This window comes from Mangifera indica, chromosome 1, assembly GCF_011075055.1.
Source record: "Mangifera indica cultivar Alphonso chromosome 1, CATAS_Mindica_2.1, whole genome shotgun sequence".
Classification (NCBI taxonomy): domain Eukaryota; kingdom Viridiplantae; phylum Streptophyta; class Magnoliopsida; order Sapindales; family Anacardiaceae; genus Mangifera; species Mangifera indica.
Window position 1 is genome coordinate 55,437 of NC_058137.1, and position 235,989 is coordinate 291,425.

Sequence of the window (235,989 nt, forward strand, 5' to 3'; positions counted from 1 at the left end):
AACAGACAACCCCTTCTGATCATAATAAATAATACAAGTTTCATTTATTTCTTTTGATTTACGTACGTATAAGTTAAAGGATCATCTTTCTTTGTCATGGATTGTGACACTTTAGAGCCACAACTTTCATATATGTTCACCAACAAAACAGATCATCTTTTCAGATCTGTTGAAAATCAAGAATTCAAAAGTCCAAACTAACAACAGAATTTCGTCAAGAAATGTATGATGCAAAATAAAGCAATTCATTCATTTTTTGGAATATACAGCTTTTTCCCATATGATTAGTGATAAAAGTCAATATATGTGTTTAGATATCTCGCAAACCATGGCCATTATTCAACTAGATAGGTTTGATAATGTTGCTTATACATGAATGGGTTTAGTCTTTAGAGGAGGAGGAGGAGGAGGACGGTGAGAGAAAACGACTTGTACTGCCCTATTAATTTCTACTATTGTGTGCCATGCCATGTGTTTACACCTAACATATAAAAATTTTGATTATATATAATAACACGTTGACGTTGTTATAAACAACTTAAATGATATTGTTCGTTTTGGGTTTCAGGCCCACACGACTTTAAAACGCGTCATTCAAGTTAAGGGCTTCTAGCCCTTGCCTATAGACACGTTTAGTGGACTGTACGGGAGCGATGTGAGACTTCAAGTCACAACACACCCCCCCATCGCGAATCATGCTAATAATGTATTATAAACAGCCTGAACGATATTGTCCGCTTTGAGCTTCAGGCCCGCACGACTTTAAAACGCGTAATTCAAGTTAAGAGTTTTTGGCCCTTGCCTATATACACGCTCAGTGGATTGTACGGAAGCGATGTGAGACTTCAGATCACAACAGACGTAAAAGAATATAATTAATTTATGAGTCATGAATTTTAGGGTGTGGTGATGCAATGGCCACCTCGTCATCCTTCCTATTTCAATATGTAAACAGTGAACATGTGGAGTCAATTAGAAGAATCCATAAATTAAATTAAATTAAATTAATGCAGGTAAAAATTAAGAAAAAATAACACCAAATTCATTGAGTAAATATATAAACACTCTAACCAAATACTCCAATCCTATTATATTCCTAATTTCGCTACAATAAAGAGCTGAATGAATATATTTTGGAATTTAGGTTAAAATCAGTATGACTTATTCATCTAGTTCTAGAAGGTGATGGACCACGAGGATTTTTGTTTGCATAGTAAAAGTAATATGGTATATAGAAATCAATTTTCATGCAATCCTTATAAGTAACATTCTCGAGATTCACATAAGTTTTATATTAAATTGTAAATTATATTGAGAATTATGCACCCTGACCTGATAAAACGTTTTCCACACAAAGACTTTTATGTCATAACATAATTTTGAGTCCATTGACCGTAATTAATTATAATCCTAGCCTAGGAACAAACAAAAGAAACCGAATAATAATAATAATGCATTAATAGTCTGATATTGAATGTTTTATTATTATTATTATATTTAATGGACCTAGACTAGAATCCCACGAACCAAGAATTAGTAAATTCAACGAGTGGGTAGAATAAAAGTCATCTCAGACTCAGTGAAAACAATTGGCTTCACCTCGGCTTAGCCTTATGTCTCTCTATCTCTTCTCATCAACCCGTTCCCGTTCCATGAGACGGTCAACGTAAGAAACAAATTTTACAATTTTCAAAAGTTGGTCAAGGACTCAGGGATCTCACCCTCGGTTTTATCCCACGTGGAATGATAATGTGGTTCCACATGTATTATTCAAAACCAGCCGCACTTTAGGAATTCCCATACTACCTCGTGTCCTGATTCCATTGCCACTGTGCGGTCAAATGTCAAAAGATCCATTACGACTCGAATAGGTCGTAGGTGTGAACCCTGGGGATGTGGGTTTTCAGACATCTCGTCATGCATGACACGTGGATAAGGCTGGTAATTGGTAAAGCGTCCACACAATAAAGTGCTTTAATAAAATGAAATGATTGATGATCAAGATAAGCGCGTAATAAACGGCCCACAAGCCTCCAAAAAGAAGCAAACTTATGTGCCATTGGATTTCAAAAACCATGCAAAGCAGAGTCCTATCGAGATGGCAACGGACGGGGCAAGGTAGTGTCCAATTCCCCCTTCCCTTTCTGTCCTCCATGAAAACATTGCTCTTTCCCAGTTCGCACAGAAATAATGATCTCCTATCAGAGTGGAACCAAGATTTTTGTTGAAGAAAGACATCTATATAACGTGGTTGCAAATTGAATTAACTTAAAGTTTAACTTTATATTTGACTCAAGTGAACTCAACTCAAACCGGAATTTCATCTCAATTCAACTTTGGTTTATTTTTCTTTCCAACAATATTTTTAATTTATAACAACAATATTGTTTACTTTATATTATATTGTTTATCTTTTTTATGATAATGTTTACCTTATTAATAGTATTATTTACCTTATCAAATTTTTAATGACAATATGTATTAACTTGAATGAGCTCAAGTTTAAACTTGAGTTATGACTTCGAACTAAATTTGAGTCAGTCCTTATTCAAATTCAGTTTAACTCGAATCTATATTTACTTTTATGGTTTTGTCATTATTTATCTATCAATATATATGTTACTTTGGAACAACACTAAATCAAATAACGAGTTCTCCTATACCACATATAATAATTTTCTAATAAGTTGAATTGAGGTAATGGAATTATTTTTGCTATGCAGATAATGTTGTGCAGCGGAAATATAGAGCACAATTTCTATGCAATTGAATATAATAAATAATTAAGATAGAAAATAAAATTGTAGAAAATAAAAGAAAGAAAATACAAGAATTTACGAGATTCGGTAAATATACCTACGTCTTCGACGCCATTAACTATTTTCACTATTTTCAAAGAATAATTATAAAAGAAAAATAAACTATTAGAGATCCCTAATAATAAGATTCTCTCAATACAATTGTGTTTAACTAAAATTGTTTTTAGGGATGATTTTGAATTAAAATAAGACCTCTATTTAGAGCTTTTGATAAAATACAAAGAGAATAAATTAATAGATGTGGGATATAAAGAGTCAATTTTCCAACAATCTCCACCTTGGCGATTTAGCGCGTCCCACCAAATTTCTCTTATATTTTCCTTCTACAACGACGACTTCAAATACACCTTGTGGCGCAATTTAAGCTTGTAGGATGTTGATCAAGTTCAAACAATGATTGAACTTGACCGTTGTTACCACCTTGGGCATCATATCTGGAGGGTTCTCAACAGTCTCAATTTTCAGGAGTTGTATATTCTCTTCTTTAACTATCTCCCTTACAAAATGATGTCTAACATCAATATGTTTAGTCCGTGCATAAAATACTATATTTTTTGCCAAATGAATTGCACTTTGACTATCAGAATACATATTGACATGCTTCTGAATAATTCCTAAATATTCCAACAATCTTTGTAACCAAACAGCTTCCTTTACAACCTCTGTAACTGTCATATACTCTACTTCTATAGTAAACAAAGCAACTGTAGACTGCAAGGTAGACTTCCAACTGATCGGTGTTTTTGCAAGAGTAAATATCGTAGAATCCATTTCACAGCCTGCCAATGTCCCTTACCAGGATCATGCATATACCTGCTTACCACTCTAACTACATGTGAAATGTCAGGCCTTGTACACACTATTGCATGCATCAAGCTACTAACTGCATTAGAATATAGAACTCGTGACATATATCTTCGCTCTTCATCTGTACATGAAGATAACGATGCACTGATCTTGAAATGAGGAGCAAGTATAGTATTTACAGGTTTTGACTTTTCAGAAATGCCAAAATGGTATAGAACCTTCTTCAAATATTCTTTCTGAGTCAAACTAACCTTGTTTCTTCTTATATCTGTACTAATCTCCATACCTAGAATATTTTTTGCTTCTCTCAAATCTTTCATTTCAAATTCTTGATTGAGCTATGTCTTCAATTTCTCAATTTCTTCTTGATTCTTTGAAGTTATCAGCATATCATCAACATATAATAATAGATAAATGAAAAACTCATCTTGTAGCCTATGAAAATATACACAATTATCATACTTGCTTTCTGTGTACCTATGTTCTATCATGAATAGATCAAATCATTTGTACCACTGTCTTAGTGACTGTTTCAGTCCATAAAGCGATCTCTTCAGTTTGTAAACCCAATTCTCTTTATCAACATCCTTAAATCCTTCAGGTTGAGTCATGTAGATTTCCTTTTGCAAATTACCATGTAGAAATGCAGTTTTCACATCAAGTTGAACTAGTTCAAAATTCAATTGTGCTACCAAGGCCAACAAAATTCTAATAGAAGAATGTTTAACAATTGGAGAAAATATCTCCTTGAAATCAATCCCTTCCTTTTGAGCATAACCTTTTACTACCAACCTTGCCTTGTAGCGAACATCATCTTTGTTAGGAAATCCATCTTTTCTTGCATACACCCACTTGCACCGAATTGTCTTCTTGTTCTTTGGTAATTGAACTAATTGCCAAGTTTTATTTTTCTGAAGAGATTGTAATTCCTCATCCATGGCTTTCTTTCACTTTTCAGCTTCTGAACTTTTGATTACTTTTTTATAGGTGAAAGAATATCATCATCTATAATTAGAAGTGCATAGGCCACCATATCAACAAATCGAGCAGGTTTACGCATTTCTCATTTTGGCCTATATGATGCAATTGATTCTTGTTGCTACTGAGGTTCTTAGGTTGAAACCTCTCCATCTTCACTTTCTTTTTCTACCACTGGAGTATCACTATCATTTTCAATAACTCTGACTGAGTTTATTGTTGTGATTGTCTCAAACTCCATCTGTTGCAGAATACACTCCACCTACTATTGAGTATCATTAATCCTTTTTGTTACCTTCTTTAACATGGCAGATTCATCAAAGGTAACATCCCTACTGTGAATGATTTTCTTCAACTTTAGACACCAAAGACGATATCCTTTCACTCCAGAACTAATCCCCATAAAGATTGTTTTCTTAGCTCTTGGATCTAATTTAGATTCCTTTGTATGATAATAAGTAGTAAAACCAAACACACATAAGGAATCATAGTCATTAGTATGTTTTCTAGACCATACCTCAAGGGGTGTTTTCCCTTCAATTGTAATGGATGGTAAACGATTAATGAGATGGTATGCATATGTAACAGCCTCAGCCCAAAATGTTTTGCCCAACTCAGCATTTGACAACATACATCTAACCTTCTCTAACAAGGTTCGATTCATGCATTCTACCACCTTATTCTATTGTGGTGTTCCTTTAATTGAGAAATGACGTATAATGCCTTCAGCTTGGCAAACCTCAAAAAACGGATCACTAGTATACTCACCACCATTATCAGTCCTTAGTCGTTTAATTTTTCTGCTAGTCTGAGTTTCAACCATCTTTTTCCATTTCAAGAAAACACCTAATACATCATTTTTTTTCTTTAAAGTGTACACCCATGTCCTTCTAGAAAAGTCATCAACAAAAGTAACAAAACAGTGTCTACCTCCCAAGAAAGCTATCTTAATAGGTCTCCACATATCAGAGTGAACATAATTCAAAATACCTTCAATATTATGAATTACAGTACTAAATTTTACTTTTGTCTGTTTTTCTAAGACACAGTGCTCACAAAATCCAACTTGCAAGTCTTTGCTCCTTTCAATAAGCCTTCTTTCACCAAACTAAATAAAGTTTTTCCCCTGCATGTCCCAAACGCATATGCCAAAGTCTAATTGTTTCATCATCTAGATCCTTTTCAGATACTACAACCACTGATTCAAAAACTCTACCACCATTATAATAATACAAGTTATTTCTTATTGTACCTTTCATCACTACAAGAGCATCACAAATAACTTTTAAGACTTCATTTTGTATTGATACCTTGAAGCCTTTGAATTCCAAAACTCCCAAAGATATGAGATTTTTCTTCAACTGTGGTACATGTTGAACGTCTGTCAGAACTCTAGTTGATCCATCATTATTTTTTAAATGGATTGAACATATCCCTTCAGTTTTGCAAAGACTATCATTACCCATGAAAACAACTCCACCATTTAGTTTTTCATAATTGAAGAACCATTCCTTGTGTGGACATATATGATAAGTGCAACCCGAATCTAGAAGCTATTCATCATATTGAGACGTCATTGTTAGAATTACTAGAGCAAAGTCTGACTCATCTTCTTCAATTTCAGCTACACATGCATCTGAAGCAACTTTGGTCTTACCTTTATCTTTTCTTTGTAACTTCAAACAATCTTTCTTCCAATGTCCCTTCTCTCGACAGAGAGCACATTCATCTTTACTAAGTCTTTTCTTTGACTGAGATCTACCCTTTCTTTCTTGTTTATGACTATGACTTTGACTTCGTCTTCTTGCAATAAAGGCTTCAATAGTTGTCTCTCTATTCTTTTGTTGATCTTTCTTTCAAATTTCATTATTATTCAAAACAGCACATACCTCATCGTAAGTCACTTTCTCTTTTCCATAAAGTAATGTAATGCTTAAATGATTCAATTCTTCAAGAAGAGATCATAGTAGAAGCATTGCTTTATCTTCATCTTTGAAGGCTTCATCCAGGTTTAGTAAATCAGCTATCAACTGGTTAAAAGTATCAATATGATCACTTATACTTGTACAAGTTTCAATTGAAGACGAAACAGTCTTTTCTTCGAATAAAGTCTATTCTCATTGCTCTTCTTCATATACTTGTTTTCTAATGTCTTCCACTTCTTACTCGCAGATGTCTCTTTTATGAATGGATATTTCTGCTCTCTACAAAGACACATACGAATTGTACCACAAGCTTGGTGGTTGATCCTCACCTATTCTTTGTCATCCATCTTCTTTGGTTTTTCCTCCTCTAGAGCTATATCAAGATTTTCTTGACATAGGGCGTCCATCACTTCACGTTGCCACAAGCCAAAATTGTTTCGGCCATCAAATTTTTCCACATCAATTTTTGCGGTTGTCACAACTGTCTTTGTTGATGTTGATGTCATTTTCTGTTGACTAATAGTTTTTCAAATAACCAAGTTTCACAAATTCATATTCAATAGCTAAAACAAAATTACTATAGCCTAGGATAGTAGTAAGTGCCAAAAAATGATAATATATGCACCAGAAAAATACCCAGAAATGATTGGTAGGGACAAAGCCTCATTAAAAACCAACCTCCTTAGACATCATTTTTCTAGACATGCACATAACCATATAAATAGCTACTTACTGTCCTAAACCTAGGCTCCGATACCACTTGTTATGCAATGGAAATATAAAACACAATTTCTATGCTATTGAATATAATAAATAATTAAGATAGAAAATAAAATTACAAAAAATAAAATAAAGAGAACACAAGAATTTACGAGGTTCAGTAAATGTATCTATGTCTTTGGCGCTGCTAACTACTTTTACTATCTTCAACGAATAGTTATAAAGAAAAAATAAATTATTAGAGATCTCTAATAATAGGATTCTCTTAATACAATTGTGTTTAACTACAATTGTTTTTAGGGATGATTTTGAATTAAAACCAAGGCCTCTATTTAGAGCATTTGATAAAATACAAAGAGAATAAATTAATAGATGTGGGACCTAAAGAGCCAATTTTCCAACAGATAATTCATTATGCTTCAATATTCATCATGCCAACAAGGAGTGTAAAGATGGATACGAATATAGTTAATATCATCATTCAAGGCGGCTTGAGTATTGTCAATTTTAATTATCTTGACGATGCAATGTCAGAATATCAAATAAATGTTTTTTCAATTGGTAGGTTGGCTTTGATTTAACCAGCAAATAGATAAGCCAATTTCATTTGGTTTTTTGAATTTCATTATACTACTTTTTTTTTTTTTTCTAATTCAAGGTTAGACCTAGGAATATCCTAAATAGGGCTAGTTTCACCCTTGTCTCCCCCTATTTCTTCTGATAGGGTAGGGCAAAGATAATAACGATTTGGCCAAAGAACTTATTCTCACATAAAATATGTTGTTTTCGTTCTTTCTCTTTAAAAATTTCAAACACTCACATATATATGATAAAAGTTAACGAAACTTTAACCCTTTAAAATTTTATCTCTTTTTATCCCCTAAATCCTAAAAAATAATAATCTCCCCCATTAGGCCAAGTTTTGAAAAGTAGCAATTTTCTCTTAGGGATTTTTTCATTATCCAATGGCATCTCCTTTCTCTTCCTCCAACGGTCGCTCCTTCACCATCTCTTCCTTCGACCAACAATCCTAAATCTAATGGGGAGGCAATGTTTCATCAGGATTTGCCTTTTCGACAATGCTAGTAGTGTTTTTCAATATCAATCGACGTAGTTTAAGCTTCCAAATGAGATAAGTTTGGCCGCTACAGTGAGAGAAAGTATTGAAAGATATTTGTGGCCTACGATAGTGTCAGATTTGACGTCGAAGATCTGGAAACTAAACTCTAAAGGGAAAATGTCATTTTTTCAAACTTGACTTAAGGAAAAACTTTTAGTTTTTAAGGTTTGAGGGAGGAGGAAATGAGATTAAATTTTAGTTTATTTTTAATATTACAGATAAAATGACGATTTTACTTTTAAAACTGTTAACTTTAACCACCTAAAAGTGAGTGTTTGAGATTTTCAAAGATAAAGGGGGAGGAGGAAATTTAGGAAAATAACATATTTTATGTGAGAATAAATCCGTTGGCCTATCTCATTTCTCATTCATATTCTCAGTCAATAAAAACATTTTTTTTTCTGTCTTGCGGAGCAAAATTGGTCTCTTACCCTATTTCGTGCCATAAGTTGATGAAACTAATTGATATATCGAGATTGTAGAAAATGAGATGATTAGCGTCTAACACAAAAATGAATTAAGGTTAAACCTTATACATGTATGATCTATTTATGATTATTAAAAAATAAAAAAATTAACACCATTTGGGAAATTCCTATCCCATCCAGTATGAAACAAGGCAAAGATTCGGATTGTAGGGAACAAAATTGTCATATCTAGTGGCCTCCACGACTCATGTATAGTCTTAAAACCTTTGTCCTGTTATTGTCACATGGTTCAAAAAAAGAGTAATATTATATGTATAATTTTTATATATTATTTTATATATAAATAATATATAAAAATTATTATATAATTAGATAATTAAAAATAAAATAATATTTAATAATATATTATTATTTATATATAAAATTACACACACAATTATATAGGTAAGGGACAAACTAAGAAAGTGACAAAATAAAATAAAACAAAAAAGGCAAAAAGTTAAAATAGCTTGTAGTGCAAAGTTAATAAGCCTGGTTGCATAGAATAAAGCCCTCACCACCTGTAGACTTTCTCGTAAGCCTGACGACACGTAAACGCAATGAGAACAAATGGGGATACAATTAAATAATTGAAAAAATAAAAATAAAATAAAGAAAGAGAGAAAGGCAGAAAGAAATTGAGTTTCCGCGTAGACAGATGAGACTGAGGAGGTGACTATGTCGAAGAAGAAAAGAGAGAGAAGTTTTCGTTGTCAAAAATCTGAACAAAAAATAAAAGCGCTCGCTTTGGCCTTTGAGTTTGACACCTAAACCAAAGCAAACCATTTCACACCTGCTATTCACACCACCTTCGTATAAATCTTTCTCCCTCTCTCTCTTTCTATCTTTTTCTGTCTTTTGATCGATCTTTTCTTGGTGCAAAAAATAAACTGGTTTCGGTTGCGTGTATTGGTGGCTTCTTAATTATGGAGGGACACCATCATCCTCATCATCAACATCAACAACATCCTCATCCTCATCCTCATATCAGTGTTAACGTGGATACCAGTGATAGGTTTCCTCAATGGAGTGTTCAAGAAACGAAGGAGTTCTTGATGATCAGAGCAGAGTTAGATCAAACGTTTATGGAGACAAAGAGAAACAAGCTTTTATGGGAAGTTATCGCCACAAAGATGAAAGAAAAGGGTTATAACAGGAGTGCTGAACAGTGCAAGTGCAAGTGGAAAAACCTCTATACTCGATACAAGGTAGGTAATAACAACATTAATATGAGCTTACTGTTTGATTAATATTTTAGTTTCTAATAATATTTTTTATTTAAATGAGTTTGTTTATTGAAAACCCTATTTTTTATCCGTTTATGTGTAGGGATGTGAAACGGCGGAACCTGAATCTTTGAGGCAGCAATTCCCATTTTACAATGAGCTGCAGGCGATTTTATCAGCTAGAATGCAAAGAATGTTATGGGCTGAAGCCGAAGGCGCAGCCAGCGGGGCGAAAAAGAAAGGGGCACAGCTATCTTCAGATGATGCTGAAGATAATGAAGATAGTGAAGGAGAGAAAGGTAACCCTAAGAAGAAACTAAAAAAGACAAGCAAAGGCACTGGAAATACCAGTGGTAGTGGAAACAACACTAATTTGAAAGAGATATTGGAGGATTTCATGAAGCAACAGATGCAAATGGAAATGCGATGGCGAGAAGCATTCGAAGCAAGAGAGAATGAGAGGAGGTTAAGGGAGATGGAGTGGCGACAAACAATGGAAGCATTGGAAAACGAGAGGATAATGATGGATCAGAGGTGGAGAGAAAGAGAAGAACAAAGAAGGTTGAGAGAAGAGGCTAGGGCTGAGAAGAGAGATGCTCTTATCACAGCACTTCTAAACAAGCTTAGAAGAGAAGACATGTAGCCTTTTACTTGTTTTGAGAGGTTTGTCCTGGAACTCTCATTCATAACATTTGTTTTTGTTCCGTGGATTCTCTTCAATATCAACTCGCTATCCCCTTTTCGGTTTCCTTTAGCTAGTGAAAAAAGCTTTAATCTGTTCATTTTATATACCTTGTGATTTTATTATTCATGTTATCATTGGAAGAGTAGCAAAAAGCAACCTTGTTAAAAAGGTTTAAGATTTACATATCATAGTGGGAATAAAGAAGGCAATCTGCATATACAACTATAGAGAATCAACAAACTTTAGTGTTTTAGATAATGCTCATAAAAGTAGGTCATATATATATATTCGAAGAATCCAGGGGTGAAAGCACAGTTGCCAAGTTAATGCTCCATTCTTGCAAGCTTGTTGCTAATAATTGTCAACCTCTTCAACTTGTTTTCACTTTCACTTACACCGGCACAATCATTTTCTCACAAATGTACGTCTCAGCTATATATTATATGTGTGTCCATTATTTATGACGCTAGCTAGTTGTCACAAGGCTAGTCAAGATTGAAGAGGCCTCGTATAAGTCTATAAAAGATGCTGAAAATCCATTTAATTAGGTCATCAAAATGCATAACTTACTAGTAGCTGTCAAGTTTTATCAGCCGATAGGTGGTGGGCATAGGCATGGGCATGTATATTACCTCAGGGGAAATACAATACAGTCAGTTTAGCACATATAAGGTATTGTTATGAGCTCCAAATTTTAATGGAGGTAGTTTATACTAACATTAGCAGCCTTTTCATTCTAATAATACTAGTCCGTGTCTTGTGTTCTATCTATCTTGTCAAAGTCGGTCGATTATTTAAAAATGCTATTACAATAGATAAGGTATATCTTTGACCTCAGATATTCTAATCTTTTAAGCTCTTCAAACCCCTCCTATATATAAGGTATAATAACCTTGCCCCACAAGTTTATACTAAAATTTAATGATATTTTTCACTAAATAATTTAATTATTTAAAAATAATTAAATTTTACAAATTCTTATCAGTATATATATACATGAAGCTGAGAGTTTACTTGAGTAAGAGGTGAGATTTAAAAAAACACAAGCCCTTTTTTGTCCTTTTAAATTCATAATCAACTCTCTGGAAGACAATGGTTGATTATTATGCATCTCTAGTTACCTTTTTAAATGTGTTAATACGCAAAAATAAATAAATTCCATGAACTTGCTATCAACTCCTATCAAAAGACTTAGGAGTAAACTACATGAAAACATCTACTGTTTGATAAGAGAGGATCTTATTCTATAAGATGATCATGAGGTATGTTCATTAAAATCTGAACTTAAAATGCAGTTTGTTATGCCAAGTGAATCAGCCATTATTAATTAGCTCACTTTGTAAAGATGTCAATATTTGTTTTTATGAGCCAACCACACTTGAGAAAGATTATATATATAAATGCAAGTGAACTAGGTAAAATATTTATAACCACAGAAGATAAAGGAGAAACCGTAAAAGTGTCCAAATCACAGGCGGAATCTTTGCCAAGAATTTAACTGAGAAGTTGATTCTCATGCATGGTTGCATCTTTGTAAAGTCTTTCTACTTCTTTAACTTATCTTCTTTCGATTGATCAAAGCTGAATTTTGTTTTTTTATGTTGTTCATTATTGGTTCTATAATAATTTTAAGATCTCCTTGACTTCATATCCTTAATTTGAAGATTTTACAGTGGCTATATATAATTATATATGCTGTTAGATTATAATTTAACTTAAGTATATAGTTTTTCACTGATCTCCATGTTTGGACGAGCTATTTTCTTTAAGGGGTTTCGTAAAAATTTTGGAGAAATGTCAAGTGATAAATGTTCGATAAATTAAATTTCTCAATCTAGCTAGTCACATATGGTATTCAATATTGTAGGTAAATTAATATATAGTATTGGTATCACATATATTTTTGTTCATTTTTTATTTTGGTTGTATTATTTATAAGTTGTGCTTTTGGCATCCCAACAGGTGAACAATAACCCTTTTGTGTTTGTTTAGTCTTTGCCTTTGGCACAGGTAAGTAACCTTTCATTAGATTTCATGTAAAGTAAGTTATACAACTTTTGGTCTTTGCTTTTCCTCGAGTCCAATTTCTTTAACAATATCATGACTTGTCCTTGGGAAAAAGCTTATGTCTCCCAATGTAAAGGAAAGATCCGACCCATTATTCCATTTTCAGTATGATAATAATAATAATAATCTGTTTTCTATTAAACACTTGCTTGATATTGGGTTCCAATAATTCCTGCAGCTCACTTTTTTTGACAATCTGTTGTGTTTCAAGCTTAAATAGATATGAATCTGTGGTAGTTTTGCACCGGAGGCAACCGTGCTCACATGCAAACGCGTAACGTGCACAAATTATAATCTTTTGTCAGTCTGAAAGGAAATTTCAGTCTACGAGACAGCTGTGTTTTTGGCTGAGTTACACCGACCGAGATTTTCTTTTGTGCTGGAGATCATTATTTTGTTACATAACTTGCCAATTTTATATCATTTTGCCTGAAGCAAACCCAGGGGAATTGTTTATTGTTTGATGATGGACTTTCAATCTCTCTCAATGGTGCCATCATCCGAAATTAATTGATTTCTGGACAAGATAAGATATCATCATTTAATAGCTGAATAATCTCACATAACCTTTTTTAAAGAATTGAGATTTCAAATATAGAATGATTTATTTGAGGTTGTGGAACAGCCGAATTTTTTATGTCATATATTATTATAATAAAGCCAGTTTGAAGATAATATTATCAAGATGTTTTTTATTCGAATGACAAAATCCTAATTTTCTGCCCATGGTATGGAAGGGCTCAATAATGATTGATGACTGAATGCCCTTGATCTTGAGAATAACTAAGCAAGGGGTAATTTTAGCCAAAAATAAATTCAATCTGAATTTGTTTAAATTAGATCTAACACTTTGACTCAATCAAATCAATTATGTGCTAGAATTCCAAAATTTTTGCCTTTGGAAAGGCTCAATAATGATAATTAATGCCTTTATTCTATAGGATAACTAAACAAAAAGTAATTTTAGTCTTAAGTAAATTCAATCTGAATTAGCTTAAATCAAATCTATAATTTGATTCAAACAAATCGATTATAAATTACAATTTTAATTTAATAATTTAATTTGATATTAATTTATTTGTCTTTCTCATAACATTATTTATCTCATTAATAGTACTATTTATTTTTTCAACAAAACTATTCATCGCTTTGGTTTAAATCAAATCCAACCCACCAAAGTTTTAGTTTAAACTGTTGGGGGCAAGGTTATTTACCTAATATAGTAGTGTTTAGTTTACATAAGCATATGTGATTGGAATATTTGAGGTCAAAGATACAACAAGTATATCAATAGGAGAAAATATACATGTATTGTATGTGATAGCTTCATTAAATATTCAAACGACTTGGACAAGATAGAATACAATACACGGACTCGTATTATTAAAATAAAAAAGCTGCGATTGTTAAACATACAAGTGAAAAACTAAAAGCCTGATGTTGAATTCCCGGCCCTTCCCCTCTGCTGCTCTGGCCAAAGTCTTTCTGCGGGAAGTACTTATTCTATGACGATCATAAGCTTCTCTTTTTTTAATAAATTCAGCTTTTTGTAGAAAGAGCGGATCTGTTACCATAAGTCATCCGAGAGAACACGTGACACTGATCATTTTTCAGATTCCATTTGCACAAATACAGCTACTTAGCTGAGCAAAGCCCGCAAAACTCCTTCACAGTTCACACCAGATCTTGACATCAGGATCAGAGTATGTACATTGCTTTATGGACAATTTTGCAGAGTTTTTGGAGCATTACAGAGCAAAAATTGCTGTATTAAATCCCACAAGTTCATCTACAACTTGTTGTAATAGAGAATCAAGGATGTGCTGCCCAATTTGCATGCAAATTTCTTCAAATTCTTCAGATTTGAGCATCCAATTCGACTGCATTATAGATTCTTCTGTAATATGGCAAAGCCCGGCCACCATTTCCTTGTAATATTCGGTGATCTGATAATTTATCGACTCATAGTCCTTTTTCTTGACAACTCTTAGCTTGAGATCATCAATTAGCTTGGAATTTGCAGAGAGGCAGTCAGAGTACATGGTCTTTGATGAAGATCTCCTCTTAAAATTCAAATCCACACACCTAGGATCTTCTAATTCACACATTTTAAGCAACATTTTAGTATTGGTATTGATCTATATTAAAGACAGAAAACAATCAGCTAATGGTAATATTATCTAATAAACAACTAACCTGATAATGAATAGTCATCATAGATTGCAAATTCATTGACATCAAGAACAGAGATAGGACTTGAATTTTCTGAACTACATTCAGCTGCCTCAACTGACTGCCGATTTTTACTCTTACTGACTTTTGATTTAGCCAATACTTCACTTTGATTCATCCGCTTCACTGAGTTTTTCTTCTTTACAGATGCACCGGATTCTCCATATGTCTTACTGTTGCAATTACGTTTGACAGAAACTCTCCTGGGTTCATCTATGAACTTGGAAATTTTCTTGCTGTTGCTTTGTTTCTCCTTCTTCTTCATAGCCATTCTCTCTTTTTTGTTCTCACATGTCTCTTCTTTCTTCTGTTTCAGCTCTCCAAAATCTTCATCAGTTTTTCTCACTTTTGACTCCCTCTTCTTCTTTTCATGTACTTCATCCAAGTAAAGAGCATGTAACTCAGGATTTTGTTTATGCAACAATGTTGGTACTTCACGAAAGGACACAGATGTTCTCACTCTGCGATGCTGATGAGCTTGAGCTAAATCCAACTGCAACAAATAATCCATAAAATTGACTGACTTACTTCGAGTAACTGAATCCAGGGCATTTTCTTTCCGATCCCAGCTAGCTTCTGGCAAGGAGTCTAGACCCATTAGTCTTGCCACTATTCCTGGAGCCCCTTGAGTTAGAATTTGGGCCTCAGGTTTTGACGCTTTCTTTGGCTGCTTATTGAACTCAGCTTCCTCTGGCTCCGCAACCTGATCAGATGGGTATGTCTGTTGACTACCCTGGCAAAAAAGGCGGCGTAAAATGCAAGAGAAACACCCAGAATCATTTTTTGTTGTGGTAGACATTGTTCACTCGCAGTGGATGGACAAATGAAAACTATAGTAAACTTATATGCTAGAAAAGGCTTCACAATTTAAGCAAGTAACAGAGAAGGAAAGAATAGGCGGGCTTTGGATTTGAAGTGTAGTATGAGTATGGTGAGCAAGGAGTGAGTCGGTGGATAAGTGAGCTTGGTCTTAGAGTTCACATTTAGTAAATGAGAAAGGGTGGGTACATAGGACAAGCTAGGCTGTCAGTTGTACATCTTTTCTTTGAAAATTCTTCTGACAAATAGTTGATAAATTTCCCCCTTGAAACTGACGATTTTTTTGTTTATAGTCAAAAGAAAAAAAAGAGTTGTACCGTAGCCTGATATTGCGGACTTTTTTGACAATTCCGAAAGCTGGGACCGTTGTCGTCTTACATCCACCGACGCTATCGACTCCGACTCCTAATCTCAGCACGTGGATAGTTCTTGCGGGCAAAAGATTTGGGGTGAGTCTGGCCGGAGTTCAAATCCAATTTTATAATATTCTAAGCTTAACTTGGTTTAAAGTGGTGTAAACTATCATTGAAGATTATTGATAGGTAAATAATATTATAAAAAAATAATATTATTGAATAAATAATTAAGCTGAATTATTGAGCTTGAGATCTGATTTATTTCTAACAAAAATGTTTTGGGTTATATTGGGCCAAGATTTGGGCTCTAGGTTGGACTGAATTCAAACAGCGATAAAGCAATTATTATTGCCCATGCTCACTCAAAAGAAACAGGAATTTATATCATATTAGCAAATTTAAAATCTCTTTCTATAATAACCCACCATGCAAATTATGTTATATTAAGAATCTCTTTCTATAATAACCCACCATGCAAATTATGTTATATTACCAAATTTATAAGTCTCTTTCTATAATAACCCACCATGCAACTCCCACCATGATAATAATATATTACTTTAAAAAATACTTCATATTCAGAAAATTTTTCACCAATTCTAGTGGTTTTTTAATTATGGATTAATCAACTAATAATTAGTCCCGGATTGAGCCAAGCCGGCTCGAATCCATGTTTAAACTGCTCACCAATTGGTTGAACCTAACCTACTGACCCTTTATGGATTTTAACCAAATTGAAATTGATCCTTGTTCAAATCAATTCAATTTTAAGAGATAATAATCCATAGTTAAAATTATAAATGACTCTTTCTTTACCCAAAAAAAAAAAAAAACGATTGGGTTAATCTGAATCTATGTCCTATTAAACAGTTTTTTATTTGTTATAAATTGAACCTACTAAAAATAATTAACTCAATGGATAGTGTTGTCTATTCACCTTAATAAATTTGATATCCAATTCGTATTTTTAGACCATTTTGTTGAATAACACATAATTGACATATGAGCCAATCTAAGATTTTTACAATAGATATATGAGGGGTCATGATATGTTCATGAATCATTTATGGGCCGTTTGGTTCCAATTTTTGAAGATTTTTTTAATAATTTATTTTTTATTTTCTTGTTTGATTTGTCAGTAATAAAATATTACAGTAATAGAATAATCTTCTATTACCTATACTGACGTGACTGATAATATAGATGATAATCTAATTATCACCTTTACCTTAAGTATTTAAAGATTACCAAGATAATTTTGATTTTATTATAATTATATTATTATTTATTAATTTTTTGAGACAAAAATAAATTTATTTTTAATTAATATGACAAATAATATAAAAAAATATTTAAAAATAATTATATTCAAGAGCATTTAAGTAAAATAATTTATTAGTAATCTTTTATTACCTTTAATTAAACATATAAATTATTTATACATATCAAATTTTATCAAATATAATAATCATTATCTTTTAAATAATTTATCCTCAAAGTAATTTTTGATAATAAAATATTACTCAAACCAAACAAACCCTTAAAGCTTTGACATTTAACTTTCATCATATTGACGTTTTAAATGCCAAAGGATTTAGAGGGCCTCATTGATCGTCACTTAAAAAACAAGGAGGACACCGTGAGAAGCCATGGCGCAGAAAAATGACATCATCAGCCTGTAATGGTTGTGTTTATTGATGGTGATAGATCATTAGGGAACCATCTAGCTCAATTATTTTGGCTATTTTTCTGCGCCGGTTGGCCCTACTTCCTCAGGTAATGCGACGAGGAAACAGGGTGACTTAGATACATCAGCTTCCAAAATACTAGAATGTGTGAAGTATATCTTTCAATTGCAACTGCAGGCAGCCTATGGGTGGAAAAGGCTCTCAATCCTGTTTCTATCCGCGTTCCCATAGAGAATATCAACATCCGTCCTCAACTTATTCCCGTTTCAGAAATAAAAATAATTTTTCATTTCTCTCCACAAAGAAAAATTCCTTTTTCATTCACTCCCTATTTTCACAAAGTAAAATTTTCTTTTTACACCTATAAAAAAAAAAAAAAATTCTTATACCCTCTAAATATAATATAAATATATTAAATAACAAAATTAAGTAAAATAAAAACCGACCCACTATTTCTAATATCACAAATATAATATATTAACTATTTTAATATATATAATAAAAACTTAAATAAATTTAAAAAACATAAATAATCTAAAACTATAAAAATATGTTAATATTTTAAGTAAACAAATTAATATAATGGGATGAGAATTGAGCCGAAGAGGGGAAGGGGTGGAGCTGAGAGGGAACATATATATCCCCGTCTCCAACTCGTTAGGGATTGTAAGGATTTTTTTCATTCTTGTCTCCCTCCCCTTTTTTCTTTCTATTGAAAAATCTTCTTCTCGTTAAAATCGAAAAAGATTGAGACCTCTAAAATCGGATCAAAATTACCACCTTTAGGGCAGCCCAATAGAAGGGGGAAAATTGTCACCTTTTCATAATATGCACTCTCACTTCAAAATCCCAAAAGAAAAAAACCCTTCACATATATGATATTTCTTCTGCCTTAACGAGGAAGGCCGTAGATGAAAGCTTTAACCAGATTTGGAAGCGTTCAGCTGCAGGTCAATCTGGTAGTACACAACATCACCATCATCACTAACATAATGGTCTTTTTTCCAAACTTCTGATCAAACTTCCAATTAGGTGGAAAGGCAAAGGCCCTGATTTGCTAGGCTTGCAATAATATTTTCCAAGTACTGGTTTAGCAGCCTTAGTCTACAAGGTTTTCAGATTTAAAACAATTAGGAAACATGCAAAACAAAGTGCTTCTCAGAAGTTGCTAATGAGTTGTTTGCTCAATTCAATGGATATAATTACTGCTTCCACTAAATGGTAGTGTGGTATCTGTGGGAAGAGATGATGAATGACATGGGTTCCAATATCATGGTGTATGTTATTGATCCATTCATAATCTCTATCAATCGTTTTAACCCCTCCCCTTAGATAGCTCCACTCCTGCACAGCGTAAGCCAGGATGAAAAATGCGTTAGGTTAAGCGACTTGGAGTAACAAGTTTTCCAAATGTTGAATTTCAACAGCACAAAATCAAGCAAGCTTACAAAAGGTGCATTTGGCTAAGAAACTCTTTACCTTTCCACGATACCAGGGGAGCTTTTCTTCATGACCATGGTGATGCAAATATGCCACAAAATCCAACCACATAAAAAAACCCTGAAAGTCATGCAAAATTTGCATTCTTTAATTGGGTACGAAAACATGGTACGGTACATCTACTTTTCTTCAAGTTAGAAACAAATGAAACATACCAGTATGGGATGCCGTATAGTTTAAGCAATTGCATAGGGCCCATTACAGAGGATAAACCCACTAGCAAAGCAGCCATGGCCGTCCAACATGAGGTAGAAGTGATCACATCTTCCCTGTCACTTGGGACAAACAAATCGCTGTCTGGGTGAAAATGAGAACCAGTCTTCCCAGGACTTCCACCCCACTGTAATTTGTAATAAAAAGTTATCATCAGCAATAATTTCTTAAATTGATTTTTAGCCTTAAGTTTGTGCCAATCATTTATTGATCAAATAAGATACCACACACTTACAAGATAAACTGGGTATGCAAGCACGGGAAATGGCGCAGTGAAACGCAAAGTTTTTGTAGCTTTGTCCAAACTCTTGTATATTTTCTCGGACAACTGCAGCAAATAAACAGGAAAATATTTACTATCAGACTTAAAGAATAAACAGAATTACAGATAGTAATATGCCAGAATATAAACAGAGGATATAACTAACCGGGTGCCAAGATTCATCATTCTCAACATGGCGATGATTTTAATGATGAGTTCTGTGGCTGCTTCTCCTGCGAATTTAATCACAACATATATCAGAGATATTTTCAAAGCATCTATTTGGAATATTATAAACTTCAAACAAGCATAACAAGATGAAACTAAGATTATAAACACAGAAGGTTATTCTCACATTTTTAGCACAAAGGATTTTTTGTTTAAATCAATCAAGAGCATACCATCCATGATAAGGAACCAGAATTGAAGAATGTAGCAAAGGCCCACCATACTATTCAAATTGTGATCATTTGAAAAGCTTCCGTGACCACTGCATATTCAAACCCAAACTTTAACTTCGGAATATAGCCAAGAGATCCATAAAGATAAATTTAAAAACCATCATTACCAGTCATGACCAAGTGCAAAAAGAGCCCAAAACATGGTTCCTTGAGCAGCCCAGTACAAAGGCCAAACAACCCCAGTTGTCAAGATAAGCAGCGGCCGCAGCCAAGCCAAAAAACGATCATAACATCTCTAACGACGTAGCTCATAGACCTCCATGGATATTTCACCCAACAATGCTTTGGAATGGCTGCTCTAATATCAGCTAGGTTGAAAGGAGGGGGCGCCTCTGGATTAAATTCAGCTGCCACTTCGTTTTTTTCAATCTCATTAACATCGTTAACTGTATCTTCTCTCTGATCTTCGTCCAATGATGCTACTCTCGAAGGAGCACTTACTTTTAGCCCCCAGTTTCTGTCCCTTGAAAAATCACGGGAAAATTTTATCGAATGAAACTTGAGATCTGTTAGACTGTTGTTTGTGTGTAAAAATCTGGCCTTTGTCGCGTTCACTCCAATTCTTGGTCTAGGAAAAACTTGAGGGAGAGGCCTTAAACCACATTCTAAGATAACAAGACTCGCCATTGGAGACGATCCAGATGGAGATGAGAAGGTGGTTGAAGGTTCTCAATCCGTCTTCAACAAATGAGGGACAGAATAGAATACAAGTAATGGAGGAGGGAGAGGGAAAGCAAAATTATTTAAAGTACCAAAATCAAGGAGAGAGAAGAGAAGAAAGATTTCAAAACAACGGTCAGAGTTTATCACTGTTGTCTCGAAACCGACCACCCAAAATTCACCCCGTCAATGGGATGAGTATTTTTACTGTTATATACACAACTGGCCGACTGACTTGGGTATTAAGGGCTTGCGCACGCGAGGGTTCTGATTCCCTACTTGGACCAAAGTGCTTGACCTATTCCTTAAATTTAATGGCCAAAAGATTTGTTCCCACCCAAGCCTCAAACCCCAGTCCTCAAATTTTTTAAAACTTAAATATTTATCTATAAACAATTTTTTATTAAAAATTTTATTTAAAGTTAGGGTTAAAACAATTATTTATTACAAAATTTAAAGTTTTATTATATTTTCTTCCCAAGTTTAAAAATCTTACAATTCTCTCCAACCCAAAATTTGAAAACTAACAAATACTCTATAAGGTTTGTTCCTCTTCTCTTCGATATTGATTCGTCATCTCTGATCATTGACCATCATTTTTCCTATTTTATCTCTTCTTTCAATCACTCTTTATCGTCTCTGACTGTCGACCGTCCTCCTACCCCCCTTATCTCTCCCTTCAATCACTCTCTCTTCCCTCTCAAGTTATCTTCGACCAAGATAAATGTCTTCGTCTTGGCTAAAGACAATTCAAGAGGAAAGAGAGAGTGACCAAAGGGAGAGATAAGACGAAAAGAAGGATGACCAATGATTGATAGCAAATCAATGTCAAAGAAAAGAGGAACAAACCTTAAAGGGGTATTTGTTAGTTTTCAAACTTTTGGTTGAAGGGAGGGAAATTGTAAGATTTCTAAACCTGAATAAGACATATGATAAAACTTTAAATTTTTTAGTAAATAACAGTTTTATCTCTAACTTTAATTGAAATTTTTAATAGAAATTTGTTTATGAATAAATGTTTGAGTTTTTAAAAGTTAGAGGATGCAAAATTAGGATTTCATTATACCTTGGATGGGAATAAGTCTTTTGACCAAATTTAATTTGTGGGCAAGTTGGCCAGTGGTGTTCCCTCATTGGGGTTAAATCTAACCACGTTAATTTGGTTTAGTTTAGTGTTTTGTTTAAATAAATTAAACTCAAATTGAGATATTTTTAACTCATGTTTGAATTGTGATGTATTCATCTTCTTGATGATTTTTTTATCTTTTCTAATAACAAATTTTTTTTGATCTTCCTTTCAACGATTCCTCTTATTTGTTATTTTTTGATATTTTTTATCTCATTATTAACTCAAACCAAAATTTTTAGTGTTGAACCTAACTCAAGCCTATTCATGTTCCCACAATGGGGGTGTTTAATTTAGAAAATATTTTATTATTAAAATTAGAAGATTATCTTGAAGATAGATTATCTTGAGGATTACTATGTATAAATTATTATTATGTTTGATAAAATTTAATAAACTAAATAAGTATAAATAATTATTATGTTTAGTTAGGAGTAATAAAAAAATATTAGCCTATTATTTTACTTAAATATCTTTGAGTATTATTATTCTAAAATATTTTTTATGTTATTTGTTATATTAATTAAAAATGAGATTATTTTTTCCTAAAAAAAATTAATAAATAAGGATATAGTTATAATAAAATAAAAATTATTTTAATAATATTTTAATACGTAAAGTGAATATAGTAATTAGATTACCTTTTATATTACTTGTCATATCATTATTGGTAATAGAATATTAGTAGAATCTTTTATTAATTATAAATCAAATAAAGTAATATAAATAATAAAAGATAAATTATCAGAGTAATTTTTAATACATCTTAACCAAACGTATCCTAGGTGTGAATTCACCCTCCACTTTGTCTTCTAAATTAGGGCATGAGCCGCACGTGATTTTACTATTTTAGAAATTTTCTAAATTGTAATCCCTTTGATAAGATTCATTGGTAATAAGGTAATTGTCTTGCCTTTCGGAAATAATTATGCAACAATCACATTATTCGGCGCATGTTCAACAGAACAAAAATCACAAATGAAATTCATTTTTTCCCCTTCTAGATTTAGTGATTTACCATGTCAACCTTATTAATTGCTCACTAGTCACTACAACACCACCCTCGTTTTACGTGAACCAAAACTTCTTCATGCATTGAACCGCTCTTTCTTCACTTCACTGTTTCTTCTGTTACGAACAATATTCTGTTTGACAATGGATGTCACTCAGTTTGTTCTGTTAAGGATTCCATTCTTTCTGTTTTGTTCAGACTCCATTACCCAGTTCTATATAATATAATAATTATAGACCTATATATAAATCTTCCTATATCATGCATTTTTGTCCATAATCTTTTTTGTGCAAGTAATATGTGCGTATAATAAATGGATAGATGTTGAGGAATCTGATGGAATGCGGAAAACCATCAGCATTGGATCTGGGATAGGCGTTGGCAGCATTGTTAAAATGGTACTATTTGCTACCACTTGGTTTTTCGGATATTTATTTCATTCATATCTTGAGAATTCTGGAGCTTTTTAAGAATTCTGTAACGGTGATCTGGTAATTAGATTCTCCTCTTGGAATTGGAAGGAATTGCTCAATTTGGGTCTAATTAGCAAGGCCAGGTTTCTCATAATTTTGTTCATATATACTGCATAATTCCTCAAAGCTGATGGAGTACAGATTCCCAAAAGAATATGGGTGGAGGGAACTTGTCCGCAGAAAGCTCGCTAATTTACAAGTTGTTGGTGAACTTGGAACAAGAATCTGGTCCTAGTGCCTCTCCCCATGTATTAGGAGGTATCAGTTTCTTGCGCTGTTCCATCTGAGAACTGAGGAGGCACATTTTGTGGCGGATAATAGACTGAAGGATTCAATTGTGGTTTGTCTTTTCTTCCCCCAATTTTTATGGGATGGATGGTTCCTTTCAATGGAGTGCATAAACTATTATATATTGTTTTGAAAATGGGTTATCCTCACCTCATTACGATTGCACATATGCAACCATAGAAGGGCAACTGTGATGACCCAAGCCATTTAAAATAAAGATCATTAACTTTTTGAGGGGAAAAAAAATAGTTATTAACAACATACGCAATGGAATAGAAAGCTTACAATTGAAGGCCATTACTGAATCAAGCAAGATTGCCTCCCACTTACATAAGCCACGGTGAAAATTCAATCTCACAAAAATTAAATCATCAAGTTCACATTCTTAGTTGGATGTCTATTGCCGACATGAGCCTGCGAATCTTGTTTTCAGGGCAACTCAGTGTTTCCCATGACTCAAACTCCAGGATTAGAATAAATAATGAACAATCAAATTATGTGCAAGTTGAGCAAGATTATATTCATATTTGCCACCATTTTCGATTTTCCATTGCCTCAACAAGCTCATTTGCTAAGGATGCAAAATCTTCCGCCCCGCTTTGCAACTCTGCAGTTCGCCTGCTAATTTTCTGACAGAAGTAACAGAGAGATAGCCTGTTTAGAAAGGCAATCAGAACATACTACTGACACATGCCGATTTACAAGGACACAATTAGGTGAAAGTTCTCAAAATTAGTTACCAACTTAACCATGATATAGCTGTTGAAGTTGTGGAATTGTGCTCTAATATTCATTTGAAACTGCTGTTTCTTGTAAAACCAAACCTGTAATCTGAAACTACCTCGTTTGTCCTATATTTAGTGATAATTTTTTCATATATCCTCACTCTAGGCTTTGTATCATCAGGTTCACCTAACAATCTTTCTCTAGTTGTTCCCTTATCTGCAGTACCACAAGAATTTTTTTAATATGTGAAGTCCAAGTATGCATGAAGACAGGGAAAAAGAATGTCAAGTTTACCTTTCTTCATATGAGCTACTTCATGAGAGGAAGTGGCTACCACAGAATGTGTTTCATCTATTTCAATGTCATCTGTATCATTATAAACATTGGCGAGAGGTTGGACAGAACCTATATTTAGCTCTGCTACTTTCTCATCTTCTGTTACAGTAGGAGATGAATCTGGGAATGGGGGCTTCAAAAATATTCCCCCTAAATGAGTAAAACTGGACTTAGGAGCCACAGCATGGCTATCTTTCCTCACCTTAAAGCCTTTGACAATACCACCAAGAATCCCTGATGCATTGCCCTGCAGTGACAAAGATAAGATACGTAATCATAACTTTAAACAAAATAATAATTAAAGAAAATGGATCTGAATCCTTGAACCTGTTTTTTCTTCTGATTTGAACAGACAGTAATGGCTGCATCTGCAGCAGCTTCAAGAACTTTATCATGAAGACAAGACAAAGACTCCAGAAACCTAGAACAATGATAGTCTTTAGAATTTTGTTCCTAAACCAGATAAACTATTATGCTAAATTTTATACTCCATCACACTTCACAGCATGCTAAACAGACAGTGAGTGTACCTGACATCATTTTCAGCATCTAATTGATGGATAAAAGCCACTTCAGATCCATTTACCTATTTAACCTCAATAACAGACATATCACTTAGTAAGTCATAACTTATAAAAAACACGTAGATTCAAAGGGTTCTAGAATCAATATTTAATTTCAGAGGTGTAAGATGATCAAAGTATTGTTGAATATAGTTTACTAAGTCAGAACATCAATCCATAGTGTTTAAAAACTGGGTTTTTAAAAATTTTTGAAAATTCCAAGGAAACAATACCAGAGTTATCTGCCCATTATTTGCATTAATTTTCTTATCCATGTTTGCCTTGAAACTCCACCCCAGAATTGACATTAAAGAAGTCTCTTTCACCAATTTTAAATCAAACAAAGATCTAAATAGCAATAGAAAGTAACAATAAGAATCAATTGATGGTAAATATAGCTAATTGTATATGATATCATGTTCATGAGGGAGAAAACAAACTTTCTATTGCTAATTTTGAAATTTCAAAATTAGCAATTTTCCATCTACCTGATTTCATCTACTTTAGTCAATAAGAGAAATACTAAATTTTAATCAAAACTTTGAATTTTTTTGGTGCAAAGTGAGCACAAAAGGATGAGCTACCACATCTACCTGATTTCAACCACTCCAGACTGAAACAGTGACACCAGTCCACACAATTTTCCATCTTTGCTAAAGGTTGTGGTCCAACAGCAAGGTTTTGCATGCTTCACTTTATGAATGCTTTTTTTGTTTCCCTATAGAATCATATCATGCCAGAATGCAAACATAAGTGTAATATTATTGGAATTTTGAATTAAATAAAGGTAACAGGAACACCTGAATCATGGATTTTTTGGATTACAAGCGCAGTGAATCTTCACAACAAAGCAACACTAGGGCATCTGATAGTCTTTCTCCTGAACATTCAAATTCTAGAGAGGAGAGATGTTCAGTCTCTGGTGAATTAGTTTCAACTGAAGTAGCATCAGGCATTCGATCCGTTTTAGGGGTTGTTATTCTTGACAGACTGCACAGGCTGCTTTTCAGTGGTAAAGCCAGATACTGTGGTTTCCTCTGACATCAACAAAGTTTTAGAATTTTGTAATTAGATGCAATGAAATAAATAACATTTTAATGACTTCCTAGATGAAAATAGCACATACTTATAATTTACAAAGAAATTGCAGTTGCTTCTTTCTTCAAGTTCAATGGACGGGATCCTATCATGTTCCCAGTAGCAACGTCAATAATGCAAAGCTTCGCATCCTTGAGTAAGATGAAGATTACTTCATCTTCAAGATTGACTGTAATTTTTGTTTCTAAATGATTTGGGCTTTTCACAAAGCTGTGTTTATTACCATATTCTGACCAAATCATTGAAACAACAGGTGAGCTATAGCCAGAAGTGCTATCAGTGACGAACATTACAGATAAGAAATTTATATCAATCACAGCAACCTGAAATCCAAGTAACAGTTCAAAAATCAATCTGAACAAAAAACAGATATTGGCTACTCAATTACTTATAACAGCAAGCACATGCAAAATTAACAAGTGCTAAGAAAATTCTCACACGACCACATTCAAATCCCACAGCAAGTTTAGCTCCACTATTTGCAAACTGCTGGGCTCGAACAGGAGAATTGACAAGAGAAAAAACAGCTTTACAGTGAGTTCCTTTCCCTTCGGGCAACATGTGGACTGTGACAGAAGTTGAACAATGTTACTCCAAGAGAAAAAGACATCCCAAAAAGAAGTATATCAATATAAATTTAATAATGACAGAGATGAAATGATATTTTTCTGCAATAAATTGACCACAGAACAACTTTCAGACCTTATAAACAAAAAGAACAAGTAGAATACATTCACAATCAGTTGAATAGAGTTTGACAAAATCAGATAGAATAGTTGTCAAGAAGAAAGCCTTTCAAGTCTAGTATTAATTAAAACAATAATCTACACATCCCAAAATTTATCCCAAACTCTCATCTCAAGTGACTTGTAATCCTATATGGTGTTCAGATGCAAACAAAGTAGTGATATTGAATGAATATCTTCAAACTACATATTTGTTTCTAAACATCATACATCTTACCACGATATATTCAAAGATTAACTTATGCAAGAATCAAATTTTAAATTTTACTCTCAAATGATTATGGAAAATGCAGTAAACATAATAACCCAATCAAGTGTGACTGCACAGATACATCTATAACTTACCTTCATGTTTAGTTTCTGAGACGAAGTGAATATTCGTGTCGCCTGTGCTGCTATTGAGGTTATAAATACGAACCTGCAGAAGTGAAGATGACAGAAAGGTAAATATAGCAACAGATTACACTGTTTCAAAAAAATAATCCACCAACAATATTTCTGACCAGACTACATTCGTTGCCAACAACCAAAGTCGAATTTAGGAAAGAGAAATTCAAAGTTGATACTGGTGCACTAGAGCAAGCCACTTCTATACCTTGCACCTGCAAATAATAAGTTACTTGGTATGAAGAATGCGTTTTACCTCTGAGGACAAAATAATGGATGGAACTCTGACCTCTCCCTTTAGAACAAATATAGGTTTCAGGACAGTGTCTGTGGCATCCCATATCCGAACAATTCCATCCTGATAACCAGCCACATATACCTTATTGACAATGTGATCTCTAGTGACAAACAACTGACTGGGTAAACCCCCAATAAAAGGCCACTTAATTTCGCCAGCCAGGATAGGTGAGGAGCTAAGTTTCATGAGAGAGGCTACAGAAGCATATACGAAAAAGATGTGGATTCAGTAAAACAAATTTAACAGACAACTATATCAGATAAAATAGTTAATCATGAATGACTGAAATCAATACCTCTGACAGACCTTTTGATGAGTTTCCACCCATGCTAAATGCACTAAAATTTGCTGCAGTCATTACTGGATCAACTGTAGGTATCACCCCAGGATATTCAACCGCAAAGACAGATGGTTTTGTTTCTTGTTGAGACAGAGAGGCAGACAGACCAGCACCATCATAAAGATGCAGTTGCCCAGGACTTGTTAATACATAAAGATCAGCTTTGTGATGACCCCCTTTCGCCCCAAAAGCTGGTAACAAAATCATGTCTACGAAAGTGCCCCTGAGTGTAAGGTCTATGCGGCCAACACATCTTAAAGCATCCATCCTAGATGACCATTCAAGACTCAAAACCTGTAATAGCCAGATCAAGTAATAAGAGCAACTAAATATACCACGTTTACATTTTGCCATACTAGATAGACTGACAGATAACACCAATATCATTACTAAAAGTTTTAGAAACTAAATATACCAAGTTTACATTTTAAACAATTAACAAGGGAAAAAAGACAATTATACATGAAATGTTTGGGTGAAAAAGGGATGAATAATCTAAATACTTAGTATTTGAGTAACATTGCATTAATCTTTAAAAAATGATTCATCTTCCTAAGAATTGTATTTTATTTTTTTCAGTAATATATCAATGAAATGATTCATCTTCCTAATAATTGTATTTCATTTTTTTCAATAATATATCAATGAATGATAAATTTACAACTATCTACATGATACTAAACCTTTTGAAAATATATAATTATGTCTTCAAAATCGTTTATATTTTGCATAACCTTTATCCACTAGACACCATAAAACATACGCACTGTAAGAACTTCTTCAGATCCTATTTCAGCACCACCATAGACAAAAAGTCGCCCATTACTGTTATTACAAGATTCATTGTCAACGGACCAATGAAAGACAATAATAGGGAGTCTCTTTTTAACAAATGTTAATTCTAGCTTAACAACGTCGTTGCTTGATCCTATTTGTTGACCTTTAGTAGGGCCAAAATTTGATGTATTCCAAAACAAGATGTCTCCATCTATGTACCCGATTGCAAGAATGAACCCATTTGATGATGCCCAACAAAGAAAATTTATTTCTTTTTCTTGTTGATGATGCTCAAGTATACTGTCAGAAAGATTAGAATCCAATTCACTCGGATAATCAACGACTCCATTCTTCAATTGGAGAACCTTATCACCTCCAACAAAAGAAATTTTAGGTTCAGAAACATCCCAATAAATCATCAACCCATTCTCATATGCAATTAGTACTCTGCAAAAATTATATAACAGAATCAGAAAGAGAGAAAAAAAAAACAGTTCTTTTTTTTTTAAAAAAAAAGCTTTTCTAATATAGTATTGTTTGATACGCCATATAACCTCAGTGCTATATCATGTTCGCAAGGGATTAACCATATTATACATTTATAGCGCCAAAGAGCTACTGTAATACAGAGCATAACATAAATGTATACTATATTTCGAAACGAAATAAAATAAATGTATACTATATTTCGAATTGTTCATCACTATTCTTGTACCGAATAAGTTATTTAATGCTATAAGTTGTATCTTGAGTTTGAGAGAGAAAGCATTTATTCTCCACCTCATTTTACAAAATACTTCAATTAGTACAGGCAAGAAATATATATATGCCAATTCTTTATTTTTTTCATATATTTATTTATTCAAGTTAATTTCTTCAGTTTTTAACTTGGAGAGCAAGCAAGGAGCTGTAGAGAATTGAGGTCAAATTACTTGCAAAAGCAAAACAAGGATGGATTATTGACAAATGGAAACCTTAAATAAAGCTGTTTAGTTGATTACAAACAAAAACAATCATAGAGGAAAGTTAGTAGGATGAAAGATTGATCTTAATTAATAATTTGTTTTATTTGGAAAACAATGGCAGCAGATTGCTGTTGACTGCATACTCTATTGCAAAATGGATCAGCAGGTATAAGAGATTATAACTGTCACACTTTACAGCATGGATTGGAGAGCATAGATATAGAAGCATCACATTACATCCAATGATAAATATCCCTTTTTGGTGCCATTCTTGTTTGTGGATTTCTCACCTCCATCTCCTTTTTTTCCAAACGGATATTGGTAACTTTCTAATCAAATTAAAACATAAAATCGATCAACGGTCAGGATATTCTCTAATTTTAATGCTAATCTTGACCGTTTAATCCATTTTAAAGTTTTTTCAATCTGAAAATAACGTACGGATGTGATATGCCTAAACTTGCGTGCCCGAGCCAAATAGTTTCTTTTATATCCACTGCGAGTTCACTTTCGGAAACCTCAGTCGCACTATGACGCTTCAATCCTTCAAACCTCAAGGTTTTGCTTCTTCTCCTTTCTTTCGTAACTGTTTAGATCTGACGATCAATTCCTATTAGCTTCGTTTACATTATCCATTTGATTCAGTCTGTTATTTTTTTCCTTTTACTAAGTTCATTTGGATCATAACTGAAAGTCTGAAACGAATTGGATTGATTCGATTGTTGCTAGATGTAGTTTTATAAGCTGAAACTGAAATAATCCAATTCTAATTTGGATATAGAGTTATAATCCATGAAATTAATAAGTCAATATTTGGAGTTAATGATTAGGTTTAATTGAAAGCGATCAAGAAATGTGAGGTCAGAGTGAAACCCCTCAACTTGTTACAGCAACTGTTTTTTTTTAAATCTTTTGCTTTTATGGTGTTGTTTAAGTGGAATTGTGACTGTATTTACTCGTTAGCTGTTGATTCAATCAATTGTTTAATCTTCAATTTCTCACAGATGATGCCAAGAAAAGTTCAAGGAGTTCTTATTTTAATTTACCACCATTGGATGTTTCCATTGCATTCCCTCAAGCAACTCCAGCTGCCAAGTTCCCACCTTCTGGTAAGAGTGATGAGCAAATTACACTTCGCTGTAGCCATACTAGAGACTCGTACTTGCTCTGTGGTTTGTATGGATTATAAGTTTAGGTTTTTGAGTTGCTATGGTGACATTATTATATTAATTTTTTCTTATCTTTATTGTGAGTAAATTTAGATGACACCATAATATTTATTTGCTCTTCAATACCAGGAGCATTCATTTTTCACTTGTTAGATAGGTTTTTTCTTGCACAGGAAGCACTAAATTATTTTGCTAACTTTATTTGTTTCCTAGGCGCTATCAAGACCTCTATACTTACCATTTATTTTCATGTCTTTGGTGTTTGAACGTTACAGTATCGGACTATTTTCAGTTTAATGACCTCTTGACTTCTGAAGAGGTGGCTATTAGACAGAAAGTAAGAGAGTGTATGGAAAAAGAAATAGCTCCAATAATGGCAGAGGTATCTTTTTCCTACTTTTCTTTGAAAGATAATGATGACTGTTTTTTATGTAGCTTATGCTTTGATTATTATATAATACATTGATGGGCATATGAATAAAAGGACTGATTTATATTTTCTTTAATGTCAGTACTGGGAGAAGGCAGAGTTTCCATTTCATGTTGTTCCAAAGCTTGGTGCTCTTCATATTGCTGGCGGCACAATCAAGGTGATTTATATATGTCTGTTAGTTTTGTTTAATTGTTCCATTTCGGAGGGGAAAGAGGCAGTGATTATATTGGGCTGATTCTGACGCAGGGTTATGGATGTCCCGGTATGTCCATTACTGGATCTGCATTTTCTGTGGCAGAAATAGCTAGAGTTGATGCTAGTTGCTCCACCTTCATTTTGGTCCATTCCTCTCTAGGCATGCTTACTATTGGTGAGAGCTTTATATAACTTCAGTCCTCAAATAATTTGTTACTAGCTGGCGCATGTTTCTTATTTTTCTTTTTCTTTCTTGGTCAAATACTCGATGTTGTTATAAAATTTTGGCCTTGAATAACTCCTCTGAACTCTCATTATTTCAAGGATAGCACTATGTGGGTCAGAAGCACAGAAACAGAAATATTTACCTTCTTTGGCACAGTTAAAAACTATAGCGTGTTGGGTAGGTAGCTGTTTTTGTAATGCATGTTATCTAAAAACTGAAGTTTTTGCTAAAGTGAGCTATCCTAATATGTTCCTGAACATTTTAAGGCTTTGACTGAACCTGATTATGGAAGTGATGCAAGTGCTTTGAAAACAACTGCAACAAAGGTGCAAGCTTTCAACCTCTCACATCCTTCTCTTGGTTTCAATAATGTCTTCATAAAATCAACTTTGAAATTCTAAGTTTTATGTGTGTTATGTTCTTGCTATCTCTTTTCTTGATCAGGTAGAAGGAGGGTGGGTACTTGAGGGCCAAAAGCGTTGGATAGGAAATAGTACCTTTGCAGATGTGTTGATTATTTTTGCAAGGAATTCTACAACTAACCAAATAAATGGGTATGTTAGAATTATATGATATCTAGGCTCATTGTAATGATTAAAATGGTGGAAGTTTATTTAAAATGCATTTAAGCTGTTTCAGTTATCATAACATGCACACTCAAACAAATGCTTCACCTTGCTTGTGTCCTTTTTGTATTCCACTTGGTAACCAAGTACACATACAAAAGATAATGGAAGTCTGCAATGTTTACAATATGTTGTATTGAATAGCTCTCACTTAGGGTTGGATTCGAGCCGAGCCGAGCTTGAGCTTGGCTCGATTTGCACAAAATTGAGCTTGAGCTCAGGCTCATCGAGCTCACTTCAAATAAGTTCAAGCTTGGCTCGTTTCAAAAGAGTCAAGCTCAAGTTCGGCTCAAGCTCGAGTTTTTAACTAACTCGTTATTAAAACGACGTTATTTTAATACATATTGGTCAAAACAATGTCGTTTTGTATCAAATTTTTTAGCTCACGAGCTTGACGAGCTAAACGTTTTAAAGCTTGAGCTTGAACTTGAAAACTTTGAAGTTTCAGGCTCGAACTCGTTTGAGTTTAGCTTGTTTTGGGCTCGTTTGAGCCGAGCTCGAGCTCGAATCCAGCTTTACTCTTTATAGTGTACAAGGATAGGGTAATTGACTTTTATGGGTACGAAGTACAACCACCTTGAAGAAGACACAGTATGCTATTGAAGATGAGACACCAAAAACAACAGCATATAAATGACTCTTGGCCTGTATCACCCACCCATTATTATTAGGAAAGGTACAGGGCACTTAAGCTACTAGTAAAGAAGATAATATGGTAACTTATTTACACATAGATCAATGGCCAACAATAAATCAGGCCACTGTTTGAAACTGACAAATTTCATATAACTATCAATTAAGAAGTACTTCCTGTTCCTGGTGAATCAAAGTTCCCCTCATGATTCTGGAACTACTTTCACTAGAAACCACCAAATAATTAGAATTTTATCGACGAACCAATCTACGTAGAATATTTTGAGTAAGCAAATTAGGCAAAGACCCAAAATTCTCTTCCTTTCTATTCAGAGCTTTTATATGACTACCAATTGAGAAATACTTCATTAAGCATGTTGAAGTTTTTTAATATGAGGAACTGGAACTGGAAGATGTGGTGAAGGATGTGTGATTTCAGGAATTTTTATATTGGGTTTAGCATTTGTGGTAGAATTTTAATCCCCTACATCTATATTGCTATCATGATGCTCCTCTTACTCTCATTTTTAACCTGATTAGTCCTTATATTTGATCATAGATATTGGCATGATTTTACATGTTTAGTGCTTGTGCTTTAATGTTTCAGTTATATTGTGAAGAAGAATGCTCCTGGATTAACAGCTACAAAAATAGAAAACAAAATTGGTCTGCGGATGGTTCAAAATGGAGATATTCTATTGAAGAAAGTCTTCGTACCTGATGAGGACAGATTACCTGGAGTCAATTCTTTTCAGGATACGAGCAAGGTAATGTTCAAGAGAATTTTCTTGAACAATAGTCTCTTACTGTATATTTTCTTTTTTTATTTGATCAATCATCATCTAGACAAGAATTAGATCTTAATTGTGGTTTTAAAAGAAAAATATCTCCTTTGGCTGTTAAGAAGTTGAATATGCAGAAACTAGAATCCTGCATGTGAAACTGGCAGCTTAGGGACACCTTTGTACAGAACATACTATTGTTATCCACTTGAAAGTCTAGGAAACCTTCAAAAATCAATCAGTTGAAATTCACTAATTTATTACAGCCAGCACCTACGTGCTCCTATCAAATCTAATGGCCAATGATAGAAATTAAAAACTCTGAGTTCTTGTTAAATTATAACAATTTCACTCTGTCAATAACTTCCTGGAGGCAATATAGAAAACGATTAAGAGCTTGTCTATAAATCCTGGATAACATTTTTCTCCCTGAATTGCAATTTGTTGGTCATTGACCATGGGTAGTAATGCCAATTTTGACAAGCAGTGTTGAGTAATTAGTCTGGTGCACGGTGTACTTGGTAAGTTATAAATTACTTAGCTTGGTAATTTTAGTTTATTGGCGATCTCATGTGGATTTTGGAGTCATTAAATCTGACTTTCATATTACTGACTGAAAGCAACATATATAATATGTAGCTGAAGATAATTTATTGTCCAATTTTCCATTTTTACCACTTGACATAAAGATTTGTTATTTCACTGGATCACCACTCTGCAAGTTTTATGTCCATAAAACTTAGTAGTTAATTTCAGCAATGCTGGTTGAAACTTTGCTTACAGTTTGACTCTCTTCAAAATATTATGTCTGTCTTAAATTCACATTTCTGACTATCCTGCCACTTATATAAATGCTGCTGTATCAATAAAGGTTCTGGCTGTTTCACGCGTGATGGTTGCTTGGCAACCTATCGGTATATCAATGGGTGTGTATGATATGTGTTACAGGTATGACACTATACCTTTTACTTCTCCTGTATGCTAATTTATTTCAAGGTTATGGTATGACCCTTTTGAAATTTATGGGACTAAAGGTATCTGAAAGAGAGGAAACAGTTTGGTGCGCCATTGGCTGCTTACCAAATCAACCAACAGAAACTTGTTCATATGCTGGGTAATGTACAAGCCATGTTTCTCATTGGTTTACGCCTTTGTAAATTGTATGAAAGCGGTAAGATGACCCCAGGTCATGCCAGCTTGGGAAAGGTACGATGAGTTGAAAGCCCTGTAATAAATTTGATTTTCTCCAATGTTTTCTAGCCCTGACAAAATATATTATTTTCAGTCATGGATCACTGCAAGGGCTAGGGAAACAGTTGCTCTTGGACGTGAGTTACTTGGTGGCAATGGAATTTTGGCTGATTTTCTAGTTGCAAAGGTTTCATTCTTGTATCTTTACAGCAATGGAATTTTAGCTGATTTTCTATTTTTTTTTTCCACAAAAAAGAGTATACCTATTGAATCACAATTGATAAATTAGTTGTTCACTTGGTTTTTAATAACAGTTTATTTATTTAACTGTTGTAATTGAATGACATTGCAGGCATTCTGTGATTTGGAGCCCATTTACACATATGAAGGCACTTACGACATCAACAGCTTGGTAACAGGTAGGGAAATTACTGGTTTTGCAAGTTTCAAGGCGCCTACACAGCGAAGCCGTAGCCGCCTTTGAGTTGATGGTAATTCTCTTTCACCGTATCTAATCTGTTGCCTGATAAGCAGTATCTGTGTTCATGACTGAGAAACCTGTGCAATCCAATAAGGGTAAAATCAAATAATTTATACATTCTTGTCCTGTCTCGTGTATCTATGACTATGACTAATAAACCTTTGTATTTTAATTGAGGCTACCGCCTCATCATGCTTGTCGGAGTGCATAAGATTGGTGATGAGAGTGCTATTGTGTTTTTAACATACCTGCAATTAGTTCGAAGTCAGCTCAAAATATATGGTACCGCTTATAGAGAACACGTTTTAATTAAATTGTAATATATCAAATCCAAGTCGGCTAATATTTAGTTATGGATCACTGCAAGGGCTAGGGAAACGGTAGCTGTTACATTCATCATACCTAATTGAATTAGATCTTGCCCTCAAGTATTTTAGGTACCTATTAAAACATTAACGGCCCTGAGGCTAATAACGACCCATAGGCTCTAGAAGTAATAGTATAATCGAAATTGTCGGTCCAGGGTATGAATATGATGTCTTCTCTTGAGAAAAATATCACAGTTGCTCGGCTAAAACGGGCTGATGTATCTTCAATTTGTCAAATTTTTGCCATCAAAATGTTTCTCTAGAAGAAGTGTGAAAATCGAATCTAACATAGGTGGGATTGTGAAGGGAAGTCAATGCTTTGTTTTTCGCGGTCAACAATTAATAAAATCTTTTGTACTGAAAACAGAACTTCATTTAGGGGTGGGCGCTGAGCTGACTCTAAACGCCCCTCAGTTCAATTTTAGCTTAAATAAAAGATAGGAGAGTTCAAGTTTGGTTTAAGTTTATTAAACCAAGCTCTAAAATAGCTCGAGTTTGATTCGATTTTTAAGTTTAAAGTTTGAAATTTAATTTGAATTAGTGGTTTAAATGCGAATTTATAATTTAGATTTATAATTTAAATTCTTGAATCATTGATAAAACAATATTGTTTTATCAAATAATTGACAAAATAACAATTGTTTGATTTAATTCAAATTGAATCACAAATCGGGGTCAAACAGAATCAAACTACTTTCTTACTCGCAAGTTTGACTCAATCTTAAAAATGAGTAAACCCTTGTGACTCAAACTTGACATGTATTTGAGTTTAACAAATTTGAATCAAATCGAATTTAATTGAGTTAGCTTTTAAGATTGAACCGATTTGGTTTATATTTAGCTCAACATTGATCAGATTGCGCATGAATTTAGAGTATTGATGGATTCAAATTGATTTAATTCAAGCACAAATCTACGCTTGATTTGTTTAAACTCAAGTTTGGTTAAGAGTTCATCTCACTAATGATTTTTTTTTCGACGACTATTTTTCTTTTTCTCTGATGACTCTTCTCTTTCTCTCATGTAACTATTTACCTGCTCTAATGAACTTGAGTTTTAAACTAACTATTCTAGATTCAAACTAAGTTCGAGTAAACTTGAAATTGAAATTGATCATTCTATATTTAAACCAAGCTCGAACTAGCGTATACTTGGACTTGTTTGGAACCCACACTTGTAAGAATATTCAATTTGTTATATTTTAGCAAGTTCATGAGAAATTCGTGAATGAAGTTAGGGTTAGAGTCAAATTAAGTTGATTTAGTCACGAAAATTAGCTCAACTCAGTTTGACTTAAATAGTCAAGAGAGTCAATTAACTGAATTAAATTTGAGTTAAAAGTTTAACTTAATCCAGCTTACAAGCTAAGGAATAGTATAATTCAATTCAAACTTAATTTATGTCTCAATTCAAATTATATCAAACAATTATTAAAATAACATTATTTTATTTATTATTGAGTAAAATAATATTGTTTTATCAATAAACCACAAACTTAAACCATAAAATTGAGTCACAAATATGAATTCGAATTAAATTAAATCAAATTATTTTTTATTCGAATAAAACTCGAGTCATCTTTAATTTTAACTTGTTAAACTCAAATTAAAATCAAATTAAATCAATTTTTTTATTTAAACTGAATTTGATTTAAAAAATGTTCAAATTTGGTTTAATTCAGACCTACTCCTAGTTCAATGAGCCAAGGAGAGGTTGAACAAATAAGGCTCACAAACTGGCCAAAATTGCGTAAAGAGCTCACCCGCTTAGTGTTCAAAATTCCTTTTCAATATTTTTAGGGCAAAGGACTTTCTCCTACACAAGTTTACTGCAAATATACTCTCATCTATGAAATTTTAAAAACTCAAATATTTATTTTTAAATTTTTGTTTAAATTTTTTATTAGAGTTAAAAGTAAAAAGTCTTATTTACCAATAACATTAAAAAATATATAATTTTGTCTCATTTCTTCTTCTCCCTCAAGTTTTAAAAATTAATATTTTACTCAACTTTAATTTTGAAAAATGACTTTCCCACCCCCCCCAAAACCCTAGGGTTTTTTTTCCTTTCTAACCACCATCTCCATTATTTTCTACCTTCGATGATCTTCCTTATTGGCAAACCAAAAAGAGATGATAAAGAGAAACGTCTCATCTCTTCATCGAGAAAGAGACAATGACACATCTCGTCTCTTCATCTCCATCAACTTTGTCCACCCAAGAAGGAGATGACCAAAGAGAAGAAAGTGATGGAGACGATGGTCATTGTCATCACCGTCGTTAGAGAGAAGAAAACTCTAGAAACGTAGAGAGAAAAAAATCATTTTTCAAATTGAGATTAAGATAAAATGTCAGTTTTCAATACTTCAAAACGAAATTGAGATAAATTATATTTTTTTTAATATTACTCATAAAATGATAGATAGTTTTACCTTTAAATACAAAATTCTAATAAAAATTGGATGATAAATAAGTATTTAGGTTTTTGAAATTTTGTAATTGAGAGTTTGTATTTACATTAAACCTGGGGCCAAAATAAGTCTTTTGTCCTTTTTGTTATTTGCATGCCCCTTCTAAAGCTAACCTCACCTAATTGTTAGACGGCAATTCAATCTGTGTTTCTGGTCTGTCACCTTCTGTCTGCAACCCCCAACTCCCAATCCTAAGCTGAAGCCGAGTTGCCGCTGCCAAAAACCGCACATTCTGCACCGGATTTAATATCTCCACCACCTTCGTAGCCGTCTTCGTCCTCAAGAAATCAGCACTCACCACTAATGAATCCACGGACGACCGGAGACTTTGCATCACATTTTGCCTCGCCGAAATCTCGCCGTCAACAAACTTCCCCAACGCCATGCTAACTCCGTTATCTGGAGAGCCGTCACGCTCTCCTAAATTTTGGCCAACTCATCGTTGAGAAATTTTCCTCTATCCGAGTTTCCCCCTTCAAACTATTCATCCTCTGGTTTTGCTCCCGAGTTAAATCAGTCATGAGGTCGTTTACGAGACAGAAGGCGAGAGCTGGCTTGAAACCTGCGATCCAAAAGAAGGTTTTTTCGAAGGTCGGACAAAATGACAAAGAAGATGTTTAGAAGGGAACCAGAATACCACTTCAATCCAAATGATTGAAATTACTTTATTCAACTATCATTCAGCTTTTAATTGGTCTTTTATACAAAGATTTTAAGGAAAATACAAAAGTGATCCACTTTTAAGAATATAGGTTTTATGTTCTTACTAGCTCCATGATTACGAAACCATGAGACAAATATAAGTAATACAAAATTCTTTGAAATGGAAGGAAGAAAACAAATTATGAAGTACTCACAAGTTTGATCTATCTTTTCTTGAAGCCGTACTTCTTACGTTCATGGAAGAGGTCTGTTCTGGCACTTCCCAAATTGACAATTTTGGGAGACCCATCTCTGTCTTTCTCCAGCTGAGTGCACTCTTTACAGTAATACGCATCTGAAATCCCTTGACCTCCACACACAACACACCGACCCTGGAATGATCCATAGTTGCATTTATCACATACCCGCACAAGAGTGCAAGGCCTTACTAAAGAATCACAAATCACACACTTACCCTCATGCTTCTCGCACAGCCGTCCGATGGCTATTCCGTGTTGCTTCCTGCACATTATCAGATCTGGATTATGCTTTGCCATCCTCAGACTCAATCTCTGTAAGTCTTGTCATCTACCTCTCATCTTATTCTCTTATAAATAATCCATGACTCTGCTGTCAGTAAAGTTATAGCCACTTAAAATAATAGAGGCTTTCTCCCCAAGTAATAATAAGTAGTCTTGTTCAACAAGAAAAGTTGGATGGTCAATGTAAGTGGGCTACTCATCTACCGCTTTAAGGCATAGCAGCCGCTTAAAATAATAATATAGGCTTTTCTCCCTTTGTGTAACGTGTGATATTCCGAATCCTGCAAATAGAGGTGGCAAAATAAACACAGCAGGGTAATTAATTAAAATAAATAAAATTTTAAGCGTTTATATGTTTTTAGACCATCCTATAAAAGTTTTACCAAAATAAGTAAACTGTATTTTTTTTACCCTTTTTACCCTTATATTGAAAAATCAAGTAAAAATATTTTTTCTGAGAATGTGCGTCGGTTTATGGTGGTTACGATGGTGGCTAGGGATTTTACACTGAAACCCTAAATATGTCGAATTATGTGTATGGATATTTTTGAATGTTTCGAACGCTTAAAATGATGTAGTTTCAATGTTAAGAATGTCTGGAAGTATAGCCGTTGAGAGATAAAAGCGCATAAATTTACAGTGCTGCGTAAACTGCGCAAATCGCGCAAACACTGTTTACACGGCGCAAACCTGTTCACATCGCGCAAACACTGATTACATTGCGCAAAAGTAGATATCATAGTCTGTGAACAGTATTTTTTGCGCGATTTTGCAAGCAGTTTGTGAGATGTGAGTAGTATTTGCACAGCACTGTTCAAAGTTTGTGTGACACTGTTCACAGTTTCCTTGACACTGTTCACTTTTTGCGCTTTTGTCTCTCAACAGCTACACTTCTAGGCATCCATTAACATCGAAACTACATCATTTTAAGCGTTCGAAACATTCAAAAACATTCATATACATTCGACATATTTAGGGTTTCACTGTAAAATCCCTAGCTACCATCGTTACCGCCATAAACCGACGCATATTCTCAGAAAAAATATTTTTACTTGGTTTTTCAACATAAGGGTAAAAAGGGTAAAAAAATACGGTTTACTTATTTTGGTAAAACTTTTCTAGGGTAGTCTAAAAACGTATAAACGCTTAAAATTTTGCTTATTTTAATTAATTACCTAAACAGCATCACTAAATAGATAATAAGTTAATATTAAATTGAGTTATCAAAATAGAATTTAAATTTGAAATAGACTTATTTAAGTCAAATAATATTTTCAAATTAAATGGTAGATTTAAACTAAACTATCTTAGATCGAATCTATCCTAATTGAAGGCTTTAATACAATCTAACGAAGCCTGCACAATCAAGGTCTAAAACAGAACTGGCGAGACTTCAGCACTCAGTCCAACCCAGACCAAAGTATACAGATATTGTTGTCCATTTCTCCACGCTTTCGAAGAAAACAAGCCACTAAAATTCACTTCTCTATGCGAAAATAATTTAATAAAAGAAATAGAAATCAATAGCGCCACTGTATTTGAGCTTTTCTAAAGAAAGAGATGTACGTTGATGGACTGATGTAGACGTTACTGTCAATCTTCCAAATAGCAAAGCTGATGCCACTGGCAGATGCTGCAACATGCAGTGATGAATGAGGCAATTTAAGACACTTCTGTTCTTCTATTCATTTGTCTTTAGAGGCTGTTTCTTAGACGACAACTGAAACATTTCGAGTGCCACAATTGTGGTACAATAAGTTCATTCTTACAATCTGAATAATACTGTAAGGCATTGATACATACAGAGAATGATTCGAGTCCATTAAGCTGGAATGGTGAAGGATTATTTCTGTTGGCAGTATAGTGGCCACTTATAAGATCCAATGCATCCTGAAGGCTAAAAGGGATAATAGGAAAAACAAAGGAAATAAGAATTTCATTTAACAAATGTTTCAGCTTCAGAATGAAATGAAAGCCGTGGCTCCCTTTCATTTTATGAGCGGTATGTTATGATAACAATAATAATAATTATAAAAAGATGAAGAGATGGCTTACCTGCTGAACTCCATCATGGAAATTATTCCTTCTCTAATTAGTCCAGATACAGTCTGTTTTCCATATTTGCAGTATCAGACATACAAATTGGATCACAAATTGGGACACATATAGACAGACAGATGGTTCTTAAGGCATATGACCATTTTACACTTACCTAACCAGGTCTCTTTTCAGGGCATCAGTCCCAGCTGTTAGCTCATACAGGTTTTTAAGAGAATAAGTGAGGCAAAATAGTGAAATTTTCATTTCTAAGACATGAATAAATAGAGTTACAAATGTAAATAGCTCTTACAACAATTTATGTAGAATTAACTTCTAAAACCATAATTCCTACCGCCACTAAACCCATTACACTACAACCATTATTGCATAAATTAACTACGCAAACCATAACTCTTACAACTATTATAACATATCAATTACTTAACCATAAAGTAAACTTAAACTTCACCGTGAGTTACATTTTTATTAAAATTAAATAACAGCGAAGTATCATAACTTTAACACCAACATATTCAAGGCTTTATCTCATCAGCATGCTCAGCACACACTGATGCAAGTAAGATGCCTAGAAATCACCATGAATTCAACTACTGACTAAGGAAGGAAGACTGAAACGATAATATAAAAAATATTACATAGAAGCTCTGAATTTATCATAATCTTCATTAAACATAGAAATGCACTCAGTGGGAGTTAGCTCCCCAGTGCTTTGCAACTGTAAACTTAAAGGATTCTGAGCAAGGTAACTCTGTATATAAATTTGAAAATAGAAAAAAAGGAAAAGCCGGATAGCATAAATTTACAGCACGTTTTCCTTTAAAATCTGGCATTCACCATTTGGCATCAGTAAATCACAATAATGATTTTGCACATACCTGGGTAACATTTGTTCGATCAAGGCAACTAATACAGTTAGATCTAATGACACGTTTCTGCTCCTGTATTATGGTCCCTTCTGCATCTACGACTATCTGCTCAGCCGGAATGGTAATGGTTAGAAATGAGTATCAAGGATAATCGCATACCTGGGCGATGGCATCATTTTTCAATCAAAGTTCATATACAAAATTTTATTTGCTTTAGTTACCCTTGTTTTCAAATTCCTCCAAGATTTGATAATAAAGAATGTGTAGATTATCGAAGTTTGAGTTGCCAGTGCCACAAATGTGATGGAAGTCGAATGAAACATATCTGCAATAGATGCATACAAGTGGTGAAATGAATAGACCAGAGTTGTATGAAGCAACAAAGGTCCTTGAACATTCAGAAACAGGTAGAATTGCAGTCCACAAAAATGCTATCCTAGATAATGAAGAGCAAGTAGCTACAAGTAGAAATGAATTTCAGTTCATACTCAAAAAAGCCATAATGTAATATACAATGAGCTTCCGATAGACTATGTTATCAGAAAACACATCTCAACAAAGTTATATAATTGTATCAGTCTCACACGAACTTGACTATTCTCTGACTGAAGCTTAATTTCCAGAAATTTCGTTTTCTTTCCCCTCTTTTTCTAGGAAACTAAACCGAAAGTTGGTCAAACCATATTTCAAAAAAAAAAAACAAAACAAAACTGTAACCGTTAAGCAGGTGTATATTCTCATCACTGCGGTCCATTGAGAAGCCTTGATCAGCAGATTCGAGAGATTTTATCTCGTTCTTGTGCTTAAATTCGAGCAATTCCATATGCTCATAGAACTTGCACTTAGGAAATTTGATTGTTCATTCATCGGTGAAAGGTGTTAACAACTCATGAGGAAAACAAAGTTAATTTTTAATTTTAATAACGACTTAACATTTATAATTTTTTTTTCTATTAAAATTCTCCAATTTTCTTATTAAAAGGATCAAACTTTCAATTTTTTTTTTAAAAATAAATTACCTTTTTAATATTTTCTATTTACACTACAAAACAAATAAAATTAAGATTACTTAATTTATTTTGTTTTAAAAATAAAATAGTTAGTTTTTTCAAAAAATATTTGAAAGTGTACTGGTTTTAATAATTATAATTGTTGTTTAAATTACGGTATAGGAATAGAGAATATGCTAAGTTTTGTTGCCAAACAATCCAAATATTATAACATTCAATATTTTATACAAATAATATGTGCCACCAAAACAAATTAAATTTTTGATCAAATGAATTCAAAATTTATATTTAATAAATTAATTAAAATGTTTAAAATTTTTTTTTTTTTATATTGATTTAAACAGTAATCCACCATTAAATCTCAACCATCCGATGCCCGGGTCAGAAAACAATACACAAAACTTCTATTGCTGACCTAAACAGTCAGCTGTGAACTCTATTCCCACATAAGTAGTCCTTATATCTTACACAACATCCACCACTGGCCTAAACAATCAACTCTCTTCCTGCTGCCTCTTTCAAAAACATAAATTCAAAAATCTACTACTTTTTGAACAATCCTCCAATCTCACCCTTCTCATGCATGGAGGAGAGGATATCACACCCTCCAACCAATTCTCCATTCAGGAAAATTTGTGGAAATGTTGGCCAATTACTATACTTCTTTAGTGTCTCCCTCAAACCATAGTTATACTCTTCGTCAAGGACATCCACACTTTCATAATCCACTCCTTCACTTTCAAGAATGCCAACTACTCTCTGCGAGAATCCACACATTGGTGCACTTCTTGATCCCTTTATAAAGGCCACCACCTTGTTCTCCTTTACTAACTTATCGATGAGCTCCTCAAGTGGAACTGTCAGCTGGACATGATGACCAGGCGTAAGACGAAGATCAGGTTTTTTCTTCTTGGGAGGCTGCCGAACCCAAATGGTGTTCCCTGATTCATTGCCTGGTGGGACTTTCCCGGTGGCTTGTATGTATTCTTCCATCCATGACTTCCAAGTTTGGGTTAAAACTGTTCTATCAGGTTCATCTACCACCCCAACCTACAAAAAAAGTTTAAATGATAACACTAAATGTAGCCAAGTGCTCTCGCCGAAATCTCATAATGTATACACAAACTTCAAAATTCACAATTCATAATTTACATTAAATATAAACATCACCTTATCTTTGCCCTCTAATTTTATTAATCTAATTACACAACATGTATTACCTTGGTCATATACTAACCACTACCATTTTATGTCAAACACATTCCAAGGCAAGAACCCACTCACAAGCAGAATTCCAAAACATAAAACTCATTCAAACGAAAAAATCTTTTCACCCAACTCACTGAACTCTCACATAAATAATCCTCATTGATTCTCTTTTAATTTTCAGGTAAATAAGTCCTAGGTAAATTTCATTTACAGCCAACCCTATGCTTTCTAATCAATTTTACCATGCTTGAGAGGTTTATATTAGAAAATTTACTGATGTGGTTAATATTAATAATAATTTTGAATTAACTAGTAAACAAGACACCACAAACAACTCCATAAGTTATGATCCGGTTCAATGTAGACTTTTTGGATTATTAAACCTTTAATGGGAGGGTTCAAGGTCCAATAATCTTCAATGTCAGGTCCCTCGGAAACCCTAACAACTTTACCAATTGAAAGCCAAGGTTTCAGGAGAGGAAGGTCATTCACCCTAACACAGAGGTCTCCAAAGTGGAAAACCAATCCCTGCATTCAGGCGATTTTCACCTAACACATAGACTTTAAACAGATGGCTCAATCAAACTTTTATATTATCATTGAAGTAGTTAATTATTCAATATTCTATTAGCCATAGGTGAATTCAATTGAATTGTAGATTAATGTTAAAGTTTATAAATTATTTCTATAACTATTTAATGATATCCCTTCAATACGCAAATTTCTAAATTGTGATTCATACCCCTGAAAATTCTAAGTCAAAATTATATATATATATATATATGCACACTGTATCATCTATGAAGCATCTATACGCAGCTGTTTGATAAAATATACGTACCTTCACGGAGCCGCATAACTCCGGTACGGATTTCAAATGAGCCAGTAAGCTAGCAGCAATGTTCCGTGAAATACCAATGAATTGAAGCTCATCGTTTTTATCATAAACGGCGTAAACGCCCGACTCTGATGGCAATTTCTCATTGAACTCTTCAGAAGTTAACGGCACGGCGAGTAACCCCGTCTCCGAGAGGGTTTTGACAGCTGCAACGACGATTAGAGAGCGAGGTTTAATTGTATTTCTGTAGGATTTAGAAGAAATCGCAGATAGGTGGACAGTGGATCTAAAGCGTGAATAACATGAAAGATTGGGGGCATATTGGGGGTAATAAGAAGAGAATAAACGAAGTGAAGAGAAGGTTTGAAGGAGAGAGAGATTGGTTGTGCTTGTGGCCATTGAGCTTGAGACGGAGAAAGGGGGGTTGGGTAAGCTATGGCAGTCTTTCACAGATATTTGTTGTTATTGCTTGCTGCTGCTCCATACTTGGAAGAGAAATTACAAATCAGCGTGTCAACTGGATCGGGCTTTTGTTATAAATGGGCCCAACAGACTAATCTCGGAGTCCAACGGTAGAGTTTAAGCTCAGCTCAATATCAGATGATTGATTTAAGATTGGACTCATATTTTTTAATATAATGAACGATAAATTAAAAAGGGCAAAGAATCGTCAGTGAAACGAGTCTTGATGTGGTGATATTAACAAGCTCGAGATCGATGATTTAATTATTTATACAGTTTAAATTTAACTTATTCAATTTAATCACGATTCAATCCTACTCGAGGTCATATCATATGGCATACACCCATACATTTTTTTAACAAAACTAAAAAGATTCTATTCCGCCACACGCATAGTTTACGAAGCGAAGAACAGAAAAAATTAATTATTTGATGCTCTTCAAGAAGTTTGAAAATAAAAATAAAAAAAAAACTTGGCTTGTATCAGATTGCACCTAAGTTAGTGCAATTCTAGTATAATCTAACTAAATCATTTGTGACTACTCAAAATCAAATATTAAAATTATTAAGATAATACGGTATTGTGTTAGAAACATTTTTATTAATAATTGAAAGAGTAAAAACATGTAATTTCTCCAAACTTTGGGTCAAAAATAGTAATTTTCTCACTTGTGAATCACTATCGCAATTAAAGGCTATGTTAGTGTCACATTCATTTTGACAAGCTCAAGAGCATTAACAATCAATGAATATGATTCATATTATTATTATTTTTTTTTAAAAAGAAAAAAAGAAAAAAAGAAGTTCAATGACAGGTTAAAAAAATGAGATTCCATATATGTGAATCATAATGTAACGTATAGAATTTTAGGTTAAATTTATGTTCTAAAGCGATCCAATTTTCAAGCTGCTTTGTATATTTAATGTAAGTCCATCTCAATTTTCAAACTTTAAATCTATCATGTCAATATTAAATACCACAATCTCTTTTTGAACGTATAAGCTTAATTAATTTAATGTAGTATTAATTGTAACAATTGAATTGATTCATCTCATTTTTTGTTTGGACAAGAAACTCCATTTAACCAAGTTTGATTATCAAATTTATTTATTTAAACTTTGAGGAGACTACTCTAACAATATTTTACTTGAATTTAGTGAGTTGGCAAACCCACCAAACCAATCATCCTGAAACTTGAGGTGAGCTCAAAGTTTGGCCAGGCCAGGGTAATGTAAATAATAATAATACATTAGAGATTTGACTACTCAAAACTCCCTGGATGAGGCCGATGGAAATTGACTTCTTTCTTTATCGAGGAGGTCATACTCAAATAGAAGGTGAATATATTGGAGGGCCGTTTGTACAATTGTCAATTGTAGACGATGATGATTCAACCAGTTTGTACAAAATTTCTTTCTTCTAATAAAAATTCTAAAGGATATTTAACAATAGAAGGAACTTAAGTTGTACGCCTTTCAACTTACCTGCTAACCTCCATCAATTCTTATATTATTAACAAATACAGTCGAATAGAATAGATGTAAAACCAAATCATAAATGCCTTTGGCTTTACTCCTACTCAACCTCATCAGCGCACATCACTTCAATTTCATATCCTTCTGTTAACCTCAACCTCAACCTCAACCTCAACCATGAGCATTCCAACTTCTCCTGGAGCCACAATGAAACAATCTAGAGGAAAACTACTTCCCTCCATCATCACTGTTGCCCTCTGCAGTATTGCTTTTGTACTTCTCTTTTACACTGAAAGAATCACTTTACTTTCTTCCACATCCATTTTCAATCGTACATCGTGTTCCAGAAGGAATGTTGCTTTGAAATCTAGTGAGTTTGATGATCTACTCCTACATGTTAATATGTTACATTAATCTCTTTATACGTTTGTAATCTCTCCTTGTATTATCCCACAGGGCATAAAGCTGCAGAAGACGACAACATTTACAACACCGAACTAGATGATAGATTCGACTTCGACCCAGAAGAGTGCAATGTGGTCAATGGGAAGTGGGTGTTTAACAGTTCAATCAAGCCTTTGTATTCCGATACAACTTGTCCATATCTGGATAGGCAAGTGTCTTGTGTCAAAAACGGGAGGCCGGATTCTGACTACCGTCACTGGGAATGGCAGCCAGAGGACTGCACCTTGCCGAGGTTAAAAATGAATCTCCTCATGTTTTCATATAATATTTCTGTGTTCACTAAATTTTATTGTATGTGATTTCTTGAGCAGATTCAATCCAGAAGTTGCCCTTAAGAAGCTTCGGAACAAGAGGTTACTTTTTGTAGGTGATTCATTACAAAGAGGTCAATGGCAATCGTTTGTTTGTATGGTTGAATCCATTATTCCTCAAGACAACAAGTCAATGAAACGGGGTCGCTCTCATAGTGTCTTCAAAGCTAAGGTATGCGTTTGGCTGTAAACTCTTTTTGTCCTTGCTGATGAGTCATGTCAAATCCATTAATCAATCGTAAAGCAACACTGTTACTTAACAGGGTCTTCTAAGCCGGACTCAACAACAACCTGGTGGAGGGGTCGATTGAAATTTTACATAAGTATTTATCAAATACATAATATGAGTTGTTTCAACGTATAAATAAAAACCCCTAGATTAATGAGGGTTGTGTTGGGTTAACCAAAATTCCACATAGTTGTGGTTCTTTTCTTTCCACCATTATGCAAATATTAATATTATTTTTTTTTTAAAAATGAATTCTTTAAGAGGATTCTAGCCGTTGGATTACAGTTTACTCCGGTTTAATAACTAATCCCAAATTTGGGCAAACCAATTAGTCCAATCTAAATCGCTTTTTTTATACCATACAGGAATATAATGCTACTATTGAATTCTATTGGGCCCCATTTCTAATTGAGTCCAACACCGATCTCCACATTATAGGAGACCCAAAAAAGAGGATATTGAAAGTGGATTCAGTTGCCAAGCACGCCCAACATTGGCTTGGAGTTGACATCCTTGTTTTTAATACTTACGTTTGGTGGATGAGCGGCCTTAGGCTCAAGACACTGTAACTTGTCTTTCAACCTCACTAAAAAATTCTCTTAACTTGCATCTCTGTCGATTATAATATTAATTTATACATACATATGTTTCTATTTGAGCACAGATGGGGTTCATTTTCAAATGGGCAAGAAGGTTTTGAAGAATTGGACACTCCAGTTGCTTACAAAATTGGCCTCAAGACATGGGCGAATTGGGTGGATTCAAATATAAATCCCAACAAGACTCGTGTCTTTTTCACAACTATGTCTCCTACACACACAAAGTCTTTCTTTTTCTCTCCCAAAATCAATAATGTTTCTTAATTGTACACTATATAATCATGTTTTAACTTGTCTCTGCAGAAGCATAGACTGGGGCAAAAAGAATGGAACAAAATGCTACAATGAAACCATGCCAGTGATGAAGAAGAAGCACTGGGGAAGCGGTTCTGATAAAAGAATGATGAGTGTGGTGGCTGACATAGCAGAGAAAATGAAAGTGCCTGTTACATTCATCAATATAACACAAATTTCTGAATACAGAATCGATGGTCACGCATCAGTTTACACAGAAACAGGCGGCAAGCTTTTAACTGAGGAGCAAAAAGCTGACCCTCTTCACTATGCAGATTGCATACATTGGTGTTTGCCAGGAGTTCCAGATACTTGGAATCAAATATTGTTAGCTTCTTTATAGCTTTAAAAACGAAACAATACATACACTTCTAATTCCTTTGTGTTTGCCAATCTCGGTAAAGCAACTTCTTTTTTATTTTCTTTTTGGGGTCAAATTTAAAATTCATATTTGTAACACCCTTAGAGGTTTGGGATACTTAAGACAAAGCTTATTGTTTTTTAAGAGTGTTCTAATATTGCAATAAAATTCAAGGGATCAGAGATATTAACTCTTACAATATATATAAATAATTTACCCTTAGGTCTCTCCGATCAAGGTGGAGTCAATCCAAACTTATTCGAATCAAATCTATGATAGATTTGATTTTAAATTATAGCTTTAACTTTATTAGAAATTTATTCATTTGTTATTCAATGATTTATTTATCCATTGCGGCGATACTATTTATCTCTTACGTAATATTATTTATTTTACTATACTTCAGTCTAAACCAATTCAAACTTTATCTGCCCATGATCGAATCAACCACTTTTCTCAGTCCAGCATGTGCCCACTGGGAAAACCCAAGAATATCTGGGATTAAAACCCCTGCACACCTGTAGAGGTTTAATGAAAAAGAAAGAAACTAGAAGAGGGCCGCATGGCATCAGCTATTGCTAGAAAATTGAATCATCTTCCAAACCTCTGTAAACGTATCCTTCTCTTTTCTCATTTTGGTACACTTGGACAACAATGCCGCCGCTCTAGAATTACATCACCATCAATCATCCTCGGGCTTTACCTTCCCACTCTACCTTTAATCCCACCGGTTCTCCCATTTGGTCTTGGAATTCAAAGATATTTGTTGACTACCAATAGTAACACAGCCACAACTGTTGAACCCGAGAAACCTGTCTCGAAAAGTGATTTAAAATCGGATTCTGAAGGACCTGAAAAATCGGGGGTTTCGAATCAAGGCAAAAGCGATGGTGGTAAACCTGTTCGTGGCGGGGTGATGATTTTTATTTTTATTTTTATTTTTTTTTCTAAAAATATAATTATGCTTGCAAATATTGCATCTGGGAATGTAGTTTTTTATATGAATCAATTGGGTAATGATCTTTTTCTTTTTCTTTTATTTTTGTCAGCCTGTTTCATGGTTGAGTTTTCTCTTGCTGGTTCTTACTGGAGCTGGTATTTTATGGTACTATGACCGGGAGAAGAAACGACATATTGAAGGTAGGTCTCTATGTTGTTTTTTTTAATTATATGCCCATTTTGCACAAACGTATGATTATTAGATTATGATTATATATTATGATGTGCCTATTTAAGATAGCCTTTTTAAACTATCATCTACAGTTAGATTATTCACAAAAATTATCTTAAACATTTCATAATTAATTATTTAATCCAATAATCTAGATTAAATAAGTTATAGTGACACTATATGTATTTGCATATGTAATTACACACTGTTTGTTAATCATATGCTAAGTATGTGCAGTGTGATGTGGCTGATTTTATCACGCTTTGAACTCTTTGTTTTCAACTGAATGCTTTTAGTAGAAAAGGAAAAAGAAGTTAATGTAGCACTTGTGAGTTTTGATAGTTAATTGTGCCACTGGTACAGTCAATCATTGCTTATAGTGCATACACGACATTTATTGATTGGTTTTTCGTTTAGACTGCTCATTCGGCCTTGATCTTGCAAGCATTATGCTCAGTCATCTCTGATTTTATATTTGTTGATGCAAGAAATAAGTAATGCTTCACAAGCTGTTAAAAAAGGGCCATCTGCTGGCAAAGCAGCCATTGGGGGGCCATTTAATCTTGTAAACCATGATGGAAACTAGGTTACTGATAAAGACTTTCTGGGGAGTTGGACATTGATATATTTTGGCTTCACTCATTGTCCTGATATCTGCCCAGATGAGTTACAAAAGCTAGCTGCTGCAACCGATAAAATAAGTGAGTTTCTTCTCTTTTGTGCATTTGGCAGTTAAAATCAGACCTTTTGGCTCTACATTCTGATTCAGAATCTGACGTTTATGTATAGTGTAGTGTTTTCTGTATATTGTTCATTAAACTTCGGAAACCCTGGTGCTTGTTTAGTTGTTAAAGTTTGTACCCTTAACTGATTACGAGAGATCCGGGTTGATAGTCTTACATCACTACATCTACCAGTATACAAATGGAGGTCAAGTTAGAGGCATGATTGAAAATTTAAATTTGGATGAATAACAATACGAGAATTCCCTTAACAAAATTATTGATGTAAATTCTAGATCTATGTCCAGGCTGCAGGATATATGTTACATGGAAAACTAATCTGAGAAGAGTATGTAATAATTATTGCTTTTATGTTGTAGAGGAAAAAGCGGCGATCGATGTTGTGCCTGTCTTCATCTCTGTTGATCCTGAGAGAGATACTGTGGAGCAAGTACGCGAATATGTCAAAGGTGCGTCTTAATTCATTTCTGAAAGTAAATTTTTTGGTTTTTTTATAGGTTTCAACTATGATTTGATCAACTCAAGTTGATTTCCATGCTTTTTCACTATAACAGAGTTCCATCCGAAATTGGTTGGGTTAACTGGGAGTCTTGATGAGATAAAAAATGTTGCACGGGCATATCTAGTTTATTACTTGAAGACAGCTGAGAAAGATTCAGATTATCTTGTCAATCACTCCACAGTCATGTATGTATCAGTTTTCTTGGACTGTTTCTCTTCAAAATTTTCTGCTTATGTTAATGGTTTATCTAATTTCATTTCTTAAATATTTATTGTTAGATGACCTTTTCATGATTTTTAGGCAAGTGTAGTAGTTATCAAGTTTCCAGCTTCCATGTTCGTAAGAAGCTATGAATAGTAAATGATATTTAGCTTGAATTCAAATAGTTCTTGCCTCTTGAGTAATAGTATTTGTTTGTTGTATACTGGTTTTGTAATCAAATGATGAATTTAAGCCAAGCCAACTTGGACTTAAATTAACATTTGGCTCAAATGAACCAAACTCAAGCTAAAGCAATTTCAACCCCATTTAACTCAAGCTTGGCTTGAGATTGACGCAAATGTCAGAATCGTTTTGTTGGCACTTTTCTCTTTTTTGGAGATGATGATTCATCTTTTTGATGACTGTTCACATTCTTTGGTGTTACTATCTTGAGTTGATTGTTTTGGATCCGAATTGTGCTTAAACTAACTGACTCTTATTCGGGCTCGGTTTGGCTCAAATCCTCCCCTAGTTATATCCTTTCAGCAATGGTTTCTTGATATATTAAAGAATGAAAAAAACAAAGCAAGAAAATTGACATTTCTTTGTTTGAGAGTATGTGAGAGAGATGGTCTCACAACTTACATATATGATGCCCCATGTCAAACTGTCACAATTATGTAATCTTGTGCAGGTACTTAATGAGTCCTAAGATGGAGTTTGTAAAATTTTTTGGGAAGAATAATGATGTTGATTCACTGGCTGATGGCGTAGTCAAAGAAATAAAGCAACACGAAATAAAATTGTTGTTTTATCTATTGCTCTTGCCCATGTACTCCATGTTGTAAGCTGAGTTTTTTGGAGCATGCTCCCAATTTTCCAGCGGATATTTGTTTGTCATACTCCATAGTCCTGAGCCAGACAATGATACTATTTATGATATACAAATTTTCTTACTTGAATTGGAAATTTGTAAGTTCAGTTTGCCATGAATTTTTATTTCCATTTCCCTTTCGCATGGCTGGCGTCTCCACAATACAATGAGAAAATGGGCTTGAACATTTAATCATATGATACAGACCGTTAATATCCCTATTTATACCTATTATAAGTGCATATAGAAATTGCAGAGAATGGGATTATTTATCTCACTAGAACCAGAGACAGTGAGTAGGCATAAACAAAGGCATCATTTGGTATTGCACTGAATATGTATAATTCATGATATAATTATCACCAGCTGTAGCTGGCACAAAATTGATGAGGCAAGAGAGATTTTTTTCCCCTTACCAATTTGTTAGCATTACGAGGTACACAAAGCTGTCAATGATATGATATTATTCCCCCTAATGTAAGCTAAGTATATCTTATACTAATTAAATTAGTTATTTGTCAAATAGTATCCTACTACCTGTTTCTATGTCTGTATAATATATGACTTCCTCACTCCTCCGTTCTTGCTTATAATTCAGCGTGTTTCTCCCAAGCTCTTTCTACGCTTTCCTTCCATAGCCCATACTTTGTCCATTTTCAGTTCACAAAGGATAAAAATAGGCTCAAGTGTTAATCTATAAGAAGCTGTATCCACCTCTACAATCATACTGACTGTTTCAAGAATGGATCAACTGCCTTTGCATTGCACATCACCTGTCCACTTCTTCAGGGATTATTGCCTTCCCCAAATAAACTTGTTGCATTTCCTCTCTCCAAATCTGCAGCAGTCATATTGACATAGATTATTACTAATTTTCATAAAACTCTTACACAATTGAACAGAGGAAAATAAATTTTATGTTCCAAACACAAGGATGGCTAGCATATGAGAAAAAATTCCATACCATGTCACGAAATTTCACCCGGATATGGGGAACATTTGTTTTGCGAATATCATTTCCATCTGGTCCTCTTTTGTAGTATTTCAGCCCTGTCCAATGTGACTAAAACCAAAAAACTAATAGATCAGATACAATTAGGCAGACATAAACATCCAAATAACTAGATAAAATTACTAAAACTACAGAAAGTCTTTAGAGCTTCTGTCACAATTCGCATGTTAAATGTTAATATCAGTGGAGCTCGTGATATGCCAAAAAAAAAACAGTATTGCTATTTTGAAAATTAAAAAAACAGATGCACTTTTATTCAGCATGTTAGCATTTACATTCAAATTTGTAGAGAATTGAGGAGTATAAGTTTAATCCTTTTCAAATATCATCAACATTGCCTATCATGCCAAGTGGATAAGTGTACGTACCTTCAAAGCATGAGAAAAACCTGATTGGATGACTGAATTGCGGGCAATCTCACATAAGTCACATGAACTCAACTTCCACACCTGTAAGGAAAGAGCTTAATCATCATGGATTTACAATCTAGAAGTTGTAAATGGTGAGAGGAGAGAGAGACTAGAAGCAGAGAGCTCACAGAAGCAGCTATGCTATATTCTTCCACCAAGGGTTCTTTAGTTAGATGAATTTGAAGGGGATCATCTGTTGATAGTGATACATTGAGACCCCGCAGGAAAAATATAGGTAAAGGATTCCGGTGATAGTCCAAAAACAAGGAGTTGTTACTCAGAGGAGACATAGCGAGACCAATCTGACAAGCATGGTAACATAGTTAAAATTGCAAGTAACAATTTGGTAGCATATACCTGATGCCCAGTCTCCTTTCATACTTACCTGTGCCAAATAATAGAGATACTGGAGTACAGGAGATTTTCTTAAATTTATTCCATGTGCAATATTATGAGCTGTGAGAAATGTTGCAGCAAGGTGGTCAATGTCACCAGCCTGAAAATATCAGACATGAGACAACCTACAATAGGATATTATGATAAAGTAAAAGAAACTTCCATGATTACCTCTCCTGAATGTGGGCGGAATTTGATAATTGTCATGCCCTTGGACTCTCGAAGCTGAAAAAGAATTATCTCACAGATTAGCACTAGAAGGACCAAATAAAGGCACTGGCAACTAGTAATAACAGTAGCAATTTCGATGACAGGACTAAAACTCAGGATTTAAATTAACAGATAGGAATAATAGATTATATTAAGAAAGAAGATATGAACCCGTGTTCAGAGAATGACCCTATATATTATTTATTTGACAATTAAGATTTGTTGGGTACAGAGGATTACAAAGGTCAATCACAACCTTTTTTTTTCCAAGGGTGGAAATAGAACCTTGCTTTGTGCCAAAAGATAATGATACAAACCTTGTTTAACGTGTAGAGGTTAGCATAGCAGTAATACACATAGTATGAATATGCTGGATTGAATACATTGGTCCATTGAGCTGGTGTGGGCATATGTTTTGTGGGGCGTCTTTCAGGCTTGCTCTCATCATCAACTAAATCGAACCCGACGACCTAAAAATCCAAATAAATGATAGATGCATATCATACAATTAAAGTCTAAGACTTAAAAAGTTCAAAAGATGACAAAATAAAAAATTAAAAAAAATTAGGTTATATTATAACATAATTTTTTTTTTTATAGGAACTTAGATATGTACATTATTGTGAATAAAATTGATAGTGGATTGGTTATATCACAGGATGGAATAATCTAATCCCAAATTTACAGTAAAAGACACAATCTCATCATTATAAAACTAGAAATTTTACACAGAATGATAGCAAACCTGTTTCAAGAAAACATGCAACTGAGGATGAGAATCCGGATCCACAGTAACTTCAAACAGTGGAATAAATACATTGTCAAGAATATTCTGGAAGGATGTCACAATACCCATTTCTTTGTATACATTGTACAGCCGTGGAAGCTGGAAAACAAAAATAAATAAATAAACAAACAAATCCCATACAATCTGTAAATGCATATCAAAGGGCCTCCAAGAACCATGAAATTTTTGGCATTGCAAGTATCAAGAGAAACATGAATAAAAAACATCAGCAAGTATACAGAAATATATATATATATATATATAAAAGAAAATTTTCAGTAGGGATCAAAACAAAAGAAGAAATAGATATCAATGCCTTATTCTAAGCAGAATTTCTGACCACATTTTTTTTATTTTTGGGATAATAGCACAATAATGACTAATGTTAAATGAAATGCATCTTATGCAGACATATACCTTCTTGATATAAATAAAAAATGACGACAAGAGCAAGAACTAATTAGCACAATTTCAGACACATGCATAAAGAGGAGAGCAATAAATTTAATCTACAATATTTTATAACATACAGAATGGGAATTTCGAGAAGCTTTCAACAGTACCTGAATTAACCATACAACATTCTCACTGTACAATTCATTGTTCACTATCCAACTTGCCAGTTGGTCCCATTCACTTTGTTTCCTTCCATATATTGATATTCGATACTCAGCCATCTGAAGTAACCAAATTAAGCATCAAGAATGGTAAACAAGCACACATACATGCACATAAACATACATAGTAAAGAGAGATACAGAACATCTAAACCATATCAAAAGTAATGCACATGCAAATGCATAATGTATATTACAAATATATATAAAGAGAAGCCCAATCTTCTTTCCACAGTTTAATGTCAATGTAACATTATAAACATTTACAAATGTCTTAATGGAACAGCTTTACCCATACAGATAGATTAATCAATACAACTTACTAAAGGATAACGTAAAACTATGAGTCAAACTTTTAAGTATGAAATTACCATATGAAATCAAACAATTTTAGTATCAAAAAGAAATTTAGCCAAACTATTCCATCTACTTCAGCCTTTGTCTATTAAATGCACAAATAAACTCATCTCCAAAATCAATTCAATAACCCTCTTAAACTACCATAGCATCAAGGATAATGGAAAACCTGGAAAAGCTATGCATAGTAGTATAAAAAAGGCAAAGGAAGTACCTGATATTTACTTGCTTCAAGGTCAGAAAACACTTGCTTCGTAAGCTCACCAAGAAAACGACCTGTTCAATCACAAACAAAAATATGACCACATAAATCAATGATTGTGAGGGAAGACAAGGAGCTTCTAGGTCAACCAAAGGAGTCAAACCATGGCCCAAATCACCTATCTTTTAAAGGCAAATCAACATGACACAATAGCAGGACTCCTAAGAAAATATTGAACTCCCTCAAAACTCCAAAATAGAACACAATTAGATACCCATTTGGTTCACATTTTCTAATAGTGACAGATTACTACCACGTACATAGAAGAAGTCCCAAGTATTGGTTTTATAAATAAGTGCAAAGGCAAGAAGTATTCATCTCAGTAAAGATTTGAAATAGTGAAACAAATTCCATATATAGCATTAATTAACCAGGTTTAAGATCTGAATTTAAGCATGAATTAAAAAAGTTAGAAAATTATATGATTTTCTAATATATGGCTTAACCTAAAAAATAAAAATAGCAAACCTTGGATAAGATTGTCTTGTTTAAGGAAAATTTCCCTCAGCCGACTTTGACCGCAGGGATTATACTTAAGATTGAACTTATCAAAGCGATGAAATGTGCTCTTTTCTGCATGAACATCCAAAAGATCCACATTCAGATCATACCTGTTCAACCAATATTAACAAAGATTACAAGCTTTAATAACTCAAAATATAATAGAAATATATAATAATCCAGGGGTTGAAGGGAGTAAAGATGAAGACAACAAGACGGAAAATTCATTACCCAGTTAAATCCAAGCTCTCAAATACTTCTTTCAGGGTCAAGTATGTCCCATCACGGAATATCACAACCTGATTTGAAGTGGACAATAATTAAAGTGTCATTGAATAAACAACACAAATTTAAGACAAGATACCAAAATTTATAATTGACATGAATTCTTAACAGGAAATAATTAGGTCATCAGCTACTTCACAATGTTTTAATGTCAAATAGGGTTATTAGTTATGAATGAGTAACAGAAAAGAGATCTTGACAACATATCATCAGACATATACCAATGGTTACCTCATCAGGCTCTTTCCTCAATTTGGACTTTATAAACCTTAAAAGATGTTTCTGGTTCATGCACGCCGAGTGATGGACATGTGTATCCACTTTCCTAACATTATAAAAGTCACGATGGGGTGCACTTTTCTGAGCAAGAAACTCCCTATCCGCATTAAGCATCAAATGAAGATTGAACTTCTGCACAGCACCAAAGAAAACACATGGTAAGGATTTAATTGCTATTTAACATAATTTTTAAAAGAATGCATTTCAGTAACTTATAATTATCAAGGAATAGTATTCACTTGTTCCAGAAGAACCAGCCGATGATGACATAGAGTTCTCATATTTCCTAATGCAATAACTCGAAGTATGTGATGCAGATCAGTAAAAAAGGTTGTTGCATCAGCAACAGGGAAAAGCTCTTCCTTTGCTGGTTAAAGATCCAAAAAAAAAGGGTAAACATCATAAACAATTGGCAAAGGAATAGATATCCATGAAAAATTAAAGAAGCACAACTTGAAGTCTCTTACAATCTTTATTTGGATAAACATGAATAACTCCATCTTGCATCTCAAAGTAGTGCTGCAGAAATATATAAGGCATGTCATCAACAGAAAAAGAACATAAAGTGACAGCACTAGTTAGATTGTGGAGGCACAGAATGTGGGAATGATCACAAACATGAACTCACATCAGATTTCCCCTCAGAAGTAAAAGAAAATGGTTCTCGATTAGGCTTTGGCGTACTGGGGTCCAATATTACTTCTTTCTCCCATGGAGCAACTGCTTCCCTGAATAAATATTTCCTTCGCATTTCAAGGCATTCCTGAAGGACCACATAGGCCTCTACTTCATCCAGTGATGGCACCTCTGGAAAAAGTAAAGAGAATAAAAAATAACAGCTTGAGTATAGCACATCTCAACCCACAATTATATGTTAAATTCTTCAAAGTCAGAAACTAACTGTTGCAAATTTGACAAACATTACCTTTAAGGAAAAAAAAGACACAACTACATTGGAAACAGGAACAGATTTGGCATTCTAAAAGTATCAGTTCAGCAGTTCATTATAATTTAATAATCAACAACAAATCAAACAGATAAAACAGCAACTCTGAATTGAAGTAACCACATTTGCCAGTTTTATCAATTAAGTCCCAAAGGATGCTGTCAAGAAAAGCTTGCAACCCTTATCCCTCTCAGAGTGTAAAAATGATCACAATGTGCACAAAAAATACCAAGATTATAATAGGAAATACCAGTAGGAGTAATCTCAAGTTGCGCAAATGTTTCTTGCTCTGGCTCTTTCCTCAAAATATCAGCTGCGATAGGATCAGGCTGGATCCCATGCAGGTCACCAGATACACTATGGGATCGAATCATGCTTGAAGGAGCTATAGACATTTGCTCTCCATTGGGATTATGGTCTGCTAAATTTGGGCCCTGAACATAAGAATTACATAAATCCATCAAGATTCTGGACATAAAATAGAAATGCAGGTAACAAATCTATTGAAAATGGATTTATTAGGGAGTTATCAAGGAAATCTGTATTCCTCAGCCACGAGGCCACAGCATAATTTGCAGTATCCAATGCTATGTTAATTGTTTGTACGGGTATGTATATGAGAAAAAGAAACAGAATTTAAAATAATGTAACTTGTTAGGAAATTTTAAAAAAAAAAAAAAAAGTGTTTCATGATTGCTTAAGTAACATACAGCATTTCCATTTGTGTGCAAGTAACTAGTGTCCAGTTTAGAATTGTCAGTAATATTATCTTCCTCGTCAGATCCTTCCCCACTCTCAAAGGCACTAGCACTAGCAACAGGAGACTTGGGAGAAGTCGGTCTGATAAGACTGCCAACCCTGTTTGATGAACCTCCATGTCCGGCAGATTTTCCTGAAATATAACAACACTATACTTAAACAGACAATACTAAGTAATTGCAGTTATAATTGCAACTTTAAAGCTAACATTACTATTAGATGAAATCATTGCTATGTTATTAGTCCTTCTCATAGTTATAACTTATAAGAAGGGGAGAAGTGTGTTTCCATCCTTAGGGCTTCTTCAAAAGGGAAAAGGAAAACTCCTAAAAGCAAAAGGCGGTACAATAAAAGTGCTGGTAAACCATAAAAAATTTCAGGGGCTTAAGAAAAGTAAAATTTAATATGCATATTTTTCAATTTGTTGATCAAAATCAACTGTCCTAAAAATTAGTTCATAAATTATCTGAAAACAAAAAAGAGCACAAAAAACCGTGGAATAGAGTAAAAGAATAACAAGCCACCATAGTCATTCAGTCTCATTTAGCTCTTAGGTTTCAGATTAACTTGCTTTATTTCAAGTCCGAGTTCAACTTTTATATTCTTACTTCATGAAGGACAAAAATTTTATACTAGCAAAGGTTGCAATGCTCAATAAAAAGTTATACAGCTACACATCATTTAGTTTTATAATGACAAGCCTAGAACTTATTCACTACAGTGTTGTCTCATTATTCATCGACAGACACATAAATTTCTCTGTATATAATCTAACTAACGGAGTCTATCACTCTGGCAACAAGTCCTTAAAGCTGTACCTTCAGAGAGTGTGTTCAGCTTAGGAAGCCCGGGAGGAATCCCTTGAACAGGAAGCGGACCGTTACGCCTATCATCGCCATCAGTGGCTGGACCAGGAACAGCCATAACGTCTGGTAACAAAGCAGAGCCGCGGCGATAATAGCCGTTTCCCTTCCGCCTCCCCTGAGCACGACGCGAAGCATGACGTTTAGCATGATGCGGCGAGTCAGCGTCGGAGATATTGTTCTCATCTCGTTCTCTGTCGACTGATTTCGCAAACTCAAGTAACTGAGTTAGGGTTTTCTTGTGCATATAATAGGCGGATACGGCCACAAAGGAGGCGCCGACGAGAGCAGCCATGGCTAAATGAAGTGCGTAAGCGTCCATGAGGGAGGTAGGGAGGGAGGTACAAAAACCCTACTACTGCAAGTAGTAGTACTGAATAATAGTTAAAAGAAAAGAGAGTGAGAGGAGAGGTGTTTTATTTGGGACAAGGGAAGGATTGTTGGAGTATTTATAACAAAAATTTGTATGAGGAGGAGGATATATTCTGTGTGTGTGTGTGTCACCCACTCTCGTCTCGTCTCGTCTCGTCCCTCGCTCTCTTCTGTGTTTCAAAAAATTATATTACTATCTACTACAACTAGTACCGGCTTTTTGTTTTTTGTGGCGGAAATTGTGCTGTGTTTCATCGCCGCTTTTCCAGGTTAATATTTGTTAATAATTCACTTGATGATGGCGATTAGCATAAATGCAGTGAATTAAATTTTACCACCTAAGGGGGTTTCACCGAAATCAAACATAGTTAGTATAGAGGTAAAATAATAATTCCTACATTAAAAAATTTTGACAAAAATAAAAATAAATAACTTTTTTTTATAGATGTCATTTTAATATTTAAAACATAATGTTTAAAGTCTACAATCCAGATTCAGAAACCCTTAATTCTAACAACAATAAAGTCATGCATGCAAACAGTAGATATTAAAGAAAGAAAGAAAGAAAGATAAATCATACTGTACAGAAAGCTTAATATGGTTTATGTCTGTCCCAATTCCTATTATAAGCCTGATTATGAGTCTGTCTGTCTGTCTGAGTCCCTTTCCTTGTCCATCCACAGGAAACATATTATAAGCTTAATATGTTTATGCATGTCCCAATTCCTATTTTTCACTCTTTCTTTAGCGTCAGATTCCCGCGGATAAACTCCATACATACATACATACACACATCATCACCACTTAGCTTCATTTCTAATCTCCGTTTTTTCTTACAAAACAAATTCAATGCATAATAATATTGTTTTTGGCAGGCAAATTAATTGATTATTGATTCAAATAATAATTAGAGTACCATACTTGAACAACAAATTCAATCTTTCTTGATTTGGGTTCTGCATTATTGATTTGTGTTGCCATGCCAATGAAATGAGAAACATTAATTAATTATTCGGCCTCCTCTCCTCTCTACTGCTGAAACAAAATCTTGATTATTCATTCATAGCTTAAGAATCGAAGAGGCGTGGTGGAATGGAATGGAATGGAATGAGCTTACTTAGAATATGCGCATTTAACCGATTTCTCAAGTGGGTGATAGTGGGCAACAGAGGATGTGGGATTTGTGAGTGAGTGGCATATCTTCATCTTGATGCGTTGCGTTTGGGTGAGAGAGAATGTCTTCGTTCATTCATTCCTCAATATTTGGATATTCGGATTTGCAATAAATAAACAGAAAATTGTACCATTTTTCATAGGAAATGTGTTATTAATTTCCTTTCAAAATTTTGAAAAAACAAACACCTAATTGATCCAAACTTAGAAAAAAATCAATAAAAGTGATTTGAGTTCAATTTGAATATATAATATTTAGTTCAATTTCATTCAAACTTATATATAATATCATTAAAAAAATTTTTACAAGATGAACAATATTATTATTAATAAAATAAACAATATTACTGAAAGAACAAATAAATCAAACTATAATGAACTATAACTCTATGTCTGTGTTTAACTTATTTGAGTCAAATATGAATTCAAGTTTGATTCGATTTAAATCCGCCGATGTATTTATGCACAAAATCTTTTAATTGTAATTTATATACTGATACTAAAAATAATAATGAATTCAGTCATATTTAAATATGTAGGAGGTAAAGGAATAAAAGGTGGTGTCACTTGTCAAATAGTAATAACAAATAAAATTCCTTGGGTGCTTATATTGGACTAGAAAGATATCAAGAATCACATTCCTATTTCACCCCCTTGCGTGAGATATGGAGAATATGTGTAGTGTAGGTGTAGCAACTTGTTAGCTTTAAATGATTTGATGAGAAAATTATGCTTTCTTTTGAGTCTAATTCATCCACCTCCCTCAAAAATAAGAATAATAGGTTCAGTCGGGAACATCATTTTCAAACGACAGTAGCTAGCTGCTATTGTCTTGTCAAGTTACCAATTTAGTGCCTTGTTATTCATCACCCATTATAAGGGGGGCGAACCTTTATTATTATCTTCCTGCCTAATTTGAAGAGGCATATTTGACGATTGGCCAGCCGCTGGATAGGGTGTAGGTGTAGAGGGCTAGATGTGCTCGAAGGAAAAGGACTGGGCCTTATTGGGCCAGTTTAATGCTCAAAAACTCCAAATCGCAGACAGTTGGAATTGTGGATCGTTGGTTAGAGAGCAAAATTTATGTAGGACTAACTAACTAATAAATATTCTTTGGTTTTGCAACGCTTTTTCCCTTATTCATTATTTAAATTATATATATTTTTTAATTCAAAACTTAATTTCATTTATAAAAAAAAAAAAATAGATATTTATCATAAATTTTTTTGAAAAAAATTAAAATGAATTAACTTTTTTACATATTTTACCTCAAAATTTTAAATATGCTAGTTTGAGGATTTTATAAGCAATTCAGTTAATACAATTTAAATTTAAAAACTCTAATAGTGCCACAACTTTTGCACCATTGTTACCATCACAACTATTTCAACAAAGGAAAAAACTACAATTGTAAGCAAAGGAAGACAACAACAATAATGATTGATCGGGATAGCAAAACCTATTAATTGGGATGGTAAAAGATAGGTTAGGGGAACTTGTGTATGACAAAAATGTGAGAGATTATTATAGGTTGGCTTGTGTGATTGAGAGAGAGTCTAAAATGACTTCTTAAGGTATTTATGGGAATAAACCAATTGACCAACCAAGCCATTTCAAGTGTTAACCAATAAACTATAGGTCATTTCTTACTTAAAGTGATATTTTAATTTTTTTTAAACTTCGAATAATATGGTAAATTTGGAAATTGAATTATTTAAGAATGAATAGTGTGGTAATTAATAATATCCTTTGGTTTTGGAAACTCTGTAACTTTTGGGTAAAGAAATATGGCAATCAATCAACCTTTTATGTAAAGTTGTTTGGTTTCATAATTAAAGTAGTTGTTTTATTATTTGCCTTCCAAGTGCGGTTTCTTTTATATAATATTAAACGCTAAGTAATCGTATGAATTAACTATCATAAATACTGCCAATATTACCATCATCATTTTAAAGTCGCTGCGAGCTGACAGACACTATATAGTCCAAAGACCGCAACGTTTGGAATCTTACGTCTTCCTAATATGGGCCCGTAAATCAAATACAACCAATAAGATCCCACCACGTAATCCAACATAATATTTTAAAATAACAGTCAGTCACACCGTAAAGCTCCCTCCTCCCCTTCTCTCCCACTCTCCAACAGGCTTCAAACGATTGTATCGTTTCGCTGGTTCAGAAGATAAACTTAATTATCTTCCTCAATCTCCCTCTCAATCTGAACTTCAATGTTGTCCGTACTGAATTCAGTTCTGTCGACAAGGCTATCCAACATCAACAGCTCCAGCTTCCGAGTTCCAACTCGGCCTATTTTGTCTCCTTGTTCTGTTTCTTTCACCAGTGAGTTCACTCGTTAATGCAATTCGAGCTTCGTTTTAAAGCTACCAAAATTACTAGTTTGATTCTATGTTGTGACGGTGTGAAATTTTTAATATTTTTCAGCGCGGAGACTGACTGTGAGGGCACAGGAGCCTAGTGCGGAAGAAGGTTTCATGAGCATTATTTGGTTAATTATGTTATTAAAGATGTTGAAGAAAAATTTAATTATGGTTTTTTTGTGCTTTATTGCAGTTAAATCACAGGCACCAGATAAAGCGCCGGCTGCTAATGGGTCCAGCTTCAATCAGCTTCTTGGCATCAAAGGAGCTGCACAAGAATCTGTGAGTCTTCAGTGCCGGGTTCTACTTTATAGTAGAGAGCCTGGGAAAAAAATCATTCTTCAATTGATCTTAAGAGGGTTTAATTTGTGTGCTACATCTGAAACGTAGCATGCTTGAGTTTATAGTAGGTGAAGAAAATGAAACGTCTCGCTAATTTTTTGTAAGGCTTGCTGTGATTTCTAGAAAACGGTGTCTTCAGTATTAAAAGAATGAAGAATTGAATATTGATATTGATTTTTGTTTGTCACTTGTTCTGACAAATGCTAACAGTCATTGCAAGTTTTGAGAAATTACATGTATAATCAGTATAATGCTCGTACTGTTTGGAAAAATTCAAAAGGGATTAAACTGGATATGAATTTTGTTCTGCAGAATAAATGGAAGATTCGTCTTCAACTGACAAAGCCTGTTACTTGGCCTCCATTAATTTGGGGAATAGTTTGTGGAGCTGCTGCTTCTGGTACTTTGCTTTGCTTAATATTTTTTCCTGAAATTTAAAGACCCTTTCTGAGCTAATATTGTTTCAATTTAAACATTCTCTACGGAAATTATGTACCCTTAAAGAGTGTTAAGAGCCTGAAGATAATTACCTTACGGTAAATTGAGTGTAAATTAAAAGTTATTTGTGGTTTTCTCTCTTATTGTCTATAAGTTGTGCTTTCTGGTGGCAGTGATTATTATATTCTTCTAAGTTTGATTATCTTCACTATTGTTTAATTTGTCTCTAAACCCCACCCAGTTCCCTCAAAATCTGTAGGATGAAATATTGAGACACTTCTATCGTTTGGCAGTGTTCTAGCTAGTGGTTTTCATTAATTTTTGTTATTTCATCAGTGATGTATCTTCACACAAAAATAAACTAAATTTGATTCTCCTCTCTTCTAAGTCCCGTTTACATGATTTGATTCACATTGTAGGAAACTTCCATTGGAATTTGGAGGATGTTGCTAAATCGATTGTTTGCATGATCATGTCTGGCCCTTGTCTCACTGGCTATACACAAGTACTTTTCTGATGGATTTAGAGTTGTGTCTTGCTTGATTAAATGAGAGCTTTAAATGCAAAAATGTAAATTTTCCTGCTATTTCACAATGTAGACAATTAATGATTGGTATGATCGAGAGATTGATGCAATTAATGAACCTTATCGTCCAATTCCGTCTGGTGCAATATCTGAGAATGAGGTATGTAATCAAATTACATTGCTTTCATATAAAATATTTTGTCATTGAAACTCACTCCTCTTTTTTTTCCTCATTTTCCAAAAAAAATTCACTCAGGTGATTACCCAGATCTGGGTGCTTCTTCTGGCAGGCCTTGGCTTAGGTGGTTTGTTAGACGTGTGGGTAGGTAATTCACATTGTTGTTGTACATTCAGTATGTATCCCATACTAAACAAAAGTTAGAATTGTTCTATGAATCTTTCTCCTTAACAGGCAGGACATAATTTCCCAATAGTGTTTTACCTAGCTCTCGGTGGGTCCTTGCTGTCATACATATACTCTGCCCCACCTCTGAAGGTAGTTTTTACATTTATCTTCTTCTTCCTCTTATTAAGTTAAGCCACTTTACTTCCTCTCATGTTATAGAAGTAAAACTGGTAAAGGCTGACTGTGTTCCAAATAATTGTTGCAGCTGAAACAAAATGGTTGGATTGGAAATTTTGCTTTGGGAGCAAGCTACATAAGTTTGCCATGGTGTGATTTTCCCTCACAATCTTTCCTTGTTAAATTTTTTTGGCAAAATTGAATTCCATACCAGGGTTTTCAACAACTTGATGTCTAAATTATTTTTTAAATATTTTTTAACTTGACCATTGAAGGAAGCGTATTTGTCAAATAGTCACCATTGTCAACCATGGCACACAAGATTAAGAGAGTAATGTAATTCTTTTGACCGAGACAAAAGTTATAAGACAATTAATCTCAGCTTCTTTTACCTAATAAAGTATTAATACTTTCATGATAGTTCATAGAGTGCACCCAAGTGATCCGGTAAAATGAATTGTCATCATGATTGCTTCATTGTGTAAGATGCTTGTAGGAAGCACTGTTGATTGCATGTTGATTTATTTTCAGGATACTCTTAAATATTTACTGGTATGCCATGTATGGACACTTCCACCCGTAGAAGTACTATGTTCTACTAATCTTGTGGAAGAGGTTCTAAAATGGAGTTTACTTTGTTGCATAATAGCTATCGCACTATAAAATACAACTTTGCTCTGTTGCATAATAAGAGTATTGTTCTATCATTTTTTCAATAGGTGGGCTGGTCAAGCATTGTTCGGGACGCTTACACCTGATATAATCATTCTCACTCTGTTGTACAGTATAGCTGGGGTATGTTTTTTCTCATCTTGGTGTATCCATCTATAAAATTTTCTGACTGAAGCTGATTTGTTTTACCATATAATGGTTCAGTTAGGTATTGCAATCGTAAATGACTTTAAGAGCATCGAAGGAGATAGAGCGATGGGACTTCAGGTCTTTGCATGTCATATAAACATTTTGCTAATCTTACAATGAATTAATACATGTATCCTTAGAAGTATTTAATATAATCTTCTTTGTATTGCTGGACAGTCACTTCCAGTAGCTTTTGGTGCTGAAACTGCTAAATGGATGTGTGTCGGTGCAATCGACATAACTCAGATATCTGTGGCTGGTACATTACTCTTAATCACTTCAATATCGTGTTTGAAGAAAAAAATAATTTTTCTTTCTCAATTTAATAGTGAGTGTATTGACTCAATGTTCCATTTGTAGTAATGGCTAATTATACAAAAAACTTTATTAAGGTTTTATATTTTTTTTTAATGTTTAGATGTTCAAAGAACTAAGCCAGAAGAAATTAAAGCTCATACGAAGAAAGACTGATTTAAGTAAAAGTTAAACAGGATCCTGTGTTGATTGGTTTGAAAAATAATATTGGATTGTGTTTTAATTCCTTCATAAAGATGGCTCATTGCTGTAGATACTCACAATTGCAGGTTATCTACTAGGGGCTGGTAAACCATATTATGCCCTAGCATTGCTAGCTTTGATAATTCCGCAAGTCGTCTTTCAGGTAAAGCTTTTCTGCAATAAACTTTTTATGCATTTGTTGTTACGGCTGGTGAGTTAATTAGGTTCAACTGGCCTATTGGTAAGATTGCCTTGTATAAGAAATTATGGGCCCCATAAGAACAAACTCACTCCTCTTTAGCTCTGGATTATCATTCAAAATGTTTTTCTGGTTTGAATATTTATAATCCTGTAAAAGTTACACGTAAATGAAGCCGCTGGGAATATTTAATCATACAGTATGTATTTCTTTTTACCTTTGTGAACATTCTACTCATATTAATGCTTCTGATGCTGCAGTTTCAGTACTTCCTCAAAGATCCTGTAAAATATGACGTTAAATATCAGGTACTTTCTCTGTTATTTCTCTGGGTAACAATTTAATTTCCAAAATTAATTTTGTGGAATATAACCTGTTGTATATGTGTCATCACTGTTTTGAAAGCCAGACTGAACCAAATCTGTCCTAAAACCAGATATAACGCACGGATTAGGGTGAATAGCAGTCTTACCGTCGGAACTATCACAGTTCCCGGTTTGACCAACTCTATAGAAATATCTAAATTTTTTTTTAATTGCTAGGAATCTGGGACTTGAAACCCAACACATTACTACTGTGAAAACATTGTATATTATCCTTCAATTTCTAGATGCTAAAGTTTATTGTTGCATAATTTCTGTTTCAGGCTAGTGCCCAGCCATTTCTGGTACTTGGTTTGCTTGTCACCGCTTTAGCAGTAAGTCATCACTGATGTTCTCAAGCAGTCTCATGCCATTGGCAGCAAGGGGAATAAGAGATGGGAGAAATAGAAGAAAGGGAAAACGCGAAAACATTCCGATTGTAGTAAAAGTGATTGAACAGCGTTTTAAGCTTATAGTGTATCTATAAAACTCTGCTAAATTTCATTATTCCACCAGCCTTCTCCCACGTTGCCCCGCAAATGAAGCATCTTTTAAGAACTTACGAGGCACAAAAAGTTCCATTTTTCTATTTTTGAGCCTGGATTTGGATTTATTTGCCAAATGTATTTTGAATTACGGAGAGGAATTTGTTTGGCATTAAATATGTTTCTTGGCCTATATATTAATGGGTTAACTGCAATTAAAATTAGAAAATACTCAGAAGTCACTTCCATGTTATTGTAACAAATTAAGAGAACATAAGCTGATGATGGTGCATGGACACAGAACATGCAGAGCTTGTGGAAGTATGAATCGTCGTGTCGGCTTGACCTGCTTCTCCAGGCTTTTCACGTCCCATCTCTTTGTTGCTTGCAGTCCCAAGCTGCTCCTTTGTCTGCTGTCCTTCATATTGATGCCCTCTTGACTCCGGCTGTTCTGCTAGCCCAAGATGCTCACCCTTTGTTTGCTCTCCACGGTGCACTACATAGCCACAAAAAATATAGTAACCGCTATTTTCAAACATGAGGCGAATATATATAAGCAGATGAAGAAAGAGAGAGGCTCTCGGCAAGACGCTGAAGGTTGTTGTCGCCTGTACCACCACTCTTTCCTTGCCTTGCAGTGGCCTCATGCTCTGTTCTTTGCTGTTCTGAAGCCATTAATCTTAAAATGAAAGAAGTGAAGGGCTTATTTTATATCATGTTGGGGAGGGGTTATTTTTTAGAAGATGAGAGATCATTACGAAAAAAGGAGAGAAAGGGCCACGTAACTGTAGCTATATATATCAGGCATGGCAACTGAATCAATTGACACGAGTCCATTTAATAAGCTCAGTCGGTTGCGACTCTTTGCATCTTCCACCTCCCCTGTCCTGGGGGGTCATTATTATCTTTCTCTTACTTTTTACGAAGTAAAAGTTGATAGTAGAGTGAACTGGGAAATTCAATTCACGAAACAATGTGCAGCCACTCCAGCGTTGTGCAGTTCCATAATATTCTCTGCATCAGCAAGATGTCGTAGTTACTCATATAATTTCTTTTATACTTGTCTGTAATCTTATGTTCTGGATAATGTATGAAGGCGATATATGTGTACAATACGTTGTGCATTTTCAGGGAGACAACAAAATCATTCATTTTTCTTGAGTTTGTTTCTCATCCCTGACCTTGCATTTTATTGTTTCCCGTTGCATATTGTGGGTGGAAACACTGTTTCACTTAAAAGTTTTCGCTTTTAGATAGATGGAACAGAGCCAGATCGTTCTAAGCAAAGAAAGACTGTCTCGAGGCGAGGCTATCACTGAAGCGGCAAGTGATAAAAGTTGTGAAAGTTAATACATAATTAGAGGATGAAGATATCTCATTTAGAGCTGGCAATATATATATATATAAGTTGGCATCCATTAACTGCTAAAAATTTGTAGTGCTATGACTTTTGTTCCTTATTTTGTGGGCATCCCATTTTAGAGAATAATATTTGTATACCGAGTAGAATATATGGAATATATTTGATTCTTGCATTGTGCATGTATCTCTTTCCTGATCGATTATATCATGATAAAAGTTTGTGTGTTGTGGTTGTGGTTGAAAAACAATTAAACATTTGTTTTGTATCGTCTTCTCACCAAATTTAGAGGAAGTGCCATTTGGACGACGTTTCATTGTCTAAACTGTTTGAATTTGTTTAATCCAAATGAATCCAGACTAAGATGATGACCAGAGATGAGTTAAAAAGTTTTGTAAAGGTCGTCAGTGGTTAGAGATGTAGTCAGAGGAGAGAAAAAGTTTTGAAAGAGAAACTACAATTTTTTAAAATTAAAAATTTTTAACTAAGAGTGAAATATTAGTTTTTAAAATTTTAAGATGAAAAAATAATAAATTATTATTTTTAAAATAATGATTTTATTTTAATTTTAATAAAAAATTTTAACAAAAATTGTTTTATTAATAAACTTTTATATTTTTGAAAATTAACAATCAATTTAGATTAAACCATACTTGGGTGGGAATAAATCATTTGGCCATTTGGCCTTAATGTTTGATTAAGTACACCAAATATTAGTTTATTGCGCTTTCACACCAAAAAGGCGACAAAAAATTTCCACTCTAACATAAACCAGGCGCAATAATTCTGCGCCGGCCACCCACACTATTCATCTCTGTGGCTCTCAGATTCAGGCTTTCTGCCGTATTTTATACGTTTTCCAAAAGTTGGCACCTCACGTGGGCTGCTTCTCAAACAACTTCTTCAAATATTAAACAACAACGACTTCAAAGTTCAAACGAAAAATCGTTCAGAATACCGAGGAGGAGGAGAAGAAGAGAAGCCAAAACAATTCCTTCTCTTCTTCTTTCTCAAATCCCATTTCCATCGATTCAATTTCCATCTAAACCATGAAAACACAAGAGCAAGAACAGCAGAGCCCCACCTCGAATCCCAAGAAATCGATCCCGCCGTACATGAAGGCAGTGTCGGGTTCGCTGGGAGGGATCGTGGAGGCATGTTGTTTGCAACCCATCGACGTCATCAAGACGAGGTTACAGCTTGATAGGACCGGTACTTACAAGGGAATAATCCACTGCGGCGCCACCGTATCGCGTACGGAAGGTGTGCGGGCTCTCTGGAAGGGTTTGACTCCCTTCGCTACACACTTGACATTGAAGTACACGCTTCGAATGGGGTCAAATGCGGTACTTCAATCAGCTTTTAAGGACTCACAAACTGGGAAAATCAGTAATCACGGTCGAATTCTTTCTGGGTTTGGTGCTGGTGTTCTTGAAGCACTCGCTATTGTAACTCCTTTCGAGGTTCGTTTCACAGTTTTTAAATTTTGTGAACAAAAAAGTGAAATTTGTTGGAAAAAATTTTAATTTTGGTCTATTTTAATTTTTGTTCTTCTGATTTGGGTTTTTACATGAAAACAAGTATCATTTTGTTACCGAGTTCATGATGAAACGTGGATTCTTAGGAAATATTTTGTGTTAAGTTCTAATGTTTAAATTTGCTGGAGAATGTATTTTGTTGGATGTATTAGTTTAGTAGTTGACTTGTTTATTGACATTGCTTTTGGTTGTGACGATGCTTATGAAAAATGAAGGGAAAACAATGCAATTCTTTTGTTTGGAACGAAATTGCTTTGCCCTGGTGGGGGATCATTGAAAGTGATTAAAATATGTGTGTCTGTATTTGAATGGTATTGTCTCTAGTCAAAGTAAAGATTGCTGATTGAATCTTCAGAATGCTTTTTAATTAATTTTACAGAGATGTTAGGCCATAGGTTGAAGTCGTGTGTGTGAAATGGAGATAGAGAGAGAATTTTTTTGCATTGGAATGTTGGAGTTATACTAGGCATTTCATTTTTTATAGACATAACATAGTAAATATCAGAGAATTCTTCCCTAGCTCTTCATTGAGTTTTGAATTATGATCATGTTGATTATATAATTTTTTCTATATTTATAGAGTTGGTGGCAATATCAAATATTATCTGCAGCATATCTTACCTTTTGATGAAGACTTGAGTGAATATTGGTTGATTTTGGTGAATCTATAGTGCAATCTTCAGGAAATATTTAGTCTATCTATTGCCCAATCTTAATTATCTGTGCTGCCTTGTATTTTCAAGACCACTTGATAAATACTGTTCTAAACTGCATAGTTTAATTAGCTTCTTCCTTTGATTATGTGATGTCATATTCATAGTAGATACTTGGTTCCTGATATGAGGATAATAATAGATAGTGTTCTATAGTCAATCAACAAGTGCACTAGGTTAGAAAATGGAATCTCAAGCTTGTATAATAATAAATGACAACCTCTGTGTGTACATTTAAGAAAAGTAGATTGATAAATTCTTCATGTGTGAGATATCAATATATGTCAATTTGCCTGAATGTGGAAGATTTTAGAGGAAAAATAAAACAAGGATTTCGTAGTCCACATGTGGATGTCTAGCTCAAATTCCCAACAAATTGTATGTGTTCTATCCTAAAAGCTCATGCTTACTGAAAGTGACTGAATAAGATTGAAAACAAGTCTACTTGTGATGAGATAGAAGGCATTACAACGTTGATATCTGACTAATGAAGATTTAATTTAATTTTTTTTTTTTTGGGTTAGTTAATTAGCCTTTGTCACAATTATGTCACTTTTGGATTTCTTATAAGCTGTGGCCACTTTTGGATTGGTGCAGGTGGTGAAAATTAGACTGCAGCAGCAGAAGGGGTTGAGTCCTGAGCTTCTAAAGTATAAAGGTCCAGTGCACTGTGCTCGTATGATCATTCGTGAAGAAGGGCTCCTTGGACTTTGGGCAGGGGCTGCCCCAACTGTTATGCGCAATGGAACAAACCAGGCTGCCATGTTCACTGCTAAAAATGCTTTTGACGTACTTTTGTGGAAGAAACATGAAGGTGACGGGAAAGTCCTTCAACCATGGCAATCTATGATATCAGGATTCCTTGCAGGAACAGTTGGTCCAGTTTGCACTGGCCCTTTTGATGTTGTCAAAACAAGGTTAATGGCACAGAGTCGAGCTGGGGGTGAGTTGAAATACAAAGGTATGATCCATGCTATCAGAACAATACATGCTGAGGAGGGGCTTCGTGCCTTGTGGAAAGGACTGCTGCCTCGGCTCATGAGGATCCCCCCTGGCCAGGCCATTATGTGGGCTGTGGCTGACCAAGTGACTGGTTTTTATGAGAGGAGATATATTCGCAATGCTCTCTTGTAGGTATTGTTTACATTGTTTTGCTTGTTTTGGTTCATTGTGCCAATGCAAGCAAAAATCAATTGATTTCCTAGGTTTTTTAATTGAACACTCATCTCAATAACCATCTCGATATTCTGTATGGTGGAGGAGGGAAATATGGTGGTTTCAATTTCAAGATTCCCTCAACCTTAATGCCAATTTTAGACAATAAGGCAAGAGAACGTTTATGTAAACTTGTTTTTCAGAGGATTAAATTTAAACCCTGGAAGTCATTTTGATGGAGATTTCTTTGTTACAAGTTGCCTTTGGTTTTGTATTAGGATAGGATGTAGGAATCATACTCTGCTTTACGGGCACAGTACTTTCAGCAGTTTCCTGTAAACCCTGAAAATGGTTATTATTGGTTCAGGCATATGATCTTTCATAAAGGTAAAAATGTCATTATCTTCATAGAATTGGTTCCCTTCCCACCTGATTTTAGAATTCTCAGCCATGCAAAATTTGAGTGAATTTGAAAGGCATAGCATAGATAAGAATATTAAAATTTCAGGACCTCATCAAGTAGACGAATAGATTTCAAGGGGGTCAAGTTTTCCCCTTGACAACAGTAACCAAGTTTTAGAGGTTCTCCATTCAAGAAAATTATAGTATCTTTCAATAATTATCCACTTAATCTGTATCATTAATCACCATATTCAAAGTGTCTAAAATCATATGCTTCTATTAGTCTTGACTCTGAAAGATAGCAGATTACAAAATTAATCTCAATAAAAACATAGAATTAAACCAAGACAATAATATAATGCCCTTAACTGGTAACAAGAAGATAAAAAGCTTACAAAATTAATCTCAATCTCCATCAAGATGAAGCACCTTCTACGACCATATATCAACAAATTTTGTATTTTCTAATATCTATATCTAAACGGTTCTCCCTCCCAATAAGTATTAGCTATAAATTCCTGTACCGGTAACAACACTGGACTGATGGTAAGACTCCAGACATAAGAATTTCTCTCTTTTACCATATAATAATAATCCTTCAAGAGAAGGATGCCTTTGAATAAGATAAGAATTAAATTTAACTGAGATAACTGGAAAAATCTCACTCATATTTGTTGCTTTCTCTTTCTAAGAAGCAGGAGGCAACTGAAAAAACTAAGCCACGGTTTTCCTGTTTCTAAAGTTCTCCTTAAGCAGTGCAAACTTTTTCTTACACTGATTTAGAGTCTTTCCAGGAACAGCAGCTGCAACTCGCTCCCAGCGTTGACTGGTTTCCTTGGGGAAGGTTTTCAGAGCCTGAACCAATGCCCTTTCTTGTACAGCAGACCACACATCTTGGTCAGAAATCAAAGAAACCCCATTTGCAGCAGACACATCCATAGGACTATTTGAACTTGAAGACTCTTCTGGGATATCCACCTTTGCAGCTGTATTTTCAGCCCCCTGAGGAGCCGATACCCCTTCCACATTTTCCCTAGTTGTAAGGGGAGAAGTAATGGACTGTGCAGGTTTCCTCTTCTCAAGAAAAGAATTGAAAGCTTTGGAATCATCAGGCTTCTGGAGGAGGACTGTTTTGGTTGCCTTTAGAATTTCTTCCACAGTTCTTCCTGTGCCAATGTACTCTGAAATAACCTCCCACCTTCTAGATGTTCCTTTGGGATATTTCAGCATTCCTTTTCTTAAAAGCTCAATCTCTTCCTTTCCCCAAGGCTTCTCCTTCTTCTCAAAGCTTTTTAAAGGGATACTTCCATTAGCCTCCACAGAACCATTCTGCTGCAAATTATTCTTCTCATCTTGTTTCTTTTCCTCACATTCATCAGCAATTCCAAGTGCACTCCTAATAACTTTTGCTTGTTCCAGCCCTTCCTTGCTTTCCATCTTATCACACAAACTTTTCAGCTTCTCAATATCAAGTGACATACACAGACTTTCCACATCCTCCTCAGAGAGATCAAGCAAATGCTGGGATACAACAGATGCTGAAAGTGTTCTAAGACGAGTCCGCTCTTTGCGCAAGAGCTTCTTCTCTTTTTCTTTCAGTTTCTTCTGTTGTAATGCAGCTTCAGCAGCTCGTTTTTCCTCCTCCTCTTTTTGGCGTTTCTCCTCTTCAGCAGCCCTAGCAGCTTCTTCTGCCTGCAACTTCTTTGCCAGAAATTTAGCTTCCTTTTTCCTTTGCTTCTCAGCTTTCTCCTCCTCCTTTCTCTTTAGAATTCTAGGGTCTCGTTTGTACGCATTGTCAACAAGAGCGCGCACTCGTACATATTCTTCCTTTCTAGCTCTTTCTGAAAGTTTAGCATTCTGCCTCTCCATCCATCTCTTATGATCACGAGACTCTGCCTGTTCAAGATCAAACTCGTCTGCATGTGGGAACTCTCTCCAACTTTTAAAGCTATACCAAAAATTGTAAAAATTATCGACCTCCTTTAATGGAGTACTCTCATCACCTAAAGATGGTACTGGTTGATTAACTGACCACCTTCCGTTCCTCATAAAAGCTGGACCAAAGACCTTGAAAAAATCTTGTGGGGAACAGTCGGATGGGATTTCATCATCAAACTCATCTGTGGAGTCATATATCCTTCTCTTCACAGGGTCAATCAAAACCTCATATGCTTCTTGGACTGCCTTAAAGTGGCTTTCTATTTCATCCTTCTTTGCCTGTTTTGCAGCTTCAGATTCCTCAGCAAGAAGAAGTGCAGCCTGCTTGTCAGGATGGTATTTCAAAGCAGTCTCACGGTAAGCTTTTCTTATCTGATCCTCTGTGGCAAGGTATCTCAAATGACTCAATCCCAGCAATGCATAATGATCCTGCTGATTGCTAGCTGTACCTGATTTCTTTTTACCTTTGCTACTATAAGACTCATATTGTGGCAAAGATGTCTGTTCTTTATCATTGGAGACTTTATGATCATCAGCATTAGTATCTTCCTCACATCCAAGGAGTTTAAGTGCAGCAGCATGAAAAGAATGGCCAGCAGGTTCATATTTTGAAGCCTTTACAGGAAGACAATTTGAACAAACAAAAATTGGCTGTCCATCTACAATCTCTTTTGAGTAGGAAATCAGAGGATAACTCGTGTGGATTACCATAATGCTTCAAAATCCTTAAAGAAAGAAAGGTCTATGCTGGTAACAATATCCTAAATGGCTTTATGCTGATTCAAAACCCTTCTTCACATATGGATGTCAAATCTGCACTTATAACCAAACTTTAACCAGTAAGTCCATGTCAAATTAATATCAGAAGAAAAATATAGGCGTTCACGGCTAGAATATCACAATAATAATACAGGATAATAAAGGCAACCACCACTACAATTAACTGACCAATTCAAGAGCCTAATAAAAGGATCATAGAACAACAAGAAATGAAAACAAATACAAGGAGTTTGCAGAAATTCTGTCCAAATCATTCATATATGCTAGTGTTTCACACGGCAATGGCATATTTAAAATAACTTTTACAACTGTTCAACAAAAAATCAAGGAGTTGCAAAAAGAGACAACCATACTTTCAACAAAAAGATAATAGCATAAACTCATAAGTAAATTTCAAGGAAAAGCAAAACATTCCAAATAATATACCAGATAAAATAGAAATCATTTTTCTTTCTAAAAGAATCTTTCCATTCCAACAATGACAGTTTGCTCCAACTATATTTACATCACCCTCTTGACCTGTGCCTCTTAGAAGCCGAAAATCACAAGCTTCTTTTAGTTCAGAAACCAGAACGTCAAAGGCACAAAATACAAAAGTTCGAAAGAACAATTTGTACGGTTGCCACTCATATGTAAAGTTTAACACATCATCATCCTAACAGAACCCCTATTTAAACGCAATCAGATGTTCAACCCTCAATAAAATCAGCTAATATTCAACGATCATCCATTTAGTGTAACAACAAAACACTGAATTTGATAGCGATAAGATAAAGCTGAAAAAAAAAATCATAAACTTGATTGACGATTACACCTAGCTAAAATCATTCAAATGAAATAACGCAAAACAAGAAAGTTGGGATAGAAAATAAACTTACAAATAAACAAATTTGAAGCTAAGAGGGTTGACAGGTTTTCTTCGCCCGGCCGGAAAACAACTGAAAAAAAAAAATAAAGAATTAAGAACGAGATCATATACAAGTTTTACTTCAACGAATGAACGAACACTAAAATTAATCAGACAAAAACAAGAAATATGAATGAAAAAGGAAAGATTGAATAATAAAAAAAAATATAAAAAAAGGAGAGGAAACCTTTTTCAGTCGGTGGCGGCGGCGAAGACAGAGAGTGAGTGAAAGAGGCAGAAACTCGGAGAAATTCAAGAGTAACACAAGCTGAGAAGGTCGGTTTGGTTAGGGCTCAGGTTGGCTCTATATCTATATATATATATTCTTGTTTTTCTTTTATAGTACCTGAAGAGAAATAAGGGCACATATATAAGTTTAAACGCTGCCGTATCAGTTAGATAGCTTCGAGCCGATTCTGGTTGGGAGGAGAAAGAACCAAATTTGTTAGTGTAAAATGTTTTATGATTTAAGATAATTATTAGGGTTTAGAGATGACGTTTGTTTTATGGATGTTGTTATGGATATTGTTACAATTGATTCTATTTAAAAGCATATAAGGGTTAAATTAATTTGGATTGACTAGTTAATATTAAATTCGAAAATGAGTTAAATTTTTATTAAAATTTGATTTATTTAAATTTAAATTTAAATAAAACTCAATTATATATAAATAATCCTATTTAAAAAAAAAATTAACAAATCAATTGAATTTTATTAATATTTGATCCATCTCTCACCATAAAAATAAATGCCTTGCCAAAGAAGCCTTTATGCTTTAATCCATAGAAATTTCTACACTATGTTCGCTTTTATAGGTTTTTTTTTTTTTTTTACCCCAAACAAAACCCTAGTTTGAGCATACAGAAAATACTATATAAGCAGACGCTGCTGCCTTCCAACCGTAACCCTAATTCCTTCTGTTCAGCCGCTCTTCTGTTTTTGGTAACTTGTCACTAAACCCTAGCTGCACAGCCGTCTATTTATACCGCTAGGTCCTCTTTTCTCTGCTTTCTTTATCTAATTCTTCACCAATTTCTCTTACTCGACTTGATAATCCGTCTGTCTGTTTTTAGGTTTGTTAGATTTCCTAAGCTTTATCAAAACCATGTCGGACGACGAGAGGGAGGAGAAGGAGTTGGATCTTACCTCTCCTGAAGTCGTCACCAAATATAAGAACGCTGCTGAGATTGTCAATAGTTAATATACTCACTCTCACATTGAAAAATTTTCGTTTTTGATTTAACTTAGTCGGTTGATATTCATTGTTTGAATCCTCTTCGTTTTTGGTTTCAGAGGCGTTGCAATTGGTAGTTCCAGCATGTAAACCTGGAACTAAGATTGTTGACATTTGTGAGAAGGGAGATTCATTTATCAGAGAGTAAGTTAATGTGGAATGTTAATTGGATGTCTTTGGTTGTTTTAAATTGTTTTGACTCAGTGGATTAATGTTTTTGCTTTTGTTTTGTGCAAAAGGCAAACTGGGAACATGTACAAGAATGTTAAGAGGAAGATTGAGAGGGGTGTTGCCTTCCCAACTTGCGTTTCTGTAAACAACACAGTGTGCCATTTTTCGCCGCTTGCCAGTGACGAGTCAGTGTTGCAAGAAGGCGATATAGTGAAGATGTGAGTTATTTTTTCTTAGTATCAGTATCTATTTAATCGTTTGACTAATATTTGAACAGTCAAATGACTCTGTTTTTGGGAACACAGTGACATGGGATGCCACATAGATGGGTTTATTGCTATAGTTGCACACACTCATGTTATCCAGGAAGGGCCTGTGACAGGCAGGGCAGCTGATGTCATTGCCGCAGCTAATACTGCTGCTGAAGTTGCCTTAAGGCTTGTAAGGCCAGGAAAGAAGGTAATTTGTTTGTTTGAGTTAAAGTAGTTACCTTCTTTCTTATGTGGTTGTTTGAAATATTTTCAGGCTGTTACTTTTTTTTTTTTTTCAAATTTATGACCGTTAGCTGTTTTATTTTTGTAGTTTGCGAAGTTTAAATGGGTCCAATGGTTTTGGGAATGCACGAGCTCTGTCTATGTTTTTATGTGTTGCATTCTTTTGTTGTCAGTTATGAGACATCCGATCACTTTCCTCTTGATCACTCCTTAGACCTAGTCCTTCTCCGTTTCTTTTCTAGATTTAATTTTCTTTTCTTGAAAATTTTGAATTTAGTGTGTTGGTGTCTTCATGGTAAAATTTTCAAGCGATAAAGCATTGAATCCTGTGAATGAGGAATCTGTGGGATAAGCTGTGGACTAAAATTCAAATGAAGCTTTTGTCATAGTTACTCTGATAGTGGCATACTGTCTCTTTCAACCTAGTAAATTAAATTCTGTTTATAATTTTTATAGTCCAGTTTTATTTAAATTATCTGTTTCTTCTCAGCAGAAGATGTATGCTATTGATTGGTTACCTTTTGACTGCTCAAATTTGTGGAATTGCAGTTCAATAGTTATTTTTACCCCTCATTGTGGGGATATTTAACTTTTGTTCTACTATCATGTTTTTGGCATGTTCTCTACCTGATGAGGACTTCCAAGGTGATAAATCCCTAATGAAACATTTTTTTCAGTCATATTTACACTAATAGTATATTAACTGTAATCAGTTTTGCTTTTACAAACTCTGTCCTCCCTTGTTTCAATTCTACTAAAAATTTTCTTTCTTTTGTTTTTTCCTGTCTTATTCTGTGTTCTGTTTATTAATGGATTAAGCCTAGAAATCTTTATGGCACACCCAAAATAGTATTTATCTTGTTTGTTGCTTTAACAGATCTTCATGTTTTCTGGGTGCTTGTTTCCAGTTTAACTTTCTATAAAGTGTGCATTTAGAAGAGTGATTATGTATGTTTCAGTCATCTGTCTCCCTAAATGAGGAAAACTATTTGAAGCTATAGGGTAACACCCTTATGAAGCTTCTGTCATAGTTACTCTGATAGGGTACCATGTCACACTAGGCTATCACGTTTATTTACTTGTCTCTCTGGTGTAGTAGACATTCTAAGTAGTGGTTGTAAGGTCTTCGGGAAATTATGTTAGTAGCATGGACATTTGTTGATGGAGATAATGGCAACTTTGCCGAGGCCCCAATCTCTTATTGGTTTCCTCCTTTCCCTGTTGCCTATATTGGAATTGGCTGGATTTGGTTTTGTGAGCGCCGATGTATTTGTTTGTCGTGCAAATTGATTCATATCAAGCCAAAATTATATTGTAAAGTGTGCATTAAGAAGAGTGATTCTGTATGTCTCAGCCATATGTGTCCCTAAATGAGGAATACTATTTGAAGCCATGGGCTAATACCCTTATGAGGCTCTTGTCATAGTTACTCTGATAGGGTGTCATGTCACACTAGGCTATTACATTTATTGACTTGGCTCTATGGTGTAGTATGACATTCTAGTTAGTGGTTTTAAGGTATAAAGGCAAATATGATAGTAGCATGGACGTTCATTGATGGAGATAAAGACAACTTAGCCGAGGGCCATATTCTCTTATTGGTTTCCTCCTTTCCCTGTTGAATATTGGACTTGGCTGAATTTGGTTTTGTGAGCACCAATGTATTTGTTTGTCGTGCAAATTGATTTATATCAAGCCAAAATTATTCTGGGTTTTTACATATATGTTATGCCAGATTTTCATGGTTGTTTCATAGTAAGTTTAGCTGTATTATTTTTTCATTTTTTAAGGTCTTTTTTTCCATAATTTATTCTTTTTATGGCAGAACAAGGATGTAACAGAAGCAATTCAGAAGGTTGCTGCTGCATATGATTGCAAGATTGTTGAAGGTGTTCTTAGCCACCAGCTCAAGCAGTTTGTGATTGATGGAAATAAAGTTGTACTCAGTGTCTCCAATCCTGAGACAAGGGTTGATGATGCAGAATTTGAGGAGAATGAAGTTTATGCAATAGACATTGTTACAAGCACAGGGGATGGCAAGGTAATTGAAAATCCTAAAATTAAAATTTCAAGTTATTCTTCTGAGTTGTATTATTATTATTATTATTTTTTGTGCCCTGAAGTCTCTGCTCATTATGTTTTGCAGCCTAGGTTGTTGGATGAGAAGCAGACAACTATTTATAAGAGAGCTGTAGACAAGAACTATCACTTGAAGATGAAAGCTTCTAGATTTATTTTTAGTGAAATAAACCAGAAATTTCCTATCATGCCATTCTCTGCAAGGTTTGTTGTGCTTTAACATATTGCCTGAAACATAGTTTTTCTTAAATGGTTTTTTCGCAGTCTGTTTTCTGGCCCCTCATGATTTGTGGCTTCTTCGCAACAGGGCATTGGAAGAAAAAAGGGCTCGATTGGGATTGGTAGAATGTGTGAATCATGACCTCCTGCAGCCTTATCCTGTTCTTCATGAGAAGCCTGGTAAGATTTTGCTGACTGTTGTGGTATTACTATTATCTTTGGAAGAACCATTTGATTGAATTTCAATAAAATTATGCGTATCTATTTTAAGTACTCAAATGAGTATACGCATGATGTATGCCATCATATGATTGGATTTGAATTAAGGATAAAGTAATACATAATTACAAGATGACACATAAATGTGTATTCATTTGTATACTCAAAGTGGGTTTTCATATTATTGTTCATTGAATTTATGGCTTGTGTTTGCCATTAAATATAAATTAAAATGGACAATGGTTTTGCAGGTGATCATGTTGCTCATATCAAATTCACGGTTTTGCTAATGCCAAATGGTTCAGATCGGATCACATCACACCCTTTGCAGGAATTGCAGCCCACCAAGACAATAGATGATCCTGAAATAAAGGCCTGGTTAGCCTTAGGCACTAAGACTAAAAAGAAAGGTGGTGGGAAGAAGAAGAAAGGTATATTCCCATTAGCAATTTAAGAATTATATTCCAAGATATTTCTGTGATTGAAATATAATTTTAGAATGTTATTAATTCTCACTCATGTGAATTGTGAATGGGATGATTTTGTGCAGGTAAGAAGGGTGACAGAGGCGAGGAGTCAGCAGAAGCTGGGCCTATGGATGCAACAAACGATGCACTGGGGCAAGAATGAGTCATTTAATTTTAATTCTCTGCCTCTTTTTCCAATTTTGGCACTCTGTTCACTTGTATCTGGTTGTCTTGAGTTTATTAATGTAATGTTAGACAATGATTCTAAATAGGTTTCTAACCATTATATGCCACCTTTATGATACCTGCAAATCCCATTTGGTGGTTGCAGCAAGGGACGCCACATGACACAAAATTTGTTGGTTAATAACATTTTAAATTGAAGTCTCTAAAATTCTAGTTCATCCATTCTTTCTTATAAAGTGTTCAACTCCAAATGATAAAGAAAACGGGCTTTTTACTTCACTGCTAATCGTTTAACGTAAAAAGTAATGGCATACGGCCGAGAGCACTGCCTGTTTTGGGTTATTGTTGTCCGTGTTATTATGCTTGGCTTTTTAAGAACATGGGAGTTGTTTGGCTACTTAATTTTTGTGAATCTTTTAATGATTTTACAAGAATATTATTATTACGTATGGTAAAATGTTCTTCTCATCTGATACCCCAATGAAATCAAAACTTCAATATAAAGAAACAGGGATTCAAAAACCAATTTCCAAAATGCTAATTCAAAGGAACACTCCGTATACATTTCTTTCTTCACAATTCAAATAAACTCAATGCCCCATCATCCTCCATGCCTTCAATAATCAGACATGAAAGGAGCCAGCGGCAGCAACCAACCTATTTACAAATTAAATTTAATATGAATGATAAAATCAATACACGCACCTACAAATCACAAAGTACAAAGAATGTATAAACCAATGCAAGTCAAATAAACCTTCAACACCACCTGTACAATAAAAAAAAAACATAAAATATGAATATTTGTTTGAAAATAAGACAATGTGTAAAACCAATTTAACCAATCTATCTTGCATCTCTGTGTAAGAGAAATTTTTACCTTTTCAAATATATGAAACTAAAAGGAAATTTGAATTGTTCTCTCAACATTTTACTAGAAACTCAAAAGCTTGATGGCATTAATCATCACCATGGCTATGGCATCTTCAATGCGTGCTTCAATTGAATGAATGTAGAACCGTCCATTCTACTCATGGCTAAATCAAACGCTTTTCCATGAAGGGCTGCACATGTTTGAAGATTGTCCCTCACTGACATTTCTAAGGACAACTGGTTAACAGGGTCCGAAAACTTGATCTACATAAGGAAACCCAAAAAAAAAACCATATATTCATGAGTAACTGTTGAATGTTGTCTACTTATTCTATTACCAGCTTTTAGCCTTGTCAGGCATATTCAAAAAATGTTCACCTGTCTCCTTCTTAACTCTTTACTTGGAATTGTGCCTTCATGATACCTGCTTGAGCTCATACTGTCACCACTGGCACTCAGCATAAAAATCATGCATAAAGATAAGTCTAATCTAAGTAATACATGTCAAATTAGAATCACAGGGAAGCTCACCTGGACTCTTCCTCGGTTAAGTCATCATTTCCACTTAAAATTACACTTGTACATACACTGCAAGAATAAGTCAGAGTAATCAGTCCAAGCATAAAAAGTGATCCTATATTTAAATTGCAACAAATGCATCCAAGTCTGGGGGAAGTCATACCTAAGAATCTGTTCAAGTTTGTCCAGAACCTGAGGTAGTCTCATCGTCAAAATTATAGAAAGAGCTAAGCCAAATATCTTTTTCTGCACAGAAGATACATTGTCTACCTGTGTATATAGACAGCATATTATGGAAATTACAATGGAACCAAGAACATCAGTTTTCTAAAGCAGTATATTCAGTATAAAACCCATAGCTTTCCGGGTAAAGGAAACTCATTGAGTCTGACAAAGAATGATCTCTGAATAACGAGATCCACAGGTAAAGATATGAAATACAACAGAATGCAGCTCTCCAAGTGCCATAACATATGCACACAAGTGAAAAAAAAATCAAAACATTATAAAGAATGGGAACTTCTACAATCTCCCAAGGCACCGTAAGTAAAAATGATGCTCTACTGACCTTATCAAGCCATATGTCAATTAGACAAAGTAGTATATTTTCTTCAATTGGAATACCCGCCTGCTGTAGTAGTAGTGAAACTGATGGTTCAGATGTTAACTGAGCAAGGTAATTGGTATTCATCACCAAAATCCTTGCTAGAATAGCAGCTGAAGAGGCTTTAACAGCTGTCTTAGAAGGATCACGGTCATCTCCTCCACTCAGACATATAACAATCAATTTCTAAAAACATTCAACCAGACAAACCAGGATGTTAAAAAGCTTCCAGAATGCATAGTTGTATCCAATCACTTAAAAAATCATAACAGATTCACACAGGCAAAGAACAACACTTACTTGCAAAGTACTGGTGATGAAAAGGGGCACTTCCATGGGAAAACACTGCCAAAATTGGAAGAATCAGTCAATTTTGATTGACTGATCATTGAAGATCATAAATACATATAAAGACTAAGGGGAATTGAATGACTTTATACTGTTTCCTTAGAAATTGAAGCATAAACTACACAAATGGAATTAAACATGGATCAGGAATAAAAACATAAACTAAATTTTTTAGAAGGTTGCCTTACGGTATAAAGACATTCAAAATTTGAAAATTTTAGATATTGAAGCACACAGCAATCAGATGTAGAAGGCGCAACATCATAATTGAAATCTGAATCAGTTTTTAAAATTTAACATCCATAATGGAACCGAGAGTATATATACTTAATATTAGACAAACACTGTCTGGTTCCACACAATTCAAACCTCTAAAATTAAATATTTTTCATCCCTGAAAATCCACTCTTTCAAGTTTAAAGCACCTGTATTAGAACATCAATGACAGGAAGAGTTGTGAGCAGCCCTCTATCATTAACATTTCCAACAACCAGATCAAGAAGTTTAGCAACACTGGAAGCATGCATGCTTAAAAAATCAGATCCTCCCAGAATGATGTAACCCTCAATGATGTTCACAGCAACCTGCAATTATATTTCAAAGTAAAGAATAACATGCAAAACCTGAAGACAGATGCAGATTAACAATATCAACCGTGTACAGCCACACTTATATGCTGACTAAGCATCTTCAACAACCCAAAAGAATAAAGAAGTCGAAGATATATTCAAAAGAAGAATCTACAATTTTGAACCAAACCAGCTATAAAACAGGAAAGTTGGAGAATTATAGTTCAAAGGTTTCACGTAATTATATTCTCTCTCTATTGAACACCACTAGGGAAGGAAGATAATTTTCCTGTCCAGGGCTTGGGACACAGAATATATAATCAAAATATTCATCTATTCAAATCCTGAGCTCCCAAAAGTATTCAAGACAATTACAAATAAAGAAACCCTTGATACTTCATTTTGCCATTTTCGAAATGTTCTGGCTAGATATATTGGCCAATTTATTTTCCTGCAGGACTTAATACTACTAAGGGGTTTCTCTCTTGGCTTCTTAACTTTTAAAAAGTATTTACAGCTTTCAATCCAATATATAAAGATATAATACTCATAGGAGATACAATTCAATCACAAATCTTCAAAACATTATGCTCCCATTAGCAACAACAGACTCATGGTAGAAAATGTCATATAGTAACTTGTTAATTAAGTCTGACCTGCAAGTGATCAAAACTTCTTTCCATAATTTCAAGTAGACATGGAAAGTATGCCAATAGTTGAGGTACCATCGCAGGAGCATGAGAAAGTGTGGCTTCCCACAACTGCACAATTATGAAGAAAGCATTTACATTATATGTTCAGGGATAAAGGAAGTTAGCTAAATAAGATCAGTAAAACAATTAAACTAACCAGCATGCTGTCCTCAAGAAGGTTTAGCTCATCTGGACTATTTATATCGATTCCCCTTTGCAAAATTGGAAGTAGCATATTGTAGCATTTGGGTGATTGATATCCAAGAGCAACCACAAAATTTCGAAGAGCAATAAGAAGCTGAATCTGTAGAAGGCTTTCACCAGAAGATTCCTCCCAAACCTTGCCAAATTAAATAAAATAAATAAAAAGAGAAAAAGAAGATTCAGGGAAGCAATACTCTTAATCAGTCTAGTCTTGATCATTCTGACGTATCACTACACTACCAACAGAAGATAGCTATGGTTAGGTCAGACTGACAATTTATAATTATTGAAGGTATCCTATAATTAGAAATTAGGAGAGTATGATTGGGATGTTTAATTTCCCAGATTATTCATGTTTCATGAACTATCAATGTATCTGACCTGCTATAGCAAGGACTGTATCTTTTTTTTTTTCCCAATTTATTTTGGAGGGGAAACAAAATATTGACCAACTGTGCTATAGTTTTAGAAGTTCTGATATATAATATTAAGGAATACATGCTTGACTCCAAGTTTGGCAAGTAATGTCTACAGGATTCTATAAATCAAAGAAATCAATAATAGTGTGCACATTAAGACATTACCTTGTGGAAGAAATGCACCAACTTGTCTGCATATGGAATGACTTCATTGACATGCCCAATGAGAATGGATATCAAATTTAAAACCTGAACCTGAAATCAGTCAAAGAACAGACAAAAAATTAGATTCGAATTCTAGCTCATTCTAATTTTTCTTTTAACAGAAGGCAGTAACCTATTTTATTAAATAATGCACACATCTCAGGGCTTGCAAACTTTGGAATAAGATAAATTTTCAAGAAACCTACATATTATGGGGAATTTTGATCTTCCATGGCTCTAAAACATAAACTCAAAATAAAATTTCATGCACCTTTGAGTCAAACTCCTGAACTTCCTCGACCAACTTAAAGCATGAATCCCAACAAATAGGAAGCAGATCACTAAAATCTGGTTCCGAGAAATTGGCATCTTCAATATGTAGGCACAAAGATCGACAGGCTGCCAACTAAAATAACAAAAGCACAATTTCTTTAGTTGAGAAAAATATCATGAAAATTGATGAGGCAGAACTTTCTCAAACAACTGCTGAAAGAAAGAGCGAAATAGATGATGTGCAAAAGAAAGTGAAGTTATGGATCATACCCTGACAGATAGGTCTCTATTCAATAGCAATTTTATCAAAGCACAATATACTGCTCTTTTTGTGTCATCTTTAATCTGCCAAATATCAAAAATTAGAGAGAAAACTTTGATAGTGACTAGAATACATCAACAGACTTGAAAATCAGAAATTAAAGAAGCACCATGATGGCCCATTGGATTTCAAACATATTCTCCTTTGACAAACATGTTACAGAGTACAACAATTTTTAACTCGTACCAAGCCCTCAATTCATGAAAAGAGCTCTCAAAAGAACTGACAAAGAACTCTAGCATACTTCTTAAGAACATTTAAAATTGTTGACTCACCAAAGATCTACCTTCCAGTTAGGTAGTAGTCCCCTGTTTCTTCAATTGTGAGAAATTTGTAAAAGTATTCTTTAGGATAGCATGCACAATTGATAAATATTCACACCCCCATTGACTTCAAAAATGTATAATAAAACAAAACTAGTCATTGACTATGCAGAGGGCCATATAGCCATCAGCAACAACCAGTGATGAATTCTATAGAGAGAAAGAGTTTAACATTTTACATATGTCAAACTATTACGCAGCTAACAAATTTGTGTTACCTCAGAAACCCATTGTCCCAATATTAGTGCAACTTTCCGATGGATGATATGCATATTTGAATGATCATTTGAGAGTTCAAGGGATAAAGCACCATTGAACCTGTAATGGATAGTTTCAGAGATAACAGTCAGCTCACTACTCCAGCACTCAACAGGAAGGGATAAGAATGCTCGACAAACTACAACCAAACAGCAGAAAAACAGAAACTTCAATGATAGAATGATCCAACACATTAACTAGATCAAAAGGCGGTAGCCAAATATCACTCCTACTTCCGTGAGATATGCTCTGGCTTTAAATCAATAGTTAATCATAGGGAAGTGATGTCTACCCTAAAGAAGAAAAAGAAATAGGCATTTGGGCATGAAAGTAAGCACTCTTTTTTCCTTGCTCCAGAATCTTTTTTCGTTTGTTTTTACATCTTCTCAATGTACAATGTTTGGAATTTGTGTTACTATGTTGGCAGATATCACCACATTTAACCAAATTATAGGATAAAAGTTACGAGTTACATATACATCTTGCAAACAATCCCATTCTTAGTTGCAACAAAAATACCATAGATTAAGCAAAGGAAATGCACACACCAATCTTTGAAGCTCAGATAATTTGAAAGCTCATAATAAACATATGCTGCAGCACCATAAGCAGCATCCTTGAGAAGCAAGCCTGGAGTAATTTCAGTAACTGAAGCTGGGCAACTATTCATTGCCTCTCGAAGGATAGACAAAACAACAGGAGCAAGCAGCTGAAAAAGACATTGAAAAATATTAATTAATTTATTTAAAATCAACAGAAATTGTTGTCATAAGACAGCATAAAAATTTGAATGTCACTGCCACCTACCTGGCTATGGTTTTCAAACAATACAATGTATAGTGCTTCAGCACAAGGCCTTAACTTTTCTGTCCATTGAACCATATCCTGCTCATGGTGAAAAGATTCAGGATTCTGGTACCACTCCTCCAAGTCAGCTGCAGTTAGAACAAAATACCTGTTGAAACATCAATATACTGGTTAAAGAGAAACAAATTTACTATACACGACACAGTTTTCTATAAGATTAATCTCTGGTTTCAAACATTACTCATTTTTTCTAAACACAATCAGAATATTAATATGGGGTTTCAAACATTAACCACTGTTTCTAAAAACAAACTCAATAGATAAATATAAAAAACACAACCATTATACTTTACTGAATCTTATATCTGAAGAGTTGAAATATGATAACTACACATAATTTTAATGCAAATAATTGGCATCATCTTGTCAAACTAACACATAGCAAAGTTAACCAAATTTGGTATAATGAACACAATGAGTAAGAAACAATCATAGACCAGATAATTATACCTTCTTATCAAAACATTACACAGAAGAACTATTCGTTCATTAGGCAGAAGCGAAGTCAGGACACCACCAACAACATTGGAAATATTTTTCTTCATCTGCTCTAGTGTAAGTCCATTTTCATCCATCACCCGACCAGTAAGACTTGGTTTGTATTCTTTACATTCCAATAAAGATTTGACCATTACCATACACTGAATCAGGAATTGTTCAAATGACAGTATATCTGGCTCAGGGTCTGTTATTTTATTTAAACAAAAATCCATCACTGGTGGAAGAACACACTTATCACCAAATGTATAAGGATGTCTCCCCTGAATTGCAATCAAAACTTTCATCAATTTGGTACAGGCCCTCTTGAAGAAGTCCCAAAATTTATCACGTCCCTTCTGGAAAGATGAATCTGCAAAAGAAAGTAACTCATATTAGCAAGTTTTACCACTAAATTTTCAAGAATTGAGAACTTACGTATTTAAACTGGCTTCAGAGTCTTTACACTAAAATTAGATATATAAACATTAGATGGTCAATGGAGTAATGAAGGCACATAACTACAATGGGAATTCCAGTTTAATTTTTGTAACTCTTTTAAAATCCAAAACATGACATAATTATGAAAGTGACATTCAAAACTTTTAACTTCTAGAACAAACTTTTGAGAATACATCTCATTAAAAAAATGAAAAAGAAAAAGAAAAAAAAATCTGTATATCATGTATGTATAGTAATGCCAGAGAACGAGAGAAACATCTCACAGTAAGGTAGAAATGACTGGATGGCATTCAAGAGCACAGGAGAGACCTCCTTGACTGGTCGTATTTCCTGACAGGTAATGTTAAACACTCTTCATGACAAGTTAACTAAAGCAGAACAAAAAAAATAAAGGATGTCCAGCTCTAAAACTCAGAATTCTAATTTCAAAGAAAACAAAACAAAGATATAAAACCACCTGTATGCATTTTGCATCACTTTGAAACCCTGAAATTATCAATTGCCGTATTATCTTTACGCACAACAACCATCTCTCACATGTTAAATAAAGTTCATCATTATGTTGCTCCAAAGCATTTGAATTATAGCTAGGGGAAATTGTTGATAAACCACGTAATATTGTCTGCACATCACTTTGCCAAAGGTGCCAGCTGTAATCAAAGAGATGAGAAGAAATCTGCCAAAGAACATTCACTAGGATTAGAAGAAAATATGAAGACCTAGTCAATGAATCTTACGTTTGCAGAAAAAGAAGGACTAGATGGTACAACAACCATTACCTCTGCAAAATTTCTCTGATCTGCAGTAAGACGCTTACTTGACAATTCCTTCAAGGTCCGGAATAGGATCATAAAAATCCTGTGGGATGTAAGAACATCTGCCACTTGAAGCTGTTGTGCTAAAACAGAAAAGAGCTCTGGCCTATACAATATAGATCAATACTTAAAGTTAGCCTAATGAAGAAGCCCTCAGGAAATGAACAGCAATATAAACAGTCCCTGTGTATGACAACCAGAATCAATTACCGCTGCGCAAAAGAAATTTTAGAGTGTATACTCAGGTTCAGTGCACAAGGGGAAATAAACAGAATGTGTAACTATACATAACAAGAATAAAATAAAATAGAAATATAGTCACCATGAGTAAAGCATTGCCTACACCTGCTTAAGGCATGCCTTTGACAAATACGAATGCAAGCACAATTTGAAGAGTCTATTAATTGCTAATATATATGTATATATCCTAAATTTATATAATTAAAAATTATGGCACCTGCGTCTTTTCACCCTTCATAAACTTCAAGGAAAGGCTATCAGCAATAGAGTTTGGCTCCAGCAATTGTATTATAACAATTAATAAAAGATAATAGCTATAATGTTGTAAAGCTTGTAAATATTGTTCAATATGTTCTAAAGTCTTTTATATATATATATATATATATATTATTTATTTCTTTTTTTCTTTCTTTAGTCACAATTTTTTCCTTATTATGGCATACTATGACATAACAATAATTCTCCAAAAAAACAAAGAGAAGTTAGTAAATCATGTTAAAATTGTGACTAATGCAGTATAAACAAGGAAATACTGAGTGAAATGTTTACCATTCTCTAGGGTAATCAAAGCGAGCAATTTTGGAAATAAGAACGGCCAGCATTTGAGCTATCTGTGAAGAAACAAAAGGAAAAATACCAAAATCAGCAAAGCTAACTGCTATACTCAATGATTTGATCAAATGATAAGATCGCAGAGACCAACTATACTTAGATAAAAAAGCTTGTGATAAAGCCAACAAATGATTATACGATTAAAGAATAATAGAATTTATACAACACCTGATAATTCTCTTCTCTCAAGTGCAACAACAATTTCTTCCTCAAATGCACTTTCTCCTCACTGCTTATTCCCCTGAATACAAATGCTCAAGTTACATTTCTACCAAAATAAATAATTAAAACAAGCTAACCACCTTCGCAATGAAGTCCAGTGCTTTCAAAAAGAAGTTTCTAGGAAGTATTATATATAATAATTTCTTACGAAGAATCGCGCCTATTCCTCCAATAGCGATTGATACTGTTTTTGAAGTAGACAGAGGCCATCAATCGAACATCAACCTGAGAAGCTAAATCTTTTGCAGTAATCACTTCCTGCACGAACAAATTAATCGCATTGTAGATAAATTCAGAATCCGAAGAAAAAATAAAACCCTAGAAATGGAAAATCGAAGGTATTACCATTAGACAAGAGCAGAAACCAGGTCTACTCTCGGACTGAGAGAGCGCCGCCTCCGCTGGTTTTCGAACGCTCTCATCGCCACTCATTGAATTAGAAAGAAGCGTGTACATCATCGGTAAATCAGAAGCCGACAGTGCCATAGCTAAAGCAACAATCTTTCTCACTGAGTGAATTGTTACGAGAACTGAGCTGACCGAGTTGGTGAGTTGGATCGGAAAGTAGTGAGACCTAAAGAAACTGAAACTTTACTACCAAAAGAGATTATATAAATCTTATTTGAAATGTTTGTTTGTGCGAGAGCTTTGTGATTAATATGATATTACTTAATAATTTTTTTTTCAGGTGAAAAGAGAAAACGAAATGGAAGAAGATGATCATCTCGTCGTCTGGGTTTTGCTTGTCCACTATTTATATATGGTGGTGGTGTTCGCATACGAGCTTAAGTGCTCGAGGATTCTATCGTACGCGGTGGGATGTATCTTCTTTAAGGTAAGCAAGCCATCGAAATTCGGGAATGTAAACCGAACTTATAAGGTTAAAGGACTATTTATCCCTTAAGTTTAATACCCATTCATAAATTAATTAATTTTTATTAAATTTTTTATTATAATTAAAAATAAAATTATTATTTTAATAATATTATTAAAAAATATATTATTTTATTTTATTTTTAAAAAATAATAATTTTAACTATGTTTAAATATTTTTAATTTTAAAAAATATTTATTTTCTTCTATTTTTGGTTTTTGCGCTCATCAATAGTGACTTTATTTTTTCTCTGTTTGACTAGCCATTTCTTACTGTCGAAATAGATGGTCAGTGCACAAGATGCGATAAGAAAGATATTCAAAAGATTCGATAATGCATCGTGTTGTTATCAGAAGATAGCTCAATTATTAGAGAGAAGCAAAAGTCGACAAAGTAATCTAAAGTTGAAGAGGAGGGGTTGAATTGAATTTTTTAAAAGTTTGAGGGGCAATTAAAATAAAAAAAGAGGAAAACCTTGAGTTTGAGAAGAAAAATGTAACGTTTTAAAATTAAAAACTCTATACAAAAATAAAGTTATTAATTTTTAAAATATACAAAAAAAATTAATAACTTATATATTTTTACTAATATTATAAAAATAGCGATTTAACCTTTTATTTTAACTAAAATTAAACAATAAATTTTTATTTTAAAATTAAATTTTCTCAATATATATTTATTTTTCCATTAAAATTTAGATAAAAGATAATTTTACTTATAACTAGTGTCTAGTAGGTAGGTAGGGTCTTTGAACCTTGGCCACTAAGCTTAAGGCTTAAGCTTTAATTTATGATTGCAAATTTCTTTTATATTTTTCAATTTTATGATATATCAGTTATAGGATTTAAATAAATATTAGCGTAAATATAATAAAAATATTTGTTTATTTCAAAGATATGTGTATGTGTGCGTGCACAAAATATATATATATATATATATATATTATTAAACTTCTTTCAACTGAATTATTTTTTAATTTATTTCTTTTTAATTTCTGCAAAGTTGTGTGAGTGTAACAATTGGTTACGTTTACATTTAAGAAAGTACCAAGTGTATTTAGTAGCTTATTAAGGCCCATTTCAAATGTTGCCCTGAGTTTATTGTGCTAAACTTATGACATGTTTACTTCTTGAATTATATTGAGATTATGCTTTGCTTCGATCCAATTCAAATTAATTTGAATATAAATTATTGTTTGGTTCTATTCAAACCTTCTTATCTCGTCAATATTACTTTTACATCATGTCTCACTTTACTTGCAATTTTTCTTCTTCCTCATCAATAGTTCTTTTTTTTTTTTGAAATTTAATTATTTTTTTCTTGTTTAGTAATTTTTTTGAGTTTGAACAAATTTTCTTCTCCTTCACAATTATTATTATTATTATTATTATTTTTTTTAATGATTTGAAAGAAATAAATTTGGTCTTGAGTTAACTGTTATAGGTCAAATCAAATTTAAATTAATTTTTATTTGAGCTCCTAATATAATATAATGTATTATGATTTGATAATTCAATTTTTATAATGAATGTGATAAATAATAATAATAATAATTTAAATGCTATATTTTTAAATTAATATAATTTTTACTTTAAATATAGTTATTTTAACTTAAAAATAAGTGGTCATTGAACCACTAGTAAATCAGAACCAATCAAATAATGGTATACTAATGTTTAATGTTTACAAAATCCTATTTGTTAAATTATAAAATAATAAACATTGAAACAAAAATCTTTAAAAGATAAAAATATAAAATTGAAATTTTAAATAGGTTAAATTTTTTTATAAGATTATTTAAAAAATTAAGGAATTATTTTATTGATTATGAATGAGATTCCAATTATTTACCCAGTGCCACTGAATAAACATGGGAATTAGGATTCCCAATTCTATTCCGTTAATCTAAATTTACGGGCTTACAGCCCAAAGATGTTAAAACTGGAAGAGCGTGCCAAAAACGGGCGCGTGAGCGATGCGCTTTTGCCTACAGAAATGTAATTATACAACCATCTGTAGTTTTAAAATCCTATTGCTCGATGTGCGTGGGACACAATCAAACGCCGCGTCACCTTACGTCCATATAAGTACCGCGGAGCATCTGGATTTTCTCAAATCTGGGAATCTATTTATCCTTGCATCCTTCAATTTCTGCTTCCTTGTTAAAACTTGCCGATGCAAAGCAGAACAGCGCACAGCACTTCCTTTTGAAGCACTGAAAAAATCTCTGTAACTATTCGGCTTCGAATATGAATATCCGTTCAGCATTGCCCTTTTTTTGTATTTGCCGCTATATTGATCTTAAACCTGGAAGCCAAAACCATCGACCCTTGCTGGTTTATCATTAGCTTTTTTCGGCTCTGTATTGTGCGTAGCTGTAGAATTTATGGTTTTATTGATTAGATATTGTTCAATGTTGCAGTAATTTGCTGGCAATGGTTGAATTATGTTAGCATAGCTATATATAATTTTATAGAGTGTTTCTTTCTTTTTTCTTTTTTCAATTTTGGAAGCCAAAAATTCTAATGGGATAGGTTGGCGATTCTTAGCACATTACATTGTTAAATTGCAAGCGAATTGACAAATAATAATAGCTGTCTACTCCTCTTTTAATGGATTAAAAAAATTGCTACGTTAGAAAATAACTGTCAGATATATGTATACGATGATGATTTTATTTTTCTAGGAGTTGATTGGACATGTAGAATGCATTGTTTAAGAATCAAGTCTACATTCAGTGGAAAGTTTACTTTTGAATCGGATTTCCTTGGCAGGTTTTGTGGTTAAGAAAAATGCAAGCCAACGTGAAATTCAGAAAGCTTTCCACAAGTATGTTCCTTTATTAATTATTATCCCATTCATTGATATAAGGCTGATGACATAGTTTCCTTTTGCTGCAAATTTTATTATGGCGGGGAAATCAGGTTAATTGATAGTTATGGCGTGATTGCAATCTAGATCAGATGTAGCCATGGTAAAGGCGTATGATGACATTATTTTTTTCTTGGCTTGGACTTAGCCTGGATGAAGATTATAAGGCTTGGCCCTGGTTTTGGATAGTGGCTTTCTTTTGCTCTTCTAATAATAGCTGTAATTCGTTGTTGATTAACTTTTTTGTAATCTATATGATTTTGAACTGCCAGTTCATTAAAGGCCATCTAGGTCATTGAGAATTAATGGTCTGCCCAATTGTGATGATCTTGCAAGATACATGATTATTTATACTCACAAATAGATGGTGAATGCTCACAGACTTAAAACGTTGTTCAAGGACTCCTCTTGCTCATTTTTCCTTTTTTAATATACATCTTTTGCGCTTTCTCTTCAATATAACCCCAGCAAGAGCAAAAATAAAGGTGCTCAAGAGAAATTTGCCGAGATTAATAATGGTATGGCACACTCTTTTTTGTTTTATATGGATGCAGTTTTCTTAATTTCTTGAGCTGAAATGTCTTTTGTAACCAAAATAATCAATTATCTAATGAAGAGAAATCCGTGGTTTCTTTAAATATTTTCTTATTGTTCTCTCCTTTTTGCAATTCTTTGTTACGATAAATTTTTGTTTTGTTCCCGGTTGTTTTTATCAGCATATGATATTTTATCTAATGAAGAGAAGAGAAAAAATTATGACTTTTATGGGGATGATAAGGGCAATCCTGGATTTAATGCTGGCCATCCTAGGGATCGTGGTTGATACACTTACTTCAGAAGTGTTGGACCAGGGAAAAGTGGGTTTACTTCTGGGCCTGGTGAAAGGCAGAATATGGGTGGGCAGGGAGTTCCCAAACATTCTCATTTCCCTTTGGTGGTCCCGGTGGAGGGAATTCATTTGGTTTTGGCCTGGATGATATACTCTACGACTTTTTGAGGGGTAATGTCAAGGGTGGGCGTCAATTCAGTGGTTTTAGTGGTTCTACTGGTTCTCAATCTCAATCTTGGAATCCCCCTAAGAGCCTCAGAGCCATAAATTCACAGGTCTTCAAGAAAGAGATAGCTGACCGAGGGATGACTTGGCTTTTATTATCTTACACATCCTCTTTGAAGGGGGACCAGTATTATGAATCCATTATTGGGGAAGTTGCCAGTTCACTAGAAGGAGCTTTAAAGGTACTTGATTGCTTTCTTTTTTCCTCAAATGTTTGTTCTGTTCAATTGTCTGTTAAGATCTTTGCAAAAGATGATTATTCTTTTTTCTTTTAAAGGTTGGAAGCATAAACTGCGAAACAGAATTATCTTTCTGTAAAGAATTTGGCATACCTAGTAGGGCTCCCAGGATATTTGTTTATTCATATAAAACAGGTGATAAGGGTTCTTTGGTGGAGTACAATGGTGATTTGGCTGCAAAAAATTTAAAATCTTTTTGTCAAGATCACTTGCCCAGATATTCAGAGCGGATTGACCTGAATCATTTTGATGTTTCCCCAAATACTGCAGAAAATTTGCCTAGGGTGCTACTTCTTTCAACAAAAAGAGATACACCTGTAATTTGGCAAGCTTTCAGTGGCTTGTATTGTGAACGATTAATTTTCTATGATGTGTAGGTATGTTACTGAGTTCTCTGACTTTATTCTATTTCTTTAGGGTGGTCATATGTGAGAGGGGGCTGGGGTGGGGATGGATGGTGGAAAGATACACTGTTTATGTGCTTGTTGACACTCAAATTCTCTCGCTCTCTCTCTCTTCTTGGGTGCATCATTGGTTTGACGCTTGACTTGACAGTGCTAGATTCCCATTTCTTGCTTAAAACAGTTCATTGTTTTTCTCCTTTTTCAATGTTTGTGTAGGTTCATGATGTTTCTGGTACGGCAGTGAAGAAGTTACGAGTTGATGCCCTTCCAGCTATTGTTGGTTCGTTATCCAATGGAGAGAAGCACATCCTAAAAACCGGGATTTCTGCGAAAATTTTGAAATCTGCAATTCATGATATTAGTATATTGCTTGATGGTTTTGAGAAAAAGAACAAAAAGGCAGCTTCCTATTGGGCTAACACTGGACAAACTGATTCAGTGGAGAAGAAGATACCTCTGCTGACAGTATCAAATTTTGATGCTGTTTATGGGGAGGCAACTCCTGTTTGTATTATAGGTGCTTTCAGATCATCCAAAGGAAGCGAGAAACTGAACTCCATTTTGTTAGATGTAAGTAATATTTTATTGTCTTTGAAAAATTTGGTTTACTGGTTGCAAATAAGAAAGGATTTACAACATATTTTAATTCGCAAAAAGAATTAGGAAGATGCCAAAGTTATTAGGCTTCAGTTAGAGAACTAGTCTCACATCCATGTACTTCATTACTGTTTGAAACTCTTGTCATCTCTCTATTCAAGAATAGTTATCAACAGGAACCAGAAAGCTAATTAATAACCATTTTTCCTGAAGCTTTTTCTTCTCTTTTTGGTGGGGGTGGCAAATATTTGCTACAATGCATTCTGAACACCTGACTAATAAGATGTCGAAAAGTTTTTTGCCTGTTTTTCACAACTATTCAATTAAGCATTAGTATACAGCGGTCAACATTAAGGTCATCTAGTTCTAGCACATGGCTATATGTAGTCACAAGTTGTCCTTTTTTCTATTTTGCATAGATGTTCATAGAAAGTGTCATCCTTGCCTATCTTTGTCTGCCTGACTTAGAAGTTTGCAATTTCATTTATGATTTTACTCTCACATTTGCTGCCTGCGTTTTGCTTTCAGGTCTCACAGAAATCATTACCAGGTGACAGCATTCGGCCTTGGGCTCAAGAAACTCTGTATCTTATGCTTTCTTAGATACTACAAAGCAGTCATCATTCTTGAGTGCGTTTGATAGATCAGGATTCAAGTCAATTGATAAGTTGTTGGTGGCCTAAAATCCTAAAAGGGGAAAGTTTGCAGCATTTACTGGTGACATGACCACTGAAGAAGTCGAGAGATTTATCGGTTCTGTTCTTAATGGAGATGTACAATTTGCCAAGACACGGCAGAAGCCTGTGATCAAGTAAAAGAAGCAATGAAAAAGAACATTAGTTTCAGAATGTTATAATGTACATGGAATTGTAGTCTCACAAAAATTTTGATAATCATCTAACAACAACAATGAGACAAGGTAGGGGGCAATGTAGGGTTGGATTTGAATAGAGCCAGTTTGACTTGATGTTTGGCTCTCTTTGAGCTGAATTTTAGTTGGAGTTTTAGATTGGCAGCTCAGTTCGAATCCCCTTTAGTGATACTGTTCATCATATTAATAATATTATTCATATTCCTGAAAATTTTCAATAATATCTTCAATCGATTTGAATAAATTTGAGTTTGAAATGATCATATAGGATTAAAGCCCAACATGAGCTAGTCAATGTTTGGACTCGACTCAACTGAAATCTAGCTGAATCGGAAAGTTTACAGATTTAAAGAGGAGTAGAAGAGCATGTATAGCAGGGGACAGGAGGGATGAAGAAAATTTTGACCATTGAAATGAGGTTTATGTGGTCTCAACATGTAAGAATTTTGTTAAGCTGATGGCGTTACTCTAAAATAAAAATTAAAGGCTCTTCCACTAAGTTTTTCCAGTCTTACATATTATGCAACATTCTTACATTTGTTTCATCTGATAATAATGCCATGTACTCATACAAACTGTGCTCAAAATCTGGTTCAGAAGCGTCTCCTTGGTACAAACGCCTAAAGTTGATGGTATTCAATAAATTAAATCCTGTCCTGTCGTGATTGTATTATTTTTTTCGAAGAAAAGCTAAGTTTAAAACCTCCTCAGGATAATAACACTATATACATCTCCATGCATTTCTTCTCACACAGCCTCTGATATTTACAGTTTCTTTTCTCACTAAATATTTCATCATATTTCATTGCAAAATCATGGACACCCGATCACGGTTTGACTCCTATAGACCCGAATGTCACCCTTTGCTGTCGACTCTAGGCAGCCACCTCGCCCACCGGCTTGTCCAAGTTGGTGTAGCCGACTTTTTCTCGATACCCGGTGACTTTAACTTGACTCCTCTCCATCATTAGATAGCTGAGCCTCGGCTTAAAGTGATCATATGCTGTAATGAGCTAACTTCCGTTATGCCGCTGATGGATACGCGAGGCCGTGTGGTGTTGGTGCGTGTGTTGTGACTTTCACGGTTGGTGCTCTTAGCCTGGCGGATGCGATTGCTGGAGGTTATAGTGAAAATTTGCCAGTAATTTGTATAGCCGTAGGTCCAAATACAAATGATTATGGAACCAACAGGATACTTCATCACTCTATTCGATTGCCTGACTTTACCCAAGTATTCAGGTGCTTTCAGAGTTTTACTTGCTTTTAGGTATAATCCTAACTCACTGCTCCTGCCTGACTGCAACATTTTTAATTATCGTAACGGCAATGGAGTTTTGGTGTTGGATTTTTTGGTAGGCTGTTGTGAATAACTTGGAAGATGCGCATGAATTGATAGATACTGCAATATCAACTGCTTTGAGAGAAAGCAAGCCAGTTTATATCAGCATCAGTTGTAACTTGCCTGCTATTGCTCATACTACTTTTAGTATGTTAAAACTCACGAGAGTTTGTCTTGAAATTTGAAGCTGATGTTTACAAAAAGGGAAGCACATGTTTTATTTGAAAAAGTCTTAGGTAGACTTAGTATTTGATATTTATTTAGATCAGATTCTTGCTCCTTAATTTTCTGATTTTCAGTTAGTAAAATAGTGCCAATAAAATCTGATAGCAGTTGAGATTTATTAGGATTTTAGTTTGGTTGTAAGCCTATAAATAGACATTCTCATTTTTGAAATATATTGTAGTGAGCCTTCCTTCAACATTTTAACTCTCAAGTTCCTTTGTTACTTTCTTCAAAATACTATATTTTCAGGTTATTATAGAAAACTTGAATTTGCCAACATTTCAACAGTGGTATCAGAGCTTGGTTCCTTCGGGCTGTGAAGGTTATTTGAGTGTAAACACTATGAGGTTGAGAGAGAGATTTCCACATTTATTTATGACTTTTTCTAGTTCTTCTACTCCTGCAACTCCTATGTTTACAGGAGATCATTTTCATATATGGGTTATAAAAATGAGAGTTTATTTGAGATCTCAAGGTCTATGACATGTAGTGGAAACTGATGAAGATCCACCTGCCTTGACAAAAAATCCAACTCTTGCTCAGATACAGGCATATGAAGAAGAAAAGTTGAAGAAGGACAAAGCCTTGACATGTATCCATTCAGGTTTGGCTGATGACATTTTTACCAGCATTATGCACTTGGACTCTCATAAAGCTGTATGGGATAAGCTAATGGAGACATTTGAAGGAGATGAAAGAGTGAAGGCAAGCAAGGTACTTACTCTTAAGAGAGAGTTTGAGCTACAAAAAATGAAAGATGATGAGCTGGTGAAGGACTACTTAGCAAGGCTTATGAAGCTGGTCAACCAGATCAGATTGCATGGTGAGACTCTACCTGATCAGAAGGTGGTAGAAAAGATTATGGTTTCAGTGCCTCAAAAGTTTAAAGCCAAGATCTCCGCAATTGAAGAATCTTGTGACTTGCAAAGACTCATAATTTCAGAATTAATCAGCAAGCTTCATGCACAGGAGCAAAGAGTTTCAATGAGAAGTGATGTAATTACTGAAGGTGCTTTTCAAGCATATCACAAAGGAAAGAAGTCCTACAAGAACAACAAAGGGAAATTTGCGGGATCTTCACTTGCAGTAGAAAAAAAAAAGAATTTTCCTCCTTGCTATCATTGCAAAAGAACTAATCATGCTGAGAAGGATTGTCGACACAAAGATAAACCTCCTTGTAATTTTTGTAATAAAGTCGGCCACACTGAGAAGTATTGCAGGGCCAAGAAAAGCCAATCTCAGCAGCATCTTTAGCAACATGCAAATGTGACTGAAGAAGATAAAAATGATGTTGAGCATTTGTTTATAGTCTCACAAGCACTTAGTTCTCATGAACTAAATACTTGGCTCATTGACAGTGGTTGCACTAGTCACATGACAAAATATCTGTCGGTTTTCACCTCCATTGATAGATCAATTCAACCAAAGGTCAAGCTTGGAAACGGTGAAGTTGTGTAGGCCAAAGGAAAAGGGACAATTGCTGTCAACACCAAGAGAGGTACAAAAATTATCACTAATGTTCTTTATATTCCAGAACTAGATCAAAATCTTCTTAGTGTTGCTCAAATGCTAAGAAATGGATATGCAAACGCTTTTAAAGAAAAATTCTGTTTCATCACTGATGTTCATGGAGCAGAAATAGCCAAAATCAAAATGAATGGAAATAGCTCTTATTTGAAGCTTGACTTAGTTGAAGGTCATGTCTTTAGTGCTAAGATTGATGAAAGTATTGTTTGGCACAAAAGTTATGGTCATTTCAACTTGAAGTCATTGAAGTTTATGCAGGAAGCTGGTATGGTTGAAGACATGTCTGAAATCACAATCAATGCTCAAACTTGTGAAAGTTGTGAGCTACCGAAGCAGCCTAGATAACCATTCCCTCATGATACGACCAAGAGAGCTACTCAGAAGTTAGAATTAGTCCATTCAGATATTTGTGGACCAAGGAGCACAATCTTATTGGGTAGCAATGTGTATTTTGCACTATTTATTGATGATTTTAGTAGAATGACTTGGGTTTATTTTCTAAAAACCAAGTCACAAGTGCTTTCCAAATTCAAAAGCTTCATGAAAATGGTTGAAAACTAAAGTGGCTAGAAGATTAAGGTGCTCAGAACTGACAACGGAGGTGAGTATAGCTCATCAGAGTTCAACATTTTTTGTGAAGGAGCTGGACTTGTACATCAGTTGATAGTTCATACTCACCGCAACAGAATGGAGTCTCCGAGAGGAAGAATAGAATAGTGATGGAGATGGCAAGGTGCATGCTATTTGAAAAGAAATTACCAAAGCTTTTATGGGCTGAAGCAGTTAATACTTCAGTATATTTGCTTAACAGACTTCCAACTAGGTCTATTCTAAGCAAAACACCAATAGAAGTATGGTCTTGTCTAAAACCTTCTGTTAAGCACTTGAAAGTGTTTGGTTTGTTGTGTTACTTTCATGTGCCATCTGTGAAGAGAGGGAAGCTTGATGAAAGAGCTGAGAAAGGTGTATTTGTTAGGTATGCAGCAGAATCAAAAGGTTACAAGATTTATAGCTTAAGTGGAATGAAAATTGTGATAAGTAGAGATATGCACTTTGATGAAAATTCCTATTGGGATTGGGACTTGAAGAAAGTCAACAAGTGTGATCAAGCCACTTCATCTATTCCTGAACAAGCAACAGAAAGCACAAGTATTGAAGATCAACTCGTTGAAGCAACTTCAAACACACCCGTGCTAAAGGTGAAGTCATTATTTGATGTGTATGAGAGGCGCAATCTTGTACATGCTGAGCCTACATGTTACACAGAAGCTGCAAGATTTCCAGAATGGATTGAGGCCATGAAGGCTGAAATTGATGTTATTGAAAAAAGTGAAACCTGGAAGCTGACAGAACTACCTAAAGCTAAAAAGGTAATTGGTGTGAAATGAGTTTTCAGAACCAAATTCAATTTAGATGGCTCAATCTTTAAGCACAAGGCCAGATTGGTTGCAAAGGGCTTTGCCCAAGTTGCTGGAGTGGACTACAATAATACATTTGCACTAGTAGCTAGACATGACACTATAAGGCTACTACTTGCTCTTGTTGTAACCTTTTGATTCTGCCTTGAAATTTGAAGCTGATGTTTACAAAAAGGGAAGCACATGTTTTATTTGAAAAAGTCTTAGGTAGACTTAGTATTTGATATTTATTCAGATTAGATTCTTGCTCAATTTTCTGATTTTCAGTTAGTAAAGTAGTGCTAATAAAATCTGATAGTAGTTGAGATTTATTAGGATTTTAGTTTGGTTGTAAGCCCATAAATAGGCATTCTCATTTCTGAAATATATTGTAGTGAGCCTTCCTTCAACATTTTAACTCTCAATTTCCTTTGTTACTTTCTTCAAAATACTATATTTTCAGGTTATTATAGAAAACCTGAATTTGCCAACATTTCAACATAGTAATGAGCCAGTTCCATTTTCACTTTTCCCCTAGGTAAAATTTTCCTGCTATTATTTATATAACTTATTTCTACATCAAAACATATGATGAGAGTTCCTTATTGAGTAATGAAATGGAATTGGAGGCTGCAGTTGAGGCAGCAGCAGAGTTCTTGAACAGGGCAGTTAAACCAGTATTGGTTGGTGGACCTAAACCGCGAGTGCCCAAGGCATGTGATGCCTTTATAGAGCTTTCTGATGCTAGCGGATACCCTCTTGCGGTGATGCCATCAGCCAAAGGGCTAGTGCCAGAAGATCACCCGCGTTTTATTGGAACTTATTGGGGAGCACTGAGCACTGCCTTCTGTGCTGAAATTGTGGAATCTGTCGATTCTTACTTGTTCGCTGGATCAATATTTACTAACGTTAGCTCTGTTGGCTACTCACCTCTGCTGAAGAAAGAGAAGGTGATTATTGGCCAGCCTGGTCGCGTGTTAATACCAATGGACCTTCATATAGATGTGTTTTGATGAAAGACTTTCTGAAAGCACTCTCAAAGCGGCTCAAGCGCAATACTAAAGCTTATGACAAGTACCACAGGATTTATGTTCCTATGGGGTAACCTCATAAGACTGAACCCAAAGCTTCAATGAGGGCGAATATGCAGTTCCAACAAATACAAAAGATGCTTTCTGGTGAAACTGCTATGATTGCTGATACAGGGGACTCTTGGTTTAACTGCCAGAGCCTGAAATTGCCAAAGGGATGCGGGCACGAGTTCCAGTTGCAATACGCATCAATTGGATGGTCGGTAGGTGCAACTCTTGGCTTTGCGCAGGCTGTGCCCAAGAAGCGTGTCATTGCTTGCATTGATGATGGTAGCTTTCAGGCATTATCTCCTGTTTTGCAACCGTGGAAAATCCTGTCAGTAAATTATTCGGAAAACGAAAACAGTGTCTTTTAAATCTAATATTACCTTTCTCGGCCATTGGTTTTTCTCAGACGACTGCACAAGATGTATCGACAATGCTGCAATGTGGTCAGAGGAATATCATCTTCCTGATTAACAATGGTGGCTACACCACTAAAGCTCCGATCCATGATGGACCTTACAATGTGATAAAGAACTGGAACTACACTGGGTCAGTTGAGGCAATCCACAATAGGGCAAGTGCTGGACAGCCAAGGACCGCTGTGAGGAGGAGCTGATTGAAGCAATTACGGAGGCAACAGGAGCTAAGAAGGATTGCTTGTGCTTCATTGAGGTGACTGTTGACAAGGATGATACCAGTAAGGAGCTCTTGGAACTGGGATCAAGGCTCTCTCTTGTCAATAGCCGCCCGCCAAGGCTTCACTGGTCTTGTGCTTGAAGCCTTAAACTGAAAATTAAATAATTAATTACATGCATGACAATGCCCATGATGAGAATTCATAATTAATTGATAATATTTTATGTACAAATGATTTTGTTCTAATGTTATATTTAATTCAGAGGTTTTTAATTAGAGATTACATATTCAATTAGATCATCTAATGTAGATGTTGTTATAAGTAATAAAGTCTTTAAATCAATGTATATCTGGTTATAGTTAAATTGTTTAGCGTTACATTTATTCTAGATTGATTTGAATCTAATATAATATTTGAACAAATTTTGAACTTTAATTCATCAATCTTGAATAGTTTTTTTTTTTTTTTTTTTTTTAAATTCAAACCTATGTGAAGCTGGACCTTCTTCAGGATAAGTTCAAATCAAATTTTAACACTACTTTTGACTGGATATTTGGAAGCATTTTGTGCATGCACAACTCTGTTCGTTCAACTTGCTTTTCTCACATTACGGGCTGCTGGCAGACGAAAAAGACTTTTATCACAAACAGTGGACTCTTTTTATTTGCCTAATATGAAATTCCTGGTTTTCATTTGCTCTTAATTACTAATCCAACACCAAAAACAATGGACTTACTTTTGTTTTATGCCTAATATGAAATTCCTGTTTTACTTTAACCTGGAATGAAGCATTATTGATGTAGAAAAGGCTCTTGATTCTCGGACATTCTGTGACCAATAAAACCATGTAACCACAATAAATAGCCCCTGGTTTCACCATCACAGGAGATCTCTGTTGGACTATCATTACCATATAAATGTTCCTTCTTTCGTGATCTTTACATACAAACATTCAAAACCCACAGTTTCATTCATCAAGCAAGAAGCTTTGATACTCTTTTTACTCCTGTTTACGATCTTTGCAATTCAGTTATGGACACAATGATTGGATCACTTAACACTTGCAAGCCTTCGTGTAACGACTTAGCTCGTCCCGCAAATGGGGCTGTTTCAACCCTTCAAAGCTCTGATTCATTCACTCCAATCGTCAATCTGTCCGCATTAACTCTCGGTAGTCACCTTGCTCGCCGGCTCATTGAAGTTGGTGTCACCGACTTGTTCTCTGTTCCCGGTGACTTTAACTTGACTCTTCTTGATTATTTGATAGCTGAGCCCGGGCTTAACGTGATCGGCTGCTGTAACGAACTGAATGCTGGATATGCTGCTGATGGCTACGCGCGGTCTCGTGGTGTCAGTGCCTGCGTGGTTACTTTCCACGTCGGTGGTCTTAGCGCGATCAATGCCATTGCTGGAGCTTACAGTGAAAATTTGCCGGTTATTTGCATAGTTGGAGGGCCAAACTCAAATGATTATGGAACCAACAGGATCCTTCATCACACTATTGGATTGCCTGATTTTAGCCAAGAACTAAGATGTTTCCAGACTGTAACTTGCTATCAGGTATAACCTAAATTATAATGAAGTTGTTTTCTTAGCTGATTAATAATTTAGAAAAAAAAATTGTCTCCTTAAGTGAATTTAACAGGTGGAGCATTGTTCATGAATTTTGGAACTTCTTGTTGCTGTGTGAATTAGATTGATAAATTATGATGGTTTTTGTGCTTTTCTGTTTTTGCAGGCTGTGGTGAATCACTTGGAAGATGCACATGAATTAATAGACACCGCGATATCGACTGCTTTGAAAGAAAGCAAGCCTGTTTATATCAGCATCTCTTGTAACTTGGCTGGTCTTTCTCATCCTACTTTCAGACGTGAGCAAGTTCCATTTGCTCTTTCTCCTAAGTAATCTCACAAGACTTATGTAATGGCTTATTTTAAGTGATGATGAGTTGATGTGAGTTCTTCTTTGTGAATTAACATATATTTATATTGTGGGTGAGCAGATTGAGTAACAAGATGGGGTTGGAGGCTGCAGTTGATGCAGCAGCAGAGTTCTTGAACAAGGCAGTGAAACCAGTGTTGGTTGGTGGACCTAAGCTGAGAGTTGCCAATGCATGTGATGCTTTTGTTGAGCTTGCCGATGCTTGTGGTTATGCCTTTGCGGTGATGCCTGCAGCGAAAGGGCTAGTGCCAGAGAATCATCCCCATTTTATTGGAACTTACTGGGGTTCAGTTAGCACTGCCTTTTGTGCTGAAATTGTGGAATCTGCAGATGCTTATTTGTTTGCTGGACCTATATTTAATGACTTTGTCTCTGTTGGATACTCTCTGCTTCTGAAGAAAGAGAAGGCCATTATAGTCCAGCCTGATCGTGTTGTTATTGCGAATGGGCCTGCATATGGGTGTGTTTTGATGAAGGATTTCCTGAAAGCTCTTTCAAAGCGTATCCGGTGCAACACTAATTCTTATGACAACTACCACAGGATTTATGTTCCTCAAGGGATTCTTCTGAAGTCTGAACCTCAAGAGCCATTGAGAGCGAATGTTCTATTCCAACATATACAGAAGATGCTGTCTGGTGAAAGTGCTGTGATTGCTGAAACAGGGGACTCTTGGTTTAACTGCCAGAAACTTAAACTGCCTAATGGATGCGGGTGAGCAAAAGATTAAGTATTGATGGATTTTGTGTGTCCCAGGCAAGTGGGGTTTATAAATGAATATGGTTTTGCAGGTATGAGTTCCAAATGCAATATGGATCAATTGGTTGGTCAGTTGGTGCAACTCTTGGGTATACACAGGGTGTGCCGGAGAAACGTGTAATTGCCTGCATTGGTGATGGCAGCTTCCAGGTATGTGGAGGTTATTATTTGGAATATGGTATTTGTCTTGTCTTATGCTTGGAAAACCCTGTTAGTAATTAATTTAGGACATTACATGTAGATTGTGTTCACATCAAAGCCTGTCTTTTAATTCATGGTTGTTGCCTTGGTCATTAATTTCAGGTCACTGGACAAGAAGTATCAACAATGCTGCGATGCGGGCAGAAGACCATCATCTTCCTGATTAACAATGGTGGCTATACCATTGAAGCTGAGATCCATGACGGACCTTATAATGTAATCAAGAACTGGGATTACACTGGGCTGATTGATGCAATACACAACGGCGAGGGCAAGTGCTGGACAAAAAAGGTTGTTTGTTGGCCAATATTACTTGCTGGATGGCCTTTCTTCCAATGCATAATTAATTTGAGGTAATTGTTGCAGGTGCGCTGTGAGGAGGAGCTGATCGAGGCAATAGAGGAGGCAACTGGACCACACAAGGATTGCCTGTGCTTCATTGAGACAATTGTTCACAAGGATGATACCAGCAAAGAGTTGTTGGAATGGGGTTCCAGGGTCGCAGCCGCCAATGGCCGTCCACCAAATCCTCAGTAGAATTAGTTGACGGCTACCTCAAGTGGAGTTTTGGGATTTGAACTCTTTGCTTTATTTGCCATTATATTTCTTTTTAATCAAGTCAATGTAGTCAGTCCTTTTCTTCATTTCTCTGGTCTTATTCTGCAAAATCAATAAATCTATGGACTGATAGCAACAAATGGGACATTAATGAAAGATGCTGGTTATTTTCTTTAACCTACTTTTCCAAACTTCAAGATCATGGCCCTAAAAAATCCTGAAATATGGAAATATTTGATGCTAGAAGGTAAGTGGGTTTTACCACTAATTGAACTACTTTCCAATTAGCAGTGGAGCTTTTAGTTCAATGGTGACATCGCTGCATTGCCCTGATGGAAACAGATATTTACTTTACTTTGCCTTGCCTTGCCTTGCCTTGCCTTGATAAACTTTAAATTTGGATTCGATTCGGATCAAGCCTACACAAAATCCAGCTTGTGATCACTTTGAATACAATGCAAAAAACTCAGTCTAAGATCAATGAACTGGGGATCAAAGAACCCAACTAAAAACAAATACTGTTTACTCGATTGAAGTCTATTCAATTTCGAATATTCAGTTTAGCTTGAACTTGATTTGTTCAATTTGGGCTGCGATTTAAGCTTGAACAGCACAGAAGAAATCCAGCCCCCGTCTTCTTAAAACTCTAGTTATAACTGATAAGGCAGAGTTGCATTCCATAACATTTTATGTCCGATGCAAAAAGCAGGAGCTTCACAGCACTTCTGAAGCTTCCTATGACACGACAAAGAAAAAATATTAAATGGAGACGAAAGGACAACAAAACGATGAGTCTGTGTCTAGAATTTTTTTTTTTTACAAAAAAAGGAGGACAAATATCCCGAGAAAGTTATCCATGAGTTACAGTTTGGAACAGAAGAAAATCGACGTCAGACTGTAGAATGAAACAAAAGTCATTTGGAAAGAAAGTAGCGCGCTTGTCTTTATTTATTTTTCAAAAGGCCAAACGACTATTTCCCACCCAAGGTTTAGCGTTTTCTCAAATATCCCCTTTTTAACTATGGAAACACCAAACACCTACTCATGACCGGTTAGATTTAACCAAACCCTAACGGTGGTAGAGGTAAAATCGTCATTTTTGTTATAATATTAAAAATAAACTAAAATAGAATCTAATTTTGCCCCCCTAAACTTTAAAAACTAAAATTTTCCCCCAGCCTAAGTTTTAAAAAATCGCAGTTTCACCCTAGGGTTTGGTTTTGAAATCTCCGACGACCGTTCCAGCTCTGTTGCCGACGGTCTCTCCCTCCTGAAGCAGCCTCTCCTTCCGGCGAATGCTTTCCTCCCATTTGGAGGCTCGATCGACGTCGGAAACGGGAAGAGGGACGAAGAACTTCGTCGGGGAAGACGAAGTTCTTCGTCTCCCCAGACGAAGACGAAGCCGTCGTCTTCGTCTGGGAAGATGATCGTCTTCCCAGTGGGAGATTTTAAAACCAAACCCTAGGGTAAAATTGTGATTTTTTAAAACTTAGGTTGGGGGAAAATTTTAACTTTTAAAGTTTAGGGGGGCAAAAGGAGATAAAATTTTTAAACGTTAGGGTTTGATTAAATCTAACCGGCCATGGGTGGGTGTTTGGTGTTTCCATAGTTAAAGAGGTACATTTGAGAAAACGTTAAACCTTGGGTGGGAAATAGTCGTTTGGCCTTTTCAAAAACATTGTAACTTTTATCGTTCTTTTTAATGAGCAGGAAATTTAAATTCCAGGAAAATATGGAATATGTATGTATCTTTAAATCTACTTCAACACTGTAGTAGATATTTTTGTTTTCGCTTCATGACATGACATGATACAACTCTCACCAAAAACAAAACAAAACAGTTGGGATAGATTAAAATCGAGCTGAAGTAGAGCAAATGTTAATTCAAACTCAAGGTGAATATTTACACTAATTAAAAAAAAAAAAGAGCTATGTTAGAAAAAAAAAAGAATTATTTTAAAAAAAGAATTTTATGGATAAAAAGGATCATCCCTCAGAATGTTTGGTTTCATTAAATGTTGGTTTGTTGGTTGAAATTTTGTTTCTTTGCACATCTTCTGTAGTGTAGACATGCCAAATTAATCATATGAAGATGAGTCCAGTCAATTCATAAGTTACAAAACAACAATAGAACTACATTAAAAATGGCTAACATCATATAAGAAATCATTTAAAGTTAATTTAATATTAACAAGATTCCATTAGTAGCAGCAACTCCATGATCAAGGCAAAATCTGGCTGCCATATACAGACAATTACACAAGTTTTCACAACCAGCATCCCATGGCAAGCAAAAATCTTACACTATCCATACACTGTGGACCATGGATTTCAACAAAATATGACTTATAGAGATCTAGGTGTTACTTGGAGCAAGTACAAGCCGACCATTTTGAAGTAGGTCGGTAGGGAAGGGAGCTTGACAATTGAAAATATGCCATTTCAGCTTGGGGATGTTGGGGTGTGCACTTCTACATCGATGGCAGCGCAATTCCATTGACAACACGCTCTCTTTATTCACTAATGCTGCTTCCCCTCGGCTACCGATTTCCTCAATTACATCAACTGAATCACGGAAAAATGCAGTAGTGAAAGTATTCCAGTGCCTCTTATTCTTAAGATGTTTTGAATCAAAATCCTGGCTAATAACATGTAGGTGTAGCTGCCGCATCGATGGATCCTGCAAGAAAGAGTGCAAAATCCCCATTAGAAAGTTATAATTTCCATAAATCCACACCTAAATTGAATGTTATACCACCGAGCATTTCTGCTGGAAATGAAATGGAAAAAATAAGGCAAAAGACCAGAGGATAAAGGGAAAAAAATGGAGCTGGAAGTCACATCTAAACCCATTTTAAATTTTTTTTATAAAAGTTAGAGTTTAGTAATGATTCTGAATATTAAAAATAGCAATATTTTCAATCACTACACCAGATCTTCATATCTAAACCAAAGTTTCCTTTGACAAAGACATCACTCCTAGCTCCAGTAGTTCAACTGCATAATTTAACCTTTTACTGCCTCTAATTTCTGAATTCACTCAATCTAGAACCATTTTACTTCTATGTTGCTTCCCAACCATGTCAAGGGTCCAATAGCATATGAAGTCCTGGAAAGAGATTTACTTCCACAACCAAGTTACTGCAGCCAGCACCAAATTCTGGTCCAGAAAGATAGTCGCATTTAAGTGAACTAAAGCTATGTTCATATCCAGGGAAGCATGAAGAGAGGAAAAAGAAAAAAAGAAAACAATCATCATATACCGAGTGATATCCAAGGCGAAAGACCAATGATGCATTTTCAAGCAAGAACTTCTCAGCCCACTTCAAACCCACAGCATGCATCATTTTTAAGAGTTGAAGATGTTCTTTACTGACATCTGCCAAGCTATCAAGACCATCACATCGTGCCAGCACCAAAAGGTGTTTTTGTGCCTGTAAAAGAGAATAAGATACCCATATTTTAATTTTAATTCACCTTATTCTAGAAAATGGGGGAGATGATATGACACATGTACCTTTGGATAAAGATCATTTAGTACAACAATATCATCAGTTATTTCTAGCAGGTCATCCTTATGCTTTTCAGGATGCATGGCAATGTTGTAAAGAGCTTGAGCCCAGGGGCCCCAGACCTTAGTTTTACTTCCACCAATATTGCCATTGTTGGCATTGACCTTTCCAGGCCTGGAAGCATTAATATCAGATCCAAATTCATTTTGAGATCCCTTGCATTTCTTGCTTCTTTCATGTTGGTCGACAGCATCTCTTTTAATCTTCTGATCACTTTTTGAACCAAAATTTTTGGGGGCATCTTCAGAGTGACCTAGCAAGAATGAAGGCTTTGACCCAATTTTTTCATTGCTTCCCTTTGGTAACTTTTCTTCAGACCTAACTATCGATAGGAAACCTTCAAAAAGTGATGTGTAAGCCATTCGAAGAATTTTGCAGCCTTTAACATAGTCATTGTCAAGACAATCAGGTCTATTTGGGTTCATATTAGGTCCAAGAACGTGTATAACATGGGTCACACCTTCCCTACTATACAAAGAAGATGATGAAGGGAGAGGAACAACCACCGCATTCCCAGGGGATAGACATTTAGTCTGTTCCTTGGTTGCAACCTCCAAGGCAGGACCTGCAGCACTGAAGATTGCAGCATTCACACCTCCACCTCCAGGTTTCAGCCTCCTGCACATGGTGATCTATGAGTAAAATCTTCTTAATGTGACAATCATAGGCTTATAGTGAAAATGTTCAGAGGCCACATGGAATGAGTAAAAGGATATTCCATGTATGAGTTCAATAGAAATATATCAAGAACTTTAAACAGACAAGATAGGCTTTCAAAAGAGTCTCCCAAGTTTGATATTTCAAGCAATTACTTTAACCCCTACTGAACTCTATGCACATGAGACAAATAATACAATCTTACCAATTGGCAGCATTAGCGATTACATTACAGTGTAAACCTCCTCTGGAATGAAGTTGAGTTATATCTCCTACAAATGTGAAGAACTTTTTGGGGTTAATGTTCTTTTGTGCGGCTTTATCCCTAACCAAAGATAAAATCTTTGAGCCATGGCTCAAGTCCACTAATACAAGCTGGGCATTTCCAAGCTTATAAAGAAACTCCTCAACTTTCTCAATAATTATGTCAGAGGCCTTTTCATGGTTGAATTGGAAATCTGATGTTGAAATAGATGGAAATGCAAGAGTGGGCACATCACTAGAAGAACCATTCTGCCTGACAGAGTCCACTACCAGGTCTGGTCTTGGCTTCCCCTCCTCATCTGCAGTATCTGTTAATGAAGTAGCATTTTCTCGTCCTTCACAGATGGTTTTAGTTACCTTGGTAGCTTCAGGAGTTGCAGAATCCTGAGCACTACTTGCATTTGGTCTGGCATTAGAAGGAACATCTACTTTCTTTAAGAACTTCATTATGCCGAGTTGAATTTTGGCATCTGGATTCTTTTGGCCAAAACAACCATGGGGAAATGCTTCCAAAGCACCAAGTTTAATGTATGTATCAAGAGCAGCTTGAACATCACTCTCATTCTGGCAAAACATAATTCGAGAAAACCCTTCACTCAACTTAGGCAATTCTTTCTTCTGTAACATACTATTCACAACTATTGCAGCTCTTCCACCTTGCAAATCCCCCTCATGGCCTTTCCGTTTAACAGATCGAGATATACAAAGCTTGGCAGGAAGATCAAGCACCACAGCATGCATCTCTATTTGAGGACCTCCAAGCTTCATAAAATCTGCACGTTGTTCTCTCTGCAAGTTGCATCGGTCAATAAATACACTTTTTCCCTCCTTCAATGCACTGGCTGCACTCATTAGGCACTGGGCCTTCGTTCCAGACTTACCATTATTAATTATATCCTATCATACAAATAAAATAAAACATAATAAACTAAAATGAAAACTTTAAGTACTTACACACACATTGGCTCATTGTAAACAATCAAAGCCGCTATAATTTAGTACCATTTCTTTCCGAAAGATAAATCCTTATATCAGAAGGGGCATAATCAATCTAATCACTAACAGACATTCTTTATAATAGCTTTAATAACAAAAAGACGAAAACGGGTTGCAAAGAAACATCCCAATTGCTTTGTGCTCACCCTAAAAACAACACTTCTATCAATATTTAATGATTCTAAGTTCTAACTATAACTCAGTCCTCTTTCCTCTAGCAGATGAATGTGTAGAAGAAGCATCGTAAATAGCCATGCCGATACTGAGAACCATGAAACTCAGTGAACCACTTCATAAAAAACGTGCAATACAAATGACTGGAGAAACAGATAAAGAAACCTGACAAACGCGGACCCAGGGACGAGCTGAGGAACGCATGACGTAGTCGCAGAAGGTGGACTTTCCGCTGCCTGGGGCGCCCACCAAAAGCAACACAATTGGCTTCTCCTTCTCTTTTTCGCCTTTATCAAACACATTATACATAACGAAAAGAATTATAAAGCCATGATTTGATCAATGAACAAAAATAGACTAGCAGAAAGAGGATACCTCCGGTTTTACCGGTATCGTCAACATCCATATCCATTTGAATCAGCGATTAGGTGGAGTTCATGTGGGTCGGGTCAGAGTTGGGAGATGCAAACTGGAAACTATGCCGAAGGCGAAACGTTCTCTTCAAGCTTCAATAGTTATGGCAGAATTGCCTGCCTCTACCGGGCGTTCGTGTACGGCTTGTATGGCCTGGGCCTAAAATTATAGGCCGACTGTATAGGGTAAATTCACAGTCTGCTCAACGTTAAAAAGCCCATTCAGGAATATAGAAAAGAAATTGACTATGGTTGTTACTACAGCGAAGCTAAATCATTAACTTTTCCCAATAAACCATTTGATTTTTATCAGAGAGATAAAGGGACAATATGAGCTCGTTACAGATGGATTACTTCATAGATTGTATATATAATTGTTCCAAGTTTCGGATTATGGCTAGATTTGGTTTAGACTACTTAAGTTCGAATCAAATAAGTTAAGTTTAAATCAATAATTAGACTCTTTTATATACAAACTAAGTCAAACATTCAAATTCAAACCAGCTTGTATCAAATCCAAAATTAAATTTTTTCGACTCGAGTTCAAATGTCAATTTGTTAATTTTAATCTGATTTTTAAATTTGTACCAATCTCAACCTCAGATTCAATTCATCCAGTTTGAAGAACTGAATTTGAGTTAACTCTTTAGATTTGAGCCGAGCCTTTACTCAATAGAAACAATTATTAATATTATTATTTTTAACTTGAAGCAAGTCTCGTTGGCATTAATTCTAGTGAAACAGATCTGCTGCAAGAGAAATCCCAAGAAAGATCGCACAAAGCAAAATGGGAACAGCAACTAGCTAGATCTTCAAGAACGAGTTTGCTTGGCTACATAGCACCGTCTAATTCATTGTTACACTGCAGCTTCCATGGCAGTTAATGTTATTATGGGAGCACATTCTATAATAGAAAATGCAGAAAATGCTGAGAAAACCTCTTTCATCAGCACACACAAATGGTTGATTCTTGAATATTTGGATCAATATGCAGAGTATAAATCCTCCATTACCAGAAAAATTGAAACCAAGCCTATTTTTGGATCCCCAATGGCTTTATTCCTACACACTGTTGTCAACTAGAATGACAACCCATTCAAACACAACAATACTCAAATGCACTAAAAATAGGTCCAAACACGGGTAACTAAAAATAGATACACACACGAGTACATATGTTTACATGTCATAATGTGATGAAAATTACTTAATCACATGATAACACATCAATGTGGAGTATTTGTATCCATTGTTAACACATATAGAATTATTCAATCAAACATCACAAATCTTTTCAAGGCTTATCAGTAGCAAATCCTGGGATTCAAGTGCGACAATGTTTGTCTTTGCGCAAACCACACATGGGAAAGGTGAGATGTGAAATTGGAAATAACACATATCAGGATAACAAACAAAATAGTTACAAACAAATCCAACCTTAATGATAATGTCGTCAATATCAGAGCTTAAAATCATTATCAGAAAACTTCTACACCTCCAACTCCAGCCTCAAATGAAGCAGAAAATTAAAAAGAAATTCTAGTCAATACTACCAAGTATATCCCATATATCACAAACAACACAAAACAATCATAGCACTAGATCCATTCTCTTTTATCAAAAAATAATATTTACCACAAGCTAAAGAATATAAATGATCACATTGATCATTACAGTTTATGGAGATTTAACTTGACCCCTGCAGAAGCACAACTTTCTTAGTTGCAGAAATCAGAAACTTGATACCACACTTTATAGGCATTGAAAACCCAACCTTAACCAAAGTTGAAAATTCAAATTAAATTATTTAAAACTACAATATAAACAAATTAATGGTGAAATACATCTGTTCCACTCCGATTCAAGCATGTCAAACTCCAATTATTAATAAACCAAGCTATTTGAGGCGAGCAGCACATCATAAGCATTAAGAATACAGTTAACAAAACCCTACCGCAAACTCAAATAAAATTATAACGTAAAAGCATAATTAAAACAGGAAGCTGAATGAAAACATTAGATCCAAACTGATAATAGCCATTAGATTAAACCTATAGACGTTGTAGAAACATTCAAAATTCAACATTAAGTTCAACTGAATCAAAATAACAAAACAAACGACACTGTAATAACAAATGGAAGACCTCTAAAGAGATGGATCGCGTCTCTTCGTCTACTTAGATCTCTGTCTCATCTTTCTTCTCTTCCTCTTCAATCTTCTCATGCGCTTCTTCTTCCACTGTAATAACAATTACCCAAAAGAAAAAAAGTAATTAAAATAAGTAACCAAGATGAACTGTGGAAGTGAATACCTAAAGAGAATTTGAACCCAGCTTGGCTCTCATTCTGACTGGCCTCACAAATTCTCACTCTCTCGGTTCTATTCAAACCCAAACCGAGGAACCAGACCAACTTATAGGTTGTCGACATTTATATGTAAACCCTAGAAAAAGACCGGAATAACTCTGCCCCCGCTTATTCTCATAATTACAAGACTGCCGCTATCAATTTTTAAGTCACAGATTTACAAAACTCCACCTTGACTAAAAAGCTAAAATAGTTAATGATTCCTTTGCAAACATCACAATACACTTAAAGTGGACAATTCCTCGGCTACACGGCAAGAGACTCAACAATCAATATCCTAGATTCTCCTAGTTCACACACAAAAGGGCAATTCTCATCGATTAAGACTTGAATTAAAAATGAATTCCCATTATCTTTATAGGTTAAATTCAATTAACCGGAAAAAAAAAACAAGAAGAACTTTTTTGGCAGACAAAGTGGAATTTTACCAAGCTGCACTGCCTTCTCCAACCCAGATTCTTCAACTTTTCAGACCGAAACAATGGGAGATGGGTCCATTTTTCTAACACTGAATAGTGAATACTAATTTATTGCACTGTCTAGTTTGCAAGAAATAAGTCGTCGGCATATATTTTGAATACTAATTTACTGCAGTCTGGTTTGCAATAAATAAGTTGTTGGCATGTCTTATCACCTTGCTTTCTTTTTAAATGGCAATCTAACTGTTGATCTTTTACAGGATCTGAAAAAGAAAACCCCTCAAGTTTCACCAGGAGACATTTCAATTCAATCTTCTCCAGAGTTTTGTCCGTCTGCAAACTTGAATTGACAGATCCGTGAAACATGAAACTTTTACTAAAATTCTGCAACACCATTAGATAAATCCCACGTCAACACATCGCTTAGGAATGATAGAAAAGAGTTCCTAACACAATAGATAATATTTTACAAATTCATTATCAGTTTAATGGCGGTGTAATATAAAGTTTTATTTGGATAAAAATGATGCAAACATTTGTTTAGAGCAAATGATAAGAATGACCTTGTCAACATCCACATTTCCAAGGTCCAACATGACTGCAGGCTGACACAGCTTTCACACCAAGTTTTAGAATTTAATTTTGTTTGTGTGTTCGACTTTTTGTCATTACACAGAGGTGCCCACATTCACAAGAATCACAGGGTTTGGATAGACGCCCATCACACATCTTACCTCTTTCTTTTTTCACGGTCAAATTTCTAGATATATACTCACTGCCATTAATATAGATTAAGAGAACATCAATTAAAGATTTTTTTTTTTGCATTTTTGACAATAATTTATAATTTTAAAAACATTTACTATCTAAATAGAAATAGATTTGAATCGAATTGAGCTTGAATATATGCCATTTTGAGCTCCACTTGAATTTAAAATTTGTAACTTGAGCTACCAAACAGTAATGCTGAAGTTCTGTTTGTTTCAGCAAAGCATGGATTCAAACTCAAATTGTTTAATTTTAAAAATATCTACTGACTGTTTGAGGTTCCCTTCCTAACAAGTATGGGATGTTTACCTAATAACCTGTATTGGGAGCCAAGATCTATCGCTCATTGTTAATCATCATTTGATACAATATTGAAAAAACTGGTAACCGGTTGGTGTGATTTTTTTAAAATTAAATAAGAGGTTTCTAAATGAAGCTTCCCGCACACAAAAAAAAGTCTGCAACATCATGTATTAAATAATAAAGTTGACCATGGAGGCCCTTTGTAATACAATGAACAAGTCGACAACTAACCACTACTACATAAATGTGATAAAATAGATATAGGTTTACTTTAAATACTCTTATACGCTGACCATCCTTAGTATTATCTTGAATTTTTCTCCATTGTTACTTCTTCTTCAACCTTCTGTTCTATACTTTTGGTTACCTTCTCGTGCCAAACTTGACATAGTTTTTCGTCGGCCATAAGTTGAAGCTATAAGCCGAAAGGTCGCATTAATGGGTATGCAACTCCTTAAAGTCACAGCAAGGTTTGTATGTCCTTTAAGTTTCAGGCATATGAGTGTTTTTGGTTTTTGGTACCAATGAGAAATCTACTATCATGGTTTTTCCTGATCACCTTTTTCTCAAGCTGCTTCAGCCATGTAGTTTTGGTTCTTGGACAATGTCAGAGCAGTCAGCAGTCATTTTTACTTCAACTCAAGAACAGCCTTATGTACAATTCTTCATCATCTGTAAATCTGGTGCAGTGGGATCAAAACACAGATTGTTGTAATTGGAATGGTGTAGATTGTGATGCGGCTGGACATGTAATTAGCCTCAACTTGAACAACGAATCAATCTCCGGTGGAATTGAGAATGCGACTGGTTTATTCTCTCTTCAGCATCTGAAGAGCCTAAATTTGGCTTATAATAGATTCAACGGAATTCTAATTCCTTCCAGGTTGGTCAATCTCACAAACTTGACTTATCTGAATCTTTCTAATTCTGGCTCCGCAGGACAGATTCCCAGTTCGATTTCAGGCATGACAAAGTTGGTTATTCTTGATTTGTCAAGTCTTAACTTCTTGGGATCATCTGTCTTGAAACTCGAGAATCCAAACTTAAGCATGTTTCTACAGAACTTCACAGAGATTAGAGAACTGTACCTGGATGGTGTAAATATATCAGCCCATGGAAATGAATGGGGCAAAGCTTTATCGTCAGCACTGCCTAATATACAAGTCTTGAGCTTGTCCAACTGTTTCCTTTCAGGCCCCATCAGCAATTCCCTTGCAGAACTTCGGTCTCTTTCAGTAATCCGTTTGGATCAGAATAATCTCTCTCCTACAGATCTAGGTTTTTTAGCAGAATTCAAGAATTTGACTTCCCTGCGGCTCAGTTACTGTGGGCTAAGTGGAACATTTCCGGAAAATGTCTTCCGGGTACCAACACTACAGAATCTTGATTTATCAAACAACAAGTTGCTTCAAGGTTCATTACCACAGTTTCCTCAGAATCTGTCTCTTAGGACGCTGATGCTCAGTTTCACAAGTTTCTCTGGGACACTACCAGATTCCATTGCCAACCTAAAAAATTTGTCAACAATAGAGCTTTCAAGTTGCAATTTTACAGGACCAATTCCGACTTCAATGGCTACTCTCGCCCAAATAGTTTATTTGGACCTTTCATTTAACAATTTCACTGGTCCAATCCCTTCCTTTTACACGTCCAAAAATCTTGCTTACCTAGATCTCTCCCATAATCTATTGAGTGATGAGATCCCATCCAACTGGGAACAGCTTCAGAATCTGTCTTATGTTGACTTGAGGTTCAACTTCCTTAATGGTAGTATTCCCTCATCTCTGTTTGCAATCCCATCATTGCAGAAGCTTCAGCTTGGCAACAACCAATTCAGTGGCCAAGTTCCAGAGTTTTCAGATGCCTCCTCCTCTGAGTTGGATACCCTTGATTTGAGTGACAACAGCTTAGAAGGGCCTATTCCCATGTCAATCTTTGAGCTAAGAAAACTTAATATCCTCTTGCTTTCTTTCAACAACCTCAATGGCACTGTATTTCTGGATAACATTCAAAGGCTTACCAATCTTGCAAGTCTTGACTTTTCATACAACAATTTGACGGTGCAAGCTAGTAGCAGTGGTTCTTTCCTTCCCCAGATTGCCACATTGAGATTGGCCTCCTGCAACCTGAATGTATTTCCAAATCTAAAGAACCAATCAAGACTATTTCAGTTAGATCTTTCTGACAACCAAATTTCTGGGGAAATACCTAACTGGATTTGGGAAGTTGGTGATAGTGATCTCAACAGTCTAAATCTTTCACATAATAACTTGGTAGGTCTCCAAGAACCTTATATTATTCCTGATCTCATTGTTCTTGACCTGCACTCCAACCTGCTACAAGGAAAGTTACCACTTCCTCCATCAAATGTTATCTATGTGGATTACTCAAAAAATTTGTTTTCTTCCATCCCCGCTGAAATTGGTAACTTCCTCACTTTCACCATTTTCTTTTCCCTTTCAGACAATACGATTTCAGGACCTATCCCTGAATCAATATGCAATGCCACACTTCTTGAAGTTCTTGATCTCTCAAACAACAGATTCAGTGGCAGTATACCAAAATGTTTAATTCAACACAGCAGGACTCTTGGTGTTCTAAATTTGAGGAGAAACAACCTCACTGGAATAGTTTTTGATACATTTCCAGAAACTTGTGCATTACAAACGCTAGATCTCAATGGAAATCTTCTAGAGGGAACGGTTCCAAAATCTCTAGCTAATTGCACGGTGTTGGAGGTTTTAAACCTTGGTAACAACCAAATAAATGATATATTCCCATGCTGGTTAAAGAACATTTCCAGCTTGCGTGTTCTCGTTCTGCGATCAAATCAGTTTTATGGGAACATCAGTTGTCAAGAGATTAATGGCACCTGGCCAAACCTTCAGATTATTGACTTAGCTATCAACAACTTTGATGGAACACTACCAGTAAAGTACTCCTGGAAAGCAATGATGGCTGATGAAGATGAAGCACAGTCACAGGTCCACCACCTTCAATTTCAGTTCCTGCAGTTCAGCCACTTGTACTACCAAGATACAGTAACAGTTACCAGCAAAGGTCTGGAGATGGAGATAGTGAAAATCCTAACTCTATTCACCTCCATTGACTTGTCAAACAACAACTTCGAAGGGTCAATCCCGGAAGAGACAGGACTATTGAAATCACTCCGTCTTCTCAACTTGTCTCATAATGCTCTCACAGGTCCAATCCTATTATCCATAGGGAACTTACAACAACTGGAATCCTTGGACCTTTCAGCTAACCAGCTGGAGGGGGAGATCCCTACACAGCTTGCAAGCCTTAGTTTCCTTTCAGTCCTGAATCTCTCAGACAATCACCTTGTGGGCAGGATCCCATCTGGCACTCAGCTCCAAACATTTTCAGCATCTGATTTTGAAGGTAATGAAGGATTATGTGGCCCTCCTTTGACAAATAATTGCACAACAAATTCAAATCTGTTTCTACCTTCATCACCGGCTTCAAGTAAGAACTTCGATTGGCAGTTCATAGTCATTGGAATTGGATTTGGAATAGGCTCAGCGGTAGTTGTTGCACCTGTAATGTTTTCAGACAAGGTAAACCAATGGTACGATGATCACATAATTGACAAATTGCTTATGGTGATTCTCCCCATGTTTGGAGCGATGTACAAGACTTCTCATCAAAGAAGGATCGAAGCAGAGCAAGATCTTGAAGGCCTACAATCAGAAGAAGATGAAGATGATTTTGATGAAACAGAAACTGAAGAATTTCATGGGCGGTATTGTGTGTTTTGCTCTAAACTTGACATTACAAGGAAAAGGGTTGTTCATGATCCCAAATGTACTTGTCATCAATCACCACCCATATCTTCTTCTACTTCCACTTCATCCTCATCTTCTTCACTGGAACATTTTGATAAAAGTTGAGCTTTCTTTACTTCTTTTCTTCTTTTGTATTTGAACTGTACATAACATACAGAAAGCATCAGCAGTGGTTATAAGAACAGAACCTGAAGACATAATTGTGTTATGTTGCATAAATTTCAAATAAGCCAGTACTATCAATGGGGGTTCATCTTTTAAAAATATATTTAAAAAAAACATATATTTTGAAATTATAATAAAAAACCCCCAAGAGAAGTACAATTGTAAATTAGACAAGAAGGTAGAATTTGATAACTATTTATAATTCCAAAATATTTTCCCAGGGGCAGATTTTAGGGGTGAGCAGATAAGGGTACTTGCAAAAATTTTAGGAACCAAAACCGGTCGGTTCTAAAAACAAAAACCAGAACTTGAAACCTACAAGGTCAATTCTAGGTCGAAATTGACACTGCAGATTCTGGTGTAGTTCTGATTCTTACCCGCAATCTGTTTTTCCAAATTTTATCATAATTTTGTCTCTTCTTTTTTTGGAGAATTTTTTACTGCGTTTTCTTTCTCTAATATAGTGAAAGTTACCTTCTTGCCTTTTATACCACATAAGGGCCGTTTGATTCCAGTTTTTTAAGGTTACCTTGATAATCTATTTTTTATTCCCTTGTTTGATTTGTCAGTAATAAAAGATTACAGTAATCTTTTATTATCAATGCTGACGTAACAAGTAATATAAGTGATAATCTGATTACCACTTTCACCTTAGAGATTTAAAGATTACCAAGGTAATCTTGATTTTATTAAAATTATATTATTATTTATTAATTTTTTGAGACAAAAATAAATTTATTTTTAATTAATATGAAAAATAATATAAAAATATTTAAAAATAATTTTATTTAAAGGCATTTAAGTAAAATAATTTATTAATAATATTTTATTATCTTTAATCAAACATAATAATTATTTATACCTACCAAATTTTATCAAACATAGTAATCATTTATATTCAGTAATCTTCTAAGTAATATATATTTAAGGTAATCTTTCTATTTTGTTAATGAAACATTATCCAAATTAAACGGCTCCTTATTCTTTCCCAACAATGTCAGTAAAGACTAACAACCGTGACTCATAATTCTTTTCTTTATTTTGAAAGCCTTGGATTTTAGAAGGACCATGATAACCATTGATGTAAAAAATCCAAGGCAATACTTGAGACTAATTAAAGGACTTTCACAGATTGACACATAAAGGGTGTACTAAAAAATATCATCAACAATTATATTTGATTTTACTAGTCATCTCGAGAAGCTTATGTTTGTTTCCCATATATCTTTCAACAAGCATATTGGCATAATTGCATAAAGAATCGCTTGCATAACACAACATCAAAATCTGAAATATTATAAGCATTCGCAGAAACATTTTGAAGCAAACCTGGACAAAAGAAAATTGTAGAAAAATGTAATAACTCAAATCCAAGAAATTAAGGAAGAACCATGAGTTATTAAGGAAGAACCATGAGTTATCTCTCGAGCCCGTTCAAGTGTGAAAATAAGGTCAGAAGGAAAAAAAGGACTTATCAAGAGCAAACTGTGTTGCTGAAGATTGAAGAAGGCAAAACCTTTCTACCGCTGGTTTCGTCAGGCGATTTGATTAGGAGATAAAGTTTGACTGAAAGAGAAACCGAGGAAGTTTAATTGGGAGAGAAAGAATGAAGAATTAGGCAAATAGGGTTTTACTATGCAATAGATTTTAAAAAAATGTAATCGGTCTGGTACCCCCACCAGTTTATTAAATGGGTGAATTGGGTCGGTTCCAAGTCGATTCTTATTGCTAGGGACATAAAACCGAAACCAAGCCCAGAACCTGCAGGTTCCTTCAATTTACTATCCGAACATATAATATTTTCTTTGATTTCGGATAGAAACCAAAATCAATAACAGAGTATTCGATAATTTCAGTTCTTACCGGATAATTTGCTCACCTCTAATACTAGATTTTAATTAAGTCAGATCTGATTTGGTTTGAAAACTGTGTCATAATTCTTCTCACCAACGATTCTTATTCTTACTTTTTAATGACTCAAATTCTTCTCCTTCTCTCATGTTACTGTTTCAAACTCGAGCTGCAATCCACCCTAAGGTCACTGAGTAGATGGTTTGATTTTCCTTTCCTCCAAAATGGTCCCTTACGTCGTTTGTGTACTTTGAGCAGCTGACCATCACATTCTCTGACATTTCTCTCCATCTCTGCGTCTTCGTCCACCTCCCATTCTATATGTTAGGTTTCTGCATCCAGCCAAACTTGACATAGTTTGTGATTTCCTTAAGTTATTAGCCAAAAGATCAGGCTAATGGGGTTGCATAAAACCTCTTAAACTTTCAACAAGATTTTCTTCAGGCCTTCAAGTGTCAGTTCTATGGGCGTTTTTGGCTATGGTAAACCATGAAAAAACTACTATCATGGTTTTTCTTGATTTTCCTTTCCTCCAAAATGGTCCCTTGTGTCGTTTGTGTACTTTGAGCAGCTGACCATCACATTCTCTGACATTTCTCTCCATCTCTGCGTCTTCGTCCACCTCCCATTCTATACGTTAGGTTTCTGAATCCGGCCAAACTTGACATAGTTTGTGATTGCCTTAAGTTATAAGCCAATAGATCAGGCCAATGGGGTTGCATACAGCCTCTTAAAACTTTCAACAAGATTTTCTTCAGGCCTTCAAGTTTCAGTTATATGGGTGTTTTTGGCTATAGTAAACCATGAAAAATCTACTATCATGGTTTTTCTTGATCATCTTCTTTTCAAACTGCTTCAGCACCGATGTATTTTCAGTTTACGGGCAATGTCAGAGTGATCAGCGATCGTTGTTAATCCAAATCAAGAACAGCCTCGTATTCGATCCTGCTTTATCTGTAAATTTGCCGCGGTGGAATCAAAACACAGACTGTTGTTATTGGCGTGGCGTTGGTTGTGATGAGGCTGGACTTGTTACTAGTCTCAACTTGAGCAATGAATCAATCTCTGGTGGAATTGACAAGGCAACTGGTCTATACGCTCTTCAGCATCTGAAGAGCCTAAATCTGGCTTATAATAGGTTTCATGCAATTCAAATTCCATCCAGGTTGGCCGACCTCACAAAGTTGAATTATCTGAATCTTTCTAATGCTGGCTTTGCGGGGCAGATTCCTATTGAGATTTCAAACATGGCAAGGTTAGTTACTCTGGATTTGTCTTGTCTTTCCTACTATGGATCTTCTCTTGACAATCAGAATTTAAGCTCTTCTCTCATGGAAGTCGAGACCCTGAACTTGAGCACTTCTTCCCTTCAACTCCAGAATCCGATTTCGAGTACTATTCATTTCAAACTCGAGATACCGACCCAGAGTACTCCTTCCTTGAGACTAGGGAACCCTCAATTGAAACTTAAAATCCCGAATTTGAGCTTGCTTATTCAGAACTTAACACAGCTCAGGGAACTGTATCTTGATGGTGTAAACATATCAGCCCATGGAAGTGAATGGTGTAAAGCTCTATCGTCTTCACTGTCTAATCTGCAAGTCTTGAGCTTGTCCAACTGTTTTCTTTCCGGCCCTATCACCCCTTCCTTTGCAGAACTTCGGTCACTTTCAGTAATCCGTTTGGATCAGAACAATCTATCGTCTAAAGTTCCAATTTTTTTAGCTGAATTCATGAATTTGACCTCCCTGCGTCTCAGTTCTTGTGGGTTAAGTGGAACATTTCCAGAAGATATCTTCCAGTTACCAACGCTAGAGACTCTTGACATATCATACAATGGATTACTTGAAGGTTCTTTGCGAAACTTTCCTCAGAATCAGTCTCTTAGGACCCTCATACTCAAGTTCACAAATTTCTCGGGGACACTACCAGATTCGATTTCCAATCTCAAAAATTTGTCAAGAATAGAGCTATCAAACTGCAATTTTACTGGGGTTATTCCCACTTCGATGGGTAATCTCAGCCATATAGTTTATTTGGACCTTTCATCTAACAAGTTCACTGGTCCAATCCCAACTTTTCACATGACCAAAAATCTCTCTTACCTAGACCTCTCTAGGAATTTGTTGATAGGTGCGATCCCATCAAGTTGGAAACAGCTTCAGAATCTTACTTATGTTGATTTGAGTTTAAACTCCCTTGATGGTAATATTCCGCCGTCTCTGTTTGCTATCTCATCATTGCAGAAGCTTCAGCTTGCCAACAACCAAATTGAAGGCCAAGTTCCTGACTTTCCGGATGCCTACCGCTCTCTGTTGGATACCCTTGATTTAAGCGGCAACAGATTAGAAGGGCCAGTTCCCATATCGGTCTTCAAACTGCATAATCTTAAAATCCTTGTACTTTCGTCCAACAACTTCAGTGGCACCATACATTTGGACTCAATTCAAGGGCTTCGCCATCTTACTAAACTGGAGCTTTCATACAATCGCTTGGTTGTGAATGGTAGTGATTATTCTTTCCTTACCCATATTAGCACATTGAGATTGGCTTCTTGCAACCTGAGAGTGATTCCTGATCTGAAGAATCAATCAAAACTATATATTTTAGACCTCTCAGACAACCAAATTTCTGGGGAAGTACCTAATTGGATTTGGGAAGTTGGTAATGGTGGTCTTGTCTATCTCAATCTTTCACATAATCTCCTGGTATCTCTTCAGGAACCTCTTCCTGTCTCCAATCACTTTCTTGAAGTCCTTGACTTACATTCAAACCAGCTCCAAGGGAAGATGCCATACCCACCACTAAATGTTGTTTATGTGGATTACTCCAGCAATGATTTAAATTTTACCATCCCAGCCAACATTGGTAAATCCCTATCCTCCACCATATTCTTTTCCCTTTCAAACAATAGCCTCACAGGATTTATCCCTGAGTCAATATGCAATGCAACATATCTTAAAGTTCTTGACTTATCAGACAATAGTCTGAATGGCATAATGCCAACATGTTTAATTAAAAGAACTTACCCTCTTGGTATCCTGAATTTAAGGAGAAACAAGCTCACAGGCACTATTAGGGATGCATTTCCAGAAAATTGTGCATTACAAACCCTAAATCTCAACAGAAATCGACTTGGAGGAAAGATTCCGAAATCTCTGGCCAAATGCAAAATGCTGGAAGTTTTAGACCTTGGAAACAACCACATCAATGACAACTTTCCATGCTGGTTAAAGGAAATCTCTACTTTTCGTGTCCTAGTCTTGCGATCCAACAAATTTTATGGAACGATTGGTTGTCCAGATCAACAAGGCAACTGGTCAAAGCTTCAGATTCTTGACTTAGCTATCAACAACTTTGATGGAACCCTACCAGGAAAGTGCTTAGCAACCTGGAAAGCAATGACGGCTGATGAAGATGAAGAACAGTCACAGCTCAAACACATTCAATTTCCGTTCCTGCAATTCGGCTACTTTTACTACCAAGATGCAGTAACCGTTACCATTAAAGGTCTGGAGATGGAGCTAGTGAAGATCCTAAATGTTTTCACCTCCATTGACTTGTCAGGAAACAATTTTGGAGGGTCACTGCCAGAAGAGACAGGACTATTGAAATCAGTCCGCCTTCTCAACGTGTCTCGTAATGCTCTCACAGGTCCAATCCCATCATCCATAGGGAACTTAAAACAACTGGAGTCCTTGGACCTTTCAGCTAACCAGCTGGATGGGGTGATCCCTATAAAGCTTGCAAGCCTTAGTTTCCTCTCAGTCCTGAATCTCTCAAACAATCACCTTGAGGGCAGAATCCCATCAGGCCCTCAGCTCCAAACATTTTCAGCATCTTCTTTTGAAGGTAATGAAGGATTATGTGGCCCTCCTTTGACAAATAATTGCACAAGAAGTTCAAATCAGTCACAACCATTAGCACCAGCTTCAAGTAAGGAATTTGATTGGTTGTTCATAGTCATTGGAATTGGATTTGGGATGGGTTCAGCAGTAGTTATTGCACCCCTGATGTTTTCAGACAAAGTAAACCAGTGGTATGACGATCACATCATTGATGATTTCCGATTGGTAATCCTTCCAATGTTTGGGTTGCTGTACAAGACTTCTCATCAAAGAAGAATCAAAGCAGAGGAAGATCTCAAAGGCAAAAACTCAGATGAAGACGAGGATGATTACAATGAAACGGTAACTGAAGAAACTCACAGCCGGTATTGTGTGTTATGCTCTAAACTCGACATTGCAGGGAATAGGACTATTCACGATCCTAGATGTATTCATCACTCCCTGCCCATATCTTCTTCTTCCACTTCATTGGCACACTGATGCTGGTTAAATATTCTATTCTTTTCTTTAACATTTAAGGTTAGTGTAGTTTACCTTTAAGTCAAAATTATTTAACTAAAATTATCATGAGCAATTGTCGTTGAGGAATTTTGTCGAACACTTGTGACTCCTAAAACAAACATGTTTAAAAAGTACTTCGTCTATAATTCTAAAAAGAACTTTCCTTCACAAATCCTATTGTATCAATTATTTGTTTGTGGGTCTGTTCTTAATTGTTGACCTAAACCCTTGACTGGGTGGGTGCCATATATTCCAATGTTGAAAAACTGGGGAGGGGTTGGTTTGAATTTTCTTATGAAATAAGAGGTTTCAGACTAGAGCTACCAAACACAAAAGTCTATAACATCATAGATTAAATAATGAAGTCGAGCATGGAGACCTTTTTGTAATATAATATACAACTGGACAACTAATAATACTAAAAACACAACACGTTGTTTACTTTGAAAACTCTTCTGCTATGCTGACTGACAAGTCTCTTCTCTTAGTTTTCTTTCAGTCTCCATTGTTTTATTTTATTTTTTTTAAGTTTCAGTCTCCATTGTTGTTTCTTCTCCAACCTCCCATTTTATACTCTGGGTTGCCGTCTCCTGGCAAACTTGACACGGTTTTGGCCGGCCATAAGATGAAGAGATAAGATTTGTATGTCCTTTAAGTTTCAGTTATATGGGTGTTTTTGGTTTTAGTTATCAATGAGAAATCTATCATCATGGCCTTTTTTTATCGTCTTTTTAGCATTTGGGATCTGTGTAGTTTTGGTGTCTGGCCAGTGTCAGGGTAATCAGCAGTCATGGTTACTCCAACTCAAGAACAATCTCATATTCAATTTTACCTTATCTGTAAATCTGTCTCAGTGGAATCAGAACACAGATTGTTGTAATTGGAGTGGTGTAGATTGTGATGAGGCCGGACGTGTTATTAGTCTCAACTTAAGCAATGAATCGATCTCCGGTGGACTTGAGAATGCAAGCGGTCTGTTCAACCTTCAATATCTGCAGAGGCTAAATTTGGCTTTCAACAAGTTCGATGCAACTCAAATTCCATCCAGGTTGGCCAATCTCACGCGTTTGACTTATCTGAATCTTTCTAATGCTGGCTTCGCAGGACAGATTCCCAGTTCGATTTCGAGCATGACTAAGTTGGTTATACTTGATTTGTCAAGTCTTATCTTCACAGGATCTTCTGTCCTGAAGCTCGAGAATCCAAACTTGGGCACGTTTCTGCAGAACTTGACAGAGATTAGAGAACTGTATCTTGATGGCGTAAACATATCAGCCCAGGGAAATGAATGGTGCCAAGCTTTATCCTTTTCACTGCCCAGTCTGCAAATTTTGAGCATGTCCAACTGTTTTCTTTCAGGCCCTGTAGATTCGTCCCTTGGAAAACTTCAGTCACTCTCAGCAATTCGTTTGAATCAGAACAATCTATCGTCCCAAGTTCCAGACTTTTTGGCGAATTTCCCGAATTTGACCTCCTTGCATCTCAGTAATTGTGGGCTGCAAGGTACATTACCAGATAAGATACTGCAGCTACCAACGCTGGAGTCTCTTGATTTATCACTTAACAATTTACTTCAGGGATATTTGCCACACTTTCCTCCAAATAATTCTCTTCAAATCTTGATTCTCCAAGAAACAAGTTTGTCGGGGCCACTTCCAGATTCCATTGGAGAGCTTAAAAATTTGTCGAGATTAGAGCTGGCAAAATGCAATTTCACTGGACCAATTCCCACATCATTGGCTAATCTCACCCAACTTGTTTATTTGGACTTGTCATGGAACAACTTCACTGGTCTAGTCCCACCTCTTCATATGTCCAAAAAACTCTCCTATCTAGATCTCTCTCAAAATCATTTGAGTGGTGCAATCTCCTCCACTGAGTGGGAACAGCTTTTGTATCTTGCTTATGTTGACTTAGGGAACAATTCACTTGAAGGAAGAATCCCCTCATCTCTGTTTTCAAGGCCATCGCTGAAGCAGCTTCAGCTATCCAACAACCAATTGGAGGGCCAAGTTCCTGAATTTTTAAATCCATCCACCTCCTTTTTGGATATCCTTGATCTATCTGCCAACAGATTAGAAGGGCATATTCCTATGTCCATCTATGAACTCAAACAACTGAATATCCTCTTACTTTCTTCCAACAAGTTCAATGGCACTGTTCAGCTAGATATGGTTCATAAGCTTAGCAATCTCACTAGGCTTGACTTTTCATACAACAGCTTAGTAGTGAATGCTAGTAGTGGTAGCTCTTTCCCTCCCAAGATTAGCACATTGAAGTTGGCTTCTTGCCACCTAAGAATGATTCCTGACCTAAAGAACCAAACAAACCTATATTATTTAGATCTTTCTGACAACCAAATCTCTGGACAAATACCAAACTGGATGTGGCAAGTAGGTAATGGCAGTCTCACCCATCTAAACCTTTCACATAATCTCCTGGTGGGTCTGCAAGAACCATATAATCTTTCCAATCTCAGTGTCCTTGACCTACACTTCAACCAGCTCCAAGCAGATATCCCAAAGCCACCAATCAATGCATCTATGTGGATTACTCAAGCAACAAATTTTCTTCCATGACAACTGACATTGGAAATTTACTCCCATTCACCATATTCTTTTCCCTGTCTAATAATTCCCTCAGGGGAACTATCCCTGAATCATTATGCAATGCTACATACCTTCAAGTTCTTGATTTGTCAAACAATTCTTTCAGTGGCACAATACCAACATGTTTGATCCAAAATATTGAGAGTCTTGGTGTTCTAAATTTGAGGAGAAACAAACTCACAGGCACTGTTCCAGATGCATTTCCAGGAAATTGTGGATTACAAACTTTAAATGTCAACAAAAATCATCTTGATGGAAAGGTTCCAAAATCTCTGGCCAATTGCACGTTCCTGGAGGTTTTAGACCTGGGAAACAACCGGATCAATGATATCTTCCCATGTTGGTTGAAGAATGTCTCCAGTTTGAGAGTCCTGGTACTGCGATCCAACAAATTTTATGGAAAATTGGTTGTCCAGAGATTAGTGGCTCCTGGTCAATGCTTCAGATAGTGGACTTAGCTTCCAACAATTTTAGAGGACAACTTCCGGCAAAATGCTTAACAAAATGGGAGGCTATGATGGCTGACGATGACAAAGCCCAATCAAATCTCAAACACCTTCAATTCGAGTTCTTGAGTCTCAGCCAGTTGTACTATCAGGACACAGTAAAACTCACCATCAAAGGTCTAGAGATAGAGCTAGTGAAGATTTTAAATGTTTTCACCTCCATCGACTTGTCAGGCAACAATTTTGAAGGGCCAATACCAGAAGAGATCGGACGATTCAAATCACTCTATATTCTCAATATGTCACATAATGCTCTCACAGGACCCATACTGTCATCTCTAGGGAACTTGCGAATGCTGGAATCGTTGGACTTGTCAAGGAACAAACTGAGTGGTGCAATCCCTTCTCAGCTTACAAGCCTGTATTTCCTTTCGGTCCTGGATCTCTCATATAATCAGTTAGTAGGAAGAATCCCAGTTACTAATCAATTTGCAACATTCTCATCAGATTCCTATGAAGGTAATGAAGGATTATGTGGCCCTCCTTTGACAGATAATTGCACAACAAATTCAAATCAGTTACAGCCATCAGCACCAGCTTCGAGTAAGGAATTTGATTGGGTATTCATAGTCATTGGAACTGGATTTGGGATAGGCTCAGCAGTATTGGTGGCACCCCTGATATTTTCAGACAAAGTAAACCAGTGGTACGACGACCACATCATTGACGATGTCCTAATGGCGATCCTTCCAATGTTTGGGTTGATGTACAAGACTTCTCATCAAAGAATAATCGAAGCAGAGGAAGATTTGGAAGACGAAAACGCAGATGAAGACGAAGAAGATTGCGATGAAACGGGGACTGAAGAATTTCGCGGGCGGTATTGTGTGTTTTGCTCAAAACTCGACGTTACAAGGAAAAGGGTTGTTCACAATCCTGAGTGTATTTGTCATTACCAGCCACTGCCCATGTCTTCTTCTACTTCAACTTCATCCTCATCTTCTTCATTGGCACATTCCGAGAAAACTTAAGCTTTGATCTTTTTGCTCTTTTGTATTTTGTTCTGTACATACAATACAAAAAGCATCAACCCTAGAGCAGGGGTGATAGCGACAGAAACTGAAAACATAACTGTGTCACGTTGTATGAAACGGAGTGTATCAATTTTGGTGCTTCTGGTTTTCAATGTGGAATTTCGTGGAACAGGCAAGGCTGGTAAAAAAAGGTACATGGCTGATATACAACTTGAATGGAGAAGTGGATTTAAGACAATTTTGAATTCGTTTCAAGTTTAAAATAGTTAGCTACAATTCACTCAAATAATGAATAATAATGCAAAAGAGAGAGAAGAATAGATATTATTAAAAAAATCATTGAAGTATAAAAAAATTACCATAAAAAAAAAAGAAAAGAAGAATGGTCAATAAAAAAAAATTATTGAGAAGATAAATTTTGATGTTAATGTTGATTTCAAACTAAAGTAATAGATCATTTCAATTGAATATAAATTTGGTTGAAATCCACCTTTAGTTAGTCAATTTCAAAAATAGGACAAAACATATGTAAGCTAATATTATTGATAGTGTGACATACACTACTTTAGGCAGATAAATTTATAGTCTATGTTGTGTAAAGTATAAAAGATCATCAATTGTATTTCTTTTATATGCATACCATGAAACTTCAAATTAGGGTTTGATGATTCTTAATGAGCTTACTTCAATTTTTACAATTTGTATTTATTTTGAACATAAAAAAATTACACATATTATTAATGTAAATTATTGTACGGTGCTAAAGATCTCGATTGAATTGCTAGAATCCATCTTTAGTTAATTGAAAGTAAAAGAAACAATAATAACAAGATAACTTTATGTGTTTTGAAAAAGACTAAACAAAGTCAAGATTAAGGGTAGATGCAATTTAACCCAAGTTGGAATTGAATTGTTGTTTAGTTTGAATGAGTAGAGTTCAAACTTAATAAATTTCAATTTGTCCATCTCGAACTCAGTTTGAGATCGATTCCTTACTAACGTTGTCGTATTAAAACTTATTTTATCGATACTTTTTCTTTCCTAATTTTTTTTCTAACAACTCTTTCTTTTATTTTGGTATTACTGTTGATGGATCGAGCCAATTGAGATCAACCTTGAACGGATTGTATTGGCTTAAAGTCAAGTTTGAATAAATTTGTCTAGAATTAATTTGATTCAAATTCACCTTTAGCCTAGATTTATGTTTCATATAAAGTTTAAATGGGCTTGAAGCCTACTGGGCTTTTACCGCATCATCACTGAATAATGTATTGTTGAGGGCTTAGCAAGGACCAACGTTTTTGGCTATAAAGATAAAGCAAAGGGATGATTTGAGGACTTCCATTGCGGTAATTTTCGTTATATCAAAAGTTGACTTGACTTGTTCATCTCCAACACATTACTATCAGGTAAATGCAAAACCACATGTCGCTTTACAGTCAATTTGTTTTTCTTTTCCAGTATAAGTCCTATATATAATTAAGTTCACCAGAAAATCAATGGTTCCACCCTTTTCCATGCTGCTGGTGCTTTTCTGGTCAAGACATTTCCTCTCAGGAAATCAAATGAGTTTTAAGACGACAGAGTTGGCAGGTTTTACAGATTCTGGATCTGGAAAATAATATACAAGTTTTTTTCTTGTTTCAAATAAAAAAAGAAAGGTGTAACATCCCGGTTCCATATATTTTCGGCTTCAGATATACAGTTGAAATTTTAGTTTTAGACTTGGGAAACCAAGGCGTGACGAGAGAATTATCAATCTTGTTTTAATATTCTAAAAAATATGAGATATTATATATATATATATATATATATATATATATATATATATATATATATCACTCGTCATCAATCATTCTGTGCACAAAGTCAAATATGCATGAAAGGAATATAATGTTAATTAATGTTAGTGGCAAGGGCTGTCACATTTAAACGTGAACTCTGACGAAAAATGAGAGCAGGTGAACGAAGATCGCCAAGTACGTACGCCTCATTCTTCCAACATTCCCGAGATGAAAAGAGAATATAAAAGAAGAAACTGAATGCATAAAGGAAGATGAAGAGCTGATGAGCAGCTTTCCGGCCAAACTATAAACATTCATGCATAAAAAAGAAGAAATAGTCAAAATTTCATGTGGAAGTGATTAATATGGACTGTTTTCACACAAATTTCCAATAAGAGTAAAAGATATATAGCAACAGCCTAATGTAACCTATTCGGCGCAGGAGATTCTTTTCCATACCTAGAGCTACAAGAAGACGATTTGTTGGGAGTTTCCATAGTCATACATAACGTATTTCAGAATATTTGTTCCTAAACACAGAACAAAACCTACTACTTATAATCATTTACCATTATCTTAAAGTATGTACGCTAGCTCCTCACCACACGACCATACAGACACCTACACTGTCATAACGAGAGAGAAAGAGAGTAAGTTCGAAGCTAACTAGTATTTCATATGGTTGTCAAAGTACATTGTTTCCTCATGACCTTGGAAGCTATTGAAATCCTCCAAAGCTGGTGGTTGTGGTGGCGGTGACGGAACAACAACTGATGGTTGCACTACTGGAGTTGGTGAGTAGTTGGTAATGTTTGAGTTGAAAGTAGTAAAATCCTCTTGGAAATGGAGAGGAGTTGGAAGGAAGTTGCAGGGGTCTTCATCGACAAAGTTCATAAGGTTTTGGTGAAGCCATATCTGAGCCTTAAGGAACTTCACATAGTGAATGGCTTCATCTAGCATCGACACTGTGTCCATCTTAGTTCCGCCTGGAACCAAGCTCTGCAAGATCTTGAAACGATCACTGATTCGGTGCCTCCTTTCTCTAGCAGCCACGCTTTGGGGATCAGTCGACAGCTTCATCACTCCTTTGCTTCTGTTTCCAACCCTCTTCTTCCCCTTGCTGGTGCTACTCACAGAAGATGATGACCCAGTTGAGTTGAGGTTATCATTTGAAAAGTAGTCCATTATTCGTGGACTTGAGGCTTGGCTGGCGTCAGACTTAAGTGCTCAACATACATATATAGAGAAAGCAACATGTGGCTATGTCGACTAGTTTGAAAGGGACTGGACGAGATCTCTGGCACAGGATTCGGATGTCTATCCTAGTGTTGTAGGGGAGCAAGTAGACTATAACCTACTCAAAAGGAATTAACTTTGCTTGTTACTGTGTTCTGTCTGATTAACTTTATTTAATACTCCTTCTCACACTAATGCTGGAACCCCACAAAATGCATTGATCAATGCCTTAACGGCTTAACCGAGTCGGCAACATACAGCAACATGCAGAGAAGAGAGAGAGAGAGAGAGAGAGAGATTTGTCTTTTGCGTACGTTTGGTTGATTTTTGAAGAGAAAGGAGGAAGAGGTGGGGGTCCTTCTCCTTCCTCTGAAATCGAAGTGGATGACATGTAACATGGTTGCAAATGCGTTAAATCCAATAACCAAATCGTTGCCGGGCTCCTAAATTAATGTACGAACGATGCCTTTTCCCCTAAGGTTATTCGCTGTTTTCTGAATGAGTAACTATTCATGATCTTTCACAAAACTATTTATAAAGAAGAAAAAGAAAGAAGCTCAGGAGGGCCGGCCTTATCATCAGCTCTTCTTTTCAAGAGATTTTTGAAGGAAAGTCGTGTAAGATTCAAATATATTCCACTTAATTCATGCAACCCTGGAACCCCACCTTGATTTTCAGAGGTCCAAAGTGGTATTTTGTTTTTGGCCGTGAACGAACTATGTTTGTATGTATAAACTGTTCATCGATCCAACTCCAAGGCATAGAAAATTTCAATTTCAATGTGATTACTATCGAATTTACAGCCTTTGGTGAAACTTGATCAAAGGGTCCCGGGGCCATGTCCCATATGTGGAATATATGTTTTTAAGAAGAGAAAGATTCAAAGATGTTCCTCTTTGATAAACATATGTTAAACATCGTACCCTGTCATGGGGGTCCAAAGTTAAATTTTCTTAAAAAAAAGACTTTGGCACTAATAATCTCAATAAAAGGTTATTATATAGTTCAAAATATTTTATTCTCTTTCCAAGTAGGGCTAGAAAGAGAAATTTTAACGATCGATCATTTGAAAAAGCCAGATTCTTGAGCAATTTTAGCCGTATTGGGGCGTGTTATAGCTTTAATTTCATGCTCTCTCCGCACATGAAGATGTTGTCTGCTGATCAATCATGGTTAACTGATGAACCATTTCGACTAAATGAGACAACAAGGGCTAGCAATAGCACATGTGTGGCTCCGGTTTTTACGTTGGGTTGGTAGAACCCTAATTATTCTTACTTGTTGAGCTCAAAATTTACCTGCTTTACTTGTGTCTACTCAAATCCAACCTTCCCATGGCCAGCTTTCATCATACATCAGTCAATCTTCTCAACTCTGTCATGGTGTACGTACTACACAAATTATAATAAAAATCCCATAACTTGATGGGTTTTATTGCTTTATTAAAGGTATTGACTTGACTAGTTAACAAAACCCATATCAAAAGAAGATAAAACTACAACGTCTACAGTTTCGCTGGGACAGTCTACCTAATAGCTCTGGAAATTGATGTAAAATCACCCAAAATTACATAATTTAACTCTTTATATTGAAACCGTAGCAACTGTTATTACAATCACCAAGCTCTTTCTGAATTTCAGTGACCTGTTTCTTTCTTTGTACCAATCCATATTCAATATTTACTTAAGTAACAAACAAATTTATCTATTTCCAGTGTGAAATATGACTTTGGAGTTCAAAAAAAAAATATATATGAAATGACTAAACGGAGGAAGGCTTGTGGAGTTGGAAGCTTCAGGAGTGTTGACTGGGTGGTAAAAGTTCAGTTCGATTGGGACCAAATTAAAACTTATCTTATCAGCGGTTATGGCCACACAAATACGTAAAGTTTTTGAAGCTGGCAAATATGAGCAATATCAGACATAAATTGCAGCGGTTAACGACTGCCAAGTACTTAAATTATTCTTTCATTTTGCCTTTACGTGTTCCATGCAAAAAGAATTACAAGGTGACTTGTAGCCTAGCTCAAATAAAGGTTAATTCTAATTCAAACCGTGATAATGTTACGGAGTGAACTCGAATTAGCACATGAAAATGTGATAACCCTTTTTTAAACTAGTAATATTATATATCTATAAATACACAAACTCATATATAGTTAAATAATTTAATTATTTGTTTCATCTTTAATTTAAAATTATTTAGTCAAATAATAATAAATTAATCTATTTGTATATGAAACTAAGATAATGTTTGTATATGAGATATGTATTATTATTTTTAGAAAGATTTTAAATCAGCTGAGTTAGCCTTATCTTCTCATTGATCTTTCAAGATTTCGAGACATAGGAACCGCGCCTAAGGATTACTCGTAATTTACCCTCCATTGTTTTTCAACTTCTTCTTTCAAATGCCAAAAGCTTCTTCTTGTCTTTCCCTGCCTTTCACCAGTATACACAGTGGCAGCCCAAGGCAGTCAAAGGAGATCAATTGATCTTCCTTGATTTCAAAAAAAAAAAAAAGGCATAGTTTGATATATTTAGAACATCAATATAACATCCGAAAATAAATTGGCTTTCTTAAATTTAATCATTTCTTAATTGTTTCCTTGTAATTTATTTTTAAATCTGTTACAGAATATATAAGACTGAAATTAGATTCTCCGGTCACCGGCCATGATGACCGACACTTTCTTATCAATGCAGTGATCACAGAGCCCAATTATGCCCAGTTCATCATTATTACAGGCTGAATCCAATTGGACCCAATTGCTCACCTTTCTTCTGTCTAGAACGCTCCACAGTTGTCCACGTATTCCCACCCCTTCGCACCTTCTCTCCACAACGCTAATCTTCTCGCAGCACGTGTCACTCCATATCCCCCTTATAAGAAAAACAATCTCATTATTCGTCCAACGTGTCTGAATTTGTAAGAAATGGCCAGTGATGAGTTCAGATTGGTGTCTTCTCAAGTAAATAATGAAGGAAGGTTGCCAAGAAAGTACACAGGAGACGGACAAGGGGCAAAGAAGAATATATCGCCACCTCTAGAATGGTACAACATGCCACAAGGAACCAAGAGCCTGGCTCTGGTGGTAGAGGACGTGGATGCGCCGGATCCATGTGGGCCAATTGTACCGTGGACCCACTGGGTTGTGGTGAACATACCACCAACTTTGAACCGTCTTCCTGAAGGGTTCTCCGGGAAAGAAGAGGAGGTGGGTGGCGACTATGCCGGGATCAAAGAAGGTAACAATGATTGGAAGGTTCCTGGGTGGTGCGGACCCTCGTTGCAGAACCATGGCCACCGGTTAGAGTTCAAGCTGTACGCTTTGGATGATGAGATTAAACTTGGTAACAATGTACGAGGTGTATGTTTATGATGTAAATGTGATTTCAATTAGTGTTACTTTGACTGTGTTCATGGCTGTCTAATGGTGCTGGTTTTGTGTTGCAGGTGACGAAGGAGAAGCTGCCGGATGCAATTGAAGGGCATGTGTTGGGAGAAGCAGTCTTGACGGCCAACTTCTGAATATTATTGTAATCTTTTCAATATGTGGCCTGATATGATAAGCAACTCCTTTTACTAAAATTGGCCTTTGCCTATTTAATCTTCCATTCTTGATTGCTTTCTCTAATTGCCTTTTGAGTTCTTCATTCTCATATATCCGTCCATGGCCACCAAGTGATTCATTGAAGATATCGTTTGAACCCAACGAATACGAGCATAAACTTGGATTCCATATGAGCTATGTAACTCAAATTCAAGCTTATATAGAATAAATTGAGTTTGAGCTAAATATTGATTTTTTTTTTATATAAAACAAATGGATTTTAACAAATATAAATTTTCAAATTTAAATTAATTTGGATTGGATGAAAAATAAAATTGTTTTTTTTTAATTGAAATTAAGCCTCAACTCATTAATATAAAGGGAATTTTAAATATACTCTTTTATATTTAAGTTAATTTTGAATTGAGTTTTATTCGATTTAATAAATTTAACAGGTTTGAGATGAGTGAATAAGAATTAATTCAAAGTTTGATTTAAATCTATTGTATCAAACTCAAATCAACTTAAATAATAAATTATACATATAAGAATAAATAAGTCATTGAAAAAAAAAAACAATTATTGTTAAAAAAATAAAACTATAGTGAAAAATTGTTGAAGAAGCTTCAAATTCGAACCAAATTGTGGAATTAAAGTACATTTTAATTAGGGATCCCTTTAGATTTTAAAAAAATATTTGTGTAAAAGAATTTTATAATAACCAACCAATCATAAAATCTAATCGTATTATAACACAATCTAATGAAAAAAATGTGCCCATTAAACTTACATTAAACGATACCGTTCTAATAACAGAAATCTATCTTATCTTGTCTACCTTGCCACTTCACTACAGTGCTACGCTTCCAACAAATTTCGTATCCTAATAACCAACTAACCATTCCCTTCTATATTAAAATCACTTTGTTTATTCTCTCAAAAGTTAGAACCCTCCTCTTTCAATTTATCTTATTAGTACATTTGGTAACTGTTTAGAGATTTAACTTAACTATAAATTGCTTTTTATTTCTAGTTTTAGAGAATGAAGAATGCAAACACTAATAACAAACAGTCGGAATAAAGGATGAGACCAGGTGGCATGCTCGTTCAAAGAAGAGACAAAGATGAACTGTTGGAATAAAGTAATCAAATATGGACAGATGAAGAGAATTCAAAATAAAATAGTGTCTCAAGAATTTTATCACATAATTTATAGGCAAAAAAATGAACTAAGAACAAGATACAGAGAAAAAAAATACAGTTTTAATTCTACTATTAAATCTATCAACAAGACATATATATATAGACAAACAAATAAGAAAAAAAATATCATTTATAATTTAGTGGCTGCTAATTGCACCCATTAACAATACTATTAACTTAAAGATCATAATAAATTCAACCCACTAACCATACCCATTAAGTTAAAGGTTAGAAGAAATTTTATCTACTAACAATACCCATTAAACTAAATACTATGACACATTTAACTAACCCAAACCACAAATAAAAATTAGCTTTGCATCAGTTTCTTAACATCCCCCCTTGATGCAAAGTTAGCAACTCCAAGTGATGATCAAAACTTCACAAATTTGGAATAACCAAGTCCTTTAGTAAAACCATCAGCCACTTGAGCATTTGTTTAGCAGTACTTCAGCATAATCAACCCTTATACCATAAAATCTCGAAAAAAGTGATGACGAAGCTTGATATGTTTTGTTCTTCTGTGAAACACTAGGTTCTTGATAATTGAGATTGTTGTTTTGTTATCACAAAAAATCTCTATAGCTTTTGCTTGAAGTTAGTGTAAATCTTCCATAATCCTCCACATCCAAATTGCTTAATAAGCAGTTGAGGTTGTAGTAATATACACAGCTTCTAAAGATGATAATGTTGAGTTTGCTTGCTTCTTTGAGCTTCAGACACTATTCCTGAGCCAAAATTAAAAAAAAAGCAACTTGTACTCTTTTTATCATCTACAAAACTTACCTAATCACTGTCAATGAAATCAAATAATTTAAAGTTAGGAATTAGTTTATACCAAATTCCAAAATTGTTTGTAGCCCAAATGTAACGAAGAATTCACTTTGCTGCCTCAAGATGATGTAAGAAGAGATTATACATAAACCTTGAGACTAAACTGATTGGAAACATGATATCTAGATGGATATGAGTTAGATACATCAACCCTTCAACTAAACTTGTGAAATACTTCTCATTGGCCCTAGAGGTTCCATCATTCATTGTCAACTTCTCATTTGTGTTCATGACAGTAGAAGACATTTTACAATTCTGCATATTAAACTTTAACAAATATAAAACATATTTTTCTTGTGAAACAAAAATACCATAATCAATTTGGTAAATTTGCAACCCAAGAAAATAATACAACAACCCTAAGTCTGGCATTTCAAATTCATTAGTCAAGCTATTCTTGAATTCCCTAATAAGAACTTCAGAAGAACTAGAATAAATAATGTCATCAACATAAACACAAACAATGAGAATATCGTCTTCTTTTTCCTTCACATGCAAAGTAGGTTCACTGTTACTATAATAAAAAACTATTATCATTCAAATAAGAATCAAACATACTATATCATGCTCGTGGTGCTTGCTTGAGCCTATAAAGGGTCTTTTTGAGCTTGTACACCTTATCTTCTTTGTTTTCAACAACAAAACCTTGTGGTTGCTCAACATAAACATCTTCAGCCAAGTAACCATTTAAAAAGATAGATTTACATCAAATTGAAATATTTTTCACTTCATATAAGTTGTCAATGTTAAGATCAATCTTACAACTTCAAATTTAGCAACAGAAGAGAAGGTTTCAAAGAAATCTTTGCCATACTTTTGCATATATCCTTTAGCCACCAGTCTTGTCTTATGCTTTTGCACACTTTCATTTGTATGATACTTCACTTTGTAGATTCACTTCACACCAATTGCTTTTTTTCCCTTTGGCAAATTAACTAGCTCTCAAGTGTTATTTTTTTCAATAGAAGTTATTTCCTTCTTTATTGGTATCTCCCAATCATCCTTTCCACATGTTTCATCAAAACTCAAAGGTTTTGTCACTAAAAGAACAAATGTATTAGAGTCATAAACATTTTCCCAAGGTTTTACCTTTCTTGGAAGAACTCCAAACATGGTTCTAGTAGTTATTCTTAATGGTTGAGGAATTGGAGAAGTTTGTAGCAACAACCTTGGAGATTTAAGTGTTGGAGAATCTTCTTGTGTCACTTCATTCTCTTCATCATATAACCCTTTTGACTCATTTTCTTCACATGAAAGGTGCTAGATTTTTTCTACATTCCACTCCCAAAAACTATTCTCATAAAAAATAGCACTCTTCAAATGATTAGCTTTTTGATCCTTGCCAGAAATCTCTATCTTCATCTAAAAGGCTTATTCTATGCTCTTCTCTTCAGACATGTTTATCCTCTCTTCATATACTAAGAGTGAGCCCATTAGTTTATTAAGAGAATAAGTAGAAAAATGTTTTGACTCCTCAACAACAACAATAACATGATTAAATTCAGAAGGTAAACTTCTCAAAACTTTTTCTACTATTGTTTGATAGTTAATTTGTTCTTCATAAGTTTTCATTTGATTCATAGTGACAGAAACTTTACCAATATAATCTTGAACAGACTTTATTACCTTTTATACACATATTCTCAAATTCTCTACGAAGAGTTTGGAGTTTTATAACAGTTACCTTATTATCTCTATGAGACTCTTTATGCAGAATAATCTAAGCTTTAATTGTTTTTGTCGTATTAGCAATATAAGAGAAAATTGAGTCTATCATTGCTTGCTGCAATATGAGCAACACCTTCATATTCTTCTTCCACCATTCTCTCATCTTTGCCTCTCTTTCAAGTCTACTAGATTTTGTATTCTTATTTTCTATAAGATCCCACAACTCTTGGGCAATGAAAAACGTCTTCATCTTTATGCTCCAAAAAGCATAATTTTCTCCATTGAAGATGAACACTAACGTTTAAAAAACATTCAGAGTATTCACACCGTTGGACATGATGAATACAAGGCTCTTCACTTGCTTCAATAATAATCTCAATCACACAATATGCCTACTCTAATCGGAACTTTGCTCTAATACCACAAGTGTTGGAATAAAGTAATCAAATATGGGTAGATGAAGAGAATTCAGAGTAAAAATAGTGTCATAGAAATTTTATCACACAATTTGTAGACAAAAAAATAAACTAAGAACAAGATACAGAGAAAAAAATGCAGCTTTAATTTCACTATTAAATCTGTCAACAAGACATAGATATATAGACAAACAAATGAGAAAAAAAATCACTTTATGATTTAGTGGCTACTAATTACACTCACTAGCAAGACCCACTAACAACATCATTAAGTTAATGATTAAAATAAATTCAATCTACTAACAACAACCATTAAACTAAAGATTAGAATAGATTTATTCCACTAACAATACCTATTAAACCAAATACAGGACACATTTAACTAACCCAAGCCACAAATAAAAATTAACTTTGCTTTATTTTTTTCACATGAATATGGTCATCATCAAGACGTTGATGTTACTTCACATGGCCCCATGAATGATCGAGATCAATGTCGTTCATAATAACTTGCAGCATAACGTTCATGTCCTTGTTGAATCCACTTTCAGTAATTTTTTTAAGTTCTCTAATTTTCAGGAAGTTGGCATATCATGTTGACAGGGATTTTGAAGAGTGTTATTGTGGAGAAAGTAGGATTAGATTTGGAGCCTTAACAGCGAAAGATTTTGTTTATGGGAAAAGAAAGATAAGGCAGTGAACATTTGCATATGTGTGGTGTGAAAGAGAAAAAGCCTTAAAGGTTTGAGGACAGTAAAGAGATGAGAAAGGCTCTCCAATCTGTTGCTGGAGTTAGAGCAGAGATTGATAAGCTATCAGAAAGGTTAAATTTTTTTGTGTATATAATGAATGACTATATGAAATTTCTTACAGGCTATTCATAAAATTTTAATTTTTAGAAGTCATCTAAGTTAAGTTCACTCAATCTTCAATCGGATATTTTTTTTTTTCTAATTGTAGGTCAGTGCATTGGAAGTGGATGTGAATTGGGGGACCAAGCTGCTGTTGAGGAATTTGATATGACTGCAGGTTAACTAATGAAAGAGTTGCTGAAATTGGATTCTATTGAGGCTGAAGGTGAAGCGAGAATGTGGCAGAAGGTTGAGGTTAGTATTTTATAGCATCCATTTCACATATTCTATGATATAACCATTAGACAGACTTGAAGGATTGATGTTGGTATTGCTGTATGTTTCGTGTTCTATATATAAGTTGTTCAGTCATCTCATTTGTTGCCTATCAATGCTAGTGACTATTCTCAATTGATTTATTGAAATATCAGTATCTTCTAGAATATGCATTAGTTTTTTTGGCATACTTGGTAGGAAATACAATTCTTACCAAGGAATCTAAAAGGAAAAAGAGAATTCCAGGATAGTTTTTGAAATTGGGATTAGTGGTGGAGGATGTGGGATTGGTGAAGGATTAAATATAATTCTATTAGATATGGGATCTTTTCCAACTTTTGAAGATTGAGATTGGTGGTGGAGGATGTGATCATGACTAGAAGAAATATAGTACTACAGGTACTATTCTAAATTATGAACTTGGCTATCCTAATGGCAGTGTTTGATATGTCATGCATACTGATGTCCATTCACATTACAATGAATACATGAGAGTTAAGTGCTCTGCCCTATGCCTTTGACAATTCAAGGATGCTTTATGTATAGAAAGAGCTTTTGGGATTTGATTGTCTAACTGATCTAGCTGATGACTGTGAGTGACATTTGATGCAGTTGAGGGTTCTTTGGCACGATAAACATGGTTCCGGTGTATTGGTTAACCAATTTATGCAACTCAATCCAAAAGTCTTCTCTTCAAGATACTCAATAGCGGAATTTGTCTGTGTGATGCTTTCGGAATTTATTATTGTAAGTTGTTATCTAGTGTTGGAACCTTTAGTTTCACTGCTATCACTGAAACCTGGTAGAGTAGTGGTTATGATCTTATCCTTTGTTTCGGCAAAAAGTAAATTTGGAAAGAATGGAGATTTTCAATTTCATAGTTGTAACATAATAGTAGATGTCCTAGAGAGCATGCATACTTGCCCATGCTTGGTAAATTTAATAAGAAAATGCATCTTCAGTTTAGCTGTGATTACACCATTTTCCTTTTCTGGATCAACCTAAACCTGGAAGAGCATAGATGAAAAGTCATCATTATGTTCAGTTTAGGACATAGTTTATGATTTATGTATTCTTTTATGTGAATCACCTTCTACAAGATGATGCTCACTTCTATGGCCTAAATTGTGACATACAAGAATAAAACGGATAGATGGATTTTCTATTTGCATTGATAATCCTCACTATGTTCAACTTAGGATATGGTTTTGCCTATAGTCTTTCATAACTTATGTGTTCTTTGACGTATTCTCTGATGTGATTTAGCTTTCTATGAGATGTTGTTCCCTTCCATGTCCTAAATTGTGACATAGAAGTATTAAACTGGGTGGATGGATTTTTTATTCGCATTTGAATGAGTATTTTGACATGAGCTGAATATTAATGTAACAACTGTCTTCCATTTCATAAAATATTAAACTTTTAGAGGTTAGTATCATCATTTACATTATGCCAATTCCTGAAGAGTAAGAGTTTTCTGCAACCAGTATATGTTTATGTAACTTTATATAACTGAACCAGTATCTGTTCAAGCTTCACAAAATTATGTATAACCATTTTGCAAGTTATGTTATATTTCATTAAATGGTGGTGCTTCAACTTATTGCTCCATCGAACAGGTGCATCGCACTCAAAAGTTCCATGAGACAATGGACAATCTCAAAGCAGAAATTTTAACCCATTTAGCAACAATAGCAATATTGTCACTGTGACAAGCCAAAGGGAGACCAGTGACTCTGGAGTGAGAAGCTTGAACTCCTCCTCCAAGACCATCCTCAACTGCCATAAATCAGGACTGGGGACAAAGTGTACACCTTGTTGTTTTGGTCTATGGAACATAGCTTGACATATAATAATATCAGGCGGGGTACCTTTTTTAATGGTTTCTGTGCCCCATTTAAATGTTAAGCTCCTGTTTGAATTAGAGACCTTATAATTGTAAAGAGAACTGAAGACAATGATAATTTGTATTCTTTGATTTTAATTTATAATAATATTACATGATCTTATGTTACATTGTGGTGTCATGTTCCATTGTGGCATTTAATTCTTAAACAATAAAACAATGTACACTCATAATAAGAATATATTACATCACTTAGTACATGGTGAAATGTCGTCATTAATACTTAAATTGATACTCATTATAAATGTATATTGTATCACTCATTCTTAAATGTGCCACTATCTTGCTTGATTGTTGAAGGATACTTGTATGTGTTTTCTCGTTAAGATTATGCTAGGGGACCAGACATCTCTACAGCACCCTTACTCCCATTATTATGTGTAGGTATTTCCATCTGTCCTTGCCCAGCTGGAGCATAGGCTACTTCTCCATGGACTGCAGCGTCCCCTATCTGGAGCTCTCTGTCAGTCATTCTTAGGGGTGTTATTACTTTGATTATCTGGAGAATGATGGATGTAACAACTACGTTCCAACCTATTACAAAGCATGCTCCCACCAACTGCTTCAGAAATTGCATTCCACTTCCATAGAAGGCACCCTTTGAGTTGGGCACTGCCAGGAACATGCTGCTGAGACTTGGATGAGCAAAGAGTCCGGTAAGAGCTCCACCCAAGGTTCCAGCAACACCGTGGGTATGTAATACATCAAGGGTGTCATCAACCTGTTTCAGCACTTGCAGCTTCTCCTTCAAACAAGTCACGGTATACCAAGGAATGCTTCCTGAAGCTATGCCCATTACCAGTGCAGCCCATCCCTGAACAAGACCTGTGTGGGATATATGGTTGTGAATTAGCGAAGATGATGTTTGTCTCTGAGATTTCAGGTTTAGTTTTTCAGATTAAGGAATCTTACCTGCAGCAGGAGTGATGCAAACCAACCCAGTAATCATTCCCTGAATGGCTCCGAATATTGAGGGTTTCTTGAAGACTGCATCCAAGCAAATCCACACAAGGAGACTGGTGGCAGCACAGATGTGAGTGTTAAGAACTCCAACTGAGGAATCTATGTTGGCAGAGAAAGGATCTCCTCCATTGAAACCAGTCCAGCCCATCCAAAGAATACCAGCTCCAGCCAAAGCCAGCGGGAGATTATTGGGTTGAAAGTCTTCCTTGTCTTCCTTTAATCTTGGTCCCACCTATAGGAGAAACAGAGCAGATCGGATTATAATGATATCAGAGTTTGCAATATACAAAATGCATTGAACTTGCTAAGAAAAGAGGCCCAACCCAGTAAGCTGCTGTGAATCCTGCTGCTCCAGATGCTAAATGGACAACATAACCACCTGAATAATCCATGATTCCCCATTGGAAAAGGAAACCTCCACCCCATATGCTGAATGCCACAACACTGTAAGAGAAAGTGATCCACAATGGTACAAACAGTGCCCAAGCTTTTATGCTCATCCGCCCCAGAACGGAACCAGCAAGGAGCACAACAGTTACTGCTGCAAAGGCATACTGGAAAAAGACCATAACAGCCATGGGGTAGAGTGGTTGTATCGCTGCAGTTATGTTTTTGTATTTTGTTGCTGGGAGGAAAGCTTGCAGGATCAGGAAGTCCTGTGAAGCAGCAAGGCCAGCTTTGCCCCAGAATGGCAGAAGTTGATGACCAAATGACATTTTGTAGGCCCAGAGGATCCAGCAAGGCATAACAGCCGCAAAGGCATAGAGTGCCATGAAGGATGAGTTGATAACCCATTTCCTCTTAACAAGACCTGCATAAAGTATCACAAGCCCGGGCATCCCTTGCATGCCAACCAGAGCTGCAGATACCATCTGCCATGCATTATCACCCTTGTTTAGCCAGTCAGGTACGGCTGCAGCTGCCATTATTGCTTCTGAGGCTCAGCGACTTGCTCCAAATTCTTCACAGCTTCAATACAAGGACCTTATTATATAGAGTTCAGAACTAAAATGCTTGGTCAAAGATGCCTATAAATACTCTAATTTACACCTGTTCTCACAGGAAGACCTCGGAGGATGATTACTATTGTTGAAGTCTAGGTTGGCACAGTATCCCTTTATAGTCAATTAGTTAGCCTATTGTTATGCAGAATGCAGTTTTTCCAACTTGGCTTGATTCCATGAGATTCGTGGCGAATGCCAGATCTCAAATCAAGGAAAGAATACTAGAGGCTCATTAATGATGATTGGCCCTGTCTGCGGAAAACTTGTTACATAAAACAATAGGATTCTATTCAGGATGAGACTTTACATAAATTTCCAACCCAGCTGGGGATGACAGTGATATTTTAATGTCAATGTTGATTGTTTATGTTTTGACTTGAAAATGTCTTAGATGTCGCCATATTTTTTGGTGCATTTGAATGCATTGGTAGCAGCATCTCTGGCTATAATTAAAAATTATAAATGGGATAATGAAGTGTAAAATGATTGCTAGACGCCAGTTGTTCAAGATTTCAAACCTTATCTCCAAGATAAATATACAGGCTTGCTTAAAGTGGGAGTTTACTCTCAAGGCAAATTAATTGCAGATCTACATGAAGTGTGCTTGTGAAGTTTCCCAGCCGAAGCAGAAATGTTTTTTAAAGCAGGCAAGCTTACCTCATTCTTGGTGCTTGGCCTTAAAGCATGGTGGCCGCAAAATTAATCTAAACCTGAAAAATCTGCAGTCAGTTTTTCAAAAATAACAGAAACAACACAGTTGTTTTTTTACTATTAATTTATTCATTATGAAAATGGGTGATTGTGAAGTTGGAACAGAGTGAAAAAATAAACATCATTTTTCAGTTTGTGATAAAAATTTCAATATTATTAATTGATTGAAATATTATTCTCTTCTTTCTCTATTTAATTAATAAAATATATCTATTGTTTTCGGGATTGACAATTAACAAATTAATTATATAATGGCGAATCCCTTGACTTTCTCAACCGATATTTCCGGTGAGAAGATTCAAAGTCACGACTCGCAAGCACGTTTTTGCATTTAATTTTCTGACAACAGAATCCGTTGAAACTATACCAAAATTATATTAAATCGCCCCGCAAATTAATGTAGTGTGATGGTGCTATGCCTTCTGCACATGAAGAAGATGAAGTCAATGCATGCCTCTTCTCTGTTGCTCATCACCCATTTGATTCAGTAGTTGCCCTTGCCCTCCAACCACTCCCTCCGTAAAATGCACCTCTTGTGGGCTCTGGTAGAATGAGCCTGCAGAGTTCTGAAACACACCTAGAGTACCATCCATCTGAAAAAAGAAAAAAAAGATTTCACCGTCTCTCATATTGCTAAGGAGTTGAGTCGCACCTACTCAAGAGTAAGTTTGACATTGCCTGTTTGAATGGATGGAGCAAAAGTTGTATGGTATTTCAGGTCAATAAATGAAATCTTTATAAAAGATCGAATTTATTTTTATAAATAAACTGAATTGAACTAATTTTAATATTTAAATTCGAGCCAACTTAAATAAAATTCAAAATTAAATTTTCCCATCTGAATTCACAAAGTAACTCATGAACACCCAAGGAATGATTCATGATAGCATTCTCATTACTATAGCCGCCAACGATTGCACCATCCGTATCCCAAACTCAAGTAATTACATCGATAATTCATTTAAGTGATGAAATTTTAATGTTGAAATACATACCTGCTTTGTAGTAATGCAAACGAGTCCAGTCATCATGCCTTGAACGGCTTCTATCAGGGAAGGCTTGCCAAAGTAGACGACATCAAGAGTTGTCCACACGAGAAGGCTCTTGGCGGCACATACATTTGTGTTTCACACTGCTAATGACAAGTCAATGTTGGCGGTATATCGAGCCCCACCGTTGAAACCTGACCCGCAAGCATCAGTAGAACATTGCTGGGAGGAAACCTCTCCTTGTCATTCTTTAGCCTTTGCCTGACCTGTTTCATACATTCACAAACAAAATCTTCTCATCAGCTCAGGGTTTCAGTAATCAAACAACGGAAATTTAAAACTTGATTTCTTTTTCATTTTACTCACCCAACAGGCTGTAGATAAGCCATAGAGGCACAAACGCTAACCACGCCTTGATATTCATGCGGCCAAGAACCGACCCAGCTAACAAATAAAGCGTAACAGCGGCAAAAGTGAATTGTAAATACACGAGCGAGGTCATGGGATAGAAAGGTTCAGTCACCTCAGTTTGGCCCCGATATGTATGGGAGCTTTCCGGGACTCTGGCTTGGTTAAGTAAGTAGTTTTGGCCGAAAGCTGGCGCAGCCTTGCCCCCAAAAGGGAGTAGTTGGTCACCAAACGCCATGCGGTAGCCTACAAGACTAGGCAAATGAGAACGGTTGCGAAGGCATAGACGGCCATAAAGGCAGACTTCACAACCCACTTCATTTTGACAACCCTGGCGTAAAAATAACGAGACCAGGCAAATTGAAATTGTCAACCTCAAGCCTAGCTTCACTTTCTCAGTGCTTGTATGTATGATTGGGCTCATACACCCAAACATTACCATTCCCATCTTATCTGTGCTGTTTTGGATCCTAGCAAACGAGTCTGTTGATAGATTGTCTCCCATGCCAAAGCCCATCTAAGCGCTTCATTAAGACATGGATGTGAGGTGAGCAGAGTTTGAATAAGAGCCCATTCTAACTTAATTTGAATCAAAAGGCCAATGACTTATTCAACCCCAAGTTTTGATGAACTTTGCAAAGTTAACTACGAGATTTAAAAAACCTAAAATTCTATGTATAGACCAATTATGGTTAAAATTTTTTGTTAGAGGTAAGGATAAAATCATTATTTTGTTAATAATATTAAAAATATATAAAATTCATTATATTTTTCCTTTAAGTTTTAAAAATTAACAACTTCACATCTGCTTAAAGTTTTTAACTTTCAAAAGTCATAATTTTCCCACAAAATTTGGTTTTTTTTTTGCCCTTCCAACCATCATCTCCGATGCTGACAACCTCTTTTTTCCACCCTAAAATATTGGTCGATGCATGAGGGGGCATGATGACCTCTCCTTTTCAAATTTCTTCATCAGAGATAAAAAGATCTTTGTCTCTTCGTCAGAGATGAAGAGATCTCTAAATCTCTTAGTCTTTGGCCAATGTTTTAGGATGGAGAGAGGAGGTTGTTGGTGTTGAATATGGTGGTAAGAGAGGAAAAGAAAAAAAAACCTAATTTTAGGGAGAAAAATATGACTTTTCAAAGTTAGGAAACTTTAGGTAGGGGTGAAATAATTGTTTTTAAAACTTGGGGGGAAATTGAATGAATTTTGTATCTTTTTAATATTATTAGTAAAATAACGATTTTACTTCTGTTTCTAATAGAAAATTTTAATTCCAATTAACTCATAACTAAAATTTTAGGTATTTTTAAATCTCGTGAGTATGACATTGAGAATATATCAAAACTTGGAGATGAAATAGTCCTTTGGCCGAATCAGAATGGTCAACCAGAGTTTAATTGATAAAAAATAAAAAAGGCCAAAAAAAAAAAAAGAAAGAAAAGGTCTCCAGAAAAGAGAAAAACCATAGACCATAAGTTTTAGTACAACATCACAACAATGCGGCACAAATAGTGTCCACATTTTTTTTTTTTAACACGAAATTAATCGTTAGAAATAAATATTAAACTGTATTGTTTTTTTTAACCAACAACTCTTATTTAGTCTAAGCAAATGAACCAAGTATGTGAAAACAACCAATAATCTCCCAGGACGGTGAACATTATTGTGGGTTTCAACATTTTGATGTGGAGTCACATCTTCAAGCTTCCGTTTAGAATCTTGCTTGCCACCATATTTTTACACAATGTGACACTCTTACTTTGTCCACGGCCTAACCGACACTGCTCTTGTCACCACGTTTCCTTCAATTATCTCCTCAAGAAAAAATTTGAAACGGGAAGAAAACAGAAACTTCATCAGAATTATATATAATACATGAAGAACAATTCCATTTTGGATCTATTTTAGGGTCAAAACTGGGTTAAATTTACAGGTGTGATGTCCCTGAGAATAATTATATTTAATAAAATGTAAAATCTTATAGAAACCACGTATAGGAGGAAATAAATAAAGATTTATATTTAATATCTATCTATTTATCTTGAATCTCACAATTCACTTTTTTATATATTTTAAAAATCATTTTTTTTCAATTTTGATAATTATAATTGTCATATAATTACTATACTTACAGACACATCAAAATCATGACGACAATTACTTGGGAAGAACGTTTGGATTGTAGACCCAACACTATACTATTTTGTAATGGAATCTTAATTACTGGGCCACAAAATTTGTTGGGGGGGCCGCTTGTATTTTGTTTTGTATGTTGAAGATTGCATTCGTTAGAATTGTTGTTACCTTGGGAATATGAATCATACAGTTCTTTTGGTTCAATCACATATTCCAATCATGACCTAAATTATTAATAATATTTAGGAAAATCCAGCAACAATTGAAAAACCTCCTCCTCCTTATTAGACTCACAAATACAACACTGAAAAAGCAACAATAATGTGGTGAAAAGGCAACAATTATGTGTGTAATAAATATGCAACGATTAGTTAAGCCACCTATTTGTGAATCAAATTAAAATATTGCCATTCGATCATTCACTAAAAAAGATAAATCTTTGTAATATATTATTGAATCATGATATCATATTCTATTTTATTTTATCAAGATATTATAATCAATAACTTCTTAATAGATAATTAGATTTGATGTATTAAAATTTAAGATAAATCTTTTATGTAATTTTCTAATTGAACTTTACTTTTTATCATATAAATAAAAGATTGTACATGCTTAAAAGAGCCCCAATGAGAACTCCTTTGAAAGCTTTATTTTTTTTTTTTTTTTTCATTTATTATATTATATATATATATATATCAAAACTGTAATATTTTAGTCTAAGAATCTAATTTATTATTAAAATATTATATATTTTTTATACAAAATTTATCATGAACCTATATGCTTACATATCCGTAATAATACTTTTTGGGTTTTGTAGATAGGAGTATTGTATAAAGATATTAAAATAATACTCAAAAATATAAAAAAGAGGATATAAACCGACTAAATAGAACGTGTAAGTAACCACTTTAAAAATAATATCTTCGTCATCTTTTTGCTTATTAATTGTTGTTATTTAGGCACCACCACACAGTCAATTCCAATCATTTTCATCCTCTTGAATAAGATTCCAACTCAATGATGTCTAAATAAAATCAATCATTTCGATTATTAATAAATCATACGGTAATGTCTATACAGCAATACGTGGCTAATGTTAATTGGCTGGTCTCATTAACAACTTCAGAACGATGATGTAACGTGGCCATATATAATTGTCACCTTATCTCTACGATTTCTAAGTAGAGGTCGCCAGCCCTGCCATCCAATACAGATATTTGTTTACCCATTACTCGGTGACCTTCCCAATCACAAAGCTGCCTGCTTCAAGACTGCGACACATTTTAATTCTCAAAATCAAATTGCCATATAAGAAAATGACATCCTATATGTATCATCAATCAACCATGAAAGTCACAGCTTCCCTTTGATGCTTGTCCAACAGTCGATAAAGACCCCACGCTTCCGTGCAGAAATTTGGCACCATTTCTGTCAATCACAAGCCTCCAATTGTACTGTTTGCTTTAGACATTATTGGTTTTGCATTTATCAAGGTTTTGATCGATGAATATTCTCAGTGTGATAATTTTGGTTTCTGGGTTCGTTTACATGGCTAGTAGTAGTTCAGTTACAGCTTCCATGTCGCCTGGCGATAGTTCTGATTATCAGAAAGATGGAGTTCTCTTTTCCAATGACCGGAACTTTGCTGTACATGGTGAGATCGTGATGCTGATATTTCTTCTCCTTTTTGTCATCTTTTTTGTATTTTTACTGGCTTCTCTTTATCTAAAGAAGCGTTCCAATGGAGCTCATGATCGCACAAAGCATTGCTCACTGGAACAAATGTTTCCGAGAAATCTCCCATTTGAGCAGTAGATCAATTACTGCATTCATGTATCCATTTTCATGCGCCAGATTCCTTTTGTATAAACACAACATGCACTGCTGTGTTTTTTTATGTTGTGCTTGTGCCCTTTGTCTTAATGGTTCTTCGTCTTATTGATTAATAAGAGTTTACAGCTGAATTACATGAGATTTTGATCTTCTTATTTGCGGATAATACTTACTATTAGAAAATCAAGTTCAGACAACCGTTATATTATATTTCCTTCATTTTTTTCTTTCCAATGTGATAGATAATTGCATATCCTAACACTTCCATCTAAATTTGAGCCTAGCTCTTCTTGGTGTGACTCACCTACCTATAGGTTTTAACTCATGGGTAGAATTTCTTTGAGTTCATCAACCCACTATTAAGAGATGATAATTCAACCATCCAATTTGAGTTTGTAGTCTACTCATACCCAAACAAGGAGAAGATTTATCAATACAAATGTAGACGAAATTAGTAAATTTTTTGTCGTGGGGGAAAAAGATAGGTAATCCTCCTCTCTCCTCCTCAACTTGTTTACTATCCCATATATCACTTTAAACCCTTAAAAAATAGATAACCCCACTAATATGTCTTGCATCTAATGCATATTTAATTATTTTTATTATAGAGATGACAAGAAAGGAAAGGAAATGAGAGAGAAGAATTTTCTTCGTTGGGATGGGTGAGGGGGAGGGCAAGGAAATTTTTCCCATGAGTAGAAGATGAAGATTTCTCATCATTTCTACATCAATGAGACAATAATAATAAAGATGATAGAAATTAGAGTATTCAGTCTTATTCTATCTTTGTCATTTCAATCTACTATGCTTAAACGGATTTGAATCAATAAACTCTCATACCATAATAAAAAAATTTTGGACCCTTTAAATTTAAAAGTGTTGATCAATCTCTTTATTAATTATAAATTTAAAAATATTTTGAGTTACAATTGCCAAAACGATTTAAATTAATATCGTCTCTAATCATATTTTACTTTTTGGACACTCATATAATATTGAAAGCAAATGGAAATTAATCCAACATTATGCCTTTGTTGCGTAGCTGTTAATGTCATCTTATCTTGATGATTGCATGAAGTTTGTTTTTGTTCATAGTGGGCAAAACCATTCGGATAGTGACTGTTAATACGAAGAGGAACGAGGACCGTCCAAATGTTGCCCTCTAATTGAATCAGAATTTCTATTAGAATAAATGTTACACGCTTAAACAATAAAACGAATGAAACTGAGTGGCACAGGAATAAAGCTCTTCCTCTTCCAATGGGATTTTGTCATTTTTCCACATAAAAGTTGAGAAGATAGATGTTGTCTTATAATACTTTAGTTACTTACATACGCAATGATTTTACTGCTTTCAATCATGTATTTGCTTTAAAATTCTTAACTCTGATTTGAAAGAACCAGTTTAAAATTGATTTAAAAATAATTTAAATTTGATATAAATTTATTCAAACTTATATGTTTGAATTAATTTTAATTTAACTTACTTGATTTACATGTTAACAATCAAGAAGCTTTGAAAATTTAAATATGTTCACCCCCAATACCATTTGAAAACCATTTAAAGGATTATTTTTCACTCAAGATTTAGTCCATTCTTAAAATACACTTTTAACATTTAAAAAATCTAAATACTCACTTATAAATTAATTTTTATTAGATTTTTTGATAAAAACAAGAGTAAAATTATCATTTCACTTCTACATTAAAAAATATATAATTTTATCTGATTTTTTTAAGGTTTAGAAAAGTTATATTTTAACTGTATCCTCAACTTTGAAAATATAATAATTTACCCCCAAGCCCCTAGGATTTTATTCTCCCTAACGATAGTGGTGACTGCCATTCTCCTATCTTCTCTCTCTGTCACTGTCGACAATGCCCATGATCGATGAAGAAGCACTAGTGTGACGAATCGAAGAAAATTGGTGTGACCATTCTCCATGAATTGACGACAAAGTTTAACATGTTTTTCATCGAATCAACTCCAAACGAAGCTTCTGTCATGTAATTCGTCTTAGTTTGAAGCTGAATAGACAAAAAATGAAGCCGATGTTGGAGAAGTCGCAAAAAACTAATCATGACTAGAGAAGCCAAACTTGTTTTCTTCTATTCATCTTGTTGATGCTTCTTCATCGATCGTGAAACATCATTGGCTGTGGCAGAGAGAAGAGAGGAGAATGGTAGTCATCGCCGTCATCATCCCTATCATTAGAAAAAAAATAAAACCCTAAGGGCTTAGGATGAAATGTCACTTTTTCAAAGTTAAGATCATGTGAAATATAACTTTTCAATATTTAAAAAAAAAAAAATAAATAAATTATATATTTTTTAATATAAAAAATAAAATAACTATTTTATGTTTGTTTCTAATAAAAAATTTTAATAAATAAATATTAAGATTTTTTAAACATCATAATATGCCTTTTGAAAATAAGTCCAGTCTTAGGTGAAAAATAGTCCGTTAGCCTTTCAAAAAATCGCGAGTATGTTTTACTTTATTATATCTGACGAAGTCCATTCATAAGTCCTAACTGCGAAAAAAAAGAAAAAGGGTAATTAAAACTGCAAAAATTGTGCTAAGCATTTACATGGTAGTATATTCAATAACCCACCAGTTTCCCGACTAGCTCAGTCGGTAGTGTGCAAGGTTCTCAGCCTTGTGGTCATGGGCTTTAGCCCAACAACGAGAGGCAAATTTTAATAATTTAATTATACAGTAGTTTTGGCATTCAATCTACCCTGAGAAAATAAAAAAATTCATTTACACCCTTATTACCATTTAACTTAGAGGGTATATATTTATCTCATTTTTAAGGTTTTATAATATTTTATTCGAATCAAACTATGAGTCTATAAATTTATTAAGCCAACAACAAGAAGCTTAAGTTCGGCTTGACATTAATCGCATTAAACTTGGCTCAACATTAGTCTGGTCAGGCCAAATTCAATAAGAGCTCCAATTTACACCCTTTGATGTGTGTGGTTCAGTTTCTATATAGGTTAGAATTTAGTTGTTTGTTGCAAAGTTATTTCTTGAATTTAATTTAATAAGGAAGCATTTTTATTTAATTACCTTGTGAGCACTAATTTATATGACAACCAACAAATAAATAAATTCCCATGGTTTAAAAATTGCTTGTTATAGTTATTGCTATATTTATGAATAATGCTAAAATTACAGACTCATACGTCACTTTTATTTAATTACCTTTTAAACATCTATTAATATTTGAGAATGAGATAGGTAAGAATTTAAGCGTTTCCTACAATGTCAAAATTAGATGATTTTTGATAGGACAAGACACTCTAAAACGGTAAAGTGAACTAAACTTGTATCGTAACATAGAAAAAAGGGTAGTCATTTTTTTTTAGCCTTTCAAAGCCGTTTTGAGGGGTTTTTGGTCTTTTTGATGTGTTCTTTTAATTATTTTGAAAGTTTTTTCACTGTTTATGGGCCTCTTGCAAATTTATGAACTTTAAGGGTATTTCATGATTTTGGATTGGGGTTCTAGGGCTGAAAAACTATTTTAATGTTGTAGCAACCCTAAAGACATTGTTATTTATCAGTGAATGAATGAATTATACGAAATCCCATGGGTTATCTTTTTTTTTTTTAAAGTCAATATTTGAATCGGTAGTTGTATTTGAATTACACCAAAAGTTATAATCAATCAAGGCAATAAATACTAAATCAGAGAGGAATGCAATATATGTCAATACAAAAGCTATTTCACGTGTTCAAGTTATACCATCATCAACCAATATATAGTTTTTCAATTCAACATTTAGTAATTACATAAATAATAATAGATTATATAATTAATAATTATTTTATTTTTAATTTAAAATTATCTTAATAACAAGTTTTATACCGATGTTATTATTTATTAATATTGCTGCTTACAAACCAGAAGAAGAGATCTCTTCGTACCCCACCCATGTGAAAACTCTTCTTTGCACACACAAAGGAAGGTTTTAGTTAAAGGGGCTGACAAATGGCTTTCTTCACAGTTTATATATGCATTTAATTCTGATTTATGGAATGCTAATTGATACTATAATATATATATATATATATATATATATATATATATGTAGTATCTTGCAGGTCGAGAGTAAAGAAACATCGTTTACTTGACAGCAGATCTCAGAAATGCTGAATCGCAAGAGAAGTCTCTTATATTCTTGCAGTAACTTGGAGAATGCTACGTCTACTTTGGAGGCCCCAAAAATCAGTGCTCCACCCCGCAGCCTTTCAGCTAACGATCTCTCTCTGGAACTCACTTTGATTACTCCAGGCATTGCTGACAAATTCACCCAAGGAGAAGATCAACTGAAAACATGTAGCAGTGGTGATGATATTACCAGGCAATTCAATCACCACAACGGAAAACCTGAAAATTCTTCATTTCCAACAGAAAAGAGCCCCAGCTTTACACATGGAATGACACTCTTTCCTCATCTTTTTACCGAATCTGATCAGATTCAAGACCTCGGTCGCGGTTTCTGCGATTCCAGCATCCACGACGATTACATAAAACGGTGGATTTAATAATTATGTTTTGTTTGTGCTTAAGTTTTTCTTTCCGTTCATCTAAATAATGTAAAATTTTTGGCTTTGGTTATTAGAGCTCTCTCAAACAGAGAGGCTGCTCACAGATGTCAGCTTCGAAAGCAAGAATACATAGAAAAACTCAAGAGAGACGTAGATGCTGAAGAGGTGCTCGGATTTCTACATCGATATATTCTAATCTTATTAACTTAAATATTCTTGATTAATATATGATTTCTTCCGATTTCATTTTCAGGCTAGATTATCCATGATGTCTTCACAAGTATCTTACTATAATACTCGGTGCAAGATTCTGAAAATGAAGAACAATGAGATGACGGATAAGACAGCAGGCCTTGAATATGAGAAAGCTATAAAACAAGGTATTTGGTATTTGGACTCTTAATTTACCAAATATCCAATTGACTTTTTTATGGATATATAGACATCTCTAGTAATTCTGAGTTCCTCATCATTTCAGCCGAATCTCAACTGCTTATGGAAGAACTGAAAACTCTGGGATTGGCTTACATGCTTCCGCGAGGAAAATAGATGAAGGATATTTACATATACCTGATTCCAGAGACCAAGAAACCAAGATCTCGGTACCAAAATCTGCATAGAAGTTGAAGAATAATCCAGTTTGTTTGATTTATTTAGTTTGTATGACAATTCTTAATGTTTGATCATAGCAATAATCTGGACTTCAATTAAGTTTTATATGAATGTAGAACTCAAATTGCTCACATTCTTGTTCAGGCATGGTGGAAAGGGGAAATGTAATGTGGCTGTATGGTGATTAGATTAAGATTACAAATAAGGTAAGGTAGGCAAATTATAGTAATGAAGCTATACATGGTGAAGAAATAATAAGATGGAATTAACTTGTATAATGGTACAATACATAATATTAATATTCATAGAATTAATAATGCTTCTTCTTGGATAAGTACCTCAAGATCTCACTTAGAATTTTCTCATTCATATAGTCAGATCCAGAGTACTTGCCCTTGTAGCATGCCTCTTATTATCATCTTGTTCTTCCTTCAACCTGCCATTCTTTGAAGATGATGATGGTGAGTACAAAGATAAAGATAACTTACTGTCAACTTCGCTCTGATGATGTTCATGATCATCACTGGGTTTTAGCCTTAGAGATAGATCCAAATCAAGGCTGCAGTCCAAAGCCTTTCTTTTCATGGTAGACTTGTTACAATCTTGTGCATAATTACTGGCTGAGTTCAAATCTGAAGGCGCAGTTCTATTCCAACTCATGTGTTCTTCTAGTTTCGCTTGTAGCTGTTGGGTTACGGGGTAAGGTTCAATCTGGCGAATTCTCGATTGAGGATATTGCAAGATGTCATGTTTGTGAGATGATTGAAATTCTTCTTTAAATTCATGTATTTTCCAAATAGAATTTGCCCCATAAGATGAAGAACCGATACGGAAATTACAGTTAGCCCAATGGCTATTGTTGCTATCATAGATCTTTTCAGCCACAGTGCCATATGATCTTGGTCTGGTTTCATCAATTACACTCCGGTTCATACAAGGACCACGCAGCAAATATTCACGAGCACTCCAAGCTGCAGCATCTCCATATCTTGAAAAAGCATTTTTATTTTGAAAATTTAGATTCATAGATGACAAAATTGAATATACGATTATATTCAAGGGACTTAATTTTTTTATACCTGAAACTAGAACTATGGCTTTGGTTATATCCTTGTAGCATAGGAAGTTGGCTGAGATTATAAATATTGCGATCTCCACTTTCCACAAGATGCCTATGATCTGCCATGAGTGAAATGTAAAAAGGTCACTTGAATACATTGTTAGTTGCCCATGATGGAAAACCCTAATTTTTTTGAATAAATGAAAAATAAGAATTATAAATACAGAGAGAAATTAATGTTACATTGACCTGGATCATCAATCTTCTTGCTTCTATACATCTGAAAAATAAAATGGAAGAAAGAAAGACAGCAAAAAATATTGTTAATGAATAAATAAAATTAAATAAGAAATTATCAACTAATTAACAGATGTTTATATTTAATTGAATAATAACCTGTAAATGGCTCTTGACATGAGCAATACTGAGTCCTTTGATATTCATCAGCTGAAGAACCAACTTTGGTGTAGCTCCTGAAACCAAAAGGGAATAAATGATCAGTAACAAAATTTGCCACTGAGAGTGATATGACTTGCTAGTTATATATTTAACTCACTCTCTTGTCCACCAAGTCTTTCCACAGCATGAACAAAACGAAGATGAAGATCAGGCGTCCACCGAAGCCTCGGCAGCTTGGACCTAACATAAGGCCTAACCGACAGCGGCTTCTTCTCATTCTCTTCAACCGTACTATTGCTTGAGCTTCCACCATTTCTTGCCTTACTTTCACCGTCGATCTCTTCACTCTCAGCACTCTCATCTTGAATTTCGTTAGAGGGTGTTGTTTTAGAACATTCACTGCCCCCACTTCCTTCCATCTTTCAAGCCCTTTTTCTAATAAACCCTCCAAAGCTTAAACTTATAGATGGAGATGAAATAGGAGATTGCTGCCTTGGATTTATCTGCTGGTAGTTTAGAAATAAATGAACTCAATCATCTACCTTCTCTCTTCCTTTTACTTCCAAGGCAGGACAGAGAGAAAACTGTTGTTTAGAAGAAAAGAAACATCGATTTTGGCATGCAAAAACCAACACGGAGAAGAGTCACAGTTTCATGGAGGTGGAAACCCTAGATCTGGAGTATTGACATTTGTTTCAATCTCTTCTTTTCTCTCTGGTCTCTCTCCCTTTGAACATGTAAACTATCAATATTCCTTCACCTAAATTTTCAATGCCTATTATATTTGCGCATGTCATGCTATATAATATGTATGTACATGTAACATATATACATGCATGTATATATGTGGATGTCATGTAGCAAGCAAGCAAATTGATTAATCATAACTCATGTGAGATTTAATCTCTTCTATATTATTCTTTTCGAGAAATGAACTCGGGATCAATGAAATATATAATAAAATTCATCACACAAATACGTTTACTATTGCAGAAAAGGATAAAGAAATTATCTTTTTTCAGTTTTAAACTTTTTTATTCTATTGCAACTCTTCAGTCTGAACTTGATGAACTAATTTAAAGTAGACTTTTGTCTCAATTTTTGTCTCTAGGCTAAATGATCAAGATCCTAGAAATCCATGCCTCATATATTGAACTTGTCTCTATTGTAATTTTAAACAATTATATTTTAACTAGTATATAGAAAATATTAGGAAACTACATATAAAATTCTATAATTGACACATTTGGATCCACCACTCTCTCTGTTTGTGGATGATGAGTGTCGATCGATCTCTAGTTGAAGCATGCATGAATGGCGATGCTGTGATGTAGTTGAAACTGGCCCCAGATTCAAAAGAAGATTATAAAATTGGCTTTCTATCGGGAATCACGGGCTTTGCTTCTTCTTGGGGAAATTGAGTCTCCACACCTAGAGATGACCCATGTTTCTTCCTAATAATTGAAGGTACTTTAACCTAGCTAGATCAATAAAATATATATATTAGGACTATTCAAATGATCGAAGTTTTAATTTTTTTTTTTTTGAAGAAACAAATTTTTAGTTTTTCTATTAAAATATTTTTGTTTAAAAATGCTAAACTAATCATATTGTTTTGAAAACAAAACAAATAATTTTAATTATGTTTATTTGATACCTTAATAGAAAACAATGGAAATTTGGTCACATTCTATAGAAAAATTTAAAATTTTGGTTTATTTAATGTAAAAATCGCAAAGTACAGCCTTTTTAATAAAAGAAAAAAAATTGATTTCTTCAAAAAAAGAAAAATGTGATAATTCGATATATTTAAATATTGTTATCCCGTATATATTAATCCAAGCTATTCGGTGCCTTTTTGTGCCTTTCAACTTAATTGTGCTTGGACGATGGATTGAGTTGAGAGGATTAATTCATGTCCAGCTCTTGTTAGCTTTGAATGACAAGTACAGTATAGTTGTGAATGAAGAAAGCTTTTTCATTCCACCCACGTGTATTGGCAGCCGTGAATTGGATTGACCCATATCGGAAAGTCTACAATGATAAAGAAAGTTAGGGTTCTTTTGTGTTGGCACTGTTGTAATCAATCACAAGTATCTCGCCAGCAGTTGCTGTAACTTGTAAGAGTTGTCATTTTTATTTTTCTTTAATCCTTAAATTATTCTTTTATTCTGAACACCATTCATCCATCTTCATTAGCCACTTACAACTAATATATGTTAGAAAGAATCAAGCGAAAAAAAAAAAAAAAGAAATCAAAATCAATAAAACAAATCACACAGACTTTCTAACTCATTCAGCTATCTTTACTGGTAATAATATCATCAATTTCCTGATTGGCACACGTGAAGTTTATACTGATACTTAACAATCCTCCTTTGGAAAAGTGTAGTGTAGGTGTGGCATGCATCTCATATCATCTATAAATTTGGTTAATATGTTTATATTAAATAGATAATTACATTTTTCTTGTGCAAATCGCAATTGATATTGTTTGTTCTTACTTATTATGTGCTTCAAAAATTGTCGACTGCCATGGCTGATTAATTATTACTGTGGTACAAAAGAGCATCCCCCTTATGACTCATATGGCAACATGGAAGAGAGAGAAGAGAGAAAAATCAAGTCAATTATAATTACCAATGAATAGCAAGAAGGGTTAATTCGAGCCATGAGTCGGTTCAAACTCGAATAAGTTGAATTTAAATTGGAATTTCAACTTAATAATTTAATTTGAGTTTAAAGGTTTACCAAAAATCCATTTTAATAATAATACTACTTATCTTTTTAGTACCAACAGATTGAGTGAGCTCATATTAAACAATATTTAAGATTGGATTGAAGTTTTAGCTGACCTTATTCAATTAATTGATTAAATGCAGTCATACAATCAACAATTAATGGATTGGATCATAATCGATTAAATGTAGTGAAACTTAATTGTATCATGCCTTATGCATAATCTCCTTTGAATTTGATGAAATTGACCGATTATTAATTGAAAAGTATTAGTCATTTTTTCAAATAACACTTAAAATTATGATATATTTTTTGGAATGAGGTTTTTCAATCCTACGTGCATTATTGAAAGGGGATTTAACCTCTAATTATAATAAGTTACTGGTCCCTTCCATTACAAGATCAATAAATTTTAATAATCCACATTTATAACTCAAATTAATTAACTATTTATTTACCTATTTTTATCAAATTAAAATGTAATTAATGTCAGACCCTTGTTCAAACTCTTCTAGACTCAAGTCTATCCCTTAGAGAAAGCGCGCACACATGGATTTCTATTGAAAAGATTCAACTGAACAACTAGCCATTGAAGTCAACTCTCAACAGTGTTTTGTACCCTTTTTCTTAGCATTTATACATTTTTTATTCTAATATTTTAATTTGCATGAGAATACGTGAGCCTATGAATGCGGATCTACCTTACTTTTTTTTTTCAGAATGAGGATGTCTGTCGTTTTATACAAATCTGCTGAGCTTGGTCTTGGATCATGCATTAATATAATTATAATCAATCAATAATATATTGGAATCAACTGATGATGTATGCCATGCCACTGCCACCATGATGTGGATTCATGCATGCATGGATCCCATTTGAGGCTTTAATAAATAAAATTTAGGGTTTAATTAGAATCAGTCTTTCAAGTTTCAGAGAAGCTTCACAACTGCAACTGCTACGAATTTAATTTATTTTTGGTTGGTGTAAGTATTCCCATCTAGAATTTTAAATTGAGAGGAACAATAAGCCATGCAAATTTTGTAAAATTAGAAAACAATAACTTAGAATAAAGTAAATAGACTGCTGTTTTCATGAAACTCCCTGTATGTCTTTCTTGACCATTCACTGTGTGACACCCCATTCTCCAGAACATTTTATTTTATATATCATTTCAACTAAGTTGGAATATTCTGCCCATTCACGTTTTTTTCTTTGCTAGTGTACGTTTATTAATAAACGAATACAAGTCTCGAATTATATAATCCTGAGTTTTGGTTTGAAATAATGTACTGTTTGCACCTAAAATGCATGCAAGAAAGTATTTGGGAATGCCGTCACCTCATTTGCTAAGTGTTTTATAGGGGTGGATTCTAGATTAGATTTGAGTCAAATCAATTTAGGGAATTTATGATCTATTCGAATTTAACCATGGAAGCATTGTCTCAATTTGTATAAGATCGAGAACTCTTTTGGTTATCATATCAGAGTTCGTCTCACTAGTGATTTTTTTTTCTGTACAATTCTTTTTTTCTCTGATAATTTATTTTTTGATGATTCTTTTCTTTTTCAATAATTAATTTTTTATTCTTTAATAATACTATTCATCATTTGATTGAGCCAAACTGGATTTCAAACCAATTATTTTAGCTACGAATTAAACTCAATTTATAAGGTTTATAATTAAGACACATTGAAATATACCCCAAATTCTACATGCAGCCAACAACCTTTAGAAAAATGTCAAGTTTGATGAAGTGTGTTCCCTCATTTTCTATGTTTTCGTAGTGAGAACATATTATCTTCCTTCTGAAAGCAAACAAATTAAGTCACATCGAATGGTCACCGCTATTAATTTTCAGGAATATATGTTGGTTTCCAAGTTTGGATGGTAAATAATTGTATATTCTGGGCTGTCTATACCTATTTCTTCTTCCCTAAATATTTTTATATTAAGCTGTCTTCTTGTCAATACGTATGCATGGTTGGAATGGAAGAGCATATTAGTAAATTATTATATATAATTAAATATTTTATTCACGTCAAAGGAATAATATTGTCTTCCTTTTCAAACTTGGCTCTGACCATACATAATGCTACATCTTACCTATAATTCCTACTAATCCTTTAATTATTTTAATTCCAGAATTTAGTATTACCTAGATACCAATTTTTAACAATTTAGATGCTTGACAACAATTGAGAGGTGGAGTCCAGTTTGAACTTAATTTGAATTTTGAATCATTGGGTAAAAAAAAAAAAAGGCAAAAATTCGTTAATGAAGAAATAAAACCATCATTGGAGAGTAGTTTTGATTAATTATTTCATTTGTGTACATATAAGAATATCGGTCTATTCAATTGTAACTGCTGAGAGGTGAGGCAAAACAAATTCAACTTTTACTGAAACATTCAAATAGTAATTTTCTTATGACAAATTTTTCTATATATATATATATATATTATTTATTTATTTAGATTGTTTATCGATGTCATTCAATATTATAACAACACTAAAATGCAGTCATGAAATCACGTTGTTTTGTTCAACTTAAGTCACGATTAACACATAATTATATTACACAGAGACTGTTTAGCATATAGCCTTCATCTGAAGAAGACTGCAGGCTGCTCCTTCATTATAGTTTATTGAGATTATAATTTTTTGGGACATGGGAATCTACCACTAAGAAGATTAATCTTGTAATTTATCATTAGATTCAGAGTATGCAGTTAAACTAAATCTTCTGACTTCATATTTGAGATTTTACATTATAACTAATTGTTCTAAAAGATATTGTCCTTGATTTACAAAACTAAGGTCTTTTTTTTTTTTTGGGTTTTTGGAGGAAGAAAATTTGGTCTTCAAGTAATGGAATGATTGTATATTATCCTTGGCATGGCATGTCACATTTTGATGCTATAATAAATAAGCAAATATTCTCCTATTTAATAATAATACATTAATATATGTGCATTTTTCTCAATTATATATTGACTGCTCTGTTTTAGCATCCTGTATGAAGACGCTACTTTAAATTAGAGCCAACTTCTGAATATGTTACTCAAAGTCAATTTTTAAGGCAACTAAAATTGAAAATTCAATGGGTCTTTGTATATCGATTTATTTGACTGTTACAATTGTGCTGTTAGTCAATTTCTACATCCTAGCATACTTTTTTATGGTTTACCTTGTAAATTATGAAGTAAATTGGAGCACATCCCACCTTAGTTTTCACTAGGGAAACATCAATGGGGATTGTTTTGCAATAAAACTCTTCAGTGGTAACACCTAAAATGCGACAAATCACCAAATCTATTATCTATATTGGAAAGTAACTATTTCTATCTAATTAGAATAATGTAATTATCTTATTTGTATTCAAAGTGTAACATGAATAAAAGTCTGGAATCATTGTTGATTTGATTGGTGGACATGTAAAACTACGTCCGAAATACAGCATCATAGAGAGGCAGAGCAGAGGGGAACTTTTCCCTCTTTCAATAATTATTCTGCAACTCAAACCAATTTTCATAAGCCTAAACAATAAGTGTCCGAATCAAATTAAAAATATTCTGCCTTAATTCAGCTGCAAGAATCGAAAATTGGGCTTCATAAATCTGGACCAACATATTACTTGGGCTGTCTCAAGTAGAGGGCCACAAATTTGGAGTTTTTTGTCACAATAGCTTGATTGGGTATGTTCAAGTGACTTTGAGCCGGCCCGCCCATTGATCTCTCTTAATCTGAACCCAGCCCGAAATGGAAATTTTGAGCCAATTCGATCTCATAAGAAAAGAAGCTGTTATCGTTGTAGAAGAACGAAGAAAAAAATCACTGACAAACTGGCTTTTTGGAGCTGCAAGAGAATTTTAATTGAATGGAACATCAATCTGAACCCTTATTCCCAACAAATAGGAGGAAGCTATAATGATTTTTGTTTCTCTTATTAAAAAAATAAAAGCCGAATGCACAATTAGTAGAGTACAATCCGTGCGGTCAGCGAGACCCAAATGAAAGTTGAAGCAGTCCCATTCATGTTAACTCAGATCCAAACAATTTTGCAGAAAATTTTAAAGCGCCTTGACAGAAACTAGCCTCTGAACGTGGCTGCCAAAGCCTCTTGCCGGTTCAAACACAACAAAAGGAATATAAAAAAAATATACACACATACCCCACGCCCATCTTCTTCATCATCCCTGTGTTATTTTGTTTTTGTTACATTAAGTAAGAGGATAAGATCGATACTGTACACGTAAACTTACATGGAAACTAGAGTGATGTGGAGTGTGGGCTGATCCAGAAGGATGATGATGATGATCCATGTTTCATCCTTATTTATATAACTTCTGTGACTTACACGCATGGGTAAATTCAAAACAAGTTTGTTTGAATTCAACACAAGATTTATTCAAACAAATCTAAACCCAAATTCGAGTTTGATATATACAAATTCAAACCCGAATTCGAATTAAAATATTTTTGCAAACTAATCACAAGTTGGAGATTAGATATATTAAAAAAAATTTTAAACAATATCGCACAAGCCACAAAAGGAACCAAATTTTAGTAAACAAATTTGGTGAACCCGAGCCAAGTTCAAGATGAGCCCCTCTGAAAACGAGTTTCACTCTATTCAAACTCAGTTCAACTTGAATCTAACATTTTTACATGTGTATATTTATAAAAAATGTACTTTTATACCACTCTATGTATTATCCACACTTCTTGAGGCCACTCAATATTACTCATATATTATATATGAATAAATTCCTTTAAGAAGTGTGCATTCAAATTAAATCAATTTTTTCAAATCAATTCCTGTAAGGATGGATTGAATCTAAATAAAAGCTAGTTAGAGAATCTCTTGTTAGGGTGCATTTAAATTAAATCACACTTTTCAAATTAATTCCTTTATATAAAGATGAATTCAAATTGAATAAAAGCTAGTTAGAATATTTCTTGAAGCTTGAAGAAACAATTTAACATTGAGATTAGCTCAATCAATTAATTGATAATAACAAGTTATTTAAGTATTAAAAAATCGTTAAAATGAAAAAAGTTTATAAAAATTAAAGAAAAGTCACATAAAAAAATAAATTTATGTATATTTATTTTAAATATATAAATAAATATACACTTATATATGTTATCACGTGATTGAGTGATTTTAAATTAAAAATAAAATAATATTTAATTACATAATAATACATATAAATAAATAAATATATATATATATATATATATCTAAAATAGGTACATATATAATTAATAGTGAAAAAAAAAAGATAAAATGGAAAAAAAATCGTTATTAAAAAAAATACACGTTGACAAGATTAACCTTAATACAACAACGTGAACCTTCAAATTTTGCTAAATGGGGAAGACGCACATGAAGAAAGCATGGAAAAGAAAACCCTGATCTCTAATATATGCGAGAGATCCGAGTTTGAAAATGATGGGTTCGAGTGTTAGAGAGATAAAGATGGAAGACAAAGAAAAGGAGATTTTAGCGGTTCTCCTTTCTAACAGGATGATAATCCACACGCGTCATCTAAGTAAATCACAAACATTAAACATAACTTTTAATCACTGACAGACAGACACAAAAGACTTTACTTTAGATAGATCATTGATAGATTGGCCTTAAAGGAAACACATAAAAGTAATAAATTATTATAAGATGCCAAAAAGAGTGGTCGTTTCAATGGTCACTTCCTTCGCAAAATTCTTGTTTGTTAGTCTTCAACTTGAACCATTTCCTTATATTCTTAACACCATTCCATTTTTTCAGGAAAATAAGAGTTGGGAAACTATTAAGAATTCCTCTTCTTCAAAAAAAAAAAAAAAAACAGTTAAATCATTATACATTCTTTAGTTTGTTGCATCCCCATTGTTGTGTTTCTCTTTTCATTTTTAATCATTCAAAAACGGTGATGTTTTTTGCAGGCCATAAGGTAATACCAGTAAGATCTTTCACTTATACGTTCTTTTGCTTGTTTCAAGTATTTTTCATTTTTTAAAGATGCAACACAATATATTTACTATAACATTGCGTAGTTTAAAATTCATAGAAGATTGTAAAGGGACCCAAGTGTGAGCCATCAAACTCACCAGCACTAGCAGCGGTGTCGGTGGCGGCAATGGTGGAGGTGTTAGGGATAAGTTACTACAACACCTTCAGGACCATTTGAGAGTTCATTCACTTCGACCAAAATTGAGTCAAACTCATCAATCTCTAACCCAGAATCCAAGTATCGAAAAAGAAGTTGCTTTACCTTATGGATTACCTATTATAGATCTTATTGAGCCCCAGACTGAGTCCTATCTCAAATCCATTGATTTTGTTGAGACATTTGTTGTTTTGTATCGTAAGATTGAGAGTTGTCCCCAATTTGAGAAAACAAGCATTTATTTAGAATAATGTGTGATATTTAAAGCATTGTCGAAACCTGAAATTTGTTGGAGGAGTCTCTGATTAGCTAGATAGCATGTCGTTGATGTGCACACAAAGATTATTTTAGTTGTATGGTTGAGGTATGACAGGAGAGAGGATGAACTTATTGGCGTCAATGCAATGGATTGTTGTGGAAGAAATCTTGAATGTCCTAAAGTTAGTTTGGTTTCCGAATATGCTCCTGAGTCGATTTATGATCCTTGTTTATGCACGAGAACACCAAAAGGAGAGCTTGATGATAATATTTTTGTGAGGGATGAGGAGTGTTCAACTTCTGATGAAGATGAGGATATGTCATTTTGTGTTGGAAATGAAAAGATTAGGTGTGTGTGTTACAATATTGCCTTATTATCGGGACTATTTAAAACAATGTTGTATGGTGGGTTTATAGAGTCAAGTAGGGAGAAGATAAACTTTACACAGAATGAGTTTTTAGTGGAGGCATTGAAGACTACTGAGATATTAGTAGGAGAAAAATGTTAGATGGTTTGGATCCAAATGTTATTTTGGAGCTACTTTCTTTTGCTAATAGGTTTTGTTATGATGAGATGAAGTCAGCTTGTGATTCTTATTTATCATCATTGGTTTGCAAAATGTAAGATGTTGTGTTGTTGATTGAATACAGATTGGAGGACACTACCTATCTTCTTGTAGGTGCTTGCTTGCAGGTACTTTTAAGAGAGTTTCCTAGTTCAATGCACAATCCTAATGCAATGAGAATTTTTTCCAATGCAGAGGTGAGGGAAAAATTGGCTATGGTTAGACATGCTTCGTTTTTGTTGTATTATTTCTTAAGTTAGATTGCTATGGAGGAAGACATGAAATCAAATGCAATTGTGATGCTTTTAGAAAGTCTAAGGGAATGTGTAACTAAAAGTTGGCAGAAACAACTTGCATTTCATCAGTTAGGTGTTGTGATGCTTGAAAGGAATAAGTATAAAGATGTGAAAAGTTGGTTCAAGGCTGTTGTTGAGGCTAGTCATATTGATTTTATAGTAGGTGTCGCAAGGACAAAGTATAAGCGTGGGCACAAGTATGCAACATATAAACTAATGAACTCACCCATTTCTGATTATAATCCAGTTGGGTGAATGTATCAAGAACGTTCTTTGTATTATACTGGGGAAGAGAAGATGATGGATTTGAGGACTACAACTAAATTGGATCGAACTCTTTCTTATCCATACAAGTATAGGGTTGTTTTGTTGGTAGAGGAAAACAACTTTGAGGAAACCATCTCAGAAATGAACAAAATAATTAGTTTTAAGGTCACTCTTAACTACTTTGAATTGTGAGCTTAAAGCTCTTAAAGATGTTAGAACAATTTTGACTTTGGACCCAACTTACATAATGTTTAACAAGAAACTGCATTATGACAAAGTGGTAGATACTCTACGACCACTTGTTCAATAGTAGAGTCAAGCTGATTGTTGGATACAACTGTATGATCGATGGTCCTCTATTGATGATATTAGTTGTTTAGCTGTTATGCATCATATGTTGGCAAATGATCCTAGGAGGATCTTTTTATGGTTTAGGCAGTCTCTCCTTATTTTCTGGTAAGTATGAAATGTGTTTATTTCTTCAACTATCAATATTATAGAAACTTCAATCAACTTAATGCTTTCCGCTACTGTTCCTATCTATTTATAGTTTAGTTGTACAAAAAATTGCTTTGTGGGTTATAACATGTTTGTGTGTGGGTTATATGGACTGGCATTTGCGAAAGATAAAGCATAGCTCTTGCCTCAACATATTCCATGCGATAAATGACTAAAATCTAAGTGTCTCGAATTTTATTACAATCCATTCCTGCTTCATTTTTCTTTAAAAAGTTTTGATGGTTATGGTTGAATATTGATTAGGATTTAATTTTAGTTAGACCTTTTTATGGTGTCTTGTTTCATACTGTTCTAAAGTTGCATAAGTTCTTGAAACTTGATAGCCTCTGACTTTGTTTCTTGGACTTTCTTTTCAAAATTTGAAGTGAAAATCATTTGATATAGTGTACAAAAGAAATATATTTTTTCTTCAAGATTTCCCCCTATTAATTTAATATTTTTCCAATTTTATCTTATTGTTCTCTGATGTTTCAGTCTAAATTTTCACATGTCCGCTATACGTAGTCTACGGTCAGCTAGAAATCATTCCACTTCGAAGTATGAGAGGCTTGTTTATGAAAGGTGGTTGTTGTATGACGTTGTTCATCATGAAGAAGTGTTGGCTAAGGCGGAGGAATCTATTGTTATTCAGAGATCATTTGAAGCATTTTTCTTTAAAGCATACATGTTATCAAATTCAAGCACTGATACTAAGTCTTTAATGCATGTCACTCAGCTTTATGAGGAAGCTCTAAGGTGCGCTTCAGATGGCCTTCATAAAGGACAAGTATGAATTTGAAGCAATTTTATCATCTTATACTACATTATAGCCTTATATATACATCTATTTAGGTTTCTTATGGTTAATGATTTTCCCATTTTGTAAGCATTGTATAACTTAGGTAATATCTATATAGACTGTGAAAAGCTGGATTTGGTTGTCGATTGCTTCATGATTGCAATCAACATCAAACATACTCGAGCTCATGAGGGTCTTGCAAAAGTATACTTTCTAAAAAATCAACGCAAAGTTGTATATGATGAGATGACTAAACTGATAGAGAAGGCCTTGAAAAAAGCTACTAGGTATGAGAAGCGTGCAAAATACTGTGATTTTGATGAGGCAAAAAGTCATGTTAGTATGACAACATAACTTGATCCAATGAGGACACTCTTATACAGATACAAGGCAACAAGTAAATTACATTACTGTAGTTATTAATCCTTTTGTTTAGATTGAAACTTATTGTCAACTGTACAATTTTGTTGTAGAAATAGGTTGTCCAGTACACATTTATATGGCTATACTTAACGATGCATCTCTTTTCAGTTCTAATGGATGACCATAAAGAAGCCAAAACAATGGCAAAGCTTTCCAAGATCATAACATTCAAGCCTGATCTGTTGTTGCTACTACTTCAGTGAGCTTCATTTCATGACTCCTTGGTTGATTTTATATCCACCAAAAGAGATTGCAAAGCAGCCCTCTGTCTTGATCCCAGTTGTGACCTTGCTCTCGAACTCTATAAGAAAGTGAAGGAGAGGCTTGATGAATAATAAAAGTGAAAGTTTCAAGTTCATGCTAGTCTTATTTCTTCATCCTCTTTAAGTGGAAATATATCTGTTGCCAACTCTTTCCTTTTTCTTCCCTTTTCTTTTTCGTCTTTTCCACTTCATGGTTAATGTCAGCCTGAGTGAATTATTTTTAGAATTTTGTCTTTAGAACATTCTATTGCAAAATTTCTAGTTTTTGAAATAGTAGACACAATTTGGATCTTTAAAGAACCAAAAACAAGAGATACTGTAGAAGGAAGAAATAAAAGTTAGAAGAGCAAGAACATGTAAATATGTTTTCTGGGATATGGAACTTGATCCATTGACAATCTAAAGTATTGGTGCTATTACAACTGCCCCTTATAAAACCCCAAAATGGTGGTCAAAGAAACAATGTAAATGAAAAATGACAATAAAACAAAAGGTTTACCAATGTATTTTTCTTTTTTGGATTACATAACAATGTATTGCAACTTTTTGTTATGTTGTGAGTTATATTGTCTGACAAGCTTTGATTTTTTCCCTTGAAGATAGAGAGCTTTGTTCTTACGACTTGTGATAAAGACCAACTCATGTTTATCTCAACGTCTTCCTCTTCTTTTCATTTCACCTTTTCACTAGTAATTTTTCCAACTTTCCGCTTATCTTGGTGGTGGATCTAAGTTGAGTCGGCTCAATGTTTCCCTCAAACAAGACCAAACTTGATTTGTTTTCTCATTTGCTTTGTTCTTACAACTTGTGATATAGTCTTAGTTCAGATAGATTAAGTTGTTGGATGATCATCAATAGATTTATTTTCTCTATCGATTTTTCATTGACAATGATAGTAGATTCATCTTATCTAATTTTTTTTAACGATTCTTCTTCTTATTCATCTCCAATAATCCTAATTCATTCTCTACGGCTACTTATCTAGCAACGTATTGTTAGTTAAAGCTAGATTTTTTGAATTTGAGTTGAGATGAAAGCAGTCTTACTCAAGCTTGATTTGTTCCAAATCCATCCTTATCCTTGCCTAAGAAAAGGGTAATTTTAAAAATAGTATAGAGAATAAATAACAGAAAAAATTGTTTGAGAAATGGGAAGATAATTGGGAGTGAATTCAGTGGAAAACATTCAATCAAACAACCATTTAAAAGGCTTAAAAATCTCTAAATAAAAAACTAAGGCTTGAAGCCTCATCTGGTGATTGATAAGCCAGGTGGTGGCCATTTTCGAGCTCATATGAAGGGCATTTTTCTTCTCTCACGTGTGTGCATTTTAAAGTATTTAAGTCTTAATAATGAACAACACGAGAAACCCAATCGTTTCAACTGTTTTTGAAACTTTCTTTTTATAATCCCATTCAACCACATTGGTACAAATTTAACAAGCTTTCTGTACATCTATGGAAGAAGAAAGGGCAAAGTCTCTGGATCAAATGAAATGCCCCAGAATGCTAGACTTCAATGCGCCACTCTTATCAATCAGGCGTCCAAGTGGCTGCACGAATAATTCACAACCCAAATTACAAGATTCAGGTCACAGGATTCCATTCTGTTGGGAACAAGCTCCAGGCAGGCCCAAGGACTCTCAAAAAAGTCCCGAAAGTGACACCCCTCGTCTCAGATTGCCACCAGGCAGATTGCATCCTCAAAAACCAGCTTCTTCCAATGCAGAACATTCACTTGATCTTCATCAGGATGATGATTGTGATGGTGATATTGACAATGATTATAATGAAGTTTTCTCCAATGCCATGGACGTTTTGTCACTAACAGAGGCCATCGACATTGTTGAAAAAGCTGAGCAAAGTCACGGATTAGATGGGTTCAATTTAGAGCACAGTGATAGTATTTCTCCAAGTTACATTATCGATCGGTTTCTTCCGGATGCTACTGCCTTGGCTGCATCTTCTGTTATGAATGTTTCCAGAAACCTGAGCAACAAACTTCCGTACGTTTGTAACAATCCAGGGGCTGTGAGAAGATCGTGTTCTCTGCCAAAGGGTTGTGGCCTGGAATTGCTACTGCCATGGCGGATGAAGCACAGGATCTGCGGTGTAAGAAGCCCAGTTAGGCAAGTTTGTTCTGCAAATGTTCAAGCAAGTGCCAAAATCAAACGTAGCAGGCCTTTTGGAGATAATGTGAAAAAACATACTGGATGTATATCATATAGTGCATGAATATTTAATAGTAGAAATGATTTTCATTTGTGTAATCAGAGTATTGATCTCAAATTGATACTTGTTCAAACACAGTTTATATAACCATAAATGAAAGGATTGTATTGCATATATTTAGTTTGGTTATGTTGATTCAATTTTGTTACAAATTTTTTATATATGTATTTGGAATTAATTACCCTTTAACTTAATATTGGAACTCAAACAAGACTCAATTTGAGATCGGTTTAAATTTTAAAAAAACTAGCTCTAGATCAGCTTGAAGTTCAAATTCAATTGGTAATAAGATTCAATTTGAGCCCAATTTGTTGCTCTAACTCAAATCCTTTGATTTAAACTTATTTGATTTTGAATTGATTCGAACCATAAATTTATGTTCGTAAGAGAACTAAACAAAACCTTGTTTCTATATTAGGCCCATAACTCCAAATCTTGAAGCCCAGTCCAGAAACAAGAGCCCGGCCCCAAAATTTAAAAATTTTCAAATAAACGCTTCGTCCTTCTGTTCACACGTGGGAGATTTCCAAATTCTAGGGTTTTGGGGTGATCTCGCGCAGGCAAAACGGCTGCCCGTATTCCTACCCGTTGATTTTGTTATCTTTGTTAACAAATGGGTCCTCCCTTTCCCCTCCCGCTTCTTAAAAACATTCGAAATTAATGTCTTGCCTCATAAATTTCTCTCACATTTGCACTTTCAGCCCCTTACCAACTATTCAAAAATACTCTTTCAATTTCAAATACGCTCATCTCCGTTTCTCTCTCACTTCAACTTCAAACTGACCGTGAAGAGAGAGAGAGCGCGGGAGAAACCCTAACTTGGTTCCACTCGTCTTTTAGTCTTCTTTGATCTCATTATCGTTATTATCGATTTCAGGTATTCTACTGCACTCTTTTGTTCTATGATTAGATCTGTTGCGTTTTTTTTTTTTGATTGTTTGTTGGTTTATTGTGTCAGGTTTATATGTTTTGATTAGGGTTTTGTCTGTTTAAATTCCTGGATCTTACTTGTACGTTATGTTTTCAGCCCTACACTGTTTAGTTTGTGTTTTTTATTTTATTTTATTTGCTTGGTTTCCTACTTTAAGGATATTTAATATGAGATTATTGTGTTATATTGCTTGAAATTTATGATTGTTTGAATATTATCGTGCTGATGATGATAATAGAATGAAGGAGAGTTGGTATCGATGTTGTTTTGAATCTTTGTTTTATTGGTGATATTGAATTTCCTTTTGTTTGTGTGATGAGTAACTGTTGAAGTAGTGTGGTGAAAAGTGTTTCTATGAGTAATTTGATTGATGAATGCTTTAAAATCTCCTATTTAAGTAACCATACTGAAAAGAGAGTGGTTTTTTTTTTGTGGTGATTTTATAATTTTTAGATGTCTACGTTATGTTTTTTTAAGGGTAAGATTTGATCGGTTTTTATTTTCATGGTTATTTTTAATCTTTGAAATGTTAATTGCAGTGGTTGTGTTGGAATATGGCGATAGAGATCACTCAGTTTCTACTAGCTGCCCAATCAGCAGATGCAAATATCCGTAATGAGGCAGAGAATAATCTCAGGCAACTCCAACAGCAAAATCTGCCAGTGTTCCTGTTATCTTTGTCTTTTGAGCTTGCCAACAATGAGAAACCTACTGAATCCCGTAGATTGGCTGGTATCGTGCTTAAGAATTCCTTAGATGCGAAAGATGTCGGTACAAAGGAAGCTCTTGTTAAGCAATGGATGGCGGTTGACATATCTTGTAAATCCCAAATCAAAGATTTGGTTCTAAGGACTATTGCCTCCCCTGTTCCAGAGGCAAGGCACACATCTGCTCAAGTGATTGCGAAAATTGCTTCGATTGAGATTCCACAAAAGCAGTGGCGTGAACTTATTCAGTCATTGCTTACCAATATGACCAAACAAGATAGTCCCGCATCACTGAAACAGGCAACTCTGGAAACTCTCGGATATGTTTGTGAGGAGATATCCCATGAGGATCTTGTGCAAGAGGAAGTGAATGCTGTTCTCACTGCTGTTGTCCAAGGCATGAACCTTGCTGAGCATAGTGCTGAAGTACGCCTTGCAGCAACTAAGGCTTTATATAATGCACTGTATTTTGCTCAGACCAACTTCCAAAATGAGATGGAGCGGACTTACATCATGAAGATGGTGTGTGAGACAGCCAAATCAAAAGAGACCGAGATTAGGCTGGCTGCTTTCGAGTGTCTTGTTTCAATAGCATCAACATACTATGATGTGCTTGAACCTTACATGCAGACCCTCTTTGAGTTAACATCAAATGCTGTAAAAGGAGATGAAGAGGCTGTTGCCCTCCAAGCAATTGAATTTTGGAGCACCATCTGTGATGAGGAGATAGAGCTTCAAGAGTTCGGGAACCCTGAAACTGGGGATTCCAGTTCTACCTACTCCCATTTCATAGAGAAGGCTCAGTCTTCTCTGGTTCCTATGTTGCTTGAAACTTTGCTGAAGCAGGAAGAGGATCAGGACCAGGATGATAGCATCTGGAATATATCCATGGCTGGGGGGACATGTCTAGGTCTTGTTGCTCGAACTGTTGGGGATGGGATTGTGCCTCTTGTAATGCCTTTTGTGGAGGCTAACATAATGAAGCCAGATTGGCGTTGTCGTGAAGCTGCTACATATGCTTTTGGTTCAATGCTTGAAGGTCCTACCATTGAGAAGCTTGCTCCACTAGTCCAGACAGGTTTGGGGTTTTTGCTAAATGCAATGAGGGATGAGAACAGTCAAGTGAAGGACACAACTGCTTGGACTCTTAGTCGGATTTTTGAGTTGCTACACTGTCCAGCTAGTGGTTTTTCAGTGATTTCTCCTGATAACCTCCAACTAATTTTGAAAGTACTATTGGAGAGCATTAAGGATACTCCCAACGTGGCTGGGAAGGTTTGTGGAGCAATCTATTATCTTGCCCAGGGGTATGAAGATGATGAATCAAGCTCTTGTCTTCTTTCACCTTACCTAACAACTGTTATTGCTGAACTTCTGAGGACTGCTGATCGTACAGATGGAGGTGACTCAAAACTAAGGTCATCTGCTTATGAGACATTGAATGAAGTTGTTAGATGTTGTAATATCTCAGAAACATCTCAGATCATTGCAGAGCTGCTCCCTGCCATCATGAGTCGGTTAGATCAGACTTTGCAGCTTCATATCATGTCATCAGATGATAGAGAAAAGCAAGGAGATCTACAAGCATCTCTATGCGGTGTTCTTCAGGTTATTATCCAGAAATTCAGCAGTACAGATGGCACCAAATCAATTGTACTCCAGGCTGCAGACCAGATTATGGTTTTGTTCCTTAGGGTGTTTGCTTGCCGTAGTTCTACAGTCCATGAGGAAGCAATGCTTGCAATTGGTGCCCTGGCTTATGCCACTGGTCCAGAATTTGCAAAATATATGCCTGACTTTTACCAGTATTTGCAAATGGGATTGCAGAACTCTGAGGAATATCAGGTTTGTTCTATCACAGTTGGGGTAGTTGGTGACATCTGCCGTGCGTTGGATGATAAGATCTTCCCGTATTGTGATGGAATCATGTCCCTTCTATTGAATGATCTCTCTAGTAGTCAACTTCACCAGTCTGTGAAGCCTCCCATACTTTCTTGCTTTGGAGACATTGCTCTTGCAATAGGAGAGCACTTTGAGAAGTATGTTCCCTCCACTCTTCAAATGATGCAGGATGCGGCTAAGGCCTGTGCCCAATTGGACATCAATGATGAAGAAATGGTGGATTATGGAAACCAGCTCAGGCGTAGTATATTTGAAGCATACTCTGGTATTTTGCAAGGATTCAAGAATGCAAAGCCTGTGGTGATGCTGCCATATGCTCAGCATCTTTTGCAGTTCATTGAAGTAGTATTCAGAGACAGACAGAGGTATCTTCCCCTTTTCACTCACGCTTCATTATTTGTTTCTTCTGATGCTGTTTATTTGTTTGATTTCTTTCTTGTCTTATGGTCCTTATGTCTGCTGCCTTTCTTCATATGTTATGTAGGGATGAGAATGTTACTAAAGCTGCAGTTGCAGTGATGGGTGATCTGGCAGATGCACTTGGTCCAAACACAAAGATATTATTTAAAGACTTTGCATTCTTTCCTGAATTCCTGGGTGAGTGCCTTCAATCTGAGGATGAACAGATCAAGGAAACTGCTGGTTGGACCCAGGGGATGATTGGACGTGTTATGGTTTCATAAACTCATGAAGCCTGTCTATGGGAGTAATTATCTCTTCTTTTCTCTTGTTAATGCTGTTCTCTTTTCATAGTTTACGGGTCAAGGTTAAGATTCATAAGAATGTTAGGAAATGTCAAAAGTTGGTAAATTCATCAGGTCGTGCATCAACCTTTCTTTTGTACTGCAGTTGCGAATTCAATTTTTCACTTCTTGTGGTGTAGCCTAGAGGAATCTTGTTAGTCTGGATTGGGCCATTGGGGTCTGTCGGTAGAGAAGCTGGTCTACTTGTTGAACTCTTTCATTTATTAATGCTGCTAGATTCAGATTCACTTACAGGGCTTGATTGCTTGAATTTTTGACAGTTTTAGAAAATCAAATGGTCGGGAAGACCACTGAATTTCCCAAATTGTGTTTAATATTCCTGTTTCTGGAGAATTTGTTTTATCACCCTATCAAGTCCAATTATCGGTTTTCTGTGAAAGGAGAATGCGATAAATTGGCTGGAAGATGTAAATTTGTCAGTGAAGAAATAAAGTTTAAAACAACAAGAATATCACGTGTTGATTATTATAGAGTTCCTTAATTAAAAGAGTAGTCACTTACATTTCTCTAATTTCAAGTTATTCCTATTTCGGTTGTTCAATCAAGTATCTTTGGTCATCTTAATTATGATTAAAATCGAAAAATACTCATTATCGGGTTTAATGTTATCAATTAAAGTCTAATTGTGAATTATTATTTATCACGTTGCATTTTTGCCTGATAAACAAGCTTTGTGCAACAGTCCTATAGAGTCCAGTGAATTAATAGTTATATATATATTCCAACTTGTTTGATAAATTTTCATTTGAAAAACTGTTAAGGGTGAATCCTAATTGAGCTGTTTGAATTATTATTCAGTTTGATTCAAACCCTCTTTTGCATGGTTGCATTGGAGCTTGTTTTGTTAATAATTTTTTTTTTTTAAATAATAATTCTGTCTTTTATTTTTATTTTTTAATTTTTCTCTAATGATATTGTTCATCAATTAAGCAAGTTAGGTTCTATTTTAAACTAATGGTTTTAGATTTGAATGAAACTAAAACTACCGCTTAACTCACCAATCCCTGAAAAATTGGTGTTCGTCCATAAGTACAATAATTTCACTAATTATCAATTAATTGAAATAATTAATTAAGAAATAAATTCGAGTTGTGTATACACAAAAATGTAACTCTGAAAAAATATATATCATCCGGATTTGATGGCACTTTCATCTGCAGCATCTAAGGAGCTAGTAGAGAAGCCACCTATGGAGGATGAAACATGTGAATACTCTTTAGACATAATTTCCAGGAACGCTAAGCTCATTCCAGAACGTTGAGAATCAACCGAAGTCCAATGAATAAGGGGAAGCAAGTCATCGCCATTAAGATACCGCAAAACTTGTCTCATTGTAGGCCTAACTTCAGGAATGTGATGGCAGCAAAGCAGCGCCAGTCCCAATACCAACTCCATCTCTTCAACTACGTAATCCGAACCCAGTTTCGGATCAACCACATCAAGAATTTGACCCAATTGCTGAAACTCCAGAACCCAGTCTACCAGTATAAAATTATCTGATCCAAGTGGCCTTTTTCCTGTAGCAACTTCCAGAAGCAAAACCCCATATGAATAAACATCTGTTCTTGTTGACGCCTTCCCGGTTCGGGCTAGTTCAAGAGCAATGTAGCCGACGGTGCCGACAACATTTGTGGTGTGTGACAGTTTGCCGTGATCGTAAAGCCTGGCGAGCCCGAAGTCTCCTAATCGTGCGTTCATGTCAGCATCGATTAACACATTGCTGGACTTCACGTCGCGGTGGATTACTACTTGTTCCCATTCTTCGTGTAAGTATAAGAGCCCCGAGGCGACGCCTTTGATGATGTTGAATCTTTGTTCCCAGCTCAATATAAATTTGTTTTCGGAATCGAAGAGGAGAGAGTCGAGGCTTCCATTTGGAATGTAATCGTAGATTAGTAAAAGATCATTCTTTCGCTTGCACCAGCCCTGGAGATTGACCAAATGTTTATGCCTCAATCGTCCTAAACAGTCGATTTCTGTTGCAAATTCTCTCATTCCTTGGATTGAATTGGGTGAAATCTTCTTTACAGCAACTTGGGTTCCAGTTGAAGGCAAAACTCCTTTATAAACTGCACCAAAACCACCGATTCCTAACAGTTCAATCTCTTTGAAACCCTTTGTAGCGATGTGAAGATCTTTGTATTTGAACCTGTGAGGACAATCCAACTCCCAATCTTCAAGAATCTCAAACTGCGTTATTCGTCTATATAGTTTGAAACAAACTAAAAGTCCCAACAATAGAATAAGAACCGCGGATAACGCAGCAATAAGAATACTGACGTGAAGTTTGAAAGTAGATGATGATCGTTTCTTGACTGCTGGTGGCTCTGGAAGTTCTGAAAGATTGAGAGGAGTAGCTACTCCATTCATGGAAAAACTCCATCCCAAAATGTAATGAGAGCTGGCTTTTGCTCCTGTGGCTGCTGAGAAACCGACATACATGTTTTCAGTGAAAACAGTTGAAAGTTTATCTGAGGAAAAAGAGATGAGAGGCACAGAGGGCTTGTTTTTCCACATAGGGCATATTGTTACATTCACAGGTTGATTCATAACGTCATACTCTATCCGGGCTTGGATGGCACTGCCACTCTCCAGGGAAATCTCTTCCTTTGTGTCGTCATAATAAGCGGCCGGCTCTACAGATTCCGAACGCATGCTATTGATGTTGATTCCAACATGGTTTCCTTTAGAGTCTGAGGCATCATTATGACCATTAACTGTGTCAAACTCAACTGGAAATATATGGTTGGTGGAATTGCCATCGTTAGATAAGTTGAAAAGCCCCAAGTAATGTCCAGGCTCAGCCTCTGGAAGTGTCGTTGAAGGAGCAATTGTGAAGGCAAGGCCATAGCCTCCGTGGCCTGGAGTTTCAGTAACTATTGTAAAAACAAAATGTGTACTGAAAGAAGAATTTTTGGGTTGTATTGGTAGCGAATAAAATGCATGGCCAATAAAATACTGAGATGTATTTGTGAGTCTGAGTGCTCCATTGGGTTTATAGACTGTAGCCTCCTCCAGGTCTAGACCTTGTGAATTTCTGAGCTGGGATTCATTGAATCCATTGAAGATGAATTCTACAGAAGAGAGAGCTAAAACGGGAAACAAGAAGAGAAGCAAAGATAAAGAGATTCTCAAGGCCATGTGTCATAGAGATGAAGCTTTGTGAGAGAGCTAAATATTCCAAGGTTATATATAAATAATTAAAGAGAGAAGAAATTAACAGGCGCAAGTTGTGTTGTGTTGTTGAGTTGCCGTGTTGGGAAGGAACTTGAAGCTTCATTGTTTCTAGGCTTCTTTTATTTGTCATGTTCATGTATTGATCGATATATACCTGCATGCATATCACTACCACAATAAGTCACTAAAAGTCTTTCATTGAGCTCAAAGTCTTTTAAGTTGAGACTTTAGCCATGCAACATAATTTTCCACAACACATGATCTCAATTGGTCTCAATTTTATCCTTATTTTACTCCTACATGTATTAACACAATGTTTAAATTCTCCTTATTTCACACCTACCTATTAAGAATAAGGAATGAGTTTGATATCAAATCTCCTTTTATATAGTTTCAAACTTTCCAACCTCAACAACTATGTTTTATATTATCTCAAGATTTATATAATTTGGTATTAAGGTTAAATTTGAAACAAATCGGTTCAATTTTGGTTTGATATTTAACTTAAAATGAGCGGAACTCAAAACTCAATAGCATCAATTCGAGTCAATTTAAATCTAATAAATTATTTAAAAGTCGTCAACATATTCATTTTTTCTAACTAACGATTCTTCTTCTTTTTCATCTTTAATGTTTTTTGATAACTTCTTTGATGATCTCATTGTAAACTTGAGAAAGTTTGAACTTAAACTTGCATTGAACTTTTTGGATTAAAGTTGAGCACAAACCAACCGTTTATTGAACTTAGTTCAACTCAAATGCACCTCTATTTGGTATTAAAAAATATATATAGCTTTGAACTTTCCTAATTCATTAGTTAGCCATACAATTATGATCCTACTAAAAAGAAATAGATATCATTCATCCAAGATTTATCTTATTTGTCCTTAAAAAAATCACAATCTCTTGTTTTTGTGTACTTTAACGTTTACCTCATTGTAAACATGGCAAAATTTTCAACGTTGTGGATATTCATATTAAACTGAGAAAATTTCAAAAAATGACTAAAACAGACTTTTCATGGTTGGCCTGAAATTAATAGGCCTCAGCCACAACTCTCACATTTCAACTAGGTTTCTGTTTTTCGGATTTAATATTATTCCTATTATCTTAGCGATTTTTATTTTTCTAAATATTATCTAATTTGATGGGTCGTCAGGTACCGGTGCAGAATTAGGCCAAAAATTAGAATATATTCTGCTTGATTCGTAAAACTTCCATAAGAGAAAGTAGATATGCATCAAAAACCTTGCAGGACTCTTGTTTAAGATAATTGTCCTTTTTCAAGGGCTGAAGTGAATGATACAATACGCTCTCCGCAAGCTCTACCTGTTCTTTCGCCATGGTTAATTTCCATGTTTTCTGTTGGCAAGTTTAGGATTGGAGCTGGATTGTTGAAGTGACGTCCATAGATGTGTCATCACTTTCTCGATGACCACCATTCTCCAACCAATCTCTCATGTCTTCCGTACCAATGCTCAAATCCTCCAAATCAAGTGCTGGGGTAGAACCCTCCTCAGGAAATGAAACTTGCAATTCGTTTACAAGAAAAGGAAAATTATAAACGTCAATAAAAATCATTGGACATGGCAGAAGGAGGGAAATTTGAGCTTGAAGTTTCAAGGGAGTCATTATCATAATTATGAGATGTGGAAGAGTCAAAGTAATTCATAATCAAAAGATCATCATCCATGGCTACCCCATTGTTGACAAATTCGTCTCCAAGAGATAAATCCTGAAACTTATCAGCTTGAATCATTTTTCAAAGGGGCTAATTAATGGCTTCAAAACCAATGTGGAGCCGTTGTAATACATCGAATGAAAGGAAGACAGATAAAATATTTTTTCATATTAATGTGACTGGCATTTTCTTGGCACTTTCTGTGAAAATGTGATTGATTTTCATGCCGAAATCTCAGCTATGGCTTTTTTTTTTTTAAGCTATCGAATATTGCCCCAAAGAGAATCTTTAATTAATTTATGCCCTAGATTGTCATAAAATCATGCAACGTTAAACTATGCATGACCTCACACGTATTTGATTCATACTCTGCCTGTTTTTATCTCATTTCTTACCAACCCAATCCATTAATTAATTTATCAAAGACAAATTAAGAATCCTAATCACCTTGATAATGATCATTCGATTCTATGCCTTGTTTTCTTATTTCATATTGATCTGAATCTATTTTGTTCACATTCAAGCAAATAATCCATCTTATAATTAACGGTGGAAAGATTTATTAACTAAAATAATATTATATATACAAACAAATTTATTTAATCTGGTATAATAATATTTGATTAAATGATTTTAAAGTGAAAAAAATATAAATAATCACATCATCAAATCGGCAATGACCATATCAATTTATACAAATTTGTTTATAAAAATAAATTTATTTGATTAAGAATTAAAAAAATTTTAAAACAATTTCTGAGAAAACCATGCAGGAAGGAATAAGGATCTTCAATCAAAATCTAAACCAGAAACAATCAAGAAAATGTAGTTTAATTACGTGAGAAGACAAAAGATAAACCATATAATCAGATGTAAAAAGCTATATATGATATGATTAAGTATTAGGCCATGCAGAAATTATATAATTATGAAATGAACTCATTTATATTATAAACTGATTCAATGAGATTGAATCATTCAATCTCTCCCAAAACCGGCCCAAACTTGAAGTTATTATTGAGCGATACATATGTCATGCATTGGATTTGGATAGGGTTGCAACTGAATCCATCATCAATAATCTATTTAAGATAGAGTTTGATTTCTGATTGAGATTACCAAATTAGCTGTAATGCTAGAAAGTATATATGAGTTATTTATATTTTACTTCAAACAAGCTCAAATCAAATCAAATCATAGTTTTAGTTTGTCAACCTTAAACTGATTGAGTACGATTTTTTTCGAGTTCGATTCAAATCAAGTAAAATATATCAATCTCTTCTTAACATATTATACAAAGACAGGGAGGGAGAAGATACCATACTTTGTGACCTAGAAAGCAAGAAGAAAACATACTACTACTTTTATGTCAGTGTGGAGCATGCGTGGCCATAAAATATCTATCGCTATTTGACAAGAATAGTTAGCAGAGACGTTTAAACTCAACTATCTCCCGACGTCCGATCCAAAAGCTCACTATTAATTTAGTCAGATGATGAAGAAGATGGTAAAATATATTCTGAATCTGCCGCTCGGTCTACGTAAGAGCATATTCCACATGCACGACGACCATTTATAATATTACGTATATAGAATTGATTTATCAGTTATTATCCTTATGATTTCTTTTTTAAACCAATAAATTCATCCTCAAAGGCTGCCGGCCTCTTTAAACTGAAAATGTTCTTTAATCTGATTAATTATTCCAGGGCCCTGTAGATTACAATTACATTCCAATATAGATTTCTATACAGAGAGTGCATTCCTTCAATTGGATAAATGATTTGGCTGATTTGATATTATATTTTCAAATACAAAATCTTGATAAGATTTGGATGTGGTGGCAGATCATTATCCAAATACGTGTTTATATTACAATCATCGATTGGTAAGTAGAAAAAAACTGGCTAATTGCATGAATATTCGTCAAACTCAAACTGCTTAATTTTCAACCATAAAAATTACATGCTTTGAAATCATGAAATGTCTTGAGCCAGTGTTTTTAGACTTTAATCAACTCTTGACTCAACCGAACCGATCATACTGTCGGATCGGTGATGTCTTTAACCATAGCAATATTATCAACGTTAACATGTCAATCAAACCAGCCTAACCTGAAGATTAAATTGCGGCCGGACATATTCCCTGGTTTTAGGGGGATGGGCTCATGACCCCTGGTTTTTTTCTGTCAAATTTTTAATTATAAACAATGGGAGGAGTCTTAATGAAGTTTTCATGCAACCTTTCTCTTCATTTGTATATGTTTGTCTTCTCTTGTAATGGGAAATGAAAACTGATACCTACAATGTCGTCCATTTTTTGTCTCTTTATTTTATTTTTAATATGAATAAAATATTGCAGGCGTCATTTCAACAGATCATCAGGAGGATTCAGGAGTCAATGTCCATACAAATTAAATCATTGGGAGTTTCTGTGCTTTGGATTATGAGGGACCAATCACTTTACAGTGTTTCATCCTTCTCAAGTGTGAAAGTGGAAGATAATTACAATGAATTGACATGAATAGTTATCTAACGAATTCCTCCATTAGTAAATTCTTAAAAAGCAGGGGTGGATTGCCAGCTCGGTTAGGATCAAAGGCAATATGTCTGGCCCGAGTTGCACACCATTACCAAATCTCTGACAGTATAAACAATTTCATTTGATAAATAAATGAATGAATCTTAAATCAAATTATTGAATTAAAACTCTAGTTTGAAATTAACTTGAATTCAATCCAAGCTAACTGTATAGAAAGATATACTTGCAACTCGGGCCAGACCCCCATTAATAAGGAAAAAAACATGCAACATCCCGATCTATCTCCGGGAATCTGTATAGAAAAGGGAAGAAGACTCACCAAGGAATTTTGCAGGAATAAAACTCTGGACAAAAGCAGGCGAAAGTGATTGGTATTCTTCTTATTATTTTAATATATATTTTCAAGTATAAATACTCATCAAGGTTTGTCAACAAAACTCCACCAAAACTCTCCTTCTCGACCTCTAAAATTGAACGTCATTAATCAATCAGACTAAGACCAACCATGATGCAACCAGAACTTGTTCAGTCCACCTGGCCATTTTACAAGATCATAAATTCACATTTAGATGATCAAGTTGAAGATTGTGATCTCAACATTGATGATTATAATGGTGGCTGTGAATTTTCTTCTTCGTTTACATGTACAGATGACTTTTACACAGACTTTTCATCAATCCCCAATTTTTCTTCCGTATACTCCAGTGAATTTATTCAATTTCCTGCAGCTTGTGATGATGAGCATGAGCTGCAAGTCATGTTACCGATGGAGGATTTTCCTATGGAATTGGAAGGGTTTGAGTCTGTTTTGAGTGATGAAGTTGGGGTTCTATGGAGAAGTTTTGATGGAAGTAAGGGAAGTTTTCCTTCACAAAAGACCTGTGAAAGTGAAGATTTCTGGAGTCCTAGCTCATCGGTGGACACAACATTGACTTTGCCAGCAGAAGAAATGGAAATAGATAACCAAGTGAGCGTTTCTCATCTTCTCAAGGCTTATGGAGAAGCCCTGGAGATGGGGAAAAGAGAGCTTGGAGAAGTGATTATCAAATGCTTAAGTGAGAAAATTAGCCCTGCTGGTGAAGCCCTGGAGCGCCTGGCATTTTATTTATCCCCAGTCCTTGAAAAGCAAGGAAAATATCTAATGCAAGAGTCCAGAAAAAACTTTGCGCAGGCTTTCAAGGCATTCTACCAATTGTTTCCATATGGGAGATTCGCTCACTTCGCAGCAAACGCCGCGATCCTTGAAGCCATGCCGGACGATGCAGAAATCATTCATGTAGTGGACTTTGACATGGGAGAAGGAGTTCAGTGGCCTCCATTGATTGAGGCCATTGCACAAAGGCGTAAAACACTGAGATTGACATCAATAAAGAGGGAGGATGAGGACTTAACTTGCACTTCCTTGCCATGGAGTTTTGCAGAGACAAGAAGGCAACTGTGTGACTACGCAAGATGTTCAGGTCTAAAATTGAAAATTGAGGAGATGGGAATTGAGGAGTTGGTGAGCGAGATAAAAGAAAAAAAGAAAAGAGTTGAAAACAAAGAATGGTTTGTTTTTAATTGCATGGTAGGACTTCCACACATGGGCAGAGAAAGAAGCAAAAAGCTCGTTATGGGTTTTCTGCAGCGAGCCAAGGAGTCGCTATCAGGCAAGAACAGAGGAATTATAACTTTAGGTGATGGAGATGCCAGTGAGAGACTGGCATATTCCTCAGGATTTGGGTCTTTCTTCGAGGTGTACTTGGAGCATTACCAAGCCCTTTTGGAATCAATTAAATCCAGTTTCCCTGCACATCTTGCAGAAGCAAGAATGGCCATGGAGTGTCTCTTTCTGGCACCTTATATCTCTTCTCAAGCATGGTTGCAGAAGTGGGAAGACATAAGACAAGGCTACCATCTTCAGGGAGGGGTTGGACTGAAGGAATTTAAAGTGAGCAAAGATATATTGACAGAAGCCAAGGAGATGGTGAAGGGAGAAAGTTCTTGTGGAGTGAAGATTGGAGGATACAATGAGAACAAGATGATTCTGGAGTGGAGAGGGACACCATTGGTAAGAGTCTCTTCTTGGAGAAGTTAAGGCTGGAAGATTAGGTGACCCAAAAAAATATAATGTAAAAACACAATCAGGATTCTCTGTTGTACAGATTAATTTTGTTTCTTGTCGTCGGAAAACTACTGGTTAAATTGACTAATGATACCAGACACTATGAGTGCAAAGACCCAATTCTAGCCATAACTACAGCACAGGATTCAACTAAAAAGTAAAAACAAGGCAAACATTATATGGTAAGAGAACAGAGCAGCTTCTAATTGATTTGAGATTATGTAATCAACATAAGAAAGAATCCCGTTCATCTGCCTATATTAACTGAAATCATTGATCAAAGATACAAGGGTAAGTCCGTAGAGGCATTGCCGCCACTTATCCTATGAAAGAAACCATTAATACATACAACGTTATGTGGTTCTTGCAACTTCTGGACAGAGGCAAGAGCTCCATTCTTCCCCAGATTGATAGCAAGATCCCACAAAAATTAACGTCGACAGCAGGATTCGAACCTGCGCAGGCAAAGCCCAACAGATTTCGAGTCTGTCTCCTTAACCACTCGGACATATCGACGCTTATGGTAGCGTTTACAGAAATTTATATAATTAGTAAGTATTCAGGTTTATTAACACATTCTCATGAAACCCAAACTCATTGGAAACTATCAAAGTCCCTCCTATAGGTTATAATTAATATGAATTCTCTTCAAAGCTAACTATTAAAGGGTAAATTTGACTTTTTGGGTTTCTTGTTATAAATTTATTACAATTTCTTTTTGATTTAGTAAGAGCTATGTTTCTTTTCTTATAATGGTGATCAAAGAGCTTGAATAGGTTCGCATAGTATTGTTAATGAATTTTGGGTTTAACTTCTAGTATTATTCCTTTAATAGGTTTTGTTCAAGTGTTATTAATGTTGGTTATATGCATTTCGTTTTTGGGTAAATATGTTTATTAAATTTTAGTTTATAGGTTATTTTATGTTTGTGAGAAGTCTTTTGTATTATACTTAAAGTTGAATTTAAATTAAATCAAGTCTAAATAAGAATCAACTTAAATATAAAATAACAAGATAAAATTTGAGTTTGAGTTATTTTGAATGGTGAATAGTGATATTAAAAAAAATAATGAATTATTATAGAATAAAAAGAAGATGAATTATAATAGGTAAAATAAAATGAAATAAACTCAAGTGTTATAGGAAAAAAAATTTGATCTCTTCAGTAGAATAAAGTAATAGTTCGATATCTTCAAGTGTTATTAAAATAAGGGTAAAAATGTAATTGCAATATTAGAATTTAACATGGAAATGTAGGGGGGTTTTGGTGATTTCCAATAAACTTGGGGGTAAATGAAAAAAACGCCATCCTTTCATTTACTTTAAAGTGCGGTATCTCTTTGTTTCAAAATGAATGAAAACCTCGACATTTTCCCTCTCGGGACTTTCTTATTCCAACTGCTCACTGTCGATAGATCTCTAAAGCCAGAGTCTCACATTTTCATCTTCGTTTTACGCTTTACTATAAATTAATAAAGTTCTCAAAGCTCTTTCTTTTTGTAATTATTTTCCTGTTAAATTCTGACAGAAGAAGCTTCAAAAAAGCAAACCCTAGAAAACGTTCAAATGGGGGACATGTCCAGAAAGATTGACGTGGAGAAGCTGATTTCTTATAGCGACGATCTAGTTGAAGTACTGAAGGACAAAAGGGACCTTAACAGCTTGACTCAGTGTTTGGACCTCTCCAAATCCCTTCAGTCCTCTTGTGAAGCTGATTTCAACTCGGTTCTCAACTCCATTCAAGGTATATTCGAGTACCCATTTGCATTTTCTCTGTTATTTTTATCATTCAGATTTCCGAAGTAAATTACAAGTATTGCCCTTTGTAATGTCCCTTAGTTGTTGCTACAGAAAGTGAATAGATAAAGTACCACAAGTAGGTACAGGTCGCAGGAAAATAAATAATGGTCGCTCTTTTCTTGAATTCTAAGAACATAAAGTTCAAATCTTGTTGTTTTTGAGATCTTGGGGAATTTATCTTTTGTAGATTATGGCTACAAGTTTTTTTTGTAACTTGTAAAAGATTCTTGATAATTCAGAACCTTATCTGTGGAGAGTGTTGAGAATCTATTGATTTGCATGAAATGGTCCAGGAATTGGAATTGGATGATGCAAACCTGGTAGCAGTTATCCGTTATGTATATATTTGTTAATGTAATATCATGCTCTTGACAAGTTATTTTTTGAAGCAGATTATGAGAAAAGGATTGAAGCTTGCAAGCAGAAAACAGAGCGGGCCAAATCTGAAGTTGCTGCTGAAGCTGAGGTGGACCATCTTCAGAATGAGCTAGAAGAGGAGCTTCATAAAGAACGTGCACTCCAGGAGGAACTTAGATAAGTATATAGTTGATCTTATTTCAATGCTTTGCGACAGTTATTTTTTTATATGAAGGTAACTGATTAGTTACTTATCTATCATTTTTATCAACACAGCCATCTCCAATGAGATTAAGGATTTAGAACATCAAAGGATTGCAATTGAAGAACGAAAGCGAGCCCGCAAAAAATCTGTGCAAGATGAGTTGAGGGCACAGTAAGTGAACAGACAGCATCATAATGTTTGCATTTGTAGGATTTTTTTATCATTTCCCCTGATATTCCTGTTTGTGCATCCTTCTCATTTGTGTTTATACTTGACTTATCTAATTAGTGATTTTTTATTGTGCTTGAACAATTATAACCTTGTAAGTTTCATTTTCTTTCAAGAACAAAATTGACTAGTGATAGTTAATACTTCAATTTTGTAGCATCCATGATAGTAGACTCTTGTGAATCTTCTTTTGTTGGTTTGATTGCCATTGTCTAATTCTTTGAATAAGACTAATAAAATTTTCTTTGATCTTGTAGGATGAAGCTCTCAATGTATGCATCAACCACAAATATTATCCCAAACTTGGATGATCAATCTAAAATTTCTGGCTGTATCCTGCTATTTCTTCTTTAAAAAAAGTTCTCCTCTTTGGTTATTTTAAGATAAAGGGCTGTTTTTTTCTGTGGTTGTTTCTTTAAACCTTAACTCATAATTGAACAGATATAGTGGACAGGGATAAAAATGTGTTTAAGAAGTTTGAGTACCATCTGGCGAAGAAGACAGCATATGATATATGTGATAACATTTGGAACACCATAAATTTCTGATGGATCTTTGACATTCTTCTCTTCAGAAAACAGATGCCATTCAATATGAGAAAATGCTTTATTGATCCCTTTCTTTTGACTTGTGGTATATTGTGTCTTTTCCTTCTGCATTTTTGAAGCTGTAACTCATTGTAGAGCATTATTTTTCATTTTGATAATTTGAATTTCTGGTGAACGAGATGCGCAGGCAGGCATCTGGCCTCTTAATGTATTAAATAACATAATAGTTTACAAAAACATGTTCTGTAAATATTTTAGAGAATATTAGTGCATAAACATTCTTATCAGGAAATGTTATCAACCTAGCCGAAAAAAGGATGGCATTGAGGCATTGGCTTGGTGGCATACTTGGCCTCTTCTTATTTTGTGGTTGTGTAGGAAGATTATTGAAATTTTGTACTATCAAATTGAAAATTCAGTGCAAACTCAACTGATGAACAACACCTTTCAGTAGTGAGAGCTCTATCGGGCCTTCACATTTCAAAGAACTAATAATACAACAAGAACATACAAATTTCAGATCTTCACAGAAAGCAGTAGCCATTATTGCATCACCGATCGCTTCATGATGATACATAATTGTACATTATTATCCAGAAGAATATGGTATTATACCCAATACTCTTTTCACTAGATCAGCCATGGTAGACCGAGCAAAAGGTGATGTAGAACAAGTAGAATCATATAAATTATGCTGGCGGTTCCGTCTTTGAAACTTCCCTTGCATCCACATAGCAGCCTGATTTGTTTGATGTTTTCTTCTCAGTTGACATCAGTGAGTATGAACTGCAGGCGTCTGGTACATTATCACCTTTGTATGCTCTGCAGACGTAGGCTTCATAATTTTCATAATCCTGCCCAGCCAAAGAAAGAAAACGGAAATCATTATGTGTGTGAGAATCGGAGAAAAAGAGAGAAAGAGTGGCATGTTAGGGACGAACGCCTTCAAGTGCACGACCATTTACGACCACCCATGGTACAAATCTATGTGGTGGTCGCAGTGCATCTGTTTCATCAGCATACTCCAGTATAAGCTGTTTCCCTCTTCCACTGTCATAGCAATCATCAATGGGATCCTGACTCAGCCCCAAATCATCAGAACAATTTCTCCACACTACTTCAGTGTCTTCAATCTCAGTGGCTTGAGTTTCAAGGCAATGGATAAATTTGAAATGTTTCCTCTGCATCATAAACAAGTAAACAATAAAGATCGAGTGAAATGCACATCTACAGTTAAGTTTTATAGACAAGTTTCATTCTTACCACAGGCCAGGCATCGATGGCACAAGCATGTATAGTATTGAGGTAGCATTCATTTTCTCCATGCTGCAAATAGGATAATGAAGGATTAATTTGACAAAAACGTGAGACAAAATCCTCCAAATCCTGAAAATAATGAAGATGGAAATGTCACCTGGCAAGTGATGGTGTTGTTAGTTTCTTGGATTTGAGCGTTGCCCCAGGGAACCATCTTGAGGTTGGCAATGGTGTAAAGATCAGTATTGAAAAGGTCCACTAGTTTATTCACTATGAAACTGGCACAATCTAGGCACAGACTCTCATAATACAAAGAAAGAGTAACTTTCTGAGATGTATATATAGCAGCAGCATCTGCTAAGTGATGAGAAGATATGAAACAGAGTAGAAGGGTATTGAAAACAAACAAGCAAAGTAAATGACGAGCAGCCATTTCTGGGGGATCAATACATTGAACCTCTTACAGTTTGGTGGAGCATTTATAGCTCTTGCAGGACTACTCACTGAGATCCTGTCCCTATAATTTAATATTTGAAACAAGTATGAATAGCTGCAGCATTTCAGATTTCGCCCTCCAACCCTCTTTCACGTTTAAGTCTTTATAAAGAAGAAATTGATGAAGTCGATGTGGGATCTCCATTCTTATAGGCCTTGTATAAATAACACTTTCCCAGTAGAAAGAATTAGCAAAAGAGTTTATAGCTAGTGGTTGGAGGGTTGAGAAGATGTTTAAATTCTGAGTCTCGTTTTCTATATGAACTAAAGCATACATTTCTCATTCATAATTACAATGGAAATGTAGATGCTATTTGTTTACAAAGACAGTTGATCTTATAAAGTAATATTATTTGGCATAAAAATTTTACGAATCTCATTTAACCAGGATTTTGGTCACTTTCAACCAAGTAAGATGGAAAAAAACCCAATAGATGCATGAATTTTTTACAGAATAGAGAGACACAGTAAATTTTTGCCATAAATGGTCACACACTACGTTATTTAAAGCGAATGAAGTAGAGGAGTGAGAAGACTAGTAGAACTAATAAGTGATATTGATAAATTTGTGTCATATCCATGCAAGATATCATCTAGGCCATCATACGAGGAGTGAATTGGCAAGTTTTCAAGATTAGAGATGATGTGATAAGAGGCTCCAGAGTCTACCAACCAGTTTTGAGAGGAGAGTTGGTTATGTATGCGGTTGGCTTGAGTAGGTTTGTACTAATTGTAACAAGACCGACAAATTTTGGTTGTGTGACCAAATTTCACAAATTTGACACATTGGAGGAGGAAATCACATTCGTTTTTTGTTGAATTGATGGTCTAGGGCATTATTGTTCAGTTGATACTGTTCGTGCTCAGTGAGTTTGTCACGAAGCTCTTCAAATGAGATCTGAGATTCAGAAGCACTTAATCCAGCAACCAATTCTTTTTATTTTGTGCCAAGGCCATTTAAAACATAGACTATTTTGTCATCTTCAGCAATAGGATATCCAATAAGGGCGAGCTCACCAACGATACTTCTCAAATGTTGCAAGTATTCAACATTTGAGTTGTTGCTTTTGATAGTGCACACCAATTGCTCCTAGTCTTTAAGATACATAACTCTGCATCGTGATTTATTTACATAAACACAAGTTAATCGAGATCATGCTTCATGGAACGTAACAGCTGAGACAATGAGAGGAACAACCTTTTTGAAAAAGGTGAAGAGAATTGCACGAAGAAGTAGGCTATAATGGCAAACCCACAACTTGTAAGCAGGGTTTGGCTCATGTTTATCTACTTTCAGAAATGTGTTAAGGGGACATGGTAGTTTTCCATTAACGTAGCCTTGCAAGTAGTTTTTGGGAGTGAGTTTGAATGGATTTAAGATGCAACATTGATTAGAGACAAAGATTATTATATCAGTTTGATGTTCCAGGATTATCAACAATCTCAGTTTGAGAGGAAGTTTTCTACCATTGTATGTAACAAAGAAAAGAATGCTAATGGTAAGTTTTGCTTGTTTGAGCTTTTTGTTGCTCTTAGACCATATGAAGATAAGAAAGTCTGCTGCATAAGAGATGTCTTTCATTCATTTGTATGACACATATATATACATATATATATATATATATATATATATATATATATATATATATATATATATATATATATATATATATATATATATATATATATATATACTAACGCAGAGTTGTATAGGTTTAGTAAATTATTACAACTAAGGATAAGATCAAGGAATTACAATCGCACAATTGAGAGGAAGCGCACCATACCACACGTTTGATATTATATTTTTGTGTGTGTGTTGGGGGTGGGGAGGGGGGGAACCGTGTTAATATCTCTATCTGACCGCTGGTCTGTCAGGAAAACCCGGATCAGACCCTTGGCTGGTTCAAAGCCTGGTCTGGATTTAAAAACATTGGCAGTCAGTGGTTCTGTTGAGGATTTAGATTTTGACCTTGCGTTGCTTCGTCAGAAAAAAATTTGGAAGGGCTCTGATTCTTTGAATTACAAAACAAAACCAAACTTCATTCTTTTATAACTCCATATCCATTACAAGACCTCCTAATAGTTCTGCATAATTAACTATGTATACATTACTATCAAGAAGAAATCGATGGTATATATGTATACCGAATTACATTAGGCAGTCAATTTATTATATAATCTATTGGACCAGCCAGTGGTACTGCAGAAACAGAATAAATTGTGGTTATGGAAGGTCCATCTTCATCTCTGACGATCCTGATGTTTCATTTCCAGTCGACTTTTGCCAGTATTGTCTACAGGCGTAGGGTCTTCTGCCTCGGTAAGCTTTGCAGACATAGGATGCATAATTTCGGTAATCCTGAAGGAATAATCATGAATAAATGAATAAATTATTCTGGGTGTATCATAGAAATAGAAAAAGATTGCTATCTGGAGACTAACTTCTTGAAGTGCTAGATCATTTACAGTCACCCATGGTACAAATCTCTTTTCTGGAACAAGCCGTTCTGTTTCTTCACCATTCCTCAGTAAAAACTGCACTTCAAGTTGCAAAAAGTATCACAAAAATGAACAATATTTTGACAATAGGTGGGTCTATTAGACCAGGATATTACATATTGTTTTAGCTGGAGGAGAGAAGATAAATGAATGAAAACAAACCTTTGTTCCTTCTCCACTTCTGTAGCAATGGTCAATGGGATCTTGACTCAGCTCAAGATCATCACTACATCTTCTCCACACTGCATCAGCGGCTAGAATTGATAAGTCTTGACTTTCAATGCAATGGATGAATCTGAAGTGTTTTACCTACATCATATATAACAAATAAATGATAAAGATCAAGTGCCACCATTGGAGAGAGAGCCTACTGGAAAAGCAAAGCAGGGTCTTACAGCAGGCCAGACATTGACAGCACACGCTTGAATGATATTCAGGTAGCATTCACTTGGGCCGTTCTGCAAAAAAAAAAAAGAAATGAAATGAAAGAGATCAATGTATATTATGAGCCCGTCCGAGAAAATTTTTTGAATCAATTTAAGTGCCAAATCCTGAAACTTATGAACCTGACAAATGATGGTTTCGTTATATAACCCAATTGTTTGAGCGTTGCCCCAGGGAACCATCCTGAGGCTGACAATTGTGTGAAGATCAGTATCAAACATTTCCTCCATTTTATTTACAATGAAATTGCGGCAGTATGGGCTGAGACTTTCATAATATAAAGAAAAAGTAACTTTCTTAGACTTGCGAGGATATTTATACTTGTCCACTTCATTATCTGCCATGGAATGAGATAGAGAGATGAATAAAAGCAGCAGGGTACTGAGAGACACAAAGGAGAGGAGATGACCAGCCATTTCTGAGGGTACTATGAAATTTCTTACACGGGGGTGGAATATTTATAGCTCCTCTTGTACATGCTCGATGAGTTCTTCAGTATGTTACCAATAATGTCCTTATAATTTAATAACTGAAACAAGTGAACTTGTTTTCAAACCCCCAACTCCCCTTCACATTTTAATCTTTTTATAGAAGAAATTGATGACTTAGATGTGGGATATATACATTCTGGTGGGTCTTGTATCAATAAACCCCTGTGTACTTTTCTAGTTGACATAATTGCTTCTTTATAAAGTAAAAAATAATATTATAAGTATATATTTTTAATACACAATTTGATATACAAATGATATGTCATTATGTAATTGTGTGTTACTTTATTTTAATTTAAAATCATGCAATCAAATGATGATACACCATTTGTATATCTAAATTGTGTAAAAAAAAAATGTATATGTATAATTTCAAAGATTTTAACTGGGATTAAACAAGCATGAGAACTTTTGATAGGATCATGACCTTTCACATGAAATGATACAATTTTCAAAGCCCGTGGAATATTATTATAAACCCTAAACCACAAGAAAGAAATTGTAACATTCTGCAAGCCCCACATTGACAAAGAATAGAAGAAATGATAAGTATTTATTAATATTCTATACCGTTTGGAAATGATTACTGAATATTAGTTATATAGCCCATTAGCTCCCAAGCTGAATGCGTATTGGCAGATTATCTGTTAAAAACAGACAAAATATCAATAGCGAACCAGGTTGTTGGATAAATTCAAATATTGTCATGAATGGACCCCTTTGAAGTTTTCTTCATCAGGCGGCGAATGAAGATGAATTTTTTCATCTGTCGCCAGATTTACAGTGAAGAATAAGAGTTTCCAAATATACACAACTTACCTTATCTAAATTCCTATAAACATGTGAGAGATGGAGATGATAAACATGACTGGATTTATAGTCTTTGAGCTCTTAAAACTGTTTTGGCGTCTATAGAAATATATACAAATGATTGTGGTTGCAGCCAGTGAGTGAATTGATTGGATAATTTATTCTTTGGAGTGCTGAAGAGAGGAAGCCTGTCTTACTATGTCAGGCAAGGCTTCAATGCCACAGGCAAACAACAGTATTGTTTGGATTTGTGATTTCAGCATTGCCCCAGGGCACTTAAGCACTCATAGAACAATTTTACATTGACCTTCTCATCTTCTTTGGTTGCAGGAACATCCATAGCATCATTATATTTCGAAGAAGAACAAGGTAAAGGAAAGTAGGTAAACAGCAGAGAAATGAAAGCAAAGAAGAACAGCAAACGAGAAGCCATTTTTGAGAGAAATATGCACATTGAAATTCTAATGGGTGGGGGGTATTTATAGCTGCCTTAACCGCACCACACTCTTGTCCACTTTGAGCTGTTCTGTCGATTTGTTCAACTGAATGTAGTGTGGAGGATAATGAGATACCAATTCTACTTTTTAAATTCCCCATTAAGCTTGAAAGTGACTGCCAGCTTCTTGTTTTCATGACATTATAGCTATGTGAAATTTTCAGGTTTCTTTTTCATATAATCTGAACTGCTTATTGTAACTTACCGAAAGTAGCAAGTAACAGGACAATCTTGCCTTCTGTGGCTAACGTCAAATAAGTGACAGTGGCCCTTTTGTATGGGTGTCAAACTAACGCATGCTGTAGCTGGGCAAGGGATTCTTTAAATTATTTGCTTCAGTCTTAAGGCCATTAGTTACTCTTCCTTGGAGTGGTTCAACCATAAATAGCCAGTGGTTTGAGTGGAGGTTCAGAACTTTGAACTGAATGTTGTTTTGTTGCATGTGCAGAGCACAAGAAGAATAACAGAGACAAGTACTATCTGAGAAAAGTATCTCTGCAGATTTGTCCACTCATGAAACTATTATTACGTTTACTAATAGATACAAAATCTCACTTGGCAAAACATTTATTGTATTTCAAATGCATTGAAGCAACATTTCCACGAATTCAAGCGAGTATTACTCTAAAATTGTAACATCAGGTTCAATAGGATGACCCTCGATAATGTAACTTAATATGAGTCATGACAACTTCAATTTTGTCTAATCATCCTTAAACAATGTAAAATGTTTATACATAACTAATATCTCTTCTATGTTTTTTTTCATATGAGGTCTGCTTAGAATGTTACAAAAATATTCCTGTATGACTACCTGAGGTTAAGTTTGATCCACAAAACTGCTACCAAATACTATTGCTTAAAGACTTAACATCGCTATATGAACTTTATTGTTTTTAATGTTTCAGTCAAATATTATTTCTGCTATGAAAGACAAATTTAGAAGAAAAAGTGCATGATCATGATTCTTAATGAAGATGCAAAGTTCATGGACAACGCCATTTAAAGAAAAAATTAGCTTGTCATATTAAACAATTCCCACTTGGAATAAGCTTAAACAATACTGTTTAAGTACCTTCCAACCACCCTTTTCTGAAAAAAAGAGTCGTTTTTGCCTAACAAATTACCAAAGCGGCACCCAGATCAGAAATAATATAATTTATCAACTTTCAGGAACAGCCCATTGAATGAGACCTCTACTAAGAAACCATGCCAGTTGAGTTCACTGTTTTCTCAATGATCTCATCCATTTTTGGCACCCACCATAATACAATACATGTTGATTTCTGAATTGGCAACCGAGTTTAAGAAGCTAAATTCCCACTCAAAACTCACACAAAAATACAAGGTACTCAAAAATTCCGACATATTATTCTTTTGTTATGGAGTTCTTTCTTTTGATTCGAATTCTTGATCCTACTGGTAAAGGATAAAATTGTTGCAATTGGTAACCTATTTCAACTATAAGTATTTGAGGGTCTTGTGGCTTGCTTAGTGGTAGGTGGTTCTGCTCCCCAGTGAGCGGCCGGGGTAAGAGGACTCCGTTAGCGGTATTTAAGTATCTTTTTTTTGGAAAAATTAAAAGATTTATAAAAATGAAAAAAATAAAATACAAAAAATACGAGGGGCATACACAAAGATAGTCAATAAAGTCTCAAACATGACACAGAGAACACAGACTGTATTTAAGTATCCGCTCATTGCTAATGTAGCAATTTGGGTGTAACATGATAATCGTTTCGTACTTTGACCTTAATTAATTGTTTGGGTTTATCCTATTAATAACTATTTTAAGATTTTCTAAACAAATAAAAATTCTAGTAAAGTTTGGTTTATAAATGATAATCTTGTATGAATGTAACAATAAATATGACAATCTATTAGTAAATATATTCATTATAAAGAGAAATAAAAAAAATTGAAATAATATTGTTTCTGTCGAACGTAACCCTGTTTTGGATAAACTTAGATAAAACATACGTATTCTTTCTTTTTACTATATGATTATTTGTTTTATTCATCTCGAACACAATTTCTAGTTCCTTTTTTGACAAAAATATCCAAGAAGAACCAATAAACAATTATATTAGAATGTTAATTATGTATTTCACAATCCTTTCTTAGCTGAAGTATGTCTTTGACCATCAGTATACATTTAAACAAAGTAATTATATTATTAAACACTGACCTTGTTGTTCCTTATTTTTGGCACAATAAGTCGGCTTCATGTGGTTGAATGATTAGTTAGATGTTGAATCACCTCCAAAATTAGATGCAAATTGGGTTCTAAATGCTTGAATTCTTTTTTTTTTTTTCGGTTTCAGAATCAATAGAAGTTCTGCAATCTGACAAGAAATCCAGAAAGCTGGAACAGCAAATTCATATGGTACACATATCTCGCAAAGAGGTATTAAAATTAAAATATATTTATGTTGGTTTCTGGAAGGGACCGTTCGGGATTTTGTTGGTTGCTGCTGAATTGATAAAAATATTCATATTCCAGCAGTTGATTTTCCTTTCAAAAGTCATTCATGTAGGACCATTTTTCTACTTTGTGCACAAAATGATTTATGCTGATGGCACCAGTTGATACCAAAGTAGAAAGCTAGTTTTTAATATTCCTGGATAGAGTTCTGAGGCTATCCCTTTATTATCATACAAGATACATGTATAAAAACAAATTTATGATTCATACTTGCAGACCAAGATAAGAAAAGTCACCCTTTACATTGCAGGAAAAACATAATATTCATTTACAGGAACAGCGAGACTAAGAGTGTGGATCATCTATCAGTAATGCAATTCTACCCAAATCAGTTTCTACATTCCATGGCAAAAAAAAGAAAGAAAGAAAGGCCAATCTGAACACTATAATCAGCAGTCCTTTATTCTACTAACACTAATTGACCAACAATGATTAAATCTAAGCTCTTCACACATTGATTCTATGAAGAAATCACTGTCCTTGAAATTAATTTCGAGACTGTATTTTCAATGCCTAGCTTTTCACCTCACCTGCATAGCACACTGAACTAGTGGACTCTGCATTCTCCAATGCACTGCTCTTTAATGGAAGTGATCTGCAAGCCTCTGGTACTTGAGTGCCTTTATAAGCTCTGCAGACATAGCTTATAAAATTCATGTAGTCCTGCATCCACAAGAAGATTTCTGAGATTTCAAGCTAGTAAGAGCCTCGTGAGAGAGCTCAAACACCAGAGACTAACCTCTTGAAGTGATTGATCATTCACAATCACCCATGGAACAAATCTATGTGGTGGATTAAGCTGAGCAGTTTCAGTAGCATAAGTCTGCTCCAGCTGCACATTAATATGCCAGTAGAGATCAACAAAAAATAAAAGATGGAAACTCTAGCCCCAGATCAAAATTTTTACAAATTTGAACTAACCAGTTTGCCACTTCCATTTCTGTAACAATTGATGGGTACATCACCTAACCTTGTTGTCTTTAAACATTCCATCCATTCAGCCTGCCTTTTCTCCAAGGATAGGCGTTCAACACAGTGGATAAAAGTAAAATGCGATACCTACATTTCAATTTGGACCATAATTATAGCTATAATTGATAACTGAAGTCTAATAGACCTTCCCACTATCAAGATATACGTTTTAGGGGTTCGAAAAACTATTTAATTATCTCTTATCATGATGTGAGATATTCATTTATACCCAATATATTTCTTGTACTTTATTGATATAAGATTTGTCTAGTGGTACTATCAAAACTAAACTTAGGTTGCTGATCCGAGTCGAAAATTAAAGAAAAAATTTTTGCAGCCAGCTGGGATTGATGTTTTAAAATATTTGATTTTGTTGTATGGAGATTTTTGGGAGATGGAAAAGGCTTACCACATCAGGATAGATGGATATTGTGCAGGCTTCAATGGTATTTAGGAAGCATTCACCTGGACCGTGCTGCAAAAACAGTTTCAAAAGACTTGATTCAACTTAGCAGAATCAATCCGAAACGATCAGCAGGATTATTCATTTACAATTCTGGCTTTATCATTAAGAAACAAAGATAATATTGAACTGGTAAATGAAGACAAAATGTTACCTGACAAATAAAAGTGCCATCAGGTTGTAGGAAAGCATTGCCCCATGGGATCAGACGAAGATCAACTATAGAAATAATGCCATTCTGAAACAGCTTCACCAGATGGTTTACAATGAAGTCTGCACAATATGGGCACAAAGTTTCATAGTAAACAGACAGAGTCACATTTTGACCACAGGATTGACAGATCAACAGGAACTTCAAAACAGAAGCAATAAGCAAGAACATTAACAGCTTTTTAGAAGCCATTTGTGAGTTCAAAGAACTATGATGCAACTGGGTGTTTAATGTTTATGACATTCATCATGTTCTTTGTTTTTGCTTTGTAGTTGCCCTCAAGCTTAAAGCATTGAAAGCAACTAACTAAAACGCTTTTCACTTTTGCTTTTTCTGCTTCTTTTCCTCTTTTTATCTCCAACACACAAATAGATAATGATGATGATATTAGCAATAATACTTTGAAGAAAGCATGTTTGAAAAACAGAAACAAAAATCTGCAGAAGGGTATTTATATAACCAAAGATAACTTATTCTTCTACTGTTGTGCCTTGATTAAGGACAAGGGCAAGCGTGTAGGACCAACACCGGATAAAGAGCATCAATAATGGGTTTATTTCGTACGGATATTAATTAAAATACACTTTTTTTTCCTTTTATCAAATATAATCATTTTTTAGTTTGATTTTATCTCTAAAAGAAAAAAAATTTGAGATTTAAAGTTAATCAGATGGGTAGGCCAATCGACCATGGCCGGATAGATTGGCCGGCCAACCATAGCAGGGTAGCTTGGTCGACAGACGAAGTGTGCTATTTTATATCTTAACTGTGTGAGTCTTAGATGGATGAGTAGAAAACATACTAACATTTTAGATATTTTATGCTCTGGGCTATATATATAGAATAGGAAAAAAAAGTAATTACATATGTATACAAAGGAAAAAATGAGGGTATTTTAATTAATATCCCTAATCTTTAGTTTGGTATGTGATAATTTGTAAAGAATTTTTTCAGGTCCTACAAGATTCAATTACTACAACACACTTCATCTTCCTACTAGAGATAGCAATTTTAATCTGAATTTAAGGGTTTTAACGTTCTTCAACCCTAACAGAGAAAGAATTCCCTAATAGAGATAAGGACAGAGACAAGAATAAAGATGAAAAAAAATTTCGTAATCGAGAACGGAAATACTGTGTCCTCTCCTTGCCTCACCCTCATCCTCGTCCCTTTATATTAATGTATTTATTTAAAATACTAACATATTTTTATAATTTTAAATTATTTATGTTTTTTAAGTTTTAATTGAATATATTAAAGTGATTAATATATAATATTTGTGATATTTGAAATAGTAAGTTAGTTTTAATTTTACTCAGTTTTATTATTTAATATATTTATGTTATGTTTAAAGGGTATTAAGGAATTTTTCTCTGCACGTATAGAGAGGAGTTTTTTTTTCCTATAAAAACAAAGAGATAATGGGGGGAGAATTTTTTTTCGCGAAAAGGAAACAGAAAATCATTATCATTTTCGTAACAGGAACAGGCGGAATAGGAGAATTGATATCTCTTATGAGGATGGAGACAGAGATTGAGATCTTCTCTCTGCCCCTCCCAATTGTCATCCTTCCTTCCAAAACAACTACTTTCAATGGTTTCTATGGCTTTGCATTTACAATCCCAACTTTTAATCGGATGATCCGTTTTGTGGTTTTAGTAGGATTATATAATTTCTATCACATTCTTTCGAAAAATAAAAGGCAATATAATGTAACGGCATCAAGTTTGAATAGTAAACTTTTTTAACTTTGCCTATTAATATGTTTAATGAAGCCTTGGATCAAGATCCTATTTCAATTTGGGCCTAACTCTGTTTTTGTTTTGCCATCATACTTTAAACATTTAACCTTACTCCAAATTTTGGGGTGACTATTTGACGCTCCAAATTAGGTCCCCTAACCCCCTCTTCTCACATAACTAAAGATGAAGATTGTTAAAAAACTCATAGACAATGATTAAAATAAATATGTTATTGATTTGTCTTCTCTCTATTTCATTTTTTTCTTATATATTTTATCTTTAAATCTTAAATATTAAATTACTTTTAAAAATTTTGAATTATTATACATATTTTAATACTTAATATATATTTTATTATTTTTTTTGTAAAGATGAGAAGGAAAAGGAAGGGAGATTTTTTTTTATATGTATGAGGAGGGAAATGACGGAAGTTTTTTTGTTGGTAAAGGATGACAATTTCTTGTAATTTCCATATCTAAAATAAATTTAGAATGTTAAAAAATATCTTTGAGAATAGTGGAATGGTTATTAGGGTATTCAAGCCAACCCCACCCCATCTTGTTGTCCTACTTACAAATATTTTTAAGAGTTGACTCTCACAAGGTATAAAATTTGAGCCTTTTAATAAATATTTTCTTTTTTTTTCAAAATTATGAGGTGAGGAAAAGCTTTAAGTTTAAAAGAAAAATTTTATATAATAAAATTATGTATACATATATTTAATATTAATTTAAATACTAATTAAAATACGTAATTTTAAATTAACTATAAAATAACTTAATTTGGTTTACAAAAATAAAAACCTAATTGTTATCTTGAACTCAGTTTAAAAGATTGAATCGAACAACCAGAAATTTTAAAAAAATGCTTTTAGAAACCCTCTTTGTTGGGCCTAATAGAGAACTTTAAACGGGCTAAACTGTGGCCCAATTCTCAGACAGTCTGACCCACACGCGCCATGATCATCGTCAAATTCAGTGTTCCCTTTCCTCCATTTTCACCATTTCTTATCTGTCTCATTCTTACTCTGAACCAAACCCTAAACCCTAGTCTTCATTCGTCAATGGCTTCAATCAACTTTAACCCCTTTGAAAACTGGTTTAATAAACCCTCAAACCCTCTCGCACCCATCAATCTCCACTCGTTTTCGCAACCCTTCCCATTCTTCTTCAGCAAACGATCCTCCACTCCAAATTTTGCTTCAATTTCATTAAAACCCTTCAAGTCAAAGTCCCCAAAACCCAAATCCGATTCGGAACCCGAAAAGCCTGGATTTTATATGCAATTGATGGAGCAATACTACTGGGAATGCGAGAACCTCCCGGATTATCGCCACACTCCAGAAGTTGAAAAAATCCTGAGTGAAGATCCCATTTTCGAGAGGAAGGAGAATCCAACCGAAGAGGAAATTAAAGAGAACGAGGAGTGGTGGAAAGCGTTCCGGGGCAGCCCGGTAGTCCAATTTTTAACCCGAGGCGAGGAGATAAGGGATCATATTAATGAAATGGAGCTGAAAGCGAATGATACTCCTTATAGACGCGAGGACAAGAAGCTGTGGCAAGCTCTTCCGCATGTAATTGGATTGGACGGCCGGCCAATGCCCAGAAAAGCGATAAAAACTAAGGAAGAGAGTGATAATAAATTTTGGGATTTTATGAAGCAGTTCTTGTTTGGACTCTGGGGTTTTAGACAACGGCCCTACCCGCCGGGCCGGCCCATCGATGTTGCTCAGGCAATTGGATACAAGCGGCTCGAGAAGCGTTACTATGACTGTAAGTTTACTAATTAGCATTAGTCTTATTTCTTTTATTTATGTTTCTGTTTTTTTGTGAATTCTTTCTGAATGGTGTTCATTGTCGTTGGTTGATATAGTTATTATGAGGAGTGGAGGCTGGTACTATAAGGATCGGTTGGGGCGAACGAGGGGGCCGTGTGAGCTCATACAGCTTAAGACTGCATGGGGTGGTGGGATTATTGATAAGGATACTTTCATATGGGGCGAGGATATGGATGAATGGGCTCCAATTCACATGGTGTATGGCTTGGAAAAGGCCATTGCTACTTGGGAAGGTTGGTTTGTTGGCTTTTTTTTAATAAAGTTGTTTGCTGTGATTACTGATGAGATTTTTTTTTTGGATCATTTAACTTAAAAATTTTATGATGGTTGCAATTTTTCAACTTTCAAAAAATATTAGATGAGTTATCTCTTTAATGATGTCAAGCTCACATTTGTTGAACTTTTTATCCATTCCCATATTAAGCAAAATGAAAGGTTAATATATGAGAAATTGCTTTAGCAACCATGATTTCCTTTTTATCCTGAAGATACTTTTAGGGATAGATTTATAATTTAAAAGATTTGTTGTGCCACTTATTTTGTGCATAGGGGCTAAATAATATGCTGCTTTGTTCTGTACTCTACTTTTAAGTTGATCATATATATAATGTTTTGGTAGTATTTGCTACTTTTAATTGATTCTTAGCTTATGGTTGGGTGTTCTTCAGTTAGGCTTGGTGCTGCAGCTACAGAATTCCTTCACAAACTTCAAAAAGGTATTCCTCCATGGGTTCCTCTTAAGGGACGAGAGAACAAAACCTATAAACAGCTCCAAGAAGAAGCTTTGGAGGACCGGAGACGTGATTTAGCAGTGCTGAGAGCTAATGATGGTGTTTGGCCAGGAATTAGAATTCCTAGTTATGTGCTTTTTCTTTGGGCTAGTGGCTCTGAACTAACAACAATATTGGAATCTGACCACATGCCAAACAAATTTATTCCAAAAGATCTCAGGTATTGTTGAACTTTTCTTCTTCTCTTTGTTTCAATTCTCGTCAAGGTTATCATCTGCTTATTGGTAAAGAAATGTGATATTAATGCTTCTAATTAGTCTCTTGAGTTAGGTGTATCTCAAACAATGTTGTAAATATGATATATGGACTTAATCATTAAGCTAATTTGGTTGCTTGTGTGAGATAGGATCCAACTGTCAAAAATTATCCCTGGGTTAAGGCCATGGGAGGTTCTAAGCATTGAGCAAGCCATGGATCAGATTACTTATAACGGAGAGTGGTACCGTGAGCCACTTGGTACCTTCACAACAGGCCCTCCTTACATCCAAAATTGGAATGAAGATGTTATGGTATAGTTTTTTTTTTCCATCCAGTTTTGCTTCAGTGTTTGATCGGTTTAGCTTGGCACGTAGTTCACTTGCAAATTCAATGGAGGTCTTAGCAATGTCTTATGTCTACACATATTTTTTTTTCCTAAACCTCTTAGGATGTCTTTGTAGATCCCTGCAAATTCAAATGCACTATAATTATGACCCTGGTTGGTGGATATGCCTTACATGACCTTATTGTGTTTTGTCCTTGCAGGAATTGCTTGAGTCTTACCATGAAATCAGCTCCCTAACTTATCAAAAGTTGTGTGAGACAATTCCTGGTTTCGAAACTATAATGGAGAAAGTTGAAGCTGATGCTGCAGCAAGAAAGGCCAGAAGAGAGAAGTTAAGGAAGCAAATAGGACCATTTGGCCGTATTGAGAATGAGCCTTAAACTCACTATAGTATCGAAGTCTTGCAAGCTTGACTGGTGTTGCTCATTGCCCCGCTACTGGAATGCAGTCTTGCTTCACGGGGACTTTTGCTGGGATTACTGATCATGTTTCTTCTAAAACCAAGGATGATCAGATCATTGTCCAATTGTGGTGATAAGTCTAATCTGTAACCTTGAGCAAGTCTGAAACTGAGAGCAGAAACATTTGTATTTCTCATTGAACTGTTCTCATTGCTGAGAAATATAATTAAGTTTTCAACAGAAACTTATGTAGCCTTATATTTGCTTTGTTGAGCGTTAGCATTTATGTGCCCACTGCAGTTAGAAACTCTGGATGGGGCCACGACTGTTTTGTAGAAAGCAACAGAAATTATTGTTCCCAATTCTTACTCATATAGCTAGAACTGAAGTGGGTACTGAGTTAGAAATTCGAACTTAGCTTGAACATCATTTTTATTTTAGATTCAGCTCAAATTCAAAGTGTTTTGTGAAAATAATTTAATCTTTGATTTAAGCTCAGTTAGTTCAATTTGAATTCAAAAAAGATTTAATAATTTGGATAAAATCACACCTTACTCATTATACAATAAAATCATTTGGCTTTGAGCAATCCAATTTCGCACCTAACAGGTAATTCAATTCTTTTTTTTAATTTTTGAATCATTTTTGCCATTATTATTATTATTTTTTTAATCATAATCCGGATCAGCAATTTTTTGGGCTTAAGAAACCCTAACGTAAATTAAATAGGCAGCCAAAGAATCACGGGCCAGGCGGGGAAATATCCATTACTGACACGTATTAAATCCAAATTGCAACCCTACCCAACCCAATTAACATAAAAGAACCAAAAAACCCAAAACTACCCCCAAGTTGTTATAAATAGAGAAAGTAGGGTTTAGCCACCCCCTCATACCTCACAGAAGGCCAGAGAAGCAGCAGCCGCAGCGACGCTGTAGCTTCAACTTTCTCAGGAAAAATGGTAATCTAAGCCCTGCCCTTTACCCAACTCTTAGGCTTGCGTTTCTACATTCGTTTCTTTTGTTGGTTGTTTAATTATAAGATCCGCGTTTTTGTGTTTTTGGTTTGTTTGAGAAACGTATGAGAGCTTTTGTGTTTTAAAAATCTTTGAACGGACTGATATTTGAATGCATACAATGTTAGATTAGATTTTAGAGTAAGTTTTGTTGGGGTGATTGTTTGATAATCAGTATGTTTGGGGGGATCCTAATGAAGCTTGTTATCTGTGGACCAGTTTTAATTTGTTTAAAAGGATGTTTTCTAATGGAAAGTTGCTTCAATTCTTTAGAAGTGTGTCGTCTGAATGGCGAAGACATAAACCCAATTACTGTTATGGAGAGTGTTGGAGAAGTTTGGTTGAGAAGTATGAAATTTTTGATAGTGGGATCTAAGCTTATGACTGTGCGTAAGAACTTACTAGTATTTTTTTTGCAAACTTGAAACTTCGAAAACAAACTTGTAATTTCAAAAAGTGGGGTGTTACCGTTATAATAACTGATAGCTGTGGTGGCTAATTGTTCTTGTAGTGATCTTCTCATAGTATTTATGAGATTGTGAACTGAAACATTTCAAACCTTGTTTATGTGACTACCAGATATTTGATAATATGATATTGCTTTTTGGTGCTGAAAGTCTTGTTTTTCTTGTGCAGGCTAGAGGATTGAAGAAACACTTGAAGAGGCTCAATGCCCCCAAGCACTGGATGCTTGACAAGCTTGGTGGTGCATTTGTATGTTTCTTATCTTGTTCATTTTTTCTGTACTAATTATCTTTTTTTGGGTTTTTTCCACTATTGCTACAGTTGTTCAGTCTTTGTAATTGTCTGGTTTCCAGGCACCCAAGCCATCTTCTGGACCCCACAAGTCCAGGGAGTGCTTGCCATTGATCCTCATCCTCCGAAACAGGTTGAAGTATGCATTGACATACCGTGAAGTTATTGCTATTCTGATGCAACGGCATGTTCTTGTTGATGGGAAGGTTAGAACAGATAAGACCTACCCTGCTGGATTCATGGGTATGTGCACTTCATCCTGGTAGCTGAAAGATGTATGTTGTTTAGCTAAAATGAATTTTCTGTATTACCATTGTAATACACTTCAAGATAAAAGACTAATAGTGTAGTTTGTATTATTTGCATGGCCTTTTCTTGGTGAGGTTGTTTGTTACAAGTTGAAAGAATTTAACTTCCTTTTTCTACCAATCTTAAACAGATGTTGTGTCTATTCCCAAGACAAATGAAAACTTCCGACTTCTTTATGACACCAAGGGTCGCTTCCGTCTTCACTCCATCAAGGATGAGGAGGCAAAGGTAAGCTTTATCACATCTGTGTTTTATTTGTGATTCGTTCATATTCCATATTTATTTATACTTATTTTGGATGAAAGCATATAAACTGGTGATTATCAAATGATTTGCCTTGTATGTAGTTTTGCCTACCTGGTTAACTTCTTTGCAGTATAGTACAAGTCAAAGGTTAACTTCTTTTGTGTCACAAGCAATTCCTGTGTGCTTGTTGTTATTGCAGTTCAAGCTTTGCAAAGTCAGATCTGTTCAGTTTGGACAGAAAGGTATTCCATACCTGAACACCTATGATGGACGTACTATCCGATACCCTGACCCACTCATCAAGGCTAACGACACCATCAAGCTTGATCTAGAGACCCAAAAGATCACAGACTTTATCAAGTTTGATGTTGGGAATGTTGTCATGGTTACTGGAGGAAGAAACAGAGGTCGTGTTGGAGTAATCAAGAACAGGGAGAAGCATAAGGGCAGCTTTGAAACCATCCATATTCAAGATGCCACCGGACATGAGTTTGCAACCCGTCTTGGCAATGTGTTTACAATTGGTAAGGGAACAAAGCCATGGGTATCACTTCCCAAGGGCAAGGGCATCAAGCTGTCTATCATCGAGGAGGCTAGGAAGAGACAAGCTGCCCAAGCTGCTGCTTAAGATCTAAGATACCATTTTCTGCTTTAGTTATTTCCATTTGATGCTAGCTGGTTACTGTTTTCTTTAGTCGAGATAGCTAAAATGGATCTTTGTTATTATTTATCAGCACAATTTTGAACTGCTCGTTTACATTAGTTAATGTTTGGTGGATATTTTTTTTGAATGAGTCTTCTTTTAATCTTGTTTAGTATGACCTAATCTTGTTTTCTATTGGGTATAAACCATCTTATGTAAATTTTTTGGCTTTACCCAAATAGCCTGACTCTTGTTTGGAATATTAACATATGCATCTTGACTCATCCACTCTTTAAAAAGCCAGCCAAGAAATGAAGCATTCTGCAGAGGCAGGGCACAGAGCCAGTTCCAAAAAAAAAAATTACACGCTTTGTACAGTATATATCTTGACTAGGGTCACTTTGGTCCAAATAAATGAAGTGATGGTTGAGACTTTGAGGTTTTCCCCTTTACATGTCCAGTGTTTTCGAATAAAAATAATACCATGGGAATAATTTTTTAACATAATTTTATGTATAAAAATTTTATATCATTATATAATTGTATATTATTTTATCTTTTATTTTTAATTATTTAGTTATATGATAATATATTATTATTTGTATACAAAATTATATATAAAAATTGTGCACATAACACTTATCTTAGAATAAATTCCCTTTATCTTCCCCACCTAACATAGTTATTGTACGAATTGAACTAGCCACTATTGAGAACTGAAACGCAATACCTACATCGCACACAGCATTGCAGCTAATAAAATCTTAGTGGAAACAATTTAGGTTCGTAAAATATGTAATGAAAAGCAGCTGAGTGGAGAGTGGGGACTCAAATGACCAGGAATGGTGGTAGACTAATACACATGTACAAACATTTCTTCTTAATTTGCCTATACAATCTGATATAGATTACCATCTAGTCTATATCAAGAAGTTAGTTAAAAAAGCTTGTAAACGTAGTTTTACTAATTATTGCATCGCACATGTTTTCACTTGCCATTACTAGCTAGCGGTACCCAAAAGATCAAATAAGCATTGAAAGAGATATCAAAAGAATCCAATGCATCTAAGTAAGCTCTAAACAGTTCTTTTCATGTGCTTAAATTAAATAACATCATTAGCAGTGTCATCACTCTATTCTATTTACCATTATAATATAATTAATAAACACAAACACAAAGCCACTCAAAGAAAAGCCAACCAACCGTTTGACCAGGGACCCATTTCTGCTTTCTTTGAATACAATAGAATTGAGAATCTTTGCCTGGAGGACTAAGTGAGAAGAGAAAAATCCAAAAGATTCTTCCTACTCGGTGTCCATTTCTTCTCTATTCCCACTTACAGCTCTAACAAAAACCTCTCTGAGTTGTTGACTCTTTATGTTTGATATTTCATTAGAAGGGTTTGAATGTCCCACCATTTTTCAAATGACAAACACACCCTTGCTCTTTAACAATATACGCTAATCTCTTACACATGTTTCAGCTCAACTTAAATGTAATATCATTAACCAAATCCTACATCAGCAATGCACGGGAGAAATGTAATACCCAAGATGTTATATTAAACTCAACCCTTTTGGCCATGAGAATTTTGATCTCATTAACACAAGTTCATCAGAGTCATTAAGTTCAAATCTATTAGATAAAGCTTCTTCATTTGAGGATAGAAACTTGAACTTTAAGTCTATGATGTATTAATCTTAACCATTTTGAAAGGACATAAGTGTCTTATCCAAATTTTTAGTAGATAATAAAGGCTCCCCTGTCTTCATCAGTGTTGGTTTGTTTTAGGTCGGATGCGTTTTGTTGTTTAGTTTTGAAACATTATTTTATGATTAAAGAGAAGTTGGGACACAAGTAAAATGTATATATAAAATGAAGAGAAAGGAGAAATTGAGTGGACAAGCTACGAGAAGATGAGTAAGTGGAGAAACTGGCTGTGCTTCAAACAATCGTTTTTCTTTCCAGCCAAGCGCATTCTTCTCAAGGTTACTTCAGGCTTTATGCACAAGAACAAAGGTAAAACCATATTATGCTCCAGATTGTAAAGAATTTTGGTGGGGTTTCTTCTATGGTTAGCTAAGTTCCTTCTTATGGTGGCAATGACAGGTAACAGGGATGTCCTTCTGAGTCTCTACAAGGACATGGAGTCTTGTAGGGAATATGAAGATATACAAGTGATGTGGGCAATGATTCATTCTTCTTGTCCACAGAATTCCAGAAATACCAGAATGAACAAGAGACCTTTCTATTGGAGATTTTGTTTCAGGCCAACTTGAATCGTGTCATTTTGTTCCAATGAAGAGAGGTTCCACTTACCCTTCCTAGTTTTCTCTTCTAGCTTGGATTGGAGTAGATTTTCCCCCTTATGAGAAGGGAAAATTGCCTTATTGTCATGTAATTATCAAGAAATCAGTAAAGACTGGAGTTTGTGTTGAGTTTTTAGTATTCCAATAAACCGCAAGGTGTTCATAAGCATCTCAAATAAATATGTTTGTAAGTTATTGTAAAATCCTAGACAAATCTCACATTGACAGAGTATAAAAGAGATGTTGAATATGTATAGACTACATTACTTAGGAATAATAAATAAGATTACTTAAAGAACAACTATCGAGACATATTTTAACTTATAAAACACATAAAATAAAACCATACCATGATGAATTATTTGTTAAAAACAGATAAAATCTAAACTTGATATTACACTTATAATAAGTAGATGAATTGATTCTATGCCAACACTCTTACATCACTCACACTACACATCTCAATGTACAGCTGACTCTCCCATTGGTATTATGCGAAAGCAAGGCTTGGTTCATTATTCTCAACCTATTGAAATTGTGAGGTAGAAGCTTTCCAGAATTTCAGCAGCAAATAGTGCAAACAAAAAGTAGTAGCACTCTGTTCATTCATCATGCAGCATCACCCTCTCGGAGGAGCATTTGATCAAAGTGCCACACCCCTGCAAAATCAAAAAGCACAGAAAGATCAGCAGACATAGAGAAGAAGTACAAGCATCTTCTGCAAGATCATTGGAGTGTTATTGAATGATTCATACCGTGCCCTTTTCCAACCATTCTCAATTGGGCCACAAATTTTGCTACCTTATTAATGGCCTCCACCTGTCAAACAAATCAAACTTCTCAAAACAGCTGTTTTGGCTTCAAATTTAGACACAACAAAAAACTGAAATGCAATGCAAGCTCACCTGCTCTGCTAAAAATTCACCCTCGATAAAATCTCTCAGTTGCGGATCATTGTTTTGGTCTGCCACCTAATTTTTTATCAAAATCAGAGTACAATTTTATTAGAACACAAGCCTATAGCCACAGAAAAACAATAAATTTCAGTTGCAGGCTCAAAATACCCTTAGTTATATGTATAATAAACACATAAGAGTCAAGATGAATTACTCTGTGCAGGCTCAAAAGCTTCTCATTTGTTAACTTCTCCAGAGACAATGCTAATTCCATGGCTGAATCAACAAAACCAAAGAAATTAACTTCAATAATATATAATAGACAGACCAATAGTATAACAAGTAAATACATAGTATCTGATTTTGGCTTGGGAAAACAGTTACCATGCAATGCATCTCCTTTCTCTGCATGTTCAAACTCCGAGGGGGGCATCAGAATAGAGTGTAGCTTTACTTTTCCTCCACGCATGTTCTGATTAGAAAATTTTGCAGGAGTTACATTAGACATTTCCAGGACAAGCTAAGATTAATCAAAGGATTTTTTTTTATTAGAACCTGATATTCCATCAGCTTTTCAGCATGTTGTCTTTCTTCTTCACTCGACTCCTTGAAAAATCTGATTACAACATTAAAAAAAAAAAATGCATCACTCGGTGCAATCAAATTAGGGAAAAGGACTATTTCCCACCCAAATTTTAGGTCATTCTCAAACTACACCCACAAGAGATGAATCCAAACTTCTGTTAATTTTTGTTGGTAAAGAGAGAGTTAATTATTTTACTGTTTATATTAAAAAATTATAAAATTTATTATTCTCTGCCCCCAAGGTTTTATAAACTAACATTTCACTTTTACCTACAGTTTTTAAACTTTGAAAAGTAACATTTTCACCCCCAAACCTAGGTTTCCATATTTTTTAAAACTCAGTCGCCCTCTATAACTTTCAAAAATAACAATTTCACCATCATTCTCAACTTCATCTTCCAACGTCGTCTTCGGTCTTTTCCTTCTCCTAGTGTGACGACGATGATGCAATGAAGATATCTTCATCTTCTCGTCACACCACCCAGACGACGAAGGACAACTCTTCATCATCCTTCATCACTCGTTGTGTCGTCCAAACGTAACGACAAAGGACATCCTTCGTCTATTCTTTCAGATCTGGATGATGCTTCATCGTCCAGATCTGAAGCATCATCCAGATCTGGGTGACAAAGGGTCATCCTTTATAGTCAGAGATGAAAATCGGAGGAATGGGTCGACCGTCAATGATGGCCAAAGAATGAAGCAAATCCTATAGGTAAAATTAAACTTTTCAAACTTTAAGGATAAGTTGAGATATTAGTTTTTAAAACCTAGAGGGGAGAAATGATAAAAATTTAAAGTTTTAAAGTTTATAGGTAAAATAATAATTTTACTCCTATCTCTAACTAAAATTTTGGGTTGCAGTTTAACTATAGGTGAGTTGGGAATTTTCGTCTCCCGTGGGTATAGATTTGAGAATGACCTAAAATTTAGGTGGGAAATAGGCCTTTCCCTGTCAAATTATGGTGACAAATTAAATTAAAGGAAATAAATCTGGGTTGAGATAATTACTTTGCCAGGCCCCTGAGAGCAATATTATCTCGATCGAAATACGCATACATGGCGTGGTACACATAAGAGACATTGTATTCAACACTGCAAAAGGAGCCAAGAAACACAAATAAATAACCAATTGGCGAGGAAGAAATGAAGAAAGAACAATATAGCCTGCAACCCACTTGATCTGCTCATTTATGGCGGCTTCACAGTCCCTGGAAAACTTCTGCCTGGCAAGTGAAACTTGAGGAGCAACAGGTATATCAAGAACCTCCTTTTTGACTTCTTCAAATGGCTGAAACACTACACCTGTAAGCGGCATATTGTTGTTGGTATCAACAGAAGCAGAAACTTGGAAACTTTCCATTCTGGGCTTCAAATTCAGATTACAAGAAGATGTTGTGAATTTGCTAGAAGTACCAACAAAGGAGGAACTCAACATGAGAGCCTCCCGTTGCTTTGCCGCAAGAAAAGAAGAAGAAGAAACTAAAACGGGTTTCGAAAACATGGCTATGGAGTCTGAAATCTGAATCAAATCAGAATTCACGAGCAAGGAGATTACCTTAGAAGCCTCTGGAGGCATTTTCATATAAAAGAGTTCCAGCGAGGCAAGGGTCGATCTAATACCGTTGGATTTAACAGAAGAGGAGTACAGGTGTATGGATGAGATTTAGTCAGATGTTAGGGCGTGTGGCGACCATGTGTTTGGTCTATCCACAAGGATCGTGGAATCTTAAAGAGATATCTCGTTCACATTGCGTAATAACACTAGCGAGTATTTAAAAACAATACGCGCGTTTTATTTGGCAAAGGTACCTGATTAGCCAATAGACTTCTAGCTGTGTGATTCACTTGAGTTTACACGATTGGGCTATGCGTCTCCCAATAAGGACAATAAATTTGTCCTTATTAAAATGACAGGGAAATTTGTTGAAGAAAATTTGCCGCCCTGAGCTTTTGTATTGTTTGTCAAATTGGAAAATTGTATAGTGACGTGGCACTATACTTTCTAATGAGATAAGTATTACCTAAAAAAATAGAAATAGTATTTTAAATGATTAAGGGTGGCTGAGCTTTAGATTTTTGGAAATACAAATAATTGTTTGATATTGATTCGAGATTAACGAGTCAAAATTGAAAAATAATATTAGATTTAAATTGGAGTCAATAAAGACTGCACCCAAAGCTTACTGCATCTTTTTTTTTAAATTGTCAAACGGAAATCAACAAAGTGCTTTTAAGATAAAGCAATAGGACGAGGAAAAAAAGCTCACGAGTCACAAACTGATGTAATAATATGAGTGATCCTACAAAATTTCTTTGAAAATATAATTAAAAAAGGAAGAATTATGTATTTATATTCCTAGAGATGGTTCTATTTTGGTTTAAATTGAATGGGTTAAACTGGATTTTAAGTTTCAAGATATTAAATTTGATTCATAATCAATATTTACTTTATTTTATGATATTATTTTGTCTCTCTGAATTTTTTTTTTCTTAATTGACTTTCTTTTTCTTTTAACATTATTTAATGGTCAATTTGATTTAAATTGAGTTCAAATTTACCCTTATTCACATTTGATTTGGATCAGAGCTATGGATCCCACATATTATTCTTCCATGGTTAATGTGGAACGATCAGGGATGGTGTTGCCATCCGTCTGCAGATGGAGAGACTCGTCTGTATACGCAAAGAATCTATCCCATCAACAAGATGAAGAGCATATATGAAATTTGACTTTATTAAAAAAATAAGATTGTCGCATATCAAACAAGGAAGAGAAGGTAGCGGCTGCAGCTGGATTACTTGACTTCCTCTGTGCCAGGACAAAATATATGGTGCTTTTCATGAAAGTTACTCATCTTGCTTGCGTGCGTGAGGCCTTGTGGACACCATGCTCTTGTATATCTATAATCTTTCCTCTGCTTAGGATATTATCATTTGTGTTGATACATAATAAATATTTATCAACGATATGTAAGTAAAACAATAAAATTATAAATACAACTTTATAAATAATGATAATTATATTTTATTTATATTTATTATACATATTATACTGTAAAGTAAAATCAGAGATATAATTTATATAATAACAAACAAATTAAAATTTTATATTATTAAGTGAGTAATTATGCCCACTTTGCCTGTCTTTTATATTTGAAAATAAATATATCTAAGACATAAATACATTAAATTTAGATGTGTAAGAAAATTTATGGATTGTGTTATCTCATGAAAATTCTAAGTCAATTTGCTTGTAAATGATGTGCATATGTGATGCATATTATCCACTTATGTTATGTTATGGTGGAAACGCTTGTTTTAGTGTAATTCTTGTGTATTTTTTACAAAGAGAAAGCATGACCGCACGAAGAAACAATTTGCTTTCTTATTCAAAAAAAAGCCTCAATGGGGACCTGGACAGCACTCTTTATTAAACTTATATGTATGTCGCCATTTTTTTCCTGTATATTTTGCATGGCTTGTGGATAGCACACGGCCTCTCTACCTTGTGTTTTTTCTTTTTTTTCTTGGAGGATATTATTGAAATGTCCATTTTAAAGCAAAAATGGAGAAAGCTCTGTCAATTGTTATTGATATTCATATATATTTTCTAATAAAGCAAAAGTCTATTCCAAAAATAATTCAGTACATGGCGACAACTCATCTCTATTGAACCCGAAAGCGAGATCCAAGCACCAATCCTCCACTCTCCCTCCTTTTATAAGCTTAAACTCACGCATTTTCCACTGCATCACTATGGCCACCGATGCTTCTCCGAAATATCGGACCCCCGATTTCCACCCCGAAGTTTCGGTAACTCCCTCTACACCAGCAACACTACAGCATGACGGCCTTGAGTTCTGGCAGTTTATGATTTCAGGGTCCATCGCCGGCTCCGTTGAACACATGGCTATGTTCCCAGTTGACACTCTCAAGACTCGCATGCAAGTCCTGGACGCGTCCTTCCCTGTTAAGCCCATCGGCGTCCGTCAAGCCTTTAACTCGATACTGAAGCTCGAGGGTCCTGCGGGTCTTTACCGGGGCATTGGAGCCATGGGTCTCGGCGCAGGACCAGCACATGCTGTGTACTTCTCAGTTTATGAGCTCTGTAAAGAGTTCTTCTCCCGTGGAGACCCGAATAACTCCGTGGCTCATGCAGTTTCAGGAATTTGTGCAACTGTTGCAAGCGATGCGGTGATTACGCCGATGGATATGGTCAAGCAGAGATTGCAGTTGAAGAGCAGTCCTTACAAGGGAGTCGCCGACTGCGTGAAGAGGGTTTTGGTGGAAGAAGGGATTGGTGCTCTTTATGCGTCGTATCGGACTACGGTAGTAATGAACGCACCTTTTACGGCAGTTCATTTTGCAACTTATGAGGCTGCAAAGAGAGGGCTGATGGAGGTGGACCCGGAGAGTGCAAGTGAGGAGAGTTTGGTAGTTCATGCCACCGCTGGCGCGATGGCTGGCGCTCTTGCCGCTGCTGTCACGACACCACTTGATGTTGTTAAAACTCAGTTGCAGTGCCAGGTGACCTGACACGTCTTCTCTAAGATTTGCTTCCACCTTCTTTTTGTAATCTTCGTCCTGGTACAAATTTTAGGTTGAAATCATGAAGAGATAAGCAAAAACTGAGTGATATGATTGTAGAATGTTCATGTTTTATCATCACCAGCGATTTGCCCGCCATCCCATACCATTATTTATGGCTTTGAACACATAGTATAACACGATTTTGCTCATGGGTGTTTTTGGAATTTGCAATCGAAAAACATTTAGCATTTTAGGAATCTCTCTAGATGTGGGAATTGCTTAAAACTGTACAGGGTAGCCTGAAATACTGTTAAGCTGAAGGTTTGTGTTTTTGAATACACAGGGCGTGTGTGGTTGTGACAGATTTTCAAGCAGTTCAATTGGAAATGTAATCCAAACAATAGTAAGGAAAGACGGTTGTCGTGGGCTTATGAGGGGCTGGATTCCAAGGATCCTTTTCCATGCTCCTGCTGCTGCCATTTGCTGGTCCACATATGAAGCATCCAAGTCCTTCTTTCAAAGACTGAATGATACTGATACCTCAAATTGCTAAGCTAAAAATACCTGCCTTGTACCTGCAGGCTCTTAAGAACTTGCTGTTTATGTTCATGGCATCCTTCAGCTCATTCATATTTTTATTAATGAAAGGATGGCTGTTGAAGCAATTGACAATTAAGAGTGTTGGATTTCTGCGTGTATCATCCAATTTATTTTATCGGATCGAGCACTGTTCCATTAATCCATCATAGAAATGCAGAATCAAAGAACACAGTATATCTTTAACTCTCTAAATGATTTGCAATAATCAGCTTCTGGCTAGGATTTATCTTTATATAAGGCCTGATCCAAGTCTTCCTCAGTCCGACCAGTTGAACTAACAGTCAAACTGCACTATAACATTGTTCAAACATATATGTATACACACACAATTTATAACAAACGAAAATTATGGTTTGATGATGTTGCACCATGCTCGGCAAATACTGAGACTTAAGTTTGAATCCCAGCATTTGCGAAAAATGGACACTGAATCCCAATAGAAGTGATCCGAGGAGTCGACTAGCATTTAAATCCATTGTTAGTAGGAAATTGGGAGATGTTTAATCGAGATGATTCTAGAGACAAAAAATTCATAGCCATCTAAAACACCAGTGAGCACCAGTGGTCTAGTGGTAGAATAGTACCCTGCCACGGTACAGACCCGGGTTCGATTCCCGGCTGGTGCATTTATCCTTTTTATTCTTTTCCAATTGTCTACCGGACTCATATATTTTCACTCACTCGACTCAAAACAGAAAATGAAAATTACTCAAGAACAAAAAACATATATAATATGTGAAATTTGTTTGTGACCAACTTGCATATTCATTTATATTGGAACATTATATGGGCAATATTTCTGATGTTTCATTCAGTATTTTCAGTTTCCATTAAGACTGTCCAGCCAGAGCCATGGTCGTGAAACATGTTGGCAGTGCAAATTGAAACAGAAGAGACGAATCGCTTCATCCCAACTAATAAAAAATGCACTTGCGACAGTTGAGATTTGATAAAACTTGGTTTCTGGTACCACAAGCTCATAACAAAGTCAATAAAAGCATTAAAAAGATATTAGAACTTATCCACACTCACACCATCTCTATGAACCTCATAAGCCTGCCTATCCCTGGTTTTCTTCATCCCGACCATAAAATGGAGCTTTGATCCGTCAGATGTGATGGAAGTGACTTTTATCCAAATAACAAACTTTGTCTTGATCCCCTCTATGTCTGCCAACTTTCCTTTCTCTAGATATCCAGTGACAGTTGTATTAAAACGCAAGACAGATGAGTCCTTGTAGCCAACTTCACAAATTGCCGGAATAAATACAGTAAGCTTTTGTGTCTCTTCATTGAACTCGTAATTGGTGGCATCACGGGGGAATATTCCAACTGGCAAATCATACTCCTTTAGCAGGTCAGGCAATGGCTTTTGCATTTTTCCTGTTTAGCCAGGAGTAACTTAGTCAAAAAATTAATCCATTGAAAAAATTCAATAAAATGTCGTACCAGGAGGTAAAATGGGAGTTACTGGAATAGTAGATCCAAGGAGGTAAAAGCCAGTTCAAAGAAAAGACTGTGATAGAGGAACTCTGATCTGAAAGTAAACATACAAAATTCCCCTACAAAAATATCATTTTGAATACCAAACAAAATCAAAGCCTAAGCAACTTATCCACCCTGAAACAGAAGTCTTATTTTTTTCCTCTCGACGGTATTTATCTGAGGGACTTCATACTTCTTTGAGTGTAGAAGTAAGACATGTTATTCCAAAAGCAACAGTCGCAACTCTCCAGAACATTTGCCCATTGCCACCTTCCAAATCCAAGCCAAGTGAGAGCAAACCAAATCAAGCATGCTCTAGGAAGAAAAATATTCCATACTAAGGCTGTTATGGCAAATCTTCTCATGTTAATCACCTTTAAGGTTGTCTAATCCTGAAATAACCCTACAGAGCTTTTCAACACACATTCACTCAATAATTATCACAAACCCTGATCGCTTTTCTCCGCCAACCCCCAAAAATATTTTGAGAAAACCAACAAATTTACCACAAGTATAATTTTTATATAAGTTGATTAGATTCCTTGAAAATGGAGGCTAATAGAGACTAAAGGATAATTGATCACCAATCTCAAAAACTTACACCACACCAACCAGGACTGTGTTTATTTCAGAGCAACAATTATTTGAATAATTAGCATAAAGAGTTAGGACTAACCTTTAATTTTATTAACCAACCATTTCGTTCCTCCTTCAATGCTGCTTCCCACTGACTAATGACAGAGGAAAAAGAAAAAGAAAGAAGAGAAAAGAAAAATAAGAGTCATAAACAAAAACTACACGAGATGACACAGGTATAAGTAATTCAAACTTTTTCCAGATTGCACTGCATCTAGACTCTATACTGAACAGCAAGAAAGAACTAAATTTATAAAACACAACTCACTGATCATTACATGAAAACGCCAATTTAAAGAAAGAAAAGTTAGAAGGCTCAGAAATTTACTTGAATCCAGCATCTGTAAAATGCCATTCATTCTTACTTAGTTGCTCTACCATGTGTATAAGTGTGTGTGTCACAGGTGAATACTCAAGTTGAAACTACATCAATGGGAATCTATAATTCTTCCTCTTCCTACCTCCAGACAAATTTTTAGAAAATAAGAACAATATGTTTTAAAAAAAAGGCCTGAAACACTAAACCCCAATAGCTGGTGCAACCCAAATTCATGGATTTTATTTTCTCTTAGTAATTCACCTTCCTATTCTTTCATTTAGTTTCTCATAAACATCAACAGTAAAACACACAAAGTCATCTCATTTAACTTCAGGCATCTATTATAAACATGCAACTGCTTATTCCCACAGAAAAATACAATTCTTTTTTAACAAAAGAATGTCCATGATTCACTCCTCATTTAAGTTAAGCTTCATTCACATTCCTCAGCAACCAACAGCTACTGGGTCACATTCCAAATATGGTAATAGGAAATAATTCCAATTTCAAAACCAAAACAACTATTTATTTCCCATTGCAATTAAAGTTTCTAATCTTTATAATGCCTCATCATCCTGTTTCCAGACAATTAATTATCACAATATTTGTAACCAACTCCACGAATTAATACAAATTAATCACTACACACATTCAAAAAAATACATTTCCAAAACAACACCAGAAAACCCTAAATGCAAACCACGATTTTAATGTGAAAAAACAAAATTTATGACCAGATCAACATGGGAATCAAAATTGGAGCGTAAATAACGATTAAAGAAGTAAAATATCATGATTACAAAGTACGTACGTTGATGTCACTACCAACTGAATTGAGCTCCTTGCTGGCTTTTTGGCCAATCCAATACGATCCCACCTTGCTGAAAATCTGATCCATCACGATTGCTTGTTTCCAATCTCTCTCTCTCTCAACCTCAAGTCTCAACAGATCAGCAGACGAATTTTTCTCCAGAAAATTATCGACAGAGGGAGAGAGAGAGGAGAGAAATTATCTTTAAGAAAAAAAAAGTTGTTTCTTTCGTGAGAAATTTCTGTGAAATTATCACCTGAAAATTCCCCTGATATTGAGGAAATCTCGTGTATGATTACTCAACGGCAGATGTAATTATCTTGATGAATGATATATTAACACGTATTACATAACCCTGGAGCAATTGTGGGATCTTGGCCGCACATCATGCATTAAATAAAGCTTGATTAAGGATTAATAACTTCAAATTAAGATTGTAAATTTTCGTGCTTTACGTGTTATTTATTTTTATTAAAGTGTAAAAACATATTTTTTGAATAAAATTCTGTAAAAATTGGTTTATAATGTTATTTCCCAAGTCGTAAATAAAGTATATATACACATAATCAATTTTTTTATTTACAACACTGTACTGGATAAGGGCATAATTGAAGACATATTGTTGAATTATAGAGTTAAAAAGTAAAACATATAATTAAAGTATAAGTCTATTTAAGAAATAAGGATATTCTTAAGATGGTTTTGTCTAATACTCCAAAGTTTATATCCATTATTATTATTATTATTATTATTATTATTGATATTTTTTGTGAAAATTTTGACAGATTTACATTAAGTTGATCCAAATCCTACCTTTATGATTGACATGTGAGAGACAATTCAATATTTGAAAAAATATATTTGAAATGGTAATATTGTATATATTTAATTTAAATATTTAATTAAATATTTAAAATTAGATACACATAGATTGTATATGAAATGTTGTTTCCTCCCCCTAAAAAAAGGCACAATACTTTGTCTGTCCATGCATCAAAATCAAACGTTGGTAGAGTATAAATGAATAAATATTTTAAGAAATAATCATCACCAAACTCAACTCAGATTCACAGTACCTGTCTGGCCATCGCCATAATCGATCACATGCTTGCCTCACACTCCAATTCTGATACAAGTTTCAGAGACCCAACAAACCATATAGGAAAATTAATAAAAATAAGCACAAATCTGTCCGTTTATACGTTTTTAGGCTAATTATAACATTTTTTATTTTTATAAGTAAACCAATATTTTTATTTCAATAATATCCCCTTCTCATTTTACATAACTAATTTACTTACATAGTTTTCATCTTATTTCACTATCATTTCCTCTCTCAATGTTTTTCTTATATTAATACTCCAACGATAACACATTTTATCTGTACTCTCTCTGTCATTCATTATCATCATATATCAAATAAGTTTTTTTTGCGTTTCCTTTGTATAAATAATAATCTGTATTCAAAAAACTGTAAAACTAATAACTTTTATAAATATAAAAAGTTAAAAATTATAATCAGCATCTTTGAGTGCTTGAATCTTTTTATAAATATTTACATTTGTGCATTCAATAGTTTTGTTACTCAGATCTAAGTAAAAATGAAAATCGCAGTACATTTATGGTAAACTCCGTGTTTGTGTTTACGTTTGGTTTGCGTGTTTGCGTGGTTTGCGTTTCCGCGTTTGCGTTTGCGTGTTTGCATTTGTGTTGTTTGCGTTTACGTGGTTACTTATCTCTTTTAAATTTTTTTTGTGCAGGAAATATGGGTAAGCTAATATATTTGCTTGGATATGGTGGACATTGGGTTAACGGAGGTGATAATAGTTTGAAATAAGTTGGTGGAGTTCAAACATTTGTATCAATTAGTAAAAAAATAAATTTTGATAGATTTGTAAAAGCAGTATGTTCTCATTTGGGCATTAATCAAAATTGCAATATTATAAAAATTTACATACAAAATCCGACCACCTATAGTGATTTACCATATCTGTTGAAAGATGATTTTGATATACGGATTATGATGAGGTTATCAAAGACACATAAAAGGTTATCAACAATTGCTTCATAGGTTATTTACCATTTGTATTTATTTATTTGGTTTATGTCATCTTTATCGATTGGGTGTAAATAATCTATTGTGGGTATAGTTTAATGTTGGGATGTTATTGATTGGATGAAAAAAATACTTTTTCTGAGAATGTGCGTCGGTTGTGATGGTTACGATGGTGGCTAGGGTTTTTACAGTGAAACTCTAAATCTATCGAATTATATATATGGATGTTTTGAATGGTATACAATGATGTAGTTTCGATATTAATAGATGTCTAAAAGTGTAGCCGTCGACACGAAAGTCACGCAAATTTATAGCACCGCGTAAACTGCGCAAAGCTCTCAAACTGCGCAAGGCGAGCAAACTGTGCAAAGCACGTAAACCGTGCAAACACAACACAAACAATGCTAACTGTGCAAAGCATGCAAACTGTGCAAATACATCGCAAAGTGCACATACAACGTAAAGTGCAAACTACGCATTTTGCGCAAAGCGCCCAACCGCGCAAACTGCAAAGCATCAACGCCCGCGCAAATCGCACAAAGTCGCACAAAATATTGTTCACATAATGTGATATTTGCTTTGTACATGTTTAAATTTAAACTTTATTGAATGAAACTCATAACATTTCATTTTAAATGTGTTTTCTAAGAAATTTTCAATTAATGATCAAGTGGGGTTTCAGAGTAATTTAACTTTCCAAGGAGTTAATTGCATAATCCATAGGTTCAAGTGATTGAACTCTTGGCTGTGGTTCAATTCGTTGTTGTTGCATATTGGTTATGAGTTCTATAGACCTTATAAACACTATAAGAAATAATGGATCTCTTTTATGTGTCTTTGATAACTTCATTATAATCCGTATATCAAAATCATTTTTCAACAAATATGGTAAATCACTATAGGTGGTCGGATTTTGTATATAAATTTTTACAATATTGCAATTTTGATTAATACCCAAACGAGAATACACTACTTCTACAAATCCATCAAAATTTATTTTTTTACTGATTGATACAAATGTTTAAACTCCATCAATGTATTTCAAACTATTATCACCTTCGTTAACTCAATGTCTACCATATCCAAGCAAATATATTAGTTTATGCATATTTCCTACACAAAAGAAATTTAAAAAGATAAGTAATCACACAAACGCAAACCACGCAAACGTAAACACGCAAATGCAAACCACGCAAACGCAAACGTGTAATTTACCATAAATGTACTGCGATTTTCGTTTTTACTTAGATTGGGTAACAAAACTATTGAATGTACAAATGTAAATATTTATAAAAAGATTCAAGCACTCAGAGGTGCTGATTACAGTTTTTAACTTTTTATCTCTAAAAAGTTATTAGTTTTATAGTTTTCTGAATACAAATTGTTATTTATATAAAGGAAAAACAAAATAAACTTATTTAATATATGATGATGATGAATGACAGAGAGAGCACAGATAAAATATGTTATCGTTGGAGTGTTGATAGAAAAAGAGCATTGAGAGAGGAGATGATGGTGAAATAAGATAAAAACTACGTAAGTAAATTAGTTATGTGAAATGAGAAAAGGGTATTATTGAAATAAAAATATTATTTACTTATAAAAGTAAAAAGTACTATGATTGACCTAAAAACATATAAACGGACAGATTTTTGTTTATTTTAATTAATTTCTCAACCATATATATATAAAAATAACAGGCATGGACTTCACCGGAAGATTAAAAGAGACATTCTTATATATATGACAGCTCGATCGATCGCCACCAAATTGAATCATGTATATATAAACCACGGTTTAGGGTTCTTAAATCCCATGTATTGTTTACTTTTTTTTAATTTTTCTATTGTGTATGGTGCATGCATGCATTCTTCTGCTGGATACAATGTACTCGTTCTGGATATTGAAATTTCCTAAACTATACTCAACTGCACTGCGTTTAGGTCAACTTAAATCGGTGTCGTATGTTTTTTTGGTTTAATATTTTTCAAATTATATAAATTGCATGCAAGTAATTTACTTAGATCAATAAATAATATAAGGGTGGGGTAAACGTAAATATTTTAATAGTAAATTACACTATGTTAAAAATGCTATTTTGTTAATCATAATTTAAATTTTGCACCGACATGCATGCATGCCAATTCAGATCATACCATTTACTTTTTAAAGTATGTATATCTTTTTTATTGAATTTTTCAACTAGAAATAGAAAATTAAATTATTTGTACCATTTTCTTTTTTTAGAAATTGATTAGATTGGAATATGTCCATTTTTAATTAGGTGAGGAGATCACAAGTTTGATTTGATTAAAATTTATTCGAGTTTGAAAGTTCATTGGCACCATTGTATTAGAGTTCTTCTTCTCAGAAATTTTTTTTTACTTATTAGTAACTAATTCGAATTTAAGCTAGAATACAGCTGAAGTTAAACTGGGGTAACTGATGGTGATAGCCGATAATCACACATGAAAATGGGTCCCGAACTGCAATGGCCAGCGGAATTGTTCCTCAGAATCATGTGCTAGAGACCCAATTTGTTCAATTTTACTCGATCAGATGAAAAAATCAGATGGGGTGTCCAAGTTTTGGCTCTAGTGGTACAAGAGAAGCAAAGAATCACGTTAAAGCAGCCAAAGCAATTATAAAAAACACATAACACAAATATATATATATATATACACAACTTGTTCTAGTGGCTATGGAAGAGTAATCGACTGCTTAATAAAATACACTAGCCGCTGAATTGAACATAAATAAAATAGAACTGTTTCTTCAAATTTTATTTGAAAATAAATCTTTGCAGTCAGTTTTGATTGAAAGAATCGTTATCTCATCCTTCGACTTTCGACTTTCACACCAAGACCAAGTTCTTGAGAGAGAGAGAGGGAGATCATATCATATGTGTATGGGGTTGGATGCGGGCTCAAATAAGGTTTAGTTAAGACCAATTCTAACGTAAAAGAGTTAATTTAACATAAACGAGATCAAAGAGATCATGTTCAAATTAAATTTGAAAACACTTTTTATTTGAATTCGATCTAACCTTGTATAAATTTAAATATTTGGATTTATTCAAACTTGATTTGTTTTATAAAAACAAACGTAATATTTGACTTGAACTTAATTTTTTCAATCTGAATTTACATTAGTAAGTTAAATAGTTGAGAATGAATCCAAAATAAAATTCAAGATGATAATTTAAAAGAGCTTGTTCAAAATAAGTTTTAAAATCAACAAATTGAGATTTGAATATACAAACAAATAATTTTATTCTAAATTTGACTCAAATTTAAATTTTTAAATTGGTTCGAATATGACTTGTTTATTGCTATCTTGAATTCTAAATTGAATAACTCGTATTGTAGCCAACTGCTATCATTATTTGATATAAATTTGACAGAAACTTTAACCAATAATTCTCCAAACTTTAGCCAAATTTTAGAAAACTTAATTTCAAATTTGGTTTAAAAATATTCAATGTGAAACAATTCGAGCTAAAATAATTAAATCAACTTAAAAGTCCAATTCTTCTGCTTTAAGCTTGAATTCAAAATCAAATCACTCAGTCCTAGTCTAACCCTATAATTGTTTCCTCCTCAACATTGACTAAGAGTAAACTTTTTTAACAGTAGGAAACTTTGGTTTATAAAATTTAATCTGACTTGAAGGTATTTTATTACGAAAATCAATGTCAATATGGACCACTAAGCTCTTTTATTTTATATTAGGGTTCAATCAAATTGATACCTCGTGCTTCACCAACCTGGGGCAAAATGAGCCCTTTTGTCGATACGAATCAAATTGTGTGGCCATGCCAAATTCCCCCATATTTAAACCTGTTAAGCAGCTACCTCAATTTTGGCCACTCATGTTTGCCATGGCCAACTTATTAAGTATCTTATGGACAGTTTACTGTATTCATAATCGATATTTAATAGTTTTTTTTTTTTCAAAAAAGGACATAGGTTATAATTATTTCGGTCTAAATTGTATTAAAATCAATAATTATGTTTGTTTTTATAAATGAAGCAAATTTAAATAGACTCAAACCAAATATAAAGAAATTTAATTACTTTAAACCTGAATTTGAGTCTTTATTCATTAATCTCAATTTCAAATTGATTTTTTAAGATGAATTTATCTCAAATTGAGTCTAGTTTAAACTTGACCTAAATTGAATCTAAGTTTATTTGAGAAATTAAGGATTAACACAAAATATGATGCACTAATCTTTTTAACAAAAACTATGTTAATAAATTTCATTAAATAACCTAAACATATGTAAGAAGACGAAAATACCTTCAATAATTTGTTTTATAAGAAAAAACAAGGATTAAATATGATGATAAATTACTAGTCAATGTAGGGTTAAAATAGTAATTACGCCCACCTGAATTCTAATAAAACCTTCCACCACCCTCTCGTTCTTCCCCTACATATGCAATTACAGAAGCCATAGATTCTTCTGTGTGACTTTCTGAAAGTAAGTGAACCTAACCTAACCCAACCCAACCCAACTTCTCCTTCTACTTCTCTTCCTTCATCCTTTTATTCTTCATACAAACAAACAACCATTCACTAATTTACATACTCTCTCAAAAACCGTGTAAACTTTCTCAACTAAACCAAATGATCTCTCAAAAAATGCCTTCAAATCCTCCTAAATCCTCTCCTTTACTCCACAGAATCAACAACAAGGCTACCGCCACCGCCATCACAGCTAACATGCTTTGTCAGAAAGGCTTCCAAAAGCGTTTTCCTTTAACGTCTGCCACCCCTGTGCCCGACACCGTAGCACGTTATCACGTCCACGCTGTGGGTCCCAACCAGTGCTGCTCCTCCGTAATCCAGCAGATCGCCGCTCCTGTCTCCACCATCTGGTCAGTCGTTCGCCGCTTCGATAACCCGCAAGCTTACAAACACTTCGTCAAGAGCTGTCACGTAATCGATGGTGACGGAGACGTCGGTACAGTACGTGAGGTTCACGTCATCTCCGGACTCCCAGCCGCGAACAGCACCGAGCGTCTCGAGATCCTAGACGACGAGAGCCACGTCATCAGCTTCAGCGTGGTGGGCGGTGACCACAGACTCTCGAATTACAAGTCGGTGACGACCCTCCATCCCTCACCCTCTGGCAACGGAACGGTTGTGATCGAGTCGTACGCGGTCGACGTCCCACCAGGCAATACAAAAGAGGACACTTGTGTTTTCGTCGACACCATTGTACGGTGCAACCTCCAGTCACTGTCTCAGATCGCCGAGAATTTAGCAAGACGCAACCTCAACAACGCTACATGATCTAACTTAGCACTGTTGCCGACCAATGTCTATGGTAATACGCAGTCGTTTTTTTTGTAAGTATCGGATGAGAGTTGCCAAAAACAAACCCCTCCCCCCTTTCCGTTCATCATCATCGTCAGTTCCATTTTTGTGTTTTTTCTTTTTTTTAAATCTTTCTGTCTGAGAAATATTAAATTTAAAAAATGACATAGAGCATTACCATTAATGTATTATAATTGTCGTCGTCATTACAGGTGAGGATATGCGAGATTAGGTATTATAATTGATAATTGTTAATTATTAATATTATAATAGAATATAAAAAGTTGGGCTCGATAAAAGGCAAGTTGTTAGGTGACAGCGAGGCAGCTACAGATAGGTTAAGAGAATGGAGGAGTTGCAGTGTGGACTGTGGAGTCATAATGTGATGCGTGATGTGTGAAGATAAGTTGAGATGTAAAAATTGAAATTGGAAATGGAAATGGACCAATTTGAGATGGTCCAGAAGTTAAGGCGACTGTTGAATTTTTCTACAAACAGAAGAAAACCATTAATCACGTTTCTCGACAGACAACAGCTATAATAAAGATTCAAAATTCAAACTTTCATTGTATTTGGAAGGAATATGCGTATGCCGTTAAGTTTTCTGTCACTATACATGTAGAGGTGCCCTTCACAATGGCTTTCCACTGGACCATGGTTTTTATACCTTGATTGAATCATTCTGTTTGAGACCTGTATGCAGCACTGGTTTAGTGTAACGGGCTAATTTTGAAACACAATTCAAATCAGTTGCATCAAGATGCATAAAATTATCAAATCAACAGCGAGAATGAATTTTCATAATTGATAACATTAGAAAGATCAATGCAAGGATGGAGCTGAAAATAACAAATGACAAAGTCGGTATTGGGAAAAGCTGGAATGACAAGAGAAGTTGGCGAAGAGGAGATCCACGGCTAGGGTTTGCATTGTAAGAAACCAGGGTGTCTTTTTTTTTTCATACTTTTTATCTTCTTTTAATACTTTCTCAAAAACATGTCATTTTAGTCAACCACCATCACCTGGCATTGGACACTCAAATAATCTGAGTAAAATTAGAGCTGAATGAAGCAAAAAGAAGAAGTAATTTGTGAGAAATAATGAAAATAGGAGACGGGTTTTAGTGCAGAAACCAAGAAATGGTTGGTGGTGCGTCTGCAACTTGGTCTTTGATAACACAAACAACTATAACAAAACCCCGAGTAGGTGTGAAAAGAAGAAACAAGTTGCGAATATAAAATATAGTTTAAGTGGTTTTGTTTATCTTTCTATCTATCTTTCTATCTTTCAGTGGAAAAAAAAAAAAAATAAAGAGCTGCAAGTTGCAGAGGTTGTGTTTGGTCTGGTTTGAATGAGTAGGACGGGTCGTGATTGCAAGTTGATATGCAAGTTGAAGGAAAAGAAGGGCCTTACCTGTGGCTGTGTGTAATGTTGATGTGTGTATGCTTTTCAATGCCTTTCACGCCACCCATCACTTTTATATTCTTAATCCGTGGTTTTAAAAACCCAACCAACCGGTTTGATCTATTCCCAAGAGCCAATTCCGTTTGAAAATACGCACATAAAACATTAAAACTCGTTAGGGATTTGAATAGGATGAACTGATCAAACCGGTTCGCGCTTGAATTCTAACCTTACTAATAAGGGAAGTGTCATCAACCCAACTTGTCCATCGAGTCATTGGTATCACCGCTAATTGATCTTCATTAAGTCAATATCCAATTGGGTAAAAAGGCCTTGTTTTGACCTATCAAGTTAAGCATTTTCAAATGGCCGACAAGTCCTTTCCTTTTTGGTCTATCTATTCTATACCTGTGCTTTTCTTAGACATGAGAAAATACAAGTAACATCTCATTCAGTTTGTTGTTACACATTGGCAAGTTGTCTTTCCTCTTTATATTATCCTCAACATGAAAAAAATCATGTTGACCAAAACCTGTGTCAAATTCAGATTATTGAGTCATTAATAAAATCACAATTCATCATTAAATTGGATTAATTCATAATCAAATTGGATAAATCATATCAAATCTCAATTCATTAATTAGATTAATCTGATTAGACCTCATAATCAAATCGAGTAAATCGTATCAGACCTTAATTTATTAACTAGATCAATTTGATTAGACCATTGCATTAACACCATACTTACATCACATAACTAAAACATATATTAAAATGTTGTTTGTCACGCGATAGAAAAAGTTTTTGGCGTGCCATTGATCAATTAACATCATTTCATTAGATATAGCGCATAATTTAATTTGCTTTCAAATTCGTCACATCAATATAAAAAGAGCTACGCACTACGGGTAAAACAACCTACAACCGATTAAAGCATTGAATCAGAGGACTAGTTGAACTTTTATGGAACCTACAGACGGAAGAGTTGGGGGACCATGCAGACTGGCCTTAAAACAAAGGCTTCTGATTCCAGTTTTCTTCTCTCTTTTTATCCTGTTTCTTTTAAGGTGGAGACATTACTGCCACAGAATATAAGTTTAAATAGTGGCAGCTTTTATAATTTTCCATTAATTTTCATTTGAAAATATTATAAAATAATAATGAAGTAGGCAATAAATTGTTATAGCTAAATTAAGTTTATCGATCTCAAGACACCTCATAGCCATTTTATTTCTTATCTAACCACTCTTCTATAGCAAGAATGAGTCAAACTCAGCTCAAATTAACCATTTTAGAGTAGAACTAAGCTCAAATCCACCCGTAATTCTCGTTGGTAATTATTTTTCTTCTCCAACTATTTGTTTTCTATTATTTACTAGTCGAAAAAACCAAACTCAATTTCAAACTGATGTTCTGAATTCAAGTTAAGCTTGGATTTTAAGTGATTATTGATTAGAATAATTAATAAAGCCGGAGAAAAATAAGTCGCCCCCAGAATCTGGGATAACAAAGGGAGAGAGATATGAAGAAAGATAGCAAGCATGCTCGTATAAAGATATGGCTGGAAACGAAAATTTTGAACACGTTATAAACATCATGGGTGGAGATGTACAGATGAAAAAGATATTTCGCGTCGGGTAAAGCCCAAATAGGAGCACGACATAGGCAAGCTAGCACTGTTGTATATGGAAACTGAGAAAAAGATAATGCCCATAATTCAAAGAAATTCAATACCAATTGTCAAGATTCCGGAAAAAAGAAAATGACCTTTTTATTCCATTCAAAAATCAAATTCATGGTAAAATGTTGCAATCCATCATTTGGTAAATTGAGGAGAAGATAGAAGTATGTAATGTATAAGATTGATTGGATGTTCAAGTTAATATTAAAAAAGAAGAGGCCATAAAATTATAATGAAAGAAGTAATGAAAATATGCTAGTATATATAGATATACTGACAATGACTGAGCACCATCGTTATGGACATTAAGTATTTCCTATTGGAAGATTGTCAATTTCAAAGCCAGAAAAAATGCAAAAGAGATGAAGAGAGGAAGAAGAGAGAGAAGTTTGAAAAAGTTGAAGTAATTTGACGGCAACGTATGAAGAAGGATGTTGAGATGTCGACAACTTTAACCTAATCTCTGTATATATTTATTTGACCATATAACAGCTCAGGAGGTATAACCGAAAGATTGATAAACATATAGCCAGCAGCTGGCTTCTTTCTTAAATCTCTAACTTACCCTCACGACTCTAGTTTTTATACTTTTATGTTTCACAAAAAAAACAGGAAAACCGTTGTACATAAGATCGTTGCGAGGTTCGTTGTAAACGAATTCAAAAGTCTGTAGAATCACATTCAATAGTACAGGACAGACAAAAAATGGTGCTATAATTAATTTATTTTCATTACCCAAAATAGGATTACGTCCTATTTAATATATACTAGATAATGAGTATGGAAATGCTATGATTCTTAAGCCCAAACCATTTAATTACTCCAGCTCCAGCTCCAGCTCCAGCTCCAGCTCTAGCTCCAGCTCCAGCTGCTGCCCTTCACCTACTGATCGAGAAATCAGACATGCGTGTCTCACACTTTATACTCAAAATGCACACTAATTTCAACATGTCATACATTCCCAAAACTCTATTTTGGCACCATAATCTTCGTTAGCTAACTAGTTTTATCAAGACTTTAGGCCATCTTTTATGGCGGATAATCTTCCTACAATTTGATTGTGAGATCAGACTTGAATCATGATTTGATTTTATTCAATCAGATTAATCTTGAGTCAGTCGATCCAATAGCTAGCTAAAATAAGTTTTAGTCATAATCTTGATCGAATATGACACCAATTTTCAATCCAACGGGGCAGTCTTGACAGTTTTAAAACAAAACAGCCCATGAGGTTT

The 235,989-nt window shown here is 34.8% G+C and overlaps 38 protein-coding genes, 1 long non-coding RNA gene, 2 other non-coding genes and 6 pseudogenes across 55 annotated transcripts; 27 read left to right on the forward strand and 20 right to left on the reverse strand.

Moving 5' to 3' along the window:
- The first annotated feature begins 9,503 nt into the window (after positions 1-9,503).
- On the forward strand, positions 9,504-13,465 carry LOC123216001 (trihelix transcription factor GT-3b-like). 3 transcript variants are annotated; one of them, XR_006502183.1, is made up of 4 exons: positions 9,504-10,044; positions 10,166-10,725; positions 12,710-12,757; positions 13,026-13,465. XR_006502183.1 is itself a non-coding variant. In XM_044636351.1 (3 exons), exons 1-2 carry the CDS (start codon positions 9,763-9,765, stop codon positions 10,703-10,705), a joined length of 822 nt encoding a protein of 273 aa, XP_044492286.1. In that variant the 5' UTR covers positions 9,504-9,762; the 3' UTR covers positions 10,706-10,725; positions 12,710-13,465. The 3 variants fall into 3 exon arrangements, 2 of the variants coding, with proteins under 2 accessions (XP_044492286.1, XP_044492277.1); XM_044636351.1 differs by having other exon boundaries at positions 12,710-13,465; XM_044636342.1 differs by lacking the exons at positions 12,710-12,757; positions 13,026-13,465 and having other exon boundaries at positions 10,166-10,841.
- Positions 13,466-14,105: 640 nt separating this feature from the next.
- Positions 14,106-16,096, reverse strand: LOC123216585. 2 transcript variants are annotated; one of them, XM_044637048.1, is made up of 2 exons: positions 15,011-16,096; positions 14,106-14,909 (listed from the first exon to the last, which is right to left on the reverse strand). In XM_044637048.1, exons 1-2 carry the CDS (start codon positions 15,843-15,845, stop codon positions 14,563-14,565), a joined length of 1,182 nt encoding a protein of 393 aa, XP_044492983.1. In that variant the 5' UTR covers positions 15,846-16,096; the 3' UTR covers positions 14,106-14,562. The 2 variants fall into 2 exon arrangements, with proteins under 2 accessions (XP_044492983.1, XP_044492991.1); XM_044637056.1 differs by having other exon boundaries at positions 14,106-14,906; positions 15,011-16,095.
- Positions 16,097-18,733: 2,637 nt separating this feature from the next.
- Positions 18,734-20,972, reverse strand: LOC123195026 (annotated as a pseudogene).
- Positions 20,973-24,172: 3,200 nt separating this feature from the next.
- Positions 24,173-29,724, reverse strand: LOC123222619. The gene is made up of 16 exons (XM_044645476.1): positions 29,720-29,724; positions 29,166-29,622; positions 28,365-28,692; positions 28,050-28,252; positions 27,877-27,975; positions 27,719-27,791; positions 27,066-27,193; positions 26,678-26,950; positions 26,387-26,566; positions 26,123-26,247; positions 25,763-25,877; positions 25,502-25,552; positions 25,294-25,419; positions 25,036-25,213; positions 24,925-24,996; positions 24,173-24,846 (listed from the first exon to the last, which is right to left on the reverse strand). The coding sequence occupies exons 1-16, from the start codon at positions 29,722-29,724 to the stop codon at positions 24,695-24,697; spliced, it is 2,565 nt and encodes an 854-aa protein (XP_044501411.1). The 3' UTR covers positions 24,173-24,694.
- Positions 29,725-30,549: 825 nt separating this feature from the next.
- LOC123228072 (acyl-coenzyme A oxidase 4, peroxisomal) lies at positions 30,550-36,099 on the forward strand. Of its 2 annotated transcripts, none has more exons than XM_044653276.1 (13): positions 30,550-30,698; positions 31,145-31,312; positions 31,585-31,691; positions 31,822-31,899; positions 31,989-32,112; positions 32,267-32,340; positions 32,430-32,489; positions 32,608-32,717; positions 34,030-34,189; positions 35,076-35,152; positions 35,239-35,410; positions 35,490-35,582; positions 35,748-36,099. In XM_044653276.1, the coding sequence occupies exons 1-13, from the start codon at positions 30,671-30,673 to the stop codon at positions 35,877-35,879; spliced, it is 1,383 nt and encodes a 460-aa protein (XP_044509211.1). In that variant the 5' UTR covers positions 30,550-30,670; the 3' UTR covers positions 35,880-36,099. The 2 variants fall into 2 exon arrangements, with proteins under 2 accessions (XP_044509211.1, XP_044509217.1); XM_044653282.1 differs by having other exon boundaries at positions 30,551-30,698; positions 31,145-31,249.
- A 2,602-nt stretch (positions 36,100-38,701) lies between these two features.
- On the reverse strand, positions 38,702-42,299 carry LOC123214700 (PHD finger-like domain-containing protein 5A). Of its 2 annotated transcripts, XR_006501872.1 has the most exons (5): positions 41,954-42,299; positions 41,465-41,795; positions 39,832-40,179; positions 39,572-39,748; positions 38,702-39,276 (listed from the first exon to the last, which is right to left on the reverse strand). XR_006501872.1 is itself a non-coding variant. In XM_044634651.1 (4 exons), exon 3 carries the CDS (start codon positions 39,911-39,913, stop codon positions 39,581-39,583), a length of 333 nt encoding a protein of 110 aa, XP_044490586.1. In that variant the 5' UTR covers positions 39,914-40,179; positions 41,465-41,795; positions 41,954-42,020; the 3' UTR covers positions 38,702-39,276; positions 39,572-39,580. The 2 variants fall into 2 exon arrangements, 1 of the variants encoding a protein (XP_044490586.1); XM_044634651.1 differs by having other exon boundaries at positions 39,572-40,179; positions 41,954-42,020.
- A 1,836-nt stretch (positions 42,300-44,135) lies between these two features.
- Positions 44,136-46,352, reverse strand: LOC123194632 (bifunctional monothiol glutaredoxin-S16, chloroplastic-like). The gene is made up of 2 exons (XM_044607948.1): positions 45,886-46,352; positions 44,136-44,885 (listed from the first exon to the last, which is right to left on the reverse strand). Exons 1-2 carry the CDS (start codon positions 46,279-46,281, stop codon positions 44,379-44,381), a joined length of 903 nt encoding a protein of 300 aa, XP_044463883.1. The 5' UTR covers positions 46,282-46,352; the 3' UTR covers positions 44,136-44,378.
- Positions 46,353-47,935: 1,583 nt separating this feature from the next.
- LOC123217175 (protein trichome birefringence-like 3) lies at positions 47,936-50,234 on the forward strand. 2 transcript variants are annotated; one of them, XM_044637999.1, is made up of 6 exons: positions 47,936-48,190; positions 48,277-48,517; positions 48,597-48,768; positions 49,191-49,390; positions 49,490-49,630; positions 49,728-50,234. In XM_044637999.1, the coding sequence occupies exons 1-6, from the start codon at positions 47,998-48,000 to the stop codon at positions 50,059-50,061; spliced, it is 1,281 nt and encodes a 426-aa protein (XP_044493934.1). In that variant the 5' UTR covers positions 47,936-47,997; the 3' UTR covers positions 50,062-50,234. The 2 variants fall into 2 exon arrangements, with proteins under 2 accessions (XP_044493934.1, XP_044493926.1); XM_044637991.1 differs by having other exon boundaries at positions 47,939-48,190; positions 49,490-49,648.
- A 281-nt stretch (positions 50,235-50,515) lies between these two features.
- On the forward strand, positions 50,516-53,655 carry LOC123227517 (annotated as a pseudogene).
- A 212-nt stretch (positions 53,656-53,867) lies between these two features.
- LOC123227512 (AMP deaminase-like) lies at positions 53,868-61,805 on the reverse strand. Its single transcript, XM_044652456.1, has 19 exons — positions 61,210-61,805; positions 60,343-60,524; positions 59,883-60,066; positions 59,315-59,493; positions 59,154-59,205; positions 58,926-59,053; positions 58,639-58,818; positions 58,354-58,421; positions 58,090-58,232; positions 57,574-57,635; positions 56,949-57,062; positions 56,344-56,484; positions 55,916-56,068; positions 55,560-55,613; positions 55,378-55,488; positions 55,121-55,294; positions 54,951-55,031; positions 54,535-54,633; positions 53,868-54,408 (listed from the first exon to the last, which is right to left on the reverse strand). The coding sequence occupies exons 1-19, from the start codon at positions 61,574-61,576 to the stop codon at positions 54,340-54,342; spliced, it is 2,541 nt and encodes an 846-aa protein (XP_044508391.1). The 5' UTR covers positions 61,577-61,805; the 3' UTR covers positions 53,868-54,339.
- A 3,099-nt stretch (positions 61,806-64,904) lies between these two features.
- On the forward strand, positions 64,905-69,605 carry LOC123193996 (chlorophyll synthase, chloroplastic). 2 transcript variants are annotated; one of them, XR_006497186.1, is made up of 15 exons: positions 64,905-65,138; positions 65,241-65,285; positions 65,370-65,458; positions 65,831-65,918; positions 66,376-66,461; positions 66,556-66,642; positions 66,739-66,804; positions 66,895-66,978; positions 67,094-67,155; positions 67,725-67,800; positions 67,882-67,944; positions 68,044-68,125; positions 68,285-68,342; positions 68,451-68,527; positions 68,824-68,877. XR_006497186.1 is itself a non-coding variant. In XM_044607103.1 (15 exons), the coding sequence occupies exons 1-15, from the start codon at positions 65,027-65,029 to the stop codon at positions 69,273-69,275; spliced, it is 1,131 nt and encodes a 376-aa protein (XP_044463038.1). In that variant the 5' UTR covers positions 64,908-65,026; the 3' UTR covers positions 69,276-69,605. The 2 variants fall into 2 exon arrangements, 1 of the variants encoding a protein (XP_044463038.1); XM_044607103.1 differs by lacking the exon at positions 68,285-68,342 and adding an exon at positions 69,210-69,605 and having other exon boundaries at positions 64,908-65,138; positions 68,824-68,871.
- A 1,889-nt stretch (positions 69,606-71,494) lies between these two features.
- Positions 71,495-74,416, forward strand: LOC123192189 (mitochondrial succinate-fumarate transporter 1). Its single transcript, XM_044604655.1, has 2 exons — positions 71,495-72,233; positions 73,619-74,416. The coding sequence occupies exons 1-2, from the start codon at positions 71,820-71,822 to the stop codon at positions 74,153-74,155; spliced, it is 951 nt and encodes a 316-aa protein (XP_044460590.1). The 5' UTR covers positions 71,495-71,819; the 3' UTR covers positions 74,156-74,416.
- Positions 74,417-74,835: 419 nt separating this feature from the next.
- On the reverse strand, positions 74,836-78,631 carry LOC123225144 (dnaJ homolog subfamily C member 2-like). Its single transcript, XM_044649017.1, has 3 exons — positions 78,391-78,631; positions 78,175-78,234; positions 74,836-77,329 (listed from the first exon to the last, which is right to left on the reverse strand). The coding sequence occupies exon 3, from the start codon at positions 77,225-77,227 to the stop codon at positions 75,293-75,295; it is 1,935 nt and encodes a 644-aa protein (XP_044504952.1). The 5' UTR covers positions 77,228-77,329; positions 78,175-78,234; positions 78,391-78,631; the 3' UTR covers positions 74,836-75,292.
- A 367-nt stretch (positions 78,632-78,998) lies between these two features.
- On the forward strand, positions 78,999-83,358 carry LOC123215614 (ERBB-3 BINDING PROTEIN 1-like). 3 transcript variants are annotated; one of them, XM_044635803.1, is made up of 10 exons: positions 78,999-79,146; positions 79,278-79,400; positions 79,498-79,582; positions 79,678-79,827; positions 79,915-80,068; positions 81,929-82,144; positions 82,250-82,386; positions 82,490-82,581; positions 82,872-83,051; positions 83,171-83,358. In XM_044635803.1, the coding sequence occupies exons 2-10, from the start codon at positions 79,310-79,312 to the stop codon at positions 83,248-83,250; spliced, it is 1,185 nt and encodes a 394-aa protein (XP_044491738.1). In that variant the 5' UTR covers positions 78,999-79,146; positions 79,278-79,309; the 3' UTR covers positions 83,251-83,358. The 3 variants fall into 3 exon arrangements, with proteins under 3 accessions (XP_044491738.1, XP_044491746.1, XP_044491732.1); XM_044635811.1 differs by having other exon boundaries at positions 79,020-79,196; XM_044635797.1 differs by having other exon boundaries at positions 79,020-79,400.
- A 429-nt stretch (positions 83,359-83,787) lies between these two features.
- LOC123215603 (importin-11) lies at positions 83,788-93,377 on the reverse strand. Of its 2 annotated transcripts, none has more exons than XM_044635785.1 (24): positions 92,922-93,377; positions 92,725-92,834; positions 92,523-92,595; positions 92,292-92,353; positions 91,467-91,608; positions 91,145-91,363; positions 90,951-91,017; positions 90,199-90,598; positions 89,689-89,836; positions 89,430-89,590; positions 88,842-88,941; positions 88,249-88,323; positions 87,977-88,111; positions 87,667-87,756; positions 87,036-87,218; positions 86,843-86,947; positions 86,043-86,201; positions 85,570-85,614; positions 85,234-85,455; positions 84,829-84,935; positions 84,678-84,734; positions 84,525-84,570; positions 84,154-84,410; positions 83,788-84,042 (listed from the first exon to the last, which is right to left on the reverse strand). In XM_044635785.1, the coding sequence occupies exons 1-23, from the start codon at positions 93,060-93,062 to the stop codon at positions 84,249-84,251; spliced, it is 3,009 nt and encodes a 1,002-aa protein (XP_044491720.1). In that variant the 5' UTR covers positions 93,063-93,377; the 3' UTR covers positions 83,788-84,042; positions 84,154-84,248. The 2 variants fall into 2 exon arrangements, with proteins under 2 accessions (XP_044491720.1, XP_044491711.1); XM_044635776.1 differs by having other exon boundaries at positions 84,525-84,594; positions 92,922-93,375.
- A 3,635-nt stretch (positions 93,378-97,012) lies between these two features.
- On the forward strand, positions 97,013-99,704 carry LOC123215295 (annotated as a pseudogene).
- Positions 99,705-100,301: 597 nt separating this feature from the next.
- On the forward strand, positions 100,302-105,827 carry LOC123222649 (annotated as a pseudogene).
- A 576-nt stretch (positions 105,828-106,403) lies between these two features.
- LOC123216752 (pyruvate decarboxylase 2-like) lies at positions 106,404-109,321 on the forward strand. Its single transcript, XM_044637316.1, has 6 exons — positions 106,404-107,247; positions 107,426-107,589; positions 107,691-108,341; positions 108,419-108,536; positions 108,690-108,878; positions 108,954-109,321. Exons 1-6 carry the CDS (start codon positions 106,720-106,722, stop codon positions 109,122-109,124), a joined length of 1,821 nt encoding a protein of 606 aa, XP_044493251.1. The 5' UTR covers positions 106,404-106,719; the 3' UTR covers positions 109,125-109,321.
- A 1,981-nt stretch (positions 109,322-111,302) lies between these two features.
- Positions 111,303-115,383, reverse strand: LOC123223030 (transcription factor bHLH140). 4 transcript variants are annotated; one of them, XR_006503746.1, is made up of 7 exons: positions 115,184-115,383; positions 114,974-115,095; positions 113,580-114,535; positions 112,663-113,335; positions 112,409-112,579; positions 112,157-112,305; positions 111,430-111,825 (listed from the first exon to the last, which is right to left on the reverse strand). XR_006503746.1 is itself a non-coding variant. In XM_044646092.1 (7 exons), exons 1-7 carry the CDS (start codon positions 115,218-115,220, stop codon positions 111,702-111,704), a joined length of 2,118 nt encoding a protein of 705 aa, XP_044502027.1. In that variant the 5' UTR covers positions 115,221-115,383; the 3' UTR covers positions 111,565-111,701. The 4 variants fall into 4 exon arrangements, 3 of the variants coding, with proteins under 3 accessions (XP_044502018.1, XP_044502027.1, XP_044502038.1); XM_044646092.1 differs by having other exon boundaries at positions 111,565-111,825; positions 112,271-112,305; XM_044646103.1 differs by having other exon boundaries at positions 111,746-111,825; positions 112,225-112,305.
- A 3,730-nt stretch (positions 115,384-119,113) lies between these two features.
- On the forward strand, positions 119,114-123,081 carry LOC123223013 (receptor-like protein 7). The gene has a single exon (XM_044646066.1). The coding sequence runs from the start codon at positions 119,555-119,557 to the stop codon at positions 122,987-122,989; it is 3,435 nt and encodes a 1,144-aa protein (XP_044502001.1). The 5' UTR covers positions 119,114-119,554; the 3' UTR covers positions 122,990-123,081.
- A 2,622-nt stretch (positions 123,082-125,703) lies between these two features.
- Positions 125,704-129,228, forward strand: LOC123222657 (receptor-like protein 33). Its single transcript, XM_044645541.1, has one exon. The coding sequence runs from the start codon at positions 125,704-125,706 to the stop codon at positions 129,226-129,228; it is 3,525 nt and encodes a 1,174-aa protein (XP_044501476.1).
- Positions 129,229-129,592: 364 nt separating this feature from the next.
- On the forward strand, positions 129,593-133,490 carry LOC123223021 (receptor-like protein 34). The gene is given in 3 exon segments (XM_044646077.1): positions 129,593-131,790; positions 131,793-132,263; positions 132,266-133,490. Coding segments are annotated over 3 exon segments (3,390 nt in total). The 5' UTR covers positions 129,593-129,941; the 3' UTR covers positions 133,336-133,490.
- Positions 133,491-135,457: 1,967 nt separating this feature from the next.
- LOC123223051 (transcription factor bHLH140) lies at positions 135,458-136,403 on the reverse strand. Its single transcript, XM_044646115.1, has one exon. It carries the CDS (start codon positions 136,305-136,307, stop codon positions 135,789-135,791), a length of 519 nt encoding a protein of 172 aa, XP_044502050.1. The 5' UTR covers positions 136,308-136,403; the 3' UTR covers positions 135,458-135,788.
- Positions 136,404-138,749: 2,346 nt separating this feature from the next.
- Positions 138,750-139,975, forward strand: LOC123229574 (UPF0098 protein TC_0109). The gene is made up of 2 exons (XM_044655491.1): positions 138,750-139,719; positions 139,815-139,975. The coding sequence occupies exons 1-2, from the start codon at positions 139,294-139,296 to the stop codon at positions 139,887-139,889; spliced, it is 501 nt and encodes a 166-aa protein (XP_044511426.1). The 5' UTR covers positions 138,750-139,293; the 3' UTR covers positions 139,890-139,975.
- Positions 139,976-144,525: 4,550 nt separating this feature from the next.
- LOC123222683 lies at positions 144,526-147,000 on the forward strand (annotated as a pseudogene).
- Positions 147,001-147,108: 108 nt separating this feature from the next.
- On the reverse strand, positions 147,109-149,741 carry LOC123224160 (ammonium transporter 3 member 1-like). Of its 2 annotated transcripts, XM_044647730.1 has the most exons (4): positions 149,690-149,707; positions 148,352-148,997; positions 147,978-148,260; positions 147,109-147,890 (listed from the first exon to the last, which is right to left on the reverse strand). In XM_044647730.1, exons 2-4 carry the CDS (start codon positions 148,952-148,954, stop codon positions 147,394-147,396), a joined length of 1,383 nt encoding a protein of 460 aa, XP_044503665.1. In that variant the 5' UTR covers positions 148,955-148,997; positions 149,690-149,707; the 3' UTR covers positions 147,109-147,393. The 2 variants fall into 2 exon arrangements, with proteins under 2 accessions (XP_044503665.1, XP_044503674.1); XM_044647739.1 differs by having other exon boundaries at positions 148,352-149,741.
- A 227-nt stretch (positions 149,742-149,968) lies between these two features.
- Positions 149,969-151,709, reverse strand: LOC123224173. Its single transcript, XM_044647751.1, has 3 exons — positions 151,099-151,709; positions 150,739-150,998; positions 149,969-150,336 (listed from the first exon to the last, which is right to left on the reverse strand). Exons 1-2 carry the CDS (start codon positions 151,655-151,657, stop codon positions 150,976-150,978), a joined length of 582 nt encoding a protein of 193 aa, XP_044503686.1. The 5' UTR covers positions 151,658-151,709; the 3' UTR covers positions 149,969-150,336; positions 150,739-150,975.
- Positions 151,710-159,234: 7,525 nt separating this feature from the next.
- On the forward strand, positions 159,235-160,420 carry LOC123192744. The gene is made up of 4 exons (XM_044605394.1): positions 159,235-159,664; positions 159,752-159,842; positions 159,931-160,057; positions 160,156-160,420. The coding sequence occupies exons 1-4, from the start codon at positions 159,276-159,278 to the stop codon at positions 160,224-160,226; spliced, it is 678 nt and encodes a 225-aa protein (XP_044461329.1). The 5' UTR covers positions 159,235-159,275; the 3' UTR covers positions 160,227-160,420.
- Positions 160,421-160,530: 110 nt separating this feature from the next.
- LOC123192735 lies at positions 160,531-162,493 on the reverse strand. The gene is made up of 5 exons (XM_044605382.1): positions 161,906-162,493; positions 161,746-161,822; positions 161,599-161,629; positions 161,369-161,468; positions 160,531-161,277 (listed from the first exon to the last, which is right to left on the reverse strand). The coding sequence occupies exons 1-5, from the start codon at positions 162,165-162,167 to the stop codon at positions 160,656-160,658; spliced, it is 1,092 nt and encodes a 363-aa protein (XP_044461317.1). The 5' UTR covers positions 162,168-162,493; the 3' UTR covers positions 160,531-160,655.
- Positions 162,494-170,510: 8,017 nt separating this feature from the next.
- On the forward strand, positions 170,511-174,100 carry LOC123222795 (annotated as a pseudogene).
- Positions 174,101-175,479: 1,379 nt separating this feature from the next.
- On the forward strand, positions 175,480-176,378 carry LOC123195659. Its single transcript, XM_044609478.1, has one exon. It carries the CDS (start codon positions 175,485-175,487, stop codon positions 176,259-176,261), a length of 777 nt encoding a protein of 258 aa, XP_044465413.1. The 5' UTR covers positions 175,480-175,484; the 3' UTR covers positions 176,262-176,378.
- A 467-nt stretch (positions 176,379-176,845) lies between these two features.
- Positions 176,846-180,789, forward strand: LOC123226680 (importin subunit beta-1-like). Its single transcript, XM_044651206.1, has 3 exons — positions 176,846-177,135; positions 177,729-180,163; positions 180,283-180,789. Exons 2-3 carry the CDS (start codon positions 177,744-177,746, stop codon positions 180,479-180,481), a joined length of 2,619 nt encoding a protein of 872 aa, XP_044507141.1. The 5' UTR covers positions 176,846-177,135; positions 177,729-177,743; the 3' UTR covers positions 180,482-180,789.
- Positions 180,790-181,690: 901 nt separating this feature from the next.
- LOC123222899 (lectin-domain containing receptor kinase VI.4-like) lies at positions 181,691-183,703 on the reverse strand. The gene has a single exon (XM_044645922.1). It carries the CDS (start codon positions 183,701-183,703, stop codon positions 181,691-181,693), a length of 2,013 nt encoding a protein of 670 aa, XP_044501857.1.
- A 4,763-nt stretch (positions 183,704-188,466) lies between these two features.
- LOC123222951 (protein NODULATION SIGNALING PATHWAY 2-like) lies at positions 188,467-190,038 on the forward strand. Its single transcript, XM_044645985.1, has one exon. It carries the CDS (start codon positions 188,467-188,469, stop codon positions 190,036-190,038), a length of 1,572 nt encoding a protein of 523 aa, XP_044501920.1.
- A 461-nt stretch (positions 190,039-190,499) lies between these two features.
- Positions 190,500-190,581, reverse strand: TRNAS-CGA. The gene has a single exon. It is a non-coding gene; the product is annotated as a tRNA-Ser (tRNA).
- An 801-nt stretch (positions 190,582-191,382) lies between these two features.
- LOC123213060 (kinetochore protein SPC24 homolog) lies at positions 191,383-193,490 on the forward strand. The gene is made up of 6 exons (XM_044632400.1): positions 191,383-191,446; positions 191,594-191,809; positions 192,258-192,399; positions 192,497-192,598; positions 192,913-192,986; positions 193,097-193,490. Exons 1-6 carry the CDS (start codon positions 191,416-191,418, stop codon positions 193,201-193,203), a joined length of 672 nt encoding a protein of 223 aa, XP_044488335.1. The 5' UTR covers positions 191,383-191,415; the 3' UTR covers positions 193,204-193,490.
- Positions 193,491-193,654: 164 nt separating this feature from the next.
- On the reverse strand, positions 193,655-196,044 carry LOC123213052 (gamma-interferon-responsive lysosomal thiol protein-like). The gene is made up of 4 exons (XM_044632387.1): positions 194,618-196,044; positions 194,467-194,529; positions 194,145-194,384; positions 193,655-194,057 (listed from the first exon to the last, which is right to left on the reverse strand). The coding sequence occupies exons 1-4, from the start codon at positions 194,891-194,893 to the stop codon at positions 193,893-193,895; spliced, it is 744 nt and encodes a 247-aa protein (XP_044488322.1). The 5' UTR covers positions 194,894-196,044; the 3' UTR covers positions 193,655-193,892.
- A 1,138-nt stretch (positions 196,045-197,182) lies between these two features.
- On the reverse strand, positions 197,183-198,131 carry LOC123222996 (gamma-interferon-responsive lysosomal thiol protein-like). Its single transcript, XM_044646043.1, has 5 exons — positions 198,024-198,131; positions 197,853-197,915; positions 197,620-197,766; positions 197,401-197,493; positions 197,183-197,317 (listed from the first exon to the last, which is right to left on the reverse strand). The coding sequence occupies exons 1-5, from the start codon at positions 198,129-198,131 to the stop codon at positions 197,183-197,185; spliced, it is 546 nt and encodes a 181-aa protein (XP_044501978.1).
- A 4,277-nt stretch (positions 198,132-202,408) lies between these two features.
- On the reverse strand, positions 202,409-204,220 carry LOC123216695 (gamma-interferon-responsive lysosomal thiol protein-like). The gene is made up of 5 exons (XM_044637213.1): positions 203,773-204,220; positions 203,565-203,630; positions 203,105-203,242; positions 202,923-203,015; positions 202,409-202,846 (listed from the first exon to the last, which is right to left on the reverse strand). The coding sequence occupies exons 1-5, from the start codon at positions 204,019-204,021 to the stop codon at positions 202,697-202,699; spliced, it is 696 nt and encodes a 231-aa protein (XP_044493148.1). The 5' UTR covers positions 204,022-204,220; the 3' UTR covers positions 202,409-202,696.
- Positions 204,221-206,555: 2,335 nt separating this feature from the next.
- Positions 206,556-209,532, forward strand: LOC123192368 (protein TIC 56, chloroplastic). The gene is made up of 5 exons (XM_044604901.1): positions 206,556-207,343; positions 207,444-207,641; positions 208,077-208,359; positions 208,546-208,708; positions 208,944-209,532. Exons 1-5 carry the CDS (start codon positions 206,635-206,637, stop codon positions 209,121-209,123), a joined length of 1,533 nt encoding a protein of 510 aa, XP_044460836.1. The 5' UTR covers positions 206,556-206,634; the 3' UTR covers positions 209,124-209,532.
- Positions 209,533-209,964: 432 nt separating this feature from the next.
- Positions 209,965-212,261, forward strand: LOC123195031 (40S ribosomal protein S4-3). Its single transcript, XM_044608594.1, has 5 exons — positions 209,965-210,105; positions 210,796-210,873; positions 210,978-211,158; positions 211,355-211,452; positions 211,670-212,261. Exons 1-5 carry the CDS (start codon positions 210,103-210,105, stop codon positions 212,096-212,098), a joined length of 789 nt encoding a protein of 262 aa, XP_044464529.1. The 5' UTR covers positions 209,965-210,102; the 3' UTR covers positions 212,099-212,261.
- Positions 212,262-214,013: 1,752 nt separating this feature from the next.
- Positions 214,014-214,550, forward strand: LOC123225186. The gene is made up of 2 exons (XR_006504112.1): positions 214,014-214,133; positions 214,224-214,550. It is a non-coding gene; the product is annotated as an uncharacterized LOC123225186 (long non-coding RNA).
- A 169-nt stretch (positions 214,551-214,719) lies between these two features.
- LOC123225184 (ferritin-4, chloroplastic) lies at positions 214,720-217,498 on the reverse strand. The gene is made up of 8 exons (XM_044649077.1): positions 217,083-217,498; positions 216,916-216,999; positions 215,875-215,935; positions 215,704-215,791; positions 215,534-215,595; positions 215,329-215,394; positions 215,179-215,242; positions 214,720-215,082 (listed from the first exon to the last, which is right to left on the reverse strand). Exons 1-8 carry the CDS (start codon positions 217,487-217,489, stop codon positions 215,033-215,035), a joined length of 882 nt encoding a protein of 293 aa, XP_044505012.1. The 5' UTR covers positions 217,490-217,498; the 3' UTR covers positions 214,720-215,032.
- A 1,927-nt stretch (positions 217,499-219,425) lies between these two features.
- Positions 219,426-221,116, forward strand: LOC123225177 (mitoferrin-like). Its single transcript, XM_044649064.1, has 2 exons — positions 219,426-220,435; positions 220,782-221,116. The coding sequence occupies exons 1-2, from the start codon at positions 219,665-219,667 to the stop codon at positions 220,989-220,991; spliced, it is 981 nt and encodes a 326-aa protein (XP_044504999.1). The 5' UTR covers positions 219,426-219,664; the 3' UTR covers positions 220,992-221,116.
- A 477-nt stretch (positions 221,117-221,593) lies between these two features.
- TRNAG-GCC lies at positions 221,594-221,664 on the forward strand. Its single transcript has one exon. It is a non-coding gene; the product is annotated as a tRNA-Gly (tRNA).
- Positions 221,665-221,953: 289 nt separating this feature from the next.
- Positions 221,954-224,590, reverse strand: LOC123195528 (uncharacterized protein At5g01610). The gene is made up of 3 exons (XM_044609296.1): positions 224,289-224,590; positions 223,199-223,253; positions 221,954-222,420 (listed from the first exon to the last, which is right to left on the reverse strand). Exons 1-3 carry the CDS (start codon positions 224,373-224,375, stop codon positions 222,050-222,052), a joined length of 513 nt encoding a protein of 170 aa, XP_044465231.1. The 5' UTR covers positions 224,376-224,590; the 3' UTR covers positions 221,954-222,049.
- A 6,180-nt stretch (positions 224,591-230,770) lies between these two features.
- On the forward strand, positions 230,771-231,857 carry LOC123223767 (abscisic acid receptor PYL4). Its single transcript, XM_044647129.1, has one exon. The coding sequence runs from the start codon at positions 230,977-230,979 to the stop codon at positions 231,643-231,645; it is 669 nt and encodes a 222-aa protein (XP_044503064.1). The 5' UTR covers positions 230,771-230,976; the 3' UTR covers positions 231,646-231,857.
- Positions 231,858-235,989: the final 4,132 nt, after the last annotated feature.

What these genes read in the sequence shown, in the direction of transcription:
- LOC123216001 (XM_044636351.1), top strand. Translation starts at nt 9,763, where the DNA reads ATGGAGGGACACCATCATCCTCATCATCAACATCAACAACATCCTCAT. An exon ending in ACCTCTATACTCGATACAAG is followed by an intron (nt 10,045 to 10,165) that starts GTAGGTAATAAC and finishes GTTTATGTGTAG; the next exon opens with GGATGTGAAACGGCGGAACC.
- LOC123216585 (XM_044637048.1), bottom strand. Translation starts at nt 15,845, where the DNA reads ATGTCTACCACAACAAAAAATGATTCTGGGTGTTTCTCTTGCATTTTA. An exon ending in TGATGACTATTCATTATCAG is followed by an intron (nt 14,910 to 15,010) that starts GTTAGTTGTTTA and finishes TGTGTGAATTAG; the next exon opens with AAGATCCTAGGTGTGTGGAT.
- LOC123222619 (XM_044645476.1), bottom strand. An exon ending in ACTTGAAGAAAGAAGCAACT is followed by an intron (nt 26,567 to 26,677) that starts GCAATTTCTTTG and finishes TGTTGATGTCAG; the next exon opens with AGGAAACCACAGTATCTGGC. An exon ending in AGTAGCTCATATGAAGAAAG is followed by an intron (nt 24,847 to 24,924) that starts GTAAACTTGACA and finishes GTGGTACTGCAG; the next exon opens with ATAAGGGAACAACTAGAGAA.
- LOC123228072 (XM_044653276.1), top strand. Translation starts at nt 30,671, where the DNA reads ATGACGCTTCAATCCTTCAAACCTCAAG. An exon ending in TGAAAACAACTGCAACAAAG is followed by an intron (nt 32,490 to 32,607) that starts GTGCAAGCTTTC and finishes TTTCTTGATCAG; the next exon opens with GTAGAAGGAGGGTGGGTACT. An exon ending in GTCATGCCAGCTTGGGAAAG is followed by an intron (nt 35,411 to 35,489) that starts GTACGATGAGTT and finishes TATTATTTTCAG; the next exon opens with TCATGGATCACTGCAAGGGC.
- LOC123214700 (XM_044634651.1), bottom strand. Translation starts at nt 39,913, where the DNA reads ATGGCAAAGCATAATCCAGATCTGATAATGTGCAGGAAGCAACACGGA.
- LOC123194632 (XM_044607948.1), bottom strand. Translation starts at nt 46,281, where the DNA reads ATGGCCACAAGCACAACCAATCTCTCTCTCCTTCAAACCTTCTCTTCA. An exon ending in AGTTATGCGGCTCCGTGAAG is followed by an intron (nt 44,886 to 45,885) that starts GTACGTATATTT and finishes CTTTTTTTGTAG; the next exon opens with GTTGGGGTGGTAGATGAACC.
- LOC123217175 (XM_044637991.1), top strand. Translation starts at nt 47,998, where the DNA reads ATGAGCATTCCAACTTCTCCTGGAGCCACAATGAAACAATCTAGAGGA. An exon ending in GGCCTTAGGCTCAAGACACT is followed by an intron (nt 49,391 to 49,489) that starts GTAACTTGTCTT and finishes ATTTGAGCACAG; the next exon opens with ATGGGGTTCATTTTCAAATG. An exon ending in ATGTCTCCTACACACACAAA is followed by an intron (nt 49,649 to 49,727) that starts GTCTTTCTTTTT and finishes TTGTCTCTGCAG; the next exon opens with AAGCATAGACTGGGGCAAAA.
- LOC123227512 (XM_044652456.1), bottom strand. Translation starts at nt 61,576, where the DNA reads ATGGACGCTTACGCACTTCATTTAGCCATGGCTGCTCTCGTCGGCGCC. An exon ending in TGAGGAAAGAGCCTGATGAG is followed by an intron (nt 58,422 to 58,638) that starts GTAACCATTGGT and finishes ACTTCAAATCAG; the next exon opens with GTTGTGATATTCCGTGATGG. An exon ending in ATGTTGTATGGTTAATTCAG is followed by an intron (nt 56,485 to 56,948) that starts GTACTGTTGAAA and finishes TTTGTTTTCCAG; the next exon opens with CTTCCACGGCTGTACAATGT.
- LOC123193996 (XM_044607103.1), top strand. Translation starts at nt 65,027, where the DNA reads ATGTTGTCCGTACTGAATTCAGTTCTGTCGACAAGGCTATCCAACATC. An exon ending in TGTTGTACAGTATAGCTGGG is followed by an intron (nt 67,801 to 67,881) that starts GTATGTTTTTTC and finishes ATAATGGTTCAG; the next exon opens with TTAGGTATTGCAATCGTAAA. An exon ending in AATATGACGTTAAATATCAG is followed by an intron (nt 68,872 to 69,209) that starts GTACTTTCTCTG and finishes TTTCTGTTTCAG; the next exon opens with GCTAGTGCCCAGCCATTTCT.
- LOC123192189 (XM_044604655.1), top strand. Translation starts at nt 71,820, where the DNA reads ATGAAAACACAAGAGCAAGAACAGCAGAGCCCCACCTCGAATCCCAAG. An exon ending in CTATTGTAACTCCTTTCGAG is followed by an intron (nt 72,234 to 73,618) that starts GTTCGTTTCACA and finishes GGATTGGTGCAG; the next exon opens with GTGGTGAAAATTAGACTGCA.
- LOC123225144 (XM_044649017.1), bottom strand. Translation starts at nt 77,227, where the DNA reads ATGGTAATCCACACGAGTTATCCTCTGATTTCCTACTCAAAAGAGATT.
- LOC123215614 (XM_044635803.1), top strand. Translation starts at nt 79,310, where the DNA reads ATGTCGGACGACGAGAGGGAGGAGAAGGAGTTGGATCTTACCTCTCCT. An exon ending in GGAGATTCATTTATCAGAGA is followed by an intron (nt 79,583 to 79,677) that starts GTAAGTTAATGT and finishes TTTGTGCAAAAG; the next exon opens with GCAAACTGGGAACATGTACA. An exon ending in ATCATGCCATTCTCTGCAAG is followed by an intron (nt 82,387 to 82,489) that starts GTTTGTTGTGCT and finishes TCTTCGCAACAG; the next exon opens with GGCATTGGAAGAAAAAAGGG.
- LOC123215603 (XM_044635776.1), bottom strand. Translation starts at nt 93,062, where the DNA reads ATGGCACTGTCGGCTTCTGATTTACCGATGATGTACACGCTTCTTTCT. An exon ending in TGTTTGAAAACCATAGCCAG is followed by an intron (nt 89,591 to 89,688) that starts GTAGGTGGCAGT and finishes TGTCTTTTTCAG; the next exon opens with CTGCTTGCTCCTGTTGTTTT. An exon ending in ATAGAGACCTATCTGTCAGG is followed by an intron (nt 88,112 to 88,248) that starts GTATGATCCATA and finishes TTGTTATTTTAG; the next exon opens with TTGGCAGCCTGTCGATCTTT.
- LOC123216752 (XM_044637316.1), top strand. Translation starts at nt 106,720, where the DNA reads ATGGACACAATGATTGGATCACTTAACACTTGCAAGCCTTCGTGTAAC. An exon ending in AAACTGCCTAATGGATGCGG is followed by an intron (nt 108,342 to 108,418) that starts GTGAGCAAAAGA and finishes ATGGTTTTGCAG; the next exon opens with GTATGAGTTCCAAATGCAAT. An exon ending in TTGGTGATGGCAGCTTCCAG is followed by an intron (nt 108,537 to 108,689) that starts GTATGTGGAGGT and finishes CATTAATTTCAG; the next exon opens with GTCACTGGACAAGAAGTATC.
- LOC123223030 (XM_044646083.1), bottom strand. Translation starts at nt 115,220, where the DNA reads ATGGATATGGATGTTGACGATACCGGTAAAACCGGAG. An exon ending in CCTGGGTCCGCGTTTGTCAG is followed by an intron (nt 114,536 to 114,973) that starts GTTTCTTTATCT and finishes TTTGTATGATAG; the next exon opens with GATATAATTAATAATGGTAA. An exon ending in ATCGCTAATGCTGCCAATTG is followed by an intron (nt 113,336 to 113,579) that starts GTAAGATTGTAT and finishes CACCATGTGCAG; the next exon opens with GAGGCTGAAACCTGGAGGTG.
- LOC123223013 (XM_044646066.1), top strand. Translation starts at nt 119,555, where the DNA reads ATGTCCTTTAAGTTTCAGGCATATGAGTGTTTTTGGTTTTTGGTACCA.
- LOC123222657 (XM_044645541.1), top strand. Translation starts at nt 125,704, where the DNA reads ATGAAAAATCTACTATCATGGTTTTTCTTGATCATCTTCTTTTCAAAC.
- LOC123223051 (XM_044646115.1), bottom strand. Translation starts at nt 136,307, where the DNA reads ATGGACTACTTTTCAAATGATAACCTCAACTCAACTGGGTCATCATCT.
- LOC123229574 (XM_044655491.1), top strand. Translation starts at nt 139,294, where the DNA reads ATGGCCAGTGATGAGTTCAGATTGGTGTCTTCTCAAGTAAATAATGAA. An exon ending in AGATTAAACTTGGTAACAAT is followed by an intron (nt 139,720 to 139,814) that starts GTACGAGGTGTA and finishes TTTGTGTTGCAG; the next exon opens with GTGACGAAGGAGAAGCTGCC.
- LOC123224160 (XM_044647739.1), bottom strand. Translation starts at nt 148,954, where the DNA reads ATGGCAGCTGCAGCCGTACCTGACTGGCTAAACAAGGGTGATAATGCA. An exon ending in GATTCACAGCAGCTTACTGG is followed by an intron (nt 148,261 to 148,351) that starts GTTGGGCCTCTT and finishes TTTCTCCTATAG; the next exon opens with GTGGGACCAAGATTAAAGGA. An exon ending in TTGCATCACTCCTGCTGCAG is followed by an intron (nt 147,891 to 147,977) that starts GTAAGATTCCTT and finishes TATCCCACACAG; the next exon opens with GTCTTGTTCAGGGATGGGCT.
- LOC123224173 (XM_044647751.1), bottom strand. Translation starts at nt 151,657, where the DNA reads ATGGGCTTTGGCATGGGAGACAATCTATCAACAGACTCGTTTGCTAGG. An exon ending in GCTTATCTACAGCCTGTTGG is followed by an intron (nt 150,999 to 151,098) that starts GTGAGTAAAATG and finishes TGTATGAAACAG; the next exon opens with GTCAGGCAAAGGCTAAAGAA.
- LOC123192744 (XM_044605394.1), top strand. Translation starts at nt 159,276, where the DNA reads ATGCTGAATCGCAAGAGAAGTCTCTTATATTCTTGCAGTAACTTGGAG. An exon ending in CACGACGATTACATAAAACG is followed by an intron (nt 159,665 to 159,751) that starts GTGGATTTAATA and finishes TTTGGTTATTAG; the next exon opens with AGCTCTCTCAAACAGAGAGG. An exon ending in GAGACGTAGATGCTGAAGAG is followed by an intron (nt 159,843 to 159,930) that starts GTGCTCGGATTT and finishes TTTCATTTTCAG; the next exon opens with GCTAGATTATCCATGATGTC.
- LOC123192735 (XM_044605382.1), bottom strand. Translation starts at nt 162,167, where the DNA reads ATGGAAGGAAGTGGGGGCAGTGAATGTTCTAAAACAACACCCTCTAAC. An exon ending in AAGACTTGGTGGACAAGAGA is followed by an intron (nt 161,823 to 161,905) that starts GTGAGTTAAATA and finishes TTTTGGTTTCAG; the next exon opens with GAGCTACACCAAAGTTGGTT. An exon ending in AGCCATAGTTCTAGTTTCAG is followed by an intron (nt 161,278 to 161,368) that starts GTATAAAAAAAT and finishes TGCTTTTTCAAG; the next exon opens with ATATGGAGATGCTGCAGCTT.
- LOC123195659 (XM_044609478.1), top strand. Translation starts at nt 175,485, where the DNA reads ATGGAAGAAGAAAGGGCAAAGTCTCTGGATCAAATGAAATGCCCCAGA.
- LOC123226680 (XM_044651206.1), top strand. Translation starts at nt 177,744, where the DNA reads ATGGCGATAGAGATCACTCAGTTTCTACTAGCTGCCCAATCAGCAGAT. An exon ending in GTATTCAGAGACAGACAGAG is followed by an intron (nt 180,164 to 180,282) that starts GTATCTTCCCCT and finishes TATGTTATGTAG; the next exon opens with GGATGAGAATGTTACTAAAG.
- LOC123222899 (XM_044645922.1), bottom strand. Translation starts at nt 183,703, where the DNA reads ATGGCCTTGAGAATCTCTTTATCTTTGCTTCTCTTCTTGTTTCCCGTT.
- LOC123222951 (XM_044645985.1), top strand. Translation starts at nt 188,467, where the DNA reads ATGATGCAACCAGAACTTGTTCAGTCCACCTGGCCATTTTACAAGATC.
- LOC123213060 (XM_044632400.1), top strand. Translation starts at nt 191,416, where the DNA reads ATGAATGAAAACCTCGACATTTTCCCTCTCG. An exon ending in GGTTCTCAACTCCATTCAAG is followed by an intron (nt 191,810 to 192,257) that starts GTATATTCGAGT and finishes TTTTTGAAGCAG; the next exon opens with ATTATGAGAAAAGGATTGAA. An exon ending in TCAATCTAAAATTTCTGGCT is followed by an intron (nt 192,987 to 193,096) that starts GTATCCTGCTAT and finishes ATAATTGAACAG; the next exon opens with ATATAGTGGACAGGGATAAA.
- LOC123213052 (XM_044632387.1), bottom strand. Translation starts at nt 194,893, where the DNA reads ATGGCTGCTCGTCATTTACTTTGCTTGTTTGTTTTCAATACCCTTCTA. An exon ending in ACAACACCATCACTTGCCAG is followed by an intron (nt 194,530 to 194,617) that starts GTGACATTTCCA and finishes TCCTATTTGCAG; the next exon opens with CATGGAGAAAATGAATGCTA. An exon ending in ATGGTCGTGCACTTGAAGGC is followed by an intron (nt 194,058 to 194,144) that starts GTTCGTCCCTAA and finishes TTGGCTGGGCAG; the next exon opens with GATTATGAAAATTATGAAGC.
- LOC123222996 (XM_044646043.1), bottom strand. Translation starts at nt 198,131, where the DNA reads ATGGAGGAAATGTTTGATACTGATCTTCACACAATTGTCAGCCTCAGG. An exon ending in CTGTCAATGTCTGGCCTGCT is followed by an intron (nt 197,767 to 197,852) that starts GTAAGACCCTGC and finishes TATATGATGTAG; the next exon opens with GTAAAACACTTCAGATTCAT. An exon ending in GAAGTGGAGAAGGAACAAAG is followed by an intron (nt 197,494 to 197,619) that starts GTTTGTTTTCAT and finishes CTTGAAGTGCAG; the next exon opens with TTTTTACTGAGGAATGGTGA.
- LOC123216695 (XM_044637213.1), bottom strand. Translation starts at nt 204,021, where the DNA reads ATGGCTTCTAAAAAGCTGTTAATGTTCTTGCTTATTGCTTCTGTTTTG. An exon ending in TATCCATCTATCCTGATGTG is followed by an intron (nt 203,243 to 203,564) that starts GTAAGCCTTTTC and finishes ATTGAAATGTAG; the next exon opens with GTATCGCATTTTACTTTTAT. An exon ending in GAAATGGAAGTGGCAAACTG is followed by an intron (nt 203,016 to 203,104) that starts GTTAGTTCAAAT and finishes ATTAATGTGCAG; the next exon opens with CTGGAGCAGACTTATGCTAC.
- LOC123192368 (XM_044604901.1), top strand. Translation starts at nt 206,635, where the DNA reads ATGGCTTCAATCAACTTTAACCCCTTTGAAAACTGGTTTAATAAACCC. An exon ending in TTTATTCCAAAAGATCTCAG is followed by an intron (nt 208,360 to 208,545) that starts GTATTGTTGAAC and finishes TGTGTGAGATAG; the next exon opens with GATCCAACTGTCAAAAATTA. An exon ending in ATTGGAATGAAGATGTTATG is followed by an intron (nt 208,709 to 208,943) that starts GTATAGTTTTTT and finishes TTGTCCTTGCAG; the next exon opens with GAATTGCTTGAGTCTTACCA.
- LOC123195031 (XM_044608594.1), top strand. An exon ending in ACAAGCTTGGTGGTGCATTT is followed by an intron (nt 210,874 to 210,977) that starts GTATGTTTCTTA and finishes TCTGGTTTCCAG; the next exon opens with GCACCCAAGCCATCTTCTGG. An exon ending in TCAAGGATGAGGAGGCAAAG is followed by an intron (nt 211,453 to 211,669) that starts GTAAGCTTTATC and finishes TTGTTATTGCAG; the next exon opens with TTCAAGCTTTGCAAAGTCAG.
- LOC123225184 (XM_044649077.1), bottom strand. Translation starts at nt 217,489, where the DNA reads ATGAAAATGCCTCCAGAGGCTTCTAAGGTAATCTCCTTGCTCGTGAAT. An exon ending in GCCATAAATGAGCAGATCAA is followed by an intron (nt 217,000 to 217,082) that starts GTGGGTTGCAGG and finishes CTCCTTTTGCAG; the next exon opens with TGTTGAATACAATGTCTCTT. An exon ending in AGCTTTTGAGCCTGCACAGA is followed by an intron (nt 215,395 to 215,533) that starts GTAATTCATCTT and finishes ATAAAAAATTAG; the next exon opens with GTGGCAGACCAAAACAATGA.
- LOC123225177 (XM_044649064.1), top strand. Translation starts at nt 219,665, where the DNA reads ATGGCCACCGATGCTTCTCCGAAATATCGGACCCCCGATTTCCACCCC. An exon ending in AAACTCAGTTGCAGTGCCAG is followed by an intron (nt 220,436 to 220,781) that starts GTGACCTGACAC and finishes TTGAATACACAG; the next exon opens with GGCGTGTGTGGTTGTGACAG.
- LOC123195528 (XM_044609296.1), bottom strand. Translation starts at nt 224,375, where the DNA reads ATGGATCAGATTTTCAGCAAGGTGGGATCGTATTGGATTGGCCAAAAA. An exon ending in CAGTTGGTAGTGACATCAAC is followed by an intron (nt 223,254 to 224,288) that starts GTACGTACTTTG and finishes CTCTGTCATTAG; the next exon opens with TCAGTGGGAAGCAGCATTGA. An exon ending in GTTGGTTAATAAAATTAAAG is followed by an intron (nt 222,421 to 223,198) that starts GTTAGTCCTAAC and finishes CTGGCTAAACAG; the next exon opens with GAAAAATGCAAAAGCCATTG.
- LOC123223767 (XM_044647129.1), top strand. Translation starts at nt 230,977, where the DNA reads ATGATCTCTCAAAAAATGCCTTCAAATCCTCCTAAATCCTCTCCTTTA.